At 46.0% G+C, this 287,318-nt stretch overlaps 5 protein-coding genes and 2 non-coding genes across 11 annotated transcripts; 2 read left to right on the top strand and 5 right to left on the bottom strand.

The window, feature by feature from the left end:
• The first annotated feature begins 27,086 nt into the window (after positions 1-27,086).
• Baiap2l1 (BAR/IMD domain containing adaptor protein 2 like 1) lies at positions 27,087-116,544 on the top strand. Of its 2 annotated transcripts, none has more exons than XM_013364920.4 (14): positions 27,087-27,429; positions 50,954-51,029; positions 56,243-56,329; positions 91,529-91,590; positions 91,699-91,770; positions 93,253-93,390; positions 94,490-94,642; positions 97,145-97,312; positions 99,586-99,733; positions 101,656-101,863; positions 102,922-102,999; positions 104,831-105,011; positions 114,331-114,368; positions 114,791-116,544. In XM_013364920.4, exons 1-14 carry the CDS (start codon positions 27,379-27,381, stop codon positions 114,864-114,866), a joined length of 1,536 nt encoding a protein of 511 aa, XP_013220374.3. In that variant the 5' UTR covers positions 27,087-27,378; the 3' UTR covers positions 114,867-116,544. The 2 variants fall into 2 exon arrangements, with proteins under 2 accessions (XP_013220374.3, XP_077879841.1); XM_078023715.1 differs by lacking the exon at positions 27,087-27,429 and adding an exon at positions 27,764-27,938.
• Trnal-caa (transfer RNA leucine (anticodon CAA)) lies at positions 54,514-54,587 on the bottom strand. The gene has a single exon. It is a non-coding gene; the product is annotated as a tRNA-Leu (tRNA).
• A 124-nt stretch (positions 116,545-116,668) lies between the features above and the next one.
• Positions 116,669-125,136, bottom strand: Bri3 (brain protein I3). The gene is made up of 3 exons (XM_078023718.1): positions 124,882-125,136; positions 124,500-124,602; positions 116,669-117,064 (listed from the first exon to the last, which is right to left on the bottom strand). The coding sequence occupies exons 1-3, from the start codon at positions 125,021-125,023 to the stop codon at positions 116,932-116,934; spliced, it is 378 nt and encodes a 125-aa protein (XP_077879844.1). The 5' UTR covers positions 125,024-125,136; the 3' UTR covers positions 116,669-116,931.
• Positions 125,137-159,546: 34,410 nt separating this feature from the next.
• Tecpr1 (tectonin beta-propeller repeat containing 1) lies at positions 159,547-188,832 on the top strand. 3 transcript variants are annotated; one of them, XM_078023713.1, is made up of 25 exons: positions 159,547-159,703; positions 164,104-164,339; positions 165,300-165,482; positions 165,698-165,820; positions 166,580-166,705; positions 168,512-168,686; positions 168,799-168,899; positions 170,779-170,880; positions 171,734-171,879; positions 172,623-173,107; positions 173,518-173,663; positions 174,552-174,707; positions 175,416-175,565; positions 175,655-175,812; positions 176,879-177,006; positions 177,747-177,849; positions 182,461-182,557; positions 182,675-182,754; positions 183,708-183,764; positions 184,254-184,434; positions 184,950-185,085; positions 185,706-185,798; positions 186,793-186,899; positions 187,013-187,132; positions 187,284-188,832. In XM_078023713.1, the coding sequence occupies exons 1-25, from the start codon at positions 159,580-159,582 to the stop codon at positions 187,377-187,379; spliced, it is 3,609 nt and encodes a 1,202-aa protein (XP_077879839.1). In that variant the 5' UTR covers positions 159,547-159,579; the 3' UTR covers positions 187,380-188,832. The 3 variants fall into 3 exon arrangements, with proteins under 3 accessions (XP_077879839.1, XP_021575382.1, XP_077879840.1); XM_021719707.3 differs by lacking the exon at positions 159,547-159,703 and having other exon boundaries at positions 164,201-164,339; positions 165,262-165,482; XM_078023714.1 differs by lacking the exons at positions 159,547-159,703; positions 164,104-164,339; positions 168,799-168,899 and having other exon boundaries at positions 165,465-165,482.
• Bhlha15 (basic helix-loop-helix family member a15) lies at positions 188,829-193,006 on the bottom strand. Its single transcript, XM_021719709.3, has 2 exons — positions 192,616-193,006; positions 188,829-191,873 (listed from the first exon to the last, which is right to left on the bottom strand). Exon 2 carries the CDS (start codon positions 191,817-191,819, stop codon positions 191,247-191,249), a length of 573 nt encoding a protein of 190 aa, XP_021575384.1. The 5' UTR covers positions 191,820-191,873; positions 192,616-193,006; the 3' UTR covers positions 188,829-191,246.
• Positions 193,007-193,889: 883 nt separating this feature from the next.
• Positions 193,890-286,985, bottom strand: Lmtk2 (lemur tyrosine kinase 2). 2 transcript variants are annotated; one of them, XM_078023711.1, is made up of 14 exons: positions 286,557-286,985; positions 258,370-258,494; positions 255,162-255,306; positions 248,819-248,892; positions 246,132-246,250; positions 241,283-241,370; positions 227,600-227,733; positions 216,203-216,287; positions 214,861-214,982; positions 211,334-211,483; positions 206,329-209,287; positions 199,038-199,170; positions 198,556-198,798; positions 193,890-197,614 (listed from the first exon to the last, which is right to left on the bottom strand). In XM_078023711.1, the coding sequence occupies exons 1-14, from the start codon at positions 286,648-286,650 to the stop codon at positions 197,586-197,588; spliced, it is 4,500 nt and encodes a 1,499-aa protein (XP_077879837.1). In that variant the 5' UTR covers positions 286,651-286,985; the 3' UTR covers positions 193,890-197,585. The 2 variants fall into 2 exon arrangements, with proteins under 2 accessions (XP_077879837.1, XP_077879838.1); XM_078023712.1 differs by lacking the exon at positions 211,334-211,483.
• On the bottom strand, positions 243,850-243,960 carry LOC120887696 (U6 spliceosomal RNA). The gene has a single exon (XR_005731032.1). It is a non-coding gene; the product is annotated as a U6 spliceosomal RNA (small nuclear RNA).
• Positions 286,986-287,318: the final 333 nt, after the last annotated feature.

Here is a 287,318-nt window from a genome sequence, read left to right as displayed (position 1 = left end):
CTCCAGGAGGCCAGACTTGGCCCTGGATTGGATACTGTGAAGAAGCGGGTGATCCTACAGTCGGGTGTCTTCATTGCTCTTGCCTATGAGAAGGTGAGAAGGAGAGAGGAAGTTTAGATCCATGGCTGATTTTTGCTTTTACTTTGAATTCAAAGGAGCAGTCGCTCATGTCAGCCAGGGTCGGGGGGCTTGGTTGATGCTGGAGTTTGGGTGGTGCCCACATTTTGTCTGTGTTCACATACTGTGTCTTGTGTCGTCTGGATCCATCACAGACACCGAGTAGCCTTGTTGGGGGTTGGTGATCGGTGCAATTGTTCCTGTCCAACAGGACACCGCAGCCTACCAGCAAATGTCCTTGGTGGCTTTTCTGGGTTTATCATTATCTCTGCCCCAGTTTCCTGCTAGAACCTCCCCAACTAACCTCCCGCTTCCAGTTTGTTCTGCATATAACAGCCCGCACAGCCTGCTAGGTCGTGAATCAGATCGCAGCAGTTCTCGGTTCAAACTACAATACCCCGCGGGGAGTGGTGGGCCACACCTGTGATCCCAGAGGCTTGGGAGACTGAGGCAGGAGGATGGCAAGTTCAAACCCAGCCTCAGCCACGAGGTGAGGCTCTAAGCCAGGCCTAAGCAAGACCCTGTCTCTAAATACCACATAGTAAAGGGCTGGGGATGGGGCTCGGTGGTTATGTGTCCTGGGTTCCATCCTGGTACCCAAAACAAACAAACTATAGTACTGTGTGCTGTAGGCTGGGTTGTGTCCCCCAAAATGATATGTCTAGGTCCTAATTTCTGGTATCTGTGTACGTGACCCCTTTTTGGAAACAGGGGCTTTGCAGATATCATTAAGGGAAGGATCTCTGGCTGACATTATATTGAGCTTGGATCCTAAATGCAATAACGGGTGTCCTAGAAGAAGAGGCCACATAGGGAAGCCAAAGCAGAGATGAGAGGGTGAGGCCACAAGCCAAGGAGTGCCCGGAGCCACTGGAGGCTGGAAGAGGCAGGACAGAGAAAGGCCACAGCCCTGCCAATGCCATGACCCCCCCACTCCACTCGCCTCCAGAGCAGTGAGAGGATGCGTTTCTATGGCTGTAGGTCACCATGAAGTGGGGAGATTTGCTCCTGCAGCCCCCAAAAACGAATCCAGCTCCCGCTGTCATGAGAAGAGAAACTCGCTGGGTGTGGTGGTATGTGCCTGTCATCCCAGCAGCTTGGGAGGCTGAGACAGGAGGATCGCGAGTTCAAAGCCAGCCTCAGCCACTTAGCAAGGCCCTGTCTCTAAATTTTATATATAAAGGCTGGGGATGTGGCTTCAGTGGTTAAGCACCTCTGGGTTCAATTCCCTGTACAAAAAAAAAAGAAAGGCAAGACTCTCAGTTTCTTGCCGGGACTCATGGGTCCCCAGGACCTGCCTCTCGGTCTCCGTCTTTGTTCTCACTGGGCACCATGTTCCTGCCACACCCACCTTTCTTGCCCCCCAACGTCCTAGCCCTGGACACTTGTGATTCCTGTGCCCAGCTCCAGGCCCCTGATGGCTCTGACTGGTCCTCGTGGCCACGGGGCCTGCGCAGATACCCACACACACACACACACACACATACACACACACACACACAGCCTCCTCACTTAGCATGACACTTGCTCCAGGCCCCGCCTGCTACTTACCACCTCTACGCTGTCACCAGTTTAACGTTCCTTGTGACAGTGCAGTGACATCATTTATTCGTTCCTGCTTGTTGCTCATCTCTTGGCTCCGCAGAAAGGTTCCAGGAGGCCAAGGACATCCTTGTCTTCTCAGCACCCACAGTGGGCTACTTTCACCCAACAAACACCTATATCCCGCTTACCGAGTGCCAGACCCTCCACTAAATGATTTCCAACATGACGGCATTGAATCTTCACGAATAAGATATTTCTGTGATCACCCTCAGGTCATTGGAGAAACTGAGGCACAGAGAGTGGAAGGAACTTGCCCCAGGTCACACAGCTGGTCAGTAATGGAGCCAGGATTCGAACTAGGCCGTCTACCCCAGAGTCGGCGTGCAGTGGGGCTTAAACACTGCTCAGTACACACGAGTGTGGCAATTAATGTCTGCTGAGAGAACGAGCAGCCATGGAGGTATGACAGGTTCCTCGGGAGGAGCGTGTCAGGTGAAAGAGAAAAGGACCCAAGTAGTCTCTCCCATGGCCACACCTTACATGCCGGGCCACCCCACCGCTTCCCACCTGGACCACAGGGCTCTGGGGCTGCAGGGCTGGGGGCCAGGGGCACTTTGGGGCACGTTTGCTAAACATGAGCACCTGTGTTGTCATGGTCAACAGCCTCAGGAAGCAGAAAGGAAGAGAGGAAATCAAGAGATCCGTTTCCTAAAAAGAAAAAAGAGAGAGACAGTGAACCATCAAGAGAAACAAGTTGAGCGAGGCCCAGAAAGAAATTAGAGGTGGACAAGTTTAGAAAATGAGTGAGAAAAGGAAACCTGGGAGAGGAAAATAAAATTCTCGCACCAAGCAAGCCAGGGCCTCAGGCTGGAAGAGGATCTGCCCCTGAGGGCTCAGCCTGCCGCTCCGGGCCCCTGGGCTTCTTCTGAGGCCTCCTGGTCAGGGCCAGATGGTAATCCATACGGTGCTGCTGATTTTTTATGTTCAGGTTAAACAAACAAAAAAAAGAAAAAAGAAAAAGAAAGAAAGAATAACTCTTTGGTTTCTTTGGCAACCCGCTTTTCCTCAACACTTCTCAGCCCCTAGAATGCTGTAAACAGAGTTTATTGCTGCAACTGGGTTTCTGTTTGAAGTCTTAGGAGATTGCGATTCCTGTTAGTTGCTAGGTAGCATCCAAGGTGAGCTCTTGAGCCACAAGCCCAGCTCTGTCTCCAGAGGCATCAGATGGAGCTTACTCGATGCTAATGGCAGGAACTTTTAGATAAATGATTCCATCTGCTGGGGCCCTAGAAACCGCGGACGAGAAAAATGTTTCCCAGCCCGTTCCAGATGCGAAAGGAGGGCTCCCCTGTCTCTCATAATTAGCACCACCCTGAGAAACCGGTTTCCAGGAAGAAGAAAGGTCTGACCGAAGCAACCTCCCCGGTGTTGGCCTCCGTTTCCCTCCGGCATACACATTCGGTTCTGTGATTTGTGGGGCAGTTTTGCAAATGTGATTTTGCTCCGTTTCCACTACAGTCTTTTGGGGGTGGAAACTCGGGAAATTTCCTTAATGTGAAAGCCCAGCCCTTGTCGGGTGCTCCAGAGGTGGAGGTTCGGCAGCAAGGGGAGGGCTGGATGCCAGGGCCAGTTGGAAGTTTTTTATTGGCTGGTGGTGGGTCAGAGGCTGAGCATCAGAGGGCTCTTTCTGGTGACTCCTCTCTCCATTGACGTAAATCCCTACTAAATGGAAGCAGTAGGTGGGAACCATCCAGGGAAGAATGAGCCAGACCTGGCCCACCCTCCCGTGGGCTTCCTCCTCCACACTGATGCAGCCGACCAAGACTGGGCCAGCTCCCTCCTCTCTCCAGGGACAGTTGGACCTACAGTCCAGGACAGTGGACTCTGAGGAACCGATGGCCACCATGCTCTGCCTCTATCCTGTCTCTTTCAGATTGTAACCTCCCCTGCTGGAAGATATGAACCATTGACCTTCCATTGCAAATCCCTGAACCTGATGCTCTGTTAAGTCCAATGCAGGTCACCGAGTTTCAGCACTGGGATTTGAGAGTCAGGTCCAAAGACACTTTCTCACTTAAGGACAATGTTGAGGAGATTAACAGGCCAGATGGGGGCACTGCTGAGTCTCCTGATGTAGCAGTCAGGAAAGGTTGAGTTATGCTGCAGTAACAAATAGCCCCCAAAAATCTCAGTAGGAAGGGAAGGAAGGAAAAAAAGGAAGAAAAGAGAGAGGAAGAGGGAAAAGGAGGTTGGTTTCTCATTACCTTTGTTGCTGAGTGCAGGCCAGCAGTGGTTTTTCTCCCCTGTCCTTCATTTTGGGAACAGGACTGAAGGAGCAGCCTTATGTAAAGTATTATGATCTCACAGCAGAGGGAAAGGGGTCGTGGCAGAGGAAATGGCTCTTAAAGTTTCTGCTCCAACACAGAGTGAGTCACCTCTGCTCCCATTTCCGTCCCTGAGCCAAGTGTGATGTCAGCAGACGGGGAAGTATGATCCTCCCTCAGGAGGGGGACACAGGGAGGGATCATGGACACAGTGACAACCCAACAGTCGGCCACCCCTGGCCACAAGACCAAGTTTCACCTATGTGTCCCATCACTGAGGGCCTCTCCAGACGGTCATGAAGCACCTCTCCTGGCTCAGAGCTGGGGCTCAACGTGAACAAGCCAAATGTTCCCTCTTCTTAAAGACAAGGAAGCTGGTTTGAGGAGGATACATCCTGGACACACAGACCGGATGTTCCCTAGGTTCACCTCTTTCTGGGCGCACAAGGACACTTCCCAACTCCCTTGAGGGGGGTATGACCTCAGGACTAGGTTCTGGACCACAGAATGCACACAGGAGTCTTTGAACCACTTCCATCCGGGCCACAAGCTCCCATTCAACCTTTAACCCATCCCTCAGCCACGGGGAAGGCCCTCCACCAGGACGGTAGCCTCACCAGGCGCGTGGCGCATACCTGTAACCCAGCAGCTCGGGAGGCTGAGGCAGGAGGATCGTAAGTTCAAAGCCAGCCTCAGCAAAAGTGAGATGCTAGGCAACTCACTGAGACCCTAAATAAAATCCAAAATAGGGCTGGGGATGTGGCTCAGTGGTCAAGTGCCCCTGGGTTCCACTAGTACCCCTTGAGTTCCTAGTACCCCCACTCCCCCAAAGAGAGGAAGGCAGCCTCTCAAGATGGAAGAAGAGGCCATGCTCAGAGGTTGTCATCCAGGTGGAGGCTGTGTCCCCTGCCTGGTCCTACACGACACACAGCATCCCCTCTGTGACTGAGCCCACCATAAAGACCCCCCCCATACCATTCAAGAAGCAGAGACGTAGATTCCACCTCCTGACCGGAGAGCCACAAGCTCAGGTGAGACCAGAAGGGCGTTGATGACCATGGTGGAAATACAGCCTGCCTCCGGTGGGCCCACCGAAACAGAAGGCGCTGCTGGGCAGTGGACTGGCTAGGCAGCCCTTCCCCAGCCCAGCTCTGAAGTGAAGAATCAGCGGCAGAGGTGGAGGTGGAGCCTCAGCTGTCCCTTCTAACTGACCACCTCGGCCAACATCCCACCACAGAGTGGACAACCCGCTCAACTGGATCCCGACATGGCTCCCATGAGCGGCGTGGGACCCTCAGGAGGGAATCAGAGGATCGAGGGAAGGACGTTCCTCCGTGGGGCCCCGTCTAGACCTCATCTGGCCACCGGCGGGAAGAAGGACCCAAGAATGGGGTGGTCTCCTCTTCTGCCTCCACCAAGCCAGCAATTCCCGACCAGCCTCTTAGAAAGATTCTCTTGGAGAAATAACAACATCGTCAGGGTCCGTCCGTCGTTGTTACTAAACAGGCTGCTTTGTGGATGGACCATGGGAAACATTTTAAAATTTCGATTGAAAGTCCATCAACTTGTTTCCAATTTTATTGGAATCCCAGCAAATCGTACAGTGAGCCTCCAGTGCAAAGGCCTGCCGGGGCATAAGTTGAGGAACAGAGATTCTAGAAGGTTCTAGAATGTTCTAGAAAGCCTCACCTGGGTCCCCTCCAGCCAGCCCTCCACCTACTCAAGACTCCTTACCCAGCTTCAGCACAAGGCAGCCAATTATTATTCGTGTCTGCTTCTTTTTAAGGCCAGATCACATCTCGTCTCACTTTGTGACATGGTTTCCTTTGGGTAATTAAAAAAAAAGAATCTTCTTTTTAAGTGATTTTTTTCCCCTTCCTTCCACTCAGCTTGTCACCCATGTTCTGTAAATAGTACAAGGCAGAAAGCAATTAATTCGCCGGCAAAAAACCAGGGAATTCCTATTTGAAAAATCAGACTTTTGTCCTCCTCTTGAACCGGAAGGCTCCCTAGAAAGAACTTCATCTGCATAAAACAGCAGCCTTCCTCTGCATTTCAGGTTGTGAGAACGAAAGTCCCCACCTGCACACTGAGGTCCATCCCATTTAAACCACAATCCTACGGGAATGTCACGTCCCCCCGGGCTTCGAACTAAGAGGAGAGCAAAGCTCAGCTTTTCCCACTGGGGCCTGAGGGTGCCACCCCACCCCTTACGCACTTTCCTCAGGTGGAGTGTTGGTCAGAGTCCCTCCACCTCAAAGTGGCCCAGCGCTGGACACTGGCAACTGTGCTTCAGAAAGGCAGGGCTTTGCCCTCGCGGGTCCCCACCAACTGTCCCTTCCCGTCACACTCAGCAGGTCAGGGGCAGTGGCGGGCAGCCCACCAGGCCCCCGAGAGCCAACTTCCCAACTGGACACGCTGTGCCGGCAGCTTGGAGTCAGCCACCGTGGGGCGTTGACATCACAAAATGCCAGAGACTGGGATTTCGTGGGGGTGCACCACTCTTCCAGAGAAGCTCACTGGTGCGGACCTCAGGGGACCCGGAACAAGAGGATCCGGCCATCCCAGACCCTCACATTCTCGGCCTGCTCTCTCTGGGGCTCTGGACCTCAAGAAACCACAGCAGGGTGACCCCGAGTCTCAGGCAGGTGGGCCAGCACCCGTCTCCAGAGGGACCTCCCTCTCAGGTGCACACCGCCTCCCCTGGTCCCCGAGACCAGGCCAACCAGACACCAGGAGACGAGGACCAGGCGAGGGTCCCTGTGTCTGGGGAGGGTCCTGAATGTCACTGGAAGGGAGGAGATGGACCAGGAGGTGGGAGAGGTGGAGGAGGGCCTGGGCCTTTTTCTGCTTTTCTTTCTAATAGTTCAGACGTCAGGTGTGGGACCGAGTGTGTGACACTTGTTTCCAAGGGAACTGTGAAAGCCCAGGAAAGTGGGAGGCATAAATGGCACCTGTGGTGGGCCTCTGCAGGGGAGCCCCGGACCCACCATCACAGGGAAGGACACCTGGGTCAGACAGGAGGGCTCGGGCCTCCCGTGAGGGTCCAGGGCATCACACTTCTGCCCAGGACCACAGCCCATGGCATCCCTGCCCAAGCAAGGCCCCACTTCCTGCTGTCTGTCTGTCTCTCTGTCATCTGCCTGATCCCCAGCTACCCCTGTGGCCTCCCACACTGATAACCATTTGGGTAGGTTTGATGTACATCTTACTTAAATGTGTTGCTGAGGGCACAGAGATGGGAAGGGACACAAAGGGTGATGGCCTTTCTTCCTATTGTCACACAGGGCTAGGCTTTCAAACTGGGGCTGAGGGGACGGTTGGTCCGTGACTTCTGACTATCGCACAGTGTTCTGTGCTGTGTCTCCACCTCCTCGCCCCCCCACCTCCTGGTAGGAGATGCAGAGGCTCCCCTGTGTCCCAGCCCACAGATGATGTTGGGATGAGTGACCTCGGGCAGTCCTCACGTGGAGCTGTGCGGGGATGTCCCTGGGATGTGCAGCATCTCTGTGCACTGGACGCTCTGGGCATACTGTCTTGGGGGTCTCCTCCATGGACAAGGGCCAGTCCTTTTCCTCGCTGACCAGGAGGGTGATGACCGGATCAGAGGGGATGTGGGCCAGGACATGGCTGGGAGAGCTCTGGGGTGCTGCTATGTGTAAGAGATCATGAGTTCCGGGATGCACCCCCAAGAGGGTCTGTGTGGACAACCGTGGGGCCCCCCGATCTCCACCCCTCACCTGGCTCCCGGCTAGGTAGCGGGGAGCAAACCAACCTAGGAGAAGTAATGGGGTGAGGGCAGCCTGAGGCACCCATGGAGGTCTGGGTCTCGGAATTTCAGGAGACACATTTAGCTAACTGGGTGCTTTTCCTGGCAATGTTCAGCTGCCCTGGTGCAGGGGCAAGGCCGCTGGCCAGTTTATGTCAGCCATGCTGGGGGACAGTGTCAGGAGAGGGAGACAGGGATTTTAATAAAGAACCGTGAATGAGGAAGGGGTGACCCAGTGAAGACGTGGGGCCAGGCGGGAGAGCTGGGACAGGCGAGGAGTGGTCCAGGAGGCTCCCTGAGGGTCCTTTCCAGATGATGGCCACATCCCGTGAAGAGTTGCCTGAGTCAGAATGTGGGGAAAGGTCATTGGAGATGTGGCCATCAGGATGTGGACTGGGACCCCAAGGGGATGAGACAGAGGAGACACGGGAGAACAGCCAGAAACCATAGTCTTCAGTGAGTGAAGAGGCGCTACCAGACCAACAGACAGCAGTCACCAAAAGGGACAGCTGGTGACAATGAGAAAGAAGGAAGCTCTTAGCAACCCCTGGGAAACATGGAAGGTACTTGGCCTGACCTTGGAATTTGCAGAATATGATAAAAATTCCAGGTCAAATTGTGGGGAGGATACAGCAGGGACCTTTCCAGAAGATGTGGTGGGCCTCTGCAGGGATGGACACCTGGGTCAGACAGGAGGGCTACAGAGCTCACCGGTCACCCAGGGGATTGAGAAGGATGGAGGGACAGGATTGGAGGTGAGCCACACGCTACAGGTGACCATGTTCTGCGGCAGAGATGGCAGGTTCCGTCCTACTGGGGAACAGGAGGAGGGTCTGCGGCACACAGCCCTGGTCCTTTGGGGGTGACTAAACTAACAAGGGGAGGTGAGGCACGATGTGAATAGCGGTGGATGACCCTCCAAGGGACACAGAGAACCATCTCAAGCTGTGGATTAGAAATGTTGGGAGCCTCAGGCAACGGTGGGGTGGCTGCTCCCCCTGGTGGCCATGGTGTGACATGGCAAGTAAGCTCTGCAGGCTTTATCCCCAAACCCACACCTGGAGAACAGGTCCAGCCAGGTACCACGTGCCTGCGGTTGGACAGCAACGGCCATAACAGCAAAGCTCAGATGCACATCCCAAGTCTTCCCCATAATTGTGACCTGTGGAGGGATCCCAGCCCAATAAGTTTATTATCAAGGTAAAAAACATCTCCCAAACTCAGTGGTCCCCAGAATACCTGTATGCGAATGGATGGAAAACTGTTACCTTGACAAAGAAATACATCTCTCTCCAAAGGTAGAATTTTTAATTCATGAAAAATTTCATTAAGAGAGGTGGGTCAGCTTCAGAATTTCCCCCTCAACATTTTATCCTAAAAATGTTCAAACTCACCAGGCACAGGTGATGCACACCTGTAATCCCAGCTCCTTGAGAGGCTGAGGCAGGAGAATTGCCAAGTTCAAAGCCAGCCTGCTCAACTTAATAAGACTTTATCTCAAAAATAAAGCGTAAAAAGGACCAGGGATGTATTTTAGTAGTTCAATCCCCAGTAGTATTTGTTTTTAAAAGAAAAAAATTCAAATTTTGTTGAAAGAAATTTTGGGATAAACAACCCATGTATACACCACCTTGATGCTAAAATTAACACCTGATTGTACTCACTCTTCACTTATCTATCCAACTACCCAGCCTTCTTTTTTTTGGGGGGGTACTGGGGATTGAACTCAGGGGCACTCAGCCACTGAGCCACATCCTTGGCCCTATTTTGTATTTTATTTGAGACAGAGTCTGAGTTGCTTAGACCTCACCATTGCCGAGGCTGGCTTTGAACTCACGATTCTCCTATCTCAGCCACTGGAATTACAGGAGTGCGCCACCAAGCCCTACTCCAACTACCCAGCCTTCTATCCATCCAACGAGCTAACCTATTTCTGACACATTTCCAAATGAATTGTGACATTAGGACCTTTCACCCATAAACACTTGTCATTAACTAAACTAGAATATTCATTGATAGTCCTTTTTTTCTTTTAAAGAAAAATATGCATAGAATAAAAATGCACAAGTCTTACGTGTACTATCTAATAAATTTTCAAGAAACACATGCACCCTATTGTTCTGCTCATTCCCATCATAGAACAGTTTTGACCCGTTCCAGGACCTCATGTAAATGGAGTCATAAATATACTCTACCCTTTTGTGTAACACCACCAGAAAAGCTGCCCCGGTGTTCCTGCAGGGCTGAGAATCTCGCTCTGACTCAGCCCTTTTCTTACCTTCCAGATGAGGAAACTGAAGGTCAGTGATTTGGTGATTGCCTGAGGTTAACCGTCTACAGATTCATGTCCTGAAACTCCTTGGCCCTGTTGACTGTCTATCGATGGAGTTTCTTCTGGAACAGTGGTTCTCAAAATTTAGCCTCCATATGATCTCCAGAGGATCATAATCCTTAAGCCTGGGCTGGGGTCCAAGAACTTGCATTTTTAGCAAGTTCCTGATAATGCTGGCGCTGCAGGATCAGGGCCTGCAGTTGAGGACCTCTGTCATAAAAGGCCAGCTTAAATTGGGTGCGGTGGTTCACGACTATAATCCCAGCAGCTAGGGAGGCTGAGGCAGGAGGATCACAAAGTTCAAAGCCAGCCTCAGCAATTCAGCAAGGTTCTAAGCAACTCTGAGACCCTGTCTCTAAACAAAATAAAAGACAAAAAAAAAAAAGGTGGGGAGCTGAGGATGTGGCTCTGTGGTGAAGCACCCCTGAGTTCAATTCCTGGTACCAAAAAATATGTTTAAGATTCACTACTGGAGACCAAATGCCCCCCATCATTTCTACAGCTTGTCAAAATGGGCCAGCACTGTGACAAACAGGAATCATAGGGGAGCTAGATGCTAACAGAGACCACATTGCAGGGAGGTGTCCCCAACCCCAAACTGGGGCGGGGCAGGGGGGTGCTGACTTACATGGAGAACATGCTGGACCCGCCTCCCCCTCAGTCCATCTAGTTCATCAGCCGAGTTAATCTAGTTGGTTTGAAGGTCCACTGGCTACTTCCAAGGGCTGGGTACATTTACCCTCCAGGGACAGAGCCCACCTCTCCCTACCCCGCTGTGTGGTCATCATGGGGTGAAATAGATCATTTCAGGGGGAACACACCGCACCACTTTTTATTTTAAGGCTTACGATACGAATTGATTTGAAGGTGCATTAGGAAAACAACAAATCCATGAATTTACATATGCTATGTATTATTTACACCGCTTCCTTCTTTAAATCAATTGAAGTTTAAACAAGGGATTGATTTGAACAACCAATATTGACAGATTAATAAAACAGTGGCTGAAGGGGATGTGGTAAAGTCAAGGAGTAGGCTTCCTGGGGTCTGAGAGATCGGCTCCAGAGGATGCCAGAAAAAGGTGAGCCACCGAAACTCAAAGAGCAGCCTGTCCAAACAGGAAAATGCACCTCCTTTTTCTGATCTTTAAATCATCGCCCCAGGACATAAAAACCATGCCACATAGTTTATTTTACATTTGTGTTTTGTGACTTCTTTTGCATATTATTCTCCGTCTCTTATGCTGGGCTGCTTAGTTCCTTTAAAATATGTGAATTTTCGTATATGCTGCAATTTTAAAGTGTGATTTTTTTTAATATAACTTTTCAGGCCTAGAATTATTTTTCCTTGAGGGACCCATCTTCAATTTCATAATGAAAGTCAGCGCTCGAGTAGGAGACTGAATAGAGAAAAATACTTTAGAGACCATTTTTCAATATCTTTTTACTTACAAATGAGTTGTATTGTCATTAAAAAGTAACTTTGTTCAGTTCTGGTTCTTTTTTTTTTTCCCAGTACACCTGCCTCCTCCCACGTGGAATTTGAGAGAATTTACAGCGAGAACATGCGGCGAGCCAGCACAGTGATGTGCACCTGAGGCCCCAGTTACTCAGAAGGCTGAGGGAGGAGGATCACTTGAGTCCAGTTCAAGGACAGCCTACGCAATATAGCAAGACCTGTCTCCAAAATAAACAAATAAATAAAACATCGAAATACTAAAATCAAGAGCTGAAAGTGGAAGTTGGAATGAAGGAAAAGAAAAACAAAGGTATTATAGTTTCCAATTGGTATCTGAGCTCCCTGGCAGCTGAAGAGAAAAGGGACATAGAATTTTTTTCACAATTTCTCTTTCCAGCAAATAGGAAATGTGTCCATTTCTTGGGGAAAACCACTGTTCTAAGGCTTTAGCTTTAAAAAAAATCTTAGCTCAGAGGGATCATTGCATGATAGAAAAGACAATGAATGTCCTTGATTTTCCTAAAGCGAAGGGAACACGGTGGCTCCCTGACACCATCAGAGTTCCTCAATATTCATCTCTAGTCCTAAGGGTCCAGCTGTGTCTAACGCTGCACTGGAACATTCTTTTTTATAACCAACAGTGTTTTTAAAATGTTGAACTTTTGCTACCTTCTTTCCACCAGTGACTCCCAAATTCATACTCTCCCAACTCCAGTCGTACATCCAACAGCCTCCAGCCCAGCACGGTAACTGTCCCTCGGCTCCCCACTCCCACGCTCCCCCCCACCACCACCGTGCCTAGTCTCAATCAGGTGCCACGGGGGTCCTTCAAAAATGTCAGTCATATCAAGTCATGTTTGGGCTCAAAGCCCCACCATGGATCCCCACATCACTCAGAGAACATGACAACGATGTCCTTATGTGGCCACGAGGCTACACAAGAAATGGCCCCTATTACTTTTCTGACCTCAGCCCTCGTCTGCTCCAGCCACACCAACCTCTTGGCCGTTTTCTGGACACATCAGAAACATCCGACCTTTGCCCTGGCTCTGGCCCTGGCTGGGACGCTCTTTGCCCCAGATCCCAGCAGAGCTCATTTTCTTTTCAGGTATCACTTTATCAGTGAAGCTACATTAATGGCACTGTTTAAAAGGTTCCATCTTCCTCCCCATCCATCCACTTCCTCACACTTCCAGGACCATTTATCCTCCTCAACTGTGTCTTTTTTTCTGCTGCTCTGATCTCCTTCTAGCAATCTTTATAATCATATTCTATTATTTATTACTATCTTATCTGTCAGAACAGGCCAGGTTATGCTACAGTAACAAACATCTCCCAAAAAAATCTCAGTGACTTTAAAAAGCAAAGATGGTCCCCGACTTACAATGTCTTTGACTTTCGCCTAGTACAAAAGTGACAAGCATTCAGCACAAACTGTACTTCAAATGTTGATCTTTTCCCAGGCCTCATGATAGGTGGTTCAACACTCTTTTATGATGCTGGGCAGTGGCAGTGAGCCATAGCTCCCAGTCACATAGGAAAACATTTGACATCACCATGTGCTGTTGTTGTTAAGCTGTGATGTTTGGTGGGTCAGGTAGATTAAATGCATTTTCAATTTATGGTACTTTCAATTTGTGAGAGGGGGGGTTCCTCCTTTGTAAGTGGAGGAACATCTAATATTTCTTGCTCATGCTAGGTCTCAGGGACATGGGCTGATTAAATGAACCCCCTCTTAAATATTTCCTGTTTCCATGTCAGGTATGAGGGAAAGTTCTGGAGGGCCTCGCGACAGCAATTAGATGCTCATGCCCAAGTAACACGTGGCTTCTCATGATTCATTAGTCAGAACTGGTCACCTGGCTTCACCCAACCACATGAGGAGCTGGAAGTAAAATCCTACCGTGGACCAGAAAGGGAGAACTGGAAATATTTAGAGAACAGTGTTAATGCTGACAACACTAATCTTGTCCATTTTTATTACTTGCTTTCCCTCTCTAGAACTAAATCTCCCCAAAGACAAATATCTCTGGCATCCAGAACAGTGCCTAGAACATAGTATGTGCTCAATTAAAAAAAAAATTTTTCAGAGTGAACTTGGTTAGATCCATATCAGGAACAGAAAGTTAGGAGTTAAAAATAAACTCCAGGGGCTGGGGATGTGGCTCAAGCGGTAGCGCGCTCGCCTGGCATGCGTGGGGCCTGGGTTCGATCCTCAGCACCACATACAAACAAAGATGTTGTGCCCGCCGAAAACTAAAAAATAAATATTAAAATTCTTTGAAAAAATAAAAATAAAAAATAAACTCCAAATGGAATGTGTAATCTGTGGACATGTCAGACAGGTTCTGGGTCTGTTTCTGGGGTGTTCTTGAAGCTCCTGAAATTATTTTCGAACTTTCCCAAGGAGAGGGTCTTACAGCTTTCACCAGGCTTTCAAAAGATACCTCTAAAACAGAGACCAAATGATCAAAGGAGAGTTTGGATATGTCGAGTATAACAGCCAATATCACTTAGGTAGTAAAGGATAACGGGTATGTCACTTCACCTGTCTGGGCCTGGGTCTCCTCTCAGCACTGGCAAGTGAGCCTTAAAAGCTAGAATGGCCCAGGGGCACGCGCGGCCATTCACCTGCGCCGCCAACGCGCCATCTAGTGGACGCAGCAAGCAGCTCGCACAGCCCGGCACACACCTGGCCCCCCTGGGTCCCAGGCAGCAGCTGGAGCTCAGAGAAGGTTTAAGTCAAGTCCGTGCAGATTCTAGAGCAATGCAGGCCTTTGGGATTTCCCTGCAGGGTAGGGCGGAACTCCAGGTCTCCTCCACGCCACCGGATAATCAAGGAGATTTAATGCTGTGTTTTATAAAATCAAAATGAATGCAAAAAAAAATTAAAAATAAAATCCATGCTGAACAAAACATAAATTTTAAAATCAAGACAAGATCCTCATACCCCATCTGTTCATCGGCGGCAAGCTCCAGTAGGGCTCACAGGGCATATCGCTGATCCTGTGCCTCCCCAGCCTAGTCCCAGGGTGGCTGGACTGGGCCAGAGATTGAGGTCCAGCAGCTTCAATGACCCTCCTTCCTGGGCACACAGGGACAAGCCCCTGGTGGCTCCTTGGCTCTGCTTACGGGGTGCTGACCCTTGAGTGGTTATGTCACTGCCCCAGACAGGCCAGACCGGGCTAGGCCCACCTGGAGTCCCAGATCAGCTAGTGCCTGTAAGGCCCAGGACCTTCGACTGGTCATCGTATGGAGCTGATGAGAGCCTGCTGCTGCTGCCAGGGAAAGGGGCCTTGCCTGGGTCTGTGTAGCTGATTTGGTTTGTTGTTGTCGTTATTGTTTGTTTTTTATATGGAGGTGAAATTCACATAGTAAAGTGAGCTACATGAACGTATACATTTCAGTAGAATCCAGGACAGTCACGGCATTGTGCAAGCATCACCTGTAACTAGTTCAAAACAACCTCTTTTCCCAGCATGGTGGCTGGTGCCTGCAATCCCAGCAACTGGAGAGGCTGAGGCAGGAGGATCACAAGTTCAAAGCCAGCCTCAGCAACTCAGAGAGACCCTGTCTCAAAAATAAAAAAAAATAATAAGGGCTGGGGTTGTGGCTTAGAGGAAGAGCACTTACCTAGCATGGGTGAGGTCCTGGGTTCGATTCTCAGCACCACATAAAAAATAAAATAAAGGTATTGTGTCCACCTACAACTAAAAAAAAAAAATGTTAAGGAAAAACTAAATAAAAATAAAATAATAAGAGCCGGGGATGTAGCTTAGTGGTAGAGCGTCCACAAGTTAATTCCCAGTATCCAAAAAAAAGAAAGTAAAACAAAACAACTTTTTCAACAGCCCAAAAGGACAGCCCATACCCTCCACTGTATAACCAAGAATTACCTAACACTAAAGAAAATGGTGAAGTCCAGCCAAATAGTGGCTTCAGGTTTGTATGGGGAAAAGATTGGTTTAAAGTCTCTCCATAGTGACAGAGGCTGGCACAGAGCCAGGGGCCGGAGGAGCTCCTGAGCTACACTGTTGACCCTGCCCTCAGGGATCCACCATCTTTTAGCTGAGACAATACAGAGAGGAGGCAGAGTATCAAGAGATCCTGGTGTTTGGATCAGCAACCTAGGAGAGGAGGGGACAGGCTCAGAATAGCCAACAGGAAGAGCTGCTCCCACCGGTGACACACCCTCCCCTGGCAGCTCAGGCTGGTCCCCGAGGTTTCCCACCCGCAGCGCCCCCAGCCCTTCACACACACATTGACATAAAAAGTGAACTGATTCTAGTACCCACGGGCCTGGTGCCCTTTACCCTCCACACAAAGACCCAACCAGGGTAGGGACGTGTCTCTCCAAGGCAAACAGAGCTGTCCCCAAATCTATGACTGGCTGTGTTTGCTGATGATGTCACATCCGTCCTGGGCTTCCTGATCGATCGATGTGACTCGAGGGTGAGTGGCTGGTCAAGGTGAGTCATGCCTTCACCCACCCAGACAGCCAAGAAGGTGGCTCCTGGGGTGTCCCGGTCCTTGGAGAACGAAGCTGGGCGGAACCTCAGACCTAGCTTCTGACCTCGGGGCTGCCAATGAAGGGGCATCTGGGTGCCACCTTGGCACCTTGGGGCAGCCTTCGGTCATGCCCCTCGGGTATAGCTCAGGGTGCCTCATTCCCATTTGCAAATGAAAAAGTCCTGCCGCGACAGAGGCTTTGCTAACTGTCCAGTAGCAGAGACAACGAAACCAAGCCAAGAACAATGATTCCAAAGGGCAGGAGGCGGAGGGGCGGTCTATGAGAGAGGTGGGCCAGGCCAGGTCGCCAAGCCTTCATCAGGGACCAGGTCCTCTCAGCGTGGGCTCCCGTTCCAGCAGCTTGTCCCCAGGCTTCGTCCAAAGCAGCCTGCTCCCAGGGGTGTCCTGGAAGCCCCTGATGGTCCAGGGGCAGTTTCTCGCAGCCCTTGCTGGTCATTTCGTCCTTCTCTAGTCTCATAACTGCTAAGGGTCAGTGGATTGGCCAAGAAAAATAAATCAAGAATGTTCACTCTGCCAAGAGGAAAAAAAAAAATGAACCTGAGCGGCATGGGCCCTGTGGTTGCTGGACCTGTGAGCGGTGTGGAGATGACATGTGACCCGATCCGCCCCCGGCTCCGGCTCAGAGCTTAGAGCAAGTGGGGGGTAAAGAGCTGGCTGGCAAATCCTGTGAGCTAGCGGCAATCTCTGTTGACAGTGGAGATCAAAGGCGGTCTTGGAGGGGACAGAAGGGGTAGCAACTGCAGGACCCATGACCCGGTCTCTTCCAACAGCCCTGGTTGCCCTGGGGGCCTCTGTCTAGTGCCTCACCAGCAGCCCCAGGAGCAGCAGGGACTGTCCGGCTTAGGGCTTATCCGTGCATTCCAAGGGGAGCCTGATAAGGAGTCTACCGGTCTGGAGCCTGACAGACTCATCTTTGAGAAATGCCCCAAGGAAAAACACAGCCTCTGTGACTACTCCCTCGGGGTCATCTGAAGCACCGCCCTCCCCCACTTGGAGTGACCAGGAAACAGAGCCCCAGGACAGGCTGTGACTAGCTCTGAGTCACAGAATCGGTTTCCCTGAGACAGAAGCTGAAATTGCCAGCTGGGACCATCTTCCTCAGACCTTACCCCGCTGGAAGGGCAGCAGGGGTCCCCTGTCACCCAGTCATGAGAGAGCCACTCTGCATTGTGGAAGGAGGCTGTCCCTAGGTCCCAGCTGCTATGGACACACGGTGGAGACTCCATGGATTCTAGACCCTGAAGTCTACTCAATGAGCAGACCCTTCACCCAGGCCAGGTTGTGGGGAGTGCTGACACCCAAGTGTTTTCACCAGCTTAATGTCAAACAGCCAAAGATCTCAAGACCCAAGGAGCGCTGATTGACGTTCTACGGCAAGAGGAAACAGACAAAATCTCATCTCCTTTCACATTCACAGAAAAGCTGCTGGTATAAGAGAAAACTAACTGCCAAGAATTAGCAAGTCATTTGAGTCCAGAGACTAGCATCATCTTAGCTAATAATAATGTGTGAATGCTTTCCTATCTGGTGACTTCTGAGTATATTGCTCCTCTTGTTGCTATTTTGTGGGACATCTTGCAAACCACTGTGACTGACTCCAAAGCAAAACTGGATGATTTATCTTGATGAGGTTCCAAATTGACAACTTTGAACAATGACTCTGAAATTTGTTTCTTGGAAAAGTGGGTGTCAAATGATGTTCTTGGATTACAATGAAATGAAAGTACTTTTGGAGAACGGCTTAAGGATATAAAAAAATCAGACAGTAGGGAATTTTTTCAGGACAGTCCCAGTTTGAATAGTAGTCTCTCCTCTTTGGTTTCCATAATCATTTTCAAACGTGGCTACCCAGGGAGGGGTCTTTTGTTTTAATTGCAAAATAGGGTATTCCCCAAAAGGAAAAACTTATATGTATAAAAATTTTAAGAAACTCTTTCCTACCACTTGGATTTATTTTTTTTATTTGAAGGTGCCTGATGTTTAGCCAGGCATGGTGTATGTCTCTCTAATCCCAGTTCCTTGGGAGACAGGCAAGGGGATGGCAAGTTCAAGGCCGGCCTCAGCAATTTAGTGAGGCCTTAAGCAACCTAGGGAGACCCTGCCTCTAAAAACCCAAATTAGGGTTGGGGATGTGGCTCAGCGGTAGCGCGCTCGCCTGGCATGCGTGCGGCCCGGGTTCGATCCTCAGCACCATATACCGACAAAGATGTTGTGTCCGCCGAGAACTGAAAAATAAATATTAAAAATTCTCTCTCTCTCTCTCTTCTCTCACTCTCTCTTTAAAAAAAAAAAAAAACCAAATTAAAAAGGGCAAAAAGGGCTGGGTTTATAACTCAGTGGTAGAGCATCCCTCCTGAGTTCAATTCCCAGTACAAAAAAAAAAAAAAAAAAAGATTCATGATGCTTATATGTGTTGAATTTGACATGATCTCAAATTCTCCCACCAAATTTTAAGAACAATATAGGCAGCCCTTTGGATCCTCGGGTTCTAGAACGTGAGATTTGACCAACCACCAATTGAAAATATTAAAAAAAAAAATTGTACCTGCACTGAACATGGATAGACTTTTATTTCTTGTCATTAAATGACACAACATAACTACTATTTATTTAGATTTTACGTTTTATTCCCCGTGTTGTGAGTTCAAACCCAGCCTCAGCAAAAGCAAGGCGCTAAGCAACTCACTGAGACCCTGTCTCTAAATAAAATTTAAAAAGGGCTAGGGATGGGCTCAGTGGATAAGTGCCACTGGGTTCTATCCCTGGTACAAAAAAAAAAAAATTACATTGTATTATCTAGAGGTGATTTAAAGTATTGCAAGAATATAAGTTATATGCAAATATTACACCATTGTATATAAAATTGGAACTATAGCATCCATAGATTTTTGGTATCCATGGGCGTCCTAGAACCGATTGCCTACAGATACCAAAGGAAAACCAACTATGTCACTTAGGAAGGCTTTATTTAGCTGCCAATCAGAAAGCTCAGTGCTCACCGAAGCTTGGAAGTCAATGACGGTCTCTCCCTTCGGTCCATCTCTACTTGTTCATGTTTAACCTTTTTCATTGCTTTGGGCTTACAGATGGTGGCTACTTCTTGCATGAACGGATCTGCTTTCTAGGGAAAGCAAACCTTTGTTTACTCTGACTCTGGCCAGAATGTGTCTATTTTTCCACTCCTAACTTCAAAGAGACCAGAAAATCACATTTTTCCCCCTAGCTCACCATCTCCTGTAGTAGAAAAAAGGATTTGCACATCAGCTTTTATATGCTTACTATGATCTTTTCAATGCTACAGCATTTACAAACTTTAAATATCCCTAAATACAAAAAAAAATAATAATGCATAGGATACATCTTACTGCTCGGTATGAAAATAGTGAAGCTCTTTGGACAGTGAATTTATGGCTCCTATTTCTGAGTCCACAGTGCTTCCTGACATCATGGCCAAACTCCTGCTAAAACTTTTATACTGCTCAGATACTGATGGGATGTGGATTGGCGAGGTCTGCCGTTTATACTCAGCAGAGTTTCCATTGATTCTGAAGCCTTGCACTTCTCCGTCAATGTCAATATGTTGGGGACATTTGTAAAGAAACACATAAATTACTACTCAAGGTTTTGCTTAATTATTTATAATTGCATGCATTTGCCCTAATGGAAAATTTCATTTTATGCTGAATTTTAAGATCCGTGGGGCTAATACATCCCCTTTGAGCATTGTCTTGTTTATTGCACTCCACAGATCCCCGGGAATTTAAAGTGAGAACCGAGGGACTGTGATGCTCAGAGTGGTGGGTCGAAAAAAGGTCTGAGTTGTTCGGGGAAACAAATTCACTAGAAATGCCAGGGTCCAAGGTGAAAGAGGCTGGTGTGGTGAGATGGCACCTGGTACAAGAACATAAATATGAGTGTGTGATAAGGTGGGTGTAGACAAAAAGGATCAACTGAGGCATCCTCCTGTCATGACCTTTGCTCTCTTGGAAAAAGAATTAAAATGTTAAAAGACAGATCACTCTAGTGAAAAGGTCGGTCCATGATATTCCACCCCCTTAACATCTCCTCGTGTTCTCATTGGGAAAAACTCCTTAGTAACCCCAGCCTTTTGGTGTGGTGGCTTTCACCTGTGATCCCAGCTACTCAGGAGAGTGAGGGCAGGAAGACTGATTGAACCCAGGAGTTCAAGACCAACCTGAGCTACATAGAGACCCCCGGGGGGAAAAGAGAGAGAAAGAGAGAGAGAGGGAGGGAATGAGCTTTTGTCTGTCTCCATAGATTTCAGCAAAAGTACTTCATAGCATCGTTTTCCAAGTCTTCTCTTTCAGAAAAAGTCCCAGTGGAAGGTAAAATTGTTCCAGAACTTACTGAGTTTATCAAGGAAAAATACTGAGCACATATGCAAGGATTTGAGTCCAGAGACGTAAAAAGGAAATCGACAGGAACGGTCGATGTTTGGCATTTGGTAAATGCAAAACCCAAATTTGCTTGGCGAAGGAAAGTCTAGAACTTTCTCTGCCGATGCTTTCCCATGGCGGGGTGGGGAGGTTGGTGATGGCGATAAGGCCAAGGAGGAGAGGCCAGGAAGATCCACTTCCACAAATCCAGCTAGGCCATGTCCCCTCAAGGCCAACTCAATGAGGAATTTTCAGGACAACAGATCCCGGTGGCTTTCCTTTTCTGCCCTTGGAAAAGTAAAGAATGTTCTGGTTATCTTGGCCTTGGGCATATAATGCCCCCTCCCTCCCAGAAGCCAACCGACACCAAGAGAAAAAGATTTCACAATCAGATCTGTGCACAGAAGTTTAAAGGGAGGGAGAGAGAGAGAACTTTAGGACTAAAAGTAACTTGAAGAACAACAACTCTATTCCAGAGGCAAAAAGAATCCTAGACCGAGAAGTGGAAAAAAAAAAAAAAGTGTCCCCCTCATACCACAACTGATAGAGATAAACTGAAACCCGATCCCTGACCTCCTATCCAGAACTTGCCACTCCACACACACACTCAAAGGGAAACAACAAAGGTTCTTTTCATGTTTCTGGCCCCTGAGACAATCTAGAATTCCTCTAGTGACAAAGATTAAAAATGACAGATAAAATCTATCAAAAATGTTTCAATACATAGCTGAGTTTGCAAGGAAAAAAAAAAACAAAAAAACATCAAAAACACAAAGGAAAGGAAGGCAAACAAACAGCACAGGAGATCCCTTAGGAGTAGGGTGGGAATATAGGAGCTAGAAATGGGCCCAATAGCCAAGTGGCTGCAATGTCCTGTGTTTCACCAGTACAGAGACCCACAGCCCATGCAAAATGGAAAGTAGACACTCATTCATTCAGGTGGGATCCTGGAAGCTGAAATTACTAGAAAATTCTTAATGGGCTAGGGGGATGCGGAGGGAGCCTACCTTCACTGGGGTCTTTTTTTGTTTTGGGGTTTTGGTTTTGTTTGTTTTGGTACTGGGGATTAAACCCAGTACCACTGGGTTTCGCCACTGAGCCACATCCCCAGTCCTTTTTCTATTTTATTTAGAGACAGGGTCTTGTCAAGTTGCTGAAGCTGACTTTGAACTCAAGATCCTCCTGCCTCAGCCTCCTGAGCCACTGGGATTACAGGTGTGCGCCACCACACCCAGCTTAACCGGGGTCTTGAGTAGAAAAAATTAATATCCTAAGATTGTGTCACAGGCCAGGGACAGAGTCTGAATTTTTACCCCACCCCATGGTGAGCTCTTTGGAGTGCCTGGCAGGAACAGATGGCAAAACATTTTTGGAGAAATAATGTATAACCCAGATAGGAATGCGATGGGACTCTTTTCAACAGTTCTTGAGCACCTACTGTGTGCTAGGCCTTGAGCAAGCTACAATGGACAAGACAGAAATCATCCTTGCCCTCATGGTGGATGGAGGAGGAAGACAGCAATGAACAAGAAAAAGATGAGCTAGCGTACAGCTGGTCCTCCATGTCAGCAGGTTCCTGTTGTCGATTCAACAAACACAGGTTGAAAATATTCAGAAAAATCTGTGTTAGACACAGTGATGTACACCTGTAATCCCAGCAGCTCGGGAGGCTGAGGCAGGAGGATCACGACTTCAAAGCCATCCTCAGCAACAGGAGGCACTAAGCAACTCAGTGAGACTCTGTCTCTAAATAAAACAGAAAACAGGACTGGGGATGTGCCTCAGTGGTTAGTGCTCCTGAGTCCAATCCCCAGTATCTACCCAACCCTCCAAAACACTGTCAAGACTGAACATGTTCAGGGGCCGGGTTGTGGCTCAGTGGTACAGCGCTTGCCTAGCATGCATGAAGCACTGGGTTCAATCGCCAGCACCATATAAAAATAAACAAATAAAATAAATATATTGTGTCCATCTACAAATAAAAAATATATTTTTAAAAAAGACTGAACATGTTCAGCTTTTTTCGTATTATTCCCTAACCAATGTATGAATTGATTAAATATGAATCATCTAGAGATGATGTAAATGTGCTGGGGGATATGCACAGGTTACATGCAAACTCAAAGCCATTTTATGCAAGGCACTTGATCATCTGTGGATTTGGGTATCAAAGAGGAGTCCTGCAGCCAATCTGCCATTCATATGAGGGATGACTGTATTGGTTTCTCATTGATGCTATAACAAATTACCACAAACTTAGTGGTAACTTATAACTTTAAAACAACACATATGTTGGGCTGGGGATGTGGCTCAAGTGGTAGCGCGCTCGTCTGGCATGCGTGCGGCCCGGGTTCGAGCCTCAGCACCACATACAAAGAAAGATGTTGTGTCAGCCAAAAACTAAAAAATAAATATTAAAAATTCTCTCTCTCTCTCTCTCACCTCTCTCTTAAAAAAAAAAAAGAAAAAAAACACATATGTATTCTCTTTCAGCTGTAGGTGAGAGGACCCATGTGTTGGCAGGGTTGGTTCCTTCCAGAAGTTTTGAGGGGAGAGTTCATTTTCTTGCCTTTTTCAGCTTTGAGCAGCTGTAGCTACCTGTGTTCCTTGGTTTGGGGCCCTTTTCCCCTTCTTCAAAGGGCACTGCTTCAGTCTTACCTTCTGCCATCGTTATCACCTGCTCCTTTGGCCCTTCCTGTGTTTTTTTTCAGAATGACCTTTGTGACTCTATCAGACCCATCAGCTAATCCAGGACCATCTCCCTCTTTCAAAATCCCTAACATCTGTAGTCTCTTTTGCTATGTGAGATAACTGATGTTCACAGATCCTGAAGATTAGGACACAGACATCTCTGGGGAATTATCACCCAACCTGCCACAGCCAGTGGTGAGCACTATTAGAATTAAAATAGGATGTCCCGATAGGACGCCTAAAGTACTATTCAGGTTGAGTGGTCAGGGAAGGCCTCTCTGGAATCCAAATGACAGGAAAGAACCAGAGGGCTGAGGGCAGGGTGGAGAACATTCCATCCAGGCAGAGGAAATAGCTAGGGAGAAACTCTACAGCAGAAGCCTGGTGTGTCAATGGCTTTTCAAGAATGAGAAAACTGTAAGCCCCATCCTGTCTCTTGGAATCTTTATGGGAACTTTCTCCAAACTTCTGTTCTCAACAGGAACTTCTTTTGTCACAAAACCTGATAGGATACTCCAGGACAGCTGGGAGCAATCACAGGAGGCAGAGAGCCCCTCAGCAACTGCATACCAAGTTCAGAAGACACAGATCCCTAAACAAGAGCTTGTTTTGATTGTGGTTACCAAGATGTTATTGACATGGTTGTTTGCAATTGCACTTTGCAAACTGTGTTAACATAAAACAGGACATTAGGTTATTTCAACTGAAGCAGGAGCTAAAAGAGGAGGGGGTGGCTGTTTGTCCCTCAGGAGGTGTTATGCTGAGATGCTAAGAGACCAGACCAGCTCCTCTTCCTAGGTGTGTGTGTGTGTGTGTGTGTGTGTGTGTGTGTGTGTGTGTTTGTGTGCGCGCGCGCGCACGCGCGCGCTTTCTTAGCACATACTAAGCTACTGAATGACCCCACAATGGTGACTTTTCTCCATTTTTTTCCTGGGTCATTCCGATACATTGATTCATTTTCCTTCACTTTGAGCATCACATAGTCCAAGAACAACTAAGACTATGGGTTCCCAGGTTTACATGCAATCAACAAACATAGGTGAAGAATCTAATATAAATGGCCTGGAGGGCACACCTATATTTTTACATACAGCAGGATTGACCATACCTCTATTACAGCTTTCATTTTAATCCTTCTTGAATTTTGCCTCCTGCATTAAAGGATGAGTTAAACCTGGTTCCTTCTGCACCCAAACAAGCCCCAAAAGAGTGCCTGGCACAGAATATTGGATAATCAATACTCACTTATACTCACTTTGTTGATGTTTTTCTTCAATAAAGAACTTCCAAGAATCTAAGGACAGAGAGCCCTGAACGGGGGCTGAGATATACTATATATGCCAGGACAGATTAAAAACTGATGATTCTCACCAGGCACCGTGGCACACACCTATAATTCCAGAGACTTGGGAGGATGAGGAGGATCGAGAGTTCAAAGCCAGCCTTAGCTAAAGCAAGGCGCTAAGCAACTCAGTGAGATCCTGTCTCTAAATAAAATACAAAATAGGGCTGGGGATGTGACTCAGTGGTCGAGTGCCCCTGAGTTCAATCCCCAATACTCCCTCACCCCCCAAAAAAATCCGATAATTCTCAAAGACTTCTGAAGGAGCAGGATGATCATAGGAAATTATTTTCTAGGAAATTATTTCCAGAAAGGTATGTTAAATATGACTAAACATCTGTTGGAAGATTTGCATACACTTAATAACCTGGTCCTTCCATCAAATTCCAACCTCGGCAATTAAATTGGGCCATCTGAGATACTCGGAGGCTTTATGGTGGCTTGTTAGTCCCTGTCTCCTCCAGTTCTGACTCACACAGCTGGGCCATGGGGGGTTAAAGGTTAAGCCTCTGCTCTCTCTCCAGCTCCCCGGATGACTGCCCGGCAACCTAAGTGGAATGACTTCATCAGAAGGAAGGCTCAGAAGCCAGTTCTAAGACAAAAGGTGATCTGCAAAGTTAAGGTGGTGATTTTCACATTTAAATAAAAACCGACATACTCTAAGAGCCTAATATGTAATGGTGGTAATTATAAGGCCATAAACATATCCCACATATAGCAAAGGAGGCCTAGTTGGAAAAATTACTAGCCAAATACTGGATACCTATTAAGGAAGGGGGTAGCTGCTTCCTTTGCTTGAAATCCAGGACGATGTGTTATTTCCCCCCAACATCCAAGAACATATAACTGTTTGGTTCCCAAGCGTTATATATTTTATAGCTTGCAAAACCTGATAAGACTGCCCCAGAGTCCAAGTGGATGTGTCTGTTCTAAGTCCAGAGACATCTCATACTTTCGGGTTTCCCATCCCAGTCACACAGTACCTTCATTGTTAGATTTCCTAGTGAACTTTATCCCAGGAGCAGTTTAAATAGCCCCCCTCCCATATTGGGGAGCTGAACCCAGACCTGGTGCATGCTAGGCAAGTGCTCTCCCATTGAGCTACATCTCAGATCCCAGGTGCAGTGTAGAAGCTGTAAGTGATGCAATGTACCTAGATAGAAGTTCAGTATTTCACTGCATAATCATTGCCACTACATTAAAGTATATTCACGAATATTCCATGCATACTAACCTTGTACCAAAGACAGTTTAATAATTAATTATTTTAAAGTACACCAGCACGATTTAAAAAAAAATCAGCAGCTTCAAATAATGGTCACACCCCTCTTTTTTTACAACAAATTGGCATAAAATCTGTGACAATTACGCAGTGGAATATGGTTTTTCAAAAGTCAGAGTTAGCTGGGCGCAGTGGCACACACCTGCAATCCCATTGTTTTGGAGGTGGAGGCAGAAGGATCGTGAGTTCAAAGCCAGTTTCAGTAAAAAAGCAAGGCGCTAAGCAACTCAGTGAGACTTTATATAAAGTACAAAATAGGGCTGGAGATGTGGCTTAGTGGCCGAGTACCCCAGAGTACAATCCCCAGTGCACGCCCCCCCCCAAAAAAAATCAGAATAAGATCTCTTGTCTGTGCTTGGTGGAAGAGTCAGATGCTAAGCAGTGGCTCCTACTGTAAAACGGCTGTTCTGCACCCTCAGGGTCTGGGTCACCCCGACATTAGGTGCACACTCTGGGAGAGGTCCAGAGATGACATCTGCCTCACCCCTGGGCAGGGCTCGGCCCAGGAGTAGACAGAACAAGGAGCCTGAGGGGCCCCACCTGGGAGACAAAGGAAGACAGGCTTCCCTAAAACTCAGCTCACTATGATAAACATAGTTCCACTATGATAAACATAGTTCCAATGAGTTAAAGGTCGAGCTTAAAGGTTAAACACGTACTGCCATTTCAGCTACCAGTTCTGGGCACTCATTCATTTTTTTATATTCCAGGAGCTTCCCAAATTACAGGTGGAAGTCCCCCTTCCTCCACCTAAGAGGGTCATGCCCTCCAGTCTCTAGGTCAGCGAAGGGGTGGGCCGGGAGGCAACGATCAGGAAAATCCTTGCGCCTGGGGGATGCGGGTGCCCCCTTCCTGCGTTACCAAAAGGCAGGGCTTAGGGGAAGAGCTTGCGGAGGACGCGGGCCTCGGAATTCAGTCCCAGCTCCGTGTGGTGCACACAAGGGCTTTATTTAGGACCACAGAGACCCGAATGTCCTCGGTCCAGGTTCCGTAGCACAACAGCGACGCAGCAGCAGACTCTTCACAGGTCCCCGGGTCGCCAGGAGCCCTGGGAGGGCCGCGAGGGGGCGCGCGGTGGCCGCCCCGCCCGCCCGCCTCAGGTGGGGCCGCCACGCCTACTCCACCCCATCCTGCTTCGGCCCCGCCCATCCGGCGGCTCGGCCACGCCCACCAGGCGCAATCCCATTGGCCTTCGCGGAGGCTGGCCCGCCCACCCTCACCCACCCCACCTTGGGCCCGCCCACCGCCTGCTAGGCCACGCCCTCCAGGCTGCCCCAGGTAGGGCCGTCCCGCCCACCGGCCCCGCGGCCCCGCCCGCTCCGCGGCCTCAGGTGGGGCCACCCGGCCCGCCCCGCCTGCCCCGGCCGCGTCTGGCCGCTGCTCCTCGGCTCCCCGCGCGCGGCGGTGCGGCAACTTTTGACATTTTGTCAGTGGGGACCCGGGCGAGCCCTCTTGGGCCGACAGCTGTGGCCGCAGCCGACCCTCGAGGGGCCCTCGGTCGCGCCCCGCTGCTCCCGCCGCCCCGGGTCGGGCGGCCACGAGGCCCCGCCGCGTCCTCCCGCGCTCGCTCCCCCGTCCGGAGGCTGCAGCCATGTCGCGGGGGCCCGAGGAGGTGAACCGGCTCACCGAGAACACCTACCGGGTGAGCCTGGGGCGCCGGGCGCGGGGTTGGAGGCCTCGGTCCCTGGGGAAGGGGGCGGTTCTCCAGGTCCCGGGTGCGGAGGCCAAGGGCGGGAGGCTGGGAGGCCCTGGGACTCCGGGGGGGAAACCGGAGTTGGGGGTTCGAGGCCGGGAAGGGGAGCGTCGCCGGCAGCTGGCAATTAATTGTCACCAGGGAAAGGTCGGGATTTTCACCTTCGGGGTAAGGAGGGGGACTTTCGCGGGAAGGCCCTCCCCTGCCCGAGCCGGAGACGCCCAGCGAGCCACACGTTTCACAGCCGACGTGTTTGGGGGAAGCTGGGGCCGGCGGGGAGAGGCCGAGCGGGCTCTGGGCCCCGTGCCCCTCCCAGCTTCTCCTTGGAATCAGTGACCGCGCTGGCCTGGCTGGGCTGCAGCCCTCCGAGGCCGGAGAGACGAGCTCGAGTTTCCTCCAAGAAAAGAAAGCGCACAGGAATGTAGGGGGGAAACTCCCCTCTAATTAGCCATCGCCAGGTGAGCCGAGCTCCCCGCCGGAGCCTCGCAGGAGGCTCGGGGAATTTTCTGGCGAGTTTGCTCTGGGAAGCCTCGCAACGCCCTCCCCCTTGCACCTTTCCTACGCAGCTTTAGGTTGAACTTGGCTTTCATACATTGGTTTTGTGAGGTTATTGCAGCACCGAGGAGTTAATAAAATTGACATAACTTTAAGGAGCGCTGGATGGTCCGTCTCTTGCATGTTGTGCGAGAGAGAATTTTCCCAGAAACAAGACATGGGATTAGTGGCCAGTTTAGTAAGTTTTAAGTCCTAATAAATGAATTCCAGTTGAAATAAGATATGCGTTTAATCATCTGCTATTAATAGAATACAAAACAACTTTTGTTTTAATTCTGCTTAGGCTCCTTGCACCCTTGAGACTTTGAAGTTCTCTGAATTCATTTGTAGCCATGTGTACATGGCTTTGCTCATTTTGTAGATTTCTTTTAATCTTAAAACTGAGTCTTTAAATTTGCAAGGACTGAATGAGTTCCTGTAATCAGAGGAGTTTATTGACCTTTGTTGGGTAAGAGTCTAAAAACAGCATGAAAATATTTTCATAATCTAGCCATTGAAGGCGCCCAAATTATCAGTTCTGTTCATCGGAATACATAAAGTGTATACTGTATCATGTGAAATATTACTTTATAGGTAGACAGAGTAGACTGTTGACACAGCATTTGGGGGTCAGGAACTGTGACCAAAAACTGTTCCTGCTAGTGTGTTTCCTTAATAGAAGGCAATTTCTAGAAATGCCAGAAATTTGGATGTTTAAATTCTTATGTTTGTATTGAGATTGTTAACATTTAAATGACCCCAAAGATGTCGAGGCAGGAGGTGTGGGGTGCTGACAGAGAGTAAATAAAGCATTCTTAGATTGGGGAGTCATCAGTACTCTGATTATAGTTAAGGAAAAATTGTATGTGACTGAAATGCAGATCACTACAAATTATGTGTGGATTCTTTAAGTATTCATTGGAGTTCAAAAACACATGAATATTGAAGTTCTCCAACGTAGGCCTGTTTTTCCAGACTGAAATGAGAATATCAACTTTAGACAAGCAATCAGATATTCAGGGTAAACTCTTCTCTCTCCCTTCTGACTGACTGACTGCAGGAGTCTTAAGAGGGGTTATTTTCAAGCGAATTACAGAGTCACAAATGTCAACAATTTTGGCAAGTCATATACCCATGGAACTGGGACAGAAGGAAAAAGTGTGGATTTCATTGTTTTGGTTATCCAAATTTGTAATCATAAAACAGTGTAAGAAATTTTCAGATTTTGAAAGGTTATAACATACTGAAGATCAGAGACCACTACTTTATTGCTTTCTATTCCTAGGTGCCTGAAAGCACACCCCAAACTCACTAAATATTGATTGATTTTAATCACCTTTTCCTTATTAATATGTTGGGATCAGGCTTTTTCATGTTGAGGTGATGGGGAAAGAATTTGCAGAACCAGAAAACAGGTTTACATAATCATTGCAGTAAAGGCTGCTAGCCCTTGGTTTGGCTATGATGAATACACAGTGAAGTTTTACATCCACAGATCTGATTAGAAACCTGAAAAGCCTTTTGCCTCCTCCTCACTGAGTTCTTCCTCAGGCCCCATCCACAGTGATCGAGGCAAAAAGCAAGCATAGTATGACAAAATTCTACTGATGATATTGGTGACTCTCATTCTTATAAAAACAGATTTCCTTTATGTTACCTAGCGACCTGCAATATTTTACTAATAGAAACATAGCCTAACCAGGTGTGATTGCAAAAGCCACCTGCAACTGAGATTTTTTTTTAATACTCAAATTTCTTTGAAATAAAGGAATACATTCTTTAGAGAAAAGGGAGGTTTATAAAGTAGTATGATCCTCTATATGCAGTATCAAATATCCTTTAATACATATTTAAACATTTGCTGAGTTTTCTAAAATATGTACTTAGACAAATTATTACTGGCAATCTATGCTAACTCCCAGGACGGTATACATTTTACAACTTCATAAACAAATGACATGATAATAAGCCTCAAAATATCAAATAATCTTGCTGTTGCCAATTAAGAGTTTGGCCAAAGATCCCGCCTCTTCCCACACTTTAGTCCATAGTATGCCCATAATTTTCCCTCAAAAGCTTGCTTGTGATTTTTACATGGTTTTCTGATGAGTACATGCTTTAGTGGGAGAGGAAGAAGTCAAGTTCAAACAAACCTTTAATTAAGAGTAGCCACAACCTTCCTAGAAGTTAGAACTGTTCGTGTCTTAGGAAGTTGATGGAGGCCCCGTGTGGTGTCATCTAGGGATGTCCTGCCTACATAAATCTTGCTAAACAGTTGAGTGCAGGAGGAAAATGACAAGGAGGGACAGGGACACAGAAGACTCAATGTCACCTTCTCAAGGAGGCTTGTTCAAACAACTTTAAATTTGCTGACAGCGCTCTCAACCTCAACTTGGGCTACTTTACCTTTCCTCCCATAAAACTTCCTACTCAGTATCCTAAGTGATATATTTTCTGTGTTTTTCATCTCTTTCCTCCTCAGCTGGACTGAGCTCGACAAGGCGAGGAGCTTTGTTTTATTGTTTTCCTTATGCCTATCCCGTTCCTGGTGCACAGTAGGTGTGCATGTTTGTTGAGTAAATAGACACTTAATTTATTAAACACCTAATCCTGTGCCATGCTCCCTGCTCCCACCCTTGATCATGTTCATAGAGCATCTTGTTGCTAAGAATATATCCGCCCATGAGGTGGACATTCGTGAATTATGTGTATTTACTTGTCGTTTTTAGATGAAAAACTAAGGCCTAGAATCTATTACCGGCTTCCACACTGGTCTCCAAATAGTAATTTAATTTGTAGTTTCTAGTGATCAACAAATGCACAAACCAAATACATTTATTTTTTTTCCCAAATATATTTTCTAATTTGGCAATCTAAGATGTCACTGGAATTTTTCTGTCATTCTGACAATTCACCTTTGGCATGTTTTGAACAAGCCTTTTGTTAAGAAATAAGTGCTTTTCTTTCACTGGGTAAAGGGAACAATCTATGCATGTGTTTTCCTTGTCTGTTGAATACCTGTCAGGTTGATTTCCAGTGTGAGACAACAACATAAAAGTCTGGCATGTAAAACTTTCATGCCTTTCAAGACCCCTCTCTGAGGTGTGCTCATCACTGTAGCTCTACCCACTGCTGGGTATCTCAATCTTTTCCCACAGCCCTACCTTCTTCAGGTGTGCTGAGATAAGATGGGATTGCAGAAGTCCAGACGGCTTGCTCTTGGCTCCTAACTGTCAAGAGTAGAGCCATGTGCTTGGGAGCAGGAGGGGGTGCCAGGTATCGGAAGTATTCTGAACAGCCCAGTGCCTTAGCTTTTTGTTTGGTAAAATGAAAGTACAAAGCAAACAATAGATTTTTTTCTTCTGTAATTTTTTTTTTCCCTGATGGGAAAGAGGTTTTTTGAACTCAATAACATTGCCGTGCAGCATCTTTTATTGTGAAACCCAGGGGACCACCTGGACAAGTGACACCTTCCATGGGTTTCAGGTAGCTTTTTTCACATTTGTGACATTATTCCAGAAGTCACTAGCCTTATAAAGACCTATACATCACGGAAAACTATTGTCCCCGGAATTGCCCTGAGTTTGTTTTCTTCATTCCGAGTGGCCATTTATTCTGCAGTCCAACAGCAGAAAATAGCCGGGCCAGCCTCAGCAGCAAAGCGAGGCCCTGAGCAACTTAGCGAGACACTGTCTCAAAAATCACTATAAAGCACTTCTGGGGTCAATCCCTAGTACAAAAAAAAAGAAAATTAAAAATTTTTATAAATGTACAGTTTAACCTGTTGACCCCTGCAAATATATTTTGTTTTTAAACTTTTTATTTAACTACAATATACATAGAGAAAGGTGTGCTCAAGTATATATAGTTTACTAAATTGCCACAAGCTGAACATATCACTGTCCTAACCTCTGATGGCCTTGGTTATTTTGTCCCCTTGCCCAGGTTGCTTGTCAGATTCATCACTGACATGGGAGGAATTGTGGTTCTTGTTGCTGAGTGGCATTCTACCATATGAATGAATCACAAGTCATTCTTCTCTTGACAGGCATTTTGGATTGTTTGTAGACTCTGGATCTTAGGAGTAGTGCTTTATGAATGTTCCTACTACAGTTATAGTCAGACCCTCATATCTCTTGGGCATACGCTCAAGAGTGAGTTTGCTGATGTAAAGTATTTGAATACTTAGCTTTAGTAGAAAGTGCCAGGCAGTTTTCCAAAGTGGTAGCACCAGCTGACATTCCCACCAGCAGTGTATGAGTGTTCCTATTACTGTGCATCTTGCTGTCAAATGATATTGCCCGTCCTTTTAATTTTACCCATTCTGGTGGGTATGTGCAAATAAAATTTTAAAATTCAAGACCAGAGTGTTTGCTCCAGGCCTCCTGACTGATTATCTGTTTCTCTGTAGGATGCCTACAACCTAAACAGGAGCCCCTTAGGTGACACTTTATGTCAGAGACAGGATCATGACCTAGGGGTTTGGATCTCTGAGAGGCCGTACAGCTGTAGTGGTATTCCCTAAGGTAAAACATGAATCTCAGTATATTCAGTTCTAAAACTATCATAGTTGCACATATCAAAGAGTTTATTATGGAAAGAATGTTGAGGGTATAGACGAGTACTGTTTAGACAATCTGGAATGCTTGGGTGGAGTACAGCACTTATAGTTAATTAATTTTCTTGCTAATTGAGTATTAGTGAAAGCCCCCCCCTCTGTCTCACACACACACACACACACACACACACACACACACACACACACACACACAAGATTTAACTCTGCTGCTCTATCACTGATCTACACCTCCAGCCCCTTTTATTTTTCATTTTGAGACAGGGTCTCACTAACTTGCTGAGACTAGCCTCGAACTTGAATCCTCCTGCCTCAGCCTCCCAAGTCACTGGGAGTAAAGGCCTCCACACCCAGCTTTTCCCTTTCTTTTTATGTAACTTTTCTTGGAAATATATGAACTTTATTGTTAGGGGCACAATAGGCTAGTATTTTTAAAAGATTTCAGTTTAGTTTGATTTCAGGGCTAAAACAAATGTTATTTTTATTTCTCCCCAGTTACATTGTAGCTGTATGTACTTGAGAAATCTCCAAGTGATACCTTTCAGCATTTCCCGGTTGATTCAAATGTATCTATGTGTATATTTCATCTTGGAGGCTTTTTGTTGTTTATGGTACTGGGGACCACTCCACCACTAAGGTGTACCCCCAGTTTTCAGTACTTATTTCCACTCCAGTCAGTATTTGGTGCTTCATCATTCTGATGACTCCACAGTTCTCTGTTTCTCATCATAATTTATTGATTGAGCCCCTGTTGTTGGACATAGGTTGTTGCCAGGACTTTGCTGGTAAAGCACTGCAGTGAGCATTTCCGCAGGTAAAGCTTTGCCCAAATCCATGATGTTTCTGAAAGCTAAATCCCCAAGAGGGAGGCTGGGTCAAAGGGTGGATCATTGCAAAATGCCCTCCAGAAAATACACACCAAATTATGCTGTAGCCTGCATTATGGGAGAGCACACCTTTCCCTGAACCCAACCAGTCAAGTAGGTCTTTTAAAACTACTTCCTTTTTTAAATAACCCACAATAGGTGCGTGAGCTTACAGCAGTAAAACATGTTTAGCTCTGCTGAGATAGGGACATTGTCCAGAGTGCCAGAGATATTCCACCAGCTTTAGGCATATTTCCCCATAAACTTAAAACTTGTGGGATGTGTAGCAAGTAATTACAGCTCTGTGACCCTTCGGACTTATGTCCTTCTGTCCTTATTTTCCTCTGCCTTGGTTTTATACTTTTATTTATGTTTTCCTGACCTTGAGTCTCTTTCTGACTTATCAAGTTAGTGATTATGTTCAGCCTCTAACAGTTGCTGCAAATCTTTGTGGATAAAGGTGAGGCTCATGTATATGAGATAAAATGTTGCTGTTTTCTCTTTCAAAGATAAATGAAAAATGTTACTAGAATGAGTTCCCAAACCAGGGAGAAATAGATGTTCACTGCTCAGAGATCCATGCCTTTCAGGCAGCCTGCCAGGCTGAGTGGTTTGGACAGAACAGCAGGGGTCAAGATGCCCTCCTGTGTTTTGTTGCTTAAACTGTTTATATGGTGCTTTGGAGGTTAAAAAGTCCCCAGGCAATAACAATTCCTTAACTAAAAATCTCAATGGCCAGCAAGTTAACTGGAGGAGGGAGATTTGGAGTTTTTAAGGAGGCTCTGCTTTGTGAAGTGTTTACATTTTTTAATGTTGAAGAGTCACTTTTACAATGCTTAACTGAAAAGAAGCAGCAAGGGCTATATAGTCCATTTACTAAGGTAAAATACCATTTTCTACCTCTGTTTGCAAGTTGACCTTTTAAAGTTAAAAAGTTTTAATGGTTTTTCTCTTAATTTTCACATACAAGAATATTTTTTAACACTTACTAACCTGAGATTATAAATGAAACAGAAAACTACCTCAAAAGAATTAAACCATTCAGATTTCAATTCTTAAAACTTGTTTTAAGAAGCTTATTCCTATTGTTGCAAACAGCTGATCACCTTCAAGGTGCAGCTGTGTCCTACAAAGGTATAAAACTGGTGATAACAACCTGTCAAGGAAGTCCACCTGATTAGAGCACAGTACCTGCATAGATGCACAGAGGGGGAGAGGGGATCAGAACAATGACCAGCCCAACACCAGCCATCGTAAGTGCAGAGCTGACCGTGTGAGTTATGGGGAGAGGTGAGGGGTACAGAAGACAGCCCTGTCGCTGTCACATGCCTGTCAGATACAGGTACTCAAGACTTAAGGTAATAAACCAATCCACTCTGGCTACAGAAATTCAAATGACAAATCAGGAAAATTATATTGATAATTCCTAAGTGTTGTGATAATGACAATGATATGACTTTGATGATTGGATTGAGGATGCTGTTTAGTGGCCATGCATTTGCATGACATTCATGAGGCCCTAAGTTCTATCCCCAGCACCACAGAGAAAGAGAGAGATTTAGGTCAGTTATTCTCTGAATAGCTTGAGGTGCAGGACATGAACCAGGTCTTGACAGTACGCTGTTTATCTCTAAGCATGTAAACATGTGAAACCTTGTTTCTATTAGAGTATTCCCTCTGACTGTTAATGTTCTTTGAGAAGATTTCTGCAGCCAACCAATCCATCCCCTGTTAGCCTAGATTTGAGGGTAGTTGATAAGTCATTCTCCTCCATTTGATCTTGTGCTTCTGTTTTCTTGTCTGTAAATAAGGATGATAATAGTATCTACTCACGAGGTTCATACTCATGAGGATTAAACATGGTAATGCATGAAAGCTTTTAAAACAGTGTCCAACACATAGTAGGTGTTCAGTTAGTGTTCCTATTGGTGGCTTGAGTCTACTGGACTGTAACTGTCATACAAGCATTGATTTTCGTGTTTATTTACAGCCTTCCTCAGTATTTAAAAGGCTGACACGTAGGTGGAGCTGAATAAATATTTGATAAGAGTGGTGTTGAAATTATTGGCACTTGTTTTTCTCTCAATGAGCTGTATGCTCCTTCAGGGTTTTTTAATTCCCTCATGGGGCTGGTGCATAGTAAGAACTCAAAAATATTTGTGGGATAAATACTGAAGATCTGTGTCCCTCACACAGCTGTGACTAAAACCATCACCTGCTCCTTAGCATGTGGGATTGAGACAGCACTACTAACAACAGTGGCCCTGGTATGAGCACCTGTTATGTGTGTCCTGAGCATACCACCAACATTCATTCTTTCTGCAACTGTTTTCTGGAGCACCACAACTGTGCCAGGCCCTGTGGTCACTGGAGAACCAACCAACAGACTGGCCTTCTGAGGTCATCACCAATGGTGGCACAGCTACCAGAGTTTAGCCCCGCCAGTCCTCCCCCTCCGCCTGCCTGGAGTCATGGATTACGCTCCCCTGGCCCCAGCCCAGAGTTGTCCTGCCTTTGCCAGTTCATTTCTTGAGAGTTTGTTCTCATATTGGAAGAAAGGAGGAAAGGATTAAGAGATGTGAAGATTGAGTTTCAGAGAGTTTTTTTTTTTTTTTTTTTTTTTAGGTATTTTGTAAGAAGCCTTTGGAATGTTGGATATATAAAAGAAGTAGAGGAGAGATAAAAAGTATATTTTTTAGAAATTTTAATTCTCCTTACTGGAATCTAAGAAATATAAAGATCTTGAACTGTCGTTAAATTATTTGGGGTTTTTGAACAATAATTTTCACATTGCAGGGGCTGTGATTTTAGTGTAGAGCAGAATGATTCTTCTCAGGTGGAAGTTCACTGGAATTCTTCTAGATACTACCATATAAGAATGGGGTTGGGGGCTGAGGCTATAGCTCAGCGGTAGAGCACTTGTCTAGCATGTGTGAGGCCCTGGGTTCAATCCCCAGCTCCACATAAAAAGCTAAATAAACAAAATAAAGGTATTGTGTCTGTCTACAACTAAAAATATTTTTAAATTTTTTTAAAAGAAGAATGGGATTAGGAAGGAACTAGTGAGCTTCACAGAAAAATGGCACTTGCTGTATGAAGTCAATGTACTTTGGTTTGATAAAGTTCCAGTGTCCTATTTAGTACTTTGGGGCTTTCTAAACAAATGCAGCCCCAGGCATGAATTGGGCTCTCCTGCAAATCCATTCTTGCTTTTTTATCCCAGGATGCACTTTTTAAAAACAAAAACTAGGCAGGTAAGAACCCCTAACCAAATGGTGGAGCGTACTTCAAGGCATGTATCCATTGGCAGCTGTTTTAAATCCAGCATCAAATCAATTTTTGTTTTTAATATATGCCATTTACATAATTAAGGTTACATATTTCTAAGTGATATTCAAGTAATATTAAAGATGTTTGCATTTCTTATTTTTCCCACATCAACCTGAATTGCCATGGTATTTAACACATACCTGTCTCCCTATTTGACTATACACTTTGAGGGCTGAGCTGTCACCTCATTTATCTCAATGTTTTCTAGGCTCAATTGTGGGCAGATGATGCACGTGTGTGTGTGTATACATATATATTTTTTTATTTTTTTGGTACCAGCAATTGAACCACTGAGCCACCTCCACAGCCCTTTTTTTTTAATTTATTTTATTTTGAGACCAGGTCTTCTCACTAAGTTGCTTAGAGCCTCACTAAATTGCTGAAATTGACTTGGAACTTGGAATCCTCTTGCCTCAGTCTCCTGAGCCACTGGGATTACAGGCATGCACCACTACATCTGGCTACATTTTTAGTTTTTGTTTGGTTGGTTTTGGTGATGCTGGGGATTGAACCCAGGGCCTTTTGCCTTTGAGACAAGCACTCTACTAACTGAACTACATCCCCAGCCCAGCATATAGTTTTTCGCGTTGCTTCAATAGCCCAAATGTGAGAAGGATTTTACAGAGCTGGTGGAATGAGACTTAAATACATGTGTTTTCTAGTACTTATCCTGATTCATTTGTTCAGTGTGTGTCTCTCTCAAATACCAGAAAAGAGACACATTGTCAGATCCTGGTTGCAGTGTTACTTTTAGAATTTAAAGTTACATTCTGAGGTAGTCATCCTGGTACCACAATTTAGAACAGGAACGATCATGTTTCTATTCTTTCAAATAAAAACATATGCCTCTATCAACCAAGCAAAAATGGTTACAGCTCTTATCATAATTAGAATTTCAAGAAGCAGTGTTTGTTTCAATTTCATAGATACTATTCTCCCTGAAGTTCAGAGTCTGAAAGCTGCTGGAGTTCTGGGGTAGGGTTTCCCGAGGCCAGCACAGGTTAGGCGCTGGTGCGAGCCTGATGGCTTGCTGGCTGCCAAGGCTGGGGGTGCCTGCTTCCAGCCAGGGGTTTTCCTGGAACCACTAACCCCAACCCAGTGTGATCATCTGCACTTAAACTACAAGGAAAAGTGATTTTTAATTCTACCAACAAAAAGTGTGAAACTTTTGTCTAATGTTTAAAATAGAGATTTTCTGGTTGTGAATTGAGTTCAGATCATTTTTTTTCATCAGACGACTGCGAAATCTGAATACCTGTATGTGGTTCTCCCTCTACAATTAAAAAAGTAATTTAAAATCCATATTTTTATATAATATACTGGCTGGGATCACTCCGACACATAATTTTTGTGAAAGCCTTGAGAGCTTTACCTAAGGGGTGTGAGCCGCAGCAGAACTTCCTGCTCATTTCCATCAGTGTGCTGGGGCTTTTTGTTTGCTTGTATGGGGCTTTAGCTGAACACAATTCTTGATGTCTAAATGAGTAGGGACTAGTTTGTCACAGAAATCTGTTTCTTTAAACAGTGACACAGAATGTTGAGGACTTGTGGTTGCATCTGGTAATTTATACCTATCTTTTTGGATGATCACACTCGTTCTCTTGGTCGGTTCTTAGGGAGCTCAGGACCTCATAGGTGCACCCATGACTCAGAACATTCTTCTATGAGAGGCTAAGCCCAAAGGCGTATCCGTGCTTCACTGAGCACTTGCTCTGAGCTGCTCAGGCTCAGGCCACATCACTAGGAACAGATCCATGTGAACCTGCACAGTCCCCCCTGTTTCTTTCTAGCTGGACCTCTGCACCTGAAGGATCTCTCTTTTTTTTTGTTTTTGTTTTTCCTTTGCAGTACTGGGGATTGAACCCAGGACCTCATGCACGCTAGGCAAATGTTCTGCCCCTGAACTACATCCCCCATCCTTAAGGAGAAACAATTCTGTATAAGACAAAACCTGGATCATGATGAAGGGAAAGGAGGACAATGTTCTAGTCATAGTGAAGTTCGATAGAGAGTTTTCTCTGTGGGCTGAAGATTTCCTATGAAACTTCCCTTTTATAGAATGATGGAGTAAGACCAGGTGCAGTGGCACGTGCCTATAATCGATCCCTGAGACTCAGGTGGCCAAGGCTGGAGGAGCTCAGGATCCAGGCTAGCCTCAGCAACTTAGCAAAACTCCATTTCAAAATAATTTTTAAAGGGGTTGGGGATGTGGCTCAAGCGGTAGTGCACTCCCCTGGCATGCTAGGGGCACTGGATTCGATCCTCAGCACCACATAAAAATAAAATAAAAGATGTTGTGTCCACCGAAAACTTAAAAATAAATATTAAAAAATTCTCTCTCTCTCTCTCTCTCTCAAAATAATAATAATAATAATAATAATTTTTTAAAAGGGCTGGGGGTACAGCTCAGTGGTAGAGCATTCCTGGGTTCAAAAGACAAAAAGAAGAATGCAGTAAGGACTTTTGCTGGAAAAACATGCCAGATTTCTCCCCTAGTCATAGCTGGAAAGACAACTGCTCCTCAGCAGTTTGATCTCCAAATTCGTGGGTTATCACTTTCTCCTAATGGGTCACATTGATTTTCATCCTGTGAGGGGAGATCGCTGCAGACAACTACATGAGCACAAAACTTTAGAACAATAATACTTTCCATGGGTCCTGAACAGCATTCCCAAAGGATGGCAATGACCTGTGTCTCAAAACATCTGGCTCTTCTGTGTGTGAGCTAGTTAGCCACAACCAACGTGCAAGCTGTCCCACAGCATGAGGATGTGAATCCTTAGCAGTCTAAAGTTGTCTAATTTTTAAAGCTTTATTTTTTTAAAGCTTCATGGAATTGTAGTTTATGTAATTGTCAAGTTCACCCCTTTTAAGGGTACACATTCTTCATGCCCATTTTCTGTCCTTTCTTACTCCATCTCAGACAACCTCTGATATGTATTCTCTCTATAGATATATCTTTTCTGGAAATTTCATATAAATACTGGTCATGAAGCGTGTGATCTTTTGTGATTACTGAGCATAATGGGATTCATCTATGTAGCAGGAATTAGTTCCTTTTTATGGTCAAATAATATTCCACCGTATGTATATATCATATTTTGTCCACTCACTAGTTGATGGACATTGAGTTGTCTCCAATAACTATTCATGTTTATTTAATTATTTTTTAATGGTACTGGGGATTGAATTCTGGGTCACTCAGCCACTGAAGCCTGAGCCAATCCAAGCCCTTATGTTTTATTTTTAAACAGGGTCTTGCTAAATTGCCCAGGTTGACCTTGAATTTGCAATCCTCCTGCCTCAGCCTCCTGAGTAGTTGGGATTACAGGCAAGCACTACCACACCTGGCCCAATAAGGCATTTTTTTTTTAAGAGCCACTTTATTGCTTAATGTGTGAAAGGCGACTTAAATGGCAACTTGGGAAAACAAAGAATTTGGAAGCAGACTTCATAAGGAAAGCCCTGCCATTTTCAGATTTTGTAAGTCTGGGAAGCCTTTGCAGGTGGAGGGCAGAGCCTTGCAGCTTTTATGATCCTTGGATGGGTCTGTTACTTGGAGCTAACGAAGCTGGGAGCAGTGGCCCCATTACCTCATGCTTGGTCTGCACGGCTAATTGGCCCACTGGGCCGAGGTGTCTGTGCAGTGCAGATGAGCTGTGGGGCCCAGGGAAGGCGGTGGCAGGTCCACTGTGGACAGGCCTCTCCGCAGAACACAGTCCCACCCTGGCCGACCCCCGCTGGTGCAGGGGAAGCCGTGGGGGCTGATTTAAGGCCCTTGTCCTTTTTTACATCTAGTTCCTGCTGAGGGAACTGTGTAAACAGTGTCCTGTGGGGTGGGAGTGCCGAGCACTTTGAAGGAGGAGAAGCCAGGGTCTGTGAGCTCGAGGGAGGGTCTCAGAAGTTTTAGGCTGAGGCCAGTGGCCAGCTCGCAGAGATTGAGCCTTCAGGCGCCAGAGGAGCAGAGACACTCCCCTCTGGGAATGAGTGCATCCTGTTGAGGGACAGCTGGAGCCTGGGACTGGGTGGAGAGCACAGCTCTGGCCAGGGCACAGCCAGGACCTTCCTCCTGCCCTGTTGTTAAGAGGACAATCGTCAAACTTGAGGACTGAGGGTAAATCCACCAGGAAACCACCTTTCTCTTTCTCTTCCATACTTGGATGTTTTCAGACACATGTGCTTTTCTCTTTACTGCAGACAAGGGAAACAGTTTATGGCCTTTTAAAAATGGGACTTTCTTCCACTCACCAGGTGGACCAAAGTACAGTAACATCAAGTGTCAGGCTGTGGGACATGGCATTCTTACTCGGGGTTGGTGGGAGCACAGGGTTTGTGCCGCCGCTTTCTGTCAGCTTGGCAGTACTACGTCTGCAAAACTGAAAGACCTGTCACATGTTGGGTCCCAGCGATTCTGTTTCTGGGAAAATTTCCACCTGTGTGCACACCTGTGTGATTCCTTGCCCCGTAGCTGATCGTAGCAAAGCTTGTAAGCCACACACAAGCTGCTCAGTGGAGGACATGCAGCTGTGTATATGCTGGGTGTGTGTACGCTGGGCGTGTGTACGTGTGTCCACACAGAAAGATTATTTCAGGAAAACGGCTTACACAGTTATGGGGGCTGACAGTGTGAGGTCTGTGGGGCAGGTGGCAGGGGATGTTGTGGTCCTTAAGTGAAGTTTTCTCTTCCTCAGGGAACCCCCAGTTTTGTAGTTTAGGTCTCTCAGCTCATTAGATGGAGTGCACCCAGAGTTGCACTAATTTAAGTAAACTATAGTTAGTACCCGCATCTGCAGATGCCCCCTAGCATCACCTGGGCTAGTATTAAGGCAACTGAGGACTGTGGCCTAGTCAGGGGGACACCTGAAAGGCCCCATCACCGTCCACAGACGCTAAATGGGAATGAACAGATCCATATATATCCGGATGGACAAGTCCCGTAGCTAATGCTGAATAACACAAGAAAGATACAAGGGAAACATTGTATGGTGCCATTTAAGTATTTTTTCATTTAAACATCTTTTCAATGCATAAAGCAAAATTATATGTCAATATGACTAAGTAGATATTTGTGTAAAAGTATAAAAGGCGGGTTAGAAAGCTAACAGCAGTATTAATTAGCAGCTTCCCTGGGAGGCTCCGAGACTTGGGTGGGGTGGTTATGATGTCCTGCAGTTTTTGTCTGTAGTTTGTTTTAGTGACTTTCAGCAAAGGGAACCAGTAGGACAGTGTTGACTGTTAGCCACTCCTGTGGGGACTCTAGAGCTGCGGATTCTTCCTCCCCTCCCTCTCCTAGTGGAAGGAAAAGGGGAAGGGGGTGAGAGATCTTGCCCAGGTGGAGCGGCTCCAAGCTGTGATGCTAGGAGGTTAAAATATTCACCGGGAGGAGGAATGAAAGCATAAGAAGGATCTAAAAGGAAAAGGGGACGCTGGAGAAACGCAGCTCCTCCCTGAACTTGTGCTCTGGCTTCATAAAAGCAAATCCCTCTCTATTTCACAATCCTTCAGGAGGAACCATGGAGGCCCCGGGCTGAGCACAAAGGTTGAAGCTGCCTGGGTCTGCCTCTGCCTCTTGCTGCCCCTAGGACCCTCAGCAAGGTTTAAATATCTCAGCTATAAAACAAGGATAACAACCATGGCGATAAGGTCAGATGAGAAGATCCATGGAAAATATTGGGCATGTAGCCAGACACAGACCCAAAAATTAAACAAGCAAATGCTCTCACCTGAATAAAACAGATAACACTGATTTTCTTTCTAGAGAAGGGTGCCATAAATCCTAGATGGTTTGTAGTCGTGATCTCTCTTATCCCGATAATGACACTTTGAGGTGGGAAAATGATTCCATTTATTTTCATGTTGTACATGGAAGTACCTAGAGAAATCTGTGTAAACAGGGATGTTTATTCATCTGAAGGTTGACTAATATTTAGAGCTTTTCTTTTGAAATATTAATTATAATTCAGTCAGTATGTGCTAAGTGTCAAGAGCTATGAAGAGCACATAACAAGTGCCCCGCAGGGCCGCGGTGTGGCTCAGTGCTAGCTCAAGGTTGACCTAGAATGCACAAGGCCCTGGGTTTGATGCCCGTAAGTTCACTGTAGTATTCAGTTTTCACATTCAGCCTTCATATCCCTTATAAGGTGAAAATCGCCCTTATTCCCATTTTATAGAGGAAGAGACTAAGGCTCAGAGAGGTGGTAACGTGATCTGCCCAAGAATTCAAGGCACAACCCCTCGCCCCCCAGGCTTGTTGCTGCTCTCAGGGCCTGTCACATAAGGTATACATAGTACAAACTGAAGGTGATTTAATAAATGGGTGGGGGGGGACACTAACTGATGGACAGAAAGCGTTTCTGTGTTTGTGTTTGTGTTTGCATGAGTATTTCTGATCTAGCTTTATACTTCAAAACTATACAAAACATCTCAGTTGTCTGATTTTCCTCTAAGCAGCTGTGCTTGGCATCCATGGTGGGTATGAACTGTGACTCCTGTAGCCATCTGCTAGCCCTCAAGCAGCTTCCTCTTTGCCAGAGTTGCTTACTGATACTCTCCCTCAGGCAGAGCGGGTCAACCCAGTGCCAGAGAGGTTAGCAACAATTACCAGTAACTTCCAAAAAGGAAGCGGGATTTTCTTCAAATAAAACCCACTTAGAGGTACCCCCAGATAGGGGGCTGGGGACACAGCTCAGTTGGTAGAGCACCTGCCTTCCATGCACAAGGCCCCGAGTTCGATCCCCAGCACCACAAAAATCAAAAAAGAAGTACCCTCAGGTAGCCCTTGTCACATTCTTGCCATGTGACACTAGAACGTGTCTTGATTCATATGAGCAATTGTGATTAATTTGCATGCGAGCATGTAGAATAAAATAATATATGAAATTTCAAAGATGCATACTCAGCCAAGTTGTAGAACTCCAAATATTTAAAGATTCACATATCAGTTAACAATGAAATCCATTATTCTGTGTAATCATACTAATAAAAAAGGAAAAAGATTCACAAATCACTTTTAAAGCTCATCCAATGTAGATATTATTCCCCTTCCCCTACCATGTGGCACTGGAGATTGAACCCAAAGGCACTTTACCTCTGAGCTACATCACCGGCCATTTTTATTTTTGGAGACAGAGTCTCACACTGAAATGCTGAGGCTGGCCTCCAACTTGCAATTTTCTCCCACCTCAGCCTCCCAGATTGCTGGGATTTCAGGTATGTACCACCATGGCTGGTTTATTACTTACATTTTTAACTAAGAAAAACAGGGTGCTGAGGGCTGGGGTTGTGGCTCAGCGAGAAAGAGCTCGCCTAGCACTTGCGAGACCCTGGGTTCGATGCTCAGCACCACATAAAAAATAAATAAATAAAAAGTTAAAGGTATTGACAACTATAAATAAAAAATAAATATTGAAATAAAAGGAAAAGAAAAGCAAGATGCTGAAATATCAAATAATTTGTTCTTGGTCATGTAGAAAACTGGTGGATGATGGAAGAAAACTAGAAGATAAACTGATGCTTAGAAATTTAAAGTCTTCTTAGTTTCACTGGCTAATCATAGTTTAATTATTTTATACTTTCTTAAATACAAATTAATTATACTCAGTTAAATTGCATATAGTTCTGTATTGGTAAAGGTAATTTTTTTTTTTTTTTTTTTTTGGTACCAGGGATTGAACTCAGGGCACATCCCCAGCCCTATTTTGTATTTTATTTAGAGACACAAATCAGTTAACAATGAAATCCATTATTCTGTGTAATCGTACTGATAAAAAAGGAAAAAGATTCAGGAATCACTTTTAAAGCTTATCTAATGTAAATATTATTCCCCTTTCCCCACCTTGTGGCACTGGGGATTGAGCCCAAAGGCACTTTACCTCTACGCTACATCACCAGCCACTGAGTTGCTTAGCGCCTCACTTTTGCTGAGGCTGGCTTGGAACTCTCCAACGTCCTATCATAGCCTCCCAAGCTACTGGGATTCCAGGTGTGCCATCAGGCCAGCTGGCAAAGGATTTTTCAAAAATGAAAAAATATGAATACCAAAGTTGTTAAGGCCATGATAAGAGTGCATAATTTGTTATAAAATTATGATTAGTAACTACAAGGGCCTATGATAAACAGACCAACTGGAAATCTGGTGAAAAGTGCCTACAGGTTCCAAGGGACCTGCTCTTCAATATGTTATTCAGAATAGCTGACAACTGGGCTGGGGACATAGCTCAGTTGGTACAGTGCTTGCCTTGCATGCATAAGGCCTTGGGTTCAATCCTCAGCATCACCAACAAAAGAATAGCTGACAACTACTTCTCCAGTGCTGTTCAGCATCTGCTCTAGAACCAGCCCCTCTTCACTTGAGACTGGCACAACTAGAACTGGAACATCGCTAGTCCACTAGCCTAGAATTTATTTTATAACCGTAGCTATGCCTACTCTCTGAGTGGGAATGAAACATTCTGATTGAAACCAGGTTGGCAAATTCTATCAGGTAGTAACCAGAGGTGCATATTAAGTGTTCATTACTTCTTTGTAACAATAGAGTGCTTCTTGGCCCATTTGTACCCTTTTTATTTGCTTTATTTTACACTTGGGGTCTTAAGCCTTTTATCAGGCCAAATTTAAGCTGGACTTTGTGGGTATTGCTGATGACTCTAGTTGCAGATCAAGTCTTAGCAGGCTTGGCCATAGCACTGGCCTTTGACCCAGCAATTGCTCTCCCTCAAACCAGGGACCCATAAGCTCACAATGTGTCCACTGCCACTGTGATGTCTGTAGATTTTGGAATACAAAGGCAGCACTTCTTATTTGTTCCTCATTGTAGAAATCACATGGACATCAGCTAAAATAACTAGATCAATGGCCAAAAGCCAGTGTAGAAATATATTTTCCACTCTTTAAAGGAATGAAAACTTCTGGGGGACATTTCCTAAATAACAAAGTCTTGCGCTAAACACGTTGGACTTTTCAAGCTGAAAAACCCTCATGTTGTTTCCTCCAAAGCTGGTTGTGATCTTGAATCTTGAACTTTGCTTCTCAGTGGAACCATTTGGACAGTGATTTGTGTTTGGTGTGCGTTGTTCTTGGTGTTTTAAGGTGACAGTTATATGTGAACATTTCAAAAATTATATCAAGAAACCAAAGTATGCTTTCCCCTTATTGGGTAAGGAGCATGCTTAAGAAAACAGACCTGGGTTTCTGTGTGACCTCTTCCACGCAGTAGGATGGTGCTAACTTAGCATTGGTTTCCTCTTTATGGCCTAGATGCGGCCTTCTAAGAATATTACAAGAATTTTAAGCCAGATTTCCTTAAGATAGTTTTATCTTTTAATTAGAAAGTGAACATTTCCTGGCTGGGACTATAGCTCAGTGGTAGAGCCCTTGTCTAGCACGCAGAGGCCAATTCCCATTACCATTAGAAAAAAAAAAGTGACCATTTTTTAAAAACTATTTTTTAGTTGTAGTTGGACACAATATCTTTATTTCACTTATTTATTTATTTATTTATTTATTTTTAAAGAGAGAAGGAGAGAGAGAGAATTTTAATATTTTATTTCTTAGTTTTTCAGCAGATACAACATCTTTGTTTGTATGTGGTGCTGAGGATCGAACCCGGGCGCGCATGCTAGACAGGTGCACTACCGCTTGAGCCACATCCCCAGCCCACTTCACTTATTTATTTTTATGTGGTGCTGAGGATCAAACCCAGGGTCCCACCTGTGTAAGGTGAGTGCTCTACTGCCGAGCCAAAACCCCAGCCCCATAAAGTGACCATTTTTTAATGAAATTATTAATTTTTTAAATTATTGAGCTCACCTTGATTGCTGATAGGAATGTAAAATGGTGTGGCAACCCCAGGAGCAAGCCTGGCAGCTTCTTATAAAGTTAAACATATACCTAGCCCATGACGCAACTGCTGAACTCCTGGGTATTTGTCCTGGAGATACGAAAGCTTATGTTCATACAAAAACCCGCCCGTGATGGCTCATATCAGCTTTATTTGGAATAGCTAGTGACTGAAAATAACTCAGATGTTTTCCAACAGTAAATTGATACGCAAACTAAGATGCACCCGTACCGTGGAATACTAGTAAGTAAAAAAGAAGGGAATAAACTGTTAATACGCCAATACATGGAATGTGTCTGAAGGATATTATGCTGAGTGAAAAGGCCATTCTCAGTGGGTCACAAACTGTAGGATGCCATTCATTCAAGGTCTTCCCAATGACCAGGTTAGAGATGGAGCTCGAGGACGCGTGGGAAGGGTATGACTAGGAAGGGACACACAAAGGAGTCTTTGTGTTGATGGACAGTCCTGTATAATTGAGGTGATGGCTGTACTAGTCCATACAGGTGATAAAATTTCATAGAAATAATGAAACCCCCCACACTCACCAAAAAAAAGGTGAGATGAGAACTGGAAAAATCCAAAGAAGGTCTATAGTGGGGCTACTGGTGTCACCGGGATGTCCTTTCCCTGGGTTCCCTGCAGCCATAGAAGACGTCATTGAAGATGCTGGAGGAAGCATGCCTGGGAACTGGCCATCCCACTCCTTGTGAGTCATGAACTATTTTAAAATTATAACTTTATTTCAAAATAAAAAGAGAACTGATAGGAGATCACAGAAAAAGCAGCTATGGCGACAGGCGTCCAGTACTGAGGCTCTGCCGTCCTGCAGGAGGCGGGGGTCACTTGGCCTGGGCCTCCTGACTGCTGTGGTACCTGGGCCCAGGACAGCTGCCCACCCAGTAACATAGGGCCAGTGGGCTTCCTGGGAGACGGGGAAGAGTCGCCTCGTGTTTTTTGTTTCCTCCTCTTGCACAAGGATTTTTTTTTTTTTTTTAATGTAAATCTGAAGTGCAAAGGGACCTGAAAAGGAAACATCCGTTGCGGGGTGGGAGTCCTGTAGGGACTTTGGGGAACAGACGGTGGATGGAGGAGCAGTGGCTGGCTGAGCAGGACCTGCTGCCCTGGGCAGGACTCAGCCACTCCTCCCCAAACCCCAGAAATTCAGGACCAGCCCGCAGATGCGGGGGGGGGGGGGGGGGGGACCTGGGATGGGGAGTGGCGGGCTGGCCTCCCAGGTCCCCTTCCTTCCTGCCCACCGCAGCAATAGCTCCTCTGCCTGACCGACCAGAAAGTTAATCTCAAATCTGGAGCCGAGAGCGCTGGTCTGGAAACACCAGGGGTAAAACTTGGAACATGGGGCTGGGGTTGTGGCTCAGAGGTAAAGCGCTTGCCGGGCACACGTGAGGCACTGGATTCAATCCTCAGCACCACATAAAAAATAAAAAAATTAAGATATGGGCTGGAATGTAGCTCAGTGGCAAAGCGTCTGCCTTACATTCACAAAGCCCTGGGTTCGACCCCGACCAAAAAAAAAAAAAATTGGAACAAATCGGCTTAGGATGAGCAGGGTTCTCAGTCAGCCAATCCCCACTTCCCACCCAAGGAGAGGAAACCAGAATCTTCTGTGGAGAAGCCAAGTGGTCCCGGCTGCTGTCTGTGGCTGACCCACAGGCGTGCACAGCTCCCTGCTGATGAGTGAGTGAGGGCTTTATTCCCAACGTGAACTGGCCATGGAGGACCCCAGAGCTAGAGGGACAGTAAACAATGGGGACAGTAATCAGGAGATGATGTGGGGAACAGTCCACTGTTATTCAGATAAGAGAAGATACCACAGTCATAAACCAAGATTGGGAGGGTGCTTTATAAAAGGACCAGGCAAGGAACTTTAAAGTACTCTTAGAAACTTCAAATATGACAACATAGCTTAAAAGTACTGTAAGAGTTGGAACATAAAGTTGAGGATATTCGTCAGATGTAGAACATAAAAACAAAGGGGAAAGTCAGAGAGAAGATAAAATGATTAGAGAATAAATCCAGGTTGTGTAAAATCCTCATCAGAGTTCCAGAAAGAATAAGACAAATAAGACCAGGAATATTTTCCAGACTTAGAGGATTTGATTTTCCTTATGGCTAACATCCCCAGTGTCCAGTAAAATAAATGGAAAAACACCCACACTGAGGCAGAACAGTATTCGGTTTTACAACATAGGGATAAAGAAGTGGCTTCCAGAAGTAAGCTTTAAGAGGAGACAAAAGACACAGAGGAAATGACAGATGACTTCTCAGTAGCAAAACTGAATGCTATATACCAAAAGGACTTAAAATCCGCATACTGTAGTGGCATGGCCACATCAATGTTTATAGCAGCTCAATTCACAGTAGCTAAGTTATTGAACCAACCTACGTACCCTTCAATAGATGAATAGATAAAGAGAATGTGTGTGTATATGTAGATGGTGGAATATTACTCAGCCATAAAGAAGAATGAAATCATGGCATTTTCTGGTAAATGATGGAACTGGAGACTGTCATGCTAAGTGAGATAAACCGATCCTGAAAAAAACAGAGGCCAATAGTCTCTGAAATGCATGTGGATGCTAACACACAATAAAGGGGTGGGGGAGAATAGAAGGTCTTTGATTAGACAAAGAGGAATGAAGGAAAGGGAGGGAGAATAGGAAAGACAGAATGAATCAGATATAACTTTCCTATGTTCATATATGAATACATGATCAGTGAAACTCCATACCATGTACAACCACAAGAATGGAAAGTTATACTCCACGTGTATATAATATGTCAAAATACCCTCAATTGTCACGTATAACTAAAAAGAACGCATTAAAAATTTTTTTAAAATGCTAAAGACCAGAGCTGGATCTTTAAAATGTAAGGAAAGTTGTTCAGGCTTCTTATTACACTCCAAACAGAAAGATAAAGGTAATTTCAGACACATGGGACACGAACTTACCTCTCGCACAACATTTCTTAGATCAGTTGTAGAGACTGTTCTCCTGGAGAAAGGAGGGGAGGAGGGTGTGGACCCAGGTAATGAGAGCTCTTAACCCAGGCAACCAGAGAAGGACACGCAAGGCCACAGGGGGACAGGCTGAGCAGGAGGACAGAGTCCTTGGAGGGGCTCTGGGGGGAATGGAATGGAAGGTTAGCTGACAGTTTTATATATTTAGAAACAGTGTTGGTACGTCTTTGCTAGACAGCATGGGGGAGAGCTGAAGATACCTAGAAAACGGAGCATGGCAGGCAGGGGTAAGAATCAGACAATTATTGATCTCAGAAATAAGAAAACGGCTTCACCAAGAAATGTAATCTTTAGTGCATTCTTCAATAGTGACCAATATTTATAAAGTCATATTAAGCTCTGACTATTGATTCACCAGAACATTGCCATGTGATTATCTAGAAGGACTGAGAGAGGGAGAGTAGAGTGGTGTGGAGAGCTAGGTCCTCGTGGACTGTAGGAAGAAGCCAGTTACTGTCTAAAATTGGGAAATCAAAACGTTCTGGACTCTGGTGACATGCAGGAGAAAAGACGCTTGGCTGGAAGCATTCTGGAGCGAAGGGTGAGGATGTGGAAGGCTGAGGCGAGCTGGTCACTGCTCGGTGACTGTCAGTCTCCACGAGCTCTCTGTTCCCGGTAGCAATCGAGAACCTTTTACTTCTGTAGGGTGTGAAGAATCTGTCCCGGATGAACGTCGGGTAGTACACACCTGGGGAGAAGAGGCAGAGAGATTCCCCTGGTCCACATGGGATGGTCAATGCTGTGTAGCTCATTGTTCCCAGATGGACCAAATACAGTGCCCCTGTCCTCCCCTCATAAAGTCCACGCCGCAGAGGTCATCTGCCTGTCTTTCAGGCTGTCCTGGAAGGTTCTATTCATGGGGCAGCCCAAACACTGCCCTTGACTGTGAATGAAGTTCAGGTAGCGGGTTGAGCAGCTGAAGCCCGTCTCTTCACACTAGAGTGACAGCGATTAGCAATCCACTTACACCCAAGAGGGCACCCTCGCCTCTGGGCCACAGTCCCGTGGGGCATGGCAGGCTTGTGAATGCTGTCTGCTTGCTCCGTTTATAGTAGGTTCCAGGCAGCCCTTGCACAGGTGAGAACGGCCAGGGTTACACACGCCTTGCCACCTGCTCCATCAGGTAAGAAATAATGGGCTCTTCATGATTTTTAAGTCCATATGCGTGACTTTGGGGGCGCGACTGGTAAGCATACACAGGTATCCAAGGCCACACAGTGGCAAAATCTGAAGATTGCTTGGTCTACTGTTTATTAATTTTTTTGCTTTGTTTGTTTGTTTGTCAGAATGTTATGGAACAGTTTAACCCGGGACTACGAAATTTAATAAACCTAGGAAAAAATTATGAAAAAGCTGTTAATGGTAAGTCTGTTTTTCTACATTGATCAATGTAAAGCCCATGTAAAAGTTATTCAGTAAATAGTTTACTTATTTTTAAATGCTTAACATTGAATGTTTAAAACAATTTTAAATGGCAAAATTAATTGAATCTACAAAACTGTGCAGTGATAGTGCACGATGACTTTAGTGTGTTTGAAATGAGCGAGTTGAACTGGAATGCAGCGACTGCCGGCTCATTTTAACCTTCAAATCGGGCTTGGTTGACATGGCTCAGTCTTCTACATCATTGCCCTCAGTGTGTTTTTTCCTTTTTAAACCAAATTCTCCGTGGACTAATAAACATATAAAGTGTGTATTTAAAACATTATGCATGTTCATGTCCTGCACACAGGAATTTTTCTGCTTTTTTTAATATCAAAGATTTTCTTGCCTTTAAATGTAGCACTTTTGGAAATAACATGAGAACTAGTAGTTTTAGTCCAAATGGAAAAACATACAGAGTTTGGATTTAGATTCTCATTTCAAAATAAACAAGCTTCTCATTCATTTAAAAATAAACTTGAGTGTTGACATTTGCCTCTCTGTGAACTAGAGTTGTTCACAAACTCAAAGTTTCATTGAGAAAACTGATATGCAGGTAAGCATGTGTTTCCCTGCTAAAAAATAGATGCTATTATAATTCAAGCATAATCATCTTAAGATCTTAAGGCGCTGACAATCACCACATTCTGACATGGTCAAGACAATTCTTCCTGTATGGCTGGTGTTACCCACCCATCCCAAATACCCACACTCTGGGTTCACCACCTACCCTGGTTCACCAGGGCCGTCAAGAAACATAAGTAAAAACTTTAGTTTCCAGTGGTTTAAATCTGAAGAAGTCTTCAGATCAAGTTTCAGCCACTTCAGATCAAGTGGCTTTTAACTTACCCCTTCCTTCTCTCTTCCGCCACACCCCACCATGCTCCCTGTTGATATTTCAAAAATAAACCTGTGGCCTGTGTCCCTTAGCAGAGGCAGCCCAGGAAAGGGGGATGTGCTGGCTGGACTGTGGGTGTGACAGGGAGCATTGTTGCTGTAGTCATCAGAGAAGGAAACCGCTTCCTTACTTTGTCACTGAGCTTGCTTTGCCTGACACTTTCAGTGTCAGGAAGGGCAGCAGGTCGGGGACCCCCGGCTCCCTGACCCCCAGCCTCAGTGCCGTCTGCAGGCGCCTTACCCCCTTCAGAGGGCAAGAGCCTGCCTGGCATTGCTGTCTCTCCCTGGGTGGTTGCTTAATCACAAGCCCCAGAGTCATTGCTGTAGACGTCCTTGTGAAGGAGATCACTGTGGCCCACAGAGGGGGGGTGTTTTTTTCCCCTGCCTCTCTGAAGCGGAATTGCAAGGCAGGTCAGGGAGCTGCCCACAGCATGGCGTGCTGCCAGCAAGACTTCTCACTTTAACACCTCCTGGAGAAGATTCTCTAATTCACAAGCATTCCCCGAGTTTCTGCAGTCCATCTGGCCGTAGTTTTGCCAAAGCCACTGAGAAATTTAAATATTTATAAAATTGTTGGTGGGGATTTGGTGTAGAGTTGAGGATGCCGGCCAGATGTGTAGTCAGCTGATTATAAAGTGGAGAACACTGAATGAATAAGAGCTGTGTGGACACCGTGTCCCAGGAGGCTGGTCAGCGGGGGCTGCTGTGGACTGGAGCAGGCAGGAGGCCATGCGGGAGCTGCGCTGGCCAACAGATGTTAAACTCCAACAGGCGCCCGCAGTGTCACTCAGAAAAACAGTGTCCAGGCCAAACCCTGGGTCCAGCCGGCCTGGGTGTGGCTGGTGCGGAATAGGTGGAAGGGCTGGCTTGTGTATGCATTTGAATGCACCATAGTCACCGTTGCTGTACAACAAGCTGTCCTCAGACTTGTGGCTTTGGACAGCAGTTTGTGATTTCTTCTGTGAAGGCAGGACAGTTCTCAGACACCTGGAACTCACTTCTGCAGCTGCAATCCGCTGAGCCCCAGATCAAGGCTGGGAACTGGACTAGCTCTCTCCTCACGAGGTCTTTCCCTTCAGTGAGACCACACTGGGTCCTCACACCACAGCGGTGGTGTCCCGAGAGTATACGCACCAATACCTAGCACCAATCAAGCATCTCTGGTGCTTGTCGATGCCACACTGGTCAAAGCAAGCAAGTCACATGGCCAACCTACCTTCAGTGTGGCTGGGAACCACACACAGATGGAATTCTGGGAGGTGTGGTTCATTGAAGGCCATTACAGTAAAAATCTACCATGATCTCCAGGGAGCATGGGTTTACCCTACTGGCCAAGGGAGGCCATTAAAGGCTTTTGAACAGGGCAAGTAACTCAACAAAACTATTTTAAGGAAAACTTAGCTGTTAGAGGTATGTATGTAGTTTATCTAGTTTGATGAAATAGTTTACCAGCCACAAAAGTGGAACAAATATGCCTCATTCCTTAAACAGTTAGTAGAAACACAATAAGAATTGTGTTCCCAAAAGGAGGCAAAATTATTAAAATGTTTTATTATTAGTTCTAGATACATTTATTATATACATAATTTTATAATATATATAAAATTTTATAATATAGATATTTTTTTGCACTGAGGATTGAAACAAGGGGTACTTAACCACCAAACAGCCACATCTCCAGCCCTTCTATATATTTTATCTAGAGACAGGTTGCTGAGGTTGGCTTTGAACTTGTGATCCTTCTGCCTCAGTATCCCGAGCCACTAGGATTACAGGCGTGCACCACTGTGCCCATCGAGTTATATAATTTTAAAGTTAATTTTATCATAAAAGCAAATATATTTTTTTAAGACTAAAAAGATTACATGGCTTTAAATGTAAGTCAACAGTTAATGAAATTTTTTGATTTCACACAGGGATGCAAACCAGAAATTTTGTTTAAATATTGTGCAATCCTGCATGCCGTTCTCCCACTAACTGGCTTTTCAGCTTATCAGTACTTTACAATTTAAAATCTTCATTCTAAAATACATATATTAACTTGACAGTTTACTGGTCATGCACCATGTTTTGAGGTAGAGTCACTGTTTTCTCATCCCATCTAAGACCAGAGAGTCAAAAAGCACCACAGTTTAGGCCTGAGGAAGTGGAGTTGGAGCTGTGTGGCTGTCTCTGACTCACCGCTGACCTTGGGGACCTCCAAGGATATCTCACCCCACTCCCCTTCACATTCCCATTGACATTATAGGGTAGATTAACCAAGTAATGGCTTGAAAAGTCATATAAATGGTAATTGCTATTGTTCTTTTTGTAATTATGCTTTAAGTTTATCCCCAGTCATATAAAATAATTGTACAGCAGAACACTGCATTTCCTGAACTTCTGTACAGACATAGTGAATGCTGTAACTTAAAATTTTTAAATGTCTATAGTAACAGATAAATTTGTCATAAAATTGGGTTATTTGTTTTGGCCTTCAGCTGGACCTGATGTAACTCTCCGCCCCCTCCTACCATGTGTGTAGGGGTGGTGGTGCTGGGGATCGAACCCAGGACTTTGTGCATTTGAGGCAAGTGCTCTACCAACTGAGCTATACCTACCCCCATGGGTGGCTCAGTGGCAGACTGCGTGCCAGCATGTGTGATGCCCTGGGTTCAAATCTCAGCACCGCATACAAATAAATTTTTTAAAAATTCATCAACAACTAATTTTAAAAAAATATATATATGTGTGTATATATATATATGTATATATATATGTATATATATGTATATATATATATATGTATATATATATGTATAATTTTTTTAACAACTTTAACATTTTTACTAGGGCCTTTCCCAGCTATCTTTAGAATAGTTACACAAATGTAGATGTTGATACAACTGTGGTCATTGTGTCTTTGATATGCATCTGGTTTTGTTTTCTTCAAAAATAGAATATAGCCATCTTTACATTTAATACATATATATTTTTAAATCCACTCTTTAAGAACATGCTGGTTATGAAGTAGGCAAAGCAGCTGGGATACCCTCTCGTTGTCCTCTCGATAAAGGCGGTGACTGGACAGGGGGTCCTTTGGGTTCTAAAATCCTGCCATACCTAAAGCTACAGGAGAAGCCAGTTTCTATGTATGAAACTAATCTTTATATTAAAGTAAAATAAATGATTTTCTCCAAAATCACCCTACCTACAAGGTATCGTGGCAAGGCCGGCTTGTCGAGCACCTTCCTTCTTAAGCTGCACTTGCTGTGGCCCCTGTCACCGGCAGCCACGTTTCCCCCTCCTCTGTCCTAAAGACTGAACCCAGGAAAGCTGAACCACTGAGCTACCTGCCTGGCCCTGGGTAGAAATTTTTAATTTCAAGACAGGGTCTTATTGAGTTGCCCAGGCTGGTCTCAAACTTGCAATCCTCCTGCTTCAGCCTCCTGAGGAGCTGATACTACAGGTGTGGGCCCCTGGGCCCAGGAAGCAGCTGCCATTTTTTCATCGATCACTCTCGTCATTAGGGCATTTTATGGATGAACAACCTCATTTCAGAAAGGATATGCAACTTGTCCACAGAAGTCATGGAGTCATAGTTTAGTCTTCAAAATCAGTTTGAAGGGGGAAATGTTTTTAAAATAATTAGAACCCAGCTCATATGACAATAAACATTTTTCTGTTTCTGCCAAAAAGGGAGGAGGAGCATTTTGTTTTGTTGGGTTCTCCCCCCTAAATAATTCTGTTTTTTTGGGGGGGGGTGCTACTATATTTCAAATTTCATAGGTTTCCCCTGGTAGCAAATATGCTGGCTCTTTGTGATTTCAAATGTCTTTTTTTAATAGGAAAAAAACCGTACCATCAAAGGACCAGGTTCTTAGACTCCCCACTCAAGTCCTCCTAACTAATAATGTTGCTGACCCGTAGTGCTATAGAATAACCATCTGGGAAAAGAGTTTTCGCTGGAGTAGGTGTGTTCCCAATCCTGATTGGGTGTCGGGCACATCTGCTCTGGAACTGGTACTAGGAGTGGCCAGGGCCTTCTCTGGACCTCTGGCTCCTGTTGCTGAAGTTTCCTGGGCTGGTCCCAGGTGAGGATCTGATGGGGCTCTGCTGTGGGCAGAGGCCACCAGCACAGCCATCAGGCATGAGTCCCGCCTCCAGGCCACATTTGCCATAGCCAGGAGGGACCTGGGATGTTTGAAAGGAAATTTGTGTCAGTTCCTCCTTTCCTTGTCTAAGTGACGATTTTGTGTGTTCCCTTTGCTGTCTAGCTATGATCCTCGCAGGAAAAGCCTACTACGATGGAGTGGCCAAGATGGGGGAAATTGCCACCGGGTCTCTGGTGTCCACCGAGCTGGGTGAGCCAACCATCCATTATTCAGAAACCTAACTTGTCATCCTGGACACCCTGATGAGAAGGTACAGGGTGGCTGCGGGCACTCCATGGCCTGTGGCAGCAGAGGCTCAGTGGAGGGCAGGCTAGGCCCAAAGCCCGGCTGAGCAGAGGGGCTTCCCTGCAGCCGGGGAATCCTGGCTCCTGCTCTGGCCTCTCACCCTGGCCCGAGGTTCAAGCCTGGAGCCTGACCTACATTCTGAGCTGCAGGAGGTGGGCGAGCCGCGGCCTGGCAGGAGTGCTTCCTGAGTCACCGAGGGAAACGGGCTCTGCGTGGCACTTTTGGCTCTTGCAGCTTCCACGGTGGCTTTCGGTGGTGACTTTTCCGGTTCTGCTGGTATGAATCGATCTCCTGTGCAGCGGTGGAGGGTGGCCACACCCTGGGCCGCAGGCGGGGGAGCGGGTTTCTATTTACAGAGCCACTTGGCTGTTGCCATCGCTGCCAAGAAAGGTCCGTTTTTTTATAGCCCGGAACGTCGCCCTCATTTTCAAAACAGTCGAGTGTGTTGTATTGTATGAGGGGTAAGATTTCAGCCTCAGAGTGTTTGGAAACATTCAGAAAACCAGAAGGAAAGGACAGGAAAGAGGGGTCTGTGGGTTTGAAGAAGTGTCTGGGACATGGGGAGGAAAAGCAGAGGAGCGCAGGGTCCCAAAGTCAGCCCAGCCCAGTGGCCCCGAGTCCTGAGGGCCTTCAAGGTGGTTTCGAAACCCTTACCATCAGCGGCCACGATGGAGTGGGGCCAGCTGGGCGAAGTCCGTCTGGGCTCATGATTTCTGGCGCTTCCTTAAGCTGTAGGTGCACAGGTGAGCTGCAGCCAGTGTGATGGGGCCTCATGCAGCTGTGCACAGTGGCTGGACCCTAGCTTGAGCGCTCTAGGGACTGACCTGGGGCACCGCTCCAGCACCCGCAGCTAACAACACACAGACAAAAAACCCAGGACATTTGGGGGAATAGGTAGGATGATTGTAAGGTTCCAGACAGGGCGAAATTAATAAGAAACGTCCCATTTGTGTCATCAGGGGAAAAAAAACAAGTGTGACCCTTACATTACAACATATGGCACTATGACTCACTGCCATTCAGGGTGCCTTTTTAATGTTTTATGGGTCCTGCCACTGTTTAAATAAGACTTCGGCTCCACACCTTGCTTTATCCAGCTGTGAATCAACTATTTCCACAGCAACAGTGTTGTTATAAACATGGCTTGAAACTCCAGTTTCAGTAAGGAAGATGTTTTGATGGCGAAGTTTCTTTCATGTGGATGTGTGTCTTATTCAGAGGGAATGGAAATAACTTTGTCTTCACGTTTTTTGTTTCAAGATATCCTTTTGCTTGTATGCACGGCCTCACAGTTACTAGCTTTCCACGGGGCTACAACAGTTCCAGGATAAAATAGCACATCAGTATGGAGATGATGATTGGGAGGCTGATATTAACTTCTTTTGACTTGCAAGTTTTCATTTCGTTGTGAATGAAATTTTAGACTAAAATACCATCCTGCATCTGTTTAAATTCCCTATATAGAAGAGTAGTGGCAACTAATTTAAAAAAAAGTGGAAAAGGTACACACATTTTTCTTGTTTTCCAAGAAGATTTTATTGTGTGGTTATTCCTGCCTTTCAGTGTTGGTGATCATAGTTTGATTGTAAATCTTATAAACTTTCATTCACTGTGTCTTTTTTTTATTTTAATAGTGTTCTTTGTTTTATATACCTTTATTTATTGTTCTCTGGTGTTGAGGATTGAACCCAGTGTCTCACACATGCCAGGCACACGCTCTACCACTGAGCTACAGTCCCGGTCCCTCACTGTGTCTTTTGGGTTGAAGTCCACTAGTAAAGCCAGAGCTGCCGCAGAACCATGGCTGATTTCTAGCTGTGGATATTCCCATTTACACATTCCAGCTGACATTAGTTCTCCCATTGCTCTGTGAATAATTTAGGATCCTTTTGCCTAAAAGTAACAAAGTATACAGCCAACAATGATTTAAGCAACAGCATGCTGCTTGTTCCACATAAGGCCAGGAGTAACAGGTTCCCAGTTAATCTGGGGAACCTAGATTATCCTTATCCTCAGCGTCATGCCCATTTCCTCATTCATGGTACTAAGATGGCTGCCAGTCTGAGCATCACCTCTCTTCCTATATTCTCCAAAAGCAGGAAAGGGGATTTCTTCTCAGATGTACTCTTTTACAAAGGAGGAAACCTTTGCCCAGAAGCCCCAGCACACAACCCCTCGGGTCTCATCTTCCAGTTTGGATCACACACCCACGCCCAGCTCCCAGAAAGCCTTCCCTGGCATGTTAGCCAAGGAATGCCAGGGAGGAGAGGGCACAGCTGTTAGGAGATGGCCTGGTGATGGCCCCACATCAGGCGTCTGGCATGAAAGGTCTGTTTCAACAGCTTCTGATGGAAGGAAAGGAGCTACACCAGCATGCCCTCTAGCAGGACCTTGCGCTTCTGAGCTCTGCGTGTGTCTGGTTGGGTGACATTTTTCTCCCATGTGGCTGGGGGGTGCGTTACTTCCTCCAGAAGGCCATGGCGGTCCTTCCTGGTCTGCCCTGTGTGGAAGCAGGAATTCTAGTGCGGAGGCAGCAGGGCATGAGCAGCTCTGTGTCCTCCGCCCTCGGGCTTTCCCCAAGCCTCCTGGACTTGTCCTCATGAGCGCACATCTTCCTCATGCCACCCTCTCCACTGGCTGCTGCTATGGGTCCCTGCGCTCTGGGACAGCAGCGACCTCACGCAGTGCGCCTGCGCTTGCTGAAGCCGCTTTTTCCTGTGAGTGGCCCCAGCTGGCTTGCGATCCGAGGCAGCAGGAACAGCGGCCAAGTGCTTGCTCTGCGCGGGGCCCAGTATCCTCTGCGGGCAGCGCTGGCCTTCAGTTCTCGCCGCGGCCCTGCGGGTGGAGTGGAGGCAGCTGTGGCGTGGCCTCACAGTGAGGCTCCAGAGCCAGCGGCTCGCCCCACCTGGGTCGCCGGTACTCAGAGTTCTTCACCCTCGAACTCTGGAGCACTTCGCTGAGGCCAGGGGAAGAGGAGAGGCCAGCCGGGAAAGGTCACTGAAGAGGAAGAATATGGAGTCCCAGTGATGGAGGTCTTTTTGAGAAGGAAAATGACAGGTTGTTTGTTGTTAATGGCAGATTGGGGCCAGCAGGTGTGGTGATTGGCAATGACCAGTGTCCGTAGAAATGATCTCACTAGGGTCTTGACCATAAGCACCAGATGTCTGGGGGTCAAGGAGAAGGGAGATTCCAGAGATATCGGCCACACCGAGCTGTGGGTCCACCACCTCATTCCCCCCAGCCTCCCCCCCTCAATGAATTTCTCCAGATTGTGCACAGGTGCAGCATCCCTCTGGGAGGTGATAACATGATGGTCACCAAGTTTGGGGTGTAAGAAATAGCCTGCAGGGGTGACCACCTGGACTCTCTTATCCCCAGCATGTGCTTCCCAGCCAAGCAAGGTGGAGCAAGGCTTGCAGAGGCAGCCACCCTGGAGCTGAGCAGGCATCTGTGCACCTGGTGGAGAGCACACCCTGCCCAGGAGCCCAAGGAGGACCCAGGAGTGAGGCCCTGTGCGTTTTACTTTCCCCTTGGACGGCTAGGGAGTGGGCCACCTGGGCCTGCATTGCTGCTGTCAACTGTGGTGCAACCTTGAGCTTTATTAGTGGGCCAGCCAGGCATAAAGGACGGATGGCCACAGCCTGAAGACGGATGAGGCAGTGAGCCTGTGGCATCCAGAGTATCAAAGACCAAAGACACCCCAGTGCTGGTCCACAGTCTCACAATTAGTTGAGAATTTCAAAGCAACATCAATTTTTTTTCATCAGCATTACTCTCCTCTATAAAGCAGGTGATGTGAATTTGTAAGAATATGCACTTTTCCTTGATTTTTTTTTTTTTAACTGGGGAGGGAGCCCAGGGCCTCACATCCTAGCCAATACTCTGCCCCAAGCTGCACCTCCAGCTCTTTCCTTGATTATTCTTGAGACAGCTGTTCAGTTCTCTCCATTGTATCTTTGTTTTCTGTTTCATGGATCTCTGTCTTTGAGGTCACTCTTATTCTTTTCCTAATTTCTCAAATGGCACACTTACTGTGTTAATTTTAAATATAGCAGTCCTGCTTTTCATTGTAATGAAGATATCTCTGCAAATGGAAACCACGTTGTCATTCTTGATATTTAATGGAGAAAGTTATTATTTTGTGACCTTTAAAAATGTTTGTCAGAATGTTTAAAATAGTCTTATTTATGAATGTATAGGGAAGTAAAAAATAATAGAACTAATATTTAATTAGCACACTGTAATTTAAATAATTAGAAACATTGCAAATTAAAGTGCTTTTATAGGTAAAAAGTTTATCAAGTAATTTTAACTACACTGCCTTCCCATACAGCTTGGAACGTGGAGTGAGCATTTTCTCTTTGCTTTAGCACAGTGTCATACTCTCCTAAATTTGGATTGTTGAGACATAAAGGGAAAAAAAATCAACTCAATTTTTACTCTTCTCCAGCGCAAACACTTATATGACCAAACCCTATACACCAAGCAGGCAATTCTGCAGTGAACTAGGTGGGGTGTCCTCTCTTTCAATTCAACTCTGTCGTTATCTACCTGGAGATAGTAGCAGACCCCTCTGGTTGAGGGCTCAGTCCCCCAACTTCAGAGCCAGTCACAAGTAATAAGTTGTTACCTGTTCTCTGGCCAGGTGGCTGTAAGTTGCAGTTCCCACTACCTCCTCCTGAGTTTGACTCATTTGCTAGAGTGACTCACAGAACCCGGAAACACTTATTACCTATTTATTGTAAAGGATACTGTGGAGGTACAGACAGACACACTTAGGGCCAGGTGGGACAGGAAGAAGTGAGGAGCTTCTACGCCCTCCCCAGACGCACGGCCTGTAGGAACCTCCTTCTGTCCCGCTGCTGGAAGCTCCCAGAGCCCAGTCCTTCTGCGTTCTTAGAGAAGTGATTGATGAAATTGTTGCCCTCCCCTAGCAACCAGCCCCTGCTTGAGGGATGCAGGAACCCCTAGCCATCAGTCAGCTCATGGGCACACGAAAGACACGCAGCTCCAGACTGGGATTCTGGGGACTTTTGGAGCTGAATTTTGGGAAACTGGACAAAGACCAAATATGTGTTTCACAATATCATGATCAGTTCCCACATTTTATCCTTCATGATTTCAGTGATGGGAAATCTCGTCAGGAGTTCTTTAATGTGAAGAGCATTTTTTCTGGCCTTTTTCCCCCTGAAACGTCTTCATCCTTTTTATTACAGCCACTTTCTTCTGTTAGGTTGACATTTTGGGGGCGTCGCCTGTCGCTGCACATCCAGCGTCCCTCAGACGGGGGCAATGCCAACATTCTCAGTCAGCATATCCTCCACCCCCGACACTCAGCTAAGAGCTGCCATTTTTCATGTCGTACAGCACTTTCATTTTTTGGGGCGGTTCCTCTTGCAGTTATTTGTCTAACAGGTCGCCTGGGTGATGACTGGGCCACTTGGCTGTTTGCTGTCCCTAACCATATCACACTGTATTGATTACTTGGCTACATTGCACGTTGTGGTATCTAGTACTTACATCCTTCAGCTTTGCTCTCATCCAGATTGTCTTGGCTGTTCTAGAATTTTTGCATTTACATATATGTTAGAATCATTTTGTCAATTTCCACTTTAAAAAGTCTCCTGGGATTTTGACTAGGAGTGCATTAACATCTTGATATTGAATCTTCTAATCCATGAAAATGGCATAACCTTTATGTGTGACATTTTAATTTCTCTCTGCACTCTTTTTATATTTTTATTGGGGAAGTCTTACACATTTTTATAAATTCACCTTAGACACTTATGGTGTGTGTGTGTGTGTGTGTGTGTGTGTGTGTGTGTTGTAAATGGTATTTTTAAATTTCTGTTTTCTGATTGCTGGTCCCATTGAGGTTTTTATTTCAGTGACTGACAGTCATTACTGTAAATTCTCTTTTGTTCTTTTTTGAAATGTGAAAAGTTTTAACATTTATTTTATAACAGCTCACTTGAGGATCAATTTACATATAACTCACCCACTTAAGAGTATACAGTTCAGACTGGGGATGTAGCTTAGTGGTAGCACACAGGAGGCCCTGGGTTCATCCCAAAGTGAGTAAATGCAGTGAAGTGATCTTAGTATGTTTACAAAGTTGTGCAGGATCGCCACAGTCGACCCACCCCCGAAGGAAACTTAGCACCTGTTAGCAGTCACTTCCCATTTAACCCTAACCTCTGCCATATTGCAACGGCTTACTTCCTACCTCTGTGAATCTGTTTCTGGTGGGAATTCCATGTAAATGGAGTCACACAATATGTGGTCTTTTATCACTGGTTTCTTTCATTCAGTATAGGGATGTTGAAGTTTATTCATCAGGTAGTATATATCAGTACTTCATTTCTTCCCATGAATGAATAATGTTCCATTGTTCAGATTGAATATCCCTAATATGAAAATCCAAAATGTTCCACAATATGAAACTTTATGAGTGCCAGCATGACTTTACAAAGGGAAATTCCTCACCTGACTCATGTGACAGGTCACAGTCAAAACGCAGGCACACTGGAAATACTGTATAAAATTATCTTCAGACTATGTATGTAATGCATATGAAACATAAATGAATTTCATGTTTAGACTTGAGTCCATGCAAATATTAAATCTGAAATCCCAGACACTTCTGGTACCGAGCATTTCTGATAACAGATACACAACCTGTGTAGATCACAGCACATTGTGTCTATATAGTTACCGGTTAAAGGGCATTTGGGTTGTTTGCACCTTTGGGCTATTAAAAATAATACTGCTGTGAAAGTTCATGTGCAAATTTTGTGTACACGCTCTTCCTTCTCGTGGACTTTCTGGCTCCTATGGTAACTCGAAATTGAACCTTTTGAGTAACTGCCAGACTGTTTTTCAAAGTGATAATCACTTATATTCCCACCAGTAGTACAAGGTGGTTCCAGTTCCTCCTCATTCTTGCCAACACTTGTTAATCTCTGTGATTTTGCCTTTATTATAGTTTTCTTAGTGAATTCAAGAATTATTTTGAGCCAGGTATAGTGCAGCACGCCTATAATCCCAACAGCTTGGGAGGCTGAGGCAGGAGGATTATAAATTCAAAGCCAACCTCAGCAATTTAGCAAGGGCCTAAGCAATTTGGTGACACCCTGTCTCTAAATAAAATACAAAACAGGGCTGGGGATGTGGCTCAGTGGCCGAATGCCACACACACAAAAAAATCTCACTTTGATTTTTATTCTCATTTTCCTAGTGACTGATGATACCAGACATCTTTTCATGTTCTTATTGGCCATTCACTATTGTCTTTGGAGAATTGCCATCCCTTGGTATGAAGTTCTTGAGGATCTAATCCTGCTGATGCTATTTTGGGCTTCTTTTTATTTCATTTTTTGGTACCTGGGATTTAAGCCCGAGGCACTTTACCACTGAGCCATGTTCCCAGCCCATTTTGTTTTATTTTGAGACAGGGTCTCATTAAGTTGCTGAGGGTCTCACTGACTTGCTTAGGCTAACCTGGGACTGGATGCGCTTCCCTCAGTCTCCTAAATCAATGAAGGCTGTAGAAGTTTTGCCATTGAAAGTCACCAAGAAATGAAAAAGAGAAAGGTCAAGTAGTGGGGGTCTTCTCCGATTGCCTGATATATAACATGGTTTACTTCTTACAAAGGGGTAAGTTGTAGGAGTGGAGTTATGTAGCTCAGGGCGAAGCCTGTGCTCAGCATGCAGGAGGACCTGAGTTCAATTCCCAGCACTTTAAAAAAAAAAAAAAAGTGATATTTAAAATATGCAAAATTTACAAGTTTCTCTAATTATCAAAACTTAAGAAATAATGACAGATTTAATTTATATATTAATCTTCCAAGTATATATTTCATCCTCCCTAGACCTCATTTCTTGAGTAAATGTCCTTTATGAATAGAATCTATTCTCTTTCAGAAAATGTGTCATTGCTTTAAACTATATTTGAAAACAATGGAAATATATTGATGATTTAAGAGAAATACCAAACTCTGGTCATTTTTATGCTGAGTGGTCTCAATTCCTCAATAGTAATTAGCATATTTTTTAAATTATTTTTTTTAGTGTTGATGGACCTTTATTTATTTATTAATTTATATGTGGTGCTGACAATCGAACCCAGTGCCTCACCCATGCTAGGCAAGCGCTCTACCACTGAGCCCCAGCCCTTAGCATATGTTTTTAAGGCTTGTTCAGATTCATGTTGCCAAGTATCACTTTTTGTCAATCACACCTTAACTGAAGGGTGAACACTCATGGCCAGAGGCTGGCCAGCACCTGTGTCTGAAGTTTTACTGGCACCCGACCACACCCACTGGCTTGTGTGTTGGCTGTGGCCGTCTTCGGGAGAGGATGTTGAGTGGTTGCAGCTGGGAAGTCTGGCCCACAGGCCTCAACTCTGCAGACTAGTCATCCTTACCAGGATGGTGGAAGACTTTAGTGTCATGGAAGGGCCTGAATATAAGTATCCTGTGAGGGTTTGACATCCTCTTCTCCAAAGAAAAAGCAGCTTTTTACCCAAGTATCTGGGTTTAAAAGCATTGTTAGCAACATGATCCTGACACCACAGTCAGATAAGACACTCAAGTCCCTGGGGCTGAGGTTGTGGCTCAGTGGTAGAGCACTTGCCTGGCATGTGTGAGGCACAGGGTTCGATTCTCAGCACCACATATAAATACATAAATAAATATCCATCAGCAACTAATAAAATATTTTAAAAAAGAAAGAAGGAAACTCAAGTCCCTAACCACTGAGTCGTGTTGGGAGGAACAAACAGACTAAAACCGAATCCAGATTTTGGCTTGTAAAATATTTTCATCAACTTTGTTTAATTATTAAACAGTAAAGTCACAGAGCCAAATGTATATGACTCTACAGTTGTTGGTGTGTACCTGTTGTCACACACATCGGTGTGTGTGGTGCTGGGGATGAAACTCAGGCAAGTGCCCTGCTACTGACCTGCACCCCCGCCCACATGAGTCCTTGTCAGTGCATATCTCAGCTCCCCTGGGCAGCACGCTGACTTAGCAAAGCTTGTTTCAAAAAGGAAGCTGAAATTTAAGCAAACTTCCATTTTTCCCCCTAAACCAAGCAGTTTATTTTTTTAAATTTGGAAAATATTGAGAAAGGAAAACAGAAATGGTCAGAGGAAAATGTTTTGGCAAAATATTTGGGGGGGAAAAACTTGAGTTAGTTTTTTCATCCTTAAAGCAGAGAAAACTAAAGGTTATTCTCATTTATTTTTCAAAAAAAGAAAAAAACCAGGCTTTCTCTGGGAACTTTATAAATTTGTTTGATTTCTTACAATTCACCATCACATGAGTTTAGGCTGTTCTTTTGCTCCAGGTTCGCCAGGTGTTCCATTATTTTGAATCACATTTAATTGTTGGGCCAGCTTCCTAAATTGGACCCAGAGCAGATTTTATCTCCTCACCATCAGGAAAATTAGAATACCACAGACTTTTTTTTTTTAATTGATAGGATGTTTATAGGTCTTGCAACTTTAAAAAATATATATATTTATATTTATTACAGTTTTATTGATACTCAAGTTCCAACCTGGACAGTCTTTGGTCTTAAAAGCAAGAGCAAAACGAATATTTTTCAAAAATGTTTTTAAAGAAGTGTTGCTAATTCATAGAAAATTAAAAATACATTCCTAAGATCTCAGTAAAAATAAAAGAATTCATGCCAGAATCAGTGACAGTGTTACTAAGCCAAAGCGGTTACTGTTGTCTAAAATCACTTAATCTTTTGGTTACAGGTTAGGCTGATTTAAAGAGATTAAAATTCTTCCCACAAACACAGGAAAGAAGCCATCTGGGCTTTATTTTACCTCCTTACCAGTGCCTGCTACATGCTGGGCGCTGTTCTAAGCACCGCACAGATGTTAGCTCCTGAGATCATCAGGACAGCCCTGTGAGATTCACACTATGATTATCATTTCCGTTTTACAGATGTGGAAACTGGGGTTCAAAGAGTAATTGCTGAGGTCATCCAGCTGTTCATGGCTGGTTAATTTGATCCCAGGCAGCCTGCCAGCTATGTGGCCTATTGTGCCAACTTAATTTCCTATATGTTGAAAGATGCCTTTCTGACATTTTTTATTGTATGGCAGACTAGCTTTCCCATCCTAGCTCAGCAAAAGAAAATAGAGAAGCATCATATGGTCTAAAACTGACTCACGTGCATGTAAGTCTGTGTTGTGGGTTTTCCTCGGATGTAATCAAGATTGTCTCATTTTTACTTAGGAGCATTTATAATGTGACCATTTATTCCAACTTTTTAATTGTGCAATTCTAGTCAGAGATTTGGAAAACAGTGCGTTTTTTCCTAGAATCACCCATATGATAAATGCCTTTAGACTTCACAAGTGACTTTTCGTACCTCAACTTTTAAGTGACTGTTGCTCACCCAAAACATCATTTTCTCCTTGCGGAACAGAAAGGATCTCAGCTATAAGAATGGTAGTGAAAAATAGGCTTATAATCTCTAAGTGTATACTTATAAGGTCTGCTCTGCACGTACCATGTAAGCCTATATATCACATAGGCAGCTTGTTTTAAGTATGTGTAAGTTCCTAAAAATTTTAAGATGTTCTGTGTTATGAATCTCACTTTACTGAAGTTGTTATAAGAAAAGCACTCCTCTCGGGCTGGGGCTGGGACTCAGCCGTCGAGTGCTCGCCTAGCACATGGGAGGCCCTGGGTTCGATCCTCAGCACCACATAAAAATAAATAAATAAAGGTATTGTGTCCAACTACAACTAAAAAGTACTTAAGGGGGGGGGGGAGGAAAGCACTTCTCTCCACTTTGAACCAACTGTGTACCCATGTGGTACTCTTAATTAGTAAAGACCACATCATTCCCTCATTTTCATGCTACTTGCCTGTTCCCTAAATCTTTGAATTTTGAGTGTACAATAAAATCATCTCATTTAAACCCAGTTTTCACAGTTAAATTGGTCATCCACTTCTTAAAGAACATCTTCACAACTCCGAGGGGCAGGGCGAGGCACCCTTGTTCTCATGCTGACAGCCATAGAACAGCTGGCCAGGCGGGTTCGTGCAAAGGACCCAAGGGACTCTACCTTAGCCACTGTCACCATCCTCGGTCACCAGAGCTCCTTACATCCTCTTACAAGCGGATGTGGGTTTCTTATTCTGCTCACAGTGCTGTGCTAGACCTGAAATTAAGGATCAGAAAGCACCGAGATGTAACAGTAGACAGGAGGGAATTTAGAATTCGCCAACAAGAAGTGGCTCTGATTAGATGCATGGGAAACAACACCGGGACAGGCTGAAGGACACCTAAGTAAAGGGGAGAGGGACATCCCCAAGACAGAAGATGGCTGGAGTCGTGGAGGGAGTGGGGCCTGGCCTCACCAGACACACACCCCAGCATGCCGTGGAGCTCGACGGGCTGGACAGCTCTGGAGGGGCCTTAGGCCGGTTCCTTGCTAACATGGGCTGGATACTAAAGTCTTTGGACACCAGTTATTTGGGAGTGAATGTACTTCCTCGGGTACTCTTTCCTCTTCAGGTAACTTAACAAAATTATTAAAAGCAGGGGTGCCCACAAGCACAGGAAAAGATGCAAATCCTTGTGGTTTACCAGACAACCACTTCACTCCAAGGGAGCAGCTGTCATTAAGACAGACAATAACAGCTTTGTCAAAGGTGTAGGGAAATCAGAAGCCTGTGCATTGCTGATGGAATGTAAAATGGAGCAACCACTTTGGAAAGCAGCCTGTGGTTCCCTAATGTTGAAGCTTAGTTACCGTATGACCAGTAGTCCCACCCCTTAGATGCCTGCTCAAGAGAAATAAAACCTAGGCCTACACTCAATCTTGAACACACATCATAGCCAAGAGGTGGAAACGGCCCACATGTCCAGCAGCTAATGATCGGAAAAGCAAAATAGGGTCCATTCGTATAATGGAATATTATTCAGCAATGAAAAAAATGAAGCGCTGATACATGCCACAACACAGAGGGACCTTGAGAACATGCTGAGTGGAAGGAGCCAGGAGGAAAGGCCTCATGTAGCCTTGGTCCATGTACTCGAAGTATCCAGAGACAGCAAACCCAGAGACAGAAAACAGACTTTGAGGTTTCAAGGGGGATCAGGAAATGAGGACTGGCTGCCTCGTGGGCACAGGGTTTCTCTTGGGGTGAAAATGTCTTCCAACTGGGTGGTAGCATTGGTTGCACAACATTGTGTCACTGTCGATCTTTGTGTGTGTCCCACCACCAGAACAAATGAGTGAGTGTGCCAGTAAAGTCCCCGGTGTGGGGTGTCCTGATTCATTCATACTAAAACAGTAAAATCCACAGAGCTGCTATAGGAAGTCCAGGGGCCACCGTCACACCTTACCTGCAGCCCCTAGACGAGCAGGTGACAAATGTGTCTCAGCCTAAGAAAATTATCTAACTGTAGTTTGTAAGATGTCAAGTTGGGGTTAAAATTCAATTCACTGATTCTGTGGGTCCTGGAGGGTTTACCATGACCCTCAAAAGAGCTCAGGCTTTAGGCTTCTGGGTCCCCCCACCCTTCAATAACTTTGTTCTTTGTTGTGCTGTGCTGAGAGTTGAACTCTGCGTGCTCTTCCACTAAGCTGCATCTCCAGCCCTTTTTATTTTTTGTTTGGAGACAGGGTTCTGCTGAGGTGCTGAGGGTCTTGTTAAGCTGCTGAGACCTTCCTCGAACTTGTGATCCTCCCATCCCGGCCTCCTGCCTCAGTCTTCCAAGTAGCTGGGATTAGAGGTTGTACCACTGCCCCCAGTTCCTACAGGGCCTCATTTCTTTTCTTTTTTTTTCCTCCTTGCTTGTTTTTTAAAACATTTTTCTTTTTAGATATACATGACAGTAGAGCGTATTTTGACCTTATACATTTTTTGATTGTACGTGATACGGAGTTTCACTGGTCACGTATTCATACATATGAACACAGGGAAGTGATATCCAGTTCATTCTACTGTCTTTCCTGTTCCCACCCCCCACCCTTCCCTTCATTCCCCATTGTCTAATTCCCCCTCTTACTGTGTGTAAGCAGAGAGAACATTTGGCTTTTGGTTTTGGGGGATTGGTAAAGCCTGGTTCTTAATTGTGAATTTGTCATTTTGTATTCTCTGCCTTAAAAAGGACCTCACAAAAGTTGGATGTCTAGGCAGGAAGCAAATCATAAAAGTAGTCTTTAAAAACTGAAAGATTGGGCATATCAGAGAATGATGAGAATCATCTGTGTATTGTTCCTTAAATCCAGTGGCAGGAAGAAGCAGGAAACCAGAATTTGGTTCAATATTTAAACAAAAAAGGCCTTGGGCTCGGCCCCTGTGTGAGGCCTGCCCACGGCTGTGCTGGCAACAGTGTTTCAGAAATGGTTCTGGGACTGGGGAAGATGTCCTGGTGGAGGAGGTACCAAGGCCGGGTGACAGCAGTTATCAGAACCTTGCCCAGCTCAGTGATAAGTTTTAGAGAGGCCCGGATGTGAGGAGTAAGATAGTCTAAGGATGTTGATTGACTATGTCCATGTGTCGGATTCAGGGATTGGCTCTGATCCTAGGGATCCATTTTCTCTAGGCTTCTTGAATCCAGGGTCACCATTTCCAGTGTTGGTGAGACCTAATCCCCAGCTTCAAGGTAATCCCAACACACTAAGGGGCATGTGAGGGGCACATGCATAGTGTATAGGACCAACACAAGAGTAAAATGCGCAGAGGTGACAGGAGATCACCAGGAGGGTGGTCCCACCCATGGCGGAGGTACCAAAGGGGCCAGGGAACGACCTCAGGGGATGTTGGACATCCCAGTGTGTGTGGGGGGGGGGTGCAAGTTCAAGGGCAGCCTCAGCAACATAGGCCCCATCTCAAAACAAAAACTAAAAAGGGCTGGGGCATTGTAAAGTGGTAAAGCACCTGGGCTGGAGATGTGGCTCAGTGGTGGCGCGCTCGCCTGGCATGCGTGCGGCCCGGGTTCGATCCTCAGCACCACATACCAACAAAGATGTTGTGTCCGCCGATAACTAAAAAATAAAATATTAAAATTCTCTCTCTCTCTCACTCTCCCTCTCTCTTTAAAAAAAAAAAAAAGTGGTAAAGCACCCTGGGTTCACTCCCCGGTACCCCAAAACCTCAAAGGCCAAGTGGGAGATGGGGTGGGGGGTTTCTTTCACTTTTCTCTCTTACTGGCCCTGAGGATTGAACCCAGGGCATAACACTGGGCAGGCAGAGCTATGTCTCCCGGGGGGCAGATGGGGCAGGCTCATCTCTGCTTGCTAGGTAAACCCTGAGGTTTATCAGGATCACGGAAGACGGTGAGCAGAGGAAAGGAGAGCCTGGTCACTCTGTGTGCCAGGCTGCAGTTTCTATGTTTGTAGGTTTCGTTTCAAATTGAAGTAAGAATTAGTATCAGAAATAAAAGGTTTTGAGCTATTAAATGCTGACTAATATTTTAGGATCATGGGGTTCAAAGATAAAAGACAAATTAGCAGGTGACTGAAGAGGCACAGTAAGCGACAGGCTCTTCCCCATGAGGAGCTGGACTTTCAGATTCCAGTGTCCACTTCTGTAACTGCAGGGCCCTGAAGTTACATGTGACGGAGAAGCAGGCTGGTGGAGGCTTTCATCTTTGTAACAATGGACTTGTGACAAACTCCCATCCCCCCCTCTCTTCTTTAGTGTCCCTGATGAAGTATTTTAATCTTACCCTCTTTTCCTCTCTGCCCAACCCTGCCCAGTTTCCCACTTGATGTTTGTAGCTCACAAGTTCTCTGGGAAGTCGAGACACTTTCACTTTATAATAAGAATTAAAATGCACTTTAAAAAAAGTCAGACCTTTATTGAAAAATGAACCTAATAAACATCAAGCTCGGTTTTTTAAAAAATATTTACTTTTTAGTTACAGATGGATCTTTATTTTTATGTGGTGCTGAGGATCGAACCCAGTGCCTCCCGCATGCTAGGCAAGCGCTCTACCTCTGAGCCACAACCGAAGCCCCTCAAGCTCAGATTTTATCTTTACTATTTTAAAATGTCTACTACACTGTTGTTGTTTAAAGTACTATAGATTGAACCAGGGGCTACATCCCCAGCCCTTTATGGTTTTTTGTTTGTTTGTTTGTGTGTTTTTTGAGATAGCATCTCTTTAAGTGGCCAAGGCTGGCCTTGAACCTGGGATCCTCCTGCCTCAGCCTCTTGAGCCTGTGGGGTTACAGGTGCGCTCCATGATGCCCACTGGTTTGTAGATGTAACATTCTACTGTTGAATTGACTACCCCTTAAACTCATCTTTTTTTTTTTTTTAAATATCTTGTTTTGTTTTATTTTATGGTGCTGAGGATCAAACCCAGCGCTCCATCAGTTTTGATGACTATTTTCACCCTAAATTTCTCTCTGTTGACACTGACATGAGCACAGCCTTATTCCAGGGGAAAAGATGAATGTGGTAGTACTCGCATGGAGGACAGAGTTTGGTTCTTGTTGCTCTTTAGGAGAAAGTTGTTCTTTAATTGAGAGGGGAATCACTCTGTGGTATTCCAAAAGGCACATAAAACCAAATACCAGTGATCAAGGGATTCCGTAGTTTTTCTTGCCTAGTTAAACCACATTTAAGTGAGCATCTACTACCTGGTAGGCATTGTTCTAGTCACTGGGGGCAGCAGTGAAGCCCAAGTCCCTGCTCTCGGGAACTGACTTTCTAGTGGGTGGTAAAGACAAGTTTAATTAACAGGTAATGATAAGGTGAGGGACAGGGTGGAGCTGATTCAGGTAGGGTGACCTGGGACAGGCACTGGGGGAGCTCATCAGGCAGGACCTTCCCATGGAGGCCAACCAGTGCAAAGGCCCGGAGACCTTAGTGGGCTTGGGCTCTGCCCCTGGGGAAGCCCATCTGGTTGAGGTGCACTTAAGGGTGGGGAGTGGAGGGGAGGAAGCCTGGAGGCCAGAAGACTTGAGGCAGGCTAGGTCCCAGGGGCCTGGGAGTCACTGGGAGACTCTTGCCTTTCTACCTGAGGTGGAGGCGTGGCCTCTGGAGGTTTTGAACTTGGGAATGACTTCACCCACTTAGGTGTTAAAAGGCTTTTCCAAGCCTCCCGTGGAGAGTGGAGACAAGGAGGGTGACTGGGAGGCTGTTGCCCCAGCCAGGTGAGAAAGGTGATGGCCCTGACTGGACGGAGATGACAGGTGTGCTGGCTCCTCTCAGGTAGGGGAAAGTCTGGTGCCTGGCCTCCCAGCTGGAAATGCGAGGGGAGGCCTGTGTGGGCGTGTAGTTCCCTACCCCTGTGAACAGGAGCGGCCCCTGACCTCGGCCACACTGATACCCAACACGAGCACCCTGGCTTCCCTAGTCAGATCCGGACGCTCCTTAGGATCAGGGTGCACCCGATCCGGGGTCTTCTCATTCCATTCTCACCAGCTCCTAGGAGGGGGCAGTTCTCTGTCTCACGGGTGACTACAGGGTGCAGGGTGGCGCTGGACCCTGGAGAGGACTCCTCCGCCCACAGACCCCACCTCTCTGCACATCCCTGAGCAGCGGGCAGGTGGGCAGGTGAGCAGGGCTGCCACATGTTCTGCATGAGTTACGCAGCAGGCACGGAGACGTCCCTCCCCCACCTAAACCATATTTGATTGGTTTCAAAAGTTTAGGTGCCCAGAGCTGGTAGCCACTGACCACTCTGTTGTGTGTCAGGGCCTCTGTGTGTGTCCTGGCTGTGACCCAGTGCCAGGGCCTGTCTTGGGGAGTCAGACCACCACTTTAGTTGAGCCTCTGCATGATCCATGCACTCTGAGCTGAAACTGCTTCCAAGACCAGGCCGGCCCTTGGCTCCTGCGGGCCTGTGCCTGGTGCTGGCCAGCCCTCCCGAGGTGGCCGGCTCATTTCTAAACAGTGCTAATAATTAGAAAGTTCTGGCTGGTGTGGGGGAGACCATTCCCTCCTCAGGTGCCAGTGGAGCAAATCTGTTTCTTCACATAGTTGACCAAGGACACCTGCCCAGGCTCCGTCCTGGCCCTGCTGCCTTCGTTGTTTGGGTCACCTTGGGAAGACCATCACACGCCTCTCCAGACCTCATTGTCCTGCTCTGTAAAATGGGGGTATCCACAGAACCTCCCTCAGAAGGCTGTGGGGTCAGGGTGTGACTGTCTCTCTAAGGTAGTCACCATGGTGCATGGCAGAAGAAAGGATCTGGCCCCTCAGGTCGCTGCTGCGCAGCCCTAGTTCAGTGCTGTTTGCCATCATTGCCTGAAGGTGGCAGGTGGGTTGACATTGGCACTGTGAGGGGGTGGACCTACCCTTACTTAGTCTGCCTCAGTCGTCACTGGGGAGTGTCAGATCCAGAAAAAACAGGTTCCAGCTTTTGCAGAATCTCTCACATTCACAACGTATGGGACCACTCAACCTCTGCCCGGGTTGCGGTTGCAGATCAAAGGAAGAAATGGCCACCTGAAACTTGGGATCAGGGGCTCTGTTTTACTTTTGAGTTTTTAATCTTTTTCAGCTAGAACTGATTGCTTTAAAACAAAACGACAAAGAAACCTTAGTTCTTTGGAAAATAATTCTTAAAATTTTTAAGATGGTCACAGTAATATTCAACAGAAACTTTTTAAAACTTTTGTATTCATTTTGATAACATGACAGTAGAATGTATTTGATATATCATACATACACGGAGTATTACCTCTCATTTTTGTGATTGTCCATGATGTGGAGTTTCACTGGTGGTGTATTCATATATGAACACAGGAAAGTGACATCCGATTCATTCTACTGTCTTTCCCATTCCCAACCCCTATCCCTTCCTGCAACTCCACCCTGTCCAATCCAGTGAACCTCCATTCCCAGCACCCTCACCTATAGTGAGTCAGCATCAACAAATCAGAACATTCAGCCTTTGGTTTGGGGGGATTGGCTTATTTCACTTAGCATGATAGTCTCTGGTTCCATCCATTTATCCACAAATGCCATAATTTCATTCTTCTTTAAGGCTGAATGATATTCCACTATGTATATGTACCACATTTTCTTTATCCATTCATCTGCTGAAGAGCACCTAGGTTGGTTCCATAGCTTAACTTTTGTGAACTGAGCTGCTATAAACATGCACGTCACGTAGTATGATGATTTTAAGTTCTTTGGATATAGACCAAGGAGTAGGATGACTGGGTCAAACGGTGGTTCCATTCCAAGTTTTCTAAGGAATCTCCATACTGCTTTCCACAGTGGTTGCACCAATTTGCAGCCCCACCAGCAACATATGAGTGTGCCTTTTTCCCCACATCCTCTCCAACATTTATTGTTACTTGTATTCTTGATTTTGTTGTTGTTGTTTTGGTACCAGGGATTGAACTCAGGGCCACATCCCAGCCCTATTTTGTATTTTATTTAGAGACAGGGTCTCACTGAGTTGCTTGATGAGTTGCCGAGGCTGGCTTTGAACTCGTGATCATCCTGCCTCAGCCCCCCAGCTGCTGGGATTACAGGCTTGCACCACCATACCCAGCTTGCTGAATTCATTTGTGAGTTCTAAATATTTGGGGAGTCTTCTAAATATAGAATTTCATCTGCAAATAGGGATAGTTTGAGTTCTTATTTTCCTATTTGTATCCCTTTAATTTTTTCTTCTGTCTAATTGCTCTGGCTAGAGTTTCCAGGACTATGTTGAATCAAAGTAGTGAAAGAGGGCATCCCTGCCTTGTTCCAGTTTTTAAAGGGAATGCTGTGAAACTGTATGCTAGTAGCACTCTGCCACAGAGGTACATCACTGGCCTATAGACCTAGCATTGTTTCAGTCTTGAATGAAAATACCTACAGTTAATTAGTTATATCCTAGGAAATAAGTGGTTGTCAGCTTGTCCTTATTGATACCACCTGTCCTCACTTTTGTTAGAATCACAATGGTTGTATTTTTTGCCTTAATCTTCTAATCAGTGAAGAAGGAAGATGAATAATTAATGTTAATTTTCCTCACTTGATAAAGTAACTTGTAGAAAACTTGTAATCTTTTAATATTGTGTTTTACATTCAGATCTAAAGAAAACAAGTACCTGTAATCTGTAATGGATGTAAAATTGATAAATTATTTCTAGTGGTATATAGTTGATACTCTTGAATAAACTAACATTGTCCTTTTAGCTAAAATTAAAATAGTACATTAAATTCCAACTTAGGAACCAGATGCAGTGGTACACACCTGGAGTCCCAGCTACATGGGAAGCTGAGGCAAGAGGATCACAAGTTTGAGGCCAGCCTCAGGAATTTGGCAAGGAAGGCCTTGTCTTGGGAGCGGGAGGTAGCTTAGGGATTGAGCACAATCAGGGTTCAGTTCTTAATACTGGGGGGGGGGGGAATCTAAGTTGGGGAAATACTTATTCATTGCAAGCTGGTGTTTTGTTTAACTCCACAGTACTTGTGCCCAGCAGACAGACTGACTGCTTTAGTTGGTAACCAAAAGTCAAGTGGGAAATAAACATTTAATTTGCTTTCAGAATCAACTTATTAGCCCTAAAGATAGAATTGTTACCTACGCCCTATGTCTCCCTACTCCTCCTAATAATGCAAACTTGCTTCTAATTTTCAGAGAAGACATCTCTACTAGGCACTACCATTGGATCCCCAGTAGTCAATTCATTTCCTGTTGCATTTGTTCTGTCTGGAACGTTTTGGTTTTGTTTTTGGTACTGGGAGTTGAACTTAACCACTGAGCCACATCCCCAGGCCTTTTATTTTGAGACATGCTCTCACTAAGTTCTGAGGCTGGCTTTGAACTTGCAATCTTCCTGCCTCAGCCTCCCGAGTTGCGGGGATTACAGGCCTGTGCCACTGAACCTGGCTTTCTAGAATGTTTTCTTTGGGGGTTGTGGGTACTAGATATTGGCCCAGGAGTGCTTAACCACTAAGCCACATCCCCAGTCCTTTTTATTTTTTATTTTGAGACAGGGTCTCGATAAATTGCTGGGCTTGACCTCAAATTTAATGATCCTCAGCCTCCTCTCCAGTCGCTGGGATTACATGCATTTGCCACCACGCCTGTCTAGAATGTTCTCTAATGGGAGTTCCCAGTGAGATTTGAGTTCCACTTCAAGGGTAATAGTAATGTTTTAGCTTTTTAAAGATTTTTTTATGTGTAAGTTTATAATTAATTGTTTTCCAGTCACCTGGGGATTGTTCTTCCTTCAAACCTTAAAAGTCATCTCTTTTTCAAAAAGGAAAACAGTCATCTAATATTGCTCTTTCTTATTATTGCTCTTTTTTATTTTATTGTCAGTCTTGGAAATTGAGCGTTTTATTCCGACTTTCTCCTTTCTCCCTCATCTCTCCCTTTTTTTCCCCCACCTTTTGCCAGAAACCAGGAAGCTAGAGGGGAAGTAGCACTGAGCCCACGCCTTGATCTTGGCGCTCTGCGCTTGCCAGGACGTGAACCTGCAGGACCTGGTGCCAGGCGTCTGGCCCTGGTCCGGGAGGTTCTGGCGCTGGGAAAAGGAAAACTTTGTGAACAGAAATGTTTATTGTCATTCCCTTCCCACGTCTTGCTTGTGGCTCAGGATCCTCTGAGACTGGACCTTGGTGTCACTAAAACCGAGTGACAGGAAGTGAAAACTGCCAGGCATATGCCCCTGGTAACTCCAAGATGGGAGACGGAGCCCACGTGGGGACAGCTCCTGCCCCGCAGGGGCTCAAGGTCCAGCGCTGGGACAACAGAGGCCTCTCTGTACCAGAAACAGTTGTCTCTGAGGACAAGGGGTTCAGGTCCCACAGGCGTCACTTTCCCCCAGGAATCCCTGTAGAGAGAGTGTAGAGAAGGGGACTCGGGTTCTAAGGGCCCTTTGGCTGGCTCTTCCGCCACCGCAGCACTTGTTTCCATGCGTTGTCACCTAAGTGGCCCTGCCTTCATCTGCGCGACAGATTGACCTGTCTGTGACACTCTAAAGCCCTGTTCGGGGCCTCTCAAGCCCTGGGACACACTGTCCAGAGAATCCGGACCAGTCTCTGTCCAGAACCACAGGCAACTGTGTTTTCCCTGAGCAGAGCTCTGGTTCCCAGTTACTGATAGTTCTAGTGATGTCTGCTCTTGTATTTTATTTTAATTAATAGCCTGGTTTTTAGGGGGCTGGGGATGTGGCTCAAGTGGTAGCGCGCTCGCCTGGCATGCGTGCAGCCCGGGTTCAATCCTCAGCACCACATACAAACAAAGATGTTGTATCCACCGAAAACTAAAATATAAATAAATAAATAATTCTCTCTCTCTCTCTCTCTTTAAAAAAAAAAAAAGCCTGGTTTTTAGAGCAATTTCAGGTTTACATAAAAATAAGCAGGCTTGTTATTGTTCCCATATGCTGCCCTCTCCCCCAGTTTCCCCTATTTTGAACATCTTGCATTGTTGTGGTTCATTGGTTACAAATAATGAGCTAGTATTGCTGCTACTACATCATCTCCTCGTCGTCATCATCATCATCATCATCATCATCATCAACTTGGTACTGGAATTGAACCCAGGAGCATTTAACCACTGAGATACATCCCCAGCCCTTTTTTATTTTTTATTCTAAAACAGCGGTCTCACTAAGTTGCTGAGAGGCTGGCCTCAAACTTTCAACCCTCCTGCCTCAGTCTCCTGAGTTGCTGGGACTACAGGCACGTGCCACCATGTCCAGTGATACATTATTATTAACATAATCCTTAGTACATTAGGCCTCACTCTTGGTGTTTTGGCAAATGTATGACATGTTTCTTACCCCACCTCTCCAAACCCCAGGCAGCCACTGATCTTTTCACTGTCTCCATAGTATTTCTTTCCCAGAATGTCATATAGCGGGAAGCACACAGTATGTAGGTTTTATAGGTGCTACTTATACTAAGATTCCTTCTTGTCTTTTTGTAGCTTAATAGCTTCTTTCTTTTCTTTAACCTCTGCATACTATTCCATTATATGGTTGAATCACATTTCGCTTCTCCATGTACCTTCTGAAGGCCTTCTTGGTCACCTCCAGGTTTGGGCAGTATGAATAAAGCTGTTATGAACCTCATGCACAGGTTCAAGGTTTTTGAACATTTGGGTGAATACTACGAGTGCAGTTGCTGGATTGTACAGGAGGACCATGTCGACCATCGTGAGATACTGCCCGCCACCCTCCAAAGTAGCCCTGCTATTTTGCATTTGCCCAGCCGTGAGTGAGCGATCCTGCTGTACATATCCTCACCTGCACTTGGAGTTGTCGATTTGATGGTCCTCCACTCTGATAGCTGAGCAGAGCTGGGATTTTCATTGTTTCAGTTTGCAATCCCCTGGTGACGGGACCTTGAGCACCTTTCTCATGCTTGCTTGCCTGCTGTGTCTCTTGGTGGAGAGGTGTCTGCTCCGATCTGTTGCCCAGGTTTTAATGGTGGTGTTGGTTTTCTCATTGTTCACTATGAGGAGTTCTTGTATCAGGTATGTGTATTAAAGATATTTTCTCCAATCTGTGGCTTGCCTTTTAATTCTCTTAACAGTGTCTTTTGCTCATTTGCAGAGCTAAGAGTTTTTTTGTTGTTGTTGTTTTGTTGTTTTAAATGAAGCCTAAAGTGTGCTCTTTTTCTTTAATCAGTTATGCTTTCAGTGTTGTGTCTAAGCACTCATCACCAAACCTAAGGCCATATAGGTTTTCTCCAGTGTTATCTTCCAGAACTTTATGGTTTTGAATCTTTTTTTTTTTTAATATTTTTTTTAGCTATAGACGGATGCAATATCTTTATTTCGTTTCTTCATTTTTATGTGGTGCTGAGGATCGAACCCAGTGCCTCACATGTGCAAGGCAAGCGCTTTTCCACTGAGCCACAACCCCAGCCCCTATGGTTTTGAATCTTAAGTCCGTGTTCCAACTTTTGTGTAAGGGTAAGGTAAACATCTAAATTCTTCTTTTTTCTTTCTTTTTTTGGCAAATGAATATTGAGGTGTTTGGCACAATTTTTTGAAAGAACCATCCTTTCTGCACTGAAATGACTTTGCTCCATTATCAAGGTTCAGTTAAGGATCGTCATCGTCGGGTTCTCCAGAGACAGAAAACCAACAGGCTGGGTAACAGGAGGTCCATCGTGGGAACTGGCTTCCACAATTGGGGGGCTGTCTGCAAGCTGAAGCACCAGGAAAGCTGATGGCATAATGCAGTCTCGGGTTCAAAAGCCTGAGAATTAAGGGCAGGAGGAGATAGATGTCCTGCCTCAGAAAAAAAGAGGCTTCCTCCTCCTCTTCCTCCTTGTTCTTTCCGGGAAGACCCTCAATGGATTGGGTGATGCCAGCCCAGATTGGGGAAGGCAAACTGTCTTTCCTCAGCCCACGGATTCAAATGCTGATCTTTTCCTGAAACACCCTCATGCTCACACCCAGAAACACTGTTTTGTCAGCTCCCTGGGTATCCCGTAACCAGTCAAGTTGACATAAATGAACCATCACACCTGGATTGCATTCGTCTCTTTCTGGACTCTGTCTTGTTCCATTGATCTGTGTTTCTATTCTTTTACCAGTGACTGTACTGGTTATTGCAGTGTTGTTGTAAGTTTTGAATTAAGGTAATGTCAGTCTTCTGACTGTATTCTTTCTTTTTTGGGGTGAGGGTGAGTATTGAACCCAAGAGCACTGAGTCACATTCCCAGCCCCTCCCCTTTTTTTAAATTTGGGGGGGGTACCAGGAATTCAACTTGGGGGCACTCAACCACTGAGCCACATCCTCAGCCTTATTTTATATTTTATTTAGAGACAGGGTCTCACTGAGTTGCTTAGGTCCTCACTTTTGCTGAGTCTGGCTTTGAACTCATCATCCTCCTGCCTTAGCCTCCCAAGCCACTGGGACTACAGGTGTGTGCCCCCAGGCCTGCCTGGATTTCTAGGAGTATTTTTGATGAGTTCTTTGGCATTTTCTACCTAGAGAACCATGTCATCTGTGAATAACAGGTTTTCCCTTCCTTCCCAGCCTATTTGCCTTTATTTCCTTCACTCTTCCCATAGCGTTATTTCCGATTCCCAATGGGATTCTGCATAGGAGTCATGAGAGGGGATAGTTTTGCCTCGTTCCCGCTTGAAAGAAGAAGGGTTTCCCTCTAGCTTCCCACCATAAGAATGATGTTATCTATAGGATTTTGTGAATCATGTTTTTTGAGGATTTTCGTATCCCATTCATGATGCATCCATCTGTAGGTTTTCTTTTGTACTGTTTTTATCTGGTTTTGGAATTGGGGTGATGCTTCTCTCATGAATGAATTAACTCTCCCTTGGCTTTTATCCTCTGGAGGAGACTGTAAAGAACTTACATCACTTTCTTCCTCAAGTGTTTGGAGTTCACCAGTGAAACCATCTTGGCCTACTGCTCTCTACCTTGGAAGGTCATTACTTGTTGATTTAATCCCTTCAATAGATACAATCCTTTTCAAATTAAACTCGGCGTGTGTGAATTTTTAAAATATTTTTTTAGTTGTCAATGGACCTTTACTTTATTTACTTACTTACTTATTTATATGCAGTGCTGAGGATCGAACCCAGAGCCTTCACATGCCAGGCAAGCGCTCCACCACTAAGCCACAACCCCAGCCCTGCATGAGTGAATTCATTATTCTTCTGATGTTCATGGGGTCAGTAGTGATGGCCCTCTGATTTTTTTCCCCTAATTATCACATTTCAGTTATACAGAACAATGATTTTTATTGTGGCATGATATTAGTAATGTATGTTTCTTTCTTTTTCTCTTGGTTAACCTAGTTTGAGGATGACCAATTTTATGGGGCTTTTCAAAGAACTAGATTCTTTTTGTATTATTTTCTTCTCTTTTTCCCCCATTTTCATTCTTTGATTTCTGCTATACTTTTATTTCTCTGCTTGCTTTAGGCTTTTATTGTTCTTTCTAATTTCCTGGATAAAGAGCTTAGTTTGTTGGTTTAGGTCTTCTTTTCTAACATATGCATTCAATGCTATAAATTTCCAGCTAAGCCCCACTGTTGCTGCTCCTACAAAGTTTGATAAGTTACACTTTTTCACTTTCCCTTAGTTCAAACTATTTTTAAATTTCTCTTGAGATTACTTCTTTGACCCATGGGTTATTCGGAAATATGTTGTTTCATCTCTGAATATTTTGGGATACTCCAGCTATCTTTCCATTACTGATTGCTAGTTGAATTCCATTGTGGTCCAAGAGCCTACTTTATACAATTTCTGTTCTTCTAAATGTGCGAAGGTGTGTTTTGTGGTCCAGAAAGTGGTCTGTCTTGGTGAGCGTAAAAAGAACTAGTTCTCTGCTGTTGGTGGAAATGTCTATAAATGTTGACGAGATGGAGTGAGTTGGTGGTGCGCAGTTCAGCTGTGCACACTGACATCCTGTCAGCCGGGCTTGCCAATTACTGATCAGAGGTATTAAAGTCTCCAATTATCAAAGTAGATTCATCTGTTTATTCTTGAATTCCTATCAGTATGTATTTTGACTTTTTCATTTGGTCACATATCAAGGATTGTTATGTCTTCTTGGAGAATTGACTCCTTTATCGTAATATAATACCCTTCTTTATCCCTGAAAATATCCTTATTTTGAAGTCTGCTTTGTGGGAAGGTAATGTAACCACTAAGACTTCTTGGGATTAGTATTAGCACGGTAACCCTACTTATCTCTTTTCTTCTAATATAGCTGTATCTTTAGAGTTAAAGGGTTTCTCGTAGAGAATATATATGATGTATGAGGGACTTGTGTTGTGTTTTTTTTTTAACCCAATCTTGTCTCTGTCTCTTGTGTGTGTGCACACACTGCACGCACCTCCCTGGGGATGGAAGGAACCCAGGGAGCCTCATGCATGCTAAGAAAGCATTCTGCCACTGAGCCCCATCCCCAGCCCTTACTTATATTTTATTTAGAGACAGGGTCTTGCTGAGTTGCTCAGGGCCTCGATAAATTGCTGCAGCTGGCTTTGAGCTCATGATCCTCCTGCCTCAGCCTCCCAGGCCACTGGAATTACCAGTGTGCTCCACCTCACCCAGCTCTGTCAGTCTCTTTTAATTGATAGATTTAGACCATTCATATTTAATGTGATATTATTGGATTTGTGATTTTTCTATCATTGTACTCTTTCAGTGGTGTTTTGTTTTGGTTTTTTAACTTCTTTGTCTTCTGATTTTTTTGTTGTCCTTGTTTTTAGTTTGCTTGGGTTTTTTCGTTTGTTTCTGCAGCACTGGGGATTAAACCCAGGGCCTCACCATCTAGGCAAGCATTCCGCCACTGATTTCTTCTCCCCATCTCTTTTCTTTGGTTTTCATTGAAGATTTTATGCTCCATTTTCTCCCCTCTTCATGTAATCGCAATTACACTTTTAAAATGTTTTTACTACAATTTACAATTAGTCTGTGTCCACTCTCAGTTAATACTATACTTCTGCAGGTCCAGATGCCCCTCATTTTACGATGAGCTATATCCTGATTAATCCGTCATACTTGAAGATGACCATTAAGTCAAAATGCATTTACTACACCTAACCTATTGAACATCGGAGCTTAGCAACTCGGCGCACTGTAGAGTATCAGTTGTCCCCCCTCATAGTCACGTAGCTGGCTGGAAGCCCTGGCCACTGCCGCTGCCCAGCGTCACAGGAAAGAATCATCATACCATGCATCACTAGCCCAGGAAAAGATCAAGATGAAAACTGAAAGTATGGTTTCTACTGAAAGCGTATCACTTTCATACCATTGTAAAATCAAAAAATCCTAAGTTGGAGACCATCTGTACCTAATTATAGGAGTTTAACAATTCTTTCCTCCCCTTGTTGCACATTCAATTACTAAATGAGTTAATAGTAAAAGGTTTTATTTACCTTAGTTCAATCCTTTTTCTCTCTGTGTCTTACTGGGGATTCCACCCATCCCTGGAGCATGCTGCGCAAGCATGTTGCCATCCAGCTGTGCCTGAGCCCAACCCCTGCTTTTTCTTTTTGTTTCATTTTGAGGCAGGGTCTTGCTAAATTGCTGAGGCTGGCCTCGAACTTGGATCCTCCTGCCTCAGCCTCCTGAGTCGTTGGGATTACAGGGGTACACCACCATGCACAGCTGTTTATTCCTTCTTGAATGGTCTTCCTTTATGTAGATCAGTGTTTTTGACCATGTGATTTTGTGTAAAGAACCTACTTTAACATTCAAGTATTTCTTTTTGTTTTTTGGTATTCTACAGTTTGAATATAATATGCTGATGTCAGAATTTTAGTGTTTATCTTGTGTTCTCTGAGCTTTCCGGATCAGAGAAAATTCTCTGACATTATAATCAAATGTATTTTTTTTTTCCTGTTCTTTTTTCTCCGTCTGGTTTTTCTACTATGGGTATGTCACATCTTTGGTAACTGTCCATTCTACTTGTATATTGTTCCCCTTTTCTCGTTCTTTTTTCTCTTTGCACCTCAGCCTGGTGAGATCCCACCGACAGATCTTCAAGCTCATCGATTCCTCCCTCAGCCCTGTCCAGTCCCCTGGAGAGCCGGCTGGTCAAAGGCATTCTCCGTTTCTCTGGTTTCTAGCATTTCCTGTTGGTCCTCCATCAGCATTTCCGTCCCAGCCTACGAGGACATCTGTCCTTGCCGGGTGTCTGCTTTCCTAGTAGTGCCCTTAGGATCTTCATCATGGCTGTCCCAAGTTCTCAGTCTTATTATTCCAAAGTCTGTGCCGTGACCGAGTTTGGTTCCGATGCTTGCTGTGTCTCCTGTTGGAAGGTGAACGTGCTGGATCAGTCACTGGGTGGGTCAGTGCCTTCAGTGCTGGGATGTGTTTTCTGGCCAGGGTGTACGTCATGTTCTATGTGCCTGTGGCTCTGCCTGCACCAGGGGCTCCGGTTTTCCTCCAGTGTCCCTGTTTGTGACTCCTCTGTTGCTTGTGGTTTCTCTAGAAAATTCTATTCCATGGAGTCTGTCCTGGAGCCCTGGGGTGGTGAAATACTGGGAACAGGAAGTGTCGCTCTGCTATCTCAGGTTGAAATCTTGGTTGTTGTGTTTCCTGGTCGGCCAGGCTACCTGGGATCTGATCTTTGGAAGAGTTTCTCAGCCTTTTTGTTCCTCCCCTCAGAGAGGAAGACTCAGGGGGCTGGAGTGAGCCAGTCGCTCTCCCCCAGGTCAGATGAGGCATCAATAAAGCAGTGTCCCTCCAGTGTCCCTCGAGGGCTGGCCTTGCTCACCCAGCACAGAACAGGACTCTAGGCTTATTTAAGGGCGGAGATATTTTCCCTCACCGTTGCCAAAGGGAAATTGTTTCCAGTCTTCACAGTAAGAGCCTGATGCAGCTCCTAGAGGAGGGGACCAGGGACCGAGCTCTGGAGTCCTACCTCAGCTCCACACTGAGCTGGCCACTCATCCCTTCGGCCTGAGACTCCCCACCAGGGTGGCTCCTGCACTGGCTTTTTTTAAGCACTACTAGGGTTGAACCCAGGAACATTCTCTCTCTGAGCTATTTCCCCAGACCTTAGTATTTTATTTTGAGACAGGGTCTCACCCAGCTGCCCAGGCTGGCCTCAAATGTGACGCACCTGCCTCAGCTGAGTGTCTAGGATCACAGCCTCCCCGGCCCACGCGGCTCCTCACACTGGCTTCTGCTCCCAGGAAACCGAGTCCTTGACCAACCTCCTCTCCACTCTTCCGGGCCAGCCTGCCACCCTGTCAGCTCAATTCTCTGATGAACCTAAAGAGTTGTTGTTTCTCAGTTTATGTGGCTGGGATTTGGGGGGGGGGGTGTTCTGTTTGAGACTGGGGTCTCACAGTTTGGCCCAGGCTGGCCTTGAACTCCTGGGCTTGAGGGATCTTCCTGTGGTAGCCTCCCAGGGGCTGAACTACAGGCACGGGCCCCTGCACCAGGCTCTTTGCTGGAATCTTCTGGACCAATCTTTTGCTTGTTTCATTTTGTGAGTAACCAGGGATAACCTCCAAGCCCTTTACCTGTCGGAACAGAACCCAGAATTGCCTATTCAGTAATCAACAGTAGCCAGAATATGTACTCTCCAAGGGATAAATTCTGATAAATACAGTTTATAAAACAGGAGAAAGGTCAGTCCTTAAGGGTGGACTGTTATGAATTCTGTTTAATATAGCAAAATGCAATGAGGTGGAGGAAAGCCTTTAAGTGTCTTTTCTTACATGATAAATTGACAGTTTTCCTTTGGAACCCAGGGGATAGGCGAAGAAAGGAACCGAGAGGAGAAGTGGGAGCCAAGTTTAGGTGAAGTAGGTTCTGTTTCTCCTTTGTTCTATACTTTTTAAGAATTATTCTGAAACATTTGAGCGTACAAAGATTATACATATGTGTAAGAACAAAATAAAAAAGAAGGGCTGGGGCTGGGGCTCAGTTTAGTTTTTTGGGTTTTTTTTTTCCTTTTTTTTTTTTTTTAATGTGTGCTAGGGATTGAGCCCAGTGCCTCATGCATGCAAGGCAAGCGCTCTACCACTGAGCTACAGCCCAACCCCTAGTAAGTGGATTTTCATAAAACAAATACCCAGGGGCTGGGGCTGGGGCTCCATGGTAGAGCGCTTGCCTCACATGTGTGAGACACTGAGTTCGATTCTCAGCACCTCATACAAATAAAAAATAAAGGTCCATCAACTAAAGTGAATAAAATAAATATTTTTTTAAAAAATCATTGTCTCCAAAAATAAATAAGCAAATACTGCAATAAAGAATTGGTATTGTAAGCCTGAATCAAAAATGCCAAGGTGGGGTTGTGGCTCAGTGGTTAAGTGCCCCTAGGCTCAATCCCCTGTACCAAAGTACAATCAATCAATCAATCAATAATGCTGAATGGTAGGTCAACACTCAGGAGCTCAAGATCGTAACTTTGAAATGTCTGGTCTTTGTGATTGGATTTAGATTATGGTTTTTTGTATGTTTGTTTGGTATCAGGGATTGAACCCAGGGGTGCTTTACCACTAAACCACATCTGCAGCCATTTTTATATTTTATTTAGAGACAGTGTCTCGCTGAGTTAGTTGCTTAGGGCCTTGTTATGTTTCTGAGGCTGGTTTTGAATTTACAGTCCTCCTGCCTCAGCCTCCCAAGACGCTGGGATTACAGGCGAGCACCACGGCACCCGGCAGGTTATACACCCATAGCTGGAATGTTGTCTGAGTAATTTTGTGTCCACTGAATATCAAATGTGGACACACAAGCATTCATTTCCTCTTGTTTTTATATAAATGTGGCTGTCCAGTAAAGGGGTCATGTGGTTTCTTTTTTTTTTTTTTTTTTTTTTTTTTTGTGGTGCTGGGGTTTGAACCCAGGGTCTTGTGCATGCTAGGCAAGCACTCTACCAACTGAGCTATATCCCCAGCCCGGTCATGTGATTTCTACACCACAGGTAATTACTTTTTTCTACTGTTACTAACAAGCAATTTGTGGGAGAAAACTTCCAAATTATGCAACTATCTTGTTTCCTCATCAATATTTGTACCCTCGACTTAGCACCTCTTAGTGATTTTGGCCCCAGCCAGTCTTCACTCAGTGCTGGGTGATGACTTCTCAGTTCTGACCCTCCCTCCTCCCTTACTGATGGCCGCTGGGCCACCTGCCTTCAGCAAGGCACCTCCTTGTCTGCCCTGTCTGTTTGATCCATTGTCACCATGGACCTGTGGACTCCTAGAATCTTCAACAATTGACTATTTATTATTGCCCTTTTGGTGCTCAAACTGCTCCATATTTGATCAGTACCCGTTCCTTGTGAAAGACGTTCATTAGAGCTAGAGTTCTAACATGAGTTCTAACATGTAGTGGGTTAAGTCAGAAGGAGACCTTTGGAGGAACGTGCAACGAGTGTTACCCTGTGCCCTTGTGGCATTGTCCCTGCATTCACTTCCCTTACCTGCACAGCACAGGAGCTGCTGGCCTGCACAGGGACAGAGCCACTGTTAGAGGGGTGGAGCCCCCCGTGTGGTCACTAATCCGCCTGTGTGCTGATTCCACGTGGGGGGCCTCTGACCTCAGCTGCACACTTGCCAACTTCCGTGTATTTGCTCTTCACTTCTATTTTCTCCTGATCACGTTTGATATTTGGAAAATCATCAGAAAGATTCTGTTCTTTTCCAGTGACATTTTTGATCCGTCTAGCTTTACTCCGCACAGCGTTACTTCAGGCCAGTAGGAGGCTGGCCTGCCTCAGTTACTGGACAGTCTCGTTCCACTTGTAGTAACACGTAGGAAGTGGCGCGTGACTCAGCCACTACTCTGCTTTCTGGAAATAATGAGTGTTCAGAGCACCTGTGATCAGATATAAATGGAAAGCGTCTTTCTCCCGGCCTACGCGTTCCGCACATGTTCCCTGCTGCTCAGGCCCTTCAGCAGTCTCCATCTGGCTCCTGAAATTTTTACAATTTTTAAATTGGTGAAGAATTGTATAGTCAAAAATATGCTAATAGTCTAGTGGGTGGTGGGAGCTGTAGCGCTTGCCCAGCATGTGCCAGGCCCTGAGTTTGATCTCTGGCACCTCAAAAAGAAAAATTCAAAGACCCATATTTCAAATGAAAACTTTCTATGTTTATGCCAATAGTATCCTTTAAATTTGTTATTTAGCATTTAAAATCCATACTGCCTATTGGCCAGATGCATCTTTTTTTGTTGTTGTATTTGTTTGTTTGTACTGGGAATTGAACTCGGAGTGCTTAACCATGGAGCCACAACCCTAGCCCTTTCTATTTTTTGAGACAAGGTCTCACTAAGTTGCTGAGGCTGGCCTTGACTTTGCAATCCTCCTGTCTTGGCCTCCCCATCACTGAGTTTATAGGTGTGTGACACAACACTCCACTGAATATATATTTTTACATAGTATTATTTAAAGTGTTGAACATATTTGTTCATGGTTTCCAGTAAGAGTATATCCCTATTGTTTGTATGAATTTTTTGGAAACTTGATGGTAGGTATTGTATTTTGAGTTCATGATTTTGAAGTACATATATATTAAATCTAAATCCTTTGAGCCGGGAGTATAGAACAGAGGTAGAGAGACCCTGGGTTCCATCCCTAGCACATGGAAATCTTTTTTTTAGTTAAAAAAAATGTATAGATTCCTTTAATATTGTCAGTTAAGAACACAGTACGTGCAGACTAAATCACAGGACTATAATCACTGAGTTTCTCCCCACCTGGAAGGGAGGCATGGAGGGCTGGGGCAGGGCATGCGGCCTCCTGTCGGGGCACGCACTTAGTTCTGCTCTATTTGAATCTGGGTTGTGCTTTCTCCACTCCACCCTCCAGTGTTTTCAGGGTTTGGTTTCTTTCTTTTTTTTCCTTCTCACGTGTGATTTATGAAGAAGTAGGTTCACAGGACTCAGAGCAAAGGCCTGGAGGGCGGGGGGCATGACTTTTCAAACACAAAGCAACACTCACTGAATCCAAGACTAGATCTGCAGATCGAACATAAACGCAGTTTTTCATCTTGTTTTCAAAATATACTTGAGCAGCTTGCACAATCCCAGCCAAGGTGTGTGTTAGCCATTTTATGACCGAGGACTCGGTGGCTGCCACTGTGGGGCCAGGGACAGGAGTAACAAGGCCCAGGTTCCCTGCCTGCCCACTGTGAATGGACTGGTTCACTAGCCTGAGCCTCAGTGTGAGGGGCGTGGCGGGGTGGCCCGCAGGGCCAGAGCACTAGAGTCACCCAGCGCCTGTCCTCAGGAGTGTCCTGGCCGCACATCCTCAAGTCCTCAGTACACCGGGTTGTGGAAACAAAGTCATAGAGAACAAAGACTATGGCTGCCGAACTTCAGCCTGGGTGGCTCTCATGATTTAAGCCAAATTATTTTTAGGCATTTTTTTTTTCTCAGTAACTCTAACTTGCCAAAGATAGAGTACTTAATCTTCAGATAATTGAAGTGAATTTTGTTTGTGTTTCATCTTTAACAAGGACTTAGTTGTTCAGGGGGTTAAAATAGATGTAAAAGAAACTCAGAGTATTTTAATACCTAAGATGACTAAATGATGATCAAACAGCACATGAATGTCCTCATGTTCTCGGCCATGGAAGGCTCCTTCTGCAAAGAATCCCCTCTGATTTTTCATAGTTTGGGGAGGGAAAGCGTGAAGGACGCAGGAGGGAAAGCTGGTGAACTGGGCGGTGGCACCCTGAGGGCTGGGGATGGCTGAGCTCTGACTTCACAGTGTGTGACCTCCTGGGTTATATACCAGTAGGCAATGCTCTGTCCTTCCACCTGCAGAGGTTAGGGACATGGCTCATGGAGGATTCAGTTGTTGCTCAGAACTGGTTTGTCTGGGACACCAGGAGAACCGGGGAGTGACCTGTTGCACCTGTATTTTGGAAAGACCCCTGGCCCCTGTGAAGAAGGTGATCCCTAAGAGAACACGAAGTCAAGGAGGGGTGTCCACATAGATAAGGCCTGAGCCGGGCTTGGGTACAGGGAGGCAGGAAAGGACCTTAAAAGAGTCAGCTGGCAGCACCCTGTGGGGATGAGGAGATTCCTCCCCTTACTGCTGGTTGAACAGACTCAGCGGGTGTCCATGATGTCACCTGTCCTTCCCACATGTCCTCTCCCTGGCAGGAAGGAGATAGGAGCCTGGGAAGGGCCGGCACAGCCTTTGCCCGAGGAAGCACGGTGAGGGAGGGCATATCTTCCCTAGAGGCAGCCACATGGAGGCACCATGTGCCCAGCAGCAGGCCTCAGCCCTGAGTAAGACACAGGCGAGCGGGGCCCTCATGGCTGGCTGGCAGAGCTGGGGCGAGGAGATGAGGGGTGGGGGCGACTTAACCCACACACCTGTCCAGTCTGAGGTGCCTCGGGGGTGTCCAGGCGGAGGAGTCCAGGTGGAGGTGGGAATTCTGAGTCAGAGGTGAGGGGAAGTCAGCTGTCTTGAATGCTCCTGGATGGCAGCGAGAGCCACTTGTGCAGAGTCACAGCTGAGGCCACGGTCTTTCCCTGAGTCCCACCACAGTCCTCGTTTTTACCCTTCCCCGGAGTCATTCAGCTCACCACGGGGTTCTTTTTACTTATGCGTGACACTAGAATTCACTTGGTATAATATACAAGCATGGCATATATCTTATTCTAATTGGAACCCCAATCTTATGGCTGTACATGATGGTGGGTGCACTCGGGTGTATTCGTGTAAGTTCATGGGGAATGTATATTGGGCTCACTCCACTGTCTTTCCTGTTCCAAACCCCGCTGGCTTCCCTCATTCCCCTTTGTCTAATCTACTGAATATCTGCTCTCCCCCTGTCCCCCCCGTTATGGTGGTTATCTTCCACATGGCAGCAAAGACACTCAACCTTTGGCTTGGGGGACTGGCTTGTTTTGCGCAGCCTGCTGGTCCTCAGACCCTTCCATTTACTTGGAAGGTCATAAAGTCACCTTCTGCCTGGCTGAGTAACACTCCTGTGTACGTTCTAACCTGGCCACTGAACTGTGGGTGAGCCATCCTGTTGTCTGGCTCGGTGTGGTTCTGAATGATTCTGTGTCAGGTATCGGATGCACTTGGTTCCTGGAGACAGGTCAGCAGAGAGAGCCTGTCCCTCACTCTTGTCAGAGGAAAGTGGCAAAACGTCAACACGCTGCTACCAACTGCAAGAGACAAGCTCCGCAAACTGTGTGGTCAGACCGCTGCTCTCTGCAGTGAGGCTCTTTGTCCTAGAACATTCTCTCTGTCATGTGACTGCCCCTGTTTCAGAGAAGTGGTGTCATCCCGGGAGACCTGGGGCTGAGCGCGGTCCTGGCTGCGGTTTCCCCTGGCACTCATATTTTCCAGAACAATACAAGAACTACAGCGGAAGGAGAGGGAATAGCCACTTTCTCGTATGACTGGCAAATAGTCAGATTACTCTGGAGGTCAGATAAAAATAACTAATTTGTTCCTATAGTTAGTTCCTGTCATGACCGAGGTAATCTTCTGTAAGAAAATTTCAAAATTAATCAGATCTAGGTTCTGGCTTAGGAAATGAGTAAAATAGAACAATGTGGATTTGAAGACGGTGGGCTCTGGATGTTGTGAAGAAAGTCTGCCCCCAGCCGGCCCTCCTGGGACACCCTGGGGACTGTGGCCCTGCTGTGCTTCCTCCCACCCCTGTGCGCCCTTTGTATCTGTGCGGAGAGTGTGCTGGCTTCGGCTAACGGGTCTGGTTTTGTCCACAGGCCACGTCCTCATAGAGATCTCCAGCACCCACAAGAAGCTCAACGAGACTCTCGATGAGAATGTATGTGGATGTCTTTATATTTGCAAAATATGTTCATTTTATTTTTAAATTTTATTTTGCCTAAAATCACAAATCTGGTGTGGATTTTTTATCTCCTTTTGTTAACAGTTCAAAAAATTCCATAAAGAGATTATCCATGAGCTGGAAAAGAAAACAGAACTGGATGTAAAATACATGAACGTGAGTAGAGTGGTCACCCTCCCCCACCCCGGGGTCTGACCTCGTGGCCCCAGAACTTTCCCCATTGCTCAGTCAGCAGCCAGTGGCGTGGGGGTGGCCTTGATACAGGCCTGCCTGGCGTTGATACGGGTCTGGCTGCATAAAACCAGCAAGCCCTTTGGGCTGAGTAGGCCCAGTTTTGCCACCACGCGGGATCTGCATTAAAAGAAGCGTAGAAGAAAAAATATGGAAGAAATCACAGTGCCCTGGAGAGCAGGGGTCTCAGAGGGTGCTTCTCTGTGACAGGGCCACTATATCGTGTCCTGCAGCCGGTGCTTTCACAGACCAGCGGTTGAGGGCATGAGTTATGCGTGGGAGGGTGCCAGAAGCCTGTCCTGTGGGTGCCTCTTGCCTGTCACCCAGGATCGTCCATTTCAGTGGTTTTCTGGGCTCTTTCCATTTGGTCCCCCGCCGCAGTGCATGTGCTCTCCCCATCTTTCATTTCTGCTCTAGAATGCTTGCTTGCTTTTGCCACCCCAAGTCCCCTTTCTTCTTAACAAGACCCCATGTGGCAGTAAGTGATACAGGTTACCCCCAAATCATGCCCACCCACCCACCCACCCTGCCGCCCGTGTGGCCTGCACAGTGCTTTGCTGTGCACTGCTGGAGAGACCCACAAGGCCTGACACAACTGTTCAGGCACATTTAATTCTGAGCCTTTTGTGTATGTTATCTGATTTTAGTCCCTACAAAAACCCCATAACGTACATGCAGCTTAGTAGAAGGAAGGCATGGATTTTAGAGAAATTAATTGCTGAGATCACACAGGCAATGAGAGTGTAACCTGGCTCTATGAGGCTCCGACACTAAGTTCTTAAACACTCTATTGCTGGACATGGTGGTGCAGCCTGTAATCCCAGCAGCTCAGGAGGCTGAGGCAGGAGGATTGCAAATTCAAAACCAGTCTCAGCAACTTAGCGAGGTCTAAGCAACTCTGTGAGACCCTGTTTCTAAATACAAAATAGGGCTGGGGATGTGGCTCAGTGGTAGAGCGCTCCTGAGTTCAGTCTCCGGTGTGTACACACACACACACACACACACACACACACATCCACTCTGTTACACAGGAACCCCAAAAAGCCACAGGCAATTGCATTTATTCATTCCGTCTCTTGTAGGTTGACTCAAAAAACAGGAACATGTGATTGAGTTTATGTAATCACTAAAACACATACTTACCACCCAGTGTCCAAAAATCTTTGAGGAAAAGGAAGAATAAAAGAGACTGTTGTTCCTGGAGAGCTGCCCTTGTGGTCAAGGGCCCTCATACAAGCAGGGGACATGAGAACAGACAATCCCAACATGTTCAAGATGAATGGGGGGATCTGTGTGAAGTGTGGGTGTGAGGATGTCAGAGTTGCAGTGAGCCACACAGTGATGCATGAGCAAAAAAATGGTCACGCGTGGTGCCTCAGTTAAATAAGCACAACATTTAATTTACAGGCAACTCTAAAAAGATACCAAGCAGAACACAGGAATAAATTAGATTCTTTGGAGAAATCTCAAGCTGAGTTGAAGAAGATCAGAAGGAAAAGTCAAGGAGGACGAAATGCACTAAAATACGAACACAAAGAGATCGAGGTGAGCTTTTCCTCGGTGTTTGCTTTTGCTGAAGGGTATTGTTTGTACACTGTACAGGGAGGCAGGGCTGTGCCTACTCACTGCTGTGCTACTGCTGTAGTTAAAAGTAAGCATTATTTATTAAAAGTATTAAGAGCTGAAGACTGCAGAATTTTCCAGAGTCAAAAATGATTAGTCCGTGAATTGGGTTTGGCACACGCCTGTCATCCCAACTACGCTGAGGCAGGGGATCCAGGTTCAAGGCCAGTCTGAGTACTTTATTGAGAGCCTGCCTTAAAGTTTTAAAAAGAGTTGGGAATGTGGCTCCGTGGTAGAGCACATGCCTTGGGTTACATCTCCAGCACCTCAGAAAACAAGCAAGAAATATAACTGATTGGGTCAGGCGTGGTAGCACATGCCTGTAATCCCAGCAACTCGGGAGGCTGAGGCCAGAGGATCAATTTTGAGGCCAGCCTGGGCAACTTAGCAAGACCCTGTCTCAAAATAAAAAAAGGACTGGAGATGTAGCCCAGTGATGAAGAGCTCCTGGATTCAATCCCAGCCTCAAAAAAAAAAAGTAATACGTCCACGGCCACCTAAAAACATTAGCATTTCCCCCTGACGTGGGTAGGAGCAGGGGCCTCCTTGACTGGTATTGCTGTCCCCATTTAACACCCATTTTACAGTGAGGGGAAGTGAAGTTTAGGTTAATCCTATGGTTGGCATTTGGAACCCGGGCTTAAACCTGGAGCTCTCTGGCTCCAAAGTCCACAGTGCTCTCCAGGAGAACGCCGTCATCACGACCATACCTCTGGGGCACAAAGTAGTATTTTGTGCTTGGTGTCCAGTGGGAATATGAAACTCCTGGCCACTTCTTTCCACACGTGAGTCAAGGACCTTGATGATGGTATCTGCTCTAGTCAGATTCCAACTCTGCCCATAGAAGGTCTGTCTGCATTTAGTGTTTATTCTGTTATCAAAATAAACTGAGCATAAAGATGACAGGAGATAAATGTCAGGCCATGCAGCTATCTGATGCCTTGTGTCATACTTTTATCATTGTTGTTTATTTTCCTAGTACGTAGAGACTGTTACTTCTTGTTGTTGTTTATTTTCCTAGTACGTAGAAACTGTTACTTCTCGCCAGAGTGAAATCCAGAAATTCATTGCAGATGGCTGCAAAGAAGCTCTGCTTGAGGAGAAAAGGCGCTTCTGTTTTCTAGTGGACAAACACTGCAGCTTTGCAAATCACATACACTATTATCACTTACAGGTGAGTGTGTGGGCAGATCGCAGTAAGTGTACCAGCATAAGCAGATGCCCTGGATGCTCTCCCTTCTGGGTAGGCCCCCTATAAAGCAGTGGTAGCCTATTTGCCAATAAGAAGATTCAAGAAAAAATTATTTTTTTGCCAACTTGAATGTGTAAACATATAAAAATACAGATATATTTATCATATGTTTACTTATAATATTTAATTAATTTAGTAATCACCCATATTAAAATTCCTTATAATGCTTATTCATTGAGAAATAGCACCTTTTTTCTTTCTCACCTACAAATTGATTTTTCATACACTCTGATGGTCTGGAGTGTCAGTGTCTTTTTTTCTCCCTTGTCCTGAGGATCAAATCCAGGGGCACTCGACCCCCGAACTATACCCTTAGCCCTTTTTATTTTGAACCAGGGTTTCACTAAGGTGCCCAGGCCAGCCTTGAACTTGGGATCCTCTTGCCTCTGCCTCCGTGAAGCTGGGATTACAGGTGTTCTCCTGTGCCAGTGTCTTGACCAGGGCCAGCCCCTGGGTGGTCTGAGATGCTTTTCTTGTAGACTTTGGGGGGATGGTCACTGGCAACTCTGCATCAGCATGGACCCCCATTCATACCCATCAGGACAGCTGGTCCCATTACTGTTCACTCATCTTCAAGGTGTTCATTCATGATCCCCTCAGCTGAGTGGTTGACTGACTTAGTTCCCTGCTCCTGACACGTGCAGCTGTGAGGTTAGAACCCAGGAGCTATTATACAACGTGCTAAATTTTCCTTCCTCTTCTATTTTTTTTTAATTATGAATTCTCTGGGGCCTATGTATGTATCCAAAACTAGCACTAATTGAGGTCAAATATCCACCGTTGTTCATAATAAGGTAATTCAGAGAGTGCTCCACAGTAGGAGATGCTTTGCAAGAGCTTAAACATAAGTCAACTGTCCCTCTCTTTTGGGGGCAGTCTTGGCCTTATGTGTGTATGTGCATATGTTACCTATTCTAAGAAGGTTTTGCAACTTGAAAAAATATTCAGCCAACTAATACATAAATACCTAAGATTTAAAATTGTGATAGCAAAAAACGAACTACTATATTAAGTGTTTGCTTTTGTTAACCTTACACTACTTAGAGCAATGTTGAGGTAGCTTTAGAAACTTGTTTCCATGGCGAGGGCCTCGTCCTGCAGCAGGGTCATGCGGTGGAGAGCTGTAAGTGGCCCCGAAGCTCCCTTCCTCTGGCCAGCCCCACTGTGCCGTGAGGCAGCCTGTGCTGTTTTCAAGGAGCGCCATTTATTGGCAAGCTCATTCTTAGACTTAACCTGGGGTCCCTGCTATGCTTTGAAGTGGCACACACCAGTTATATGTTTTCTTTACTAGAACTTCTTTGACTATCTGAAAACTGCTTTGTGACTTCCCTTATCACAGCCAAAGCATCCCAGTCTTTTTTGTGGCTTTGGATGAGGCAGGGCCAAGCTGCTGGTCCATTGTGTGGCACTGCCCCAGTTTGTCAAGGGAATAGTCAGGGTGGGCTTTGCTGGGGGTCCTTGTGTCCCCAGGATATATATCAGCATCCCCAGCCACTCCTGATAAACCTAGAGTCTGCATAGGAACCATGCGATCGCCATGTTAAGTAGCTTCAGGAATGGCTCCTACTTCCCTTCTCTGGCCAGACTGCTGCCCTGGGACAGGGCTTCGCTGAGAGGCTTCCGGAGGCTCTGGGAGTCCCATTGCCAGAAGCAGAGTAGGCTTGAGGGAGCAGGGGGGCTGTCCCAGCCTCCGGGCTCCTCTGCCCACCTGTGCCTCTGGGCTGTCCCTGCTGCTCCAAGAGGCCTTGCTTAGCTTGTAGGAAGGCATCCTTGGTACTTCTACCACACCCTGCCTGGGGTCCTTCCATCCCAGGCCAAAATCTGACTGACTTGTCAACATGTGCCTTGGTCTTCTCAAAGTCCAAGGGGGTTCCTGGGCCTCTCACCAGCAACTGAGGGGATGTTCTTAGGAGTAGGAGGAAGGAGACTGTGATTGGTATTTCTGGGGCAACTCAGAAAATAGTGAGATTCATAGATTGCCCACCACTGCCTCCTTTAGCATTTGAACTGATTCTTTCTTTGGGGTCAGGTGTTTTGTCATTTTTGTTTGTTGGTTGGTTTTGGTGCCTGTGCATGCCAAGCACGTGCTCTACCACTGAGCGCACCCCAGCCCTGGGCGATTTCTACTTATTTGCTACCTCTGCATTAGGTGTGTGTTTACACTGAGGCAGCAGAGAAGTTCCTTGAGGGTGGAGTCTGCTGCCATCTCAGCAAATGAGACACAGCAGGTGCTCACAGACGCGTACCCCAAAATAACACCCCCAGTGGACTGGCCCAAAGGACCAGGGCTTCCTGAATTAAACTCGGAGCTCCCCCCTTCTGGTGGGAAGCCAGTGATTCATTATCAGTGATGCCACGCGATGCGGTGTTGCCAGCTCTTCACAGTGCACCTCTGTGTTTACTTTGTTTCTTTGGGATTTACAGTCTGCAGAATTACTCAATTCCAAACTGCCCAGGTGGCAGGAAACCTGTTGTGATGCCACCAAAGTGCCAGAGAAAATCATGAACATGATAGAAGAAATAAGAACTCCAATCTCTACCCCTGTAGCCGGGACACCTCAGCCGTCACCCATGATTGAAAGAAGCAACATGGTAGGAATCGATCACTCTTCTCTATTTCAAATGCATGTTTACTGATATGATTTGGCCCAAAGGACCAGGGCTTCCTTTGTTGGTTGAAATCATGATCTCTCCTTGTCTACTTTTCTCAGCTTTTTTCCTTTACCTTCAGATTTGGAATTAGCTGTGCAAATGTGGAATACTATGTATAGCACTTTTGTCTCTTTTTAAAAATTTTATTGTTACTCTTTTTAATTGTAATGATTCCAGCTTTATAAGTTTATCCCCAGTGAAGAAAGTATAGGTGTCTTGGAAAAGAGACTGAAAATCTCCTGTGCCATTGACCCAACGTCAGTCACTCGGGGGGGGTTTTCAAGGTAAGGAATTCAGGCTCTCTAGTTCCCTGGTGTTGGGACCTGGGCATGACAGCCTTCTTAGTTTTCACAAGCGCATGTGGAGATCTGGATCCGAGGTATCTGCACACAGGGATCCCACACTTGTTCATCTCCAGCCCCCAAAAATAATAGCCTCCTAGCCCCAGAACAGAACCCTGAGCACCTGCAAAAGTAAGAAATAGCGCCACGAGGAGCAATAGCACTGAGGAGTGAGAGAAGAGAGAGAAGGGCCAGATCAGGGCACAGGGAATCAACATGGGAAGAGCCTCCTCCCCAGCCCAGGCAGGGAGAGGCCGCTGCCAAGGGTAGAGCTGCTGCAGAGCAGGGAGCAGAGGTGCAGGAGACAGGACGTGGATCTCTATGCAGTCTCTTCCCTGGCCCCAACTACAGGCCGCAGGGCCTTTGGTCTACCAGACAGCGTATCTGGACTCCGGGCAGGGGGGCAAGTACCCCTGGAAGAATGTGCTGCCTGCCCCACCCCCTCACTGTGGCACCAGTGGCAATGAGAACGGAGCAAGTGCAGACTAGCAGACCAGTGAAAAGAAGAGGGGCCAGCGGGGGCTCCTGGACACTGGGAGATCCACATCACGAAAGGAGGCACCAGAGTAAACCAGCAGGACCAACTGGGGTCACAGAGTCAGCGGAGGTGGAGGAAGCCATCAAGAACGACTGCTGGAAATCTTGGGAATTAAAAAGTGGATTATTATTTGTAGTTGAAATGATATGTCTTGGATTTGTTTCAAGATAATCCAGCGTGGTTTGGGAAGCCAGACGAGGCACAAAGAAAGACTGGCCCTGAATTGGTCACCACTGAGACCAGGCCCTGGGCGAGGGAGGTTTGCCATGCCGTTCAGTCCCACCTTTGCACAGTGTTTGAATTTTAGTTACATTTTTTTTTCCTTCTCCCTTACCCCAAAATAACACCCCCAGTGGACAGCTCAGTAGCAGAGTAGAACTGCCTAGAAAACTAAGCCGAAGAGCTCTCCCAAACCCAGTATGGCAGTAACCAGAGGGCTTCAGAAACAAAGGACCTAGGACAGATACACGCCAGCAGGTGCACTCACTGCCTCCTCACCGTCACCGCTTGGATTCCACAGGCTCTCAAGTCCAGCTTGTCTAAAACATGTGCCTGATTTCTCCGCCTAACCCTGCTTGTCCCGTCTTCCCCAGCCAGTAAGAGGCAACTTGTCCTCAGCCACCAAAGCTCTGCTCCTGTCTCTGTCCTCTGCACCAGCCTCTGTCAGCATATCCTCTTGTTTTGCCCTTCAAAGCCCATCACAGGCCACTCATGGCTTCCCCCCACCCCCCGCCCCCCCCCCAATGTCCTCTCTTGGGGAGGCCTGCAGTGGCCCTGGGCCTGGTCTTCAGCACGCAGCCAGAGGGATGAACACCTGCACAGATCTGAGCCAAGTTTCAGAATATTAAGGATACAGAGAAAATCCTAGAAAATTCCAGGGGGAAGAGAATAATTTACTTACAGAGAAAGGTGAATCCCATTGATACCAGATTTCTTTTATCAAAACAAGATGATAGAATTTGGTGTAAGTACATTCAAAATTCTGTGGAAACATTATTTTAAATGTAGAATCCTATAACTAAGTAGCACTTTGAGGGAACCTAAAATACCTATAGAGAGAAAGTGGATCAATGAGTGGTCACCAGGGGTGAGGGGATGGAGAGTGGCTGCTGCATTTTTTTTTTTTTAAAGAGTAAATATTTTTTTAAAAAAAAAAGGTATGGAGGGGAAAAAAGAGGTATGGTATTCTTGAAACAATCAATATGGGGCATTGCCCTACAACTAAGAGAATTGGAGAAGAAGGTGGGATTTAAAACATGTAATACAAAACAGTTCTAGGACTCTTTATCATTCCACTGTTATTCTAATATTAGACTAATATTTTTTTTCCACAGATTGGGAAAGATTACGACACCCTTTCTAACCATTCTCCAAAGATGCCCCCAGCTCCTTCAGCCAGAGCGTATACTAGTCCTCTGATTGATATGTTCAATAACCCAGCAACAGTTGCACAGAATTCAGAAAAGATAAATAATTCAACAGGTAAGATATTTGGTTTAATTTCCTTTCAAGTATCTTTTTAAATTTTTAAAAGTAATTTGTAAAATAAATATTTTGGCTAAATGTATTGGGAAGGAAAAAGGTAAATACTGAGCTAAGTAGAGTAGATACATCTGGCCCTAGCCTTGAGTAGCTCACATCTCAAAACAAATGAAGGTTAGACCATAGGACATCTTGATAAGTGACCCATTTCTGACACTAATTCTGAATGCTGATGGATGTTGGATAGAGTAAACATACTACTGAGACGTGCTACATCTAAGAATGAGCCAGCTAGAATGCACCCAGCCTCACCCTGTGTTCCATATTTGGTGGCTGATACAGTACCATTTCCTTTTTAGTAAAACAAACTATAAAAGTTCACATGACAAAATTATGGTCTTAAATCTTACCAATAGGCTTCATTTGAATTCTCCTCCATATTCTCCATCATCTCTAACAGGGCACCTCAGACTTTCTGGAGAACTAAGTATAACTGCTTAAATTTCTGAACCCATCACTGTAGTTCAGCACTCAGGACCAGTTTGACAATCAGGAAAAGCAATCAAGTTGGGTGTTGAAGAGAACCTGCAGATTACAGATGTTTGCAGCTGTTGGCCGAAGATGAGAGATTCCCTAATGACAGTGAGGATTGCTTAGCAGGAAAAAATGATAGCCTGTGGTTAATTCCTTTCAAAGGAAGTACAGAATTGCACAAGATGTAAGGCACATGGCCAGACATGGTGGTACACGTCTGTAACCCCAGCTACTCAGGAGGCTGAAGCAGGAGGATTGCAAGTTTGATGCCAGCCTGGGCAACTTAGTGAGACTGTCTCAAAATAAAAACAAAGGAGAGCGGGGCGTGGTCGCACTCGCCTGTAATACCAGTGGCTCAGGAAGCTGAGACAGGAGGATCGCGAGTTCAAAGCCAGCCTCAGCAATGGCGAGACGCTAAGCAACTCAGTGAGACCCTGTCTCTAAATAAAATAGAAAATAGGGCTGGGGATGTGGCTCAGTGGTCGAGGGCCCCTGAGTTCAATCCCCAGTACCAAAAAACAAAGAAGAAAGGTCTGGGGATGTGGCTCAGTGGTAGAGTACTTACCAGTTCAATTCCAGTGCTGCAAAGGGGAAAATTTTACTTATTTATTTATTTATTTTGGTAAGAATAAAGCAAAAAGAGATCCTGCGTTGCTTTAAATTAAATCTCCATTCCAATTTTTGTTTTCTGGAGTGGCACGTGTCAACCTGCCATCGATTTGAGACATGACTTTTGTAACATAGCACCTCCAAGTAGAGGCTGTGGGCTTGCTGCCGCGCATGGTGTCCCGCACACCCTTGCCAGTGGTGCATCCTGGGGACTCTGTGGGGCTCGGTTCCTTTTTCTGTCTGTCAGTAGTAACCTGGCTTTCTGGTGGCTGAAAAGCACTGAGATCGTTGACTGCCCCCTAGTGAGGGCTCAATAAAGAGAACTGTCACCTCATCCTTGCTCAGGACGGAGAAGCTAGAAGGTCCACCTTTCCAGTCTGCCCCTTCTCCCTGTGACTCAGGGCATTAGCAGTGGGGTTGTGCTGTTGCCTCAGATGCTTCTGTGACCCAAGCAGGGAGCAGCAGGGTGTTGGGACAGGTCTTGTCTCTGAAGCGAGCCAGCCTGGCGGCCACCAATACAAAAAAAGCCAGTGCTCCCCGCTCATCCTCTCCTCTTAAAGGGCCCATGGCCCAGGCTCCTCTGCCCACTGTGAAAGCCCTCGGGCCACAGCCTGCTTGTTCCCTTGCAGGCCAGTCCCATCTGGGCAGTGTAAAGGCCTGGAATGGGCCCACTAGCCTGGAGGGTCACATGGGCAAGGTGTGGTGGGGGTGTTCTGAACTTGCCTGTGGTCAGCTCTGAGAAGCCGTCCCTGCTGTCCCTGCTACGCTCGCTTTAACAGATACCTCAGAGGACGCCAGTTTACAGCGTTCTGTTTCGGTCGCTTCTGGACTGAACCTGATGAAAAAGCACAAAGTAAAGACCATCTTCCCGCATACTGCGGGCACCAACAAGACCCTGCTCAGCTTTGCACAGGGAGATGTCATCACGCTGCTCATCCCCGAGGAAAAGGACGGCTGGATGTACGGGGAGCATGATGCCACCAAAGTGTAAGTTGATGTGACCCGCTACGCAGGGCTCACCCAGCCCTCGTTCAGAAGGTTCACTTAAGATGCAAATCATGGGGACAGACTAGCTCTTCAGCCAGAGTTGAGTTTGTAGTTCAGTTGGCAGAGTCACTCCATCCTAGGCTATTTTTGGTACATCTGTGTATACAGAGATAGATTTGATACATGAAAAGATTAATAGATCGTGTGCATAACCTCTGACAGGGGCTTACATGGTGTTTTAAAAAATGTGGCTTTGGGCCAGGCGAGGATTGAAGGCCCATAATCCCAGCAGTGTGGGAGGCTGAGGCAAGAGGATTGCAAGTTCACAGCCAGCCTTGTTAATTTAGTGAGGCTGTAAGCAACTTAGTAAGACCTTATCTCAAGATAAAAAATTTAAAACGGGTAGGGATGTGGTTCAGTGGTTGAGTGCCCCTGGGTTCAATCCCTGATACCAAAAAGAAAAAAAATACAGGACTTTGGGTTTCTCGGAGATATTAGATAGACTTTAAGACGCAGCTGGAGTGGTAGCATACTCCTGTAATCCCAGGGCTTGGGAGGCTGAAGAGGATGCAGGTTTGAGGCCAGCCTCAGCAGCTTAGAGAGGTCCTAAGCAACTTAGTGAGACCCTGTCACAAAATATAAAATAAAAAGATGTAGCTTGATGGTAAAATACCCCTGGGTTCAACCCCCATTACCAAAAGAAAAAGGATTTAAGACAAATTGTTTAAATGTCACCCTTGTCATTTCGACCACAAGCCTACATAAGTCTCATTGGCACTAGGTTGTCAGTTTGCTGTGTATGGAATAAAGCCAATTAAAAAAAATAAAGGGAGTCTGAGTGACACAACTATGTATGTAAGACGTTCACTGTCCTGGTTTGTATGTGCAGTCAGACTTATTTATAAAGCCTGGTTTCCCTCAGTCCCTTATGAGCCTTCACTGCTAGCTGGGGCCACCTGCCCAGGCCATCGTCAGGACTCCCCGTACTGTGCACTTGACCTGCCCGCATCTCATAGCACAAACAGGTTCTTTTTTTTTTTTTTTCCCTTCACCTGCAGGAGGGGTTGGTTCCCGTCGTCATATACAAAGTTATTGGAAGAAAATGCAAAGGAATCGGTGGCTGCGCCTGCTCCAAGGTAGCCGATGTGAGCCAGCTCTCCTGACCTTCCCCTGATGTTCCCAGAGGGCTGGGTGTGGGTCCGTGTAGGATACTGCAGTGTGCACGAGGCCCTGGGTTCAATCCCAAGGACCACAAAACAGACAAAAAAGAAAAAAAGCAAGAAAAGCTGAGTTATAACCTAGATGTGCAGCAGCCCCCCACCACCACCATAGAACGTCAGCCCCCTGGAGTAAGAGTGGTGGCTGCTCCAGTGGTTTCTATGAGTGGCCCTGATGTCTCCTGTGAAGATGCTCGTGCCTGGCCCACCTCCTGCAGCCCTCTGAGACCACCCTTGCCGCCTCCCCCTCCCACAGGTGCTAACCCACAGCTCACATTCAATGCCCTTACCTTTCTCAGCAGCTCTTACCACTAGAGAAGGCTTTTCTGCAGTGAGTGTTCTCTCCCTTTGGTTTCATGACCCGTTTGCCATCTGTTTTCCTTGGGCTCACCTGCTGTCCCCGTTCAGAAGCCTCTGCAGTGCCCCCGCTGCCCACCACCAGTACTGGGCACTCCTGGGTCCGTCCTCAGCCTTTCCCTTGCCTGCTTTCTGGGCCTTCTCATCCACTCACGACCGTGACCCCACAAATCCATACTCTACAGGATCAGACCAGTAATGATAGCCCCACCTCGGGGCTGTCCCCCTGCTTTGTGTTGGGAGCTCACAGCAACCCAGAGACGGGACCCTCCCCACAAAACAGGCAGCTGCTGGGCGTGGTGCACACCTGTAGGCCAGGAGCATTGCAAACTCAAGGCCAGGCTGGGCAGCTCAGCAAGACCCTGTCTCCAAATAAAGAATAGAAAGGGCTGGCTGTGCAGCTAACTGGCAAAGCCCCCGGCTTCAGTCACCAGACCACGAAAAACAAACGGACAGACACAGGAAACAGGGTTTAAGAATATAATATGTTCACAGGCTGGGGCTGGGGCTCGGGCTCAGTGGTAGAGCACTTGCCTAGCACGGGTGAGGCACTGGGTCCGATCCTCAGCACCACAGAAAAATAAAATATTGTATCCACCAAAAACTAAAAAATTAATATTGGAAAAGAAAAAAAGAAAATGTTCAAGGATACAGAGAAGTGCAGAACCCAGACCCAGAAAGAGCTCTCTGATTTAAGAATGGATTTTTGTGTATTAGGCAGTTCTAGTTGGCTGTCCCTTGGCCCCCCACAAATGACAAGTTCAAATTGAGCTGGTCCTCCTCCCCTACACTGCCTCTTACTTAGTGTTCCTTGTTTCAGAGAAACCATCACAGCCGCCCCCCCCGCCCCGCCCCCGGCTGTGCAGGTCGACCCTCAACACCAGAGTCTCCTGGGTCCTCCCCCAGGACAGGGTCTTGTGACACCATCTGGGTATTCGCATCCCTAGCAGAAGAGCCAGAGGGCCACCTGCCAACAACAGAAACTATAGTCTTAAGATGTTAAAATTCTGAGTGTCAACATTTTTGATCTTGGTCACCCGCTGCTTGCTGAGGGTCTTGCTGTTCTGGTTGATGTCCTTAAATGACTCAAGAGTCAACCCCAAATTAAATTGTTTTCCTCTCCTTTTTTTTTTTTTTTCTCAGTTCCACTCTAAATCTTTTTTTTTAATCTCTCTCCTTTTTTCGTGTCTTTTAAAAAAATGTTTTTTGAATAGACGTTTATAATCTAGGAAAAACACCGTTTGCCTTATGCAGATGCATAGACTGTGTGCCACCGTCCCCCACTTCCCTTTTGGCTTATTGACCTGCTGTTACTGTGGTCCTGGTTGGGGGTGCTGGGGTCGGGCAGGGTGGAGGACCTTCTCTGACTCTGCTCTGTGGTCTTGGCCCCAAGCCCTGCCCCAGTGAGGAGCGTCAGCACGGTGGACCTGACTGAGAAGAGCAGCGTGATCATCCCGCCCCCCGACTACCTGGAGTGCGTGTCGGCAGGAGCCGCTGCCGGTGGGAGAGCCCACACTGCGCAGAGCACGTCCACCTTCAGAGCACTGGCGTCCAAACCAGAGGCCACGTCTCCTGTGAGTGCACTTGACTTCCCTCCCGGTCACCTGGCTCTGCCCTGGCAGAGGGTGGGCTCCTGGCCAGGTGGGCTGGGGGCTTCTTCTCCCCGCGACTCCGGTCATCTTCCCGAAGCCCCATCACGACAGCCTTCCTGTGTCCCTGAGGGTTTCCATGTCCTAGTTGCTGGGTCTTCTAGGGCTTTCGGGAAACCTTGCCTCTGGTGGCAGCTGCAGTCCTGTGGTGGCAGCTGTCCCCTTCCTCTGCCTTTTCTTCCCCTCTGCACTGTGTTCACCCCTGTGACGTCATCTTAGACCAGCCCTGGGAAGAACAGCCAAGGCATGGGTTCCCGGCGTCATGGCTCCTTTGATAGCTGCAGGCGAGGGGAGAGCATCTGTGGCACACCAGGCACTGGTGCGGGCTCTGGGGACAGCGATGATCGACGAGGCCCTGGCTCCCTCAGAGCCCAGTCCTGGTGTAGGAAGCAGAGCGTAAAACTAAACCAGAGGATCCAGGATGAAAGAACTAAGGCCAGGCGAGGAGGTGGCAGAGCGGGTGACAACCTAGGTGTACGGGACAGGTTAGGTTTGCTGAGTGACCTCAGCACCCTGGGAGGGAGGCCTGAGGGAAGGAGGGGCGCTCTGGGTGGGGACAGTGTGGAGCTGGCTGGGGGCCAGGCCTCTGGGCCTCTTGACAGCCAAAAGCAGTCCCCCAGCAGCCCCTGCATGGGGAGCAGCCCTCCAACCTGAAGGACATGGAGCATCTACAGCCACGGGCTTCTCTGAGGTAACATTTAGGTTGACAGTGACAAGGATCCAGCTGTTCAGGGTTGAGGTTCTTATGAGACGAGCAGGAAGCTTTAAATCCCTGGACGCCATGTTTCCGCAAGAGCAGAGAACATCAGGGTCAGGGCGCTGCTGGTCCCCGGGTTTCCTCTCCAGCACAGATCAGAAGGGATGGAGAAGGGGCTGAGAGGCCAGACAGGCCAGGCAGGGAGGAGGCCGAGGGTAGGGGTGCACTCAGGGGTCCCCGGCCCTCTCCGCTCAGGGCGAGGGAAAGTGGCAGCTGCTGGCCAGGCCAGGCGAGGGGGCAAGTTTGACGGAAGGCTGTGGAGCAGGCGCAGGGCAGCAGTCAGAGGGTCAGGCTGCTTGTCCTGGGGAGCCCAGTCTGCGTCATGCTGGCTGTGTCCACATGGCGTCCTCTGCGGTTTCCTCCTCTCTGCGTTCCTGGTCACGAGTAGTGAGGGAGGCCTCAGGCCTGGTCGGACCTGCATCATGGCTTGTTCATGGTCCTGTCTGCATATCCCACGGCCTCTCTCTGGGCTGGTGGCTGCTGACAGTCACCAGGCTCCACTGCTGCGTCAAGGTCATGTGATACCTCTTATGGCAAAAGAATTTTGCCCCAAAACGATGCTCTGGGATTACGAATGAAGACACTAACGTCCATCTCGCCCTTGTTGCCGTTGTACTGAGGCTGGACCCGGGGCACTCTTCCCACTGAGCTTTGTCCCTCGTCCTTTTCACTCTTTATTCCGAGACAAGGTTTTGCCAAGTTGCTGAGGCCGGCTTTGAACTTGAGATCCTCCTGCCTGAGTAGCAGGGTTACTGGCATCACTGGCCTGCCTGTTGTCGGACCTTCGGTGGCTGCCCGGGGAGGCGCTGGGGAGGGCAAGTGGCCTGAGGCTGGCAGACACCACCCCTCCATTCCACCCGCTCCTCGCACAGTAGGAGAGCTGTCATAGTCAGTGTTTGTATCACTGTGACCAAAAGACCTGCAAGAACAACATAGAGGAGGCAGAGTTTGTTTGGGGCAGGTCCTTGGTCCACAGACAGCTGACCCCATTGCTCTGGGCCCAAGGTGAGGCAGAACATCATGGCAGAAAGGCGTGGTGGATTAAAGTAGTTTAGGATATGGCCACCAGGAAGCAGAGAGAGAATTCTACTCACCAGGGACAAAACAAGTCCCAAAGGCACGCCCCTGGTGACTACCTCCTCCAGCAATGCCCAGTTTATCCCCACCGGGGATCATCAGTTACAGCTCTCATAACCCCCCACCCCTCGCACTGTGTCACATGGGCGTCTGGGGAACACGTCCTGTCTAAACCCCAACAAGCAACAAGCACACAGTCTTCTCCCAGGGACCCGCCCTGGAGAGTGGGAGTGGGGAGCATGAGGGAGGGCAAAACACACGGAAGCCACTGGCGCTTCCCACCTGAGCTCTCGGGGCCTGGGGGATACAGCCAACCCCTCCACTTAAGGGGCTGCCCCGCAGAGCTGTTTATCCAGAACTCCTCCCCACACAGCCCATCCCCATGACCTGGGGTCCGGTTTCTGTTTCACACGCTAAGAAGGCCTTCTTTGTCATTTTGGTAGCCGTTAGTTTTGGGTTTCACTTAAGAACACTTAAAAGTTTCCAATGTCTAGAGAAAATGCCTGCCTTACGTAGTTCCAGTGGTGATTTCAGTTGTCATCACTTGGCAAGTCTTAGAATATTGGTTAACCACGCTGGGGGTGGAGCCCAAGGGGCAGGTGGAGCCCAGAGCGCAGCACTGGGCCCTGGAGGCATGGGGGTGGACGTCTAGGAGGAAAGGATCTGAGCCAAGCTCTAAAGGCTGAGATTTAGCAAACACACAACTTAGCTCTAGTGGCATCTGGCTATGACTTGTGGGGGACAGGCAGCATGGGGACCAATAGGAACATGGTGGGGTGGACAGGTCGGGCCTAAAGCCTGATGAGCCAGGTGGCCTGAACTGCATTGGGTCCTGGGTCCAGCCTTTCAGTTGGCTGTGAGGCTGGGTGGTCATCCCCCTCAAATGACATGGGAAGGGTGACAAGGGCTTCTCCAGAACTGGTGACAGACTGGTGTAGACCACATGGGGCAAGCCATTGTTCTGTCTTTGCCCTCAGGTCTGATTTGCTCATATTTATATATTTTGGAGCCATTTTTTGAAAACTTATGTAATTTGAGCTCTAGATCTTTAACATGCCGATCTTTTTTTTTGGGGGGGGGGGCAGGGAGTACCAGGGATTGAACTCAAGGACACTTGACCACCGACTCTCATCCCCAGCCCTGTTTTGTATTTTATTTAGAGACAGGGTCTCACTGAGTTGCTTGGGGCCTCACCATTGTTGAGGCTGGCTTTGAACTCAAGATTCTCCTGCCTCAGCCTCCTGAGCCGCTGGGATTACAGGTGTCTGGCAACATGCCAATCTTAAAAATAGGAAAAACATTCTTTAAATGCTAGGAAAAAAGATGGGACCATTTTGAAGATTCTGAATTCTTAAGTAAGGACCTATAGTTTACGATCTTATACATTAATTCCCAAATGAAAGACTTTTGAGACAGAAATACACCAAAATCTACATTTGTTTTCTAAGTGTAAATCAATTGATAAATGTTAATTATAAAGTTCATCCTTGTTTCTGCCTCCAGAAATAGTTTGTCAATTTGATTATTTTGTAGCAGAGCTTTAAACAAAATATTCACTAGAAATCCATGTTTTAATGTAGTAGTCAAACGTCATCGTCTGCTAGATGCGTTAAACATCCACCAGATTAGGTTCCCTTTTTAAACCCACATGCAAGTCATAGCTTCAGGTTTTTGTTAAAGAGCAAAGTTCAAGTTTGGGCAGTGGCTCCTTTGTAAAAACTTAACCATCTAATCGTTACACTCATACCTATGGTGCTTCTATTAAAATAACATTTACTGCTTGTAAAGATCACCTAAGGTTCTGGGATTTTTTTGGTAATATCAATGAGGAAACTAGAAAAATATTTTTAAATTTTTAATTATGTTTTCACTTCTAGGATACCTACTATTAATATTTTATCGCATTCCCTCAAGAGAGAGAGAGACAGATAGACGGACAGCTTTCCTAACCTCCGCCCGTCTGCACCAGCCACACAGCGGAGCCGGGGCCCCAGCTGAGTTGCCCTGTGGTCAGCCAGGCCCTTGACACCCAGGGGTGAAATGCAGAAAGGGGAAGCACAGAAACATGACAGGCAGTTCTGAGGTCCCACAGCTCTTTGGGAAATAAGCCGTGAACAGGCATCAGCCTTTCACATCAGAACATGCTCACTGATGGACACCTGCCACTCTCACCTATGGCTAGTCACTGAGGTCCTGAGGAGTTGCTTTGCCGTTCCTTTGACCTAGAGGATAGTGGAAAATACCAAGTAGGGAAAGTCACAAGAAAACAGTAATTGGCTTTTAAAAATCAAAGGGCCACCAGGCCTGAGCGCCTCCCAAGCAGGTGCTGTCAGCCGCCACTTCAAGGGCCACCCAGCTGTGCTGCTTGAGGACATCCGCTTTTCCTTCTCTCTGAAACAAACAAGGAAGAGGGCAGCAACCCCCAAGTAGGTAGTGCCTCACAGGTGCACACACAGTTAAATGGTCGCCTTACATTCCTATCATAGAATTGACGTTTTGTAGTAGTATTTCAAGATCTCATGTTTTTCTTTTTTGGTACCAGAGATTGAACTCGGGGCCACTCAATCACTGAGCCCCATCCTCAGCCCTATTTTGTATTTTATTTAGAGACCAGTCTCCCTGAGTTGCTTAGCGTCTTGAAGTTGCTGAGGCTGGCTTTGAACTCGCCATCCTCCTGCCTCAGCCTCCCAAGCCACTGGGATGACAGGCTGTGCTACCACACCCAGATGAAAAGAAGGGAAATCACCCCCAGCATATGTGGCCTCTCCTAATGTCATTTTTCAACTGGATGGGCCACTACATATTCTTTGCTGCCAAGTGATTCAAACCAGGAGTCCTAGGGCCATGCCCTGGGAGACCAGGGACCCTGACTGGAGGCAGGAGTGGCCACTTGCCGCAGGCCTCCTGGTGTTGGCCGCCTCTCCCAGAGCAACAGGAAGTGCTGTGTCTAGTATTCTGTGAGGCCGGGGAAAGCTGCAGTAGGTGACACTGGAGAATTTAAGCATCAGGCGGAAATGTTCTGGAACTGTCCTGCTCAGTGCAGCAGCTGGGGCCTGTGGAGCAGCTGAGCAGCCTTAAACAGTGCAGGGCACTTAGGAAGTTGGATTGACTGTTTTGTCCACATATGGCCAGTGGCCACCCTGCCAGACAGCCAGGTTCCAGTCACACAAACTACAGCAGTGTTCAAGATTGACCCACAGTGGGACGCTCTGTGGGATGCTTAAGATGGCAGCCCACCCTGCCTGGCAGCCATGGGGACCCAGTCAAGTTCTGACACCCAAATGGTTTAACTTTCTTTCCTTAACCAAAATGTTTAAGCCAGCTGTTGACGTGGGGGACTAGGTGCTGCTCAGGCCAGACTCGGGGACCCATGAGAGCTGGCAAAGCCACCTCTGTGCTTAAACAGGGTTTCCTGGGCCCCCGTCTTCAGCTATGGTCACTTGCACACAAAGGTTTGGTGTTTCTAACATCAGCGTTCTTGGGCTTAAGGACACCCACACATGATACTGGCACCCTTCTGCCCCGTGATGTCGCCTCTGAAAAGATCTCAGAAAAGCCGAGAAGGGCTTCACCCCAAGTGGCTCAGGGGAGCGGCCATGTGGACCAAGCTCAGGGCTCAGCGTGGGCCATTGTTCCCTAAGTCACCTGAGAGACATCCTTGCAAACATGATTAAAAGCTCGGCTGTCTCAAGCCCAGAGCCACATTTCAAAGTGCATGTTTGCCATGGCGGAGCCCCTGGTGCAGGCAGGGGAGTGCTTTGGTGGCCCCCCACTTGGCACTTTGATTCAGAAAAGGTCCCAGGAGCCATTGGCTTCTCCCTGTTTGGCCTCAGGGTTCCCATTTTAAGAATAAAGGGTTGAACTAGATCAGAGGGAGCTGGGGGACAGTGGCAGCCCCAGGGGACAGCATGAATTGCCAGCACTGAGGACAAGTGTTGGAGGCCTTGTGGCAAGTGACTGGCCTCCAGCTGCTTAGGAAGGAAGTGTTGTTCTGTTCCACTGAGTGGGCGTCCTGAGGCCAGCCGTCCCATCACCGCCTGGTCTGCCACAGTGAGGCCTCGGCTGGACCTAACTCACCCTGGCTGGGCCTCAAGGCTCCTCTGTGCTGGCAGCTGGGGAAGGAACTGTTCTGGTGGTCTGAGGTGACAGGGACCTTCCTGTAAGCAGGGATCAAGTGGTCCCCTCAAGGCACATGGCCCTGTGGTAGACACCCCCACAAAAACCTGTATAGGAGGGAAGGGGGACGTAGAGTGGGCAGCAGCTGCTCGGTCAGCAGTGTCCCGTGCAAGGGTTCTCCTGTCCTGCCCTGCAGCCCCCACCTTTTGGTTCTCTGGTTCTCCAATTTCAAAGCCGTCACTGTCCTTACCCTTCCACTCTCCTGATGGCCTACCTGTGGGCACCTGGGTTCAGCCTGGATCACCTCCTGTCCTGTCCACTGTGCTCTGGGATCAGCACCATGCTGGCTGCCAAAGAGGACAGAGGAGGAAGTGCAGCAGGCCCTGCTCACTGTGCCCCAGAGCCCCAGAGATGACTCATTCTTAGGTCAGCTAGAAAAGGGGGCTGCACTGGGGAGCACTCAGTCCTGGCTACCAAGGGCGTGTGCTGGCCGAGCTGGGCGGGGTGCTGGGAGATGGCGGTCCCTACTGAGGTCGCTGATACTCGGCACCAAAAGTATAGTCTCAGCACTCACTGGACTAGAAGAAATCGGGGCTCGTGAAGAGCTCCCCTGACCCAGCATCCCAGCAGTCACTGGGATCTTTGGAACTGGGGTTGAACCCAGGGGCCCTTTACCACTGAACCACATCCCCAGCTCTTTTTATTTTTTGAGACAAGGTCTCACTAAGTTGTTGAGGCTGGCTTTGAATCTGCAATCCTCCTGCCTCAGCCTTCTAGTGCTGTGCACTACCACACCCAGAAAAAACCCCAAGTGTTAAAGGGGAAATTGGTCTGAAAATGACTGACACAGGTGCACCTGGACTGACCATGAGGGTGCAACCTGAGCTGACAGCACTGTAAACTGAGGACACGCCTCACGTACAGACATCCCAGCTGAGTAGCAGCACAGGGCACATAATGTCAGGTGTCCCCCCTGTGATTGTGGGGCTGACAGGAGCCACGGCTGGAGACCTTACCCAGAGCCACTAGAGACTGTGCCACATATTGCTGGCCCAGGTGAAGATCCACAAAGTTCAAAGTACAGTTTCTACTGCACACACACTGCTTTCACACCAGCAGGAACATGGAAATCAAGTCAAGACACTATATTCAGGGCTGCGTCTAGGCTTGTTTTTTTGTAAGTAAACATTTTATTAAAGAATACCACATACAGAAAAGTGCACAACACATTTCCACAAAGTGACTCTATATCCAGCAGCAGCTCAAGAAACAAGGTTCCCTGTCCCCAGGGCCCCACCACCACCCATGCACACCCCATGCAGTTCCCATCCCTCCCGCAAGGCCAGACTCCCACATCCTGGCACTGAGTGGCCTGCCGGGGACAGAATTGCCTGGGTGTGTTCAGCATGGGCTGTTAGCACCGGCTGCCCACAGCACCTTGGTGGCCATGTGCCCTGCTGGTCCATGCCAGTGCCGGGGTATGCCCAAGGAGACACGGGCACAGCACCAGGATCTGCCACAACACCTGAGAGGTTCTGGTCTGTTTTCCCTCTTCCTCACGGCAGTCCTTGCCTCGTGCCACGTTACTCTTGAAGATTTGCCAGGATCCCTTCAGGCGGGGTGGGTAAGCACCCAGACTGATGCCAGGGCTCATTAAAATGCCAGTGAACTTGCTTTAAAATTCAGTTGGGCCATGAGGCTCCAAGCAACCGCAGGCCTCTGCTGGAGCACAGCTGCTGGTGGGGGCTCCCAGGTAGAGGAAGCTTCTGGCTCTGGTTCCAGTGGGCAGAGCGCCTGCGCCACCAGGTGGCAGCACAGGGAGGGAACAGTGCTCTGCCCCAAGGCTAGAAAGTGCCTTCCAGTGGGAGGCAGGGCCCAGGGCTGGGCCTGCTGGTATGAGCGGTGCTTGGCATGGTGTGAGTGGCTCTGGCCAGACACAGTGCCCTTCTGACCTCTGGGTCGACAGGAAGCTCCCTTCCTGCACAGGGGCTGTCACCGCAGGCTTCCTGCTCCGGGCAGTGCCATCAGTCCAGCGCTTTGAGAAGGCAATCAACAGGCACAGTGGGGCACACTTGTAATCCCAGCAACTCATGAGGTGAAGGCAGGCTGATCCAAGTTCAAGGCCAGCCTCAGTTATTTACCAAGACCCTATCTCAAAAATAGTATTAAAAAGGGCTCAGAATGTGGCACAGTGTGAAGTATTCCTAGGTTCACTCCCCAGTACAAAAACCAACACATTAGGAATGACACCAGAAATGACCTACTGAGGCCTGTCAGGGAAGCCTGGCTCCCCTGGAGAAGTCACTTTTGCAGCCACTTCAAGGCCCTATTGGGATTTGCTCAGCAGGGCAGTGGCTGTGCTTCTGTGAGGAACAGCAGACACTGCAGCTGCCCTGGCCTAGGGCTCTGAGGCTGCGGTCACACCTGGGACCCAGCCGTCTTGGGCCCAGCATTTGGAAGACACCATCCAGCAGGAGCCTGGCCCTGGCCTTCACCCTCAAGGCTGGCGCTGGGAAGTGAGAAGAACATTCCAAGTCTCCATGTGCCAGAGAACAGCAAGAACTAATGAGGGGGAAAGGTGCACACACACACACCTGGCCCTGGTCAGCAGTGCCCATGAGAACCTCAGCGGCCTCCCCAGGACTCCAGGAGGCACAGCCCTAGCGGGGCAGCGGGAGGGCTCAGCGCTGCAGGGCTTGGGCAGTTCCTGGTGTTAGACAGTGTTTGTGTTGGTTCCATCTTTTCTCCCTCCCGTTTTGGGACTCCTGTCTGTAAGACCACTGGCCCCAATAATCGGCCTCAGCCTCCCTGTCAGCAAGGATTGATTTTTACCTTCTACTTTTTCAGGTCTTCATTCAGTATTCAGCCCCAAAAAAAGCCCACCACCATCAGGACGGCTCTGACAGAGCCGAGTCTGCCTCTCCCCTGAGCGGCGCTGGCCTGCACATAGGTGTTTCCTGGTGGCTCGGCTGCTCAGTTAATTTGCCCAGACTGAGTGTCCGTGTACAGGACATGGTCGTCACAGGCTGGCCTGTGTGGGCACCTCAGCCACACTCTGAGGCAGCTGTTTGGTCCGTGTTCTGACACTAGTGAAGGGCCCTCCCGGTCGTAGGACATTGTCACATCTCGCCCTTCTTTCCAATGAATTCAGACACCCAGGTGATCTCACAGACAGACCACAGGGTGCTTTTAAAACAAGGAACCTTAAATAGTCCTTACACTTTCTGCAGGTCGTATTAAAAATGTCCCAATTTCATGAGCCTTTCATGAACTTCCTCTTTATCTTTCCTACAGAGTGACGCAAATGGGACTGCAAAGCCGCCCTTTCTCAGGTACGTATGACTCCTGGAGCAGCTCTTCAGAGCTGGTGCTGCCCTTGCCTGGGGGAGTGGGCAGCACCCCAGCCCAGGAGGCCCAGCCTGAGAGGGCCATCATCCCCGCCTGCTTTGCCCTTCCTGGCATCAGGCCTAGAGGGACCGAGCACTTGTGCCCTGTCCAGCTCCTGTTCAGGGTGGTTCCCACACGCAGCCCCCCTCCCAGCACAGGACCACAGAGGTGTAAAGCTTTGGAGTGTCCCCAGTGGGTCACATGGAAAGGACTGCAGACTTTCACAGAAACATCATTCGAGGCTTGTACACACGGGGAAGGTGGGGAGCGCCACAACGCAGAGCAAGAACGGGGTTAGCAACTTGTTTTAAATGGAATTCTTGTCCTGGAACAGTTTGTCTATAGTTTCCCCCTCCCTCCCCAATAGTGGAGAAAATCCCTTTGCTACTGTGAAACTCCGACCAACAGTGACAAATGATCGATCAGCACCGATCATTCGATGAAGATGCCCATTCGATGAAGATGCCGCGGATCCTCCTGGTCCCTCGGATGTCGAGTTCCCACCTGCACAACAATAGATCTATACTGACAAGTGCTGGGACTGTCATAGGCTTCACCCAAGGGGGCCTGATTTCCAATGTATCCTACTTGAGCAAATCAATGCATTTTCTCTATTTAGTTAGCATAGTTGGGTTTACACATTTCTGTCTTTAAGATAAGTGAATAATAGTTTAGTGACCAGCTCAATCATTTGAAGTATTTTTTTTCCTATTCTGTTAAAAAAAAAAGTAAATTTGGTTCCAATCCTTACTATATCTTTAATATTCTGATTTTTAATAATAACTGCCAGAATAAGGGATAGTCTATGCTTTCATGGTTGGCTTCTGCACCTAAATGCGAATGAGACCATGGTTTTATTTTACAAAGCACGTGCTCTTAAATAGCATTGACGTTTATCTAAAGAAAAATTGTATAAAGTTTGCATCTTAGCATGCAAATCATAATTTTAAGCAATATAAATTATGAAAACATCATATTAAAGGTAATAACTTTTTTTAACTTACAAATTTTGAACTTGTGGTTAAACATAGAGCTCCCCAGAGATAGAGGACTCCTGGCCTCCCTCAGAATTGCAAAGTACAGACAGCTCACCTGCCCTCTGCACAGCCACACTGGGCACTAATGAAACCGTCCATAAGAACTACTGAGCTCAGTGTTGGCGTCACAGCTGGATTCACAGTGGGCCACCCAGGTTGTCCTCACCATGGCCTGGCGCACTGGCAACATGTGACTCCAAGGGCCTTCTCCCTAAGTGGGGTAACCAAAGCTGCATCCACATAACAAACCTCTTCCTAGGTCCTCTGCAGGTGGCACTTGTTCCAGCCCACCACTGTCAGGCACTCAGCTTCAGGCCTTCTAGGACCAACTTCTGGTCAGGCCTCTCTGCACACTGCCCCGGGCCGGGGGCTGTAGCTTGACCCTGCTCTGAAGGATCTGGGTCTGGTCAGTGAAGACTAAGATCCACACAGAGAGGGCGGGAGGTGGCTTATCATGGCTACTTTGATCTCAGCATATATAAATCATTGTTCTGTAAGTCAGAATTTGGTCAAGGTCAGATGGAGGTGAACCAGTGCATGTGAGACTCCGGCTCCTTCCAGCTGGCAGAACAATGTCTCAGGCTCTCCTGGGGGATGCACAGGCACCCCCAAGAAGGGCTGCTGCTGCATGACTAGTTAACACCCTCCCAGGACAAGGTCTGGGTTACACTATGAGCAGGTGTCACGTGGCACTGTCTTGAAGGTGCCCCAGCCTGGAAAGAAAGCAAATTTTTAAAATCTATTAAGTGGCCCACTGCTGCTCCCACCATTTCAGAAGCACAGGGTTAAGGGAGTCCACTGTCTTCAGCAGCAGAGAACAAGTGAGGCCCAGAGTTTGGAAATGGGGGGTCCACACCCTAGACTTCATAGCTCCCCATTTGGGAGTTTTCTCATGCTTTGTGACTCTGGTGTAGTAAGGGACCCCCCCACCAAGGTCATTCATTAGCTGCAATGTGCAGCCCCTACAGCCTGGAACCAGGGCAGCCATTCCTTGCCCCACGAGTCAGGAAGGTGCCCGAGGTGCATGCTCTGTAAATGTTGGGGATCTTGTGTTTAATGTTGAATAAAGAGTCTGAAATACTCATTCCTGCGCCACCATCAGTGCCAATGAGAAGACGGCCACTCACGGGCTCTGCATGTGTAGTTTCCCCCAAGGAGACTTCCCGTGGGCAGCAAGCGCAACGCCAAACACGCAGGACCCGCTGAACAATGGTATGAATCATTTATTTAAAACAGTATTTCTCACCTTTCTCAAATCGAAGACTGCAAAAAATAAAAGCAGTGCTTTCTTGAGTTGTCATTAACCTTGGGAGCAGGGTCACTGCCTTCCACACTCTGCCAAGCTGGCATATGCCAATCTATCCCACCTCACTTTACAAAACAGTCCTGAAGCTTAATCAAATAAAACTATTATACACGACATTTACATTAGAAAAGAGCTGGATGTAGGAAAGCCAGGTGTGTTGTTCCCTTAGGTAAAGGTTGCTCCACAGTTGGGACATCTTCGCTTCTTCAAGGCAAAACAGCAGATGAACCCAAAGGGAAACAAGATGATGGCCAGGAAGATGCCCAGGAAGGTGAAGCAGTCCTCCAGGACCCCAACTCTGTGGAGAAAGGGGGCGGGCGGTTAGGACCCTGGCCCTCCCTCCCTGGGCTGCACACAGGACAGATCGGACCCGCGGCAGAACTGCCTGGAAAGGTGGCCCGTCCCCAGGATCCCCCAGCAGCAGCCTCAGCTGAGGGCACAGAGCAGCTGCTCAAGACAGGGCTGCTGACACCAGCTCCACGGCTACACCCTGGCACCTTTTACACCCCCCCAAAGGGCAACTGTCCCTAAAAAGTGATGAAGTCTACCTACAGTGTGCATGACGGAGGGCACCAAGACCCTGGGGACACGGCCCTGGTCCTGTGCCAATGAGCACAAGTTCATTGACCTGAGTCTTCCCACAGTCCTGGCGGGTGGGAAACGGGCTTATGCTCAGCGTTTGGGTCTCCCTCTAGAAAGCGCTGGACCCAGGGATGAAGTGATAAGTGTCACTAGCGCTCCCCTCCAGGCCTCAGAGGTGCTGCCTCCTATCCCATGACTGTGGCCCCGAACTCAAGCACTTCACAAAGAGAAACTACAGAAAGGACAGAAGGACAGGGGCTGGAGAGGGGGGAGCAGGGACCTGCTGGCAAGGGTTGCTTTCCTTTGTAAAGCCGAGGGAAAAAATGTCACCATGGCCCCAGAGGACCCCACTCCCTACCCCCATCCTAGCTCCCCACCCTCCACACACACACCCCTGCCCACAGTGGCCCGGACGCAACCGAAGTTATCCTGCCCCCTGGTGGAAAGGAGGAAGGGCACAGCTTCAACCAAGGTGTGAAAGTGGCAGAACTGAGGGCTCCCACCAACTCAGGCCACAGCAGCAGCCAACAGAGGCAGGGACCCAGGGACCAGTACCTGCTTCTCTGGGGCACATGAAAAACAAACCAAAATATCCCAAAAGTCTGGTTTTTTGCTTAAAAAAGATGTCAAACTCAGTGCCCACCTCCCTCCAACCCACACAAGTGAGTCCTGAGAGCACTTTCCACCACACCTGGCCCCAGGTAGCTCTGCAGAGAAGGAAGGTAGGACTCTGGTCTCTCCCCTCCAGGGGGTTCCAGCGTCCACTGGCTCACAGGCTGAGTGCACTGGGTCAAGACTCCTGGGGAGCTGGGCCTAGTGGCACACACCTGTCTGTAATCCCAGAAACTCAGGAGGCTGAGGCAGGAGGTTTGCAACTTCAAAACCAGTCTCAGCAACTTAGCAAGACTAAGCAATTTAGTGAGACCTTGACTCTAAATACATAAAAATGGCTCAGAATATGTCTCAGTGGTTAAGCGCCCCTGGGTCAATCCCCCAAAAAACAGACTCCTGGGGAGCTCTGTTCCAGCTCTGCTTCCCTGACTCCCAAGAGCTGGCCCTTTCTGCATCAAGATGGTGAACCAGGCTGGAGCATGGAGAAGCCCTGCTCTAAGGCCACACAAATCAGGTCTGAGTTGATGATGGCAAAGTTACCACTTCTGGTATGACTCCTCTGTGTAACACATTTCATTAGGTCACCACACTTGGGCCTACCCTTGGTCTGTCCCCTGCCTCCAGTCCAAGGAGGGTACCCACACCCAGAGGGCAGGAGGGAGTCAGGTGAGTCAACTTCCAAAGAAGCCAGTCCCTCTGAAAAGGTCCCAGGGAGCCAGGTCCAGCACCTCTCCAGGCTGTGAGGAAACCAGGAGCCTGTGGGGACCACCAAGACCTAAAGACAGTGACCAGCTGAGTGCCTGCCGGGCTTATTCCCCTAAGGATCAAAAAGGCAGAGTGAGGAGAGCACCAGAATCTGCTCACGGGCTGCGGAGGAGCTGCACCCAGCCAACCGCTGAACTTCAGTGCCAGGAGGGCAGCAGGTGGCACAGGGCATCCTGGCTGCAGGCGTGAGGGGCTGGGGTGGGCTCCTGGTATTGGCCTGCATCTCATCCCCACAGACCATCCCAACTGCAGCCTGCTGCTGTCCTCGAGGTTCAGCACTCAAGGGCACAGCCCCACCCCACATCCTGATTCTCTATCCAGACTCCAAAGCCTTGGCCACATTACAGAAGCTGGAGGGAGCCCAGGAAAGGTGGTCACTCCCGGGCTCTCCCTGCCACCAACTCACAATACCACCTGATGCTACGATTCCCACCAGTGGTCAGGCAAGCTTTCTGGGCCCAGCTCAACATCCAGCACCTCATTTTCTCAGTCCCTGGAGGGGCACTTAGAACTTACAAAGTAACAGAACTGTGGCCTACACTGGCCGGCCTGGCCGTTGGCCTCCAGGCACTAGGGCAGCTCATCCTCAGTGCCCAAATTCATGGGTTTCCTGTTCAAACCCACTGCTTCCTTGAGCCAGAGCTCAGGGCTGGGCAGCCTGTGCCACCCTCCACTGACCTGGGTCACGAGAGCCAGGCCTGATGCTAGAAGTGCCCAGCAGCACCCACCCTCGTAGCTTCCCACACTCCCGCTGCCCAGGCCTGCCTTCATCCCATTGTCAGAGAGGGCCAAGGCCACCTGCGCTCTGGGAAGAGTGAGGATGCTCCCCTCAGGCCCACCCATGTGGGATTATCACACACAAGGCTCAGGTATCTACCAGCAAAGAGTCTGTAACACAGGACCCAAGAATGCTCGTCCCCCGACAACCTGCACCATGGTCTGACCTGGCTTCAATGGGCCCAAGGGATAGAGAGGACACCAGCCCCCAGCCTGCTTCAGAAAGCTTCCGCCCTGAGCCTGGGCTCAGCCTGAGGCCCCCATGCCCTCCACCCCAAGATGCCACTCACTTACCTGCAAACCCAAATGCCAAAAGGCTGGGAAAGTGCAACTTTCCCCAAGTTTATAGCAAACTCAATGGAAGCGACATGACCTGAGCTCCTGTGTGGCTATTCAGAGTTTTAATTTCTCCTACTTAATGTAAGATTCTCATCTTGCCCTAGAAATATTAATGTTTTAACTACAGAACTGCCCCAAACCTCAAAAAGTGTTGGCACAGTTTAGAGTTTTAAAACCCAACAACTTCTGATTTAAAAAGCATGACCCAGCTTCAAGGCCAATCTGGAGCCAGCAGCACACAAGACTGCCTGTGTGGAGACCAGCCCCTCCTGCAAGCCTGGCCCTGGTGGCCTTGCACTCTGCCTCTCCAGACCCAAAGGCAGCCCCATGCTGCCGGAGCAAGTTTCAACTCCCTCAACTGGCTCAGAGTCCAAACCTGCAGTCCTTCCAGCTGCACTGGCAGGCCCCTCCCCGTCCTTGCACACAGGTCACGTGGGGATCGGAGGATTATGGAAGCTGGAGACACTAGGGAACTGACTAACACTGAGAACAGCGCTTTACCCCCACTTGAGCCTCTCAGAACAAGTGGCCACTAGAACCTGCTGATGTCAGCCGGAGCTGGGCCCTGGGGGGTTCCAGATGAACTCCGCCTCACCAGGACAGAAATGGGCAGAAGACACTGGAAAGAGCAAGCTCTGAGCTGCCCAAGGACAGGTACCCCGTCAGAATTGTCCTTACCCCTCACATGTCCTCACATCACCAAACTCCATAGGTGTCACCACCCCACCTGAGAAGCCGACCTGGAGCCACCTGCAAGGCCACATAGCTGGGAGTGCGGTGACAGGAAATGCAGATGGGCTCCCCAGTCATGGTCCTGCCCCAAAAGCCCCAGCCAGCACAGGGCACTCAGGAGCTTCCCAGTTCATCCCCAGTCATTTTCTCCTAAGCTCAAGGCACAATCCAGCCCCAAAAGCAACCCAGCTCACCCGCCCCTGAAGGATAGCCTCCTCAAGAAGGATCACAAGTTCAAAGCCAGCCCCAGCAATTTAGCCAGGCCCTAAGCAACTTAGCAAGGCTCCGTCTTAAAGTAAAAAATTTTAAAAAGGGCTGGGGATGTGGCTCAGTGGTTAAGCACTCCTGGGTTCAATCCCTGGTACCAAAGGAAAAAAAAAAAAGAAAAAAGAAAAGGAACACAGAGGGCTTCTTCCCCGGGCCACAAACCTGCAGCCAAGGCTCAGGACCAACCTGCCTCTGGCTGTCCCAAGGTCTCCAATCTGAAGGCCCCCTGAGCCTTAGGTTCACTAGGACCCGCAGGCCACGCAGGGCAGTTCTCACCAAGCCCAGCTGCCAGGCCCAGCCTCGGGCCTCCCCAGTGGAAGAAAGCAGACCTGGGCAGGGCTGGAGAACCAGGGCAGCTGGGCAGGGCAGCATCCAGCGGGCTTCCCAGAACACCAGTCTGTCCCACCAGCCATCACCTCAAGGTGCCCACACTATCGCAGCTGGGGGACTTGGACCGAGCAGAGACTAGGCAGCTAGCGAGGCAGCACAAGCATCCTGTCATCAGGCACCATGGCCAGCATGCAGGCCAGGGCACAAGCTCCTGCCATCATGCACAGTGCCCCTACCTCAGCCAGGACCACCCGGGGCCAGGGACAGCCCTTACCACAGTTCAGGCTGTCACCTCCCTGACCAGTTCCCCACCACAGGCCCTTGGCCACCCACCATCACCTGAAGCCCAAGGCTTAGCCACTCCTTCTCCCCTCCAGACTCCATAGCCAACCAAAAGAAAGACTGTCTCTGCCCCCAAGGGCTCCACAGACCACCCAGTGCCACATCCAGGGCCTGTGGGCAGCGTCTGACCAGGGTACCTGTACTTTCTCTTGGCTTCCAGGACCCCACTTCTGTGAATTTCCTCCTGCCTCCCTGGTCACCCCCAAAGCCAAATACTGAATGGCAAAGACTCAGCCGGTGCTGCTGGGCAGCTTCACACACGTTCTGCCTACAGCCTATGCTCCCAGGGTAGCTGGGCCAGCACACGGTGGTCCAAAGAGGCTGCAGAGACCCACACTGCTGCCATCCTGCCCTATATCTAGGGACAGCTTAGGGCAGGGGAGAACCAAGCTTCAGAGGTCTAGCACCAGCACGGACACCCCTGGCCAAGGCAGTTTCAGCAGGCCTTGGCGGGTCAGGGTACAGGAGGTGGCTTGGAGGAAGCAGGCACAAGACTCACTCAGCTGCTGGGGGTGAAGAAAATACTGCTTATACACGGCTAAAAAGGGAAAATGGAGTCAGGCTGCTCAACAGCAGCTCAGACAGGATGGCAAAGTGACAAGCGACATGGGCCTCTTATGCCAAGCCTCGCTCAGAGGGAATCACAGACGTGTGACTTGGGCAAATTCCTGCCAAGCCACCAGGGAGGGCAGGGACAGAGCCTGGCAGGCCTGATGTGGAAAGAGAGGAAGTGTGGTCACATGAGAAGTATCCTGTCTCTCGGTCCTAAGATGCCAGACAGGGGAAGACTCGACTCTTTTGGGAGGAACATCTCTGTTCTCTGTCCCTATGCACAAGTGGCCCTAGATCACACACCCTCTCCTCAAATCAAGAGGCTGCCTGCTCCCAGGCTGGCCATGTGGCTACCCACTCCCCTGTTCACCTAGGATTCCTGCCTGAGAGCAAGGGGCCCCACACCCAGTGAGGCTGCTGCCACCGTGGCAAGAATAGCCTCAGATACCAGCAGCAGTAAGGACTGCAGGTCTCCAGGCGCACAGTCTCCAAGGACACAAAGGGCCTTTACTGTCGGACATCAGGCATGCTCAGCCCCTACAGAAGGGCCCAGGAGGATCAAGGAGCGCTCTGGTTCCAACTTTAGGGATCTGGTACCCATAACCTTATCCTCGGAGCATAGAGGAAACCACCAGCTCCCATGAAGGCTGGCCCCCCTCCAGACCTTCCCCAGAGTGCAGAGCCTGCGTTCCAGACCTGCAAAAGCCACAGCCTCCAAAATGACACAAGTCACCTCCTAGAGAAAGGGAAATACCAGGGAAAGTGCTCCCCATGCCAGGAGCTGACTAGGCACCCCACATTCCTGGGAACTTCATGGCCACCCTGCCATGCGCTGGCCTCCCCTCCAAGTTCAGGGGCTCAAGCCAGAGAAGCCTCCAAACCATCTCATCAAACACCAACATATCCCAGGATTGGGAAGCCACCAGCTGCATTGGGCCCTTTGTTCCAAGGGCCTCTTGTCAACCAACCAAAAAACCTCACCTCAGATCACTTGATGTCTGCTCTCCACAAAAAAAAAGGGGGGGGGGGGCCTGGAATCCAGGAGTTGACTGACTGGGGACAGAGGGCCTTGCACACAGCAGCACTCTGAGCACCCAAGATGAACCTCAAAGCCAGAGATTCTCATTCTCCCACCAATTATCCAGAGGAATTTCCCAATGACTTTCTGCATGGGGGACCGAGTCCTGACCTCCTCATTCATTGGCACAGGCCCAGCTCCCAAGCCATGCCCCCCGCCTTTTCTCCAGCAAGCCCACCCCATGTGCTTCAAAACCAATCACTGGCATCCCCAGGTGCAGAACCTGCAGACAGCTGCACTGGGAGACAGCCAGTCCTCTGGCTCCCACTTCTCCCAAGGCCCATGTGTCAGCGGGGAAATGACCACCAGGGTGTCAGAATGCACACCCAGCTTGGGTTTGTACTGGGGTTCCTGAGTGGGCAGACAGCCTCCCAAGGCTCTCGCTGGCCCACAGACCCCTTTACCAGGCACACGGTCAGCTCCCAGGTTTCAGTGTCTCTCCCCTCAACCCACAATGCCCTCCTCATTGCACAGTTGCCCCCAGGCATGTGAAATCATTAACTTCCCTATGGCTGGCTCCACACTGGGCCTTACCAAGACACTTTTGAAATGAAGTCTCAGTCCAAACCAGGGTTTCTTAATTCCATCTCAGAGACTTCAACTTCCTCCTCTCAGAGGCAGGCTGAAACATTGCTCCCCAACTCTGCCCCAACTTCCTGAACTGAGTACTCCCAAATACCAAGGGTAGGGATCAAGTCTTATTTGCATTTGAATCCTCAAAACCTGCACACACACACACACACACACACACACATGCGCATGCACAGGACCCAGCTGTACCTCAGACCCTATAAAAAGTCCTTAGAAAGTTTCTGTCAGGCTTCAGGTTTGAGGGTATGAGAAAACCACTCCTGCCCGGAACAAAGAACCACGGATTTCCTCCCAGACCAGCCAGTGGCCAAGAGTTGTTAAGCCCCGCTCCAGGGCTCTGTATTCAGTGACCCTCACAGCTGTGGCTCCCCTGGTCACTTGGACCCCATCTCCCTAAACATAAAGGCCAACTGACTCAAGTCGTGGCAAAACAAATCAGCCTTCTTAAAGAATCAACTGCACAGCTAACTTTCTGAAGAACCCGTCGCAGGTCCAACACCGGCGAGGAAAAGCTATCAGTCCCATTTTTGCATGCCACTCATTCGGAGGTACAATAGCCCCCCAAAGGCACACGACTCCCCAGCAAAGGGAGCCCACGCCCTTTGCCCCCTTGCGCGCCGCGGGCCAGCGATTCCACCTCTCCCACACTGCAGTCAGGCGGTCCAGCGGCCTCTCCCAAAGCAGGGCTCACCCCAGCTCGCTGCCCCCCGCTGCCTCTGCAAGGTCCCAGCACGTGCGATCTCAGCCTCCCGGGGCCAGGACTTACCTGCAGACCGGGCAGCCTCCGACCACGACGATGGAGTTGGCAGGGTACCGGGTGACCGTTCGACTCTGGATGTTGTAGACCCGGGGGTGGTGGGTGGGGATCCCTATGGGAGGGGGTGCACATCAGAGGGGGTGGCCCGACTCCGTCCTCCCCCCGACCGACCCCTGGTCCTGGCCCGCCTGGCCAGGCCGCTGCCCCGAGCGCCGGCCCCTGGAGGGAGGGCTCCCCAGGCCAGCCGCGCCTCGCGGACCCCACGTTGCCGGCCAGAGGCAGGCTCCGCGAGGGGCGCGCCGCGGAGCCGCTCAGGGCAGCCCGGCCCCGCGGCCCGCCCGGAGGCTGCCCGGCTGCGGGGTGCGCCCCGCCGCCGCGCCCGCGGGCCCACCTGTGACGAGGTAGGGGTAGGGCGGCGGCGGGGGCGCGGCGGGGATGGCGCCGTAGCCGTGTGGGCCGCACGCGAAGTCGCCCTGGCCGGCCTCCAAGCTATAGGCGGGCGGTCGTTCCTGCAGCAGCGGCTTGTGGTCCATGGCGGCCCGGCCCGCGCCCGCCCGCTCTGGCGCGGTCGGCTCGCTCGGCCCAGCGGGGACGCGGCGGGGACGGCGGCCCGCGGCTCGGCCCTGGGAGGCGCCGGGCGGGCGGGGCGGGCGGGCGCGGGCTTCCCGGCCCTCCCGCCAGTCACAAGACCGGGTCACGTGGGCTGCGCGGCGGGCGGGGCCGCAGGCGTCTTAAAGGGGCCGCGGCTGCCCGCGGTTTAGCGCCAGCCCTGCTCCCCTCGGCGGACCAGGGGCTTCCCCGCCCGAGGAGATCCCGCAGCGGCCCCACATGCCCCTTGGAGTCTTGATTTTTACGGCCCGCGGAGAGCCCTGGCCTGCCGAGGCGACCTCCTACGGGTGACCACCCACGGAGTGGGGGCGAGGCCCCAGACGGTCCCCGGGTGTGCCCGCCGCCCACAGAGCCAGGGCTGCAGGGCACCGAGGACTGGCTCCCGCGGGAACGCCCGCTCCGCGCTTGGCTGCTCAGCTGCGGCGCATTCCTCTCTCTGCTTTTTTTGACAAATTAGGTCGTAGCCAGGGTTGGTGGCACTTATTACAATAATTCCGCCGTCTCAGGCAAACCCTAACTACCGGGCACCTGCTGTGCGTCCTCAGGTTTCCTACTTAACCACCCTGCGAGTTGCCTGTAGTGGACCCGAGGTTAGGACGCGGGACTGAGACTCGCGGGGGGGGGGGGGGGGGAGTGGAGCAGTGGCTCCACCCGGGCCCCAACCCGCTTTCGGCTGGCTGCTGATAGGCCCCTCGCTGAAGCGCTCCCACATCTGAAGCCTAATGGGTTTTATGTGAAGACTGCTGCAAAATTGGAACACTTAGGATCACTTCCTGCCGCTTTGCAAGGGCTGACTCCGTAGCACTTCCCGTTTTCCGTGCTTTTATATGTAACCTGCATTTTGATTCCGCACTGGGAAAACTACAAGTCCTCTCAGACCCGCCTTGTTTTTTGATTTTTAATAAAAGACCATCATATTCTCTTCTAGGCCCATTTCTGTCTGTCTTGTAAGATCTCCCAAAATCTCATGGAGAAGAACCAAGTAGTGGGCCAGATTCAGGCCTGATCTGCTTTAGGAGGGCAGCCAGGTCAAGAATGAGACTGATGAAGAGTGGCTGAGGGTTTCAGGGTGAGCAAAGGCCCTGACAGTCACTCCTCAGAGACAGAACTCAAAAGGAGAGCCAGGGAAAGTGGGAGTCTCTGTGTCCAGGGAACTTGGCGTCCAGCATCATCACATGAGAGGTGGTTCCAGGTCAAGCTTCCTGACACCTGGTCAGCTGTGGCCACCCAGATAGGGACCCTCATTCTTCCCCCTGCCCTGCAGACTACTAGTAAACACGATGGTCAGCTAGCCCTCCTGATATCCTTTCCTATCAACCCAGCTCGAGCTAAAAATCAACCTTCATAAAGTTTACAGGCTAATTTCGCCTACCTTTATTCATCAAACCCACAAGCCTCTGCTCCCTTCCTTTCCATTAATTGATTTCTTTCCCCCTAGCATTGCCCCTTGATTTCCCAACATTACTTTATTACTACTGCCCTTCATTCAGACAGCTTGCAGCTGATGTACCTCTGCTATCCCGGTTCCAGCCCAGCTTGGGGAGACAAAGATGACATTCATGGGAACACAAAGAAGGAGCCCTTGGGTAGAGAGCCAGGCCTTACACTTGCAACAGACAGGTTAAGAGATGCCACACACAGGAGGTGGTACACCTGAGTATCCTGGAGTACCAGGCCAAAGCCCAGCTTGGGGGCCCGTGGTGAGTTGGTCCCAGGGACCAGGCACAAGCCTCCCGGGCAGGGGGAACCACAATTCCAAAGGGGACACAACAGCCAACTCAGTGCCAGGACTCTTAAGTCCTGAAGTGTGACCTTAGGAAGGGTCTCCTGGAATCAAAGACAAACCCCCAGAAGTGGTCCCAGTCATTGAAGTTGGGAGAGCATCCTGTAAGAGCTAATTGAGGGACTACATGGAGTTTAACCTGGTTAGCAGTAGATCTGCATATTTAGAAAAATGACCAGCAGCAGGAGGGTCAAGAAGATGGAAGGAAAGGTGTGAAGAGGTTAAGAGCCCATTAAGACTCCTCCTGGGTAGAGAGATAAGGCGCTGAGGACTCCAGATGCTCAGGTTTCTGGCTCAAATGACCATAGATACAGACACCAGCTCCTTGCTGAGGACTCAGGAGAAGTCGCTGTGAAGGAAAGGACCAAGCAGCCCAAGCAAAGGTGAATTTGAGCTAAGCCTTATTACAAAATGGCATCTGTTGAAAGCTGATTCTTGCTAAAAGCTCTGCGATGTCTCACAGCTAAAGTGGCTCATCTAAGAAGCATATATGGAGCACCTAGCATGTGCATGGATGCACCCAGAACAAAATGCATATTTAAATTCATCCTGCTTATGGAGTTTGAGTTCTCTAGGGCTGGAGTGGGGGAAGGGAATTAGGAAGTGATCAGTGCTGGCAGGGATGAAGGGGCTCAAGGAGCTGGGGAGTGAGGCAGGCAGGGTGGGGAAGAGGCTTGTGATTTTCCTTCATACTGTGTGGGCCCCAGGGCCTTGTGCATGTGAGGCAAGCATGCACCAACTGAGCTATATCCCCAGCCCCCTGAGCCCCTTTGGAAGGAAACATTTCAGCAAAGACCGGAGGGAGGTCAGAGAGATAGCCATAGACATGGAAGAAGGAACAGCTTAAGTTTGCCTGTTCCTTAAGATGAGAGCAACAGAATGTTTGCAAGCTGATGGAAACAGTCCAACAAAGGGAGGAGGAGGATGCAGAGGGCGAAGATGGAGTCTCACATATAGCAGGGGCAGTTTCTGCTAGGATCCTGGATGGCCACCCACACATCCACAGGACAAGAAGCAGGAGCAGGCAAGCTGCTGGTTGCAGCCTTCGGTGCTCACTAGTCTACTCAGACATGCTGACCACTGGCCACAGTGCTCCACTCGTCCCCGGCTATCCCATGGAAGGAAGCATTGACATCCCAGTTGCTTATGGAGGAAACTGAGGCACAGAAAGCTTCTGTAGCATCTCCAGGGTCTCCCAGCCTTCAGACATCAGATCTACCTCATACAGCCCTGAGGTGTGCCACACTCGTGCCTCTGCGCCAGATGCACAGAGAGGCACAGCGCTGGTTGGCTGGTTTGAACAGAACTACATTTCTACAGAATGGAATATAATTCACACAGATCCTAACTCCTAAGCTTATTTTTCAGGTAGCTGAAATTCTGCTCTTTATCCACTTAATTTATTATACAACAAAAAAGGTTTAGCATTGGTATTGCCATAAAAATAAGTAAATACAATTTTGATTTTGACTGTTTTGTGTAAATGTTTTCTCTGCCGGGCCACAGAAGGGATCTGGTCAGACAAAGGATCAACTGGCTCCTGCCTGGGGAACCCAGGGAAGTGCCATTGTCCCCCAGACGTGACAGTGACAGTCGTTGTGACTCTGTCAAATGTGCCCTTGAGAAGTGCTGATAACCCATCACGTGAGTTTCTTGGCACATACAGGATCCTGGTATCTCACATGGTTGGGATTGTGACCAAAAAAAGGAAGCAAATATAATTTCAAAATCCAAGGCTGTAACCAATTATAAGTGCCTCACTCAGGGAAGGACCTTGCCAAATATTTGCTGAATATGTGTTAAATGTTTATCTTAGATAAACACTTTTAAGTTTTATGGTAAGCCTGTGGTAAGCCTTACAATTCTACTGAGCAAATATTTCTAAATATTTTATAAATTAAGCACGTAAGTTTCAACATCACACACAAAAATGTCTCTTTAGTTGAATTGCTTAGTACATCCTATCATAAGTCATATACATACATATTTAAATCCACAGGATTCCCTTCATTCTCTAAGGGAGTGGTCCTTGTCACAGAATTCTGCTCACCCAAAGGAACATAGAAAGGCCTCCCTTTGAAATCAATGTTTACAAGCAATCCTCACAAGAAGAAAGAGCAAATTCCAAATAGCAAGTTTCTGTCTAAACAGTTTTCCACGTCGCCATGCTTGGAACTCCTGAAAAGCCATGGTAGCATTGATGGTTGCACAGATCTATGTGAACATGCTAAAAATGGAAGCCAACATGCAAAATATCTATGCATGTTAGCGTGTATCTATGTGAACACACTAAAACATGGAAGTCAACATGCAAAATTAACTGAATGCCTTTCCAATTAATAGCACAGTGTGTGTGTGTGTGTGTGTGTGTGTGTGTGTACGCATGCCCACATGTGGTGGGGCTAGAACCAGGGCCTTGTGCATGCTAGGCAAGCAGTCTACCACAGAGCCACATCCCGAGCCTGCCAAGACTTCCTGACTGAGGGGCAGGAGGAATCCAAGGAAACTCCATCCAAATCTGGATGTTGAGGGAGGCAGAGAAGGAGCCAGCTGTGGTTGAAACAACTGGTTCTCATCCACAGGGTTCTCAGAACTCCGGGTGCAATTTAAGCAAGTCGCTTAACCCCTGGGAGAAGTGCTCTCTTAAACCAGAGACTTCAAAGGTCCTTTCAGAATTAGAATAATGTGCCTTCTTTAGGGACATTTTGGCCTCATCACCTTCCAAGATGACAGAATCACCCTTTCAAAATGGAACTCCAAGGGAGACATCAACATCTGTCACACCCCCGTTGTGTGGGGGGCACCACATGTGATTCACCCTTCTGTGTTTCAGAATCACATCTGACCCTCAGAACCATGAGGAACACTATTCCCCCTAATTCACAGAGGAGGTCAGACACCAGTTCCCCACTGAGTGTCTAAGGTCCCCCAAGGTGCTATATAATTTGTGTATCTGAATCACCTAGAACACAGTAGGTGCTCAATAAGCATCTGAGGTTGAGGTCATGTGCCAGGATCACTTGGCTAATAAGGCAAGAATTTCAGTCTTCCTCATCCAGAATTAAGCTCTGGTCTAGAGACCACAAAGTGTATCTCCCATCCCCTTTCAGGCTAGAAATATGCCTGGGTCATTCCAGAAAGTTCACTCAAAAGTGCCCGGAAGGGAAGATGCTGGTGAAGCAAGGCAAATGAATGCTCTCCGGAATCCCACTGGGTGGGGCTTTGTGATCAGGGGCATCACTAGGGAACCTGTGTACTCCACAGCTTTCCTGCCCTATCAGGGGGCACCGCACAGAGGTCTTCCCCTTTGAAGTCTGCCCGCTGTGGTTTACAGAGGCGGAGAAACCAAGTGGAACTTGAAGCACACGCCTGTCACCAGTTACTGGAATGCCGAGTCTGGTGACAATCTGGAATCTTTGGTTGGGGGAGGCAGACCGACAACGCCTCCCAAGTTGAGATGGAGAAGTCAGTCCTTGGTGGGGGAAGGACTTCTGGGACCCAACCTCCCACCGTGGTGATTTTTAGGGGGCTCTCAAGGCGGAAGGGTCTTAGCCTTCTCTCAGCCATTGTTCTGTGTTGCCAGCAACACACGGAACTCAGCCCACCTCAGGTCCCAGTGAAGGAGTAAACAGAAGGGCTTTGAGTTGGTGTCCTGGGTCCCTGGCTCTGTGAAAAGGTAGGCTTGGGGACAGCTGTGGGAGAGTCCTTGAGAAGAAGAGAGGTCGCTGGGGTAGAGGGAGAGGGAAGAAGCCACCAGATACTGCAGGAAGTCCTCTCATCTCCCAGTCCCTTCCCCGTCCCTGCATCCTGCTATCTGGTGGGGCTCGCTCCCTGGCCCTCCCGGGGCCTCCTACCTGCTGCCTGCACCGTGGAGGCCATGGCTAGCCTCAGAGAGACGCCCAGGAGCAGAGGAAGGGAGCCTGAGGTCAGGCTAGCAAAAGCCCCCTTATGGCCCAGTAGCAGGTGGGCAGTGACCGACATGAAGGAGCGATCCAGAAAGTCAGCAGGAGGGAGCCATCCCATTGAGGGTGTGGGGAGGCCCAGGAGGAACTGGACAGGGCCGGGCCGGGCCTCGCAGGGGACAGAATGCAGCCTCACAATCCTGCCCCGCGCCAAGATTCTCAGGTTCTGAGCCTGGAGCCCTGCCTCCAGGAGGAGGTCAGACCTGTCCTCTCAGAGCGGGAACGAGTCCAGGAGAGGCCCCTTTCCTCCCACGGCCAACGGAATCCTTGATACAAAACAGGACTTATAAGGGGGATGCAGAGCCAAAGATAAGGCACCGAAGACTGCAGCCTGGGTCAGTCTCCAGAGAGCGCTTGTGGGGACAGGGGAGGTAATTAGGAAGGAATGGCCCCCAAATTCCATGACACTCATTTCTGTGGTTCTGGGGGTCCCTTCTCTTAGTTTCCCGGGACAAGCTCATTCTTGCATTTCCAACATAGATCTTAGAAAAAGGGCTATGTACTTCCACACCCCTGCCAAGATGTCCCCAGGGCCGTCAGGATCCAGCCTAGATCAGCAATAGAAGCCCAGAGGGTCCCTCCATCCAGGGCCTGCCTGCATTCATGGACTAATGTCCCTCAACTGGGCAGAATCAACTTCATCCTGGCTGCGGCAGGTGGACATGGTGACAAGTGCAAGACATGGAATAGTTTCTACCTGCATACCGTGTGCCACTCTGCCTGGGGGATCCATTTTAAAATCCTGAGATATCATCTGAAGCTGACATCATCACAATTTGCAAAACTGGATGCTGGTAAATAAGTTTTGGTCTTTGGTACCAAAATAATAATCAAAATGCATTTTGTCACTGGGTGCCGTGGTGCACACCTGTAATCCCAGCCACTCGGGAGACTGAGGTAGGAGGATTGTGGGTTCAAAGCCAGCCTCCTCAAAAGTGAGGCACTAAGCAACTCAATGAGACTCTGTCTCTAAATAAAATACAAAGTATTTGATGTGGCTCAGTGGTCGATTGTCCCTGAATTCAATCCCCTGTACCCCCAACCCTCCCAAAAATATATCTTGTCACTTGGAGCTACTGAGAAACTCCTTTCAGTGCACACATATTGCCCCTCCCACCCCCTGAATTTCTATACATACACATAGGAACTGGGGCCTGAAGGGGTTTTGTGTTTTTTCAGTGCTGGGGATGGAACCCAGGGCTTCGTGTTAGACACTGGACTACATGGGAGCTCTTAGCCTTTCCTTTAAAGATATATACAATCTTCTTCTCCAGCTCATGACCCTTGGTTTGGACCCATGACCCTAGAGCCTCCCCCGTGTCTCTGTGTGACTGTCTCGCTCCACCATCAGAGGAATCCTCCAGGAGAGTGAGTCTCTTGGCCAAGCTCCCAGCTGTCCCTGCTTTAAAACATCAGTGGGCACATCAGTTATCCTAGCAACTCAGGAAGAAGCTGAGACAAGAGGATCCCAAGTTCAAGCCCATCCTGGTCATCTTAGGGAGATCCAGTCTCAAAGTGAAATTTTAAAAGGGCAGGGGTGTACCCCAGGGGTGGTATGCTTGCCTGGTATGTGTGTGGTCCCGGGCTTGGTCCCATTAGTGGTTCTCCACCCCCGACCTGAGATCCAAGCTCTTCAGCATGCTGTTTGAGATCACTGGGCCCTGTGCCAAGTGATGCACCACGTACCCCTATTATGGTTTGGATGGGAGGTGACCTCTCAGATCTCATGTGTGAGGCAATGCAAGAAGGCTTAGAGGAGAAAGGTTTGGGTCCTGAGAGCCTTAACCCAATCAGTAGATGAACCCCCTGATGGGATTAACTGAGTGGTGACAGAAGGTGGGTGTGGCTGGAGGAGGTGGGCTTAATAAGGTGGGAGATGACATCAAAGAGCTCTATGTAGGTGCACAGATTGGGGGCGTGGCTTGGGGGCATATATTTTATATCTGGCAAGTGGAGTTCCCTCTCTCTCTGCTCTCTGATGATCATGTGAGCTGCTTCCCTCCGCCACACTCTTCCGCCATGTTCTGCCTCACGCAGAGCCCTTAGGAATGGAGTCAGCCAACTATGGACTGAGACCTCTGAAACCATGAGCTCCCAAATAAACTTTTTCTCCTCTACAATTGTTCTGGTCTGGTCTTTTGGTGGCGGCAGTGAAGAAGCTGATAAATCAACACCTGAGAGAAGCTCCTTCATGCAGCTGGTCTTTCCCTCCCTCCTAGTGTCCTAGCATACCCACTTGAGGCATCTCCAAAGGGCCATTTCCTGAGAACCCCAGTCCATTGACATTTATGCTGTTTTCTGACACATCCCCTTCCTAGCCCTCAGCTAGAGTCAGGTAGGGAGGGATTCTCCTACAGCTTTCTGATGAAGCACACAGACTCCAGGCCAGACTGTCTGAGTTCAAACTCCCCGCTGCCTGATCTACTAACTAGGAGTCCACCTGTGACTCAGTTTCCCCGTATGCAAAATGGGGCAACAATTGTAACTGCTTCGTAGACTTTTGTGGGGTAAATGAGGCAGCACTTGGCACTGAGTGGGTGCCACCCCCACTCTGTGGTTCTTGCCTCTGAACACTCGCTTGGTGCTGCCCAGGGACCTGCACACAGAATCCACACAGCAAGCATTTACATAAGGCAAAACATGACTGTCCCCTGCCCAGAGGTATCATAGTGGATGGTGTCAAGTGGATCATTTGAATAATTTTGTCTTTTCCCGTTAGTTACATGTATACTCCAGAGAGGTCCAAACTTACCCTCCAAAGGTTCCGTAATTCAGTTTGCTGAAACAGAACAAACTAGGCAGATTAATAGGGAAAATATATGCAAATTGATTACATACGAATGTACATGGGAATTTTTTTTTTTAATATTTATTATTTGTTAGTTCTCGGCGGACACAACATCTTTGTTGGTATGTGGTGCTGAGGATCGAACCCGGGCCGCACGCATGCCAGGCGAGCACTCTACCACTTGAGCCACATCCCCAGCCCTACATGGGAATTATTAAAAATACACTAAAGAGAAGGGCTGAGGCCTAAATACCCTCTTCATAGAGTTGTTGGGGGACTGTAGGCAATTTTAGAGGGGTAGTGAATGATTTTATGGGGGTATGGGGGAAATGAGCCCAAAGAACAGACCGTGGCCTAGAACAAAGGTCTCTAGGCCTTAGACGTAGGGTCTGATTTTTAGTTTCCCTTTCTGTGACCCGAGTCTCATCTTGTCTGGTGGGAGAAATTTTAAAAACAAGACAGAGGTAGGTTTGTTCCTCTTGGGCGAATCCTGCTCTAGGCACACAGGGAACTTCCTGGAACTCCCTTTCTGCACTGGCTGCTCCCAACTGCTCTCATGGGTTAAGGTCCAAAGAGGCGTCTTTCCTAGTATCATTTGCTGAACCTCAACAATACGCAACTGGCACAGTTTGACTTTTTGCCCGTGTGGGATCACACTCTGTGCAACTTTCTGTTTCCCTTGGACATCTTTGCACCTGCACAGAGCTCTTCCATGTCTGTCTCCCACCTTATTACACATTTTGCCTCTTCACTGGAAGGCCAGATCCTGCACTCAGATTCCAGAACCCTCTTTCCTTTATTGATCAGATTTCTTACTGTCCCAGAGCATCTGGCACAGAGGGCTTCCACACTCCCTGTTTTGTTTAAAGCTCAATTTATTAAACTCATATGTCTTAGGAGTCAAAATTTAAAAATGCTTCTTTTGGGCACATCTTAATAATGATTAGGAGCATCATCATATTAATTCTCTTAAGTGATTTAGCCTGCAGTTATAAACGTGGCAGGATTGATTCTTACAAATATTGCAAACACCTTACATAGCAAATAAGGTACATACTAATGTAATGACTACAGATCCAATTTCTTGATCTATAATCTCAACATCATGAGTCTAACATCTTATTTCCTTTATTTAGGAAAAAAACCCCGCCTTTTCAGCATTATAGCTATATTTATTTTGATATTCTTCCAAGTTTGCAAATCCAAAAATAAAAGATTACTATTGTTCATCAGCTGAGTTAAGACTTTTGGGTTACAGATGGGTTGATTGGGGTCCAGGATTGTATCAAGATTGCTCTACCCAAGGTAAGTCAAACTAGGCCACTGGTCATCCAATTAAAGTTGCTCTTCATAAGTAAATTCTATTTGCTATTTCAATAAAGTCCACTCTTTTTTGGAGGGAGGGGGGCGCAGGGATTGAACTCAGGAACACTCTACATGAGCCACATTCCCATCCCTATTTTTTTTTTTTTTTTGTATTTTATTTAGAGACGGAGTCTTGCTGAGTTGCATAGGGCCTTGCTTTTGCTGAGGCTGGCTTTGAATTCATGATCCTCCTGCCTCGACCTCCCAAGCTGCTGGGATTACAGTTGTGGGCCACCGTACCAAGTTTCAATAAAGTCCACTCTAAAAGGCCCACCCACTTCATGTCAGTGTTTTGGGTTTTTTTTGGACCTTTATTTCATTTATTTATATGCTGTACTGAGAATTGAACCCAGGGCATCACACATGCTAGGCAAGTGCTCTACCACTGAGCCACAACCCCAGCCCTTCATAGAGGTTTTTGAGTTTTAAAACTTTGTCATTCCCCCAATGTGACTGATGTTCTTTTATAGCTGATACTACATAATACACCTTTGGGTTTTTCTGATTGATTAGTACAGTCCCATCATTGTGAAATAGAGAATTGTTTAGAATTATTATTATTATTATTTTAAATTACATTTTCTTGCTAGTATAGCATTAAAATGAGCCACGTCATCAGAAATTCCATTGCCAAGCCATGAAGGACCAAGCTTCATGGTCTGCCCTCTCTTCATGAGGGCTCTGGGGTGATGTAGTTCCTGGATCACGCTGTAGAACCTGCTCCTTGCCTGGTTCTTGTGTGAGCACCAGGGCTGGGGCCCTTTTCTTCCTGGTTCTCTTGAGGGACTCCCAGTACTGGCAGTTTTTTTTTTTATATTTATTTTTTAGGTGTAGATGGACCTTTTATTTTAGCAAAGCCCTCTGCTAAATATCAACACAATACCTTTTATTTTTATGTGGTGCTGAGGATCGAACCCGGGTCCTGCCTGTGCTAGGCGAGTGCGCTATCGCTGAGCCACAATCCCAACTCCAATACTGGCAGTTTTTTGTTCCTCATGTCCTGTGTGCTTCTGTTCCCACTTCCATGGAGAATATCCGTGGCATTGCTTCACAAGCTGATGAAAACATAACCCATGCATTAGTCATCCTCAACTGCATCAGATTTCTAGGCTGCTTGCTTTTATGTTCCCCTAAATTTTATATTCAAACTTTCCATTAATCCCATCATCCCCTTCATGATCGATCACCTTTGAAGGCCCCACCTCTTAAGATTAAATCTTGGGGGTGCAGCACTTTTGAATGGGATTAGTGCCCTTATAAAAGAAGTTAGAGGGCGCTCCTGGCCTCTCCCACCTTGTAAAGATGCATCAAGAGGTACCACCAGAGAAGCAGAGTGACCTCTCAGGCCCTGAGCTGGCTGATGCCTGGACCTTGGACTCTCCACTGTTTGGAGCTGCCACATAGGAACCCATGCCCCTTAGCCTTGAGCGATGAGAGTGTGGAGATGTGGCAAGCCAGCCATAGGCTGTGAGCACAACAGGAACTGGACTGAATTGATGTCGCCCCTCTGTTTGGGCAGGTGACGAAAGCGGCTTTTTGTTTGCTCTGCCATGATCCCCACACAGCCCATGAGATGGGCGAGGCCTTCCGAGATGTCAGTCAACCTGCTGACAGCAGACATCATGAAGCTAGACTAGACCCCCTGAAACCTGATCCTTTACCTCACTTGAATGGCTTCTCCCCAATAAAAGGGTTCAGCACATGCTCCTCGCTCTCTTTCTTGCCTGCCTTGCCCCCCTTGTGGGAGCTGCAGCTGAGGAGCGGTCACTGAACCCAAAGAAAAGGTACTTTCTGTGTCTGTGTCTTTATTTAGTCCTCAAATTCATTTGCAGTGATCCTGATCCATCTAGTCATGTGTCTCGACACCCACATTCTGGAACTGTGAATAAATCTATTATTTATAAGTTACCTAGTGTAATGTGTTTGGTGAGATGCTGTGTCAAACCTGACCACAAACTTAGCACCTTGAAACAATGCATGCTCAGTCTCAGTTTCTGTGGGTCATGAAGTTGGGCACAGCTTAGCTGGTCTCCTGCTCAGTGTCTCACTAGACTTAACCACAGTGCTGATGAGGTGCGAACTCATGGCTGTACCACATCCCTGGTCCCCCATCCCCAAGGCTCCCTGGGCACATCTCTTACTTAGCCTCTGGCCACACTGGCCTCTTTGCTGATCCTGAGTCTTTGCACTTGATGTCCCCTCTATCTACTTCAGTCTTCCCCAAAGTCTAGACTCACTCCTTTACTTTACGGAGGGCTCTGCTAAAATATCATCTCTCCCGAGCCCCCAAGGCTGCTCTTAGAGGCCACAGAGAGCAGGAACTAATAGCCAGGCTCAGCGACTGATAGACTGAAGGCAGAATTCCAGCTGCCACTGCACCAGCCATTTGATTCCCAACCCCGCTGGCACTCGTGTCTCCCTGGTCAGGTGAGGACAGCAAACAGGCTACAACAGTTACCTGGCTGGTGCACATAGTCGTCCACCTCTCTCATTTCTGTCTGGGATGGACGCTGTGAGCCTCTCCCATGTAGTTTCTGGGAGGAACTCACCTTCATCCTTGGCCATTATAGCCCTGGTCTACACTTCTCTCCGGGACCCACATGACTCTGTTCTCTTTCCCCTTTAGATTAGTAGAAGTAATCATCTTGGGCTGCCCATGGAAGCCTCTCCATACCTAAACCAAATTCTCTATCCTCCAAATCACTTCCACTCCCTGCCCCTAATGCACTAACAACAGACAGATTAACAGGAGAAGACACACACATACAGGAATGTGTCAACTGTGAATCCAAGGAAGTTCGGAGCCTTACAAACCCTTCCTGATGGTGAAGCCAGAATTAGACAGGCAGTCAGTAAAGATAGGTAAATCAAGTCAGGTTGGATTAAGGAGGCCAATTTTAAGTAAGTCTGAGAAGTTGGAGACTGTCCCTGAAATCCCTTCAAAGCCCTTCTTCCACCGATCAAGAACCTGCCCCTGCTCTAACCTGTTGCTAAGGTAACCTGTCCCAGGAATTGCCCCTCCCTACAGGGAGCTATAAGGTTGCTAATTAATGTGTCCAGGGCTGCTCCCTCCTGCCCTTCCCCCTTCAGTCCGTCTGTTTCCCACTGAGCATTCCTGAGCCTAGTAACATAAGCAGGAAGGAGACTGGGGTGGGGGGTGGGGGGAAGACCAGGAGAAAGCAAAAACACCCTGGCTTCTTGGGATACCAGCTATGGCCCCCTTCTCCCTCCCGGGAGAAGTCTATGTTACCCCTTTTTAAATAAACCCTGCTTTATATGCTTGCTTCTCTAATTTCAAACTTCAACTTGTGAGGGAGCAGAATTCATCACCAAACACCCATGGTATCAAGTGGAGGAGACGGATGGGGGAACATAGGCAACCTGGAAGGATAGGGAATGGTTATTAGGGAAAAGGAGTGGACCCCATGGAGACACAGATTAGCTTGCAAATGACTCTCTTTGCAATCTGAATGAGCCCAAGACATTATCTTGTGACAAGAGTTCATCCAAGCATGGCTACAGTCCTGAGAGTCCTCCTCTGGGACAGATCATGGGATTTTGTAGAAGGAACAGTGTTCTCTTTGGCAGGCTCAGTCTTAAGGCAGGGAAGGGAACAGCAGAGCCCTTCCTCCATCCCCATACCTGCCCTGTGGAAAACAAAGAGGATCAAGAGATGGAAGGGGGGGGCTATCCGAGAGACAGTGAATCTGAGACTTTCCCCAGCTCAGCACGTTAGAGCACCGCCCTGATACCTGCTCTTGCTGAGCACTTAACAATATCCAAAGAACTATGCCCTGGAGTGACAGCTGGGCAAACTATCCCACATTCCTAAAGCCTCTTTTAATTGATGATCTTTTTTTTGGGGGGGAGGGGTTTGGGGATTGAACTCAGGGCTACTGGACCACTGAGCCACATCCCCAGCCCTATTTTGTATTTTCTTTAGAGACAGGGTCTCTCTGAGTTGCTTAGCACCCTGCTTTTGCTGAGGCTGGCTTTTAACTCAAGATCCTCCTGTTTCAGCCTCCCAAACTGCTGGGATGACAGGCGTGTGCCATTGTGCCTGGTTTCATTTGATGATTTTTATTGTTTTGGGAGAAAGAAGAGAGGCAGTGAAGGATGTGGAAAATCAGTCCAAGGACACTTTCCCAATCTGCAGCTGGCCTTGTCTGGGGTAAAATTGAAGCTTTTGTCATTTAGAATCGTAGGCCTCAGCCAGAGCAAGGAGCACAAAAGGAACTCCACCTGGATGGTCCGGAATTCCCTATTCACATTCCTGTCCCATCCTATTGAAGCCTATATAATCCAGCTTGCTTCAGCCAGCTGCCATTTTCTGCCTTGAAAATGAGCCATGATGGGGTTCCACCAGTTGACTCCCTGGCCAAATACAGAATAAAGAAAACCCTGCTGGAAAAAAAGAGGAGGAAACCCTGCTGCTCGGGAGTTTGCTTCCCTTCTCCCACCTTTGTCCTAACAGGTAGTAACTGTGAAACATCTGGAAAAGGCATCCGCATGAATGTTTCCCCCCTAAAACATACTCGATGACACAATGGTGACAAAGAAGGAGGAATTCAGGAATTATATGTTAAAGACTTTACTGTAAAGGGCCCAGCTCTGTAGGGACCTGAACCTTACCAAGTACTTCTCTTTGTACTCCCTGGCCCCCTCTGCCTGGCATGCTCTATTTATTGGCTTGAAGGTAAGTGAAGTGCCGTTGACAGGATTTATTCTGTGTAAGGTGACCTCAGGTTCCTGACAGTAGCCTCCCAGGCTAGCACATAAGGATGCGCTTTCTATGTGTGAGGCATCTGAGGCCAGTGGTACGGCATGGGGCAGGGGGTAGATGTGGTCCTTTCGTGTCCAATCTCAGTCCCCAGCTCCAAAGCAAGACCAGGACAGTAGAAATTCATGTCTTCCCAGGCATCAGTCTGTCTCGATGGGCAAAAGGTGCGACTTATGCAGTCGAGGGAGAGAAATAAAGAATGTCCATGCGCTTTTGACCTTTTCAATGCTTTATTCACTCAAATCACTTAATACAATTTTACTCTATAGGTTTCTAATCAAGAAAATGACAACCCTTAATGTTAGGCATTGCAATAGACAGAATCAATTCACAGCAAACAATTCTAGGTTAATTCTAAGCACTGCCAACACACTTAAGCATGACAGGCTCATGATAGACATTCCCCCTGCATGTTAACTCAAATTTCAGATCAAATGTCTCAAGCCTTAGGCTCTGAGTCCAGCAGGTGCACACTCACTCAGACCATGGTGATCAGATCAGGAACCTAGGCAGGCTTCTCCTGGGGTGGAGCTGATGTTAAGGAGAAGTTGCTGCTCTCACCAGGGTCAAGATGTGGCTGTAGAGTTTGAGAGAGGTGAGGAAGATGCAGAGGATCAGGCAAACGGACGGAAGAGTTGGGATGTCAGTCCAGGTCCTCACCAGGCTCTCCATCGTGAGAGCATCAGTGTAGGCTGGCTGAATGTTCATTTGCTCCACCATATATACTAAATTTGGGGGCTTCTGACCACCCTTTCAGTCCCTATCAGCTGCCACTGGATTTCTCATTGACCTCATTGTCCTGAGGTTAAAGCATCTGGTCTGGTGGTCCCCACCCTGATTTTCTTGCTTCCAGTTCTTGGTTCTTATCAGGTCAAGGGCAACATGTTAGAGACTTCACTCTGAGTTTATCAGGGTGGGGAGAAGTGACTTCTTTGTGTCTGAGGGCCACACTGGAGGACTCCGTAGGCATGCCTGGTGAGACTGCAGGTTTCAAACTGGAGTTTTAAAATGAGGTTGCTTAGGCTAAGGCCTAAAGCCATCCTCACACAGTCTCAGTCCTCCCAGTCACTAGTTCTAAGGCACGATGGCTGGATTTTTGACTATGGAGCTCGTGCGGCAGTTTGGATCTACAATGTCCTTTGAAGGCCCACGTGTTAAAGGTTTAGTCCTTGACTTGGTGCTTTTGGAAAATGGTAGAAACTTTTAGAAAACAGGTGGTGGTGGTGGTTATGGGGAATGTGCCCACCAAGTGGCTTATGAGAACCTGGCCCCTTTTCCTCCTTTCTCCTTTGCTTCCTGGCCACAGCAATGTGAGGTGCTTGGCTTCTCTACCTGCTGACATGATGTGCCATCTCACCACAGGTTCAAGAGCATCTGGGCTGGGGCTGGGGATGTGGCTCAAGCGGTAGGGCGCTCACCTGGCATGCGTGCAGCCCGGGTTCAATCCTCAGCACCACATACAAACAAAGATGTTGTGTCCGCCGAAAACTAAAAATAAATATTAAAATTCTCTTTCTTTTTTTTTTTTTTTAAGAGAGAGAGAATATTTATTTTTTAGTTTATTTCGGCGAGTGCACTACCGCTTGAGCCACATCCCCAGCCCTCTCTCTCTCTCTCTCTCTCTCTCTCTGTTAAAAAAAAAAAAAAAAAAGAGCAACTGGGCTGACCAATCACAGGATGGAGCCTCTGAAACCCTGAGTCAAAAATAACCTTTTTCTCTGTGTAAGTTGGTTTTGGGTATTTGTCACATAATGGAAAGGTGACAAACAGTAATGTGAACTTCCTTGTGCTTGGGGAATCTGGACCTCGGAGTAGGTATGGTAGGATATGAAATACATTTGATCTCTGGCCCCAGTTCCTGGCACAGAGCACCTAAAACCCTAGGAATTTCCTGAGTGATAGAGTATCTTTTGTTAAGTAGTGAGAGTTAAGGTTAAAGTGGTGACTTTACCCTCCTGGCCAGAAAGATCTGGAGTTGGGACTTCCAGCCCCACCCACTGATTTGTGGAAAGGGCCAGGAGCTTGAGATTAGGCCCTCTAGGAACTCTGGATGAGCTGCCTGGGCAGGTGAACTGAAGGAGGTCACGGGAAGGTGGCCCCAGAGAGGGCCTGGACGCTCCACGCCCCACTCTCCCCACATTTTGACCTGGGCATCTCTTCCCGCTGGTTATTCCCAGGTTGTAACCTTTATAACAAACCAGTAAACTGTGAAAATAAAAAGAAAATCACTATGAAAACAACATGGACAGGCTTTTCAAAATGAGTCAGGAGGCCACCAAGAAATAAGATGATGGTCAATCAGCTGCAGCCTAGGGACTTGACCCTTGGTCACTTTCACCCTTTGACCACAGGCATCTGGAACAACCAGATCTGTTGGAGAGGACACTGCTCAGAGGCTCAAGGTGCACAGCGAGAGGTTGTTAGACTCGTGCTTTATGGGCATTTCCAGGCTATCCAGACATTCTTTAGTCTTCTATCAGCCATGGAGCTCCTGTTCCTTCCAGCACACAAGCTCCCATTGTATGCCTTCCTTGGGACACTGATTCTGAGCTATTAGAAGGTGTGTCTCCTGCATTGCGATCCCTAAAACTTCAAGTCCTTTGCTTTTCCAGTTCTGAGTCTGAACTGATGGATGTCACATGGTGCCAGAAGGGGGACTTGTAGAGCCTCATCTCTGCTGCCACGGACACAAGTGAAAGCAACGATGTGGGCCCTTGGTGCTCCACTGTGTTCCTAGTGGCATCCTAGGGGCAGGTCCTCTGGGATTCAGAACCTCCTGTCTTTGGTCAGTTCTGAACCTTCCTTGGTGACCTTTGTTGCCAGGTCACCCTCATCTAGCTGAGCACTGAATTTTCAAGTCAGAAAACTTTGACATAAATTTTATGTGAATACACATAACTATGGAAAGTTCTGGTGGGAAACTGCCGCTTGGTACTCTGGCTTCTTTGTGGCTGAAGTGATGGGCGCCCTCTTGTAAGAAGGCAGACAGGACAAAGACGGGAGCTGGGAAGCAGACCTGGGATCAGCAGGCTTTCCTTTCTCAGTATGAAGCAGCGGAGTCAACCACAGTCCTACACTTCCTTCCTAACACATACACATGTACATAAAGGTGAAGTCCCCTGTGGTACCTCTATATATGACCAGTACATGATCTCATTAGATTCATCCTATTGTCTTCCCCTTTCCTTTCCTTCCTTCACCCCTCACTCTCTCTCCTCATCTTCCCAGGGATATCAAATCCCCCAACCACCTTCTTTGCTTTACTCTGGTTTCCACATAGGAGAGAAAACATTTGATCCCTGATTTTCTGAGTCTGTGTTATTTCATTTAGCATTATTTTCTTCATTTCCATCCATTTACTGGCAAATGCCATTATTTCATTCTTTATGGCTGAGTAAAACTCCATTGTGTGTATATACCATTTTTTCTTTATTTTTTTGGGGGGGTACCAAGTATTGAACCCAGGGGCCGCTTAACCACTGAACCTTATCTCTAGCCCTTTTTTAAAAAGATATATCTATTTTATTTAGAGACAAGGTCTCCCTAAATTATTGAGGCTGGCTTTGAACTTGTGATCCTCCTGCCTCAGCCTCCTGAGCCACTGAGATTACAGGTGTGTGCCACTGAACCCCACTACATCACAGTTTCTTAATCCATTCATCTACTTACAGGTATCTGGGTTGAAGCTTCCTGTAGTTTTGATTTGCATTTCCCTAATTTCTAGCAAATCTTACACTTTTTCATATATTTCTTGGCCATTTGTGTTTCTCCTTTTAAAAAGTTTCTGTTTGGCTCTTTTGCCCATTTATTGATTGGGCTATTTGGTTTTTGTTGATGGTGGTGGTACTGGGGATTGGATCCAGGGGCGCTCAACCACTGAGCCACATCCCCAGCCCTTATATTTTATTTAGAGACAGGATCTCGATGAGTTGCTTAAGGTCCTGCTGCTGAGGTTGGCTTTACACTTGTAATCTTCCTGCCTCAGCATCCAGAGCAGGATATTTGTTTTTTTGGCATTGAGTTTTTTTACTTCTTTATATATTCAGGATATTAATTCCCTGTCAGAGGAGCTAGCTGGCCAAGATCTTCTCCCATTCTTTAGTCTCTCCCTTCATTCTCTTCATCATTTTCTTTGCTGGGCAAAAGTTTTGTTTTGTTTTTTTAGTGATTCTTTTTTTTTTTTTTTTTAAAGAGAGAGTGAGAGAGGAGAGAGAGAGAGAATTCTTAATATTTATTTTTTAGTTCTCGGCGGACACAACATCTTTGTTGGTATGTGGTGCTGAGGATCGAACCCGGGCCGCACGCACGCCAGGCGAGTGCGCTACCGCTTGAGCCACATCCCCAGCCCTTTTTAGTGATTCTTGATGACATCCCACTTATTGGTTCTTGATTTCTTTCTTTTTTTTTTTGTTGGGGGGGCGGTTACCAGGGATTGAACTTGGGGCACTCAACTACTGAGCCACATCTCCAGCCCTATTTTGTATTTTATTTAGAGATAGGGCCTCACTGAGTTGCTTAGTACCTTGCTTTAGCTGAGGCTGGCTTTGACTTCATGATCCTCCTGCCTCAACCTCCTGAGCCACTGGTATTACAGGTATAAACCACTGTACCAAGCTCTTGGTTTTATTTCTTAAGCTTTATGGGTCTTGTTGAGGAAGTCGGTGCCTGCTTCTGTATGATGTAGTAGTAGAATTTGGTGCTTTTTTCGATATTTCAAAATTCGTTTGTGCTTTCCTAGTATTTGCAAGGCCCTGGGTTTGAGTTCTAGCGCTGGGAAGGAAAAAAAAAAAAAAGCCTTTTCTACTTGAACATGTGTTCAAAACTCTAGCTCAGAAAAAACACAGAAGGGCTGAGACTGTTATTCATGGATAGGGTACTGGCCTAGCACACACCACCAGTCCCTGGGTTCAATCCCCAGCTCCACCATGACAGAACTAAAGACAGGGCCACTATAGTTATGGGCACTGGGATTCAGGTCGCTCACTTTATGAGCTTTCACATTAAACAACTGTCTCCAGCCAAATTCCTCAAACTCCTTCAGTTCCCCGAAGGCATATGTTACTCAAAAAAAAAAAAAAAAAAAAAAATTCCTGGTTATTTTTAAAGGACTGTAAAAATTATTGCATGTACATCAGCAACAATGGCAGGGCTTTGATAAATTCCACATCCCTAACAGGAGCCCTCAGTGGGGTTGTGCTGAAAATTACATTTTCCCCATGTTTACAGCAAACTTTCTAGGGATACAGATTGGATAACCAGGAACAAGGCTATTAAATCCCTGATTGATACAAGAGCTACCTTATCTGTCTTCAACTCCTATCAGTTTCTTAGTTGCTCTTTGTTGGAGTAAAAAACTCAATGACAGGACTCTCAAACCAACCTGTGATGGTTTTTAAATCCCAAACCCATTCTATTTCAACTGGGACCTATGTAGGAATTTCACCAATTCCTAATAATTCCTTCTATACCTATACAACTGTTGGGAAGAGATTTTCTTTTTTTTTTTCCCTTGGTACTGGGGATGAACTCAGAGGCACTCAACTACTAAGCCACCCCGCCACCCCACTCCCGCCACCCTTTTGGTATTTTATTTAGAAGCAGGGTCTCACTTAGTTGCTTTAGGCCTCACTAAGATGCTGAGGCTGGCTTTGGGTTACAGGTGTATACCACCTGCCTGGTGGGAAGAGATTTTCTTAAAGCTCATCAGGCACCCATCTCATATTCCCAAAACAGAGAAATACTTTTATATTTTAGTTCATCTTAATTTAAACAACAGGACGTGAGACATGGTTATAAATGTAAAGCAAAATTATGAAACCTAGTTCTGTCGATGTATTTGTGTCAGTGTGAGTATGTTTGTTAGTTTTCTATCACTATAACAAAATAGCTGAGATAATTCACTTATAAAGAGAAAATGGTTATTTTGACTCACTACTCTGAAGTTTCCAGTTCCAGATGCAGCAAGGCAATACTTCATGACAGCAGCATGTTGTGGGACAAACTCTTTACTTCATGCTCAGGAAGGGGCACACTTACAATACCCTACGGACCTTCCACAGGTAATTTTATTCTACCATGGATTTATAGTACTTCTATTTTAATCATTAATTAAATGTTATAATGAAAACATTTCATCTTCTTAGAAAAATGAAATGAACCCAGATGTTTTTCAAAGCCATGTGACTTTAGTAAAGAAACACTACTGATCTAATTAAAACAGATGTATCCATCAGCATTAAATATAATCCAGACACAACACTTTTATCTCTATTAGATATTTAATATCATAAAATTATAAGTTTGCTGGGCACAGTGGTGTATGCCTGTAATCCCAGAGGCTCAGGAGGCTGAGACAGGAGGATTGTGAGTTCAAAGCCAACCTCAGAAATGGCAAGATGCTTAGCAATTCAATGAGACCCTGTCTCTAAATAAAATACAAAATAGGGCTGGGGATGTAGCTCAGTGCTTTAGTGCCCCTGAGTTCAATCCCCAGTACCAAAAAAAAAAAAATTATTTTTATATATGTGTGTGTGTATATATATATATATATATATATATTCCAAAAATATGTAAATCAATTAGCTATAAATGGAATAAAATTTACAAATACATTTGGAGAGGGGTACCAGGAATTGAACTCAGGGGCACTTGACCACTGAACCACATCCCAGCCCTATTTTGTATTTTATTAGAGACAGGGTCTCCCTGAGTTGCTTAGTGCCTCGCCATTGCTGAGGCTGGCTCTGAACTCACGATCCTCCTTCCTCAGCCTTCTGAGCTGCTGGGATTACAGGAGTGTACCACTGTACAAATGTATTTTTAAGATCTGTTTTATAATATGATTACTTCAAGGTATTTTTTAATCTTTAAGTTTTGCTAAGTTAAATAACAAATATCCATTAAAAATCAAGATCATTTCTAAATAAGTCAAAATATGGAAACAGAAGTCATTAAGCATAAGTTTAAAATACACATAACTTTGACAGTTTGTCTGTATATAGTGGTTTTTTGTTTTATTTTTGTTTTTGATGATGCTGAGAATCGAACCCTGGGCTTTGTGCATGCGAGGCAAGCACTCTACCAACTGAGCCAAGCTATATCTCCAGCCCTGTCTTTATATACTATTTAAAATGTAGGGGCTGGAGGTGTGGCTCAGTGATACAGTATTTGTGTGGCATGTGTGAGGCCCTGGGTTCAATCTTCAGCACTGCATATAAATTAATAAATAAAATAAAAGATCCATTTAAAAAATATTTTAACAAAACAAACAAACAAAAACCCTAAATATATTTGGGTCTGTTAGGTCCTATTGCTCTATAAGGAAACACATTTCTAGAAATTGTAAAATAGTGTTTATGTACAGAATGCTGTTTTACAATTGCTAGAAATTAAAACTGTAATATATGTAGGTAAAACTACTAAAAACAATTCTGTATACGAAGTGTATCTATGTTTTTGGCAAGATGTTAAATGAAAGGCATCAGAATATAGTTTTCACTAGGATAAAAACAATTTTCTCTAATTTGGAGACCATTTCAAAATAAAGAGATGAACTAGGCCTGGAGGAGCACACCTGTAATATCAGTGACTCAAGAGGCTGAGGCAGAAGGACTGTAAGTTTAAGGCCAGCCTCAGCACTGAGACTCTGTTTAGAAATAAAAAATAATTTAAAGAAAAAGCAGGGGAATGTCTCACATGCACAAGGCCCTGGTTCAATCTCCAGCACCACAAAAAGAAAAATAGAAAGAGCTGGGGATGAGACTCAGTGGTTAAGCACGCCTAGGTTCAATTCCTAGTACCAAAAAAACAGAATAAATAAAAATCAAGAGATGAAAATAAATAGGTAAAAAGCATAGAAAAGATTTTTGGAAACAGAAGTCATTAAGCATAAGTTTAAAATCCAAATAACATAAAATCTGTGTGAGGGCTTGGGATGTGGCTCAAGCGGTAGCGCAGCTCGCCTGGCATGCTTGTGGCCCAGGTTCGATCCTCAGCACCACATACAAACAAAAAATGTTGTGTCCGCTGAGAACTTAAAAAATAAAGAAATATTTAAAAAAAAATCTGCGTGATCAAGCTATTTATTTATAAGGTTCTTTTAAAATTAGATTTTTTATTAATAGTACACTGACACAAAAGTAAATTTTGCTATCCTCTTTTAAGCAAGATTTTCAAGTAATTCACAAAAGATAGTAAAAGGTTTTAGCCACTTTGAAGGAAGTCAAAAGAAGAAGGGAGCAAGTGAAAAAAAAATTGATCTATGTGCTTTGTGCTGTTTTTATTGGGTCTGGCTTTTAGAAAAATGAGTCTTGAAAGAATTGAGGTCTTGGGGCTGGGGATGTGGCTCATGCAGTAGCACGCCTGGCATGCGTGCAGCCCGGGTTCGATCCTCAGCACCACATACAAAGATGTTGTATCCGCTGAAAACTAAAAAAATAAATATTAAAATTCTCTCTTTCTCTCTCTCTCTTAAAAAAGAAAGAATTGAGGTCTTTCTATAGCTATGTGGCTTTTCTGTTTGTCTTTAATATCTTTTGTCTCTCTGATTTTTTAAAAAATATTTTTTAGTTGTCAACGGACCTTTATTTTATGGGGTGCTGAGAATCAAACTCAGTATCTCACACATGCTAGGCGAGCGCTCTACTACCGAGCCATCACCCCAGCCCTGTCACTTTGGTTTTATTTCATAATAATCTGTGATCCTATTTTGATTGCTTTAAAACTTTTTTGTGTGTGTGTGTGTGGTGCTGGGGACTGAAGACAGGGCTTTGTGCATGCGAGGCAAGCATTCTACCAACTGAGCTGTATCCACAGGCTGTTTTAAAACTTTTTGATGTGTTTAGCAGTTTCCAAAATCACATTTCAAAATGAAGCCTTTCTGAACAAAAACTAACCTTGGGATTTCCAGGAGTACTGGAAGTCCAAAAGCGACATATTAGACCTAAATTACAAGGAAGCATTATCAAATAAGGATGCTTAGTCTTCTTGTAGTTGCATTTGTGTGACTGTGTTATTAATAGGTATCACTGTGACTTGTATGTCTCCTCCCTGGTGGAAGCCTTCTCCTGGCACAGGATCACAGCCATGACAGCCAGTAAAACACTACTTTTAAAAGACTATCATTTTCTGGGGAGCACCTCTGAGCTGCATAATAATAGAGCATCTATTTTGTTAGACAAGTAAGTGTTCAGTTTGCCAAATCTGGCCCATATTCCAACATTTCCATTGTGCCTACCAATTTCAGTCCTTAGGATTGATGGAACGGATTGATGGAATCATAAAAACTCAATGAGTAAACTACTGGAAATCTTTATCTTGGAGTAAGGTACTGACCCTGGTACAACTGAACCTACTGCTTCAGGTAAAGGTGAACAGACCTACTGCTTCAGGTAAAGTAAGTTGTCACTAAGTTCACAGCTTATAGAAAGATCTTGTCACACTAGCACACAATCTTCAACCTGGCAATTATTGTGCTAGAAACCCCATCTTCATAAAAGCACTTCCACTCTCATTAAAAGGCTATTATTAACTCATCTTTATACTGCTAAACTGAAGACTTTGGCTCAGTTTCATGTTCCTCATTTAAAGGTTAGTGACTCTACTTACAGTCTACAGAAGGCACTAAAGACCCAGTCACCAGTCCTGGAAAAATAAAGCAGATGGCACTGGAAGTAGTCAGCTCTCCCAGGATTTGGGAAGCGGGCTGTAAAATCCTCTTTATAAATTACCTAATGCTGATAAGACTTACTCTTTTCTTCATAATGTTTTCTGTAAGATCCCACACATTGTGTAACCACCTCCCCCTGCCCGATGATGACTGGGTGGAACTAATCAACCTCCTTGTCTGATCTGATGAAGAATATCAAGGTATTGCCCAAGCCCTGCTCCGACTGCCTCCGTTACTTTTATGTAGCCTCAGGCTCTCCATCCAATCACCTCTTTCCTCCCTTGATGGGTTTCCAGGAATGAGCCTTTCTAGCTCCAAGGGACAAGATCTATAAAAATCAACACACAATTCAAAGATGGATCATTTTCTTTGAAAAGATTGGGATCAAAAGGAGAGAATTTAAAAAATTAATATGACAAAATCACTGAAAGATCTTTTAAAGCAAGAGTGGGAAGGCCATCAAAGGAGGACTTATCCCTGATTTGGCTGCTGCCAGGAATGTGACCTTTGGTCACCTTCACCCTTTGACCAGAGGCATCTGGAATGACTGGAAAGACCAATGACATTGTGCCTGGAGACTCAAGATTCATATCAGGGGCTCAGGGTATAGCTCAGTGGTACAGTATGCTTGTCCAGTATGCAAAAGGCCCTGGGTTCCATTCCCAGCAACACACACACACGTTATCAAACTTTTATTTTATGGACATTTCCATTTTGCTTCAATTTGTTTTTTTAGTTGCCAATGGCCCTTTTATTCCATTTCCCTGAGGATCGAACCCAGGGCCTCACACATGCCAGGCAAGTGCTCTACTGCTGAGCCACAACCCCAGCCCTCAATATTCTTTTCTTTATTGGCTAACAGTCACAAGCCCAATTTGTTCTCAACATAAGCTCCTCCGTTCCTGCCTTATTCACTGATTTAGAGTTGTCTGAATTTGTGTCTCCCAAATTGCTATTCCTAAGAACTCTCCAAATTAAATCCCTTTGCTTTTACAGTTTCTGAGTTTTGGACTGATTAACATAAATAAGTTGTGGCATTCTTGGTGACAAAAACACTCAGGCTTAGTCCAGGGAACTGGGCTGCACGAAATAATTACACAAGAGTCAGAGATACATTTTTCTTTGGCGGTCCTGTGAGGGCTCCCCTGACCTTAAGGGTCCACAGAAAGAAAGGCCACACTCAAAGGCAGAGCAAGAGAAGGGGACACACAAAGGGCATTTCATAGAATATTCTATCCCAAACGGCAAGGGGTAATATCACAAAGGAACAGGTGAGCAGAGCTCGATCCATGGGGCTGCAGGAAGGCATTGTCTACGCATAAAGACACGTTCTGCTACTTCGAGCATCGGGGCAATGTCTGGGGCCACTACAAATGTGGCCAGATCACTATGAAAGTGTCCGACAGAGACTCTACTAATCACGTGAAGGAAAATGCTGGTCATTCAGGGAGACCGCCTCTCACAATAAGCGTTTCCCTAAGTTCTGTGAGTCATTCCAGCAAATAACTGCTGACTTACAGCCATTTCGTCCTAAGTATGGGAGGCCCAGGCATGCAAATGGCATCTGAAGTGGGGGCAGTCTTGTGGGACTGGGCCTTTAGCTTGTGAGATTTGACATTAACTTGGAATTAAATTGAATGTAAGACATCCTGTGGTGCCAGGGAATTGGCTGATGTGGGGGAAGGTCATATCTTGTGTTCAGAGTGTTCTGTATCAAAGTGTAGACAAACTGGACCCTTGCTCTCTCAAACCCCCCAACCCCAAGATAAGGACAGAGGACTGGGGGTTGGCCAGCTGATACTTAAGCCTATGACTTCAGGGCTGCAGGGAGTAACAAAAAGGAGTTAGGAAGTCATTGCACCCAAGGTCCAGGACTGAGTGGAGAGATGGCAGCAGGGCAATGACCATCAGCACCAACGTGACATCCTGATCAGGCTGTTGCTGCCGAAGCCTGAAGCTGTGGTTAGTTCTTGGCTGTCCTCGGCCCCTGTTTCTTGACCTGGCTGTCAACCTTCTGTGGATTCTATGCACCACACCATGTCCATCACCACAGATTCCTGGGTTTTGGTTGACAGTCTATGAACTCTGACTAGCTGTATGGACTTGGGCAAATTACCTTCTTCCTCTGTAGGGAAAGTCCACTGGGGCTAATAATAGTTACCCAGTCTGCCTAGGTATAGGGTGAGCTCTTTGGCTAACCATTTTTTTGAGGTGCTAAGGATTGAACCCAGAGCCCTGAACATCTAGGCAAGAGCTCTAACCCTGAGCTACAGCCCCAGCCCCCTGGCTCAACTTTCTGAGAATGAAACAAATGTCTACTTAGAATATTTAATAATTTGGTTTTATGTAAATATTTTGTATCAAATTATATATGAAATAGATGGTGTCACCATCACCCCAGGGCCCTCCAAGGCCCATTATCTCGTCCTTTCTCTGGGTTGTTCAAGACAAGGCATTTTAAGCAATTGGATGTGGTACTGGATTAGTCAAGTCATTCATGTGAAATCATGTAAAAACAGCTGCTTTTACCATGTCCTTTGTAAGAAAAAAGAAAAAAATTCATTGTAAAACATAACACATGGGCTGGGGATGTGGCTCAAGTGGTAGAGTGCTCGCCTGGCATGTGTGCGGCCCGGGTTCGATCCTTAGCACCACATACAAACGAAGATGCTCTGTCCGCCGAAAACTAAAAAAAAAAAAAAATAAATAAATATTAAAAAAAAAAACCATAACACAAAGTAAAGTGTGTAGGGGACATAAATGTTGCGAATCAATCAGTTTAAACTTGGGCTGGGGATGTGGCTCAAGTGGTAGCGTGCTCGCCTGGCATGCGTGCAGCCCGGGTTCGATCCTCAACACCACATACAAACAAAGATGTTGTGTCCACCGATAACTAAAACATAAATATTAAAAGATTCTCTCTTTTAAAAAAAAATTGGGGGGTTGGGGATTTAGCTCAGTGGCAGAGCACTTGCCTAGCATGCGTAAGCCCTGGGTTCGGTCCTCAGCCCTGTAAAAAACAATTACTAAAAAAGTATAAAAAAAAAAAAAAAAGATTAAAAAGACCAAAAAAAAAAAAAAATAACAAGGTAACAACAACAACAACAAAAAATTGAAAAACATTAAAAAGAGTTGGGATGTAGGTAAAGTGCCTCTGGGTTCAATCCCTAGTATTAAAAAAAAAAATCAGTTTAAACTTAAATAATCGGGGCTGGGGATGTGGCTCATGGGGCTGGGGATGTGGCTTAAGCGGTAGCGCACTCGCTTGGCATGCGTGCGGCCGGGGTTCTATCCTCAGCACCACATACAAAGATGTTGTGTCCGCTGAAAACTAAAAAATATTAAAAAGTTCTCTCTCAAAAATAAATAAATAAATAAATAAATAAACTTAAATAATCATCACCCCTGTCAAGAATTGGAACAACCCCAGGTCTACATGTCCCCTTGGTACTCCAAAGGTAACATTATGATAATACTTCCTTGCCTTAATCCTTTCTTTTCTTTTTTTTTTTTTTTTTATACTGGGGATGGAATCCAGGGACATTACTACTGAGCTACATCCCCAGTCCTTTTTAGTTTTTATTTTGAGAAAGGATTTTACTAAGTTGCTTAAGGTCTTGCTAAATTGCTGAGGCTGGCCTTGAACTTAGGTCCTCCTGCCTCAGCCTCGCCAGTGGCTCCGATTACAGGAGTGCACACTTTGCCTGGGTACCTTATTTTTCATCATCAAACACACACCTTCAGCCATTATGATGAGGTTCTTGCTGTTTTTGAACTTCACATATAAATGAGATCACAAAGACTGTTTGTTTTGCTTAGCACATGTTCAAGAATCATTCATGTTGTCACATTTAGTTGTACCCTATTCATTTTGTGTCACCAAAAACATTCCACTGTAGGACTACATCACAATTATCCACTCACCCCACTGGGGATGCACATCAGGGCTGTTAGGAACAGCGCTGCCAAGGACTCCCTGAGGTTCTCTGCTGTGTGTACAGTTAAGGCCTCAGGGAGCTCCCACCTCCACCTTTCTTGGTGTTGTCACTGATTTCCCCAGTGACTGCATTTCCTTGCTTACTACTGAGGAGGAGCAGTTTCTGTGTTTATTGGCCATTTGTTTTTTTCTTTTTTTCAAGTGCCTCTTGATGTCCTTTGCTTTTTTCTCCCCCCACTTCATGTTGGTCTTTTCCCCACAATTTGCACTTCTTCCTGTGTTCTGGATCCTAGCTCTTTGTTGGTTGTGTGTTGCAAATACCTTCTCTCACTCTGTGCTCACCTTTTCCCCCTCTTAATGGTGTCTGTAAAGAAAAGTTCTTGATTTTAAAGTAATTGAATGTATCTTTTTTTTTCTTTAAAGTTAGTTCCTTTTGTGTGTGTGTGTGTTTTTCAGTGGGGAGCAGGGGTTGAACTCAGGAGCACTGAACCACTGAGCCACATCCCCAGCCCTTTTTTGTACTTTATTTATTTGGAGACAGGGTCTCACTGAGTTGCTTAGTGCCTCACTGTTGCTGAGCTGGCTTTGAACTCAAAATCCTCCTGTTTCAGCCTCCCAAGCTGCTGGGAGGTCACTGTGTCACTGTGCCCTGCTGTGTCTTTGTTTTTTTCTAATTCTTCCTTATTTCAAGATCTTTGGGATATTTCCTTTTCTTTCTGTGGTGCTGGGACTGAACCCAGGGCTTTGTGCATGAGAGACATGCACTCTACTCATTTCTTTTTTGATACTGGAGATTGAACCCAGACTTTGTGAATGCTAGGCAAGTGTTCTACCACTGAGCTACATCCCCAGACCTTTTTATTTTGAGACAGCATCTCACCAAGCTGTCCAGGTTACTCTCAAACTTGAGATTCTCCTGCTACACTCTCCTGGGTAGCTGGGATTGCAGGCTATGCCCATGTAGGAATTTCCTTTATTATCTCTTAAAAGGTTTATTCTGTTTTTCTCCTGTACATCTATCCTGAGAGTGGCCATATGTTTAGTTAGGCTTAGGCCTCTTGTCCTATCAGATCATCTAGTTAGCATCCCCTTTTACTTTCAAAAGTGTCTATACAATTTCCTTAAGCTTTTCTCCTTGAAAAAATGTATTATTTCTTTGTTCATCTAATTCTGATCACTGTACACGACTGGCTTTTGAAGAGGTTTAGAGAAGCATAACTGAATATTATAGAAGTTCCCATCTGCTGGCTGGTTGGCAAGAATCCTCAGTGCCCTGCATGCTCAGTGCCCTGTAAGGCTCAGCGGAGCAGAGACCAGGAAGTGCCTTTTCAGGTCCTGTGGAGGGCAAATCCTGCCTGCAGCAACAGTTGGCAAAGTTCCATTTCTGTGTTGGAAAGCGAGCTGATGAGGCTTAGGATTAAAAAAAATCACCTGGAGTAATGATCCTAATAAAACTCATTTGTGTACATGATTATAAAACACAAGTACAATGAAAGACCATTTAGTTTCAATAACTGATTCGACAAATAATTATATTTCTAAAACCAAAATATACAGGAGGCATGTTCCCTTTATTTATTTATTTTTGCAATGCTAGGGATTAAACCCAGGGGCCCAACTGTGCTAGACAAGCACTGAACCAATCAGCTATACCCCAACCCAGGTATGCTCTTTCACATACAGGTATAACACACATGGATTATACTTGGGTTTCTGAAGACAACCTGTGATTTTACCATCATTAGACACTCCTCAAACTGTTATCCACCAGTAGCAGTCATGTGGCATAGAAGAGAATCATGCATAAAGCAAGCTCCAGCCTCCTCCTAAATACAGAAGGGTGTTTGTCTACCAGTACATAAAGAGTAGGGGTTTTAAATAAAGGTAGGAGTGCAAGTTTTATCTTGCTTCCTGGAGAGTAGTTTCCTTCTACTCCTGACCCTTGTACTTTACCATGGACCATATCAGTTTATCCTGCTCAACCCTTAAAGAAACACCTGTATGCACAGAACTCAAAACCCCACAGGTTGCATGCGGACTCTCCGGCCCTCTTGTATATTGTTCTTTTCCTACTGTGCTTTTTCAGCCTGAGATGAAAATATCTCTGGCCAATGTGAAGAGACAATAGTGCTAAGGAAGAACATAACTCATAGGAAAATCTGTAAACGTCTTTCAAAGGAAGGTCTCATTCAGCCATGCTTGCACAACTGACTTTACATAATCCGTTCTACCACTGAGCTACATTCCCAGACCTTTTTATTTTGAGACAGCATCTCATTAAGCTGTCTAGATTAGTCTCAAACTTGAGACTAATCTAGACAGGGCTAAGGGTCTATCATTGACTTCTAGGTCTGGTCCATTGTTTGTCTGTTTTAAATTCTAGAAGATTTAGGGTTCTAATCTTTGGTGGTTTATTTATTTGTGTTTTTAGAAATAAAACATTACTTCACTGCAGGGCACTTTTGTGTGTGTTTTGATATAAGAACCTGGACATGGACATGAATTTCAGATTTTGCTTTCCTGCAGACGGTTTGCCCTGCCAGGGATCGGGGAGGGCGGGGGAACAATATTTTAGCGGCTTCACTTAGCACATTAATCAGCACAAGGAAAAAACAAGTGTTGAACTTGATTTAATTAGCAGAGTGTAAAGGAAGGAGGACCACTCCAGGTCCAAGCCGGGAGAAGAGGGAGACAAAGCCAAGAAGCAGGGCTGGTCAGGGTCCACTCAGGAGGACAAGGCTCACTGCCAGACATGTGACTGACTTTACAAAGGAAGCATGACCGCAAGCAAAATGTAAGTAAAAACACTGTACTGGGAACCACTTGTGATTAAGAGTGCACTCCCAGAAAGTAAGCTTTCACAGAAGAAAAAAATCTAACCGTGGCAAAAAAGAGAAAGACTAACCACTTCCCTCTCCAGCTAATGGCCACATACACTGCTGATGCAGGCAGGAGAGAAAGCGGAGACAGGGAGACAGACACCGATTGGCCAGTTTGACTCATCTCTGCCCTTTCTCTGTGGCTCTTCCAACATTTTTCAGTGCATGACCTGCTGGTTTTCTGCAGGGTGAGGGGGCACTGTATTCCTTCCTTTAGTATAAATGCAGTACCTGTCATGGGTTAGCCAACATTAAGCCCTAGACATTCGAATATGTATGAATACATCACTCTCTCAAAGATCTCACAGCATGGTCAAGGAAACAGGAGAGAAAATAATTATAACATCATGTGAAGGGCCAGAATGGAGAATGTACAAATTATGAGGGCATCAGAATGCACACCTACTTTCCCCTCTGGTAAGAGCTGACCTTTGCCCTGAGACTTGAAGGCTGAATGATAATGATCAGGAAGAAAGAAGGTGAGTAGGACATCTCAGACAGTAGGTGCTATGTGTAGGAAGCCTACACTCAGAACAGGGCAGGGCCAGCTTCTGCTGAAGCTGGGGCCTCAAAGCTCAGGGAACTGGCAGAAAAGAGGCTCCCAAGGAGGGTAAGCTGGTGGGCAAGATCTGAGCTGATAGGCAACCATCTCGGCAGTGTAGTAGCCCTTCCTCCCTCAATCCTTAGCCATCCCTCCATGTCTCCAGCACCACACACAGATGCAAGAAGTCTTTCATCCAGAAAACAGTCCTCTGTGTTGCTCCTCAAGTGTTTCTGGAACTCTAAGCAGTGAGCAAGGATGCAAATGGCAAATCAAAATATGCAGAGGATATGATAATACTGTGCTGGATGCTGCATTCCTTCCACTTCATCCTCCCAACAACCCAAAGAGGCAGGTGACAGTATTAACTTACAGGCCAGGACTCAGGTTCACAGCCTGAGTGATTCACACTGACAGAGCTGGGATCTGAACCCACTGTCTGGCCTGGAAAGAAGTGGCAAGGTTAAGACAGAGAGGAAACAATAAATGAAAGAGGTAAAAATAAGCAAAATAGGAATGAGGATTATTCTTTGTGGTGAGGGCAGAAAAACATAGACTTCCTAACCATTGAAGGGAGCTAGTTCTGCACAAACTGTATCAGACCTTAAATTCAAGGAAACTGGTACGAACTGGCATAGTACATGAGCACTGCAAGGAGCCATCAAGAGCACCTAATCAATGCCTCTTTTAATGAGAAAACTGAGACCAAAGGGGAAAAATGGCTGTGTCACAGACAACAGAATCCAGGTCTCTCCTCCTCCACACTAATGTTTCTGCAGTCCAGTGGCCACTCATCCTCCTTCTGCTAATAGTACCCTACGGTTCCTCTGAGGAAGCCCTTTGCTTCTTTGAGCCTTCACACTTTGGGCAGGGTCTACCCACATCTCCCAACAAAATCCACAAATACTAATCTCATAGGTGTTAAGAGAGGGTCGCAGTTAGATGTAGGGCTCCACAAAGACATGCAGGGTTAAGAGGAGGGTCTTTCTTTCTCTTCCACTGGAGTTGGCCTGTCTGGGGCTTCCCAGCCATGATTGTCAGGGAAAAATCTGCATTCTCAGAAAGAAGCAAGAAGGCAGACAAGAAGTGAATATGTTCCTCAGCTTTCCACTACTGCAACAAATACCAAAGATAATTAACTTAGAAAGAGAAAAGGTTTGTTTTGGCTCAGTTTGGGAAGTTTCATGATCTACTGGCCCTGTTGCTTTGGAGCCTGTGATGATGTTACCAATATTTACCAGTGAGGAGTCCTTGCTTCCCCGAATGCTGAAGTAAAACACCAGAGAAGCATGCTGAGGCAAGTGTAGAGTGGAAACTAAAAGCTTTATTAAAGGACAGCAGAAAAGACTTCTCCCCAGAGGAAGAAGGGGACCTGAAAGTCGGAATCCGAGGGGGAGGTTTTCCCTCTTTTATAGCTAAAGTCTTCTTTTACTTTTCCCACATTCCTGTCCTGTTTCCCTTTATCCAGCAGTGATAGTCTGCAGGTGGGAAGGCTCAACAGGTGGGAGATAAGTGGGCTGGAGGAGTAATCTGGGCAGGAAGGGCCTGGGGGTTTTTGGATTAGCACTTCCCTGTTTGCTGGGAGCTGTTTCATTAACAGTTCCTTAGGATGGGTTCTGGGCCTTGGGGACATTAACATTTCAATTTCCCCAAGTGCTGCTCTGATTTCCTGGACTCCATTCTCAATAATGGCCTCCATTTTCTTTACTTTACTCTATATTAGACCAATTTACTTAACTACACTAACTACCTATCTTTAAATCTGGGCTTCAGTGAGGCAGCAAACCCACTCACATCATGCCTGAGAAGTGAAAGAGAGTTGGAAGAAGGGGCTGAGGTTCCATTATTCCCTTTAAGAGCACACCGTCAATTATCTGAAGGCCTCTCACTAGGCTGCACCTCCCTACCGCCCCCAGCTGGGGGACCACCCCTTTAACACATGGGCCTTTGAGAGGCATTCCAGATGCAAACTCTAGCACAGGGGAAACTAGATCTAAGTGGCACTGTTTTAGCCACTGTGTCAGGGTGTGCTTTTTTTTTTTTTTTTTTAAACCAGACATCCCCCTTTTTTATTCTGCATTTTTCCTCCCAGTCCAGATGCAGCAGGTTCAAATCCCCAGGGTCCACCATTTACAATGTGTGTCATTCCCTGAGCTTGTGTCCTCATCTTTAAAATGGGAATAACATCAACACCTACCTTTTTTGAGTTGTGGAGAGTAAGCACTCACATATTAATATTATTAACTATGTTAGCTTTAATTAGATTGTCACTGGAAACACAGTTTGAGCAACACAGTGACCTAATGTTGACACCACGACATGCTATAGTCCCAACGTCACGTTTTCAGGATTCCTCTCCTGCAGCGCAAAGCCTTTGGTCTGTGTGCTTGAGGGCTCCATTTCTGCTCGACGGAACCCACGCAGTCACCGGCTGCCGGCCTCCTCTCCCTCCCGCGGGCGCGGCGCCCACAAGCCGGCGCTCCTCCGGTGCCTGCGGCGGGTGCGCCCAGACTCCCCCCCGGCCCGCCCCCTCTCCTCGCCTGCGGGCCCCGCTCAACAGCCTGCTCTGCTCCTGCAGCAGGGTCCTGGGAGGCGGCGGGCGGTTTGCCCCCACGGGTGTAGTCCTGGAGCTCGCTAGAGCGGACTCTGCACACACGGACCCGCCGCGACCCCGGAAGAGAGAGAGCGCGCTACCCTCCGACCCCTAAGCCGGCTCCAGGCTGCGCGAAGCAGCCAATAGCGCGCTCCTAGGCCGGTGCGTCATGGCGAGATTGGCCAATGAGTGCGGGCCTGGCCGCCGCTTCCGGCCCGCCCACTCGCCTGCGGCCTGGGCAGGTCCGACCCGCTAGCCCAGCCGCGGAGCATCCACTGCGACCCCCGCCCTGGCCGCGCGCCGGCCCAGGTAAGCGCAGCGGCGCAGGGTCGTGGGCACTCGAGTCCCGGCCCCTCGGGGAAAGTCGGGCCGCGGCGACCCCGCATCGACTGCGTTTGCCTAGACCCTTGAAGGGGAGGGAGGGATGTACCTGTGCTCTTTCCTGCACACCTGGAGGGCGCCGCCCTGTCCCGGCGCGGGGAATTCGGGAATGCCGAGGTGCCAGCCGAGGGGCAGTTTCAGAGGACCCCCCACTCCGGCCTTTGGACTGGAGTGATTTGAGTAAGAGATCGCTGGAGACTCGCGGTTTTAGAGAATGGAGCTTCCAGGGGCCTGTCTAACCTTCTCCCTGGGCAGCGTGGGAGCAAATCTGCTTGTGATGGGATTAACTGGTCAGATGGTCAGGGCCCTGCTTCCCGACATATGCTACTGGTGGCAGTGCAGGGGACCACCTGTCGTTTAAGTGCAGGAAATGGGATGAAAGCCAGTCCGACTCAGGGCACCACCTGCCTGGTGGAGCTGGGTGGACCCTGTTCTTCAGGAACAATGAGAGTTCTGTTGCTTCCTCCCACCTTTTTGGACCCTGATATCACTTTTGAGCAGTCTCTGCGCTTGGCAACCAGCAACTGCATTGGTAGCCCAGTGCGCACCAGGTTAGAGTGTCAATTTAACAAACAAACAAAAAATAAATAATTAATAATAAGCAGGAAACTCTTCAGGAAGGCTCCTAAGGCAGCTTCAGAAGAGGTGAATGCTTGGAGATCTTTCTTGTTTTGTGTCCCTTCTTCGATCACTTCTACCCCCAATTGCCTTGGGTACTTTTGGGTCTCTGAAGCGACCTGTGTATAAACTGAGACAGAAAAGCAGATGGCTTTGAGGGTGCAGACTGACTGAAGGTCTAGCTCAAATTCATTTTGTAGTTCTTGGTGAGTTGAAGGCTGCTTCTTGGGTAGATACACACTCCATCGCTCCACTTCTACAAAACAAAGATGCCCCAGGATTTCAGAATGGTAACAATGCTCCAAATACCCTTAAGGACCCCATGACTCAGGACAGGTTGCCTGGGCATCTCACAGCCAGAAAGTAGCATGTGAGGAGTTGAGGGTGCTAGAAACAATTGACAGAGGCAGAAAGGAGTTGTGGGTGACTAAGGATATTTACCCCATGTCACCTTTAGCTGGTTAGTGACTGCTGTCTGGGTCTCCATTTTGAAGGGAGTTTGTAAACATAACCCCCACTCTTTCTTTTATCTGCAGCAAAGTATTTTTCCATTAACTGCCCAGAAGGTTCAATTATGTCTGGAAGGAAATTACTGCTTAGTCATTTATCTAAAGGAAAGTGTATCAAACACAAGTCAAAGTCTCTGTTCTTTGAGCTTCACCTGCAGACTCAGTCTGACTTGGCTGGTTGCTTACATGTTGAATTGTGAGCTATCTTTGCAAACAAAATTGTATTAAAATGTCACCATAGAAACTGACATTTTTTTTCCATTTCCCTCTTACTATTTTATTTATTTTTAAAAATTTTTTATTGGTGCATAATAATTGTACACACTGAAACTGACTTTTTTTTTTTTTTTTGGTACTAGGGATTGAGCTCAGGGGTACTCGACCACTGAACCACATCCCCATCCCTGTTTTGTATTTTATTTAGAGACAGGGTCTCACTGAATTGCTTAGTGCCTTGCAATTACTGAGGCTGGCTTTGAACTTGTGATTCTCCTCTCCTGTGTCAGCTTCCCAAGCTGCTGGGATAACAGGCATGTGCCTTGCATGGCTGAAACTGACAGTTTTAAAATAAACTTTTTACCAACATTTTATGATGAAGATTTTCAAATATAAAGCCAAATTGAAAGAATTAAACAGTGAATGTCCCCATACCCACATCTTATTCATTATATGTTGACCCTTTACTTGCTCTATTGCATCTCTGCCCACCAATTGTGACCTTACTATTTATTTATTTATGGTTCCAGGAATTGAACCCATAGGCGCTTAATCACTGAGCCACATCCCCAGCCCTTTTTATTTTTTATTTTGAGACACTGTCTCACTCAGTTGCTGAGGTTGGCTTTGAACTTGTGAACCTCCTGCCTCAGCCTCCCGAAACACTGGGAATATAGGCAGGAGCCACTGTGCTCAGCTGTGACTTTACTTTTTAAGTGCTTTCCTGGAGTAGTTCTGTCTAGGCTCAGGGAGTTGGCAGTCTGTATTGGAGGTAGGTGGAGGCGTTTATCATTAAACGGTTGAACACCCACCCTCTAGAGTGCTGATAAGAAGAAAAGAAGAGGCCCAAGGCTCAGGCCCACTGGAAAGGAACTTGATTTTTTAAAATATTTTAAATGAGATGAGAGATAAGTGGCAGTTTGTGGTAGTAAATGCCAAGTAATAAAATGATATCAGTAACACTGTTGAGTTCTTGCTGGGCACTGAACGATGTTGATCATCCACGCTGTGCCTGTATGTAATTCTCACAAGGTAAGTAGGTCACTATTCCTTTCTGACTTTTCTGCATTAGCAAATCAAGTTGCAGGCAGGTTAGATAACTTTTATGGTACTAGAAAGTAATGGAGTGAGGATCCGAATCCTGGCCATCTGGGTGCAGGCAGTTCTGAACACTCTTCTTAGTCATTGTAAAGGTATCAGAGAGAACCTTTCTGCCTGACCGAGAAGAAAGGGTGAGGTGGCCTGGGGCCACCATGGGTTCTGACTCAGGCATCTGGACACCAACACAGTTTTCAGCTGGCTCCAGATGGCTGGTGTTCTGATTTGTCTGTGTGTCTGGCAGACACTGGTGCCCCTGGGCTTGAGGAGGTCGGCAGTTCTACGGGTCAGCTCTGTCTCCCCAGGCTTGCTCTGTAAGGCTGATCAGTCCCTTTCCTGAGCTCTGCATCTACTTCCTGTCATGGGTGTTTCTAGGAACTTGGCTTCTGTTCTGTCTCCCATTTCCTGTTCCATATCCCCTCTGTGACTTCCTTCTCAACCCTCACTCTTCTTGGAGTTTGTCAGACCCACTATGTTCCAGAAGAGCCTGTGTTGCCCACGGCAGATGCACCTGTTTCAGCACGTCCTGTCTCCAGGCATCTCTATAATGGGGGTGCCTCTGGCATGCTGCAGGGGTGGGACAGCAGGGCCCAGCCTTGACCACCTAAATAAACCTGTCTCTTGATAGCTCCAGTTTCCAAACCCCATGGGAGGTAAGCTTGTCTTTGGCTTTTCTCTCTCCTGGCCTGAGGGCAGTGTTCCCTGGTTGGATCTGGGAGCCACCCAGTCAGACAGGGCCCTTTGTGGTGACTCCCTACTACCCTCAGTACCCTCAGGCCTCAGCCCCTCACTGCATGTTTGGCTGCACTGCTCTGGCTCTGTGGCCCTGTGGTAGGAGGAAGTCTGCTCCTGCCGGAAGCTAGAACTCCAGGAATTAACCCCAGGAGCAGCAGCCAAGGGGTGGAGGGACAGTCAGTGGCAGATCTTGGCCACCCCAAACAGAGCTCTCTGCCTCCTGGCTGTCTTATTCTGTGTTGCTTTCTTTTGCCACACCCTTCCACCATGATTTCTGTCTCACCTGGGGCCCAGAGCTATGGACATGGCCAACTTTTGAGTGGCCATAACTTCTGAAACCATGAGCCAAAACATCTTTCCTCCTTTAAAAAAAGAAAGAAAGAGAGGAAAGGGGTGGAGAGTGGCAGAAGAAAAAAGGAAGAAAGGGAGGGTAAGAGAGGACCTTTGGGTCCTGGAGTTCACAGAGTCACCTGGCCCCTACCCATTAGCACTGACCTACACATTGGCAAGTCCAGGCATGGACATGTTAGCTTTCCATGCCACTAGAAAGTGATGGACCCAGGACCTGAATTCTGGCAGAAGAGTAGGAACATAGTGACCTTCTTACCTTGTGAGAACTCAAGTCAGACGATACAGGCACAGGACGGATGACGACATTGTTGAGGACCCCGCACAGCTCTGGCTGGGGTAGCCAGGCTGTGTGGACGCCCTTCACCAAACCTAGATAGGAGTGTCACAGTGAGAGCAGCTCAGGGAAGGACAGGATTCCACCAAATTTATAGACTTCATTTATTCTTTTGAAAGAATATAGTTTCTGAAGAGACTGTAACAGAACTGGAAAGGGACTTGATTTGGGGACATATGCGCATGGATATTACATATATTTTTTCCTATACTTTTCTGTCTGTTTGAAAAAAAAAATCCTCATAATGAAAAGGAAGAAAAGGCAAAGAAAGAAAAAGCCGGTCCACGCTGGAAGTGGGGCTCTGCTTCTGATCTGTGGGGTGAACACCGACTCCTCCCTGTGCCTCTGTGCCATCTGTGGTTCGAGGCCGTCTGGTAGAGGGCTCCTAGGTTCTGCCTGGCCCTGATTTCCCTGGGCTGGGGACCAGGACACTGACACTCTCTCTTTTGCCACTGGTTTTCCTCCAGCCGCCGACACCATGCCCACCTCAGTGCTGTGGGCGGTGGACCTCTTTGGGAGAGTATACACTCTGTCCACGGCTGGCCAGTACTGGGAACTGTGCAAGGATGCCCAGCTGGAGTTCAAGCGGGTCAGCGCGGCCATGCAGTGTTGCTGGGGCATTGCCTGCGACAACCAGGTCTACTTGTACATGTGCGCCAACGATGTCCCCATCCGCCGCCGAGAGGAGGCCTATGAGAATCAGGTAGTGGCCCAGGCAGGGCTGTAGCTAAGGTGGTTGGATTCCTGGGTTATTGGTTAAAATAAACCAAAGAAGAGACAGAGGCCCTAGCCTCCCTACCAGTCCCCGTATTTGTTTTCTTCATTGTACTTAAAATCCACATATTGGGAGCTAGTGGGGCTGAAGCTCCTGTTGTCTTTGCCAGAACAGACTGGTCTGCAGGAGGGTGGGCTCTAGCAATGTTGAGAACCACCGGAGCCGGGCTGGCTCGTGCCTTTTATTTCCTTCCTCTTGGAGTACTGTGGCTGCGGCTGTGGGTGGGTTCTCTCCAGTGGGGCCATGCTGATGCACTGACTTTTTTTTTTTGGTACCTGGGTTTCAACCCAGAGACATTTAACTACTAAGCTACCTCCCAGCCTTTCTTTGTATTTTATTTAGAGACAGGGTCTCACTGAGTTGCTTAGTGTTTTGTTAAGTTGCCGTGGCTGGCTTTGAACTTGGGATCTTCCTGCCTCGGCCTCCTGAGTTGCTAGGATTACAGGCATGTGCTACCATGCCTGGCCCTCATGCACTGACTTTTTTTGGAGGGTACTGGGGATTGAACTCAGGGGCACTTGGCCACTGAGCCATACTCCCAGCCCTGTTTTGTATTTTATTTAGAGCCAGGGTCTCACTGAGTTGCTTAGTACCTTGCTGTTGCTGAGACTGGCTTTGAACTCGCAATCCTCCTGTCTCAGCCTCCCCAGCTGCTGGGATGACAGGCATGCGCCACCATGCCCAACTTGACACACTGACTTTTGATAGAGTGGCAGGAAGTCCTTGATTCCCGAGTCCCAGTGCATACCTTTCACTAACCTTCCATGCCAGAGATAAGGGGGGGGGGGTCTGCTGGGGAGGGACCTGTTGGACCTAGAGGGGCCCTGCCCACCTGGGTCTCTCCTGGCAGGCTCCGGCCTAAGGCCATCTCTGTGTCTCTGGCCTCAGCGTTGGAATCCCATGGGTGGCTTCTGCGAGAAGCTCCTGCCGAGTGACCGCTGGCAGTGGAGTGACGTGAGTGGGCTCCAACACCGGCTGCTGGATGGGGTGGCGCTACCCTCGCCACACTGGGAGTGGGAGTCAGACTGGTACGTGGATGAGAATTTTGGAGGGGAACCCACCGAAAAAGGGGTAGGTGAACTCAGTACCCATCGTGGCTGCCCCTGGGGGAGGGATGGTTGGTCCCAGCCTGTCCCTTTAGCGCTGCTCTTCCCAGTGGTGTCTGACCCCTGCTTGTGTGGGGTGTCCTGCTTCAGGTCCTGCTCCCTCCTCTCCCTCCCCACCTTCCCTGGCTCTTCAGATTACTCCCCCCCGAGCCTTACAGAGTCCCCACCGTGGCATTTCAGGGGTGGACGTATGCCATTGACTTTCCCGCCACCTACACGAGAGACAAGAAGTGGAATTCGTGCGTGCGGCGACGGAAGTGGATCCGGTACAGGAGATACAAGTCCCGGGACACCTGGGCCAAGGTCCTCCTGACTGGGCATGGTGTGGGCATGGGTTCTGGGGACAGTGACCCCTGGCAGGAGGGTCAAGGAAGCCTCATCCCCAAACCCCTGCCTGTGCACAAGGGGACACTGTGCCCTCCCTGGGTCCTTCCTTGGAGCTGTTTCCAGTTCCAGAACCTCCTGCACCATATATCCCTTCATCTAAGAGATGGCCACGCAGGGAGCTAAGCCAGGCCACAGCCCAGGAGCTCAGAGGACCCCCCCAGGCCTCCTCTCCCCCACCAAGGGAGGTACCGGAAGCTTCAGTGCTGTTCTCCTGACCCAAAGGAACCTCTAGCTCAGGGACAGAGGCCTGGCCTCAGCGTTCACGGCTGCCAGCCCCGCCTGCTGGCCGCTGGGCTGGGAGAAGCCAGGAGAGTAGGGTATCTGTGGAGGGTTTGCACCTGCAGGACTGTGTTCTGCCACCAGCCCCATTCTAGAGAAGAGTCACACAGTCAGGTCACTGGGAACCAGGGCCAAGACCCTGTGGCATATCTGCCTTTCACGGGGGAGCAGCAGTGCCATTCAGGGATGGCCTAGGCCTGGTGACAGATAGGGCACGGAAGAGGGGACCCAGGGCCAGGGGCCTGCAGTGCTGTGGCTGCCTCCTTCCTGAAGTCGGGCTGTTGTGGGCCAAGCTGAGAATGGAAGTCATGTGCTGGGAGTCAGGGACAGGCAGGGGACGGTGCTATGTGGAGCCTGCCCAGGTAGTGACAGCCACTGCTTCTCACCTCATTTCAGATCCCCTCAAAGGATGACCCCAAGGAACTCCCTGACCCCTTTAATGACCTCTCTGTCGGCGGGTGGGAGATTACAGAGGAGCCCGTGGGCCGCCTGTCAGTCTGGGCTGTGTCTCTGCAGGGAAAGGTAAGGCCACACCTCTCTGTGTTCTGCATGGGAGGCACCAGGGAGGCCAGCCTGGGGTGTGACAGAGGCTCCCTGAGGTGGAGGAATGAGGGATGCCCTTGGAACCTCCCACCTCTGTTCCCTGGAGCCGGGGCAGGCCCCCTTCCTGTGCATCCTGTCTGTGGGTCCCTGCGTCTCACTATTCCCAGAAACCTCTGGTCCCCATCCCATGCCTGGCCCTGGCCTGTCCTCCAAGCCCATCTTGGGCTCAGGTGCCAAAAATGTTGTCTCCTTAGGCAGATTCTGGGCCCCTTGCCAGCGCTTTTGTGGTGCCTCCCACAGTCACTGGGAGCATCACGCCTGGGTGGGTGTGTGGGCAGTTGGGATGGTGGGTGGGTAGGTGGAGAGTGGGCAGTGGATGGACGGTGGGTAGGTGGTAATGTGCAGGTAGATGGATGGTGGGTGGATGAGTGGATGGTAGTTGGACAGATGGATGGTAGGTGGGTAGATGAAAGGATTATGGGTGGGTGGACAGGTAGGTGGTGGATGGAGGGATGGTGGGTGAATGGATGGATGAGGGGAAGACATGTAGATGGATGGATCATGGTTAGGTAGGTGGATGGATGGGTAGTTGATCGTTGGACAGATAGGTGGTGGGTGTGTGGGTGGATAGATGTTGGGGGACAGATGTTTAGAGAGAGGATCCTTTTCTCAGGGAGTTTGTAAATTAAGCAAAAGAATTAAACTCACCTCAGCAGCAACAGCATCAGATGGTCCCGAGCAAAAAGCACCCAACACTTTTATCGTTTTCTTTTATCATTTTAGATTATATTTTATGATTGTGCAGTAATTCTTACCACAAATTGACCACAAGTTTCCTGCTGGCTTGGGAACAGTCAAAGCAGAGTATTTTTAGCAGGCTCACCTCTGGGGTCATGTTGGGCCCAGGTTTAGGTTAACCACAGGTGTTTCCTCTGAGCCCCGCTGAATGGTGGTGACGAGAGACCAGGCAGGGTGAAGGACCAGGGACCCTGCCCACTTGGATGTAAAGAGGGAGGAGGACAGGGGCCACAGAGCAGTGTTTATGCCTCAGTGGCAGCCACGAGCCAGAGTGGCTGACCACTCCTGTGGTCTGTAAGAGGTGGCACAGGGACCCTGTGCTCCAGGAAGAACTAGGGAGGCAGGTGTACCCTGAAACACTGGTGGTGGAAGGGGACTTCCTAGGCCTTGTCCTGCAGGGTCTGTTGAAAGGCGGGGTGGGCAAGGTTGGGGGATTGGGATCCCCAGTCTGAACACTGCTCTTGGAAGGAGTCACCAGCCTTCCCTGGACCCAGCGGAGGTGTACAGCTTCCTCCAGATGAAGTGCACCTAACAGTTTGGACGACATATAGGAGTTGCTCAGTCTTAACTGTTCAGATTAAGGAGCAAAAGAAGTGGGCATTGTAGATTTTGTTTAAACTGAACTGGGGGGTTTTCCTGCTGTCCACTGGGACTCTGGCTTCCCCTAGAGACCAGTGTCCTGGGAGCATATCACCACTAGGGGGCACAGGACACCCAGGCCAGCTGCACGCCTGAGGCTGGATGGTAGGGGGTGCCCGGTAGAGGGTTCTCACAGGCAGATGAACAGAACAGGCCCATCCCCCAGGGCCACTGAAATCCAGGGTTTACAAATTTTTTCACCACGTTGGGGTCATTAACTTCACCGGCAGTGAAGGGTTGGGAGGGAAATATATACCATCAGATATGTGGGCACACGAGAGATCCCCGTGTGCCACCTGTGTGAGTGTGCTGAGATGCTGATGCGAGTGCCCTGCTCTGCTTTTCCAGGTGTGGTATCGAGAGGATGTCAGCCACTCCAACCCGGAAGGCTCCTGGTGGTCCCTGGTGGACACCCCAGGGGAGGTGGTCCAGATCAGCTGTGGGCCCCATGACCTTCTGTGGGCCACCCTCTGGGAGGGGCAGGCCCTGGTCCGGGAAGGAATCAACAGGAACAACCCCAAAGGTGGGTAGCTCAGGACTGGCCCTATGCCCCAAAATGGGAAGTGGGGTGAGGGCGCTTAATCCCCAGCGTTTTGGCTGATGGAAGTGCCTGGGGTTTCTTTTGGGGTTGATAGGAAGTTTCTGGTCCATAGTGGAGCCTCCTGGGTCTGAAAATGGGATCATGCACATCTCCGTGGGCGTCGGCGTGGTCTGGGCTGTCACTAAAGACCGGAAAGTAAGATGGGGAATGCTGCGGGCTGGGGGTGCCATTTCATGTTGAAGGTCAGGATGGTTCAAGCCCTTGAGCAGAAATCTAGCATCAGCCAAGCACTGTGAACATTTTTGCTGTTGAAATTGGTGCATTCCTCCATCTCTCCCCTCGCCCACGGGGGATATTGTGATGCGGAACAACTACATGTATTACTTCAGGGGCCCAGCATTTCAAATAACCAGAAGCGGATCTGCCAGAGCCCCGTGAGCTGGATGCCTGGCCTTTCCTATCCAGTGCTTTTATTTGTATTTTATCAGTGGCAAGCCCAGTAAGGTTAGCCAGTTTCAGATTACTTTCATGATTTCTTTCCAACCACACATCAAGGGGAATCCCCTAGCACCCAGGAGTTTGGTGGACCTCACATCTGAGCCAAGGGCCCCCAGTCCTCAGGTTACGCCCAGCCTGAAAAAGTATAGCACTGTCCCCCCAGCATGTCCCAAGCATCCCACTTTCCACAGATCATGACTTCCAAGACCCTCTTACAGCAGCACATTGTCCCCTTTAGAGTAAAAACAAGCAAAAATTTCATTTACATCATAGTTTGTTCAGTCTTCAGACAAACATTTGACTGTTCATTTTCTTTGGATCTTTAAGAGACATTTTAGATATTCTAGTGTAGTTTTTTTTTTTCTTTTGGCTGCTCTTGCTGTGTTGCCTGGGCTCAAGCCGTCCTCCTGCCCTAGCCTCCCTTCCAGGTAGCTGGCACGACAGGTGCATCCTATTGCAGCCGATTCTCCAGAAATTTTTATAAGAGGGGTTTGAGGGTCTTTTTATGTAACCCTTCCTCTCCCCACCTCAGGAATTCTAGAACATGTGAGCGCTACTAGATCAAGATCCAGTGGATCTGAGACTGATGGGGGCCCGTACAGGCCACCATCCATAGTGGGTGAGAACAGCCCTGGGGGACAGCTGGTCCGGGGTAGGGGTTGAGGATGACCACCAGGTGAGCTGTGGGGTCAGGTAGGCCTGTGGGAATTCAGTTCAATTTTGTAGCCATATATATGTGTGTGTGTGTGTGTGTGTGTGTGTGTGTGTGTGTGTGTGTGTGTGTATATATATATATATATATATTATTTTTTTTTTTTTAAAGAGAGAGAGAGAATTTTTAATATTTATTTTTTAGTTTTGGCAGACACAACATCTTTGTTTGTATGTGGTGCTGAGGATCGAACCTGGCCCGCATGCATGCCAGGCGAGTGCGCTACCGCTTGAGCCACAACCCCAGCCCAATATATATTTTTTGAGGGGGTACTAGGGATTGAACTCAGGGGCACTCAATCACTGAGCCACATCCCCAGCCCTGTTTTGTATTGTATTTAGAGACAGGGTCTCTCGGAGTTGCTTAGTGCCTCGCTGTTGCTGAGGCTGGCTTTGAACTCGTGATCCTCCTGTCTCGGTCCCCTGAGCTGTTGGGATTACAGGCCCGCGCCACCGTGCCTAGCCTCAACTGTGTATATTTTTACAAGTCAACATGAAAAAAGTTAACATTAAAAAGACTATGTTATATAACAGTAAAAGTAGACCCCAAATAGGGTATTTATTCTAAAAATGAATTTATGAAGAATTAGTTTTCCTAAAAGACCTTTTCCGCATGTTAGGGCAGAGAATAGATGAGAAGCTACAGGACAAGGGAAGCAGAGGTCAGGTAGGATGGTGCTGAGCAGGGACAGAGGGCAGGATGGGGGAGGATAGACGTGCATCAGCGTCTCCTTTCTCACCGTGTGCCCTGCTCATTTAGAGTCCTGAGCCAAAGGTCAGATGATTCACTTGTTCTTCCTGAGCCTTAGGAAAAGCCCTCTGCTCCATGTCCTCCAGGGAGGCTATTTATTTTGGACTTTTCCAGGTATGGTTCCGAAGGGGTGTCAACTCTCACAATCCCTGTGGCACCAGCTGGATCGAGATGGTTGGCGAGATGGTCATGGTGAACGTGGGGCTCAATGACCAGGTGTGCTCATGGCCCCCGGGTCCCCCCACCTTTCCTGCCCCGCATCTCACAGCCTTTTCACTTATGGGCTCCTCACGCTTGATGCAGTGAGTCTCCGCCTTGGACGGTCCCGGGGACTGGCTCCCTCAGGGTTCTGGAGTCTCTACTTGTCCTGGAGTTACTTTCCTAAGGACCCTCAGATCAGTGAGCCTGGATCTGCTGGGGGGGCCGGGTGTGTGTGTGACCCAGAGACTGGAAGGTGTCATTTAAAGATATTTGGGGGATCAGGTGTATGGACACAAAGCGGGACCTCCAACTTTGACTCTTGACCCTGCTTCTCATGAGTGTCGTCCGTATCATCTGACAGTGTGGCCTCCTTATTAACAAAGGTTTGGGTACTTTTTAAGATTCAAAGGGCACAGCTCCTTGTTGTGAGGTGATTGCCCCCGCCCCCACCCCTAAGAACGTGGAAGTTCTCTTGGGGATCAGCTTCCCACCAGAGGCCTGAAGATAGTGTCATAGGCGGACCTTGTACCCCAGCACAGCCCCACTGTCTGTGGACCTTGTCACTCGAAGCTCCCAAAGCTCCTGGTCTGCCTAAAGTCAAGGAGCCAGGACTGTGGCCCTGCGTCCCCTGAGCTTGCTGCTGAGCTCAGCCCGCCTCACCCCTGCGAGGCTCCTCTTACACACTGGACTTTTGCACACCCCACCCCACCAACCTCCCCATCCCTAACACACATGCACACACCCGCTGCACGCCTCAGGGAGGCGCAGCTCCTGCCTGCATTTGCAGGTGTGTGCTTCCTTGGCTACCTGTCCTCCCCACACATCCCCAGTCTACACCAGACTCCTCTGAGCAGCATCTCTGTTCCAGGTCTGGGGTATCAGCTGTGAGGACCGAGCTGTGTACTTCCGGCAGGGCGTCACCCCCAGTGAGCTCAGTGGGAAGACATGGAAGGCTATTGTTGCCACCCGAGAGTGTGACCGGTCCCACTCTGGCAGCTCGTCAAGCCTCCTCAGGTGACCCAGGGGTGGTAGGGCATAGAAGTCAAACAAAGAATGACCACATGACCCAGTCAATTCACTCTTAGTTTCATAGCTAAAAAAATTGAAAACAAGTGTTTAAGCAAAAGTTTGTACAGGAATGTTTATGGAAGTATTAGTCACAGTGACCAAAAGATGGAACTAGCCCAACAACCAGCAGTGATTGGGCAATGAAAGAAATGGCGATCTGACACATGGCACCACAGGCATGAACATTGAAAACACGGTCCTCAGTGAAAGAAGCCAGACACAAAAGGCCACACGTTGGTCCCTTGGTTCAATGTATATGAAATGTCCAGAACAGGCAATTCCATAATGATAACATGTTAGCCAGAGGAGTTGTGGGTAGAGGGAACGGAGGATAGAGTGACTGCCTCGTGGGTACAGAGTGTCCATTTGGGCAATGAGAAAGTTCTGGAACTCAGAAGAGATGAGGTTGTACAACATTGTCAGTCCACTAAGTGCCACTGAATTGAATGCTTTAAAATGCTGTGTTTTACACAGTGAAAAAGATCCTCATCCCAAATCTCCACCCCCAGGCACACTGAAGTGATTGATCTGGGGGGAGGCCCAGGTGTCTCAGCTCCCTGGGAAACAGGGATTGTGCAGAGGAAGAGACAGGAGTTCAGGGAGGTTGTGACTCCTGAGGTCACTCAGGTGGTCATGGTGGGATAGCACCCCCCACGATGGAATGATGATCTCCCCTGCTCTGTCCCCAGTGCTGGCTGCTTCTTTGGTGATGAAGTGAGGGCCAGTAGTGACTCTGCATCCCACGACACTGACGTTTCTTCAGAAGTCGAGAGACGGGACCCCGAGCAGCCTCTCCCTAAGGAGTCTTTGGACAATCCCCAGAACCCCAATGAGAGCTCAGCCTTGGACCCTGGGGCCAGCAGGACTGCAGAGTGTGATGTGGAGAATGCCTGCCCAGTGGTGGGCAGAGGGGAGCCCACTCAGGCCCCTGGTCCCAGTGGGCGTCCAGCTGAGCTGCCCTGGACTAACATTGACCTGAAGGAGCCCAAGAAGGCGCCTAACCACTCAGCTGCTGGCCTCCCTGAATCCACGGGCCTCGCCTCCCTGGGGCTCTTTACCCTGGGCTTGGAGGAGCCCTATGGGGCCGATGACCACCTGCTGTGGGCCTGGGTGTCAGGAGGTGGCTGCGCAGTGGAGGCAGGCTCCGTGCTCAAGTGGTTCACTGTCCAGTCTGGTAAGGGGCCCTGTTGGTTCGGTAGGACCTGGCATCCCAGGAGGTGCACCTGAGGGGAGTGGGCCATGGATGAATCGGGGCTGGAGCAGGCCCATCATCCTGCCTGAATGCCCAGGTCTCAGCAGTGCTGACCGAGCCCTTGGGTCAGTTTGTGGCCATCAGAGATCCACTGGGGAGACCAGGGGAACGAAGCCAGCAGCCAGACTTCCCTGCCTTCTCCCAGTCCTCTCCCAGTCCTGGCTGGGGACAATAACTTGCTCATGAGAGCAAATGGTGGGAGGAAGGCTTACAGGACATTCTACAGAGACTGGAGCTTTCTAGCAAGGAAGGGCTGATTGCGGGGTCAGGGGAGCAATCCTGGCCTCCTGCCTGCCTCGCTGTAGGCAGGGTGACACTGCGGCCTCCTGCAGGCCTGTCTCCCTCAGTGCAGACGCTGTCCCTGTCCATCACGCCAGCACAAACCGCCGCCTGGAGGAAGCAGATCTTCCAGCAGCTCACAGAAAGGACCAAGCGGGAGCTGGAGAACTTCCGGCATTACGAGCAGGCCGTGGAGCAGGTGGGCGCCCGGCTGTCCCCAGTGCTGCCTTCTTAATAGGCTTTTGTTGAGTCTCACCCCTGAGGTGGGGCAGAGGAGCATCAGTGGCTCTGTCCGTGCCATTGCGGACACACAGCCTGGCTTCCAGGCCCCAGGATAGATCAAAGATCAGAAGATGAGGTCCTTTATTCACCCATCCTGAAGGACTTTCGTTGGGGCCTTCAGGGCACTGTGTGGGTCCTGGGGCCCAGAGATGCATGACCTCAGGAGGGAGCAGGGGGAGGTGAGAAGTAAATCCTCGCATTCTACCCCAGAACCCCAAGTGCCCGAGGGTCTTGTGTTTTGTTGAAATGAGTCTGGAGAGAGCTGCAGGCACCATACTCTGCTCAATGGGGCCCGCCTGGCATGGCTCCCGCACCCCCGAGGCAGAGCAGCGCCCTGCAAGGCCCAGAGACGGGCTGAGGAGGGAGGAACCTGGCTGCTGGAGGCCGGCCAGGGCTCATCTTGTGCAGAAGCTTCCAGTCTGCATTCAAATCTGGGCTCAGGACAAGCCATGTTTACATCCCAGGTTTGACTCCCTGACACCGGCTCAGATCCTCCCTGAGCCCCAGTTTCCTCATCCAGAACATGGTCTAACAGTGCCCGTCCCACTGGCTATGTGAAAACTAGGGCTCATACAGAGGCAGCTCAGATGGGGTCCAGTGCCTCATCGTGACCTGTCACCCACGGGAAGAGGGCCAGCTGGGAGGGTGGGGGCTGGGAGCACTGGGAAGGAGCCCCTCATCACCAGAGCAGAGACTGGGACCCAAGATAGCTCAGGGGTTCTGGGAGTAGGGGGTCCACACAGGCCAAGGGTCTGCGGGCCTGCCTGTGACGGTGTCCCTACTGTCCTGGATGCCCATGTGACAGTCAGTATGGGTGAAGACTGGGGCCCTGCAGTGGTGGTGTGACTGGAAGCCCCACAAGTGGGTGGACGTCCGCGTGGCCCTGGAGCAGTTCACGGGGCATGACGGGGCTCGAGACAGCATCCTCTTCATCTACTACGTGGTCCATGAGGAGAAGAAGGTAACGGCAGTGGGCTGGGGCGGCATCATAAAGGGACAGGGTTTCCCAGAGATGGGTGCAGGGCAGTCCCCGGTGTTCACTCTAGTCTGGCCAGCTCACAGGGTACTCAGTCTTACTCATGCCAGGGGTAGGCTTGGGTGCCTCTGCATGTATGCGCATGTGCAAGCTCCTAGAGCCGCTGCCCTCCCTCCAGCAGCCATTTACAGTCAACTAGTTTTTTAACTGAGAAGTGAGGCTAGGGAAGATGAGGTCAGCCGTCCTCCTGACAGCTGGTATGTGCCAGGCAGTCAACACCCAAAAGGATTTCTTTGAAATGTCACTAAGGCCAGGCACAGTGGCCGCTCCTGTAATCCCAGTGTCTCTGGAGCCTGAGGCAGGGAGATCACAAGTTCACTGATAACCTGGGCAACTTAGTGAGATCCTGTCTCAAAAAAATAAAATAGACTGGAATGTAGTTCAGTAGTAGATCAACCCCGGGGTTCATCCCCTGTACTGGAAAAAAAAAAATGTCACCAAAGCATTTGTTACAAAGTGAAGTTTCAGTACTGGCACCTGCTGGGCCCTGTGGCTGCCATTGAAACCAGCAGGCCCAGGGAAGAGCTCTAGAATGATGGTGGCCCATTCCTGCCCGTGACCACAGTGGAGGTCCCACGGTGGGGGTCCCTTGGCCCAAGGTGACAGCCTTGCCTTGTGCTCCTCTTCCAACAGTACCTTCATGTGTTCCTCAATGAGGTGACAGTGCTGGTCCCAGTGCTCAATGAGGCCAAGCACTCCTTTGCCCTATATACTCCTGAGAGGACACGGCAGAGGTGGCCCGTGCGCCTGGCTGCTGCCACCGAGCAGGACATGAATGACTGGGTGAGTGAGTGGGGGTCCCACGGTCCAGGGGATAAGGGGCAGCCAGGCCTCCGCCTACCCCAGAGTAACTGGCCATATCTCCACAACAGCTTGCCCTGCTCAGCCTGTCCTGCTGTGAGAGCCGGAGGGTCCAAGGCCGCCCGTCCCCACAGGCCATCTGGTCCATTACCTGCAAGGGAGACATCTTTGTGAGTGAGCCCAGCCCAGACCTGGAGGCCCATGAGCACCTGCTGCCTTGTGACCAGATGTGAGTGGACCTGGCGCCTGGCCTTGCTCTTCCCCTGAGCACCCAGAACTTGTGGTTCCAGAAGTAGGGGTCAGGAAGACCTGGAGCCCATGCAGGGCCAGTCAGAACCATGGCTGGTCCCCAGATCCCCACCCTGCCAGGCATTCAAGTATGGGCCCAGCACAGGTCTGTGCCACCCACTAGGCAGTCACAGAATGTCCCAGGGAACATGGATTGAGGTGACCAGGTTTAGCTTGCACTCTGCAGGGGCTCCCAGGCTAGAGAAGCCAGACCCACCAGCCAGTGCACAGACCCTGGGTGCTTAGCCACCTCTAGCTCCTGCTGAGCCCCTACGCCCAGGCTGTGGAGGCAAAGGAGGGAGAATAATGGGTGGTCCTGGGGTAGAGCTGGGAGGTTGGCCAGTCAGGTGTGAGGCAGCTGGTGGTGTGTGGGAAGACGTGGGGCTTAGTGGCTGAGAGGCCTGGGAGCAGGCTCAAGCTGGCTCAGGATGGCTCTTTGGGGGCATTTAAAGCCACAAGAGGGAATGAGGTCACTGAGTGCCATGGTGTGAACTGAGCCCTGAGAGGAATCAGTAGGGGACACTTCCTGATCAGGCTCTGGGCTCAGTTACTGCGGGTCACAGGGAGCCCGGAAACCCCTGCCATGGATGGGGGGATCCTGTATGCTCACTGAAGCCATGTGTGCCCCCCACACCCTCTAATGACAGGGACGTGGCCTCAGGCTGCAGGAAGCTGATCCAGCTGCTGGTCTTGCTATTGCCCCTGCAGATGGTTAGATGTTCCTGTCCTCTACCATGACCTCAAGCCTGGCCACAGCCCCTCCCCATGCCCCAGCCTGCAGGTGGTGTCCACCCTGATCAGTTCAGCCCAAAAGTTGGAGGACAAGCCCCTGCCCGGAGTTTCTCGGCCCTCTTTAGTGTTGGTTAACACAAAAGGGGAGGCCAAGTGCATTATCAGTTCTGCTGGACGCAGGACTTGGAGAATACCTTGTTCACAAGAGGCCAAAAGACAAGGCCCAGGATACGTGGAAGGATGAACTGGACTGAGATACCTTTTTGGCCCTCCAGGTTCTGGAGGCAGATGGGAGGCCACTTGCGGGTGGTAGAGGCCAACAGCCGCGGCGTGGTGTGGGGCATCGGCTACGACCACACAGCCTGGGTGTACACAGGTGGCTACGGTGGAGGCTGCTTCCAAGGTGAGGCGGCTTGAGCACCTGTGGCTGGCAGGACCAGCTCCCGGGCCCTCCTCCGAGCCTCTCCAGGTGTTCCCTCCTCTAATCCCCTCTGGCTTCCCTGTTGGTGCCAGGGCTGCTGTCCCAGTACTGACACTTGGCTAAGAGCTGGCTGACAGGTGACCTTCACCACTGCCAGCCTCCATAGAGGATAGTTCAGGCCAAGCCACGAAGCATGAGAGTCAGAAGACCAGGCCTCGCCTCCAAGATGCCCTCCAAGAATGAGCGGAGGGTCTTGAAGTTTCTAGAGGCAGCTGCCAGACCTCTAACGTGTTCAGCCCCTCATGTCACAGGCGAGACCTCAGGGTGCGCCAGGGCAGCTCCAGGACCCAGGCTCCCGGTGGCCCAAACTCTGAGTCCTGGTCAGCCTGTGGAAAGTGGAGGCAGAAGCAAATATGGAAACAGAATATTCCACGCCACAGCCCTTGTGCTGTGGACAGAGCATGAGGTGGGGTGTGGGAGAGGTGTGCTCTGGAAGTTTTTCTCTTTGAGGCTGTGCAGCCTCAGAATAATCATGTCCCAGACGAGACACCCAAGCCAGACAGGCCCTGGGAGGCTCACTCAGCAGCCTGCTGACCCTCTCAGCTGCCTGGGTCCACCCCCCTCCCCACCTTATCTCTGAGTGCCTTTTGGAGCTTCAGAGGGAAATGTAAGCTTCCAGGCAGGCTGGGGCCTCAGGACCATGGGGCCTCCTCTCTCCCCAGGCCTGGCCAGCAGCACCAGCAACATCTATACACAGTCGGACGTGAAGAGCGTCTACATCTACGAGAACCAGCGCTGGAATCCCGTCACGGGCTACACCAGCAGGTGAGTGGCACCAAGGCACTCTGCCTGGGCCAGGTCCTAATTCTGACAAAACTGGACGGCCATGTCCAATATGGCCTCAAGCTGCGTCAGGTCCCCTACGTAGAATTAACTGAACGTTACTGCTTGTGGAGGGCACTTCTCTCGGTGTACTGGATATTAAAACTCATTATTGAAGGGTATAACATTGGGCTGGAGTTGTGGCTCAGCGGTAGAGCTCTTGCCTAGCATGTGCGAGGCCCTGGGTTCGATCCTCAGCAACACATAAAATAAATAAACAAAATAAAGGTATTGTGTCCAACTATAACTAAAAAATAAAATACTTAAAGGATATAACATTAAAAGTTCGCAAAACACATGTATGTATTACATAGCATATGCACCTCTCACTGGGCATCCCACCTCCAACACCAGGTCAAGAGGAGAACACAGCCAAGTCTCACCCAGCCCCCATCATCCCTTGTCCCTCTTTGCCAAACCGCAGATCCTAACTTCTAACAAGATGGTGGTCTTACTTGGGTATTGGGATAGGTGGAGGTAGTGAAGGAATAACTCTTCTTTCCAGAATTTGCTCTGTTAGTGGCAACTTTTGTTTTAGGGGGAGCGGTTACTGGGGATTGAACTCAGGGGCACTCGGCCACTGAGCCACATCCCCAGCCCTATTTTGTATTTTATTTAGAGACGGGGTCTCACTGAGTTGCTTAGCACCTCGCTGTTGCCGAGGCTGGCTTTGAACTCGTGATCCTCCTGCCTCAGCCTCCTGAGCCACTTGGATTATAGGCATGTACCACTGTGCCTGGCTTAGCTGTGGTTTTTGATGTTTAAGTGCACATAATCTAGTCAGTCTTTTCCTTTATATTAAGTTAGAGTCTTTAAGAAAATCCTGTAGACAAGTCGTATAACCTGAGGTCACAACCACTCTCTGTGGTGGTTATGTCAAAGCAGCCACAGGTAGCATGTCCCTGGAGGAGCACCAGAGTTCCATCAAACTCACACACAGATGCCGAAATTTGAACTGCGTAACATTTCCACCTATTACAAAATGTGGTTTTTCTCTTAATCCTTTTCAACCACTTAAAAATGTAAAAATGTAAAAGTCAGCCTCAGCTTGGAGGCAGGTCCAGAGTGGGCAGTATGCCTAGTTGGGCCCAGGGTCCTCATATGTTGACCCCATTCTATAGGCTCTCTTCCTCAGCCTGGGGAGTTGGGGAACTGTTATATATTCTATAGAGTGTGAGGTCGCATTGGTTTGGTTTGGTTTCCATTTATTCATGTTTGATTTAATAAAGTTTTATTTTCCCAAATGTTCAGTTGCTGTGACATCTTTGAACCTCTTTTTCCCCCTTGCAGTACTAGGGATTGAACCCAGAGCTCTCTACCGTGAGCTACAACCCCAGCCCTTTATTCATTTTTATTTTTTATTTTGAGCCAATGTCTCACAAAGCTGCCCAGGTTGGACTTGAACTTGCAGTCCTCCTGCCTCAGCCTCCTGGGTTGCTAGATCACAGGTGTGGCCATCATATTCCACTTTCTCTGAGCTTCTTAGCAGCTGGGACACTTCACCCTGGTGCTTCTTGTGTGAACCACTTTAGTGCAAGTGCTTTGAAAGCACTCCATTAGTCCTTTATTGATGAGCTACGAGAAGGCCACGCTGGCCAGGGAGCCAGGTCTCCAAAACCACAGTGGGGACACATGTAGCTTTCAGCTGGGAAATTCCTCCAAGTTTGTCACACAAGACTAACCTGATTAAATCCAGGTGCGGTGGTGCACGCCTGTAATCCCAGTGGTTTAGGAGGCTGAGGCAGGAGGATCACAAGTTCAAAGCCAGCCTCAGCAAAAGTGAGATGCTAAGCAACTCAGTGAGACCATGTTTCTAAATAAAATACAAAATAGGGCTGGGGATGTGGCTCAGTGGTCTAGTGCCCCTGAGTTCAATCCTCAGTACTCCCGGCTCCCCCCCAAAAAGACTAGCTGATTCAGCTGATCCCAAATTTTGCCTTTAGACCACTTCTCTTAGATTTGTTCACAGGGTCTTTGCCTTTCTTTTCTTCTTCTTCTTCTTTTTTTTTTTTTTTTTGGTACCAGGGATTGAACTCAGGGGCGCTTGACCACTGAGCCACATCCCCAGCCCTGTGTTGTATTTTATTTAAAGACCAGGGTCTCCCTGAGTTGCTTAGCTCCTCACCATTGCTAAGGCTGGCTTTGAACTCAGGATCCTCCTGCCTCAGCCTCTGAGCCACTGGGATTACAGACATCTGCCACCACACCCAGTGGGTGTGTGTCTTAGCTGACTGTCTGGAGATCTTTTTGTCTTCCGTGGGAAGTATCATGAATCCTAGAAAGCGGTGGTGGCTACTTGCAGCCTTGCCGAGATGTGTTTTTTTCATTTGAAATATTCACTTGAAATAAAACTCTCACTGTTTATTGAGAAATCTGTCCTTTTTCTCCTGGATTATAGGGTGTTTTTGTCTTAGATAAGTGTCCGCAGGCCGCAGCCCCACCCCAAGCCTTTCTCTTCCACCCAGCTATTGGGTGTCCTGGGGCTAATCCTGCATTGACCCAGTTATGGTTCCTCTCAGGAGGTTTTCAGTGTTACTGGGACAAATCCTCTCACTGTCTTCAGTGGTCTTCTGACGATTCTTGAAGCAGTTCTAGATGAACTTGAGAAGTAGCTTGTCCTAGTCCTGGAAAACCCTTGGGGACCTAGAACAGGTGGTCTTGGATCCGAAGATCAGTTTGGGTTCAACAGCTGTCTTACAGTGTAACTCTCTAAAATGTGAACGGAGGTCACCCTCCATTAATCAAGTACTTCTTATTTTCCTTTTTTTTCCTTGAGATACTAGGGAAAACCTGTGGTCTCGCATATTGCTAGGCAACTGCTCTGCCACTGAGCTATGCTCCCGCCCTATAATTTCTTCTTACTCAGACTTTGGGATATTTTTCTTTTCTTTCTTTTTATTTTCCATTTTTCCAGTACTGGGAATTGAACCCAGGGGTGCTCTACCACTATGCTACACCCCAGTTCTTTTTATTCTTTTATTTTGAGACAGCAGGTCTAAGTTTCCCAGGCTGACCTCAAACTTGATCTTCCTACCTCAGCCTGCCAAGTATCAGGAATTATGGGTGTGCCACCTGCTCATCTAGGTTTTGTGATTTTCTACACAGGGGTCTTGACATCTTTAGTGATAGTATTTTGTATTTTTGATGCCATTTTAAATGGCGTGTTCAGACTTTTCTATTTCATGGTTTTTCTTTTGGCACCAGAGATTGAACTAGGGCCACTCAACCACTGAGCCACATCCCCAGCCCTATTTTGTATTTTATTTAGATACAGGGTCTCACTGAGTTGCTTAGCGCCTCACTGTTGCTGAGGCTGGCTTTGAACTCACGGTCCTCCTGCCTCAGCCTCTGAGCTGCTGGGATGATAGGCCTGAGCCACCTTGATGGGCTCCAATTTTGTGGTTTTTACCTGGGCTGGAGTGCAATTGGTTTCCTTTCTGGCTTTTTCAAAGTTGGTGAAATAAATATCAAGCAATATGAGGAACAAGCTGCATGGACCCTCCAATCTCACTGACCAAGGACACTAAACACCACATGCATTTTGGGTTTACCTTCTCACCTCCTTGGGTGCGTGTGGGCCTCTGGGAGGAGAGAAAGACGAGTGCATGAAGGTGGGCTGCGGGGACAGTCCACCCCAGGTGACCCTGCCCATCTCCCCTCCACTCAGCCCTGGACGCAGGACAACCCATGGCACTTTCTGTGTGTAAATATTTGTGTGTCTCCCTGTTATCCCAGTAAACCAGAGGCAGAGCTTTTCTGAGCACAGGTCTTCCTAGAAACCCACACCCATCCCAGGGCCCACACAGCCTGCACTTGGCTCTCAGCTGCACCCCCGCCCCCAGTCCTTACAAAGAAGGGCTCGCCACTCCCTCATCCAGAGAGAGGGCAGACAGGGCCATGCAGGCTCTAGCCATGGGCTCTGGGCACCAGGGCCTCACAGCTGTGCCCACACCCGGTCCCTGCACTGCTTGCTACTACCATAGTGCCCTATGGTGGCTGCGTGGCCTGGACAACAGAAATGCATTGTCCTGGGTTCTGGAGGCTGGAGGTCAGCGATCAGGATGTCACAGGGCTGGTTCCTTCTCCGGGCAGCAGGGAAGGGTCTTTCCCCTGCCTCTTTGGCCTCACAGGCAGCCGTCTCCACATCCTCCTCCCTCCGTGTCCACCTGTGTCCTCATTCCCCTTGTTATGAAGATGCGAGTCAGATAGGGCCACCCTAGGGACCTCATCTCAGCCAGATCACATCTGTACTTACTGGGTGTTAGGACTTCCTAGTCTTTTGGGGGACACTATTCAGCCCGGAATATCCAGGAGAGAGAGGCAGCTCCCAGACAGCGCTGTGGCCTCGGTGGGTGGCTTGGTTGTTATGGCCAGGGCACCATGGTGACGTGCATTGCCCTGGTTGGTCTCCCCACCTGGGCTGGTTCTGTGTTTGCCCCTCACGCCTGGTGAGGGTGCCTGGGGCAGGGATGGGGTGCATGCCTACTTCTGGGGTGTGTGGCAGGCTGGGCCTATTCCCGGCACTCTCTTCACCTCGCACCCCTTGTCCTGCAGGGGTCTACCCACTGACCGGTATATGTGGAGTGATGCTACAGGGCTACAGGAATGCACCAAGGCTGGCACAAAGCCCCCGTCCCTGCAGTGGACCTGGGTGAGTCCCAGGCTGTCTGAGGAGAGGTGTCTGCCTGCCCTGCCCTGCCGTGCCTTCCCCAAGTTCCTGGCTGGCTACAGATTTGGGGGTCACTTTCTCACTGACGTGCCTCCCCAGGTTTCCGACTGGTATGTGGACTTCAGCATAACGGGAGGCACTGACCAGGAGGGGTGGCAGTACGCCAGTGACTTCCCTGCGTGAGTATTTCTCTCTGTCCCGGGCCTCTGAGCATCAGGACCCTGGGCTGTGTGGCCTCTTGTGTCTCGCTTCTGTGCAAGGCTGGCCTTTGCCCCAGCCCTGGTCACCTCAGCTGCTACAGGGCTGGGGCTGGTTGAGAGGAGTAGGCGGGGCCCAGGGGAGCTCTGCCCCACAGCTGGCCCACCTGGCTGCTGAGATTCCTAAACACCTGGCTCCTTCCTGCTGGGTCAGCCAGAAGGTTCTGGAGGACCAGTGGTGGGACCTGCTGGCCTGGGCTGAGGGGCTCCAGGAAGGTGAGGGGCCTCGGGCACCTTAGCAGGGAGTTCTGGGGGACGTTGGGCCATTTTCTGAATGCCAGGTGGTAATGGGGCCAGTGCAGGGGCACATGTCAGGGTGAGGGGGCAGCCTCTTCAAGAGCGAGGCAGGCACCACTCTGGGAGGCCAGGTGTGCCCAGGGCGGTGCAGTAGGAGGATGGAGAAGCAGATGGTGAGCTACAAAGTGGGGGCTGGTGGCCACAGTGTTGAGACCCAGGTGGCTTATAGAGACCCTCACATGGAGTCATGTCCAATCCAAGGAAGACCAAACCAGGAGCCAGAGTCCGGGCCTCGGTGGGTGGCTTCCAAGCAGAACCCAGCTAGGAGGAGGGAGAAGGTCCTGCAGCCAGGCCTGGGACTGACCAGAGCCTTAGGCTGAGGACTCCTCCCTAGAAGGACTCTGATGGGGCCTGTGGGGGGAGGGCCCTTCAGCTTGACCCCCTGGAAGGGCACTGCCATCCCTGGCTCCAGGAGGCCCCAAGCCCAGGGTGCAGCGAGACACCCCTGACCCTGCTGTTCATCTGATCCTCTGACTTACACCAAGGCTCTGCCCTGCAGCAGTTTGAAAAGAATGTGTGTAGTGTCCTTTTCCAGAACCTTCCATAGATATCTTGATTTTTCCCTCCTCTTCTTGCAGCTCATACCATGGGTACAAAACCATGAAGGATTTTGTCAGGAGAAGGTGTTGGGCCAGGTGAGCTAAGCCAGGGGGTGGGGCCCAGCCTTGCTCCTCCTGGGCCAGAGCTGCTGGCCTCTGATCTCAGTCTCCAGGGAAGAAACGGGAACAGGGAGGGAGGAGAAAACACAAAGTAAATGTCAGCCCAGGAAATGCCCGCGGGCTCCCAGCGCTCTGGTTTCTGAAGAGTTTGTTTTCAAGAACAAATAAGAGAAATGTCACTGGCAGGCCCTGCTTGTGGGCAGGAGAGAGTCCTGGCCAAATTGGGGGCAGAAAGGGGTCCACCACAGGCCCCTCACTCCTGCCCACATGGGTGCCCTCCAGGGTCCTGGTCCTGCCCTCCCTGAGCCTGGGAATCTTCCCCCTCCTTCCTCGTGGTGGTCGGTTGTCCATCTTGGCTCTGCTTGCTGGGCCCTCTGGGTGTCTACCTTAGGTGGCCGGGGCAGTGCCAGGCCCTGAGGCTTGCTGTCATGCTGGGCCCCTGAGTTGTGCTCTTTCCCTGGACAGAAAATGCAAGCTGGTGACCAGTGGGCCTTGGCTGGAGGTGGCTCCCATTGCCCTTGGGGACGTGTCTATCATCCCAGAGAGCCCAGAGGCTGAGGGGCACACGCACAGCATTGCCCTGTGGGCCGTCAGTGACAAGGGGGATGTGCTGTGCCGCCTGGGCGTGTCCGAGCTCAACCCTGCGGTGAGCATCTCCTGGCTCCTCCTGGCTGGGCGCCCCGTCCTCCATGTGCTTCCTAAGATTGGCTCTGGCTCTGGAGTCAGGCTGGCTCAGGGCTCCCCAGGCCTGCCCAGGACGGTCTCTGTGGATGGAGCCAGTCAATGGGCCCTCTGGGCGGTTGGTGCTGAGGATAAGTTGACATGAGGAGCTGACATCTTTCAGGGCCTGGGCCAGGGATCAGGGGGACAGAGGCAGGCCCAGGTGACATGGAGGATGTGTGGCATATGCAATCATTTTCCATGCTTGAGGGATGAGAGGCCAAGTCCAGGGTCCAATAAGAGGCCAAGATCAGACTGTGGTCAGGGCGAGTCAGGCAGGGCCAGTTCAGGTGTCAAAGCTTCCCTGGACCCCCTGTGGTCCCCCAGGTTTCCCACCCCAGGCAGGCTTGGACGCTGGACCTTGCACTGTAGCTGGGCTTGCGGGTACAGGGGCTCCCTGCTTCTGGGAGCCGCTTCAGCTCTCCTCCTCACTGCCCCCAGGGCTCCTCCTGGCTGCACGTTGGCACAGACCAGCCCTTCGCCTCCGTTTCCATTGGGGCCTGCTACCAGGTGTGGGCTGTGGCCAGGGATGGCTCTGCATTCTACAGGGGCTCTGTGTCCCCCTCCCAGCCAGCTGGTGAGTGCCGCCCTCCAGGAGGTCCCCAAGGGCCCAGGCTGGGATGGGGCATCAGAGTAAGGTTCTAGCTCGATTTGATAAGCGCTTAATGGCACCTCTGGACCAGGCATAGGGGCCAGCTGGGGCCCCACCCACTGTCATAGCTGATGACAAGGCCACCCCTTTACAGCTGTCCCCATGCCCTGAGCCAGGCCTGTCTGAACCTTGCTGGGTGACCCACTGTGACCACTATAGACTGCTCTTTGCTAGCAATTTGGAAAGTGTCCCCTGGGGGAAGCTGGCACAGGGTAGACAGAGGGGTGGCTTGAGGGGCATACAGCTCCTTCCACCGAGTGGGAGAGTTGAAGGTAGCCACTGTGACCAGTTCTGCTGTGTGCCCGGCTGGGCACCTTTGTGTCTGCCTTGGTAAGGCTGGTCTGTTGGGCCCTCTGTTGAAACCTGCCATACCCCTGGCAAGGCTGGGGTGTGGGGTGGACGGCAGGGCCTGGGCAGCCTTGCTTGGCCCTCAGCCCCACTAGGCCTCAGCAGCACATCTGTGGACCTTGCTGGGGACTGAGGCTGGCTGCATGTGGACTCTCAGATTTTGTGGGCGGCCCCCTGAGTCAGCTCTTCCATCACAGGTGACTGCTGGTACCACATCCCCCCTCCCCCCAAACAGAGACTATCACAGGTGTCTGTTGGGCAGACGTCTGTATACGCCCTGGATGAAAATGGCAAGTGGTTTCCATTCTTGCATGGTGGGCCGGGAGGGTGGGGTTCCCCAAGAGAGGGTAGGGTTCCTGAGGGACAGCGGGCAGGCACCAACTCCATCAGGAGGGGACGGCCTGCCTCTGTGTTTCTTCTTGATATGACTGGAATTGTCCAGGCTTTTCTGAGCCTTGTTTCCCCTGGGGACATGGAGCGCAAGGTGTCAGAGCCAAGCAGTTGGCCTGCATGTCAGTATGCCCTTCCCACGCTGTGATGACCCTGGGGGTAGGACACTGAGCTGCAGCCCAGGTCTGGGCCAGGATGGAACAGGACAGTCCCGAGGTCCCCAACGGAAGACCTTCATACTGCCATGAGAGATGTCCAGCCTGAGGCCAGCCTTGGTGCTAGTCTCCTCCCCAAGTTAACCAGGGTTGGGTGGTCAGCGACTCCAGATGGCCAAGACCTAATAGAGCAGAAAGCTGGTCATTGCCACTTCCTGTTGTGGCTGGGTGACAGCATGACAGGGCTAGCACCATGAGCATCTTCTAAAGGATTCCATTGAGGTCTGTGACATGGGAGCCTCACAGGAAACACAGGCTGGCTCTCGCCATCCCTGACCCCTGGTCACCTTAGGCAGGCCTCTGGCTAGTTCCCTTCAAGGTCCCGTCATGGTTACGGGTGAGGAGATGCCAGGAGGAGGCAGAGTGCAGACCTGAGCCCAGGTGCTTCTCCAGATCCGGTTCTCCATTCTGTTTGTTTAGAACTCTTTGCCCTCAGTTTCTACCTCAGTAGGGAGAGGTACCTCAGTAGGGAGAGGTGACGGCCCCAGCGCCGCCCAGCACAATGGGACGATTATGAAGCCAAGGAACCCAGGTGTGGGAAGGGCAGAGCTGGACACCGCCCAGGCCCCGCCATGGGTCAGCGAGTGTGGGGTGTGAAGGAGCAGTGGGCGCCTCCTCCCCAGGCTCCCCGACCCGCTGCACCCCAGGAGGGGCCCTGACTCTCTGCTTCTCTCCCCAGGGAACCTGTGGTTCCGAGGAGGGATCACACCCAGCTACCCGCAGGGCTCCAGCTGGGATCATGTGTCCAACAACGTGCGCAGAGTGTCCGTGGGGCCCCTGGACCAGGTGGGGAAGGGGGTGGCAGGTGCTGGGGTCTCTGGGCTCCCTCCCTGGCCTCCCCACTCCCACCCCAGCTGACCCACTGCAGCTGGGCCGGCTTCACCGGGCCTGTGTTCCAGGTCTGGGTCATCGCCAACAAAGTCCAGGGCAGCCATGGGCTGAGCCGGGGGACAGTGTGTCACCGCACGGGCGTGCAGCCCCGAGAGCCCAAGGGGCAGGGCTGGGACTACGGCATTGGGGTGAGTGTGTGGCCACCCTGCTGTACGCCCTCCTGAGGCGGAGCCATTGAGCTGGCCAGCCCAGCTGGGACCTGACCTAGGGGTGTGGGAAGGCCCCTGGCGGGGCCCCTCGGGGGTCCTGAGACCTGGCTGATGTGGCTTCTCCTCCCAGGGAGGCTGGGACCACATATCTGTCCGGGCCAATGCCACCAAGGCCGTCCGGAGCGTGTCCCAGGAGCAGGAGGCCCACGGCCCTGTCTGCTGCTGAGGCTGCCCAGTCACCTGGAGGCTGGGATGGTGACAGGCTTGAGGATCAGGCTTGAGCCCTTCTGTGCTGAAGAGTGCCCCGAGAGAAGACATCGTCAGGAAGACTCAGGAGGGCACCTGGCGGGTTGTGGCCCCTTCAGAGGCGCAGGCTGAAGTGCCAGGGTGTAAAGCCCACACGTGTCCCCTGTCTGCCAGGAGAGCTGTGGCGCAGGGAGGGACCCTGGGCCCCCGCCTGTCCCATCTGCTCCTTGCCCTGCAGTGTCCACCTGCCCAGGCCCTGAGCCTGGAGCTCGGAGCTTGCCAGGAACTCTGGCCCCGGGAGCAGAGCCAGGGAGGAACCCTTCTGAGCCAGGTGCCCCAGATGGCATCTGGGCCCTGCCCTGCCCCAAGAGAAATGGCTGCGGGGCTCTGGACCCCCTGCCACAGGCTGTGGTCATTCCTCAGAGCAGGGTTTAGAAGCAGATCTAGTTTGGAAAGTTAAACAGAGGTGGTGAGCTGGAGATGAATGCTCAAGTGGAGGGCCTTCCCCAGGTGAGCTGGGCCTGCTGGGTGCATGGAGATGTGCCCAAGTGCGGTCACCTCAAGAACCTTCCATGGTGGGGGAGGCTCCTCATATGGAGGATCTGGGATCCTGTTGCAAGGTGGCAAGGTAGAGGGGAGCAGTCCTGGGCCCCCCAACATTGTGGGAAGCAAGACTGTGCTGTGGGCAGGGTATGGACAGAATCCCCCCAGCTGTCCTGCCCCCAGGGCAGGGAGAAGGCGCCTTCCGCCCTGATGTGAGAGCCCTGCTGTGCCGGGCCAGGAGGAAGTGCTTAGCCAGTGGCCCTTGCCCTGGGTAGCCTCTGTGCTGCCAGCTGCCCTGTGCCCCTTAGGCGATGTCTCCAGTCACTTCCTACAGCTGGACACTGTGCGTGGGAGGTGACCAGAGCCATGTCCTGTCCACGCTCCTTCTGAGGTGGCTTGAGTAGCCGGGCTCCTGACTGGCTCCCCGTCTGTCTGTCTGTGGTCAAGAGGGGTCGGCTCTGCAGTCACCTGAGATTCCAGTTTGCTGTGGAGGGTTTGTCACCAGAAGCCGACCTCAGGCATGGTCTTCTTGGGGGGTCCCTTCCCACATGCACTCGAGGACCTAGTGTTCACAGTTTCTGGAGGTGGGACCTGGCGAGCCTGAGTATGGTGCCCAGGGGAACTATGGAGTGGCCCTGGACTGACCCTCTGCTTGTCTCCATGTTAGGCCTGAGTTAGGCATCGTGGTTTGTTCCCCCCAATGTGACCTGTATGTTTCTGCTGTGACTTGCTGTCTGTAGGTGGCTCTCAGCGAGGCACTGGGTGTCACTTTGCCCCCTCTCCAGAGTGACATGGCCTCTTGCTGCTCAGCACCAATGGTTCACCTGCTCAGCATCACTGTCTTGATCCCTGGGATGCTTTATTCAGTAAAAACTCGCACCCACTGTCAATGGCATGGGATGTTTTATTAAGACATTTGATTAAGATGCACAGTTGCCCATGCACTTGTGGGCGGGGCCAGAGCATCGTTCGTCCTGAAATATTTTATTTCCATTTTATTAGTACTTTGAAGGGACCATTAGAAGAAAACAAGAGTAACTTTGGGTCATTTAAGAAACATCTTTCACCACAATGAGGACGGGGGCGCAGGCCGTTCGTTCCAGTTGAGTTTCCCCAGATGGAAACCACTCGCAGTTCTGGCGTCTGCACTGCCCTGGTGGGAGGTGACAGGATCTGCCTGGGAGGAGTTGGGGGAGGGTGGGGAGCTGGTGGCCCAGGGGACCTGGGCTCCGATCAGGTGGGTGGCTCCAACCCACTTGTCCAAGGGCTTGAGAAAACAGCCCTGCAGGATGGAAGGGTCCAGCCTGGGCTTAGGGCCCAGGGCCTGGTGGAGGGGGACCCAGCAGCTGGCCCACTGGCTGCCAACCTGTTCCCTGACCTCTCCCCAATATCTGGCATCCTGAAGTGGGACTTGGGCCTCTGAAGATCCTTGGTATGGTCCAGGGGCATACAGATCCCCTGCCACGGGTGAAGAAGGCCTGGCCAGCTGGCCCAAGTCAGTCTCGGGGCAGCAGAGGTGCCATCTGAGGGCAGAAAGCGCCAGGAAGCTGTTGTCCTGTAAGGCAGTGACCCAGAGGCGGTGACCCAGACCCAGTCTCAGGCGGGGGCTCCTGGACAGAGCTCTGCTGGCACCGTCCCTCCCCCTGCTTTCATGCTTCGATAGTTAGTGCATCCGGCAGGCACCGGGATGGACGGCACCTGCCCTGACCTGGGCTCTGCTGGAACCGAGCTGCTGGTCTGCAGCCCCGAGTCCCCTCAGCTAGAGGAGGCCTCTACCATCTTGTGAGCTGTTGGGCAGGTCCCCCACAGCAGGGAAGGACTGGGCTCTGTCCCAACCTCAGCTCACATGGGTTGATGCCCTGACCACTGACCTTCCACAGTGAGGGGCAGACAGGAAGACCTGGAGGGTCCACCTAGCCCATGGTGAGGGCCAGCTGGGGTATTAAGGCCAGACCAGGCCTACTGGGACTGGCAGGAGGGACACACAATACCAACAAGCCCAGAGCCACGTCCAGAGGGCCTGACCAGGTGGGTTAGGATTGGGTGGCTAATGCCTATTCCTTGGGGTGCCACATGCTGCCCTTCACATGGCCAGGGCTGACCCCAAATTCACTGGTGCCTTCAGCGTCTGGTGCTGTGTCCCTCCAGCTTGGGTAGGAGCAAGGCTGCCTCTTGGGAGTGGACTAGTAAAAGTCCATGGCCCAGTGTGGCCCCCACCCACAGCAGCTCAGGAGGGACCTGGCTCCCAGGGGACTCTGGGTCAGCTCCGGGCAGAGGGCCAAGGAAGGGGAGATGCCAGCAGGGGTTGACAGCAAAGTGGCCGAGTCCGGCAGAGCCAGTGGGGCAGGAACGCCCCGACAGACGGAAGCAGGGCCAGAGGCGGCGGGGCTGCCAAGCCACCCAGTCCGTGCCATCAGGGAGCAAGCTGTGGGGGAAGGGACGCTCCTGCCACCCCAGGCTCCACCTTGCACAAAACCCCATCACCCCGACTCAAAACAGGCCCCGAGAAATCCTCAAGTCCTGTGCCAATTAGATGGTGGCTCCACATCAGTGACAAAGATGAATAGCAAACTGGGGTGGGGACCCACAGGAGGCCCAGGACAAACTCCCCCTGTGCAGGGGCTTGGGGGCTCCTCTCAGGAATACAACCAGCCCAATTCCACTGCCTCCCCAGGAGTCCCCACCCCAGGAGAAGAAGGAAGCTCCTCCCCTCCAGCTCCCTTTATCAGAGATCATCTGATTAGGGTGTCCAGAGGATGAAGAGCTGCCATCTTGGCTCTGCCATATTCCCTGGGAGGCCTTGGGCCCAGGACCTCAGGTTACCCTAAATGAGAAGGCTGAGCCCAGGCCCTGTAGCCCTACAGTTGAGCTTGGAGGCTCCCTTTCCAGCCTTGGCTTCACCAGTAGTAGGGAAACTTGTAAGTAAACATTTTTCTGGAATCTCCCTGTGCCCAGGAGGGAGCGGCCCACCGGTGGAGAGAGTCCATTTGGGAAGGCGAGGGCCTTTCCACACATGCCTATCCACCTGGCTCAGAGATTAAAATGGAGGACCTGGGATGTGCAGAGATGCTTTGGGCTCATGCTGCCCAGGGTCATGGCCCAGACCAGACCACTTGCTTGTCTCTGGACAACTGGAAGAAACGGCTCCAGGCAGTGGCTGAGCTGAGCATTCAGGGAAGATGGATCTGCTGGGGCCACAACCTTGTGAAGTGTCACCAACTGGTCTGGGGCTTGCAGCACGGAGGACCAGGGCTGGGATGGGCAGGCTGGGCCACCGCTGCCGGCCCACCCCCGGACCTGGCTGTTAGGTGCCCTCCCGGAAGCTGTGGATCTGTGTGGAGTACCGCTGCAGGTGGCCCTGGGGCTGGGCCTCGGTGGCTCCAAGCGTGCCCCCAGCTGATTGCTGCTGTTGCTGCTGGTAATGTTGGTAGAGCTTGGGGCCCTGTGCCGGGCCCTGCCCCTCCAGGCCCTGGAGGCGGCCGCTGGACATGGTCAGGATGGTGGTGGTCAGCGACTTGATGTAGTTCTTGGCCAGGGTGAGCGTCTCGATCTTGGAGAGCTTCTTGTCGGCCCGTACGTGCGGGATGACCTCGCGCAGGGCCTGGAAGGCGTTGTTGAGCTTGTGCATGCGCTGCCGCTCCCGCTCGTTGCTCTCCAGCCGCCGCTGGACACTGCTCTCCCGACGGCTGCTGGGACCCTGCCGGCGGCGCCCACCCTCTGCCCGTACCCCAGCTCCCCGGGGGGTCCTGCTCCGCAGACCCTTGGTCAGCTCCATCCCTGAGCCCGACTGGGGCCTGTCTGCTGTCTGCTCCTCAGGCGTGGCCTCCGTGTCCTGCAATGATGTCCGGCGCCGGGGTGGCCGATTCTTGGTCTTCATGGCTGCAGACCGGTGGTCTCAAGAGGTGGTGGCTGGGAGGGGAGGCCCTTGAAACTGAAATCCAGAACACAGGCCATTGTGTGGTCACTCACCATGGCCAGTGGACATTCAGGATGGCCCGTACCATCGGTGTCTTTGCCAATGAAATGGTATCAGTAGCCAGTGGCAGCGCAGCAGTTGGTGCAGGTAAGTGACCCTAGGGTCCTTTCCATTCACATGCTGAGCCCTGAGCTCACGTGGGCCTGGCTGGGGTCTCGAGTGTTCTTCCCAGCCCTTTGCTGCTGCTGCTGCCCATCTGCCTGATCTTACCCCAAACCCCCAAACCTTCCTGTATCTTATGTCCTTTCTCTGAGGGGGTGGATGGCTCACATTGACCAGTGGACCTTATTCTGGTCCCATGCCCCTCACTGCCCCTTGAGTGCCTCCTGAGCTTAGGTGACTTTTGGCCCTTTGCTTAGACCACCCAGAGACATGTCCCCACCCTGGCTTAGAGTGGCTCCTGCAATGCCTCAAGTTTGCCCCAAGGATAGGCACGCCACCTTACATGACACTCAGGGACAATATTGGGACCAGAACTACTGTGGACATAAGGCAGCTGTCACAGGTCAGAGGGTGACCATTACTGCTAGGACCCCACAGCAGACCCCAGTCCCACCACGTGGACAGCACCAGCTGCGTGTACAAGAGCCCGGGCTCCCGGTGGCCACCACCTGGGTTTTCCCCCTCCGCGGCCACCTGGTCCTGCCTCTGGGTCCCCTCCCCGCAAAGCACCCAGACGCCCCAGCCTCCCGGTTACCTGGGGATCCACGGCCGCACGCGCCGAGTAGGCTGCCCACGGGGGACAAGGACACGTCGCTTTAGCCGCCCCGGGCGGGGCCGCGGACGCATGTAAATGAACTCGCTGGGCGGGGACGGGGCGGGGCGGGGCCGCTGGGGGAGCTGGGCACCTGCTGCCGGTGGGCGGCCACGCCCCCGTTCCCGGTGGCCGCGCAGTGGCAACCAGCACCCCGACCTGCTCGCATCCCGCCCCCGCCTACCCACCGCCCCGCTGCTCCTGATCAGCCGGAGCCCAGGCTGGCGGCCATTCCCCTGGTGAGGAGCCCGAGCCCCTGGGGGCCCGCGGAAGCCCCAGGGCCGCACCTGGCCTCTGGGTTAAGGCTCAGAACACGGAGCCAGTCGTCCTAAGATAATGGAGAATCTTATTAATCTTGAGAATTTTGATACAGGGTTCCCCTAAATTGCTGGGGCTGGCTTGGAACTGGCAATCCTCCTGCCGTTAGTAGAGAATCTTTAAAGGACAGCAGCCACAATCCTTGAGCAAGGGCTAGGGTTCCCTGGCTCCCAGGACACCCCAAGTTTGCTGTAAATCCTGCATCCCCCAAGAGCTTGGGGATGCCTGGGTTTCCTTTCCCACGGTGCCCCCCCAAACGCCCAGGCTTGGGATGGTGCTATTATTGGTAGCTCCTGGTGGCCTGTCCTGGTTGGTGGGAAGGGACTGGCAATTTCTGGATTTGGGGCTTGTGCTCAAAACCGACTCTGCCACTCATGGGCTATGCATCACCATCCCTGGCGGCAGCCTGGCTACCTGCTTCAAGGGATTAAAAGATGCTAAAAGCAGCACCTTGCTCAGGAGCCGAGAGGCCAAGCCCCGAACCAGCGAGGACTGTGTGTGTGGACTGTCATGTGGCTGGCAGCCTCAACTCCACTGGGCCGTGCTGCCATATCTTGGGCACCTATGAATGGGGACTCATGTCTGTTTCATCTATACACTAAGGGTCTCACCTGGGACGTGAGGTGACTAGAGTCAGCCTTATGGGCCATAGTTATGGCAGGAAGCTGTCGCATACCTCTTAGCCACCTGCACTTGGGGTAAGGGACTAGAGGGATGCCCCTCTCCATGCAGAAAGGCTGGTTTTGAGTGGAGATGACCCTTGTGGCTAGGGGCTCTTTAAGGCTGGGCCAAGTGAGGACCTCAAGTACAGACGCTCCAAGGCAGCTAGGCACCAGGGCACCCTCCCCCGCCCTACTCTTGCATGATGGGAAAATCACAGAATAAAGGAAACAACAGAGTTTATAAATATATAACTATATTTATTTTGAATATTAAATACTTTTTAAATTACAAGCAATTTATTGAATCACACTATGCATCAATATACAGTAAAAATCTTACAATTTAAAAATGTACACAATTTAAACTGAAAGTTCATTAACTGTTATATTGCCGTGAACCTCTTCTGACTGTTCAGTACAAAGGCCTGGTAGGTATGATCGACCCAGGCCTCTATCTGTAGATGAGTCCCATCATCCAGACCCAGCTAAGCCATTCGAGCTGACCTGGACGGGTGTCGGTAATGCAATACTGTCAACACATCTTCAAGAACTTATTTATATACTAGAGAGTTTTCTTTTTTAACAGCCAAGACTGGCGCCAACCGCACTGCTACTTAGGAATATTGTTTCTGAGATTTCTGTCTGAAGTAACTGTATGTCCAGTCTTTTTTTAAGGCTACTCCTCATGAGATCAATGATCTGAAGCCCCCCATAACTGAAACCCAACATTTGGAGTATGACACTTGCATTGCATCTGAATTTCTAGGTGACTGACTGAGTAGAGAACTCTGCTAGGCCCCCCGGGACAGACATGCAAAGATTATTAACTCTACAAATACCCTATGGGAAATATGAGTGAAAGGAAGAGGTTTTTGAAAGGTGTTTTATGGCAGCAAGACATACAAAGATTTTTTTCTTAGATAAAACCATCTCTATAGAAACAGTCAGGCCTGAACATTTAAAAATAGAATGGATGATCTGTTTTTAATTCAGCTTTCTTCTTTCACCCTTAAGATGAATGGCTTCTGACCCAGACACAGGATCTGAGTCTCAGAAGGATCTGGGAGGACTTTCTCTACAGTTCTTTTTCTGCTTATGACAGGGCCGTTTGATAACACAAATCAGCATCTAGCTAGAAGGGGAATGACAGTTAGATTATTCGTATTACATGATTTAAACATACACACTCCACCAAAGTAAGATCTAAATCAAGTCGGACACATCCCGTATGGCTACCCAAAGGAGGCCAGGAAATGCCTCAGGTATTAGAAACCTCCCCACTTGGTCTAGAGAATGCCGATGATTTACTTCATTGCATAACTTTTTAGAACAAGTACCATTCATAAAACCCACTACTGGTAACCAACTTACTAGTTAAAAAATAAAAAGAAACAAAGAAACCCAACAACAACCCCCCAACAACCCTGAATTGAACAACAAAGCGCATGCTTGACACTTCAAAATGGGTTGAAGTTTTAATCTATTGAATTAAATTTCTTTGTATTGCTTGAGATTTCAAAAAATCATGTTGACTCACATGTGTATCAGAAATACAGTCTTCCCTTCCATGCAACACCACAGTAAGATCCAACCCACCCCATTCCCAACTCAAGGTATAAAATGCTTTTGGCAATTAATTATGAGAGTGATACAGACCTAAAATGAAAAAATGTGGGAACTATGTTGTTAAAAAAAAAATCTTGACATAGTGAAAAAAAGTACAGCCCCCAAATAGCAGTAAATGTATCCTGGGCTAACTACGTAAGAAGGCTATATATTCTATGGATCTGCTTGATTTTTTAGTCACTTAAGTCTGAACTCCTTAAGCCTATAATTTGAAAAAACAAACATAATCACATCTCATTTATCTCTCAACCAAGACTGGTAGATAGAGGTAAAAAAAAAAAATCAGAAAACTCAGGAAGTTGCCACAGCAAGAAATTCAGTTCTGACATTTTGGCAAAATCACCTTCCAAAGCCCTGCTTCCATGTCCAGACCCAGCGCTCGAACCCGGCCGGAGTACAGTATGGTCAGACCACGGTGGGGGCGGGGGGACTCCATTCTTAATTTTCTTGCTTTGGAAAGTTTTATTGCTTAGTAGAAAAAATTTGCAGAGTGAATCGGAATTCACAATAAAGGTCACAATTTACCACCTACATACACTCCAGCCAAGGTCCACATTTGCATTCTGCACGGGGACTGGAGCCAGCTGCCGTCACAGCTCCAGCTGCAGTCTAGAGACTCATTCCAGTGTCTTGCTGGAGTCTGGAAATCAGATCAGCACCCGAAAATATTTGGGGCGAAGGACCAGTGTGAGGGGACCCACCCCAGTAGGATCAGTGCTAGCTCAGCACAGCGCGGCTATGCCACACTAGCCACCGGATACTTCCTGGTGCCAACATAGAGCTCAAGGATGGTAGGATGAGGGCAGCTTCGGGTCAGGGACCCTGATTCCTGCCAGCCGGTGATGAAGCCGTACTGCAAATGCTCAGTCCCTTTCAAAACAAGGAGAACTTGGTGCTTAATGCAGAAGGAAAAGGCTGTGCAGATGAGCCCCTGGGCCACGCAAGTTGTGACAGTCACAAAAGGATAACCCTGAGGGCACATGGGCTGCTGGACTCTGCCAAGGCCCCGTTTTCTTCCTGGCAGCCGCAAGGCGCAGTCTATCTCCTGGGTTACAAAGACACCAGCCATGACTTGGAGTGGCTCTGAGGGGGAAATCAGCTTTGGAGATTTCCTTTTTTTCCAGTGCTAGGAATGGAAGCAGGGTCTCGGGCACGCAAGGCAAGTGCTCTACCACTGAGTTACGCACTCTCCCTGGAAATTTTTTAAGAGCTTGATTCAACCACACCCGAAGTAGATAGACAAAATTATCCATACCGTGCCCAGCATCCAGAGCCCTCTACTGGGACGCACTGGATGCCAGTGCCTTGGAGGAGGGAGGAGGGACGTGTAGAACCCCTGCAGCCTGGCCCCCCTGGAGGAGGGGGAGGGGGCGGTGGCCACATTCTGCCTGCAACTTGCCTGACCTGCTATAGCAGAAACTGGCCTCAGAGAACAGTGACCTGCAGCCAAGTTCCGGGGTGCACCTCCTGTCAATTTTTACCAAAAGGGTTGAAAAAGTGGGCGCAGAGTGGGAGCATCCCACAGAGAGGCTGCAAGGCCTTTGAGTTGCTCAGAGAGGCCTCGTGTGCTACAGGGGAAGCAGCTAATAGAGAACGGACAAAATGGGTTCGATTCTATAAACAAAACAGAGCAGTATTTTTGGACTCATCAAAAATATTTCCTATAAGAACATAAAACACTAACATTCAGAATCAATATCATTTATGAAAGAGTACCATATGTACAGTTCCAACAATTCTGAAGACGGCATAACACTCAAAATATTTAAGCTTTACAAGTACCATGCAGAGCAAATAAACTATTTTAAAAAAATCAAACTAGTGAATAGCACCAGCTTGACCTGCCGTATTTTCCTTGAATAATTTACGATTCTGTACAATATTGGGACTCTTGGAACACTTATCCACAGTGCAATTACAGAGAGCAATTAGTGATTTCTTTAAGAACAATAAATATGGCTCACTTGTGACCATTCCCCTGGTGCACCCTCCACAGCTCCTGTACCCAGACCAGGAGGCACAGGTATGGACGTGGAAGAGGAGGCGGAAAACAGACACACATCCCGGTGCACATGGTTCCCCCACACACGTGGAGGCAGTGTGCCACCTTGCCAGGATGACCAGCCACGACCACTTCAAGTGTGAGGGGCCGAGGGTGCGCAGCTGCAGAGGGCCCAGCTGCCCGGCCCGGCGGCGGTCCGGCAATCTTTCACCTTTGGAGTCCCTCTCCCAGGCTCACGGTGGCCAGTGGTGGGCAGGACTGCTTGGCTGATGCAGGGCGCTGCTTGGTGGAGTCGTCTGCAGCAGCTAATCCTTTTCTCCATCTTCACTGCTGCCTATTTGGGAGACGAAACAATATGACACGATGGATTTTAAGAACTGTCCCCAAAAGTAACAGTACAGAGCATCTCTGACCAGCCTGACAGGAAAAAGAACTGCGGCTCGTATCTGCTATCACACCTGCCCGAGCTGCCCCGTGTGTCCTCGGAACAGCATTCACCAACTCTGCACACACAGCTGCTCGGCTCCCAGGGTGGCTCCGCGTCCACGCTCAGGGCACAGAAGAAACCAGCCCCGACCTGCAGTCTGCCCCTGGGAGACTGCCGGGCACAGGCATTATCTAATCAGCATAAGCGAAACAGTGCAAACACAGATACCAGCTCTTTATGTTTCACATTTATTATTTGAGCTGTAAACTTCAAATAAAAAAAAATGTACCTATTAACATTTATCTTTTAATCTAGGTACAGGGAAAAAGAAGCCAAATGTTCAGATATTACCCCTTCAAATGTGCCCCTGCCATGAATTCCCACCTGGTTCTCTATCACAGAGACCAAAACTTAATGGCAAAATCAACAACCCAGGGAAGAGCCAGAGTGCACCAGGCTCAATTTCAAAATCACAGGTCAAGTGTTCTCAGCTTGCACCTTCTGAAAGGCTGGATCTGTGGGAAAAACAGGGACCAGCAGCAAAAGGAGAAAAGGGGAAGAAAAGGGGGTGGAGCACTGCCTGGGGAACTCCTCAAGTCCTCCAGGTGGCCTTGGGGGTGGTTCCCACCTCTGGCTGGGGTCACCAGCCCAGCAGCAGCAAGCAGCCATGAACCTGCAGAGTAACCTGAGGCCACTGTTGAGATGGTGGAGTTTTATAAACACAGATGTATTATCTACTCAGCAGATATCAAGAAAACAGACCACCATGGCTGGAGTCCAGGGATCATCCCCAGGGGAGACTCGCCCCACCCCCATCACGGCCCCAGGACACACAGGCTGCCTCTCACCTCCCTGCTCAATGTCCGAGTCTGTGAGGTGCGTGAGAGAGAAGCTGGCGATGTTGGCAGGAGAGATGGAGAACCTGGAACAGGGGGACACGTGCGGCCAGCTCTGCTCTGTGCTCCGGGCCGGTGGCGGGGGAGAGAAGTACTTGGACGTTTGAAGGGAAGGCTTGGAACCAAGGAGGTTGCTTGTCGTCTTGGACATGAAAGGATCGGCAGAGAAGTCATCATCCCATTCAAAGCCTCCACCTGGAAATAAGCCAACCCCAGATTATCACTTTGTGATAAGGAAATGAGGGAGAACTCAAAGGACAGGCTCGCTTGGCATGTCCCCAGATACTGCCCAGCTAGCACACGTTGGGGCTGATCCCCTATGTCTCGAGGCTGGGGAGATCACTTAAAGCAACAAATGACGTTCTGCAAACACACTGACATTATTTGAAACTCTATTTTTCTGTTTTTCAAAGTCAGACAGAGAAGCTAAATACCTTCTTCATCCGTGGAGCTTTCAGAATTTATGCACCTGCTCAGGTAGGGGGAGTCAGAAGACGGTGCTGGGCTGTTTGGCCCGGGGCCATGAGCTTCTCCTCCACAGTGTCCCAGTTCTTTGGTTGGGGTCTCCTGAAAAGCCGAAGAGAAATTCCTGTGAGCCCACCCTTGGGAGCAAGCCCAGCAGCATGGCTGTACCCAGCTGGCGGGCGCATCAGGAGGACCGACTCTGAAGTATGCATCTTAAAGCCAGGGTGGTTTCGGTCCTGGGTGGGAGGAGACAAACACAACACTGCCCCTCCCTGTGAATGCAGCTCTGACACCTGGGCAGGATGTGTGAAGTCGCTCCACAGCCACTGAGAAGTGACACACAGGAAGATGGGGAAGAAACCCAGAATTCAAGTGCCACCAAACCAGCAATGCACTCGCCCTGTTTGCCTCCACCATCTTCTCACCTGGGCTCAGCACTGCCCATCATGAAGTGGGCTCGAGCAGGCACGTAGCTGAGCAGAGGCTTGGTTCTGCTTTCAGCAGAGGAAGGGGGTTTCTGATCCAGACAGAGGCTCCACAGGGAGCTGCAGGGAGCTTGCTTTCTTTTCCCCTGGTTTTCACCCCAGCCCCAGTCAATCCTGGGATGAAAGTGCTATGATTCTGAGGGAAGAGAGGCTTCTTCTGCGTGGACCATCGGCAACCCCCAAAGGGCAAGTGGGTGGGACCCCTACTGACAGCTTGCTGTCCTCCCGTTCAGCAAGCATGAAGCACAGAGGAGGACCAAATGGGGGAGGCTCTAGGAGTGGACAGCACAGGGCTATTACAGAGGAAGGAACTCAGAAAAGCAACCCTAGAAACTGGGTGAGGAGCTCCCAGGCCTACCTTTGGGCTGACTCTAAATAACCAACAAAGCTCTGAAAACTGAACTATGTGGAAGGCGGAAACCAAGTCCCGGCCTGGCCACAGACAGCATCCACAGGTACAGGTTCAAGAAGCACAGCGAAGCCTTTGAAAGGGGAACTAACACTGAAACCACCACCACAGAAGGCGGCCGGAGCGTGTGGCCTGGTCCCAGCTGGGTGAAAGCCTGCTCAGACAAAAACACCACCGTCTCCCATAGGTTCTAACACAGACTGCACAACAGGTCCCGAGGGATAGAATCCAAAATCACAGCATCCAAAGAACCAGGAAAAACTCAATTCACAAGGGAAATGATAACTGACAGATATGAATGCCAAGAGGACACAGGTGTCAGAATTACCTGAAAAAGACTTCAAAGTCCTGAAGCTTGGGGTGTAACTCAGTGGTAGAGAATGTGGGAGGCCCTAGGTTAGATCCTCAGCACCACAAAATATAAAAATAATAAAAGGGAGGGCAAATACTTTAATGAATAGGAATACAGAAAGTTTTAGCAAAAGAATAGATAATAATAATAAAATGAAAATATGAGAGTAGAGAGTTGCAAATGGAATTTAAAAACTCACTAGATGACAGTGAAAGAAACAGTAAACTTGACAGAGCAACAGAAATAGTCTAATCCAACCAAAAGCAAGGGGTGGGGGGACCTGGAAACAAAAGCAGAGGATGATACTAAAGCCTAACACTGGGGTCCCAGGAGGAGAGGAGAGGAGAGGAGACAAGAGTGTGGTACAGAAAAAGAACTGAAGGGATCGGGCGCAGTGACCATACCTGCAATCCCAGTAACTGGGGAGGCTGAGGCAGCAGGACGGCAAGCTCAAGGCCACCTTGGGCAATGTGGCCAGACCCTTTGTCAAAGTAAGAAATAAAAAGGACTGGTGGTATAGCAGTGGCAGAGTGTCCCTGGGCTCAATCCCCAGTATTAGGAGAAAAAGAAGTACTGGAAGGATAATGGCTGAAGATGTTTAAAATTTGGTGAAAGACATAGAACTACAGATTCAAGAAGCTAAGCAAACCTGAAATGGGATAAGCACAAAGAAATCCATGCCAGAGGCATTACAAACTGCTAAAAGCTAAAGACAAAATATCCTGAAAGCAGCCAGAGAGAAAAGGCACATTATTTATAGGGGGGCAATGCAAACGTCTCATGAGCAATTAGGAAAGTCAGAGGAAGTGATGCTTTTGTGTGTGTGTGTGTGTGTGTGTGTGTGTGTGTTGCCTAGGACGACGTGCTAGGCAAACATTCTACATTGAGCTACATCCCAGCTGGAAGTGATAAAATTTTTTTCCAAATAATTTTATTTTATTTATTTTTATGTGGTGCTGAGGATCAAACCCAGTGCCTCACATGTGATAGGCAAGTACTCTACCTCTGAGCTCTGAGCTACAATTCCAGCCTGATAATTTTTTTTGCATGTGGAAAGAAAAGAAGTGTCAACATGGAACTCTATATTCAGAGAAAATATCCTTTGCACCTGAGTGGTAGAAGGAAGGTGGTGGGGAGGGAGAGAGAAGCAAAGAGAGAAAAGGCAAACACACTTCTCCAGATGGAAGGGAAATGACATTAAATGGAAACCCAGAACCATCAGTAATGAATAAAAAACAACAGAAGTAGTAACTATCTGGGTAAATATACAACTGTTTGTCTCCTCCAGAATTTTCCAAATATGTCTGATGATTAACAGTAAAACACAGGACACTCTGGGATGGGGTGTCAGTGATGTGTATGTGGGGGGGCACTGGGCAGTAGCTAGAGTCTAGCATTCCATGAGGACGTGGTGAAACGCTGGTTCTCAGAACCCTCCAGCCACCAAATTACCACACACACACAGTAAAAGACATAATAAATAAAAATTAATATTAACCATGTTCTATTACTAAAAGAGGAAAGAGAAACAAATCAGAAGAACAGAACAAAATGGGGCACCTAAATACAAGCTCATTAATAATTTTATTAAGCTTGATGTGGTGGCTCATACCTGTAATCCTAGGGCTCAGGAGGCTGACAGGAAGATCACAAGTTTGAGACCAATCTCAACAACTTTGCAAGGCCCTATGCAGCTTAGTGATACCAGTACAACTGGTACCAAAAAAACAAAAAACAAAACAAAAAACCCTAAATTAAATACACCACTGAAAACAGATTTTCAAAATAGGTTTTATTTTCTTTTGTGGTACTGGGGATTGGACCTAGAGGTGCTCTGTCACTGATCTATATTCCCAGACCCTTCCATTCCACCTCTGCCTTTATTGACAAGGCTTTGCTAAGTTGCCCTGGCCGGCTTTGAACTTGGGATCCTCCTGCCTCAGCCTTAAATTGCTGGGATGACAGGCGTGTGCCTCTGCACTTAGACAAAACACGTTCTAAAAATAAGCCCCTGGCCCCACCTTTCCCACGGGGATGGAAGGAGTGAAGGTTGATCAATGGGCACTGAGAGAAGAGTAATAAGTCCTGGTATGCCATCCTACAGCAGGGTGACCACAGATGATGAAAATGTACCATATATTTCTTAAAGCTACAAGAAAAGATTTTAATGATTTTGCCATAAAGAAATGATAAACATTTGAAAAGGCAGATATGTTTACCCTGGTTTAAACATTACACAGTATGTACATGTACTGAAACATCACATGCCACCCCCAAAATACGTACAATTGTTTTTATGTTAATCTGTACGAAAGACAGATTTTTGAAATAGGTTTTATTTTTTAAAACCTATTTTAAACCAGTTAAAAAAATAAAAAAATTATCAAGAATCAATAAATAGGATGGATTCAAACTAAAAAGCTTCTTCTCAGCAAAGGAAACAATCACTGAGGTGAAGAGAGCCTACAGTAAGGGAGCAAATTTTTAGCACATGCACATCAGAGAAAGCACTAATCTCCTATAAAGAACTCAAAATAATACCAAAAAACCCCAAACAACCCAATCAATTAATGGGCTAAGGTACTGAATAGACACTTCTCAGAATAAGATATACATTCAATCAACAAGTATATGAAAAAATGTTCAACATCTCTAGTAATTAGAGAAATGCAAATGAAAACTACTCTAAGATTTCATCTCACCCCAGTCAGAATGGCAACTATCAAGAATACAAGCAATACTAAGTGTTGGAGAGGATGTGGGGAAAAAGGCACACTCATACATTGTTAGTGGGACTGCATATTGGTGCAACCACCTTGGAAAGCAGTATGGAGATTCCTCTAGAAAACTTGGAATGGAACCACCATTTGACCCAGCTATCCCACTCCTCAGTCCATACTCAAAGGACTTAAAACCAGCCAGGCCAATGTTTATAGCAGCTGAATTCACAATAGCTAAACTGTGGAACCAACCTAGATACCCATAAACAGATGAATGGATAAAGAAATTGTGGTATATATATACAACTGTGGTATATACAGCATTAAAAGAGAATAAAATCATGGCATTTAAAGGTAAATGGATGGAGCTAGAGAATATTATGTTAAATGAAGTAAGCCAATCCCCCAAAACTAAAGGATGAGTATTTTCTGATTAGTGGATGCTGATTTATGATTGGGGGGTGGGGCATGGGAAGAACAGAGGAACTCTGGATTGGGCAAAGGGGAGGATGGGGAAGGGCATAGAAAAGATGGTGGAATGAGATGGACATCATAACCCTAGGTACATGTATGATTGCACAAACGGTGCGTTTCTACACCATGTACAACCAAGAGAATTGAAATGTTATACTCCATTTGTATATGAATAATTGCAATGTATTCTCCTGTCATGTAAAACTAAGTAGAACAAATAAAAATAATAATAAAAAATTTAAAAAGTAACCAATTATATACTATCTATATGAAATTCATAACAAATGTAATGTTACAGGTAGATTAAAAGCATAAGGAAGAAAAAAGATACACCAAACAATAATCAAAAGAAAGTTAGAGCCAGGTGTAGTGGCACATGCCTGTAATCCAAGAGGCTTGAGAGGCTGAGACAGGAGGATCACAAGTTCAGAGCCAGCCTCAACAAAAGCAAGGCACTTAGCAACTCAGTGAGACCCTGTCTGTAAATAAAATACAAAATAGGGCTGGGGGTGTGGCTCAGTGGTTGAGTGCCCCTGAGTTCAATCCCCAATACCTCGCCCCCCCCACCAAAAAAAAAGAAAGAGTAGCTATATGAATATTAGAAAAAGGAACCGGGATACAATACAGCCCAGGGGAAAGCACTTGGCTAGTATGTGCAAGGCCCTGGGTTCAATCTCCAGCACTGCAAAAAAGAAAAGAAAGAGGAATAAAGGACTTTGGTTAAGTATTAAAAGGGCAGTGGATGAAGAAGATGCGATCACCCTGTATGTACACGAACCATTTGGAGGTGGCACAGGTAGAGGGCCTGCCTAACAGACATGATGTGTAACACACTCAGAGACACTGACATCAGTGAAGAGAAACGCAGAAACCCACAATACAGCTGCAGCTTCCACAGCTGTAGTTACTCTGAAGAGTAACAATTTAGACAGAAAAATCAGCAACTGAACAAGACTATCCACAAACTAAACCTGACGTTTACAGAACAGCAGTCCACCACAGGAAGAGAACACAGGCATTCAGAGGTACACGGAACACTGACCCAGGCAGGCCACAGCCCGGCCCTAAAACATACCCTAATAGGCGTAAAAGAATGGAAACTACACAGCATGCTCCTGACCATCATGGAACTGAACTGGAAGCCAGCAACTCAAAGGTACAAGAAAATCTGTAACTCTTGGAAATTAAATAATATTATAAGTAATCCATGAATCAAAGAGTAAGTCTTAAGGGAAAACCAGAAAATCATTTGAGCTGAATGAAAATGAAAATAACATTCTGACAACAGTGGGATGCAGCTAAGGTGGTACATGGAGGGAAATTACAGCATTAAATGCTAATACTGGAAAAGGAGAGAGGTCTCAAACCTCAAGCTTTTACCTTAAGAAACTCAGGGAGAAAAAAGCAAAATAAATTCAAAATAAGCAAGAGAAAGGAAATAATAAAGATAATAAAGATAAGAAGAAAAACAACAAAGAAAAAAAAACCCCCACAAAATCCAAAAGCAATTCTTTGGGAAGATCAACACTTCTACATGATCTCTTCCAGAAGCCACAGGAGTATGAAGAAACACCTGCTAACGCATTCTCTGAGGCCAGCATCACCCTGACACCAATACTAAGACAGTGGCAAAACCCACAAAAACCAAAACCAAGTAACCAAAAAAACCCAGGTGGGCCCAAGAATGCTGAGATTCTGTCTTGTGTTCATCCCTCTCCTTTCTGTTCTTGGAGAAGGGCACCTTCTTCTCCCAGGCTGGCTGACAGGGTTCTCCAGATGGAGGTGGTGGGGAGCAGCAGGGAAGAAGCAGACCTCAGAGCTCAGGCTGAGCCCAGGAAGCCACTCTTCTTTCCTTCAACCTCCACCTCCGGCAGCGTAGAGGCGCATTTGAAAGCATGTTGTATTCAAATGCCATGATTTTTGAAAAAGCCCTTAGAAACAAAGGAACCACAGAGCACAGAGCAACAGAAAGGAAGACTCCAGGTGCTTCATAGAGGCCACGCTGCCAAGGGCTCTGCCTCCAAGAACAAAGCAAAAAGGAGCCAGCACCATGAAGGAAGCCAAGATCTCCACACCTTCTGGAAAGTGATGGGGCCTATTCCCACAACCGGGCTTCGCTTACAATCTAGCTGACTCCAGAAGCAAATTCAAAAACAATACTTCAGTTATAAGCTGTTCCACTTTTCAAGGAGCCTGTCTGTGCTCATCGCACACTAAGCCTCCTGCTCCACACTGGGCAAAGAGCATGCGGCCAGGGAAAGGGCAGAAGGGCCAGCACGTCACACTCCCAGACACACCACAGGGGCTGCTGCTGGTGGGCTGTCTCCAGAGCTGTGTGCCAGCAACTGTTCCAGGCCTGCACCCAAGTGCTGGGTGTTATTGCCAATTGTCAGATTCTAAAAATTAGTCTGTAAAGGGTAACTGATTTCAGTAGGACCTGTTAGAAGATCCAGGAAGAGCATCCAAGTCTACTTCTCTTAATTTAATTCAAATTCCCTGGGCAAACTACATCTCTGACTATTCTTGGAACTGGAACCCCAAATTACTTGGGGTAATCGTAATCTGTTACCATGAAACAGTAATTATAAAAGAGACCACTGTCCACACTCAACTTTGTAACATGTTTTGGAATTCTCTAATATAGATACAGGCATTTAAAATAATTTTGAGGTGGGGCTGGGATTGTGGCTCAGTGATGGGGTGCTCGTCTAGCATGTGCCAGGCCCACATAAAAATAAACAAACAAAATTGAGGTGCTGTGTCGAACTACTTCTAAAAAGTAAACATTTAAAAAAAAAATAATGTAGAGGTAACAGATACCTGGTCAAACAGGTAGACTGTGACATCATCAAAAAACGTCACTGCCTTCTTTTCCTTCTTCCAGTCATCAGGCAGCTGATCAATGGCCACAGATGCTGACGGTTTCAACAAACTCCGCAAGTGCCTGCTGTCCTCGTCATTGCTGAGGATCACAGGCACAGGGTGCTCAATGTCGTCTTCCGACTCGGAGCTGAGGCTGTGCAGGTTGAAGGCCCTCAGGTCCTCATCCGAGTCGTCACTGTTCTCGTCCTCCTCATCAGCATCCATCCCATCCTCGGAGAGGTCGAGCATCCCAGACACAGCAAGTTTGCCCAGGTATTTCCCTTCAATATCTGGCTCTTTCAACTTGGGGCCCTCAGAGTGGCTGGATAAGGACTTATCCACCGAAGAATTTGCATATGCCAGGAGTTCGTTGGTGTTGGTTCCCGTGGAGGTGATGTTGCAGGGGCGATCTTCTTGCATCTCGAAGTCGTCACTGCTAAGTTCTGAATTCAATAAACTCAAGGGGCTCCTGGCCTCGTCTTCCACAGGGTATGTCTGTCTGGAAATCTCAGCCTGCACTGACTCCAATATTTCTTCTACTTCCAGGTGACTAGAATTCTGCCTATCTGATGGACAACTTTGATGTGGTTGGCTCTTTTGGGTTTCCGGGCAGCTATCTTTGGCACCAGGGCTTTGCTCTGGGATGACTGGCTCAGGCAGGGACTGGCCCTCTGCTAATGCCAAGGCTGAAGTGGAGGCTCCTGGGACCTCTTCGGACTTTTTATCTGGCTCCGAGTCATTATCTGAGAAGTATGCAGAGTCTCGATATGAACTCTGGGAGACAGGTGCAAAAGTCTGTGAGCTGCCTTCTGCCCCTCGGTGGCCATCACCTGCATCTGAGATGACGATGACCGGGTTGGGAGGCAGACTGCTATGACTGTCATCACCCACTGCAGCTGAGTCTGAGTCTGAGGTGCCCTCAGGGGCAGGGTGTAGAGTCCATTCAGGGGACTCCAGGTTCTCTGTTTCATAGCCACTATCTGCTGGCTTGTCAGGGGGCAGGAGTTTCTGAGGGGTGTGGGAGCCTAAGGATTCCAATAATGTTTCATGGACATCCACTGAATCCAGGGAGTCTGGGGTCTCCACTGACTGCTCTGAGGTCGGGTTGGGTGTTGACAAGCTATCGTCTAAGAGGCTATCTTGGCTGGTGGAGTCTGATGAAAGGGCAGACACCAAGCCTGTATCTTTTGTGGCATCTTTATAACTGAGCTGGTTTAAAGTCTCTACAGTTTCCAAGTTTTTCTCCAGTAAACTGCCTCCATGACAGTCTTCTGAAAGCAGTTTATTTTGTAAGTTTTGTCTCAATTCTGGAAGACTGTTTCCAGTACTCCCCCGATTAGCAAGAACATTATCTATAAGAATGGAGTCCCCTTTGGTTAATCTGAAGACCTCCTGGCTTGGGTGCATTGAGTCCTGGGGCCTACTGTCCACACCACAGGTTCTGGTGTTGGTGGAGGGAATCTCAACCTCAGCAGGTGTAGAGTCTGGATTCAGATCCTGGCAGAGAAGGTCCTCAGGGGTGCTGACATCCAAACCTGTAGGCTTGGTCCCTTCCTGCTTCAGAAGTGAACCTGGGGGGGCATCAGGAAGTGCTTCTTCTGCTGTGAGGGAGGTAGGAGGTACCTGCGCTTCTGGGGAAGACTGCAATGAGGTGCTCAAAGTGTCACCCTTCAGCGTGACTCCTGCATCTGTGCCCTTTGTGCCCAGATTCTCTTGGGACAGAGGGAAGCCCAGTGTCTTTTCAGTAAGCTTAAGCTCAGTAGCTATAGAGTTTCTAGGAGACATTTCTGAAACAGTGTCAGTAAAACCGGCATTCTTAAGTTCTGTTTGAAGATCACTTATCAGTTCCTTGCTAGACAATGAGTCTTTTAGTAAGTTTTTCTCTTGAAGAAATAAAAAGTTTTCTGTCAATTCTTGAACATTCAATGGATCAAAGTGATCTTGGTGCAAAAGATTTTCTGATAAACAAAGAGGCTCATGGTCAAAAAGCTTACGAGGCTTTTCTTTGTCAGAGTGGCAAGCTATTCCTGACTTGCTGGGGTCATTCAAACTTGAACCTAAAGTGGTTGGCTTAAAGTCAGTTTGAACTCCATTTAGTTCCATTAAGTCGAATATTTTTTGGTGACTGGGCAAATCTTCCGCTTTGTCAATATCATTAAAAATATTATTGAAAGGGCTCTCAGGGCCACTGTTAACATGTAAATCCTCAGCTAAGCCAGGATCTTTCGGGTCTGTACTGCTCTGGAAGAAATCTTCATCTGTACTGGATTCCTCAAATTCCGGGTTCCTGAGGGCGGGAAACTGGGATGCCTCTGCTCCAACCCTTTCTGGATTATCCATTTCGGTTGTAAGCAGTGCAGGTGGGTAATCAAGTTCCAAGTTTCTACCGCTTTTCTCTTCTAACTGGATATAATAGTCACTTCCGACGGAAAGGTTATGAGCATCAAAGACAGGAACCACTCCAGGGGCCCTGAGGGGAACCTCCTGGCCACTGTCATCCTGTTTTCCAGGTCCAGGTTCTGAAAGGGAACTCTCAAACACCTCAACTGGAAAGAAGATGCTTGAGTAGGATAAGGCCTCGTCTGGGTGGCCCCGGCCGTGCTCATCGAAATGATCATGCTTGGCGGCCTCCCAGACATACTCGAAGCTCAGCCCCTGGCTCGTTTCGGTCACTGTGAGAACCTCCTCCATTTCACGACCAAGCCGATCTCTGGTAAAATGGTCGAGGATTGGAAAGGCAGCGTTGCTTGACGTGTCTCTGCTGCTGGTGTTTGGTTTGAGAGCATTCCACTGCTGTTCAAAGTCCACTTCTGCATCTCGCTGGCTCTGCATGCGCAGGTAAGTCAGTAGTCTGTGGACATCTTCAGCTGCTGGTCTCTTGTCTGGTGACAGCCAGCAGAACTGTAAGACTTCATACCTAAACAGAGTGGCAGAGGACATTAACCAAATGATGATAAACTGTCTTAAGAATAGACTTTATAAGAACCCCGATACGACTTAACACCCCCACACATTTCCACTCTTTAAATCACTGCCAAACATATTAAGGAGTTTAGTTCATGGTGAGATCAAGACTCAAGAAGAAATGAAAAAAATATAACATCTGGGGCTGGGGTTATGGCTCAGTGGTAGAGTGCTCGCCTAGCATGCATGAGGCACTGGGTTCGATCCTCAGCACCACATAAAAGCAAAATAATGTGTCCACCTAAAAACTAAAGATAAATAAATGTTTAAAAAAAAAGAAAGAAAAAATATAACATTTGACCCACTCATTTTTTGGTTTTGGGACACTCCATGGTATCCAACTATAGTTCATTTGCTAGTCATTTGTTCTTCTAGTGGTTTTGCAATGATTCAGCCACTGAATTTAGAAACTGTTCTTCTATGTTTTCCTTTTTTTTTTTTTTTTAAGTATTGGGGATTGAACCCAAAGGTGCTTTACCACTGAGCTACATCCCTAGTCTTTTTTTTTTTTTTTTAATTTTGAGATGGGGATCCAGTGAAGTTGTCCAGTCTGGCTTCAAACTTGCAATCCTCCTGCCCCAGCCTCCCATGTTGCTGGGATTACAGGTGTGCACCAACAGGCCTGGCCCATGTTAAGTGGGGAATGTATTTCTTATGTTTTTACTCATTTTATTCTGTGAGAATTCACAGACAAATGCTGTTGTAACTAACGTGTATTTCCTGGATAACAACAGTTTCTGGTCCATGGCTTTCTGTGATCATGAAAAGAGTGGAAGGTAGAGAAAGCAACCAGGGGCTAGGTCTTCAAAGGGGGTTGGCTAGGTATGGCTGACATCTTAACCTGCAGCCATAAGCAGCGGGGAGACAGACTGCCTCACAGGATTGGGTTTACAGAGTATACGTCACAATGTTCTGGATGAAACAGCTCTAGAAATTGGGGAGCTGAGCAGTGCCCCAACACAGGGAAGCCCAGCTTTCAAGGCATCACCAGGTGGGCAGACTGCGGTGTAGACTGGTCTGAAGGAAGGCGAACCTGGTCTTAACTGGAAATGGAGCAGAACAGATCCAAAGTCTCTCACAGAAAGTAAATTTGTAGGACTGGGGATTTAGCTTAGCGACAGGTGGTTGCCTAGCAAGTATGACTCTATGGGTTCCATCTCCAGCACCACACACCCACAAAAGTGATAAAAAGTAAAAGTAATTTATATTGAAAATGTCAATATACATTATACGAATCAGTCTCCACTGCCAATCTGAACACTGTCCTTTCATGTGATCCACGTTTTCTCCTGTTAATCATCATATATAAACAGTTTCACCTTTTCTTTTAATTTTATTTTTTTAGCAGTACTAGGGATGGGACATGGAACCCAGAGCCTTGTGCTTGCTAGGGAAGCACTCTTCTCCCGAGCTACATGCCTGGCCCTTTTTATTTTACTTATAAGACAGGATCTGGCTGAGTTTCCTGAGATTACAGGCAGGTGCCACTATGCCCTAAACAGCTTCATTTTAAAACAATTCCAATGGAAAGCTCCCATACGATTGGTTTCTTTAATTAGTTCAGGCAGTTTTTTTTTTTAATTGTATGTAAAACTTAAGTTCCTGCTTGTTGTAAACATTTTTTGAATGTTTTTAAGAAAGAGCTAGATGGGGTGTTGCAAGTCTGTAATCCCAGCAGCTGGGGAGGCTGAGGCAGGAGAGTGCAAAGCTGGCCTCAGCAACTTAGTGAGTCCCTGAGCAACTCAGCAAGACCCTGTCTCTAAATAAAATATTAAAAAGAGCTGGAGATGTGGCACAGTAGTTAAGTACCCTGGGTTCAATACACGGTACCACAAAAATTTAAGAAAGACATGTTAACTGAAAACTTAAGTCATGGATAATGTACAAATGAGTGCTTTTCTTAACACCTACTGTTTGAAAATAGGAAACATGAACTAGCACCTGTGGAAGCACGATTTCCTTGTCTTTCAAAGATAACAAAGAATGTGAAGTTACCAACCATCTATCAGAATAAGGCTGCTCCAGCTGGGGCTTCGGGAGTTTCATCTCTCTCTCTCTAATGACTTGATTGAGGACGTCCAGGTTGGAAAGATTTGCATATGGCTGGGCAGCATTATCAAAAAGCTCCCAAAGGGTCACACCCAGTGACCTGCAGGAAGAAGAACATGGCTTTCTCCCTTTAGATGACAAAATTTTAACACCCACATTTTATTCGAATAGACAGCAGTTTTTAAGGACAAGGTATATATACTGAAGAGGTTAATAATAATAAGATAATTACAATGATAAACTCTCAAAACAATAATCCACATCCACAAGTAATAGCAAAAAGAGAGGCATTTCCATTAAAACGAGGAGGACAAGACTGTCTTCTCACATTTAGTCATTTCTACTCTAGAAGTTTTAGCCAATGCCAAAAAAATATGAAGAAGATAACAGAGATAGGGATGAAGTAATATGAGTGTCAACTTTAAAAACCCAAGAAATTAATTGGAAGACCATTAGGATGTTTTAAGAGTGGGCTAAAATTGTGGCTCAGTGGTAGAGCACTTGCCTGGTAAGTGTGAGGCACTGGGTTTGATCCTAGCACCACATAAAAACAAATAAAGGCATTAAGTCCATATACAACTAAAAAAAAAAAAAAAAGAATGTTTAAGAGATCTACAAAATGGTTGTAGACTAAATAAATAACTGAATTCTGGGGTAGGAAAAAAATTCCATATTCACGACAGCTGTGAACACCAGAAAATATCATCCCCTACACCCAGTACAAAAAAATATATACATTTTAGTTGTAATTGGACACAATACCTTTATTTTATTTTTTTATTTTTATGTGGTACTGAGGATCAAACTCAGCACCTTGCAAGTGCTAGGCGAGCTCTCTACCACTAAGTTACAAGCCCAGCCTCAGACAGTTTGACTAACAAACTGTATTAAGTAAATAGATTATTTAATGTGTGCAATAAACTTTAAATTTAAATCAGCATACTGAGTATCTTAGTTGAGAGATCATCTCTATCAATGTAAACAAAAGGATCTGAGCCTCCTAATATAACCCAGAAGGCAAGAAGTACTTTCTCCTCTTTGGCACATATGTTAGGGGTAGATGACCATTCTTTTTGTACAAAAGAATTTTAGGACACTGTTAGTGACTTTTTTTTTTTTTTTTTTTAAGAGAGAGTGAGAGAGGAGGGAGGGAGGGAGGGAGGGAGGGAGGGGGGGAGAGAGGGGGAGAGAGGGGGAGAGAGAGAGAGAGAGAGAGAGAGAGAGAGAGAATTTTTAATATTTATTTCTTAGTTCTCGACGGATACAACATTTTTGTTGGTATGTGGTGCTGAGGATCGAACCCAGGCCGCACGCATGCCAGACGAGCGCGCTACCGCCTGAGTCACATTCCCAGCCCACTGTTAGTGACTTTAGAGAGTTTACAATTTAATTGAAGAAAATAAGAATTCAGGGCTGGGGATGTGGCTCAAGCGGTAGCGCGCTCGCCTGGCATGCATGCAGCTCAGGTTCGATCCCCAGCACCACATACAAGATGTTGTGTCCGCCGAAAACTAAAAATAAATATTAAAAAAAAAAAAGAAAGAAAATAAGAATTCAGCCGGGTGTTGTGTCACACTTCTGTAATCCCAACAGCTCAAAAGGCTGAGGCAGGAGGATCGCTGAGTTCAAAGCCAGCCTCGGCAAAAGTGAGGTGCCAAGCAACACAGTGAGACCCTTTCTCTAAATAAAATACAAAATGCAGGGTGTGTGTATGTGTGGGTTGTAGCTCAGCGGGTAGTGTGTTTGCCTAGCATGTGTGAGGCACTGAGTTCGCTCCTCAGCACCACATAAAAATAAATAAAATAAAGGTATGGTGTCCATCTACAACTAAAACAAATGTTTTTTAAAAAAATAACAAAATAGGGCTGGGGATGTGGCGCAGTGGTTGAATGTCCCTGAGTTCAATCCCCGGTACTCCCTGGCCCCAAAAAAGAAAATAAGAATTCACATGAAATACTAAAACCAAACAGGCTTTGTATGATTAATGAAAAATGAGTTTATTACCACCAAGCCTGGTTTGACTTTGGCCAAATCTGTCTACCTGTCTCAATTTCCCCAGATTCCTAACTTACCTCCCTCCCCCCTTCCTTCTCCTAAAAAGGCCCATTCTAAACCAAATCCCTTTCAGGCCACAACCACCCCCCATTTGTCAGCAGCCATGACGCACAGCTTCCCACCTTCTTAGTAGGAGCAACTTGCATTTTTCTAAGAAAGAGTCCTGTAGCTCCCCCCACCCCGCCCCCATCTCTGCATGAAGTCTTTCCTGGTCACCCTGGCATGAACTAGGGCCAGGTCTGTCTGAGGAAATATTGGCTATGTTTTCAGGTAAATCATCCTGCTAAGGGCAGTAAAAACTTGGATGAAGCATAAAAAACATCTTTTTAAAGGCACAGATGCATAGGAATGTAGAAATTACCAGGACAAAATGTAGAACTTAAAGAACTAAGTAGAACAGAAGATCACCTTTGCCTTGGGGCATCTATTGAAGCTCTAGGTTTCTGTTTGTAGTTCCTGAGATTTGATGGAGTGACAGTGGTAAACAGGTCAAAGCCCTGACCCTGCCCAATGCATAGGGTCTTAAAGAGTGACTTCCTCATGGCAGAAATAACCCTGTCTCTACAAGGCAAGCTGCCAAGGCAATGAGGGAGGCAGAGGAAGAGAATAAATGTGTGTGTGTGTGTAAGGGGTGGGAGCTAAGAGTAACCACACAGCTCACCTTTATCTAGAGGTGCAGCCTAAATTCACATCATCTGAGTGATCTAAAAAACCTCAAGCTATATATAGAAAGCCCTGGCTGGCAGCACCCTGTACATGGCAGAACACCCAGGTGCCCAGCAGAAGCAAACAAAGGTCCTCTCTAGAGGAATATGCCTCATTCTAGATTTCTAAGGATCATCACCATAAAAAAAACCCAGAGGAAACAAGGTACCACCAAGAACCAGTAGGACCAGCTGGGTATGGTTGTGCACTCCTGTAATCCCGGCAACTTGGGAGGCTGAGCCAGGAGGATCGCCAAGTCAAAACCAGCTTCAGCAACTTAGTAAGGCCCTTAGTAAGACCCTGTCTCAAAAAATATAGGGCTTGCAGTATAGCTCAGTGGTAGAATACCCCTAGATACAATCCCTGGTACTGCAAAAATAAATTAAAATCACATATTACATGATAGTCCAATGCCTTTGGGTTTTTACAACAAATATTCATTCAACATTTACTATACACCAGGCCCTGTGGTAGGGCACAGAATATAAAACAGACTTGGTTCCTGCTTTCATGGAGGAAAATTGGTGAGAGGCAGTACTGGAAAAGCTAATTATATTGTCACAATTGTGATAATTGCTATAATGTCACTGAGTTGCCTTTTCTACACCATCAGGTACTCTTTGTTTTCTCCATTTTAAACAAATACTGTCACACTTAAAGAGGAGGAAATGGGTCCTTGTTTAAAAAAGCCTAAGAAGTGGCAAAACAGATACATACCAGATATTACTGTACTTAGTCTGCTCTGCAGTTAGCAGTCTGTCTTGAAAGCTGGTTACTAATTCTGGAGCAGTCCATCGCAGAGGGAAAACTTTTTTATCATCTGTCTCGATATAATCCTCCTGTGTTGTTAGAAAGCACACAGAGTTTTCAAAAGAATTATACCTGTTCATGAGCTCAATGATTTAATTCCAGGACATTCTCAGAAAACTCATACCCAGCTCAAAACGTTATCAGAATAAAAGTGGGCAAGAAGGAAGACATTGGGAGTGGACAGGAGTTTCTCTGAAGCCTCCCCGGCTTCCTGAGCTGGTTTCTGAGTCATGAATGCTCGCCTCGACTCCCTTCCTAGAAAAGGAAGGTACGACGTGTCTGCTGCAGCAACACGGACCCTGAACAGAGCTCCTTTCCCCACAGGCTGGGCTTCCTCACTCAGTGGAATGTGCCATTAATGAGCAAGAGCTCGGGCCTCAAAACCTGACAAATGGTTGCGTGTCCTCATTCCACTAGTTACCGTGATGTGGTTCTCAGAAAGTAGCAATGTGAGAAAGCTTTCTCCTTATCTTTAAAATGGGGATCACACAAACCTACCTACTGACCTTTGTGACTAAATGGCAATGCTCACAACTACTTCACAGTACATGGTATACAGCAAGTATTCGAGACGCCACAGTCACTACGAAAATTGTGACAAATAACCAACTTATATTTGCATAATTCATTCTGCAAACATTACCGCTCCATTCCACACATAAGCCCTGTAAGACTGAATAGGTATTATCCTCATGTTGCTGCTTGGAAAGTAAAGGTCAAGTGGCACAGGTGGGGTCTCCTGACAGCATGGAGCTGGGACAACCTCAATCGGCTGGGCTATACACACACACATACACACACACACACACACTCTAAATGAAACTCTCAGCTACCTATTTGCTATTTTCTTCAGGGATATGTTTATGGTAGTGTATAAAAATCAAAACCCAAGGTTGCTCAATCTGAGCCAAAATTTTACTGATTTGTGTAATGGAGAAGTATCTATTTGATATGTGCATTCTATTATGTAAGTCATAACTGTTGCTTACATGTTCATTTTACAATTTGTTTCATATCATCAGACTATATATAATTTATGAAGAGCACAACTCTTTTTAAACAAAGTATTTGGAAAGTTGTCACAGAACCTTGGGCACAGACAGTGCTGTAGACCAATCACACACTGGCAGCAATACTCCCATTATGATGAACAGAACACACCCCACTCCAGAGGTGCACCACAACCAAGACTCTCACCCACTCTTCCAAGAGCTGAGAGCAAGGAGGCAACATTTAACACAGGGCTTACCTTGTATCTGCTGAATCCTATTCCATAATCTCCCACTTTCACGTTTAAGTCTGAGGTTAGGAAGCAATTCCGCAGGGCTAAGTCACTGCAAACAGAAAGTACAGCAGACACAAAAACAAGGAGAATCAAAAACCAGGATAATGATACTCAAAATCACCAATGGACAAAGGTTTTCTTTAGAAATCAGAGTAGGACTACATACCATATTTCTAATCACTTAGTGGAGAGGTCACATTTGTGGCCAGTAACTATGACTGGTAAGACTAACTTCCTAATCACCTCTGTACCATGTTCTACACTGAAACCACATTTACGGCTTATTCCCCAGTGTTTTAAATGAGACCAAAAGAGAATTCTAAAATAGCTGAATTCCCTGAAGAAAATTTTTTATACCTGTATTGAATCTAGTAAGTCTGCTCATTATAAAGATTAATAAAGTTACCACTTTAAGCACCCAGAAATAATCTACATTATTAAAAATATTTCATCCCCCCCCCTCGTTATGCAAACATTTCATATGAGGCCCTTTCCAAATCACTCTTTCATCTATTCTGAACTCTACCTCTCTACACAGGAATAAAGAACATACTTTCAAGACCTATTTAAAATAATACACTTGGGGCTGGCGTGGTGGCTTAGCGGTAGCGTGCTCGCCTAGCATGCGTGAGGCACTGGGTTCTAAGCACCACACACAAATAAATAAAAATAAAAGTCCATCAACTATTAAAAACTGTTAAAAAATAAAATAATACACTTATATAATTTATTTTTAGAATAAGCTAATTTTCAAAAACATATACTTTAATAAGTAAAAATTACTTTTTCTAAAGGAATTTCCCTCACAGACATCAGGCTATATTTTCTGGATTTTTGGCTTTAGACCTTAGAAAATATCTATACACACTCATACATGTATGACTGTTTCTACAGATATATGTATATATACAGACATAGACATACGTATGGGTGGGCAGGGAGGGAGGGAAGAAGGAGTAGCATGCCATCTGAAGGCAGAAAACTGAAAATGCAAAAGTTAAGCTTTATCTGTGGGACCAACAATGGCAATGGGACAGCACTGTGGGCTGTGACAACAGAATGGAAGGCTAGTTGCCGAGCACCACTAATCAACACCTTTAAGGGTCCCTCTAACCTGATCCCACTAAACCTTCCCCACATCTCCAAGATAAGGAGTAAAATCTGGACACCCGCACCCCAACAGAAGTGTGTGGGTGTCCCCTACAGATGGGGTCACTTCAGAGCTCAGGGCCATTCAGACACCTCCAGGGCCAAGGATGACTGTGCCCCCCACCCCATTCTCCTGTCTCTCCTGACAGATGTTCAGTGTAGGTCTCAAGTAATAGCAAGCATGAAGGTCAGACAAGATGACCAATCAATCACACAGGCAGCGGCCTCTGGCTCTTACTCTAAAAGACACTATAAGATTTGAATGCAGCCCAGCTGACATTCCCAGGGCAGAGAGGAATGCTTTCCTTTATCTGAAACCCAGAGGCAATGGGAAGAAACAGGCCTGCTGCTCCCCACCTCCACCCCAGAGATGCCTGCAGCTTGGCACAGCAGGAAGAGTCCCTCACGTGCTGCCGCACTCTTCCAGAACCATGTGATGCTGTGTAGCAGACTTGGTTTTCTCACAGGACAACTGGGGTGCTGGAAATGGCTAACTCACAAGGTTGTTAAGGGGCAAAATAAAAATGAACATGGCTGTCTTGAAAATGCTTATAACTTGGTTCAAAACTGGTAACAATAAATACTCCCTAAAGTTCAGTAATGTGCAAAGCTACAGAACAGAAAAACAGCAGGTGCCATAGCAGGGGGACCCTGACGTCAATGGCTGCTCCTGTCAGGAAATACAAACACACAGCCAGTATATTCTCCCTCAAGTTGAAAAACAGGTCTAGTGTCTACTGGAGTCCCAGCCCTGAACAGCTCTCAGAAGGCTCTGACTGGTAACTCCATTTGGCAGCACTTGCACTGGCTCAGCTGACAATGACCGCCTGGGACTTAAGGCCCTATAAAGGGAACAGGAAAGTCTTGAGCAGGAGGCAGGAAGCTTCGGAACACAAGGTTTCCAGCCGTTTCATGTGAAGTACTGCCACTGGTTTTTAACTCCTTGAAACTACAGAACTGCCCTGGGTCTGCAGACCCATTTTGGGAGACAGTCTCCAATGCAAAAGGTAGCAGGAGCTGTTTCCAAAACAACATGCGTCACGTGTGCATACGTGACCCAGGGTAACTGGAATTCTTCATAAAGGGATTAACAATTGGAAGTCTAATGCTTACTGAATATTCTTCTAGAACCTTAACATACATTATCTTATTTAATCTTAATAGCACTTTCAGGTAAATAGGATAAATAAATAAATTTGTAGGAAAAAATAATCTCATGAGGATTAAGCAAGAAGGCTTATGCTAGTTAGGTTGAAGAGAGGTGCATCTCAGCTCCCCACACCATCCACCCCAGAGCCACAAACAAGGCTCAGGTCTGAAGAGCCTCTGTGCACTGCTCTAAGATGGGATGCAGAGGTGCCAGCAGAAGACTAAATCAAGAGGATTCTGGGGGAGGCAAAAGAGACCTTCCTGGAGCTTTGGATCCTCGAGAGATTGACCAGGTCAATCCCCACTAGGTGAGCAAAGCTATATTTACCCAGGGCCTACTACCTAGTCAGGCAGCCGCTAGACTCTGGGTACCAAGAGTGGGAAATTCTGACCAGAACCCGAGGAAAGTGCCTGTGGCTGGAATAGGCACACCACTGCCAGCCAGGTTTTGAGGGCAGGTGACAAAATAGGATAAGGCCCCTAATGCAGGTTTTCTCCAGGGTTGGTAAGTGCACATTGGACATCCAGATCTATATAGGTCTCAACTGGCTCTGGCTTGTTGGCCCCTATACACAACTGCAAAACTGGACACAATACATAAGGAAGCAGTTTTCAGGTACTGGACAACAGCCCACCTAAGGGTTTGACGCCAGAGAAGGGTGGGCTCCATACTCCCTCACTTTGCTCAGGGACACCCAGTACACTATGGCTCAGAGATGGAGCCTAGAAAGCGAAGCCTCCTGGTGGACACAGGAGCGGCTGGAGGCTGCTAAGAGGCTGAACTTGAGGGAGGGAACAGGAGAAGCTGCTCGACAACATCTAAGACCAAGACCAACTTAAGCTGCCAAGTGGCCATCTTCCAAGACAAGTCTATGCACTTTTCAGTGGGGTAGCTCTCGCACTGCAGTGTGTGCCAGAACCACCTGAGCTCCTAGATGGGTGTGGTGGCCACTTCTGCAATCAAAGAGACTCAGGAGGCTGAGGCAGGAGGATCCCAAATTATAGGCTAGCCTCGGCAACTTAGTGAGACCCTGTCTTAAAATGAAAAATAAAAAGGACTAGGGATATAGCTCGGTGATAAAGCACCCCTGGGTTTAATCCCCAGTAATCATCCCCCCCCAAAAAAGTATCACTTGGAGGCTCCTTAAAATAAAAGGCAGTAAGCTGGGGGGCAGGGGCAGAGACTGTGTCTAACAAGTAGGGTTCAGACTCTCACACCCAGGACCTGCACCATAACCAGACAGGTTCGCAAGTGAAGGGGTGAGATGCCAAATAAAATGCAATTCCATTTACCAAAACAACTATCAGACAAGCTCCCCAAATCCAAGTCTAGACTAGAAGCTGCATCAGACCAGGATCAAAGAGAGCCGGCACAGTTTATGTGTGCACATTTTAATCAGTGCTCAAACTACTGGTTAAAACGGCAGCTAGCGTATTTACCACAGATCCCAGAATGCTGATTCTCCCAGGGTGCCTGGGCTCACCTAGGACAACAGAGCATTTGGGTATGACTCAAGATGAGTAGCTGGCCACCATCTGACAATGCTTGCCTTGGTGTTGCACATGCTGAGCCTGTGGTATGCTTCTCCTCCCAGAACACACCAACATAGCTCCCTCGTCCACAGCTCTGCCTTCAGGATCCTCTTATGCACACACACACATTCCATACTACTGGGTAGTGGAGATGCTAGGCTCTTTCTGCATCTTCCTGAAGTACAATCTTTTTTAAAACAATGCCTTTCTCCATCCCTTCCATGTACCTTTTATTAACAAATTGGCATATGCAAACCACTCCACCACCCAAATAGATATTTTTTTGGTAATAGGGATGGAACCCAGGGCACTGTACCTGTGAGCTATATCCCAAGCTTTTTCGTTTTATTTTGAGTCAGGGCTTGCTAAGTTGCCCAGGCTGGCAACTTTGAGCTTCCTGTCTCAATCTCACTGGGAGTTACAGGCACGCATTACTTCACCTGACTCTTTATAAAAATCTTTCCCTATTTTTATACAAAACACGCATGCACACATACATAGATATACAAACGGGATTAAGGAGCATTTGCCTCACAGAAACACAATTTTATGCCTACTAATCTACATCTTCATATAACATGAAAATTCCTAAGTTGACCAGTCTAGCAATTCTAAATCTTTCTTTATAATAGCTGTATAATAATCCACAATGCAGACATTTATTCTTGTTCCTCCATGAACACTTAGTTTTCCTTTTGTTCTGTTTATAACCCCTTTAAATAATGCTGCAATAGTTATTTCTAACACATATTTTGAAGTTTTAGTGCTATCCCATTTTCTATGGGATAGTCTAGGCGTGGAATTAAAGGGAATATGTACTTTTAATTATATAGATATTGCCCCATGGCTTTTCAAAAAATGTAATAATATACATGTAACACAAAACAAAAACTCTTTTCTCATCTGCCTACCAGCAACAGATGCAGCTGGTCCTTTAGTTGCTCAGTCTTAGGTATAGTAGCCCTTGAGCTGCTATCTGCACTGCAGATCCATCTTCCCAACTCTATTGCCTGTTGGTTTTATTTATGGTTATCTGTTGTTGTACAAATTGTTTTAATTTCATAGTCAACTATATGCACCTTTTATTTCATAACTCTTAGGTTTCCCATCTTAATTCAGAAGATCTCACTCACACCTATGTGATACATATAATCTTTCAGAATTCTGTCGGGAACACAATTCTTTGAGTTGTATCTTCATATACGGGATAATGTGGTGGTCCATTTCCCCAATAACGGTTTGTGCCATCATTTAATAAATAGCCACCCTTTTTAACACTGACTTGAAATATCACTTTTGTTGATTATTCACTTTCTTCCTTTCTTCTTTTTTTTCTGGTACTAAGAATTGAACCTAGGGGTGCTATCACTCCAATTTTTCTGTTTTGAGACAGGGTTTTGGGGCCTCACTATGATGCTGAGGCTGGTTTTGAACTTGCAATCCTTCTGCCTCAGCCTCCCAAGCTGCTGGGATTACAGGCGTGCACCCACTCGGCCCAACCATATCCCTTTCTATATGTATCGTGCACTATTAGTGCATTTCTCTGCCCAAACATGATTTTATTATAATGGCCTACTGTATATGCTGATATTTGGTAAAGTAGGCTCTCCCTTTTTCCCTCATGATCCTTTCTTTTTTCTTTTTCATATTTATGGTTCCTTAAGACACTTATTCTTCTATGCGAAGCTAATGATAATTTCAGCCAAATCCCCCCTGTCAAACATGAAAACCCTGTTAGGAGTCTAACTGGAATTTTTTTAATTAACTAACATCTTTTTGTTGTCTTCCCACCATAAATCATGACACAACTTTCCATCTGCCCATGTACTGTTTTATATGCTTCAATAAGAGTTCACAGTCTGCTTTTTTTTTTTTTTTAAAGTTCTGTGTCTTTCTCACATAATTTGTTCCCATAGTTTACATTTCTGGCATTATCATGCATAGAATAGTTTTTTCCACCCTTATTTCTGTGTATTTACACCTAATACAGAGAAAAACAGCTATTAACTGGAAATCATTCAATAAATCTTAACTACTATTTTTTTTCTTTTTCTTTCTTTCTTTTTTTTTTTTTTTTTTGTACCAGGGATTAAACTCAGGGACACTCGACTACTGAGCCATATCCCCAGCGCTATTTTGTATTTTATTTAGAGACAGGATCTCACTGGGTTGCTTAGTGCTTTGCATTTGCTGAGGCTGGCTTTGAACTCATGATCCTCCTGCCTCAGTCTCCCCAGCTGCTGGGAGTACAGGTGTGAGCCACCACACCCAGCTTTAACTACTATTTTTAAACTGATGATTTTCTTGCTCATGTTTGTATTCACTAGTACCTTCAAAGAAAGGTTGAAAATTAATGGAAACAGTGGGAATCTCTGTCTTTGTAATTTAATTGAAAAGGCTTTATTTTGCCATTTATAATATTTGCTTTTGAGTTTTATAAACAGTTCTTATGATATGTCCTTATGCTACATAAATTATTTTTCTTTTTTCCTATTAGAGATTAAAATATGGAATGGCTGCTGAACTAAATGATACTGATGTATTTCTTTTCTTTGATCTTGCCAATGTGATAAATTACGCAGATATTCCATATGCCTAGAAGTTGTACCTGTTTTATTCACCTGTTGCTAGATACAACTTGTTAGTATGTATCTACATTCATTAACAAAAATTGTCTATAATTTTTTTTTTAACATACCTTTTTTTTTTGCACTGGGGATTGAACTCAGAGGCACTCAACCACTCAACCCGATCCTATTTTGTATTTTATTAAGAGATAGGATTTCACTGAGTTGCTTAACACCTTGCCGTTGCTGAGGCTGGCTTTGAACTCATGATCCTCCTGCCTCAGTTTCCTGAGCGGCTGGGATTAGGGCATGTGCCATCGTGCCCAGTTGTACCACCCTTTGTTAAAATCATGATGGATTTATCAAATGTGTGGTAGAAATTTCCATCTTCTTTGTGGTTGAATACAACAGAGTCTTCTCTTCACTGAAGGTTAGCTGGAAGTCAACCAAGCACCCTCTGGAACAGGCACCTTTTTAAAGAAAGCTCTTTAATCACCTTTTCAGTGCAGCTGTGTCTTCCATTTTCCCCTAGGTTTAAACTAATTTAAACTGGTTCCTTTCCTGTGGTGCCTTTCCTCATTTTTATGTGAAATACATGATGAGAGAGAAAACAGTCTCTGGCCTCCAACACATTTTTTTTTATGTAGGAAGTAAAATTAAAAGCATCCATGGACAGCCACCACCTACAAATTTCTATTTGGCTTTTGGGTCAGTACTGTCTTCTCTCACCGAACCACTCCAAACTGCATTGCAAATGATCAGGTACACACATGCAGACAGACACACTCATTGGAGACACACCCTCCCATCCCTTACAGACTGAGCCCAGAGGCCTTGTGCTCTGGCTTCCGGCTGCCCCTCGGTTCTCTTCCCCGGCTTGCTGCTGTGTACCTTCTATGTCAGTTAAACTAGACTACTGAGAGCTCCCTCAACTCCCTTTCCTTCAGTTCCTCCCCGACACATGTCCTCTCACTACTGCATTCTCCAGCAGCTTCCTAATCTCCCCATCCTCTAATTTACTCTCATTTAGGATCACTAAAATGCCACCTCCTTCTGAAAACCTACCTGGATTACCCCAGACCATATTCATTTCGTTGGCATAAATGAGCACACATGGTGTTTGTGCCTGGGTTCAGACTGCTCCTTGCATTAGTGACTGACACAGAGAAACAGTTAACCACTCTGAGCCTCAGTATTCTGCTCTGTAAAAGGGGTTAATAGCTGCACCATCCTCATGGTTCATAGGGTTATTTCTGAGAATAATCAAATAAGTATTCACAGACTGTTTTATGTAGTAATCATCCTGCCAAACATGGCTAAGTTTTAACTCTCCTGCTGGAGCATTAGCTGAGAATGTAGCTTTGACTTTAAATACATTTCCCTATCTCTCACCTTCTCTATACTTGAACTTTGCAGACTATGTAAGTGCAATCAGTGAATACTTATCCTAGGAAGTTTATGTGCCTTTAACTTACTAATCCAAAAAAGCAAGAAAATTAAAACTCCAAAAGGAAACTGAGGCCCACCCCTAATTGTCTTCATTATCATCATGGCCATCATCATCTCCTCTCCCACTTCTTTCCCCAGTGTGTCATCAGGCTGGACATGACACCAAGCGCTCCATGACTTCATTACTCTACATCAATCTGGAGAATTTGGCATTGGCATTATCAGTCCACTAGTGAAGACAGAGGCCTGGCCTGCCCGCCCCTTGCCCATCCCCCCTCACAGAGCATTACAGGTGTCCATGACACTAGAACTGCACAGCCTGAAGGGGAGTCCTCGTTTCTATCAGGAAAGCAAAGTGATGTTAGAGTTCTAGTTCTTCTTCTCATTTAACACCACTGTATGCCAGGCACTGTCTGTAGCTTTAATTTGAACTTAAATGAATTAAAAGCAAACACACACATATTGCCATGTATGTATTTTTTCCTTCAAGACCCATCTTGACAATAGTAAATATTAAAAGGAATCTTTAAGACTATAAAGATTTGACACACAAATTAAGGAAAACCCCTAATAACTGGATAAAAAGCAGCCAGACCAGGGATGGGGTTGTGGCTCAGAGGTAGAGCACTTGCCTAGCACATGTTGAGACACTAGGTTTGCTCCTCGGCACCACAAAAATAAATAAATAAATACATAAATACATAAAATAAAAATATTATCTCCATCTACAACTAAAAAAAAAATTTTTAAACAAAATAAAAAAATAGCCAGACCAGAGGTAGAGCTCCCTGATTGGTGACAAGGTAAGCATTACCAATATGGACACACAGGGTACAATCTATTAAAACAAACACACACACACAACAAAAAAACACATAAAAAGACACTTAACTAAAGGGTCTTTTTTCCCCAGTACTAGGGACTGAACCCGGGGTGCTCTACCACTAAGCTACATTCCCAGCCCTTTTATTTTGAGATAGAGTCTTGCCAAGTTGCTGAGGCTGGACTCAAACTTGGGATCCTCCTGCCTCAGCTTCCTGAGTCACTAGGATTACTGGTGTGTGCCAACTCATTGGGCTACCAAGGGCTTATTTATTGTGCCCCTATAATGCTTGATTACCTTACACTCTGGTGGATGGAAAACTTAGTGACCTCAGTGTTCTTAGCAAAAAGTACCTTGAACTTTAGAACAAGATATACTCTGAAGAAGCTCTTTGGTGCACTGACATCACCCAGGACCTACCTCCTCAAGCCTCCGGCTACCAAAGCCAGCACAAGGGCAATGTCCCCTGATGGAGACTTCCCACTAAGCCCACTACAGTGACCTGATGGCATCTTACTGCTTAGGAAGAGGACACAGGCAGAAGACGGTGGTCTTGGGTTCTAGGCTACCGTTGGGGTGGGCCACTCAGAAACACAGGCTGCCTGGAACCCAGCCATAAGGCTCTTCTCAAACATTACAGAAAAACAAAACTTAACCAGGGCGATCGTCCCAATCAGTTCCCAATGAGTGACAACCCTGGAATGGACAGGTGGGCTGCTCTACTTCAACCCAATCAACACAGCAACTCAACCAATAAATATTCTAAATCCTAACTTTAAATACGCCATACAATAGGCTACTCACACAAAAAAAGAACTTAAAACATAAAATCCTGACCCACACAAACTTTTACATAAAATAAGGGCTACTTTTAAAACATCTGTCAATGATATTTGAAAAAATCTGTCAATGCTTTCAAGGATTTTCTTTTTTCTTTATCTTGAGCTTTTGTTTGTATTTGAATAAAACCCAAATCATGTGATTTAATTTATCATCTTTGTTTTTAAAGTCCACAAACTCTAAATTAGGTAAAACTTTAACTCAAGGAAACTCACAAGAAAATACAATTTACACTGACACTTTGGCTAATTTTTAAAATATACTAGTGAAAGGTACTTGGGCTTTATAAACACAATTTCTAGCTGTCTTTGGTAACTTTAAGCTGCTGATTCTGATTTTTAAAAAATATTTATTTTTTAGTTTTAGGTGTACACACTATCTTTATTTTTTTACTTTTATGTGGTGTTGAGGATCGAACCCAGTGCCCTGCGCATGCCAGGTGAGTGTGCTACCACTTGAGCCACATCCCCAGCCTCGATTCTGATTTTTAAATGTTATCTTCTCCAAAATTTAAAAAATCCCTAAGGCAAGTATTAGGCAATAATCATTTGTATTTGACAAAAGATTAACAATAAAAATCATGCTAGGTATTAACATGTTATAAAAGATTCAAAGACTAAATACAAGATTTCTCCATTATCACATGAACAGGTATTTACATTTTAAGTTCTATGTAAGGAATTCTACCTTGGGCCTGAAGAAACCCATAACCTTTTAGGTCTTTTAAGAACACTTTATCAGAACGACTTGTTCATTACTGCAAGTCAAATAACATGCAGATGTGTAGGAAAAAGATTAGCTTCCGTTTTTTCCCCACTATGAAGCGGGGAACTTTTCTAAGCCTGTCCATACACTCCTAACAAATGCAACCAGGTCTTACTTTAATATAGTCATATTACATACTCTGTAATCTGTTTTTTTTTTTTTTTTTTTTAAATACAATACTTCACAGACACCTCCCTCAAGTCAAGACACAGTTATTCCCTTTCAGGTCTTTGGGTTATTAAGAGCTACATGATTTAGTCAGCCAACTAATGAGATCATCCTGGTTTCTCCAGATATCTAAGAAATTAAATTGTCTTTTAAACATAAATCTGAGGTCAAAAGCCTGGAAGATAATAAGTAGAAATCTCTTTTGGGGTTCACCGAACAGAGTCCATGTGATATAGAACTCAAACCCTTGGCTGTTTTCATTATGAAAACCACCAACAATGACCTGAACAAAATACAAAGTGCAGAGGTTATTTCATGCAGTCCTTGAAAGATTTCAACAGAAATACTACTTGGATCATTGCACTGCCCAAACTGCTTGTGACCACCTCTACCCTGGACACGAGGACGCCCCCAGATCCAAGCGCTTGACACCCTTGCTTCTGAGCTGGCACCTGTAAGCCAACCGTTTAGCTGGCCAGAAGCCAATACTGTGACCTTCTATGAAAAGATGCTGCTGGCCTTGCTCGGGGTGTGAACCAGGACACAGTGTCTAGTAGTACAATCAGATGCTTAGAGGTGACATGAAAAAGACACAGCAAGCAGGATGTCACCAGGGAGACTAGGCCTGTTTACTCCCTACTCTGCGGCATGTACACTTTTTAAACTCTTTGAAATTCTGGAAATAATTTCTAGATCTTAAGCTGTATTAAGACGTTTTATTCACTAGTATTGGTTTAAATAAAACCCAACTCAACCTTTTCCTGGACACTGGGAAGAACTACTTCTATTTGTTTAAGCCAAGGATTCACTCCACAACCTGTGCTCCTAAAGGTTCCTTAGTGCCTTTTCACAAACTGCACAGCCTCTATGGACACAACACTAGTGATGCATGAGGCACCTGTGCCCAGCCACACCCACCTGTGCAGGAAATGCAGCTTGTGCATGGCTGCCAGCCCCGCAGCAATCTCGCAGGCCATCCTCTGCAGCAGCATGGTCTGCGAGTCCCCCCGCAGGTGCTCTTGCTCATTGCGCAGGTAAGCTTTTAGATCGCCCTGCAAAAAACCAGTGCATGTAAGTGTCAAAGTGGATCATCAAACAAACTAGTCTCCGGACATATGCCTTAGTGGCCACTCATTATCAAGTCACTTACCAAGAGCTACTTTGGTTTGCACTTAATAAAGAATCTGGAACTAAAAAAATTTTGAATTAAAAAAGTACTTATATCCCAGCATTTCTAAAAGTATAGGACATTGTTATGCTCTTAAGGCCAGTCTAAGATTTTTTTATATATAAACATATAAAACAAAACAGTATATAAAATATAAATTTGTAATTATGCAAAATGTAAACTAAGTGCAGTGCAGAAGTCTAGAAATTTTCAGAGAACCAAGAGGTGATGTGGAGGATGAAAGAAAGGGTGTCATTTGAACTGCCTGACTAGGAGACAGGTGGTCAGTGAGCCCTTCATAATGAAAGCTCCTTGGCTACCTCCAAAGCACCAGTGAGCAATAGAGGAGAGGAGGAGATGAAGATGGGGAGAGAAGGGGAAGCCTGCTCAGCTCAGGAGACACTATGCAGGTCTCCCCCAGCTTCCTTCTCTAGGGCCCTGTGCTGCCCAGAGAACATTGTGAGGAAGGGCATTCCAGTCACTCCTAATACTCACCAAGCTAATAAGCCTATTCAGAGGACAGCAGCCTGGGCAGGAAAAGGAACAAACCCAGTCAGACATCTAATACACACGATACTGGAGTTTCTGGCTATTCTGTGTGACTGCCCTAGGTCCCTCATCTTTTTTTTTTTTTTTTTTTAATATTTATTTATTTATCGTTAGTTTTAGGTGGATACATTAGTTTGTTTTTTTTATGTGGCACGATGATTGAACCCAGTGTCTCATGCATGCTAGGTGAGCACTCTACACTGAGCCACCACCCCAGCCCCAAAGGTCCCCCATCTTTACTTCACGACTGCATGTTGGGGGATGGGTAAGTCTATCTTTTTTGGGGAGCACTTTTTTGGGGATACTGCTCCCCCAAAAGATAGGATTTTAAAAAAAATTGGGGTAGTTCTAGATGGACAGAGTACCTTTATTTTATTTGTTTATTTTTTTATGTGGCGCTAAGGATTGAACCCAGTACCTCATGCATGCTAGGCAAGCACTCTGCCACTGAGCTACAGCCCCAGCCCATGGGGGTTTTCCTTGACCAGTTAAAGGGTACATTTCTTATAACTTATAAACTCCTCCCAGGGTAAAACTTAAAAACACAATATTCCTTTATCAACATTTGTCCATATTTAATACTAAATACATTCTAATGTAACTTCTTGGTCCATGCCAAGACTCTGCCTTTGTTTCCACTCTTAGTTTCAGTGATATTTGCACAAATGATAATATTGATATTGACATTCACTACCACTTGGGCCTTTAAGCACTGTGCCAAGCACCCGGTAGGGTTTTTTCGATGGTTACCCGAGGCACACTCTCCTTACAACTGCACAAATTTTCCAGTATGGAACTGAGGCTTAAGAAATTTGCTCAAGGCTACAGTGTTAATAAATGGCTAGACTGTGCTTCTACTTTTCCGTTTACCAACTAGTCAAGAGAATTCTACACAGCAAGTGAATTAGCAAATTAGTATGCAGATTAAATCAATTTGTTTTACAGAAATGAACATGAAATAAGTTAAAGTCCCACATATCCATTTGTGGGCTCAGGGCACCCTCCACCGGCACCACCTGCACAGCAGCCAGCAGCGCTCTGCCCCTCAGATTTCTCTCCAAACAAGTCATTTTCTCCTTTTGTTCCCAACTACACTACTCTAGAGAAGAAATAGACATTCTTTTATTTTTCCTTTAAAAAAAAACCTATGTCCAGGCTCTGTTCAGCAGTGGGAGGCAGGGGGATAGTGGAGGATCCAGATAACAAATTAATTCAGAAAAATCCCAGCAAACTTAACTCCAGACCTGCAGTCTAATGGGATTCTTCTTCTTTTTTTTTCTTTTTTCCTGGTACCAGGTATGGAACCCAGGTTGCTCAACAACTGAGCCACATCCCCAGCCCTTTTTATTTTATATTTTGAGAAAGAGTCTCATTAAGTTGCTTAGGGCCTTGCCAAGTTGCTGAGACTGGCTTTGAACTTTAGATCCTTCTGCCTCAGCCTCCCAAGCAGCTGGGATTACAGATATGCACCATTGTGCCTGGCTGTAATGGGATTCTTATAAGGTAGTCCATCTACAAAGTAAACATGAAACATATCATGAGTCTACCAATATTACCAACAAGAAATGGCAACTTAAATTCTTTTGCCTAACCCCTTTGAGGCAGCAACAGCCATTAAAGGAAAAAAAATGACTCTCACATGAAAGTATGATTATGCTGTGCTATGTCTGGCCAATTCCCAAAACAAAGAGTAGCTGCTGGCAAATAGTGTCACAAGTCCCTCTGGCTATGAAGCTACTTTTCAAGGTTATCTAAAGTAGATTCATTGCCACTCACTGTTCTTTAACTGTCTTCTCTCCAAATATCATATCCTACTTTCCAAATGTAGATGACTGAACATGATAAAAACATTTTACTTAAAAATAGAGAAGGTCACCACAGTCTAGGCCAAAATATCTTTGACCAGGGAATAAGGAATTAACATCAAAGATCAGGGGCTCCTCAACCCAGCCAGATTACTGCTCCTCATGGGGGAGACTTACGATGGATTATATGGGATCGGGGTTTGTTTCATGTTCTAGAGGGGTTGCCTCAGAGCTCTCCTGGCACCATAGTTTAAAAGAAAAAAAAACAGCATAAAAATTTTAATCATTATATAGATTTTACATTAATCTACTCTATCAGAACCAGACATCTATATATTTAGGTATCTGGTTTGTTTTATCTATATTGTAATGGTACTTGATAAGAAGACATGGATTATTACTTTTACCTATTATTTATTTATCTATTTATTTTAGTTGCTGATAGAACTTTATTTTTGTTTATTTTTATGTGGTGCTAAGAACTGAAACCAGTGCCTTATCCGTGCTAGGCAAGCACTCTACCACAACCCCAGCCCCCTTGTCTATTATTATTTTAATATTTATTTTTTAGTTGTAGTCGGACATAATACCTCTATTTTATTCATTTATATGTGGTGCTGAGGATCGAACTCAGGGCCTCATATGTGCTAGATGAGCACTCTACCTCTGAGCCACAACCCCAGCCCTTGTCTATTATTTAAAGAAAAAAAAAGTCACCAAGAACAGCAATGTATTTAGAATTATATTGAATTACCTTTATTCAGGTTTTAAAAGGCTCCTTCCTCACCACCCCTGCAAAAAAACTCCAAAAGAAAACTCTGACACTAGGTGGCAGCAAAGGGCTACATTAAGAACTGATAGAACAAGCAACTGGAAGGGCTTCTAGGGATGAGTTCCTCCTAAATTCTAACACAAAAGACCAGCAGAATTTGGTTTGTCTCATCCATCCATCTATCTGTCTATTTATCTATCTATCCATCCATCCATCCATCCATCCTGTAGGACAATGAGAGCAATGAATTGATTTTAATACAATATAAAAACTCAACAAGTAAATGTCTTTATAAATGAGAAATTATCATCATAAGTTTAAAATGATTTTTAGGGAGAACTTATGACATTTCAATACAAATTTAATGAAAAGAAGAAAGAGGGCTGGGGCGGTGGCTCAGTGGTAGAGCACTCACCTAGCATGTTTGAGGCACTGGGTTTGATCCTTAGCACCACATATTGATAAATAAATAAAGGTACTGTGTCCATCTACAACTAAAAAATATTTAAAAACAAAAAAGACATGAGGTCAAGGACTGAGATCTAATAAAGTTACTAATTAAAAAAAGAAGAAGAAGAAGAAAGAATAACAGAGCCATGCCTAATATCCTGTTCAAGAAATGAAACCTCACTGAGCCCCGCCGGTCTCCATCCAGAGGCCACACCTCTCATACATCTCCCACAGCTGCAACCCTAACCCATCACCTCCTTAGTCACTATTGATTATTATCCTTGTGCCTTCTTAACTGAGTGTCCTCCTAAACACATCATGCCTCAGCTCTATTGCTTAACACCTCTCAAGCAAACCAACAGAAGAACCAACTTGTCTTCCTCTTGCCCCCTCCCACTCCATTCTTCCTGACAGATTTCTCACAGGCCTGGGCTGCTCTGGCTTCATCTCCCGGCCGCTCCCATCTCCTAAGTGCCCCAAACACACGTTCAACCATTGCAACCCTCTGCCCCCAAATGATGCCACCTCCAAACACCAGCATAACAAAGCAGGGGCCCCTTCCTTCCATCTCCAAATGTCACCTGCTTTGGGAAAACCTTTCCTGAGTTTCTCCCATGTCAAAGCCCTTCCTTTCCGGTACCTTTTACTTCCTCCTCTCAGGCACTTGGAAGTACCACATGCCCTGGGGCCCAGCTTGCAGTCCTCAGGGCCATGGACATTTCTGTGTGATTTTATCCACCCATGGCATCAGAGGCCATACATCTCTGGCCCAGCTCCTCATCTCCAGGCTTGTGTGTTCCCTCCCTGTGTGGCTGAGAGGCATCTCAAGCTGGACACCTGCAGCACAAAACTGCCAATCTGCTGAACTCTTTTCCAGCAGACCACAATTAAGTAAAAGATGTCATTTGTGAATCGTCTTTGAAACCCCCACCTTCAACCCACCATTATTAGGTCCTGCACCTATTTTCAAAGTAAACTCAGAACCAGACTACTTCACAAGGCCACACTGTCATGCTGACCCAAAGTATACCCCACATGAAGGCATTCCCATGACAGCCAGAGAGGACCCTGCTCCCACTCGGGCAGCCCAAAGTCATGAGGTACCCTGGTTATTCCCTGACATTCTGTTTATTTGCCTATCCCTCTCACTAGAAATAAGGCGGACACAGCTGGGTTCTGGCCAGTTTCCTACTGTGTTCTGAAACTAAAGAACAGCATCATTACCTTAGGTACACATATGACTGTATATATGGTGTGACACTACATTGTGTATAACCAGAGAAATGAAAAAACTGTGCTCCATTTGCGTATAATGAATTAAAATGCATTCTGCTGTCATGAACAACTAAATAGAACAAGAGCAACAAAAAGGAACAGGCACACAGTACCTTCAAGAATATCTGCTTATTAAGTGGGAAGAAGGAGGAAGGCCTCGGAGAAGTTCAAATGACAACCCCCAGAGTAAGAGGTGACAACCATTTTCTCAAAGCAGTTCCATCCCAGCATTTTAATTGAAGTCTCACAATGATAAATTTAGAAATAAATCTAATTTCAAACTTTTATTGAGCTTTTTTAATTACTTCATTACTCTGTGTATTAAACTTTACAAGACAACTAAGTTGGGAAAATACTATTTTATTCTTTAAGCAAATACAATCTGATTATGTTTAAACTTATGTCTTCATACGGCAATACAATATATTTTACATCAAGAACGGGGTCTGAGCTGGGCACAGTGGTGCACACCTGTAATCCCAATAGCTCAGGAGGCTGAGGCAGGAGGACTGAGAGTTCAAAGTCAGCCTCAGTGACTTATTGAGGTCCTAAACAGCTCAGCAGGAGAGCACTTGCCTAGCATGTGTGAGGCACTGGGTTTAAAAAAAGGTGGTGGTGGGGGGTATGGCTCAGTGGTTTAATGCCCCTTTATCCAATCCCTAGCAACCCCCCCTCCAAAAAAAAGAAATGGAGGTCTAAAGTATTCTGTGTGTGTGTGTGTGTGTGTGTGTGTGTGTGTGTGTGTGTGTGTGTGTGTTTTTTGCTGGGGACTGAACCCAAGGCCTTGTACATGCGAGGCAAGCACTACCAATTGAGCTATATCCCCAGCCTGGGGTTCTAAATTATTCTAAAACTCAAAAGTTGTCACCTGCATCTCAGAGGGTGTTTCTCCAGAGATCCTTCACATTATTAGTGCCATTCCACAGAAACACAATGCAAGCAGATATACAATTTTAAATTATAGTGGCAATATCAAAGTCATAAGGAAATAAAAAGTAGATAAATGTAACTTTAGTAATATACTATACTTGACCCAATAAATCCAATATAATATTTTTACATGTAATCAACATTTTAAAATTACTGAAGTTGGGCCAGGCACGATGGCACATGCCTATAATCTCAGCGACTTGGAGACTGAAGCAGAAGGATCTCAAGTTTAAGGCAAGCCTGGGAAGCTCAGCGGCAGAGCTCCCCTGGGTTCTATCGCCAGTACCAGGAAAGAAAGGGAAAGAAGAGAAAAGAAAAGGGCTGGGGACCTAGTTGGATGGCAGAGCACTTGCCAGCACATGTGAGGCCCTGTATTCAATTCCAAGTCCAAAAACAAAACAAAACAAACAAAAACAAACAAACAAAAAAACAATGAAATTTTAACTTTCTCTTTTGTACTAAACCTTCAAAACCTGATAAGCATTTTGCAGGCCACAGCACACCATTCAGCCAAGCCGTGTTTAAGTCTCACAGGGCTGGCTGCTGGGCTGTAGAGTGCAGCCACAGATCCTGACAAGGGTCCTGGCCAGCCCAGCCACAGTGCTCAGGAGCACAAGGGAAGCCACATGCCAAGACAACCACTTCCATGGCGCCTCCACCCTGTGCTCCTGCTCTGGGCTGTACAAAAGGTGCTGTGAGCAGTGACAAGCTGTCATGGCAATGACAGGAGGGAACAGGGTGGCCACAGGAAGCTGGTGGAGGAAGAACCAGGGAGCAAATGCAGGGTGGGCCTGAGGCAAGTAGAAGGGTAGATAGGAAAGGCCTGGCCACAACAGTCAGGGCTGCCCATCACACAGGGCCAGGACGTGCTGCCCAAGTAACAGCCAGGCTCCCCTTGGTTCTGCCCAGCCAGTCACCTGGTCTTCACAAGCCCAAGGAAGGCAAATTCCAGAGGAATGTGGGACACATCAAACATCAAGTGGACGTCTCTCCCACTCTCATCTGGTCATTGCTAACTAACTGCTTTCAGAAATTCCCTCACTGCATTAGTGTCCGAACATACTGAAGGAAGCAGAATACCATATTCAGGAAGAAATCCTTGCAATTATCAGCCCTGGTCTGGAGTCCCATGATGGAGCTGAAGAACTTCTAACTAGAAAGAAAGCTCACCCTCTGCTCTTCTAACCACCTCAGCATGCAGCTGGTCTCCAGTGGCCATCTCCCTGCCTCCCACCCAATCCTTCCCAGCAGACCCAACCTGCCTCACCCACCATGGCACCACGCCCCTGTCCCAAGACTCCACCATGCCCCTGCTTCAACAGCCAGGTCACCTACTGTTTCCACACTTCCAAACCTGGGTCCTACAGTTGCTTTCTAAAGAGACTTCACCCACTCGACCTCCAAGCCTCAGAGCAAATGCCAATTCCTGTGCAAAGCCTCCCAACTGCACCAGTCAGGATTTCTATCTTTTATGCATTCTAAGCAAACATTTGTTTTAAAGGCTGGGGTCTGGCTCAGTGATCATGCCACGTGTGAGGCTCTGAGTTCAATCCTCGGCACCTCGAAAACCCCCCCCAAAAAAGAACAAAACCAAAACCCCTCACTTTTAGTGTACTCTTTCTCACAGCACTTCAGTGCTTACTCTGAGACTGGGTGGAGTCTCAGTAGCAATGTTGTCATTAGCTGTTCAAGCCTTTATTTATTAAGTAATTATTGTCCATTAAGCAAATGAAAATAACTAGCACTTATGGAATACTTTCTGTGCTCAATCACTTATTCACCATGTTATTTTATGGGTGAAAGTTCCCAGGTATCTGCTCGGAGGTTTATAGAAGTTAAATAAGCACCCCTGGAGGCAGCCAGGGCTGGGACCAGGCTCCTGACCTCGGTATTCCCTCAGGACTGAGCACAGCTCTTCTTGCTCCATTTATGTTCAGTATGTTTTGGTCCAATGAGTGATCCTTAACCAAAACAAGCCTCATCACCTTGATATCACTGTGAGGCACTGTGTCCCTGTCATGCCTACAGGGTACAGACAACAGTTGCCATCACTGCCACCTCATTTCATAATACGCCCCAGCCACACTATACCCTGGGTGCTGCAGACCAGCTACAAACGCACTTAGCCGAGTTTTTATCACTTTCTAAAGTCAGGATAATGGTTCGGTTTTTTACAGAATTACAAGTGTACAAACAGCCTCTCCTTTCTACTTGAGAGCAGCTGCACTGTGATAACAGAAGGGGCCATTATACTTCAGTTTCTTCTGGCCCAAGGAACTGAAGATTGCTGGTCCTTCCACTGTGGCTTATGACCAGACCTGAGACCACTGCCCTCTCCATCCCTTGGACCATGGCCAGAGGGCAGTTCCTACCTTGGATGAAGTTACTTTGTTTGGGTTGGCCTGTGTCTGGGCAGGTTCTGGTCGTGTAGGCTGGGAGCAGGACTAAGTGTCCAAGCAAGGCCCTGGTGTGTCCTGGGGACATCCCTGTACTCTGTTCAAGAGGATGCCTTCTTTGGCTCACCGGGCAATGCCACCTAACTGCCTCAGTAGTCTCTCCACAAGCTGATTCCAGAGTAGCTGGACTTCAGGGCCAGTGATCTCATCACTGACCCATCCTTACTGCTGAAGAACCTGTTGCTCTTGAGGTTTTCTAGAGAAGAGGTGAGAACACGAAGCTGGCCCATAGAGAGAAAAGTGACTTCTCAGTACTAGGCAAGCTGGAGGGACCTGAGGTTAACCGCTTTTACCCTGGTATGGGACTGTCATGCCAAGCAATGACCAGAGATTCCCAAGGGCATACAAACCTCCTCACAGTACCGATAACACCTGATAGCACTTTAATTGGTAGGTTTTCTTAAAATATGTGATAATAAATGCTTAACATAAAAATCTACCAACTTAGCCATTTCTAAGTGTACATTTCTTAGGTACATTCACATTCTCCTGTGATATCGCCACTGTCCATCTACAAGATTACTTTTTAATCTTGCAACTCTGAAACTCTGCATCCATTAAACAACTATTCTCCTCCTTTCCCCCAGCCCTTGGCAACCACCCCTCCTTCTACCTTATGTCTCTATGAATTTGACTGTTCTTGGTCCTTCCTGTAAGAGGAATCACATAGAACTTGTCTTCTGCATCTGGCTTATTTTACTTAGCATCCATGCTGTAGCATGTATCAGAATTTCCTTCCTTTTAAAGGCTAAATAATACTCCACTGTCTGTGTATACCCACTCCTCCATGAATGGACACCTGGATTGCTTCCATCTCCGGCCACTATGAACAATCCTGCCATGAACATGAGTGTGCAAGTATCCATTCCACTTTCACTTCTTTGGGACTATCCCCAAAAGTGGAAATGCTGGATCGTATAGAAATTCTGCTTTTAGAGGAACAATGACTGTTTTTAAAATTTTATTGTTGGTCAGCCTTCAGGAGTGAACAGTCCCCTATGTGACTTAGATGAATCATGTAAAATAAGTTTTCAGAAATTTCACCTGTTATTCTGGAGGGTTGTATATATAAACTTCACCCCAAAGTATGTAAATTGAATAATTCTAAGCTAGTTAATATGCATTGAACATTTAGTTACAAGTACCTGGATAATATGTACATACTTAAATCTGACATCTCTTAAGTACTGGGGGAATTTTACAAGACTGTTAACGAAGAAAATATATATTTATTATGTTTTCCTAAAAACAATGTCTATACAGTGACAAAGATACAAAGAACATTCTAGAATTTTGTCAGTACTGGATCATTTATGGTAATAGTAAAGGAGGTGTGTATTTGGCTGTTTTAAGTATTTCGTTTCTTTAGTTTTTTTAGTTGTAGTTGGATATGGTACGTTTATTTATTTATTTTTATGTGGTGCTGAGGATTGAACCCTTTGCACATGCCAGGCCAGGGCTCTACTGCTGAGCTACAAGTGTTTCTTTATAAAGCAAGTTAAATTACTACTTCCCAAAATAAGAAGCAGCTTCAATAAAAACTAAATTAAAACAGCACTAAAATGAAATCCAACTCCTGAACTCATTCAGGGGAAAACATTAAGCTGTGTTTTATCATTCTAGGAAAAAACTCATATTGTCTACAAAAACTTTCAGGAAGGGACCAGGCACAGTGGTGTAGGCCTGCAATCTCAGGAGACCGAGGAGATTGAGGCAGGAGTTCAAAACTAGCCTTAGCAATTTAGCAAGATCCTATCTCAAAGTAAAAAAAAAAAAAAAAAAAAAAAAAAAAGGTCAGGCATGGTAGCATATGCCTATAATCCCAGTGATTTGGGAGGCTGAGGCAGGAGGATCTCAAGTTCAAAGCCAGCTTTAGTAATTTAGCCACACCATAGGGAACTCAATGAGACCCACTCTCAAAACAACAACAAAACTAGGTTGAGTTGCTCAGGGTTAAGTACCTCTGGGTTCAATCCCCTGTACCAAAAACTAAAATAAAATAAATAAATAAAAAGGGCTGGGGATGTAGCTCAGATGTAGAGTGCTTCTGGGTTCAATACTCAGTGCCAAAATAAAATATCTGAGTTTTATAAACCCTCATTTAGTCTAGACAAAGGTGATACTTCAAAAAGGTGCTGATCCCTACATATTTCTGTTATGTTCAGTCCACAAGAGTGTTTCAACTGTCACTTATAATCAACATTAAGAGCTTAAGGACTGAAGGTGCCATGTTCAACAGAAATGTGGACTTCTGACAAGCAGACCTCTCCTTCACACACTGGTGTGCCTTGGTGGTGTATCTTTTTACTCAGTGTTGTGTCACACTGGGATTGTCTATATGTTGGTCACTCAGAGCTAAATGAAAAAGAAGCTATTTTCATTCCACAATAACCTAGGAACACAAATATCACAGCTCTAATCACACTGAGTCAATTAACACAGAACACCACTTATAGCTCCTTCCTCTTCTGTCTGTCCCATCTACATGAGACATAGAAGATAATGCGTTTTGCCTCCGCATCTTGGAGACATCTGTCTGGTACTGCCCCACTATTAAGTATTTAGTATCTAAACACCTTCCACCACGGGATGATCCAAAGAAGTAGGTTTGTTTGTTTGTTTTTGAGAGAGAGAGAGAGAGAGAGAGAGAGAGAGAGAGAGAGAGAGATTTTTAGTATTTATTTTTTAGTTTTCAGTGGACACAACATCTTTATTTTTATGTGGTGCTGAGGATTGAACCCAGCACCCCGCGCATGCCAGGCAAGTGCGCTACTGCTTAAACTACATTCTCCAGCCCCCAAAGAAGTAGGTTTAATTCCAGTTTTCCTCACAGGGAGGAAACCTCTACGAGGTTCTGGTTTCTCTGAGGCAGAGTTAAAATACTGATTAATTCTAGACTTTGCAAAGTTCAGTATTCATGTCACAAGTTCTAGTGTAGCCACACATAAAAATCAAGAAAATTTCTAAAATTCAAACTGGTAGATGGGGAAAACTGAAACAAGAAAAATCAAGCATCCAAAAGAAGGCAAAAAAAGAAAACTCGGTAGAGGAAGGAAAATTAATAGACATAGGTAGAGAATTTTCCAAATATCTCATTAACTATAATAAATGTAAACAGACTACATGTTCCATTTTAAGTGACCAAGATTGCCAGATTAATAAAAATTTTAACAAAAAGCTATTTACGAGAGAAGTAAACTAGCCTCTCCCCCCAAAAAAGATTAATAAAGAACCTAACCAAACAGGTCAACTCTGTCCATCAGAATGTTGGCATAACTAGATTAACAACAGGCTGTGTTGTTAGTAATGCTTTTAACCTTAAAGAGAACCCCACCACAATGATTAAAAACTTCAAATCATATAAAATCATCATAAATTTGTTTCCCTTACACAACAAAGAATCAAAATGTATAAACAGAACAATGAAAATTTTAAGGAAAATTCATCGTTGAGGGGGGAGATTTTTATATGACTCTCTTAGTAACTGACAGAAAATTGACTCAAACCCCTTCACCCCCTCAAAAAAAAAAAATTAAAAGGGTGTAGGAGATTTGAACCTCACAAATTTGAATCCAAAGCTCCATCAACAACACTATATGAAAATTTACTACAATACATGTTTATGAGTGTGCACAGGTGCACACACCAGCACATAGAAACAAAAATCACTGACCCCAGAATGAAAATGGACGTGGCCTGGAACAGAGTGCAGCTGACCCAGAGCCAACTCAGAAGCTGAGGGAAAGCTACTTTACTGCTGTGAGCGCAGGTGTGGGGACTCAGGGTCACAGGCAGAATCCAAAAAAAAAGCTCATACATCAAGCTTACTAACTGATTTTCCTTTGGAATTAACCATCTTTGCCAATGAGAGAGATATTCAAATCGAATGCAGGAATTAAAGAAAAAATTTACCATGTTTATTGCACTCTTTCTACTGTAACTGCTGGAAATGCTATCTGAATTAATTGGAGATTTATTTTGGGGACTCCCAAGTTTCTGAGCACAGGCAAGAAGCTTAAATGTTCTGAAAACTGAGATGATACAAAAAAAATCAATTAAAACCTAGAAAATTCAATTAACATCTTCCACTGTTTTTGGAAAATAACAATTATGTGCTAAAAATAGGTTTGAGAGAAGATGAAATATCCTGCAAAAGGGAAGAGTTGTTTATAGGAAACTTTCATGTAGAAATTGCTATTAAAATTATTCACAAAATGTACAAAACACCAATCAGTCCCCATGAGTAATACTATGTTAAAAGATAAAAAAATATATTTATGTAATTTTTTTTTTTTGTACTAGGGAGTGAATCCAGGGGCTCTCAACCACTGAGCCACATCCTCAGCCCTATTTTTGTTTTTTATTTAGAGACAGGGTCTCATTGAGTTGCTTAGCACCTCACTGTTGCTGAGGCTGGCTCTGAACTCTCAATCCTCCTGTCTCAGCCTCCTGAGCCGCTGGGATTACAAGTATGAGCCACCGCACCTAGCTTTATCTAAATTTGTAAAACTGCTAATGTTATATACCTTCACTATTCTCAACAACTGACACAGATCATAGGTGTTTTATTGGTAAGGAATATTCTTGGGTTTCCTATGTAGAAAATTCAAATTTTACAAATGTCTTGTTGAAGTGAAGATCTCAAGCTCTGACTCAGCCAAATACTTGATATACAACATTTTTCTTAAACTCCTTGAGCTTTATTTTAATCATAAGTAAAGATTGGACAAATATTCATATTTAACTCAAGGGTCTTTACTGAATATGATACTATAAGTAAACAGCACAGTGCTTGGAGTACATTGAAACACTCACCTAGGTGTAAGTTAATATCAAAGGCAATGAGTCAATACATCACAAAGTTCTTCAAATTTAGAACAGACATGAAAGCAGCCCCAAACCCCCCATTTTATATCTGTCAAAAACACCTGACTGCCAGGTACGGTGGTACATACCTATAATCACAGGGACTTGGGAGACTAGGTAGGAGGATGGTAAGTTCAAGGCCAGCTTCAGCAACTTGGCAAGATCCTGACTCAAAACCAAATGGGCTGGGGATAGAGTTCAGTAGAAAAGCACCCCTGGTTCCATCCCCAGAACCACAAAAGAAAGAAAAGGAAGGAGGGAAGGAAGGAAACAAACCCATGTGGATATAACCATTCAAACCTTCAACTGGAATCTCTACTAAAAACTTACCAAGTCGCAGAATTCAAACACCAGAAGATAGGGAATGGCTTCTACACATTGTCCAACACACTGAAGAATATTTGGATGTTGAAGAATACTAGTAAAAATAAAAGTCATGGTATTGTTCATCAGGAAGCATGTTTCAAAAACTAATAAATAGTACTAGTAATTCAAGTTTTGACATTTATGATGATTTAAATACAGCATGACAAAGTAAAAAGATCTCTTATATGTAACAGATGCAGATTATTACCTAATGATTAAATAATCCAAACTCAAGTATTTTCTCAAATTAAAAAAGAACTCCTAACATACATTTTTCTTCAGTAATTTAAGTTCAGAGACAATATTCTGAGGCAGCATTTTAAAAAAAAGGCAGACAAATACACAAATTCAAAAAGCATTTCTATCTGAATATTAAATAACTCAAGTCTCTCCTTTGGCCATCTAGTTTATACACCATTTCTATAAATTTTCACAGTATATGCAAACTCTTTTGGGGAAATAATTTTTCCAAAAGAAAAATAAAGTTAAATAAATGACAGGTGAAAATAATTTTTTAAAAATACTCATTCTGAAATGATTATGAGTTTATAGGAAACTGCAAAGTCAGTGTAAGAGGTCTGGTGCCCCTCACCCAGTCTCTTGCACTGGGACATCTGACACAATACCTACAGCACAACAGCAAAACCAGAAAACTGCCTTGTGATGAAGCATCATGTGCACATAGCTCCACGCCAGGTCACATGTGCACATTCTTGTGACCACCACCTCAAAAGAGATGCAGAACTAGTCCATTAGCACAAAGATCTGCCCTACACATTCATTTTGTCCCCTAGCAACCATTTATCTGTCTTCCATTTCTATAATGTTCTCATTATAGAAATATAGGTCGAGCCTCCTTTATCCAAAATAACCAGGACCAGAGATGTTTCAAATTTCTTTGAAGTTTGGAATATCTGCATATACGCAGTGAGACTTAAGTTTCAACAGAGTTCATTTACGGTTTCACACTCACCACACACACCCTGCCACTGTCATATGGTTAGGTGTGGAATTTTCCATCGGCAGCATCATATTTGGTTAGCACTCTGCAAGTTTCAGATTTTGGAACATTTTGGATTTCTGATTAGGGATGTTCAGCCTGTATTATGTAAATGGAATCATAGAGTATGTGGCCTTTTGAGACTGATTTTCTCACTCAACATAATCCCCTTGGGATCATCCAAGCTGCAGCACACATCAGCAGTTCATTCCTTTCAATGGCTGAGCAGTATTACACGGTATGGATGTACCACCATTTGTTTACCCATTCATCTACTAAAGGATATTGTCAATTTTCCAATTTTTTGCTAATACAAATAAAGGTGCTTTGAATTCTCACAGAAGGGTTGTTGGGCAGACATTAAGTTTTCATTTCTCTGGAATAAATGCCCATGTATAACTTCTGGGTTATACGAGGTGATCGTTAATTTTATGTGTCAGTTTGGCCGGGCCATAGTGCCTAGATAATTTGGTCAAACATTATTCAGGACAGTTTCTGAGAAGGTGTTTTTGGATGAGATTATTATTTAAATCAGAGGACTCTCAGTAAAGCAGGTCCCTCCATAATGTGAGTGGGCCTCAGCCATTTAGCTGAAACCCTTGTAGAAAAAAGAATACCCTCTCCCATGGAAGAAGGAATTCTGCCAGCACACAGCTTTGAGACTTGAACCCTAGTATCAGCTTTTCCTGGGTCTCCAATCTGCTGGCCACACTGCAGATTCACAAATGCATAAATCAATTCCTAAAAATCAACCTCTCCATGTATATACCATTCCCCCATATCCACAGGCTATGCATTCACACACACAGCCAAGGGTTAAAATTATCTGGAGGAAAAAACTGCATCTGTACTGAAGATTACAGTCTTTTTTTTATTGCCATTAATACTAAACAAGACAGTACCACAGTTGTAAACAGCGTTTAATATTATATCATCTATAGATGATTCAAAATATACAGGAGGATATGCATACAGTATATTCAAATACTCTTCATTTTAGGTAAAGGACATGAGCATCCTCAGAATTTGGTACCCATGGGGGTGGGGGCACTGGAACTGATCTCCTCAGATGCTGAGGACAACTGTATACACACCCCAGCAATGTATGAAGTCTAGTGTCCCCACATCTTCCCAGCATTTGGTATTGTCACTACATTTTCACTTCAGCTTTTCTAAAGTGATATCTCATTGTGATATTAATTACTTCAGTAGCCAGTGATGCTGAATGTCTTCATGTGGTAACTTGCTATCCACATTACCTCTTTGGTAAAATGTCTCTCAAAGTCTTTTGATATTATTCTAATTGGATTGTTGTTATTTTTTTTTCCTATTGAATTTTGTTTATTTATTTATTTTTTTGGTACCCGGGATTGAACTCAGGAGTACTCGACCACTGAGCCACATCACACCCCCAGCTCTATTTTGTATTTTATTTAGAGACAAAATCTCACTGAGTTGCTTAGCTCCTCGCTTTTGCTGAGGCTGGCTTTGAACTCAAGATCCTCCTGTCTCAGCCTCCCGAGCCACTGGGATTACAGGCGTGCACCACTATGCCCAGCTCCTGTCATCCTTGTACCTGGGGCCATGCTACTCTTCTCTGAATCATTTCAATTTTTAGCATATATGCTGCTGAAGTGAGCATATAATAACCTTATATTTAACCTTATAATAAACATGTGTTTTAAAAATCTTACTGGGATTTTGATAGGAAATGCAATAACTTATATATCAGTTTGTGAAGAACTTCACTACATTGAGTCTTCCAATCCATTAACGTGGTCTGTTTCTCCGTTTATTTAGATCTTTGAATTCTTTCATCAGCTGTTTGTAGTTTTCAACACAGAAGTCCTACACATGTACCCAGACATTTATTTTTGTGCAAGTGTGACTGTTATTTTGATATTATTATTATTATTATTGGTAATAGGGATTGAACACAGGGGCACTTTACCAATGACCTACATCCCTAACCCTTTTTTTATTTTCATTTTAAGTCAGGGTCTTGCTAAATTGTTGAAGCTGGCCCTCAACTTGGGATCCTCCCAAGTAGCTGCGATTACAAGCGTGTACCACCACACTCGATTTTGATTTTCCCATGTTCATTGCTAGTTTATAGAAACAAAATTGACTTTTAAAGCTGTTTTAACAGTGCATAGGATTAAACTCAGAGCCTGAAGCATGCTAGACAAGAACTCTCTCACTGACCTACATCCGAGTCCCCAAATGATTTTTTTATGTTGATCTTATATCCTGCAACTTAGTTCTGGGAGACCTTTGTTGTGCAGATTCCTTGGGATTTTCTACATAACTCATGTCATCTACAAATAATGACAGTTTTGTTTTTCCTTTCTGATCCATATGCCTTTATTTGCTTTTCGAGCTCTCCTGAGTTAGTTACAGTTTCTGGTACTATGATGAATAATAGCAGTAAGAGCAAATACCCACATGTTGTCCTGAACAAGGAAGTAAAACACATTCAGTCTTTCACCATTAATCATGATGCCAGATGTAGCAATTTTTATAGGACTCTTTATCAAGTTGAGGAAGTTTGGCTATAATTTTATTAATTCTGTTGTTCCTTCTTCCTTGTGTTTTGAGAGTTCTTTTTTAATTATTTCTTTTCTGTTGAGAAAAATTTATTTTGCTTTCTTTTAGGGTAAGTTTGTTGCTAATAATCTCTTTTAGCTTTCCTTTGTTTGACAATGAGCTGATATTCTCTTCATTCCTAACACATATTTTCTCTGGACATATAATTTCACAGTTCTTTCTTTCAGTACTTGAAAAATGCCACCCTGTTTCCTTCTGCCCTCCAGGATTTCCAAGGAGGTCTGTGTCATTCAAACTGCTTTTCCTCTCTCAGTAAAGTGCAACTTCTCTCTCCTACTTTCAAGAGCTTCTGTCTTTAGTTTTTAAAAAGTTTGTGTTTATCCTGTTTGGGACTTGCTCTTGAATCTATAGATTTTGTCTTTTCCAAATCTGGGGAATTTTGAGCTATTATTTCCTTTTCAGCCCCATCTCTTTCCATTCTGGGACATCTATGACATGAATGTTAATTTTTTTGTTGTTGTTATAGTTCTCCATGTCCCTGAGGCTTGATTTTTTCTTAAGTCTATTTTCTTTCTGTTGTCCAAATTAGGCAATGCTTATTATCTTCAACTTCACTGATTCTTTCCTCTGTCCTCCCTATTCTGCTACTGAGATCATTCACTGAGTTTTAAATTTCAGCTATATTTTTCAGTTCTATAATTTCCACTGAGGTCTCCTTTATGTCTTCATTTCTTTGCTGAGACTCTAATTTTTTTGTTTCTATAATGATTGTAATGATTGCTTTAAAGTCCTTGCCAGATAATTCTTGCCACTCTATCACCTCAGTGTTGGTGTCTCTGCTTTCTCTTATTCAAGTTGAGTTTCCTTGGTTCTTAGAATGAATAAATGATTTTCAACTGAAATGTAGACAGCTGAGGTTTTGTGAGACTCTTGATGTCTTAGAGTCTTATTTAAACATGCATGCATGCAGAAACCTCAAAGCAGTTTTAAACACTTGATTTTGTGTGGGTTGGGGTAGAGCTCGGGGGGTACTGGGGATTGAACCCAGGGTACACTACCACTGGGCTACACCCCCAGCCCTTTTTATTTTTTTTTTTTTGAGTCATCATCTCACTAAGTTGCTGAGGCTGGTCTTCAACTCGTGATGCTCCTGCCCCAGCCCCCTGAGAATCTGGGATTACAGGAGTGTGCCACTGTGCCTGGCTAAACACTTGATTTCCAAAAGACCACAGACTGTTTACAGAACAAATGTTAAGCTTTACTTACTAGTAAGGTTCTCCATTTTTCAAAAAAACATCTTGTTCCTTTGGGCTTGCACTTGCTTTTAACTCCTTCACTATTACTCTTGCCACACTGGTACCTGTGTAAATCTCTCCAAGAAGAACCTAAAACCAAAGAACAAGTTTTTTGTTGTTGTTGTTATTTTCATCAAAATGGTAAGAAAGAATACCTCATTTACCATGAAATGGAAAACGAGAAAATAAATTAAGCAATGACTAGATGGCCTTCTACTACTTTACATACCATCTCACAAAAGCTTAGAAAACTCAAAAATTTTTTCTTCAATAAAAGGGCCAATTTAGGGGCTGGGGTTGTAGCTCAGTTAGTAGCGTGTTTGCCTTGCACGTGTGAGGCCCTGGGTTTGATCCTCAGTATCACATAAAAACTAATAAAGGTATTGTGTAAAAAAAGTGGGGGAGCAATTTAAACTATTCCTTAGAAATTTACAACATTCACATATTTTACACATATTTCTTTTCTGTATATTTAAAAATTCATTTGTATTTTTGTGAAAACAAACCATGACATTACAGAAGAGCAATTTATAAGTTCAAATCAAACATAACTCAAATGTTCCTCAAAATACTTTCAACTAGATTGTTATTTAGCCTGCTGCAAACATGAGGAAGTTAACTGACAGCCAGCCAACATACAATCACTGCACTGAAACTTAAAAAATCCATGGTATTCTAATAATACCAGGCCCTTCTCTTGTACCAAAGCTTCAATGGAAACACACATAAAAAACACTCCACTGAAATTATCAGAATACAAGGTAAGAATGAGCTACTTCATATAAGAACTAGCTATAAGAGAAATATTAAATATAACACAAGTCAGTGCAGAGGCATTAAAAAATCCATATTTTGCCATTTTAAACCGAAGGAGTAAAGGTTTTTATTATTTCTAAAAAATGACCAAAACTAAATGACTTCCTTTAAAAGAGTTTTTAATCTTTATAAAATACATTAATTTTAATGTCCTGGAAACAGTAATATCTTGAACAGAGCTCAATGTGTTTATCAGGAATATATGGGCAGAAAAGTGATGACAATGGGAAATTCTGATAATTAAATAAGTCATATTCTTTGTTTTAAATAGTTAATGCGGGGATGGGGTTGTGGCTCAATGGAGGCACAACCTTGCACATGTGAGGCACTGGGTTCGATCCTCAGCAGCACATAAAAATAAATAAAGGTATTGTGTCCATCTACATCTAAAAAAATATTTTAAAAAATAGTTAATGAATGTATAAGCAGCATATCATACAATATCAATTTCAACTACTCCATTCAAAATAGCCTCAAAAAATATAAAATACTCGGGAATCAATCTAACAAAAGAGGTGAAAGATGTCTACAATGAAAACTATAGAACACTAAAGAAGGAAATAGAAGAACTTAGATACTGGAACATCTCCCTGCTCTTGGATAGGCAGAGTTAATATTGTCAAAATGGCCATACTACCAAAACTGTTGAACAGATTTAATGCAATTCCTATTAAAACCCCAATGACATTATTCATAGAACTAGAAAAAGCAATTTTTGAAATTAATTTGGAAAAATAAGAGACCAAGAACAGCCAAAGCAATCCTTAGCAAAAAAAAAAAAAAAAAAAAGAAAAGAAAAGAAAAGAAATGAAATGAAGCAGGAAACATCATAATACCAGACCTTAAACTATTATAGAGCAATAGTAACAAACACAGCATAGTATTGGCACCAAAATAGACATGTAGACCAATGGTACAGAAGACACAGACTGACCCACATGAATATAGTTACCTCATACTAGATAAAGGTTCCAAAAACATATAGTGGAGATATATAAAAGATAGCCTCTTCAACAAATGGTGCAGGGAAAACTGAAATCCATATGTGGCAAAACGAAATTAAACCTTTATCTCTCACCATGCAGAAAACTCAACTCAAAGTGGATCAAGGACCTAGGAATTCGACCAGATACCCTGCGTCTAATAGAAGAAAAAGTAGGCCCAAATCTTCATCATATTGGATTAGGCTCCAACTTCCTTAATAAGACTCTTAAAGCACAAGAAATGAAATCAAGAATCAATAAATGGGAGAGATTTAAACTAAAGAGCTTCTTCTCAGCAAAGGAAACAATCATTGAGGTGAAGAGAGAGCCTACAGTATGGGAGCAAATTTTTAGCACATGCACATCAGAGAGAACACTAATCTCCAGGATATATAAAGAACTCAAAAGAATTAATACCAAAAAAACCCAAACAACCCAATCAATAAATGGGCTAAGGAACTGAACAGATACTTCTCAGAATAAACTGATCAACAAATATATGAAAAAGTGTTCAACATCTTTAGTAATTAGAGAAATACAAATGAAAACAGATACTCTAAGATTTCATCGCACCCCAGTCAGAAGGGCAGCTACCGAGAGAGCACTCTCTTGTTTTTAAGTTTCCCAGTTTATGGAATTTTTATAGCAGCCTGAATGTTGGACAATCTTCTGGAAAGAGTCACATACCCAGGAATGCTGCAGGTTGCATTCCTATGCAATTTCACTAAGCAACCTCTATTCACACTACAGTGTCTATGGAGTATGTGGAATATCACATGATATAATTCATAATTAACTTTAAATTCTAAACTGTATAATCAGGAGGGGAAAAAAAAATCAAAGTGAAAAAACACTGTACCTTTCCAAACCAGCCATTTCCAATTTCCTGTATGTAGTTTAGGCTGTGACGGGCAACTTGAGACTTCAAACCTTCTGTAGAGAAAAGAACATTCAAAATATGAATATCTAACTAAAAATAAGTATTAAATACATAACCTATAAAGTACAAATTTTAACACAGATTTAATGCTTGTGCTATGAGGATAGGAAGGATAGTAGAATGAAACAGATATTATTACCTTATATATATATATATATATATATGACCGCATGACCAATGTGATTCTATAACATGTACAATCAGAAAAATGAGAAATCATACCTCATTTATCAAAGAGCATAAGTGCATTTACTATCATGTATAATTAATTAAAACAAATTTTAAAATTATTTTAAAAGGTAGAAATAAATATATAAAACACCTCTTTAAAACTAATAAAGCTGGGCACAGTGGCACATGCCTGTAATCCCAGTGACTTGGGAGGCTGAGGCAGGAGGATCACAAGTTCAAAGCCAGCCTCAGCAATTTAACAAGTCCCTAATCAACTTAGCAAGACCCTGTCTCAAAATAAAAATATAAGAAAGGGCTGAGGATGAGGCTCAGTGATTAAGCATCCCTAAGTTCAATCCCTGGTACCAAAAATAAATAATAAGTAAAAACAAACTAATAAAACCAAAACAGTTTTAACTCTTAACACGGACACTATTTTTGAATTAGTATTCTGTCCGATTCTAAAACACCTAGCTCTGTTTTATGACCCAATAACTCTAGTGTGGAAACACTGTCAAAAGGACCAATTATAGACTTAATGAAAGTCCAGAAGAATGAGAAAAGGAGAAAAAATAATTGAAGACAATGGTAGAAAATGACCCAAATCTACTAAAGGATAAGAATATACATATCCAAGAAGCTCTATCAACTCTAAGTAACATTAAACTCAAAGAAATCCACATCAAGACATATTAAATCAAACTCTATCCAGAGATGAAGAACTCTGTAAGTGGCAAGAGAGAAACCACTTACCATGAGCACAGAATCTTCAATGAGATGAACAGTTACTCATCAGAAACTATGGAAGCCAGAGGGCAGTGGCAGTGGCTCACAGATAAAGAGCTGAAAGAAAAGATCTGCAAACCAAGAATTGCATGTTTGGCAAAACTTTCTTTCAAAAATGAAGAAGAGGGCTGGGTTTGTGGCTCAGTGGTAGAGCGTTCACCTAGCATGTGAGAGACCCTGGGTTCGATCCTTAGCACTACATAAAAACAAAGGTATTGTGCCCAATTACAACTAAAAATAAATAAATATTAAAAAAAAAAAGAGGAGGAGGAGCCAGTAGCAGTGGCACGTGCCTGCAATACATGTCTTATGAGGCCAAGACAGGAGGATCACAAGTGTAAGGCCAGCCTCAGCAACTTAGAAAGATCTTGTCTCCAAAAAAGGTCATGGGCTGGGTCTGGGAATGGATCTCTGAGGTAGAGTGATCCTGCGTTCAATCCCCAGTTCAGAAAGAAAAAGAAAGACATTCTCAGATAAATGTTTAGGAGTTTGCTGCCCATATACCTGACCTAGAACAAATGTTTAAAAGGCTCCTTTAAAAAGAAATAAAGATCTTCAGTCAACCTAAGTAGGTAAATACACAAGCTAATGTTGTCGTACTATTGATATACTGTTCTTCTTTATATTTCCTACATGATTTAAAATACAAATGCTTTAAAAAACAGAAGTAGGCACAAAATGTATAACACTATAATTTGTGACAATGTAAAGGGAAGGAAAGTGCTGTACGAAAACAGGGATTCTGTATGCTATTGAAGCTGATTATCAATTTAAACTCCATTGTTACAAATTTAGAATTGGAACCATAATCTTAATCATATTCACTAAGAAAATATCTAAAAAATATAGTCAAAAGGGAATGAGAAAGGAATCAATGTGGTATACCAAAATAATAATTCCTATTAAATTTCAATGGCCTATTCTGTAGAAATGGAAAAGATAATTCTAAAATTCATATGGAATCCAAAATAACAGAAAAAAATCTTGAAAGAGGAAAACAAAATTGGAGGACTCAAACTTCTCCATTTCAAAACTTACTACAAAATAGAAGCTACAGTAATCAAAGCCATGTTATAATGGCATAAGGGCAGGCATATCAATTAATGGAATATAATTAAGAGCCTAGAATAAATCCAAACAAATAAAATAAATTGATTTTCCAAAAATGTGCCAAGAAAATTCAATGGAGAAAGGACAGTGTCTTCAAACACTGTTATTGGGATAACTGGATATTCACATGTACAAGAATTAAGCTAGACCCTTACCCTACACCATATATAAAAATTAAGTCAAAATGGATTAAAGATTTAGGAGCTAAAACTATTGAAGATAAAGAGGAAAATCGTCATGACCTTGGATTTGACAATGATTTCTTAAATATGACACCAAAAGCACAGCATCAAAAGGAAAAAAAGTGGATAATTTGTATTTCATCAAAATTTATGTTATTATGAAGCTATCATAGTGAAGACACTGGTACTGAGACAAAGGAATAGACTGATTAAGTAAAAAGAGAGCAGAAGGCCTAAAATAGAGCCACACATGTAAGTAGAGAGGAAAGTCAGGACCAGCAAGTGAATGAAGTTGAGAGGAAAAAAAACAGTAATCCACAAGGAAAACTTGCTTCCCCATACTCAAAAATCAACTCAAGACAAGTTATAGGCTTAATGTCAAACTAAAACCTTAAAACATTATCTCTTTTTTAAGACACTGAGTCCAAGACTCTTAAATTTTGGCTTCTAAAAAAGATTGCTAAGCCAAAATATCAGTTCATCAATATATAATTTTTTTGTGTATGTATGTGATTGATTTTTCTTTTTTAGAGTAACCTTTTGGTTTCCTTTCCTGTGAACTTTTTTGTGGTTACCATGGGGATTACAGTTATCCTAAATTCGTAACAATCTAGTTTGAAGGGATACCAACTTAGCTTCAAAAGCTATAGCATAAACCACTGACACCTAGCTGGCAGGAACAGAAACTGGTACAACTCCTGTGGAGGGTAAGGTGGCAAGAGCCATCAAAACAGAACACATACATTATTTGACCCAGTTCTAAAAATGTATTCTACAAATGCACCAGCACAACAACGTAGGTACCAGCTTTGTTTTTAATAGGAAAAGACTAGAAACAATCCAAATATCAATAGGAGACTGTGCTAAGATTATATAATTCAAATAGAATAATATATAGGCAAGAATACATATGTTATCTTTATTGATATGGAAGTATCTCTAAGAACAACTGGTAAATGGAAAAAAAGCACAATACCAAGCAATATATCTACCATGACAACTTTGAGTAAAAGAGGGAACTTCCTACACATGTGAGGGATGGAGAGTGTATGGAAATCTCTGGGCCTTCTTCTCCATTTTGCTGTGAACCTAAAACTGCTGTACAAAAATAAAATCTTCTAAAAAATTAAAACAAATTTTAAAATGGAGGGAAGGGGTTTTCATCTGGAAACCCTAGAAAGATACCGAAGAAACCAAGAGGAGCAGTTGTTACCTGGGGAAGGCAGGGGTGGGAAATGAGGTTTCACTGAAATATGAGAGGGTGACTTTTCATCACTCATACCTTTCTATGCTTTGATTTGATTTTTGAATTGTGAACATATTATCTGTTCAAAACACACATTTTAAAAAGAGAAAAAGGAAACAACGGATAGAACTTGCTTGTGAATATGTGGCACAGCTTTTTTTTTTTTTTTACATATAATCATAAATAACTTTCATAGTTAAATACAGCTTATCTTCAGCCTTTTACAGGGACATGAAATACTTCACTATTTGTCTATACTGTAATTTAGCAAGTTACAGATTGCTATTTAAACATTTTCCATTTTGTATTGCCAAACAATGCTGCAATAAATCCCTCTGCACACCTTTGTATACTTAATTCATTCCTAAAGACAAATCATTAAAAGTTAAAGTGCTGGATCAAGAGCAAACACATTTTACATCTGTGTGTGTGTGGTGCTGGGGACTGATGCCAACTGCCAGATGCCCCTCTGCGGGGGGGGGGGTGTTTCTCCCCACTTTACAGCTCCACTAACAGCAAGTGGAAGAGACTTCCCGTTTACACACACACACACCCTCCCAATCGTGACCTATTGCCACTTCTTTTCCTCATCTTACTTGAAGTTTGCATTTCTTCAATTACTAGTAAAGCTCTTTTGTCTTTTGGCCATTTGAATTTCTTCCCTTGAGTTTCTTCTTTCATGTCCTTATCTTAATTTTTTCACATTACTCTTTTTCTTATACTAGTGAGAACTTTTTTTTTGGCTTTTTTTTGTAATAATGATGATTGAACCCAGGGGCGCTCTTCCACTAAGCAACATTACCCATCTTATTTTACTTTTATTTTGAGACAGAACCTTGCTGTGTTGCTGAGGCTGGCCTTGAGCTTTTGATCTTCCTGCATCAGCCTCCTGAGTCACCGGGGTTACAGGCCTGTGCCACCACACAGGGCCTCTGAACTATTAATATGTTACAATTTTTCATCCTTTTTGTAGTTTACAAATATTTTTGCTACTATGTTAAATAGGTTACACTCTTTTTTTCCATACAGAATATTTAATTTTATGAATCAGATCTGGCTATTTTTTTTATGGCTTCCAGATTTACTGCTATACTTGGAAAGCCTCTTACATCCCAAAATGATAAAAATACTCTGAAAGTATTCTAAATAGAGGAACTTACAATGATTTCTTCCTATTAAGGGGGATTTTAGAGCGGAGGAATTCAGCAGAACAGAAAGGGGCATATATATCCGACAAAAGGACGGTGGTCCAGCTCACGCCACGTCAGTCTGTGGTGTGGTGAAGGTAAACCAAAGCCAGAACACCTCTGGGAGGTTTTTCTTTCTGGTCCAAGGAGAGAGAGGGTCCTTTCCTTCCTCACTGCAAAACTACAAAGATATGAACACGGAGCGGCCAGCAGTCATACTCCCTACTGAAGAGAGATGCCATCTGAGATTGAACTGACATATAAGAAAATGAGAAAGGGAAGAGAAAATGAGCAGTTTTACTGTAAAATGCCCATGGAGCTCAAGGTCCTGGTTCCAGCTATCTTCAAGATTGGCTTCACCCCTACACCTTCTACCGTCTGGGTCTCTTTTCTACTGATACTGATCTGAGTTAGGATTCAACTAACTGAAATTAATTGAGGGTTAAATTATAGTCCTATAAAAGCCCCAGTCTCTCAGGGCTTTCTTTACACATGAAGAAAATTATCAAATAAACTACAGAAAAGCATTCCAGTTTAAAAATGAGTATACTTAAGTTATCAAGAATATGTTGGACTCCTTTCAAACTAAACTATTTTTTGTTGTGGTAAGAGTATTATTTACAGAAGTTAAAGCTAAGTACTATGTGTCATTTTTAAATATTGCAACACACACAAATATTAAAAATACCTTACTTTACAAATACCTTATATGAACTATACTGGTATATTATATTTTAACCTTACTTTTTCTTTTTGAGTGATGCATGCTGACGAAGTATAATCAACTTGGGTTTGTACTGCCCTAAAACACAACCTACAGTGCATGTGGTACCACAAATGGCAAGTTTGGCACCTATAAAACCTTAAACAGCCTTCTTTTAGCAGTCTTGGAAAACCTGACTTCTTAAATCCTCTACCTGCTATACAAATAGCAACAGTGTCCTTTAATGCATTCAAGAGATCAACTAACATCTAATCAAACTCTATCTTAAGAAGTGAATAAAAAGCCCATCTGATTAACAGAACTGTATATGCTCCCCTCCTTAGAGCAGAATGTTCTAGAAGAAGACAGGAATGTCCGCAGTCTGTAGAGAAACCAGCCTACTGAAAGACAGCTGAGGAGCTCAACCCCAGTATGTAATTTCAGTGCATCTGGGAGACAAGTTTTATTCTTTTATCAGACCCAGGGTCCATAAAGGAAACAAGTTTTGTGGTTTTTTTTTTTTTTGTGTGTGTGTGTGTGGGGGGGTGCTACAGATTGAACCCAGGGGTGCTTAACCATTAAGACACATCCCCAGCCCATATATATTTTACTTAGAGAGGTTCTCACTGGGTTGTTTAGGGCCTTGCTAAGCTACTGAGGCTGGCTTTGAACTCACAATCTTCTTCCTCATCCTGGAAGCAACAGCTTTTGCTGGAATGAAATAAGCCCGAGCACCAGAACAGTGGGGAGCAGAAGGAAGAGAAACACACAGGCAGAGGAGGAGGTGGGCTGCCCAATATTGCACGATAGCAGCAAAGCTCCTATTGTCACTGCTCAGAAACAATGCGTGGAAATCTAACATTAGGTAAGGTCTTACCCACAGAAGGCTGGAACTGTGATGGAGCTGGAAGTGAAATATTTGGTACTGAAAGTGTGAAGACCTCTGCTGGGGACTGGACAGAAGGGGTGTCTTCTGCTGGTGGTGTGAAATCTATCTCATCATCAAAATTATCTTCAAATTCCTAAAATCAGAAGGAACCAGTATTAAAAACCATTGGCTAACATTTAAGATATGACTCTTGCTTCAATTTACTTGTAATATGCGGTCAAAACTCCCCCAGTTCTTATTTACCTCAAGTGAAAAGCATATGCAATTATGCTCTCCAACTCCAAAAAGCAAAATAAATAAAATTTGAAAATAAATCACACATATTTTATGTAACTTTTAAAATTGCTAGTTTGAAGTTAAATGCAAAATTTTCTAAAATGGCCATGGAACTTAACATGGAAATACTCTCCCAAGATCAAATTTTGCTTATAAATTATTAGAGTTTAAACAATTCTTCTAAAGTTATCGTTCACTTTCACAAATATATTTGCATACTGAATCAAAACAAATTAATTTTATTTTTAATATTGTATGCATTTTTAATTACACTGTGATTTCTATTAAAATAAAGACAGTTAAACAACCAGAAAAGATAGTTTTAAGTAAGTCCTATTTCTCTGAGAAAGTAATGATGGAAAAAACTGCTACACTGGGCAGAAAAACCAGAGCACAAGAATCACAAAGACCAGTATGACACTTTGCGGCACCTAAGTGCACCTAGCTTACAAGAGAACCCAGTACTCCAAAGACAATGACTTGAAAATTGAGGAGGTCCCAATCAGGCTGTGGGAACCGTTTAAATGGCTCTATAGGGCAGAAATTCTCCCCATCCTCCTATCCTCATTCCTGTGAACTGAGCACACCTTGGGATCCAGGTTAATTTAACACAGAGAAGACTGTCAAGAGGTTCACTGATTCAGATAATTACCAAGTACCCCCTTCCTCAGGCACCACACTGAAGCTGAGAAGAGATTAGTGGACAAGACCCCTTTTCATTTTTCTGCCAACATCCTTTTCTTCTTCTACCACCTTCCTTTAGCCCCCATTAAATACAAGGAAGAAACAAAAAATTATAATGGTAGATTTCCCAGGCATTTATGTTTTCACATACATGTGAGAAGACTTTATTCTCATATATGTCATCTATGTGCTTGAATGCATTAAAGGACATTATGATTATTTATATGGGAGGAGGGAGCAGAAAAATGTGATACTCAAGTTCAATATGTGAGGACATATCTGAATAAAGAGATTATTCAGTTTTTCTTTTGGACATTTCTAAAGGGTTTTTCATTAAAAGGACTTTGTCTATCATGCTTTATCTTAAAAATAATGCCACTCAAAATGTAGCAGCAACATGACATAACCAGTAAATATACTAGTAGATGATTCTAAAAATTCAGAGAGGTGATACAATATAATAGTAATTGAAAAAAATGACATAAGCCTGGGTAATGAGTATCTCTTACAGTTATGCCAGTGGCTGTCTGGATGAATTTAGGCAAATCACTTTTCCAGACTATAGCTTCCTGGTGTGTAAAGGGACTTCTCTGGAACCTTCAGTTCTAAAATTGCAGAGCCCTATATCCAAAGGAAACCGATGGCAATATTCTTTTTTTTGGACAGCATGCCTTTATTTTATTTGTTTACTTTTGGTTTTGGTGCTAAGGATCAAAGCCGGTGCCTAATGCATGCTAGGCAAGCGCTCTGCTGCTGAGCCCCAGCCCCAGCCCAGCAATATTCTTATTTAGTCACATAGGCCCCAGAGCACTGTGGCCCCTGCATCAGAATCACCCCAGCTTGCTGGATAGCAATAAAGAGTCCCAGCCTTGAGGTAGCATCACAATAAACTCCTTCATTCAATACTGACATTCAAAACAGGCAAGAATTGCTGAGGCAAGAATAAGATATCACGAAATGTGAGATCTGACTTCACTATCGGCAACACTGATCAGACTTTATCTTTGTCCCGAAATAGCCAGGTTTCTGTGCAAAGTCCCCTAGCAAAATTGACCATGAGGGGACACAGATTCTCTATCCACAAATGTGCCCCCTACTGGGATGTCATTAAGTCCCCACAGAAATGTCCACAGTGATGTGACAGCCCAGGGGCTGGTGCTGTGAATAAAGCCTTACAGGCCCAGGCAGGCCAACTTTTCCACAGACAGTGGCCCATGCTGGGTGAGTCTCCTGCAGCCTTCCCTTGCTCTTGGCCTTCTGTGCCTAACGCAGTGTTGGGTCCAGAGACAGCGCACCTTCCTAAGTCTTTAGAGCTGCCGGTAGACTCCAGAATAAAGACCACACAATAAAACAATTAGGAGGCTATAGAAATCAGGTCCCATGCCCATTGAAAAGGTTTGGGTGAGAAGAAAACTTTTGTTTTCCAATTTGAACCAGTGGCCTTCAGGATAGTGCAGTCAGAGGGCAATACATTGAGGTAGTTTTCTCTGGGTGCATGCACTCCCTATTTACTTTCCCCATGTACTCCTTTTTAACTAATATTTTTGGAACACTAATACACGCTAGCAGGCATGCAGCAAGCTCTAAAGCAGGAGTTCCCAGATTGTTTTCTGGTAGATCCCATCCATCTGCTGCTACATCAGCCCCTCTCTGTCATTCCTCTCTGGGCCAGGATTTTATAGTGAGCAGCATTCTCCCCACTCTTTGGGGAACTCAAGGTTTCAAGGCAAACCTGAGGCTTCAATACTCTTCCTCATACACAAAACGCTGGGAGGATCCCTTTGTGATCTAATGACCACAAATTCACCAGCCTACAAAAGTTTAGGAAAAACCCAAACCAGTCTGTTCTTACACACAGACCTTATAGCAAGTAAGTTCAATCTCGATGCTCTATTCCCACCTAGCAAAAACTTAAACTCACCACACCTTGTGCTTATTATCAAAGATGCTCCAAGGCAGGGTTGCCAAACTAAGGCCAAGGGCCATATCCAAAGTGCCGGTTTTTGTAAATCTAGTTTTACTGGCACAAAGCCAAGACCATTTGTTAACATAGTTCTTTGGTTAATGTAGCACTACGACTGCAGGGCACTGTTAACAGAGTCTTTATGGCCCACAAGATTTAATACCTGGCCCTTACAAAAAAAGTCTGCTGAGCCCTGCTCCCAGAACACTGGTGCATAGCCACTCTGCTGTAAACATATCCGAAGATGACTATAGGTTCTGCATCTGTGCTCACCTTAAAGTCTATTTCTGGGTCCTTACAGCAGGAAACACAGTTTGCAATTAACACTATTAAAATCATTAAGCTGCACACAGACAGGATTACAAACGATACAGGAACTTCTGTAGTAGGTGCCTCCCCTAGAGAGAGAGAGAGAGAGAGAGAGAGAGAGAGAAATAACATTAAAAACATATACATTCCAAAATCAATCTTAACTACTGATACTTTCTTCTAGATATAAAAGGGACCAAGGGTTAATAAGATATGCTTAATTGCTTATGATAAAGTTGATGGTCAATCCAGAATAGAAATTTTTTTTTTCGTAAACTTTATTTTATAATAATCTTACATTTAGAGAAGAGTTGTAGAGAGAATTCAGAGTTCCCACATACCCTTTGCCCAGTTTCCACTAATGCTCAAATCTTACATTTCTGTGGTATGTTCATCAAAACTAGGAAAAAAAAACATTGGCATAACACTATTAACGGAGCTTCAAACTTTATTTGGATTTTACAATTTTCTCCACTAAAGTCTTTTTTTTTTTTGCATTCATATTTTGTATTTATTTTTAGTTTTGTTTTTTTATAGAGCAGTTTACTATTTCTTTTTTTATTTTTTTATTTTATTGTTGGTTGTTCAAAACATTACATAGTTCTTGATATATCATATTTCACATTTTGACTCAAGTGGGTTATGAACTCCCATTTTTACCCCGTATACAGCTTGCAGAATCACATCAGTTACACTTCCATTGATTTACATATTGACATACTCATGTCTGTTGTATTCTGCTGCCTTTCCTATCCTCTACTATCCCCCCTCCCCTCTCCTCCCCTCTTCTCTCTCTACCCCCTCTACTGTAATTCATTCCTCCCCCTTGTATTATTTTTCCCTTTCCCCTCACTTCCTCTTGTATGTAATTTTGTATAACCCTGAGGGTCTCCTTCCATTTCCATGCAATTTCCCTTCTCTCTCCCTTTCCCTCCCACCTCTCATCCTTGTGTAATGTTGGTCTTCTTCTCGTGCTCTTCTTCCCTAGTCTGTTCTTAGTTACTCTCCTTATATCAAAGAAGACATTTGGCATTTGTTTTTTAGGGCTTGGCTAGCTTCACTTAGCATAATCTGCTCTAATGCCATTCATTTCCTTCCAAATTCTATGATTTTGTCATTTTTTAATGCAGAGTAATACTCCATTGTGTATAAATGCCACATTTTTTTTATCCATTCGTCTATTGAAGGGCATCTAGGTTGGTTCCACAGTCTTGCTATTGTGAATTGTGCTGCTATGAACATCGATGTAGCAGTGTCCCTGTAGCATGCTCTTTTTAGGTCTTTAGGGAATAGACCGAGGAGGGGAATAGCTGGGTCAAATGGTGGTTCCATTCCCAGCTTTCCAAGAAATCTCCATACTGCTTTCCAAATTGGCTGCACCAATTTGCAGACCCACCAACAATGTACAAGTGTACCCTTTCCCCACTTCCTCGCCAGCACTTGTTGTTGTTTGACTTCATAATGGCTGCCAATCTTACTAGAGTGAGATGGTATCTTAGGGTGGTTTTGATTTGCATTTCTCTGACTGTTAGAGATGGTGAGCATTTTTCCATGTACTTGTTGATTGATTGTATGTCCTCCTCTGAGAAGTATCTGTTCAGGTCCTTGGCCCATTTGTTGATTGGGTTATTTGTTATCTTATTGTCTAATTTTTTGGGTTCTTTATATACTCTGGATATTAGGGCTCTATCTGAATATCAGCGACAAATCCTCTGAAATGGAAATGAGGACAACCACTCCGTTCACAATAACCTCAAAAATAATAAAATACTTGGGAATCAACCTAACAAAAGAGGTAAAAGACTTATACAATGAAAACTACAGAACCCTAAAGAGAGAAATTGAAGAAGATCTTAGAAGATGGAAAAATATACCCTGTTCATGGATAGGCAGAACTAACATCATCAAAATGGCGATATTACCAAAAGTTCTCTATAGGTTTAATGCAATGCCAATCAAAATCCCAATAGCATTTCTTGTAGAAATAGAGAAAGCAATCATGAAATTTATATGGAAAAATAAAAGACTCAGAATAGCAAAAACAATAATAAGCAAGAAGTGTGAATCAGGTGGTATAGCGATACCAGATTTCAAACTATACTACAGAGCAATAGTAACAAAAACAGCATGGTACTGGTACCAAAACAGGCGGGTGGACCAATGGTACAGAATAGAGGACACAGAAACCAACCCACAAAACTACAACTTTCTTATATTTGATAAAGGGGCTAAAAGCATGCAATGGAGGAAGGATAGCATCTTCAACAAATGGTGCTGGGAAAACTGGAAATCCATTTGCAACAAAATGAAACTGAATCCCTTTCTCTCGCCATGCACAAAAGTTAACTCAAAATGGATCAAGGAGCTTGATATCAAATCAGAGACACAGCATCTGATAGAAGAAAAAGTTGGCTACGACCTACATACTGTGGGGTCGGGCTCCAAATTCCTCAATAGGACACCCATAGCACAAGAGTTAACATCTAGAATCAACAAATGGGACTTACTCAAACTAAAAAGTTTTTTTTCTCAGCAAAAGAAACAATAAGAGAGGTAAATAGGGAGCCTACATCATGGGAATAAAGTCTTTTTTTTAATTCCAGGTTTCAATAAAGAATACTAACACTGCATTTAACCTACATGCCCCCTAGTCTCCTCCTATCTCTTATTTTCTCAGTCTTTCCATGTGTCCCATAACTTTGATACTTCTGAACAGCACTGGTCAGTTATTCTGCAGAATAGGATTAGAGAAAGTTTACAGTATTTGGGATGAGATGACTTTGTTCTTGCATCACATCGGGGGCACATAACTTGCTCCTAGTGTGCTGAAATTTGACCATGTGGCCCGGTATTCTCTCCAACATACAGTCTTCTCTTGGCAGACTCTCTGCCTTACAAGCAGGCCCAAAGTCAGGTGCATACCCACAGAGAAGGAAAGTAAGCTAGACTTTGTGGAGGGAGGACTCCTGAAGAGTTTGCAGACATGTCAAAAAAACTACAGCAGGGCTGGGATTATAGCTTATTGGTAGAGCGCTCACCTAGCACATATGAGGCACTGGGTTGGATCCTCAGCACCATATAAAAATAAATAAATAAAATAAAGGTATTGTGTCCATCTACAACTAAAAAAATGTTTAAAAATACTATAGCTACTAATAAATAGGTACTTGAGGAGAGATACTTTGTTATGTAAATACTCTGCTTCTCCTTAAGGTTTTGCATACCCACTTTCTCATTCACCTGCACATCTTGCCTGCAGTGATTGATACCAAGATGTTTTAATGCAGATTTTCTAGGTCCTTCATTCCTTCTACATTTGTTATTTAAAACCCTTCTGTAAGGAATACTTATACTTTCTCCTCCATGTATTTATTTTATCTCATCACTTATACAGCTATTTACTCCTGGATGTTTGTCCTTGGGGTTACAATCCAATATTACCATTATTATTTATTTTGTGGCTCAAGCTGCTCCAGCATTGGTCACTGGAGGTTCTTTCAAGTTGACTGCTGGCTCCTTAGGTAGTGCCCCATCCAGTTCTTTTGAATCCAACACCACTTCACTTTCTGGCACTACAGCAAGCTCTAGGTTCTTCTTGTATTTTCCTGCACTGGCCCTAGAATCAGCCACTTTTTTAAGGAGCCCTGGCCATGATAAGAGCTTCTAACAGAGGGGTGTCTGCCACACTACAGTCTGTGTCCAGTTGCTACATGGAGGGAACTCTAGCTAAGTTAAGAGTTTTACACCTCTAAGGGTCTGCTTTAAAAACAAACAAGCAAAAAGAATATGTAATGGATACTGAACCACAAAGCCTAAAATATTTTACTATCTGGCCCATCCCAACTTAGAGCATAAAGATTTTTACGTCTTATTTTTAGAAAGGACTTAGTTCTCCTGGAAAACATTCAACTAGGATAATTCTGAACCTTTTTTGAGCAAACTGTTCACTCAGCTGCTGGTGTTTTACCAAGAAATAAACTTTTCCTTGAAATTATCATCTATGGCTACTGCACCAAACAGAAGGCAGAGGTGAAACTATGGAAATGAACCCAAATTTCTAAGTGAGTAAAACATATTCTTGAATATAAAATAACCTTTGTATCAGAGAAGTCTAAAATGAACTGTAAACAGGACTAGTTCTTTTTCAATATCCAAAGGTTCACTTGTAAAAGCAATACTGAAACTTCAAGGTCACTGGTGGGCTCAGCCCTGTTGAAGTATTTGCTCAGGAGCAACACAGTTGGCCATGGGTACTGCGAGCCTGCAGCTGTAAATCAACAAAGTCCACAGAGAGGAGAGATGCATGGCTCCTCTCAAGGCCAATCTGGAGGCAAATCAACTGTGACTGAGGATAAGGATCTCCTAGCCAGGCACCTTGTGAATGACTCGAGGAGCCTGAGACCCTGGAAGCCAACTTTCAATGAGTAAAGAGCAAGAGGGCCCTTTCTCTACTTTCGCAGCTTTCTCCTCACCTAGTAGGGCTGGTGCTTCCCCACTGGCATTCAACCTTTTTTTAGTTATATCTGGACCTTAATTTTACGTATTTTTATGCGGTGCTGAGAACTGAACCCAGGCCTCACACATGCTAGGCAAGCACGCCGCCACTTAGTCACAACCCCAGCCCTGGTATTTAATCTTGACAACTCCGCTTCCCTCTCCTGAGTAAATATGACTACTGAGGGTTATGTAGCAGAGTGCTTTCATATGCAATATGGCATATTTTATTGATTTTAAAATATAGTTTGTCCACCTCATTTTAACAAGCTTGAATTTCAGGTGCATCACACTTGAAACTACACTGGTTTAACTGGCAGCATTTCTTTTTTTTACAGATTAAGGAAGGGTGTGACTTAATCATCTGAGATTTGATAAAACATAGTATTATTTCATAATAATACAACAAGGCCTCTGAAGCAACTGGATAGCTCCCCTTCACAGATAAGGAAAGGGATATGCCCCAAGCACAAGGGGATACAGGCTCCAAGGGCAGGTGTTCAGAACAGGTCCCCATCCCTTCTTGGACACCACAGTTCTGCCTTCACATGATTACCTTTTAACACTTGAAACAGCCTGGTGTGCTCTGAACCCAAGTCTATCACTGTTCATAGAGGCGGTTCATATTCCAGGGCCTCCTCCAAACTCCACAAACCTACCTTTTCCTCTCTTTTCACCCACAGGTTTTTTTTTTTGTTGTTGTTGTTGTTTTTAACTCTTATACACTGTACATTTATTGTAAAAGTGGATCAGGCCTGCAGGAAGGGCAGTCCAGCTATCTGATTCATGAAGTGGTCTTCCGTGAGTCATCGGGCAGGCACGAAGGCACACCCACATCAGGAACAACAGAGCTGGGCCAGATTTTGCCCGACCTTTCCCCCATGCCTGTTCCTCTAGGAGCTGGCAGTGGGTGGCTGCCCTCCCTTCCTCAGATTTCCTCAATGTGGACGCCACACTCAATCTCAGGGCCTAACGGTCTCATTAAAAGGACTCTAGAGATTTCTGTTTGAGAAACAATTTGGCCTCAAGCAGACATTTTTAAGTTACCACTTTCAAAAACTATCTATTTATTGGTGTTTTTCTTTGAAAAGCCCAAAGCTCTGTGCTTTAAATAAACTCTATATACCAATGGGAGAAAAACTCTCATAAAATGAGGAAATCAAATCACAGGTGGGAAGGTGAGATGGGTTTGCACAAACCACAGAGAGGAAGTAAGTCCTAGACGTGGGCAACCACAACTGAAACCCCCAGGTCCCAATGGCCAAACCAAAAACCCAACCTGAAAAGGCTTATGGTTGCAACTGTCAGAAAACTATGAGGAAGGGTGCTTCCCCTCTACACTGCCAGCATACGACACCCAGAGACGCATAAGCCAATCAATCATCTGCTCCAAAAACCATCAACAGTGACAGGAGTGTCACCATACATTTAGACAGCTTTCCTGAGTATACACCAAGGAGGAGGATAATTAGAGGTTTGGGGCACTTGGTACATTTGGCATCTCCATAGCACATCCCATGAGTTTTCATTTTACGGTTTCCAAAGCATTCTAAGAGCTATCTAGCACTCGACTTAATGAGTAGAAAACTGGAGGAACTCTAAGAGGCAGGTAGGTATCTATTATCTGCTTTAGAGACAGGTAATTTGGAGAGGTGGTTTCTCAGCACTGACTCAAGGCATGGCAGGAGCACTACCCAACAATTAATTTACCATCACAAATTCAGCCCAATTATCTGATGCCTAGAACCTCATGGAACTTGAACACACATGTAATTAACTACAGACTTGCCCATGAGTTCACTTCTGGATTAAAAAAAAAAAAAATCATTCAAGGTCCACAGGTAAAAAGAAATGATGACCAATGTCCAGCTCCATCGGGGATTACAGCATGCTGGCATCTCATTTTGTCACTCCTCTTCCAGTATCTCCCTCATGTGCTTTTATACACAAGTTTCCTCATATTTGTTTGGTTACCCAGAGATTCAAGTCAAGGGGAAAGAAAGGCTAGACACTTAAATCTTTCTCTTTACCAATTGTTTTAAAATATGAGTTGGTTCACTAGCATTCTGTGGCAGTTACCAGTTAGGAATGTTACTGATATTATTTCAGGAAATCATTATAAGCTGATGGATTTAAACTACCTGATGGGCTTCAATCCTCTTGTTATTCTTACTGATGCTCATGCCAGTCCATCCTTGGCCAGTAAGACCTCTGCAAAGTTCTGCTCCCAAGCCCTCTGCCAAGATCCCAGGAGACTTGGGCTGCATTGTTTCCTGATATGTTCCAGGCTCCCCTTTTATATTTTCTGCTACAGAAAATCATTATCAATCATTGCGGGGGGTGGGGGGTGGGGGGTGGGGGGTGGGGGTGGTGGTCTTGGTTTCTTTGAGAATGATTTGCTTATTGAAGACCCCAGCCTTGGGCAACAAAGATGCTTATTCACTGCTGGCATCACAAGAATTGTAGAAAACAATTTGATATTGTTTTGTAACACAGACTGTTGGTATCAGTGTGGTTTAAGAAGTTTCCCTCTTATAGAGAATGAGTCTGTCTTCCATTGCTATAACAAAATATCTGAGGCTGGATAATGTATAAAGAAAATGGGGTTAACTGAGCTGAGTTTTAGAGACTGAAAGTTCAAAATCAGATGGCTTCTGGTGAAGGCCTCATGTCAGATGGCATGATGGTGGGAACACATGTGGGAGACATCATGGTGAGATAGAAGTCAGACTCAGGGATCTGGCTCTTGTAAGCACTCTTAAGAGAGCAACGAACTCAATCTACAATCCCAGCATCAATCCCTTCTGAGGGTAGTGCACCCAATGACCTAATGACCTCCCACCAGACCCCACCTCTTTTTTTTGGGGGGGGGGGGTACCAGGAATTGAACTCAGTGATACTCAATCACTGAGCCACATCCCCAACCCTATTTTGTATTTTATAGAGAGATAGGGTCTCACTGAGTTGCCTAGCGCCTCACTTTTTGCTGAGGCTGGCTTCAAACTCATGATCCTCCTGCCTCAACCTCCCAAGCTGCTGGGATTACAGGCAAGTGCCACTGCACCCAGCCAGACCCCACCTCTTGAAGGTACATCACCTCACACCACCACACTGCAGACCAAGCCTTCAACACAAGAACTGCTGGAGGACAAACTACGTCCAATCACAGCAGAGAGATACCTTAGATGGATTGGGAGACCATGGCCTATGAATTAAAACATGTCCATGGTTTGTTTTCTAAAGGCCTACAAACTAAGAGTAGCTAATAATTTACATGTTTGTGTAGCTGTTTAAGAAAACATCAGAAGTATAATGCCGCAGTCTGGCTGGGCACAAAATCATGAGTCACCACAGCCTTGTAGATTCAAACAGCAATTCTTTATTCCCAAACTCTCACTGGCACTCTACACGCAGGTTTGGGGGAAAATCTACATCCTCCAGCAGGCTCTGCGTACCAAAATACTCTCTGAATCTTGGGAGAACTCAACTGGGAACTCAAGGAGTGGCAGCCTGAGGCACCAGGATACGCCCTATTCCCAGCAAGATCCACCCTAAACCGGGATGACCCTAAACCTGGATCCAACCTAATCCCTGAGCAAGGTCACCTTTCATGCAATGTCACTGCAAATGACCTGGGTCCAAGGCAAGCCCATTTCCACAATGGAGAGTCCTCCCTCTAAGCAACATTGGGTAGGCTGACAAGGAAATTGCCATGTGTCATTCCTACTTGGCTATGGCTCTCAGCAGTATAATACTTCATGACCTGTGAAATTCATATCAATAGCTGGTCGCATGCACACAAAGACATCACTTGTTTCCTGATGGGAAAACACATATCACCTTGGAAATAGTAAACCCCAAACAAACAACAGAGTATCAAACCTGAACTGATTCGAACACTGATGTAGGTGGCAGAAATAGAACGGCGTGCTTTAAAAACTACCAATGGAGGGGCTGGGGATGTGGCTCAAGCGGTAGCACGCTCACCTGGCATGCATGCGGCCAGGGTTCGATCCTCAGCACCACATACAAAGATGTTGTGTCTGCTGAAAACTAAAATAAATAAATATTAAAAAAAAAAAAACTACCAATGGATATGGAGATTCCTCAGAAAACTTGGAATGGAATCACCATTTGACCCAGCTATCCCACTCCTTGGTCTATACCCAAAGAACTTAAAATCAACATACTACAGTGATGTGGCCACATCAATGTTTACAGCAGCTCAATTCACAACAGCTAGGCTATGGAACAAACCCACATGCCCTTCATCAGATAAATGAATAAAGAAAATGTGATTTATATGTGTGTGTGTGTGTGTGTGTGTGTGAGAGAGAGAGAGAGAGAGAGAGAGAGAGAAAGAGAGAGAGAGAGAAAGAGAGAGATGGAATGTTACTCATCCATAAATAAGAATGAAATATGGCATTTGCTGATAAATGGATACAACTAGAGATTATCATGCTAAGTGAAATAATACAATCCCAAAAAACCAAAGGCAGAATGTTCTCTCTGACATGCAGATCTAATGCACAGTAAGGCAGGGAGGGAGGGAGAGAGAAGAACAGAAGTTCTTTGGATTAGACAAGGGGAATGAAGGGAAGGTGGGGGGATGGGAATAGGAAAGACAGGAGAATGAACTGGATATAACTTTTCTATGTTCATATATGAACACACCACCAATGTAACTTCATATCAAATTCAACCACAAGAACGGGAAGTTATACTCCATGTATGTATAATGTTAAAATACACTCTACAATTATGTATAATTAAAAAGAACAAATAAAAAATTTAAAAAAATGAAAAAGTTAAAAAAAAAACAACTCACCTACCACTGCAATACAATTGGCAAAACACAGCCTTCACTGAAAGACCCCTGGGGAGAAAAACCTGATGAACTGTGAAGAAAGGGGAGTGTCAGACATTAAGAGACTAAAAAGACACTCCAACTAAGTGCACTGTATAGATGTTACCTCAATCACAACTCAAACTATTAAAAATCATGACATTTGAGATGTTGGAAAGCCAAACACTGAATAATTGACCATGTTCAGGATGTAAGAATCATTTCTCCTAAGAATGTTAATGGTAACATGCTGACTTTAAAAACATAATCCTTATCTTTTAGAGATAGTGACCCATGTAGCAATGTCTGAAATTTGTGTCAGAATAACACAAGAGGCACAGGGAGTGGATGGAGTTCGGGCTGGGTGAAAAGTATGTGGGAATTCACCATGTTCTCTATCTAGTCTTGTAAATGCCTCAAGTTTTTCTTTTATTACATAAACAATTTTTCCATGCATTAAATAAAGTTTAAATAGAAAAAGGTAGATATAACAATTTGCAATCTATATTCTTGCCTGCTCTTAATAAAGTGTTTTAGCTAGCCAGGACTGCCACAAAAGTAACACAAAGAGGGTGGCTTAAACAAAAGAAATTGATTACCTCACATTTTTGGAGGCTATGAGTCCAGGATCAGGTATTAGCAGGACTGGTTCCTTCAGAAGGCGATTTGTCCTGTGTCCTCAGGCTACCTTTTACCTCTGCAACCTGGACTCCAGCTCTTAAGTAAGGGCTATGGTGACCTCTCTCATCCTCCCAGACCCATCTTCTGTCACTTTAGTCTTACATCCCTCCCCTGCCAGGAAAATTCTGCCACTGATCCCTCTTCCTCTTGCCCATTGTGGAAATCAAGATAGATTATTTTAGAAGCACTCCTTCAGTAATTTTATGCCCTTACTTGGCAAGGATTTTCCACTAACATACACTATATTGCGGTATTATCAGTTATTCTCCAGGTTTCCAGAAACTCCCACAACATTATTTACCCAATTTGCAATTTCTTTTTAGCAACTGTTTTCTTTAAAAAATAAGTTTTTTAAAAAGTAGATTTCCCCAACCTGTGTTCTCCAGTGATGACAGGTATTCATCCACAAGCCCCAACTTCTCCACCCTCACTTCACAGAAGCTATCAGAGTAGTTATAGTCTGGGCAAGTGAAGCAAGAATCCAAAGGCACCCACTTCTCCACAGAGCCCCAAGGAGTGATGGGCTTGGAGACAGCCCAGTGCAGGAGCAGGGCTCCTCTCCTGGTGAGCCATGACCTGTGGCGTCCACTCCAACATTTATTTTTAAAAAAGGAACCTAAATTGATGCTTCTAAAACTTAACCATAACTTTGTCTGAACAACTTTGTCTGAACATTATGCGTTTGAGTTTACTAGTGCTGCTGAAACAAAACACCACAGACGAGGGCCTTCAATAGAAAGTAAATGTCCCATAGTTTTGGAGGCTTGAAGGTGCCAGCTGGCTTGATTTCCCCTGAGGCTTCTTCACTCCTTGCCTTGCAGATGGTTACCTTATTGTATCCCCACATGGGATTTTCTTATGCACATACCTGCTATCTCTTTGTCCAAATTTCTTCTCTTTCACTATTATTACTTTGCAGCACTTGTGATAGAACCTAGCACCTTGCACATGTTAGGCAAGGACTCTCTCTCTGAGCTACAACTCCAGTCCTTTATATTTTATTTTTGGAGACAGAGTCTCACCAAGTTGCCCAGGTTGACCTCAAACTTGTAATCTTCCTGCATCTGCATCCAAGTAGCTGGGATTGCAGGTGTATGCCACAAAGTCCCATTCAAATTTCCTCTTTTCTTATGGACACTACTGAGACTGGATTACAGCAGCCCACCCTTATAACCTCGTTTTAGCTTATTCACCTCTTCAAAGGGCCCTACCTCCAAAAACCAGTCGTGGTCTTAGTTATGGGGGAGGAGGACAACAGGGTTCAGTCTGTAATCCTGTGAATTTATTAATTTAAGAATGCCATCCCAGCCGGGTGTGATGGCACACACCTGTAATCCCAGCAGCTCAGGAGGCTGAGGCAGGAGGACTGGGAATTCAAACCCAGCCTCAGCAACTTAGTGAAGTCCTAAGCAATTCAACAAGACCCTATCTCTTTAAAAAAAAAAAAAAAAAAGAGGGGCTGGGGTAGTGGTTCAGTGGTAGAGTGCTTGCCTCAAATGAGTGAGGCACTGGGTTGATTCTCAGCACCACCAATTAATAAATAAAAAAACAAACAAACAAATAAATAAAGGTCTGTCAATACCTAATAAAATATTTAAAAAAAAGAAAGAAAGAAAGAAAGAAAGAACACCATCTCACTGAATGGGAATCCCTTCCTGATAACACCAGGAATAAGCAGACATTGCCTTCCTTCCTGTCTTCCCAGGACATGTGGGTGTGGGGATGACCATGAGGCCATGTATAAAGTGCAGGTAATGGGAATGTGAAGCTTCTATTAGGAACTTTAACATTCAGCTTTTTCATTTTGGGCAGTGCTAGGGACTGTCCCCTAGGCCCTGAGAATGCTAGGCAAGTCCTCACGCCAGGTACTTTACACAACTCGTCTGTTTTTTGTTTCCCTAGACCCTCTCACCTCAGGAAATTTGTACAATAGAACCTTGTGCCTCCTTGAGAATTAAAATTTTTGAGGAACTGGGGGTTTAGTTCAGTGGTAGAGGGCTTGCATAGCGTGCACAAGGACCTGGGTTCAATTCCCTGTATAGCAAAACCAAAAAAAAAAAACAATAAATATAACTGATGCTACCAGACTTAAAAAAAAAAAAAAAAGGGAAACTCAGTAAACTAAGAGAAGCTAAGGTCCTGACATAAAATCTGCCTCTAAAACACAGATTGGGCCTTTAAAAGAGAAAAGGTTAAGACCAAGAAAACCATTCTTCTACCGGCTTGAACAAGTAGTTTTGCATCCCAGAGACTTAGTTCATCACTTGGGGAAAAAACATGGACAATCATCACAGAACACACATTTTTATTTATTTAACACCTCAAAATTATAAACCATCTATCATAAAGGTGCACTGACTCTTAAGTTACTGAATATCTTCCTTGCTCTTAAGGTAACAATACATCTATTTATGATAAAATCAAATAATCTAAAAGCTCCCTAATGTCTTCTAATATTAGAAAGGGAAGGGGAAATGAACATAGCACTAAATATACTCGAGCACGCACAACGGCAAACAGCACACTGATGATCTGGTCGATGAATCAGAGGCTCTACAAAGACCCTCAGCAGAAGATCAGCAGCCTAAGAGAACAACTTTACAATGCACTAGCTAGTTCAGAAGTGATTTCCAAGGTCAGCCAGTCTAATTGTTCTCTCACACTCACAAAAAAGTTACATAATTCAACTGCTGATGAGTACCTGTGAATGAGATCATTTTATATGAAACTAGTTTCTCTCGGCCTAGTCCATTAAAATCTGTTATCAAAGGGTCAGTTCCCTTGCACTTTAAGAACACTAATTGGGATGGGAACTACTGCAGAAGACCTAAGATAGCACAATTTGGCCAAGAGAATGTCAGACCTGGATGACTTCTGTTAGTCCAGTATGCCCTATACCTCAATGTACTGACGGGATTGACGGTAGAATCTTAACTCAGCTGATGGCACAGCTGAGGTGCAGAGTGACCCACAGCACTTATATGTCTGTAACAGCCTCCAAGCAGGATCTTTCTCTAAAGCCAGTTTGGGAACGGGAAGCTTCTAATCCCAGAAGCAGAAACTCAGAGCCACTTTCCCAGGACTTCTTCCCCCACAACTGGTCACCTGGAGTACCCCTAATGTCTGGGGGAAGGATACTCCCATTCATGCAACTGCCCATTGCAATCTGGAGAAACGTGTGGGTAACATGACGGTCGAACCAGATCCTCCACACTGAGCCAATCCCAGGTCTACACTATATAGCCAAGAACAGGGTAGAGGACTAAACACGTGCGTTCATCTCCAGGCAGGGAGTCCTAAGGATCCCAGGAAAACAGGTTTGCCTTTCTCAATAAATTTCCTACAACACCTTGCCAGAGCTTGTGTCCTCAGAACCCTTCCAGATTCCTAAAATCTAACAAAAATTCTTGCTAATCTAATATGATTAGGTAATGTGTCCTTAGTTTTCTCTTCAGCAAAGAAGTAGTTGTGATGCTGATGCAGCAGAAGGTGGTGTGGCCATCAGGAATGGGAGGCCTGGAGAAGGACGGGGGTAGAATTCATTGTACTCCTCTGTCCACTTGTGTATGTTCAAGTCTCCATAATAAAGTTTTATGTATTATGTTCGCAACTAAAGCCAGATACTGATCCTGATGGGGTTCCAGAGCACTTAAAGGAAAGATCACCTAAGGCTTCCTATTTGATAATGCTTCTACTGCTCTGTCTTTATATCACAGAGAAAGACAAGCCCAAAGACAATGTAACCCAATATAACTGTTTCTAGATACTCAGGACCAGTCATGATAAAAGCCTATAGATAGTTAGGAGGGTAAGGGGAGAGGTGTGTCTCCTACTGCTATGGTTGCTCAGTCTGCCTACTATGGAACCTATCAGTCCACACCCTTCATCCATTCCTCCAACAAACCTCTACCAAGAGTCTTTTAAGACAGGCACTGCTATTGGTTCTGAGAATACAGAAGTGAAAAAAACAGTCCCTGCACTCAGTTTACATTTTCATGCAGAAGACAGATAACAAGATTATATATGCATTTATATATATGTACATATATATGTGTGTACATATATATAGTACCTGAGATGGCAAGAAGCACTATGGAAAAATGAGGAAAAGCAGAGATTACTATTTTACAGGAATGAGCAGAAAACATGTTTTGGTATTTTAATAATTCACACAAGCAATGATGGTGATTTGGTCCGGGGGTTATGAAATACTAATACATAAATGGTGATTACCATGTGCCAGGCACTATTCTAAACTCAGGCAATTCTACAATAACCTCTGAAGTAGGTAACCATTTTAAAATGAAGAAACCAGGCAATGGAGAGGCCAAGTAACTTGTCCAAGGTCATAACACTACCTGCTGATGTTCAGAGGGCACACTCTTCTACTCCATGAAGGGCAGAGGGCGGGAGGAGGAAGCTGGCAGTGCCAGGACTTGCCAGCAGATGTGAGGTGGAGAATGAGAGAAAAGGGCCAAGGAGGAAACCTCCAGTCAGTTCTTTAATCCTGCTCTGAGAAGAGTGGATATTCAAAAAAAAAAAATCACCCAACACTTAAGAAAACCTCTTAGGTAAAGGACAGAAACCAACATAAACAGACATGAAGGGGTAGGACAAGAAAAAAAACTAAAACAAAATAACTATGATATTTTCAGGATTAAGAGGAGATACTACATGCACGACAAGAGAGACGCCACTTAAAAAGTAGGGGAGCCAGGTACAGTGGCATGCACCTGTTGATACAGTGACTTGGGAGGCTGAGGTGGAGGATCACCTGAACCCAGGAGTGAGTCCAGCCTGGGCAAACAGTGTGACCCATCTCTAAATGAATGAATAAGTGAATGGAAGAAGCTCCTGACAATTAAGCATAATAGAAAAATTCACACGGTGGTACAGAGAGACAAAAAGATCAACAGAAGTAAAGCAGAGTCTCATTCTAAAAAATCCAACTGATAAGTTTTAGAAGGAAAGAATGAAGAAAAGGAAGAGGAGGCAATTCTCCCTAAAGGGGTATGTGTATGTAAACATAAATAAGAATTTTCCAGGGCTCTCAAAGGGCAAACCGCCTTCTGAGTGTCTATGTTAATGAATGTGATAAGGGGAAAGAGACACCTACCAAGGCACAGTTTGAGAACTTTTCAGAATCTAGAGAAAAGTCTAAATGCTCCCAAGGAGAGGGTAAGAAGATGACATAGGAAAGGAATAGGTCAAATGGCCTCTTATCTCTCAAAAGAACATAAAAGTGGGGCTGGGGATGTGGCTCAAGCGGTAGCGCGCTTGCCTGGCATGCGTGCGGCCCGGGTTCGATCCTCAGCACCACATACCAACAAAGATGTTGTGTCTGTCGAGAACTAAAAAATAAATATTAAAAATTCTCTCTCTTTCTAAAAAAAAAAAAAAAAAAAAAAAAGAACATAAAAGTCAGTGAGAGCACACCATTCCAAGCCCAGAACAGGGTCCAGAGGTTCCAGGACAGACCAGTCAAACACACCGGAACTTAGATCCCTGCCCAACACTATGGGATACATTAATGATGTGCATACAAAAATTAAAAAATGGTAACAAAGGGCAAATCCAGTGAAAACAAAAGATTTCAAAGAAACTTAAATCATCAGAAACACCATAGGGTCAACTGGGAATAGTATCTGTAGTCATAAAAATAAATAATAAACCTTAAATGATGAGAAGAAAGTTAATCAAAAACTCTGAAACTATTGAGCCAGGTCTGGTGGCACACACCTGTAATACTAGCAACTCTGAAGGCTGAAGTGGGAGGATTACAAGGTTGAGGCAACTTAGCGAGACCCTGTCTCAAAAAAAAATTTTTTTAAATGGCTGGGACATAGCCCAGTGGTAGAGTTCAATCCCCCACAAAACCTCAACAGAAAAGGGGAAGTACATATCCGTGTGTGAATGTATAAACCCTCTTCTTCCACAGTAGAAATTTAGTATTTAATTAAACCAAGAATGGCGCAAGCATGTAATTTAGCAATATGGCTAAAACAGCTGCAGGACACTGTGGCTGGGGATCAGGCAGAATCCTAATAGCCAGGACAGGGAGGGACAGTATGGGGAAAGGGGCTCACTCTTTTCATTATAAGCCCTGGAAAAGTATTTAACTTTTAAAACCATTTAATGCATTATTTGACAAATATTATAACTTTTAAAAGAGATAAGAGGATGGGAAGAAGGGAAAAGAAAAGAAATCCAAGGAGACAAAAAATATTTAAGGGATGTGACAAAGAAACAGCCGAACAAGAACGAGGATGGAGGGTGCTGCGGAGGCGACAGGAGCGCACTGCCCTGGAAGTCAGAGGATGGCTGGCTTGCTTATTTATTTATTTATTGGTAGCAGGGATTGAATTCAGGTGCACTTAACCCCAGCTGTTTTTATTTACCTATTCATTTTTAAGTTTTGAGACAGGGTCTGGAAAGTTGCTTAGAGCCTTACTAAGTTGCCAAGGCTAGTTTTGAACTTGAGAGGATGACCTTTTTAAAAGGGTCATGGAAAGAAATATGGTGATTAGTAGTAAAAGAACCATAAAATTATTCTATTAAAAAGTTATCCTTGATAACTAGGATAAGGTCATGTAGAAAACAGAGATTCAGTGAATTGTCATCTACTTATTACACATGCAAGAGGAAGGGATGAGAGCCAGGGCAGCTGCTGCTGACCAAGCTCCAGAATGTTGCTAGAGCTTAGAAAGGAAGGGACAAAGCACCCAGATCAAGAAGCTGGTGTTAAGAAGCTGAGAAAGAAAAGGAAAATGGCATTTGCCTACTACTGCACATGCCTAATTCCTACCTGCCTGTGGACCCAGAAAGAATACACAAAATACCTGCAGATGAGCACTGTTCCTGCGGATCACAGTAGTTAGCAGAATCTTAAAAAGGGGCCTAGCCGCCCCACCTTCTGCTCCAAAACACAGATAAATTGATGGTGTCTAAAAGATTTTCCATGTTTACAAAAGAATGTTTACATGTTTATGACTATATTTCTTAAAAATCAGAAAAAAATTCTTACCACTTTTATTTAAATGCTGTAATTTCCTTTCATTGGTTGTACATATGTAATAGCCAGGCATGGTAGCACACACCTGTAATCCCAGTGACTCAGGAGGCTGAGGCAGGAGGATCAAAGTTCCAGACCAGCCTCAGCAAATTAGTAAGGCCCTAAGCAATTTAGCAAGACCCTGTCTCAAAATAAAAAATAAAATGGGCTGGGGATGTGGCTCAGTGGTTAAGCAACCTTGGGCTAAATTCCCAGTACCAAAAAATAAGATAAATAAATAAATAAAAATATATAATAATAATTATAAACATATACAAATGTGGTTTTTTAAACTTAATTATGGAGGTTAGCATTTGTTTTCAATTTTCAAAATGGACTCTTCTTTAATTTTTCAAGAATCAATTTATGACAGTTTAAAATTTCACCTCTATACTTTCAGACAATAACTAGAAAAATACATATCTAAAAGAGACTGATTGGAGTTAGGCTACATATATCACACTAACAAGAGTGTCTTTAAAGTATGAGGTGGTTCCCCTGGAGGACTGTTTGCTAGGGTTCCTCATGCCAGAATTACCTGACTCTACCTGGCATGTAGGATTGCACTGTTAACTTCTCTGGTCTCCATTCCTCTACCTGTAAACTGGTATTTCAGCGTTAATGTTCTATGGACAAGGATTTACAATGCCAAAATTTTCTAAACCTACCAGGTGTCTTTTGGGCTAACACTGGATCTTTTATCAAAGTTAATTTTATTTTCCTTAAAGAAAACGAAGTTAAATTACAGATTTCTGGATTGCACTGCTACCGCAGCCCTCTGTAGAGTTCCCAGGGACTATTTTGGTAAGTTTGTTATTTTTCAGTGCTTTACTAGCAATCAGCACATGGGTGTTGCATTTTAATAACAGTCTGAAGTAAAAGTCAAGTGAGGTTCTGCTCAGTAACTGACAGGCTGTAACCTTGAGAAAGAACAGTTGCTGCCTATAGAGACGAGCTACCAGGCAGGTAGGAAGAGAAATCTCCTTTTCAAAGGAGCACAGGTATAATTTATTGAGGTTCTAAGGAAGAATCTGTAGTGAAACACTTAAAACTTAAATTTAGCAGCTAATCTTTTTTTCTTTCTTTCTTTTTTTTTTTTGAGATGGGGTCCTGACAATGTTGCCCAGGTTTGTCTTAAACTCCTGGGCTCAAGCAATCCTCCTGCCTCAGCCTCCCAAGGAGCTAGGACCTCAGGCGCTCCACCACTGCCCCCAGTTTTAGCACCTAATTTGAAAAATGCCCAAGAGATGACAATACATGAGTTTTGCAATAAAAAGCTGAAACTACAAAATTTTACAATTACTAGTTGGTTAAAATAGATAGTTTAAACATGCAAACGAACTGCAAACTCATCCTCCTTTCTTAGAGATATACTTCACATAAATAAAGATTGTAGCCCAGCGTGGTGGTGCATGCCTGTAATCCCAGCAACTCAGGAGTCGAGGCAGGAGGATTGCAAGTTCAAGGCCAGCCTCAGCAATTTAGCAAGAGCCTGTCTCAAAATAAAAAAGGAAAAAGGGGTGGAGATATAGTTCAACGGTACAGTGTCCCTGGGTTCAACCTCTACTACTGAAAACAATAACAACAAAAAAGTTGAATTACAGTGTATCAAACTCAAGTCTCTTCTTCAACATGGCAAAAAATAGTCCATATTAAGGGAATGAACTTTGAACATGAATTTGAAAAGGGGAAAGGACATAGTCCTTTAAAATTAAACTGTAGTTGTTTAACTTAAATAAGGACAACTTCTCTCTCAAGAAAATACTATCAGAGTGGACTGGGGCTGTGGCTCCGTGGTAGAGCGCTTGCCTAGCATGTGTGAGGCACTGGGTTCGAGTCTCAGCACACATATAAATAAATAAATGAAATAAAATTTTTTTTTTAAAAAATAAAACACTTGCAGAGCTGCTTATAACTAAATTCTCCCACTCAAGGTATACATGTTGCTAAGAGTGTACTAGTGCATGAGCCTATGATGTTCTCAAACTCAACTGATTATATACTCATTACAATGTAGCAGTTTCTGAGATAAATGGTTCACTTTTTTTAAGCTCATCATCAGAATATTTCACACATCAAAACATTCACAGCAAATACATCAAAATATAACTAGCTTTTTAAAAAGCACCTATTGAAAAACATGAAATAGGCTACAAATTCTAGTCTATATCAAAATAAATTAGCTTTGAAAAATAAACAATTTAAAGCAAAATGTTAACAACTGAGGGATGGGGGGCCTTGACAGTCACCACGCACATGAACAGTCAGCGAGGAGTTAAGGATGTATGTGTTACACCTGCTCTAACTGAACTTCCTGCATAGTATAAGGCCTCCTAACTCAAGCTGCAATGGACTGATGCCTGGCACATCTACGCCAGGAGATCCTCGGTCCATAGTGTCATCATCTACTGTCAAGCTCCCAGCTTCCAGTTTTGGGTATTTATACAGGATAGTTATAAAATGTACAGAGGCTATTATTCATATCAACTTCTTGAGGTCAAGCTGAAGTCAAAAAAAGACAGAAGTTACTTAGAGGTTACAGCACCTCTGCTTTTTCACAGAGGACTCTTCAGAGCAATGTCCAGCCATGATGATCAGCACTACCTAGCATTAATTTTAAATTTTAATTGTTTTTTTTTCTTTGAACATCCTTAGTTACACAAGTCGCAGGTTTCTATTAAATAAATGATGACTTTATATCTAGAAAATACAGTATTTGTGTTGCAGAGGGCAAAGGATAGGAGCAGAATATTAGAACAGAACTCTGATTCAAGTGGTTAGTCAGAATCCCAAGTCTATACTTTTGCAAATACCTACACAATAGATGCTGATCCTGATACAAGCGATCCTGTTTTTATGAAACATTCTTCCTCCTGAAGCAGTTACAACTGAAGGAACCCGGGGCTGGGTTTTACATCAAAACAAAAGGGTGCTTGCTGGCAGTAGTAAGGGTACAGGTGAAACAAGACTGACTGTAAATTTAAAACTGCTGATGCTGGGCAAAAGGGAAGTGAAGATTCACCATTTATTTTATTAATATATGTTTGACATTTTCCGTGATAAAAATGAAATGAAAAGCTCTGGAAACAGATGGAAACACGTCCACAGCCCCTTGGGAACTTCCAGAGCCTTGCCTTCAGACATTTTTATCTGAACTTTGACCAATTAAAGGAGTTGCCCACAATCCCTTTAAAAGTATTCCAATGTTGAAAGACTTCCTAAAATAATCCTCTCTTGCTAAAGGTTTAGGCCAAAGAAGTTCCCCTTGCACTCTGAGGAATTTGGCTATTTTGTGGTAAATCAAATCTACTTTTCATACATCTGCTGCTTTAAAAAGAAAAATAATATCCTACCAACATTATCATAATGCAATTAATACCACAAATGTGGTATTCAAAATATATGTGATGGTATTTAAAAGAATGCCAGGGAGAGAACATCAACAGATTTCTTGCAACTTGCCTGTCTCTAAGTGGTCCTTTGTCCCTACAAAATTGTTCCTCCCCCAGTACTAAAGAGTAGACAAAGGAAGCAGAAGATTAAAACTCATTATTTAAGTGTCCCAGGAGCATCGAGCAAACCCAGCACCCAGATCTTGGTTTACAATATCCTTCTCCAAACAAATGAACCAGGGCTCCCTGGAGAAATGGCTGATTCTAAGACTGGGGCAGGGAATATACAAGATGAGCCTGTCACTCCTTGTAATGCCAGAAAGTAAGGAAGTACTATCATAAAAAGAGAAAAGAAAACAGGAGCCAAATGAAAGTGCTCCCAAGGGCCAAGGCTACTACAATTTGAGCAACAAAGTAAATAACACAACATTGGATTACAAAGCCAATAAATATCCATGTGTCCAAACTGATATAAACAGAAGCTTGCATAAAGAAATAAATGGGGGAGAATAGTCAAATCTCCCATACAGAAGAATTCCAAATCATATCTGTAGTTACTTCCCCCTCGGGGTGGAACATTAACTCACATTGTGCAGTGTGCAAATGACAGTTTGGAGAGGGAGGAAAGCTGTCAAACTCCCCCTCAGCCAGGTGACCAGTGTCAGGTCATGCAGAAAGCATTTAGCACCCTTGACATTACAAGATGAGAAAGGCATTTTATCTTTGTGATCTTCCTCTCAAAACCTATAATCCACACCTAATCATGAAAAACCATCAAAGAAGCTCAGTGGTGGGACACTACAAAACACCTGACCAACACACCTCAAAACTGTCAAGGTCATCAAAAGCAAGGAACAACTGGAGGAGCCCAAGGAGACAGGACTACTAAACATAATGAGGTATCTTGGAGGAGAAAAAGGACATAAGAAAGATACTCAAGTGGGGACTTCAGTTATAATAATAATTAATATTGTTTCCTTAGTTATGACAAATGTACTACATTTAACGTAAGATGTTAACAATAGGGGAAACTGGGTAAGAGAAATACAGGAACACTCTGTGTTATCTCTGCAATTTTTCTATGTAAAAGTTTTCTCAAAGTTTATTGTATTTTTTAAAGACTACCAAAAATTTTATCAAAACAAAAACACAATAAATGGCCTCATTCCAAATGAAGGCTTTGACTGGTTGAAAGGTCACGTCTGCAGGAGAATGAGATGCTAACTTTCACCAACTCCTTCCAACACACCTGCACACTGCAGAACTCTTTTCTCCACTACCATCTTCATCATCCTCATTTCTAAGTTCCAATTGGGCATCTATCACTAGTTACACACCATGCAAACACATTAGAAATACCAATGATATGAGACACTGTCCTTGCAATCCAGATAAAGAGACTTAAACAAAGACAGAAACGGTGGTTCATGCCGGTAATCCCAGTTACATGGGAGGTCATAGCAGAAGGATCAGAAGTTCCAGGCCAGCCTAGGCACTTAGCAAGACCCTCTATCTCAGAACACAAAATAAAAAGGGCTGGGAAATGTAGCTCAGTGGTAAAGCACCCATGGATTTAATCCCCAATAATGAAAAAGAGAAACAATGATGATAAGTAGTGTTTTATTAAGCACAAGTGGTAGACTGGTACAATGACTCCAAACCCATCTGATCACACAGTCTAACAGTAAATTTTCCCTACTTCCATTCCATGTAAATTATCTACAAACCACTAAAACATGTCAGTGTACCAATGTATGTATTCTATACCTTAAAGAGTCACCTAAGTCAAAATTTTAAAAGGATGAACTGAAGATAAATCAAAATCTAAACTGAACTATGTTCACCCAGCACCCATGCAATATCTTGTCCCACAGGTACAGACCCTAGAGTTCACCAGGGTAGTAATCTCTAAGGACCGTTCCAGGACACAGAGCTCAGTAGGAAGCTGAGTTTATGAAGAAGTTAAAAAAAAAAAAAATCTGAACCTGGAAAAGAAAGAGAAGAGACAGGCATTCGCAAATAGGAAGAATACATACAGAAATGGAGGATGGGAATTTGCACAGAATATTCTGCAAACTGTAAGCAGATCAATTTTGCTCTTAAGAAAAGTCATACAAGGTGGAGAATGGAAGCAGGAACGAGACACACTACTGCAGATTTGTAGATGCTATGATCTTCCCTGACCAAACTGGGGTTAGATACAGGGAGCCAGGGGCTACTGTGGCCATGACACATGGTCCACACATCTATTTGACCTGATGGTAACTGAAGTCTTTAAAAATATGAAAACAAACACATACTATATGGTAAAATAAAAATTGCCAAAAATGTCAAGTTTCAGGTTACCACCACTACCATCACCTCCAGTCCCAGGAAGTCAAGGGAACACAAGTCACTCTTGGTAGCTTTGGCAGACAGAAGGCAAGCCCTAGAAGGGGCAAGCAGAATAAGAGGCACTCGCTTGTCAGGCTTCAGGCACCTGAGACTTTTGGCATCAACAGTTCTCACTTTTCCCACTTGAATCACAATAAAATCAAATGAGCTTTGGGATTGCTGCACTGTGCTAACCTTTGCCAAGAAAACATTTTAAAAATACTCAGGTTATTTTTCTGATATGACTGTTTTCTGTGGCAAATAACTGTAATGCCAAGGCATGGTTCCAAGTTAGTCACTTACCACAATTTTAAAATACCTCACTTCGATATTTTTGCTCCACAGACACAATGATTTTACCATATTTCCCCAGCTTTCTCTTAAAATGGTATCTTCATATGAGGACTCAAAAAAAAAAAAAAGTTGAGTCCTCATATGGAATCATAGCAACCCTAAATGTGGCAGTCTGTTCCAGACCAGAGAGGTTGGTCCAGCTTCTCCTCTCTACAATAACCCTTCCCTCACATCTTAGAAGCACATTAAAATTATGAAGAATAAAGCACAGTCAGTAGACTGCAAAAGTACACAATTTTAAAGGAGAGAAAAAAAAAAAAAACAAAAACCCTAATCTTCCCAAAGGACATTTTCTCAGGGGAAAACGTAAGCCCTAGGCAAGTTCTTCCTCAGTCTCACTGCCTTTGGGGATGCTTAATGCAAATATGCAACTATGTCTGGGATCAAGGAAACTTAGATTGCTCTTGTACTTCTAAGTAAATTAAAACCAGAGACTGTTCACTCGCAAGAGCTTTAGTCATGCTGAGGCCTAAAAACAGGTTTATTATGAAAAAAAGCAGACGGATCTAGGTCATCCTAAAAATTTATAGCATAGTTTCTCAACTTTATATATTTCAAGAAGTAACAATATCAGCTTATACATCATATATAAATCAACCAGATTTATTTATTTCTATTGGTCTCCATTCATCATATATCAACTTATTCTGAGAAACAAAGATTTCAAATCCAGTAAATTCTAGGCAATTCCTGTGAAACAGCTTAATCTCTGAAGTTATACCACCTGCCATTAGTCAATCCTATAACAACCCACCAAATTTACAAAAAAAAAAAAAATTGAAGTGTTTAAAAAAAATCTACATTACCAAGTACATAAAATGCTAACAGATATGCTGTCTCACTGCAAGACTATCCCACCCTCCCAACATCCCTTTATACAGTAAACATTCTTTTTAATAGTTGAGTGCTAAGAAGTCAGAAAAGCCCAGGAAACTGGCCCACTATCTTAAAGCTAGTGAAGCAGAAAAGGAAGACCTCACACCTAAGTCTAACTCCAAAGCCTAAGTTCTTTCTAGGACATCATGTTCCACCTAGGATTAGTTCACAGATTTACTCTCAACTGCACTGAAAAGTTATATTCTTTTTCTACATCCAGTTACAAGGACTTTTTTGAGGACTCATTTGTTTAACTGTTTCAGAACCCTGGACATCCCCTGTTTACATGACAATGTCTTTTTTATTATATGTACAGTTGTTATCTAAGTGACAAGGCCCACAGGGGACAGAGAGGGCCCAAGGACTCTCCAAATTTAAAGAATATTGCATGAACAATCAGCACATTGATATTAGCAAAACAGTAGAAATTTGGTAACTTCAATGCTGATCAGCTACGAAACTGGACAGACTTCCTTTTACTGTGCAGATGGGCATATTTACTAAACAAAAAATATCATCAAGTAAAAGCAATTATAGCATCTCAATCTAAATCCGATTTCAAACCTTATAGCCATAAATCCTAAAAGAATTTGCCTGTTGAAAATTTTTATTTCTCAAAAATTATTAAAATAATCACAACAACTCATACTTCAGAAAGCAATTCCTTTACTTATATAGAAATCTTTTTCAAGATAAAAGTCTGTTCAAAATGAAAACCAGGGTTTCACAAACTGTGTTTGTGGCTGAGTCCCACCAGCTTCACAGGCTTCCGTGAGGGCCTTTATCTGGAACTGCTAAAAGCTTCCTCTGTACTCTGTGACCTAATATGCCACAGAACAATAGAAGTGGGCTTCCCTGTCTAAGCACTATCCTAATATTAATAAGAAAGTGGGGCTCAGAGGAATACTTTCACATATACATGATCTTTCTTTATTTTGAATTTCAATTTATGATGTGAATCCTGGGAATCTTACAAAAGGAACCATCATGTTTTCCAGAGAAGAATTATGCGATAACCATGATCTGCAGGAAAAGACTAAACTATAATCTCAGTATAGTTATTTAACAGTGTATGAAAACAGTAGACTTTCTCCCTTTATGTAAGCTTCCTAGTGGGACCAGCAAGGTCTCAATCTACATAACAATAAGGGCCTTGCAGCAGAAATATTGGATTCTCAGGAAAAGAGGCTCCCAGACAGGGGCACAAGGGCATTCCATAGCCACGAAGAGGCCCAAAATAAAGTTCAACCAAGAAATGCCTTCTGATCTGAGGGTCAAGGGCAATCCACATATTTACACAGTTTTATTAAGTTCAATGAGTAAATACCTTTTCGACTGTCAAACCCAGAAATAACTCTGGATGACAAAGACACTTTGGAAAAATGAACTTCAATTTAAAAGCTGAATTTTAGTTAACTGCCTCATTTGTTCCCCATACAAATAGGCTGACAAAGGATAAAACTCAAATATTTTTTTCAACCTATTTGTGATAAGCATACTTTTAACACTGCACCATTAAACTCTGCACTTTAGAAAGAATATGACCAAGGAAGCAAAAGACCCTACGCAATGGGTCTGTGCTTAATTGAGAAAAGTTAGCCCTATTTTGGTTTGGCGCACAGGCCCCTACCCTAGATCATCATAAGCTTGAGAGTTTCATTTTCAATGTTTAAGTGCTCTTTCACCTCCCATCTATGTTCAAGAGTTCTTCCAGAATTTGCTTCTACCCAGTGTGAGGCACTGGGTTTGATCTTCAGCACCACATAAAAATAAACAAACAGGGGCTGTGGTTCTGGCTCAGCAGTAGAGCATTCAGACATGCAAGCCCTGGGTTCGATCCTCAGCACCACATATAAATAAATAAAATAAAGTTATAAAAAAAAATAAACAAACAGGGGCTGGGGTTGGGAGTCAGCAGTAGCGCATTTGCCTGGCATGTGTGAGGCACTGGGTTTGATTCTCAGCACCACATATAAATAAATAAAGGTCCATCAACAACTAAAAAAAAATTTTTTAAACAAATACATAAATAAACAGAATAAAGGTATTGTGTCCATCTACAACTAAAAATGTTAAAAAAAAAAAAAAGTTGTTCTTCTTTTCTTAACCACAGCTCACTAATCGGGATTAGCTCAAAGGTTTTTTTATTCTTCTTGGTCTAAAACATCATGACCAAGAATCTATCCCAGTTCAGAATTAATAACCTCTTTTGGATGTAAAGACAAATGTCTATGCATCTTTCCCACTGAATTTAACTCTAGGTACCTATTTTTCACATACCATACACCTTAACCATATATATACCTTCTGGTCCAAGAACCAGAAAGAACAATCTGCAAAAGTTGCTATAAATTATCAAGTCCTTCCCTGTGCTTTATTTATGTCAAGATATGATATTTCTACTTACAGGTTCATTTTCCTGATTACTTTGTTTACAGTAACCCAACAAAACTCAGCTTTTATAATTTATGCCTGCATAAAATGGTAAAAGAATGGAATAAAATTCATGGGAAGAGGTGTAGAGTCAGACATATTTTTATAGGTTCCTATAAAGAACTTGTTTGCCAAAATGTACAAATATTCAACTAAGTGCAAAGTCTTCTGGAAGCTTCTTGAATTCCCTTGACATAAAAATATTCTGTATCCACCATCCTACTTCAGTGCTAATTGTGAATTTCAATAGCAATATCTTTAAATATCAACATCACTATCTTTCCACATAATCTTTTATAACTTCCCAGGTACTTTCTGAGACTTATACCTGGGCTGTCTATACACTTTGGACAACACTCTTATGTACCAGAACACAAAATTCATCTTACAAAGATTTGCTCTCAGGTAATAGCAAAAATCTGGTGCTACTTTATAAAGTACAATGATACACTAACATTCAAAGGCATTCCTGGTGTAGCTCTGGAAGCAATTACATATAGTTTTCACTGTAGATTTATCTAACAAATGTGTCTTTACTGAAGGCAGAACTTCCACATTCAGCAGCCAATTAAAATTATTCTAAAATAACTCCTGACTCAGGAGTAATATTCCATTAACCACTACAAGACTTGAAGAAAACTGAAAAAAAAAAAAATCACACAAGCGTAGAAATCTAAGACCTGGGTTTGCAGCTCCAACTACAATTTAGCTGTGTCACCTTGGGTAGGTCATTTGACCACCATTCTTCAACTGTAAGATGAAGAAATTGGACTCCATTTTATTTAAGGTTTCTTCCAACACTATTTTTTTAATCTATCAAATTTCAACTGCTCCTCATTGCAACAATAATCAGTAGACAAGCAAGGCAAGTTTACCTAGATATTTTTCCTCCTTTAAAAAAAAAAAAAAGTCCAACTTGAAATGCTTTCTTGGGTTGAAGCTTTTTTTAGGATAATAAATCTCCAAAATGCAAACAACATGAAGAAAATGTGGAGGGGGGCGGAGAAAAAGGAAAATCACACGCTGTTAACGCTAAAATAGAAACTTCAATTACCCTTAAGCCAGTTTGTCAATAGTTATTCAAAATCTGCTACTCTAATCACTGGCTTCCTAAAATAGAAATATCATCGTTGTTTCCTTCTCATCCCCTGAGATTCATTCCAAATAAAAAGCACAGTGTCTAAAATCAATTTACAACTTCAGAACAAGTTGCAGAGAGGGAAGGAAACTCGGCACAGCTCGACAAGTCATTTGCATTTAAGTATGATGAGAGCTAAGAAATGGTTCTTACAATAAGATGTGAGAAATGCACAAGAGGCAGGTGACATCTGGGAAAGGAACAGAACTGTCGTGAAGGGAATAAGCTGGGGACCTTTAGGCAACAGGTCCAGAGCCGGTACCGCAGCCTAGTGGAGAGGGGTCGCTGGTGGCCACCTCTCCCGCCGCTCTCCCCAGCCCCCACGGCACCGCTTCGCCCCCGCCCCCATCCCACGCCCCTGCGGCAGAAATCTCCCTCATCATTAGCGTCCCGGGGCCTGCTGCACTCTGCACGCCCTCTGATCCCTCCGCGCCGAGGCCAGACCCCGCCGACCCGCGGCCCCAGCCTCGCCGAAGCGGCCCCGCAGCCCCGCGCCCGCCGCGGCCCGCTTACCTGCACCTGTTTGCGGAAGTGGCGCGGCCCCGGCACTGCCGGCGGCCAGGAGCAGCAGCAGCAGCAGCAGCTGTAACCCAGGCGGCCCCGGCATCTCGCCCACGGCACAGCCCCCCGGGGCCGGCTCTCGGGTCGCCTTCTGTGGGTCGGTCCGTCCGCCAGTCAGTCGGTCCTGCCTCCCTCCGCTGCCTCAGAGACACCCGCGCCGGCTGCTCCTGGGCACACGTTGCTTCGGCCAAACCTCAGCCCGGCTCCTAGTCCGCACCCGCCGCTCCGGCCGCAGAAACACCATCCTGCCCGCCAGTCTGCGCCGCCTGCGCCGCCGCCGCCGCCTCTCAACAGCAGCAACGGCAGCAACCCTGCGGAGCCGCGGGCCCGGGCAGCCGCGCTCCTGCCGCCATGATGGGCTGCGTCATGTGACGTAGCGCGGAGGCGGGACGTCGTGACAGACAGCCCGACCAGCCATTCGTCAGTACATATCGGCCTTGGAGACCCCGCCCCTCACCCTAGAGGAGGTGGCGAGGTGGCCGCCGGTGCGCCCCCTGCAGACCGAGAAGTGCGTGGGCAGCAGGTAATACCGACAATTATTTTAAATTTAAAAATACAGGAAAATATAAAGAAGACGATAAAAATCCACGCAAAATTCATCCTGATTTTCCTCGGTATTTTGTGACACCAAAAAATAGGCCTGTTTTGTTTTCTGCCTTTTTTATTTGTCAAAGCCGTCTTAGGCTTTTCTCCTTAGGTTGACCTACACATCCT

This window comes from Ictidomys tridecemlineatus, chromosome 10, assembly GCF_052094955.1.
Source record: "Ictidomys tridecemlineatus isolate mIctTri1 chromosome 10, mIctTri1.hap1, whole genome shotgun sequence".
NCBI lineage: Eukaryota > Metazoa > Chordata > Mammalia > Rodentia > Sciuridae > Ictidomys > Ictidomys tridecemlineatus.
This window is presented reverse-complemented; position numbering and strand designations above follow the sequence as displayed.

What these genes read in the sequence shown, in the direction of transcription:
- Bri3 (XM_078023718.1), bottom strand. Translation starts at nt 125,023, where the DNA reads ATGGACCACAAGCCGCTGCTGCAGGAACGACCGCCCGCCTATAGCTTG. An exon ending in CTACCCCTACCTCGTCACAG is followed by an intron (nt 124,603 to 124,881) that starts GTGGGCCCGCGG and finishes CCCCTCCCATAG; the next exon opens with GGATCCCCACCCACCACCCC. An exon ending in GGAGGCTGCCCGGTCTGCAG is followed by an intron (nt 117,065 to 124,499) that starts GTAAGTCCTGGC and finishes CTTTCTCCACAG; the next exon opens with AGTTGGGGTCCTGGAGGACT.
- Lmtk2 (XM_078023711.1), bottom strand. Translation starts at nt 286,650, where the DNA reads ATGCCGGGGCCGCCTGGGTTACAGCTGCTGCTGCTGCTGCTGCTCCTG. An exon ending in ACAGTTCCAGCCTTCTGTGG is followed by an intron (nt 248,893 to 255,161) that starts GTAAGACCTTAC and finishes TTTTCTCTACAG; the next exon opens with AAGGTTTGAAGTCTCAAGTT. An exon ending in AAAAATGGAGAACCTTACTA is followed by an intron (nt 241,371 to 246,131) that starts GTAAGTAAAGCT and finishes TATTTTTACTAG; the next exon opens with TATTCTTCAACATCCAAATA.
- Tecpr1 (XM_078023713.1), top strand. Translation starts at nt 159,580, where the DNA reads ATGAGTGCGGGCCTGGCCGCCGCTTCCGGCCCGCCCACTCGCCTGCGG. An exon ending in CTGTCACTAAAGACCGGAAA is followed by an intron (nt 168,900 to 170,778) that starts GTAAGATGGGGA and finishes GGACTTTTCCAG; the next exon opens with GTATGGTTCCGAAGGGGTGT. An exon ending in CTGCTGCCTTGTGACCAGAT is followed by an intron (nt 175,813 to 176,878) that starts GTGAGTGGACCT and finishes TTGGCCCTCCAG; the next exon opens with GTTCTGGAGGCAGATGGGAG.
- Bhlha15 (XM_021719709.3), bottom strand. Translation starts at nt 191,819, where the DNA reads ATGAAGACCAAGAATCGGCCACCCCGGCGCCGGACATCATTGCAGGAC.
- Baiap2l1 (XM_013364920.4), top strand. Translation starts at nt 27,379, where the DNA reads ATGTCGCGGGGGCCCGAGGAGGTGAACCGGCTCACCGAGAACACCTAC. An exon ending in TACACTATTATCACTTACAG is followed by an intron (nt 94,643 to 97,144) that starts GTGAGTGTGTGG and finishes TGGGATTTACAG; the next exon opens with TCTGCAGAATTACTCAATTC. An exon ending in AAAGATAAATAATTCAACAG is followed by an intron (nt 99,734 to 101,655) that starts GTAAGATATTTG and finishes TCGCTTTAACAG; the next exon opens with ATACCTCAGAGGACGCCAGT.